The sequence below is a fragment of the Anomaloglossus baeobatrachus genome, chromosome 4 (genome assembly GCF_048569485.1).
Source record: "Anomaloglossus baeobatrachus isolate aAnoBae1 chromosome 4, aAnoBae1.hap1, whole genome shotgun sequence".
NCBI classification, from domain to species: Eukaryota; Metazoa; Chordata; class Amphibia; order Anura; family Aromobatidae; genus Anomaloglossus; species Anomaloglossus baeobatrachus.
In genome coordinates, this window is record NC_134356.1 from 275,433,892 (window position 1) to 275,722,249 (window position 288,358).

Genomic DNA, 288,358 nt, shown 5'->3' on the forward strand with positions numbered 1-288,358 from the left:
TTTCCAGATCGTCAGCCCTTTGCGCCCAGTTATTTGCCGCGCTCTCCAAAGAGGACAATCTGCCCGGCGTCGCTCTTGCGTCGTCTTCCAGCGTGGAGATCCGCTGCTCCGTCTCCTTTACCCGCTCTCTCAGATTTTGCAGGTCCAGCCGGAGGAGTCCCACATCAATCTTAGCCTCCTCAATTTTGCCCGTCAGCGACACTTTTGAATCCTGGATCGCCGCAAGTAACTGCGAAGTAACTTGCTGCAAGGTTAGCTCCTGCGGTTCCTTGGATCCGTCCTCCATGCTCTCCTCCTCCTCCGCCTCACTGGTTTCCCGCTCTGCCTGTTTGCCGGCGCCATCTTGCTGGGAGTCCCGAGCAAACTTCCTCAGCTTTTCAGCCGCCGCTGCGCTGCGACCTCTGCTCATGGTACCGATCAGAATGCTCACCGCACCACAGGTAATCCGGAGGTGTATTTAGGCACCAATTTCGGCAGGATTAATAGTATTTATCAGCGTTGGACTGCGGAGCTGCTCTCAGATGCGACCGCTCATGCTGCCTGCTGGCCACGCCCCCCCCCCTGGCCATTATATTTAAGTATGTTTTTTTCTGAAACCCTTGGCTTCAGCTTGAACAAATAAAACTTCAACTAGAGAAATCCCAGAAAAAAAACAAGCCCTAATACAACTGGGTTGGCCCAAAAAATAAAAAGCTATCTCTATTAGAATACAGTGCAGAAAGAAAACAATTTTTGATTAAAATGTATTTTAGTGTGCAAAAGACATAATAACACAAATAAAAATCCTATGTCATATTGCTGTAATTGAATCATATAGCCCTGAACAATAATGCTGCCTTATCACTTATACCCCACACTGAACAGCGTAAAAAATAATAAAACCATTTCTTGAACTGCTGTTTATTTCATCATTCTGAATCCCAAAAATAAGTATAAGGCTTGAGCTACATTTATCTTATGCTCTACGATGAGCACTCACTTTGGTGTTTCCATCTAAACGTTATATTTAGAAGAAACCCCTGACAGAATCATTCACTATAACCAGACAGATGGAGCCACTTTGGTCTAAGCCTGGCCTCTGTTCCAGCTTTTTAGTGCACAAAAGTGTGTTTGACTACAGATATCTCTATGCCTGAAAAGACGGAGCCCGTTGGAAACAAGTATTGCAGTGTGGCCAAACAGTAGTTTCGTGCAGCATTTGGGGTAGCACTGAATTTGGGAGAAATTGCGTAACAAATTGTGAGGTCCATTTCTCCCATTATCCCTTGGGAGAATGAAAAGTTGGCACTTCTTATAACATTTTATTGTTCAAAATTTATTTTTTACATTTTCACACCCCAAGGTTATAGATTTCTGTGACGGACCTGTGGATTCAAAATACTCACTACATCTCTAGATGAATTCCTTGCACAATGAGAGATTCCAAAAATTAGGTCACTTGCTGGGATTATTGGCAGATCTAGCACCTCAGGGGCTCTTCCAATGACTCCTACAATCTATTCAAACAAATCTGCATTACAAAAGCCAAAAGGACCCCCTTCCCGTTCAGGACATGTCGTATGTTCAAACCATAGTATATCACCACATAAGTGGTATATCAACATTTATTAGAAATTGCATAACAAATTGTGGGTTCTACTTTCTACTATTACCTTGTGGGAATGAAAACTTTACCACCAAAATAGCATTTTAGTGGATTTTTATTCATGTTAACAGACCAATCAATACATTATGTGACACATGTGGATTTAAAATGTGTAAGGGGTGATTGAAATGCACACTCAGCCAATATCTTACAGTATTTGCAAGGAATATCACCATCTTCTCACTGGAAAGAACAAGCGGGAACTAAAAAGTGGATTGTGTGTTTCCTCATGTGAATAGTATATAAGACGCTGGGTCAGTTGGTAGTTGTGGCACAGTTGTTAATTATAAAATCCCAGGATAGTCAAGAAATGGAGAGCGCCAAGAGTTGGAAGGGAATTGTTGTGTGAGCAGCAAAGCAGGCTTATAGCTACCATTGCCATAGAGGAGCTCAAGGGTGATCAGATCCAGTAAAAGACTGCATACTTAGGCAGGCTTTACACGTTGCGACATCGCTACCGATATATCGTCGGGGTCACGTCGTTAGTGACGCACATCCGGCGCCGGTAGCGACATTGCAATGTGTAAATCCTAGGTGCGACGATGAATGAGCGCAGAAGCGTACAATATCGCTGATCTGCGTAACGTCGTTCATTTACATAATGTCGGTTCGCCCGCAGGTACGATGTTGTTTGTCGTTCCTGCAGCACCACACATTGCTGTGTGTAAACCCGCAGGAACGACAAACATCTCCTTACCTGCGTCCACCGTCAATGCGGAAGGAAGGAGGTGGGCGGGATGTTATGTCCCGCTCATCTCCGCTCCTCCTCTTCTATTGGCCGGCCACTTAGTGACATAGTGGTGACGTCGCGGTGATGCCGAATGCACCTCCCCCTTGAAGGAGGGATTGTTCGGCAGTCACCGCGACGTCGCCGACAAGGTATGTGCATGTGAAGCTGCCGTAGTGATCACCAGATATCGCATGTGCCACGGGGGCGGGTACTATCGCGCTCGACATCGCTAGCCGATGCTAGCAATGTCGCAACGTGTAACGTACCCTTACTTAGAATAAGACAGAAGACCGAACACTGACTTCGGAAGGAGAATGAATGCTGAATATCAACTCCAGAAGAAGACTGAATAGCTCCTCCAGAAGAAGACTGAATCTCGATACAAGGAGATGACGCCATTCCCTTTACACTGTATCCAGAAGAAGATCCCAGTGAGTCGGGACAATGTTTCCTGTCCAGGCATATGGTACTAATTGAGAAAAGTTACTCACTAGAATTAGACTTGTTGCCTAGGGGGTTGTGCCGTGACCTCATTACGGTATGGGTGCTCTTTGTTTGTATTGTTAGCTAGGGGTGACACTGATGCATTCCTAACAGGGAGACGAGGACTGAGAAATGTGGACTATATGTATTATTTAGTAGTAGTATAATTGTGAATTATATTGTACTAGCTGTAGTACACGGGCGTTGCCCAGGATAGTAACTGTTTCTGTCTCCCTACCAGTCTCTGTCTGTATGTCTGTCTGTCTCTGTTTCTTTTCCTGTCTGTCTGTCTCTGTGTGTCTATCTGTGTCTATAGCTCTCTCTATCTCTGTCTGTCTCTGTATAAGTCTCTCTGTATCTCTGTCTGTCTCTCTCTCTATCTCTGTCTGTCTCCCTCCATCGCTGTGTCTGTCTGTCTCTCTCCGTCTGTTTCTTTGGCCGTCTGTCTCTTTCCCCGTCTGTCTCATTCCCCATTTGTCTCTTTCCCTGTCTATTTGTCTGTCTCTCTGTCTCTTTCCCTGTCATTTGTCTCTGTCTGTCTCTTTCCATGTCTGTCTCTAACTCTCTTTCTCGTTCCCAGGTCTGTCTTTTTCCCAGGTCTGTCTTTTTCCCAGGTCTGTCTCTTTCCCAGGTCTGTCTCTTTCCCAGGTCTTTCTTTGTCCATCTCTATCTCTCTCTCTTCCCTGTCTGTCTCTTTCCCTGTCTGTCTGTGCCTGTCTGCCTGTCTCTTTGACTGTCTCACTCTCTCTATTTCCCTGTCTGTCTCTTTCTGTCCCTTTCCCTCTCTGTCTGTGTCTATCGGCCTCTGTCTGTCTCTTTAACTGTCTGTCTCTCTCTCTGTTTTTTTCTGTTTCTTACTCTGTCTGTCTCTTTCCCTGTCTGCCTCTTACTGTCTGTGCCTCTGTCTGTCTGTCTCTGTCTGTCTCTGTCTGTCTCTGTCTGTCTCTATCCGTCTCTCCACTGACATCATATTACCTCACACATGAGCTTCTTATACTATGAATGTCTTTTGTTCCTATAGCCACCACTCCACAGCTGCTATTAATAACCTGCAGCTCGCAGCCGCATTGACTTTAATTGAGGCAGGTTTTTTGGAGAGTAACTGTAAAGCGTGGGGTTAAATTTTCCCATCAAAACATAGTCTATGACGTTCCCTGAGTCACATGGGGTGTCTGTGAAAAATGTCGTGATTGTAAATGCGGCGGTGTGGATTCCTTTAGCGGACATACATACATACATACATACATACATACATACATACATACACTCAGCTTTGTATATCAGACTAGCTGTAGTACCCGGGCATTGCCCAGGATAGTAACTATCTCTCTGTCTCTCTCCCAGTTTCTGTCTGTCTGTGTCTGCTTGTCTGCCTGTGTCTGTCTGTCTCTGTCTTTGTCTGTCTATCTCTTTCTGTCTGTGTGTCTGTGTGTGTGGCTTTGTCTGTCTCTTTCCCTGTCTGTGTGTCTGGCTCTATCAATGTGTCTCTCTGTCTCTATCCATGTCTGTCTGTTTGTGTCTATGTCTCTGTCTATCTCTCTGTCTGTCTCTGTATCAGTCTCTCTCTATCTCTGTCTGTCTATGTCTCTCTCTATCTCTGTGTCTGTCTCTGCTCCCCGGTCTGTCTCTGCTCCCCGGTCTGTCTCTGCTCCCCGGTCTGTCTCTGCTCCCCGGTCTGTCTCTGCTCCCCGGTCTGTCTCTGCTCCCCGGTCTGTCTCTGCTCCCCGGTCTGTCTCTGCTGCCCGGTCTGTCTCTGCTGCCCGGTCTGTCTCTGCTGCCCGGTCTGTCTCTGTCTCTTTCCCTGTCATTTGTCTCTGTCTGTCTCTTTCCATGTCTGTCTCTAACTCTTTCTCGTTCCCAGGTCTGTCTTTTTCCCAGGTCTGTCTTTTTACCAGGTCTGTCTCTTTCCCAGGTCTGTCTCTTTCCCAGGTCTTTCTTTGTCCATCTCTATCTCTCTCTCTTCCCTGTCTGTCTCTTTCCCTGTCTGTCTGTGCCTGTCTGCCTGTCTCTTTGACTGTCTCACTCTCTCTATTTCCCTGTCTGTCTCTTTCTGTCCCTTTCCATCTCTGTCTGTGTCTATCGGCCTCTGTCTGTCTCTTTAACTGTCTGTCTCTCTCTCTGTTTTTTTCTGTTTCTTACTCTGTCTGTCTGTCTCTTTCCCTGTCTGCCTCTTACTGTCTGTGCCTCTGTCTGTCTGTCTGTCTGTCTCTGTCTGTCTCTATCCGTCTCTCCACTGACATCATATTACCTCACACAAGAGCTTCTTATACTATGAATGTCTTTTGTTCCTATAGCCACCACTCCACAGCTGCTATTAATAACCTGCAGCTCGCAGCCGCATTGACTTTAATTGAGGCAGGTTTTTTGGAGAGTAACTGTAAAGCGTGGGGTTAAATTTTCCCATCAAAACATAGTCTATGACGTTCCCTGAGTCACATGGGGTGTCTGTGAAAAATTTCGTGATTGTAAATGCGGCAGTGTGGATTCCTTTAGCGGACATACATACATACATACATACATACACTCAGCTTTGTATATCAGACTAGCTGTAGTACCCGGGCATTGCCCGGGATAGTAACTATCTCTCTGTCTCTCTCCCAGTTTCTGTCTGTCTGTGTCTGCTTGTCTGTCTGTGTCTGTCTGTCTCTCTCTGTCTGTCTCTGTCTTTGTGTGTCTGTCTGTCTGTGTCTGTCTATCTCTTTCTGTCTGTGTGTGTGGCTCTGTCTGTCTCTGTCTGTCTCTTTCCCTGTCTGTGTGTCTGGCTCTATCAATGTGTCTCTCTGTCTCTATCCATGTCTGTCTGTTTGTGTCTATCTCTCTGTCTGTCTCTATCTCTCTGTCTCTGTATCAGTCTCTCTCTATCTCTGTCTGTCTGTGTCTCTCTCTATCTCTGTGTCTGTGTCTCTCTCTATCTCTGTGTCTGTCTCTGCTCTCCGGTCTGTCTCTGCTCCCCGGTCTGTCTCTGCTCCCCGGTCTGTCTCTGCTCCCCGGTCTGTCTCTGCTCCCCGGTCTGTCTCTGCTCCCCGGTCTGTCTCTGCTCCCCGGTCTGTCTCTGCTCCCCGGTCTGTCTCTGCTCCCCGGTCTGTCTCTGCTCCCCGGTCTGTCTCTGCTCCCCGGTCTGTCTCTGCTCCCCGGTCTGTCTCTGCTCCCCGGTCTGTCTCTGCTCCCCGGTCTGTCTCTGCTGCCCGTCTCTCTGTCTCTGTCACTTTCTGTCTCTCTATACGTGTCTCCACCGACACCTTATTACCTCACACATAAGCTTCTTATACTAACAATTTCTTTTGTTCCTATAAGAACCAATCACAGCTGCTATTAATAAGCTGTAGCTCCCATCTCCACTGAATTTAATGGAGGCAGATTTTTTGGAGAGTAGCTGTAAAGCGCAGGGTTAAATTTTCCTTTCAAAACATAGTTTATGACGTTCCCTGAGTCACATGAGACGTCTGTGCAAAATTTCGTGATTGTAAATGCAACGATGCAGATTCTTTTAGTGGACATACATACATACATACACACATACATACATACATACATAGAGAGAGAGGGGAGCCAGCACGATCTGAAATTGGTATGCATCATATAAAAAGTGAAAATTCACAGATTTATTCCAACTGTACTACAATAAAAAAATGAGATTTTTAGCAAATAATTGATCAATTTTTTGAGCCACCCCTGCCAACGTCACGGCAAATCTCAATAGGGGGGTCCTACTCTACATTCTGTATTTCATGTGCCATGCGGCCTCCTAGATAAAGTTAAAAGCAGAACCATAATAGAGCACACATACCTGTAACCTGTGTATAACCGCTTCTATGTTGCAAAAAAGGCACTTGTGGATAGAGACCAGCCCAGGTCCCAGCATGTGGAGCAAGCTCTGCACCATACCAGGACTATATCAGAACTGATCCTCCCAGTGCCAAGCAGCAACCATTGATAAAGGCGGACCAGATCCAAGATGGTGCTTAATTAGCATTGCCTGTGGAAAGGGGTGAGGTAACTGAATCTGAACAGCTACCAACAGGAGGAATACATAGCAAACCAAAATCAGGCGTGCATGGCATGGTGGTGACCGGCCACCAGAATTTGTAGCATAACTACGACCAAACAGAGAGAGAGGGGAGCCAGCACGATCTGAAATTGGTATGCATCATATAAAAAGTGAAAATTCACAGATTTATTCCAACTGTACTACAATAAAAAAATGAGATTTTTAGCAAATAATTGATCAATTTTTTGAGCCACCCCTGCCAACGTCACGGCAAATCTCAATAGGGGGGTCCTACTCTACATTCTGTATTTCATGTGCCATGCGGCCTCCTAGATAAAGTTAAAAGCAGAACCATAATAGAGCACACATACCTGTAACCTGTATATAACCGCTTCTATGTTGCAAAAAAGGCACTTGTGGATAGAGACCAGCCCAGGTCCCAGCATGTGGAGCAAGCTCTGCACCATACCAGGACTATATCAGAACTGATCCTCCCAGTGCCAAGCAGCAACCATTGATAAAGGCGGACCAGATCCAAGATGGTGCTTAATTAGCATTGCCTGTGGAAAGGGGTGAGGTAACTGAATCTGAACAGCTACCAACAGGAGGAGTACATAGCAAACCAAAATCAGGCGTGCATGGCATGGTGGTGACCGGCCACCAGAATTTGTAGCATAACTACGACCAAACAGAGAGAGAGGGGAGCCAGCACGATCTGAAATTGGTATGCATCATATAAAAAGTGAAAATTCACAGATTTATTCCAACTGTACTACAATAAAAAAATACATACATACACTCAGCTTTATATATTAGATTTATATTTTGTGCACATCTTTGTTTTCTGTAAATGTAAATTCCTTTTGTTTATGGTCCTCTGAGTTGTCCTTTTCTATGCCATTGCATCATCGTAACCTGTTTAAAAATGCTCACTACACCCCTATATCCCCTTATTTCCTGATGGGGTTTAGTTCCCAAAATTGGATAATTGTGGATTCTGCTTTGTTTGGCATCTCAACGTGTGCTACAAAAATCAAATACCTATCCTTCTCTTTTGAGTCCTGTCGTGAGTATAATCAGTGGAACCCAACCACATATAGGATATCACAACATTCAAGAGAAATTAAGTAACAAATTGTGGAGTCCATTTTCTCCTATTACCCTTTGAGAAAATTACTAATATAGGGGTAAATTAACATTTTACAAAAAAAATGTTTTCATTATTTTCCTGTCCTTTGTCCAATGTTTTAGGAAGCACCTAAGGTATGATATCAATATTTTCACCACAACCCTAGAATAGTTCATTGAAGAGTCTAGTTTCCAATATAAAGTCACTTGTGGGGGATTTCTCCTGTTTTGGCACCTTTGGTGCTGTACAAATGTGACATAATATTTTAAATCTATTCCAGACAAATTTGCAGTTCAAAAATCAAGGATTCTTTTCTTTCGAGCCCAACAGTGGGCTTTATTAGTAGTTTTTAACCATTTATGGGATATTGCCACATTTGGGAGAAAATGGGTGACAAAATGTTTGGTCCATTTTATCCTATTACTCTTTGTATAAATGTCAAATTTGGGGCTTAGTTAACATTGTAGTTGGATAAAAAAAAAAAATTTTCATTCCCTTTTGTATTTCCTGTAAAGCAATTGGATGGTTAACACATTTTTTAAAAACAGTTTTCAATAAAATTGAAGGATGCAGTTTTTAAAATGCTATCACCTTTGAGGTTTTTCAGTATATAGGCCCTCAAAGTCACTGTAAAACTGAAGAGGTGCATAAAAAGTGGGATTTGTAAATTTCCTTGACAATTCTAACATCCTAAGAAAATATAAGGACATTTGAAAAAAATAAGGCTATCATAAAATAGACATATGGGAAATGTTGTTTATTAACTAGTTTGTATTGTATGACTATTTGGCTTAATGGAGTAAACATTCAAATTTTTAAATGTATATTTTTCCAATTTTTTTTACAAATTTCAGATATTGTCATAAAAAAAGGCAAAACATATCAACCTAAATTTACTATTAATATAAAGTACAATCAGAATCACTGGGATACGTTGAAGCATTTTACATTTATTACTACATAAAGTGATATATGTCAGATTTGTAAAATGGAGCATGGTAATTAAAGGGGGTCTGTCACCATGAAAATGCAGTCCAATCTGCAGACTCCATGTTATAGAGCAGGGGGAGCTGAACACATTGATATATGGTTTTGTGAGAAAAGATTCAGTATAATCTATGATTTGATCTTTGTACAAGTATATATACAGAGATGGTTGTTAGTCACTGATAGGAAAAATCCCAGAAAAAGCAGAGGTTTAAATTATTAATTTACAGATTATACTGAATACTCAAAGTATATATTAATCTACTCAGCTCCCCCTGCTCTATAAACTGGTGTCTGCAGATTGGACTGTATTTTTATGGTGACAGGTTCTCTTTAAGGTCATTATAATAATGTATAATTACCCATTTATTCACACTGTTAGGCTATGTGCGCACATTGCGTAAAAACATGCAGTTACGCTGCGCTTTGTAGCGCAGCGTAACTGCATGCGTCCTGCGTCCCCTGCACAGTCTATGGAGATTGTGCAGGAGCCGTGCGCACGTGGCGTCTAAGAGCGCAGCGCTTCGGCTACTGCCGAAGCGCTGCGCAAAAAGAAGTGACATGTCACTTCTTTCCTGCGCTTTGCCGGCAGCTCCTGCTCTGTCTATGGCAGGAGCTGCAGGCAGAGCGCATGGAATCGGCGCTCACTACGGACATTTCTGCAGCGATCTAAAGCGCACATGTGCTCTTCAGATCGCTGCAGAAATTTCTGCAGGGCTTGTACGCAACGTGCGCACATAGCCTTACAGTGATATTTTTCCGATCTTCCCTGCTGATCTTCTGTTTTCTTTGCTTGGAGTTGTGGCTTCCCATATACTCCTCATGGCACTATGTGTCCAATGCCGTATACTGCTGATGCCAGTGACTGGCTACAGTGGTCACATGGTATCCCTGAAACTTCATGGCTGCAGCCAAGGTAAGATGGTACATCATATCAGAGAAACGTAAATGGGCTAGTATATTTTTTATTATTATTATTATTATTATTATTAGCTATATTGGTGGCTGTGGGCAGCCTTGGAAAATGTTCCTAAACATTTATCAAATGCAAAATCAACCCTTGTAAATAATTCCAGACCCTTTAACGCCTTTACTCAAAAGGGGTTTTCCCAAGGATAAGTTCCACAATTTGAAGTATTTAAAAAAAAAATGTTCCAGTGCTGAGATAATCTTATATATGTGTCCTTGCTGTGTACTGTGTAATGGCCGTGTCTGACTGTACAGGGACATGGTCTGATCATATCACAGCTCCTGGGCAGGGGAAGAACTAAAAAGTATACAGACATTACAGCATGGGATTCTATCTATGAGGTAAAAAAAAGTTTCTAAAAACAGGCAGGGAAATGTTTTACCTCAAAAAAAAAAAAAAATCGGCTGTGATCCTGTGCTGTAATGTCTTTCTACTCTTTTGTGTCCTCCACTGCCCAGGAGCTGTGGTATGATCAAACCCTGTCAGACACAGCCATTACATAGGACATTGCAGGAGCACATTCATAACATTATCTCGGCATAGGAACTTTATTTTTTCAACTCCTTCACCTTCCGTTTTTATTTTTTGCTCCCCTTTTTCCGAGAGCCGTAACTTTTTTATTTTTCCGTCAATCTTGCCATGTGAGGGCTTGTTTTTTGCCGGACAAGCCCTACTTTTAAACAAAACCATAAGTTTTATTATATAGTGTACTGGACAACAGCAAAAAAATTTAAAGTGCGGAAAAACTGCAAAAAAAGTGATCGCACACAGTTTTGGGGATATTTTATTCACCATTCACTATATGATAAAACTGATGTGTTGGTGTCATGCATCAGGTCGGTAGAAGTTTGTAGACACCAAACATGTGTATCTAAAGGGTTAAAAAAATTAACACGTTTGTCCAAAAAAAGTGGCACACTTTTAGCGCCATTTTCCGAAACCCGTAGCATTCTCATTTTTCGGGATCTATGGCTCAGTGATGGCTTATTTTCTGCATCTCCAGCTGACATTTTTAATTGTCTTATTTTTTGCGCAGATGCTACATTTTAATTGCTTGTTATTGCATTTTGCACAAAAATTGCGGTCAGCAAAAAAACGTAATTTTGGCGTTTGGAATTTTTTTGCTGCTACAATGTTTACCGATCAGATTAATTGATTTTATATTTTGATACATCGGGCATTTCTGAACGCGGCGATACCAAATATGTGTATATTTTTTATTTTTTTTAACCCTTTAATTTTCAATGAGCCAAATGCGAGGTGATTTGAACGTTTAGATTTTTTTTTTTTAAAACGTTTTTAAGTTTTTTTTTGTTTTACTAGGTCCCCTAGGGGACTATAATGATCAGCAGTCTGATCGCTCTTCCATTTCTCCAGATCACAGCTACACAGCTGAGATCTTTAGAAAAGTGGCTTTACTCTCACACACTGCCCTCTGCCGGCAGTAAGAGAAAGTGACTCATGATAGGTACAGGAGTCATCACATGACCCTGTGCTACCATGGCAACCACCGGATGTCACGTGATCACGTCACGTGACTTCCGATGGGGGTGGGTAAGTTATGCTAATGCCGGCAAGCTGATACATCTCGCAGTCAGATTTTGGCAGCGAGATGTAAGGGGTTAATAGGCGCGGGTGGAACGCGATTCCACTCACGCCTGGCAGGCACACATCTCAGGTGTTGAAATCAGCTGAGATGTGAGCGGATCACCACGGACTGCCCACGGCAGCACGCGGGGATTAACCTCAGACGATCCAGGACGTACCCTGTACATCATGTGTCGTGAAGAGGTTAAACAAATCCAATTGTGGAAATATTTATTCTAAGATCTATTGATTAAAATGAACTTTAACATTAACTTTGTTCATGGGAAAACCCCTTTAAATAAAGGTGTTAACAGTTCACATAAGCTGATGACAAAGCATTAGTTCACAATGTGATTCTTGATTAATGATGGATAGGGGCCCCCATGTTCATCCTCACTACAAGAGGGGTTCTATGCTATCCCTAACTTCAGGGATACTGATACGCCTGAGTGCCGTTCCTGGCCTGCTCCTGACCAAACCACCAGGGAAGGACAGGACAGGTGTGTGATGGTAACCACAGATAAAGACAGACAAGAGAAAAACAAAACTCTGACACACCTCACACACAAATTATTAGACAATAAGAGAATCAGGAGGAAAACAAGAGCAGGAAGTAACCTACAAAAGACAACTGGGGTAAACGCCACAACCGCACAAAGCAATAAGCTCTACTTCCGCCAGATAGTATGGAACATCAAACCTCACCAGACCAACTAAGATAAACTATAGTTGGCATAGGTGAAAGGATTCAGCCAGCATAAATCGGAGGGGAGCAGATGTGATTGGCTTCTTCACAACATGTAATCAAAGGAAACTAAGGACTCTTGTCCACTTGCGTACCGCTTCCGATGCGAGAGCATCGGAAGCGATATGCTAATGACCCCCTGCTGCGGTGTCAGTCGAGGGTCATGCGACTGATGTGATCTTGCAATCTCATCACAGGTGTGGAGAAGAGAGAGGCAGCACTTTCTCCCCATCTCCGTTGTTGTCTGTCTCTGCATGCACTGCACTGCAGTTGCATAACATGCGAGTGCTGTGCGATTTTACACACGCGTGAGCCGAGACTTGGTGTAAAACGCAGCATGCTGCGATTGCTCCAAGAGCACAATTCGTGCCATAGAAAATTAAGCAAGAGGACACTGTCCCATAGATTAACACTGGTGCAAGTGCAATCCAATTTTTTATCGGATCGCACTTGCATATGAAAATCGCAAGTGGACATAAGCCCTAAGGCTGGGGCCACACGAGGATCTACTGTGATCCTCGCAAGACACTCGGCTCACGCTGGCAGCACAGCAGGAGCCGAGTGTCATGTGAGTGTCACTGTGAATAATGTCTAATCATGCGATCGGACCTCAGCTGTTGGGGGCGGGCCGGCGCTGAGGAGGGGAGGGCCGGTGCTGCGCGGAGGTGAGGGAGGTATTTATCTCCCTCTCTCCTCCGTAGCCGGCTATTGCCATTCTCGCCCTGCACTCGCGGTACACCGGTGTACTGCGAGTGCAGTGCGATTTTTCTCTCGCCCCATAGACTTGAATGAGTGTGAGAGAAACAAGACCCGCATTACAATTGCAGCACGCTGCCATTGTTTTCTCGGTCTCATTAGGGCTGAGAAAATAATCGCTCATGGGTGCTGGAACATAGGCTAATATTGGTCCGAGTGGAATGCGATGAAACATCGCATTCCACTCGCTCCGATTTTCATGCTGTATGGCTTAGGCCTAAGGCCAAAGTCACACTCGCGAGAGACTCGCGCAAGTCTCACATCACATCACCCGGCACGGCTGCACAGTCTCCTGACAGGAGCGTCTCAGCTGCATAGAAATACATGCAGCCGACCCGCTCCTGTCAGCAGAGCATGTGGCCGTGCCAGGTGATGTGATGCCAGACTTGCGCGACTCTCTCGCGAGTGTGACTCCGGCCTAACAAGCAGACTAGCAGAGATTAACTCTTGCTAGCCTGCCTATGAATCAGCACACAGCAGGTCGACGCCCGAGTCTGCCTGTATTGATCGCTGACACCAGAGAATTTCGAGGTGGAGTGTCAGAATCTGTAATCTGAACAGGACCTTACGCTACGACAGTCGGCGAAGTCCAATGGTTTTTTTATGAGTCTGTGACAATCAGGGAGCACATAAAAATTAGCTCAATTAAAACCTGAATCTATACACATATCACATCTTGATTACTTTGTTTCAATATTTGTTTTCAATGTTTTTTTTTAGTAAAAAAAGTTGGAATTCTGAAAATTGTGTCACTCTAAAGAATTTTGGAGCTAAATATACATTTCCCTTCCCCCTACTCTGGTGCTTTATTCTGAAATGCAGCGGACCCTGAATGTAGATTACAAGTTCTCAACGACTGACAATGATAGATGTTATAAGTTTCCATTATACAATGTTTAAGCTTTGTTTCCAATGAACTAGAAAATTAAATTATTAAGAAGGGACAAAAGCCTATTATAGATTGTCACAGATTCCAATGGTAACGTAATGCTGTAATAGAGATTCCTGTAGTTACTGTTGCTAGGCTCTATGAATGAATGAGAAGCTCAATTACTTTCCTACTAAAACATGAAGTCATCGTCAATCAGGAGACATGGAGGAGGCGGATCACTGCAATGTTAAACAGACAAGCCAAGAAAGCAAACATGTTGTCATGTCCTGTACCGTTCAGTTCTTCTCGTGATACAGGTAAAAGGAATAGCAAATAAAGGAAGGAGACGTGTTACTCTCACCTGTGTATCCTTTCAGGTTAAGGGGAATGGCATTCTCTAAATATGAACATTAATTCTAAAGGCCCCGTCACACACAGAGATAAATCTTTGGCAGATCTGTGGTTGCAGTGAAATCATGGACATATTGTTCCATTTGTACACAGCCACAAACCTGGCACTGATAGTCCACAATTTCACTGCAGCCACAGATCTGCCACAGATCTGCCACAGATCTGCCACAGATCTGCCACAGATCTGCCACAGATCTGCCACAGATCTGCCACAGATCTGCCACAGATCTGCCACAGATCTGCCACAGATTTATCTTTGTGTGTGACCGGGCCTTTATGCATGATTAGCCCCAATCCCAACTCACAAAATCTGCTGCTTTCAGTACAAATTTCACACAAAAGTATTACCACTTGGAGGTTATACAGCTGTGTGCATGATTCCTAAAACTCACTGATTATTCTTCTCAACAAATCTTGATTTTGGTCAGTAGATATATTCCATCTGTCCCTGAGCTATTTGGCTATTTTAAGTACGACATCACTTGATGACTATTGATATTACAAATACGTTTTACGGCCATAACCATAATGTAGTCCTATCTGCCTTTTGCTTGTTGGACTTCCGCATAAGTAACTTACGTTTTCTTTTTACAGAAGAAAAAGAGCATAGTTTTTAATATTAAAGAGAACCTGTCACCAGATTGTGGCCTTCAATGGCTATGTTCACACATTCACACAGTGCATCTTTATTACGTTATTGGTGCATTTTTTAGGTCACAAAGATGCATCTAAATGCATGCATTTCCTTTCCCCAGCAAAGTCTATGAGATTTTTATTTTGCTGTCAACACACAGGGCATCTTTTTTTGGCTCCATCTTGGCTGCGTTTTTGAAGATGCAGCATGTTAAAAAAAAATGTGTGTGAACATAGCCAATTCTTTGGCTATGTTCACACACTGCGTCTTTTCTAACCACAAAGATGCAGCGTTTTTGGCCCCAAAAAACGCACCCGCAGCAATAACACATAAAAAAGCATGTGTTTTTCATGTGTTTTTACCGCATTTTGCTCAATGCTTTCGACTGGAAGGGCTCAAAATCGTTGATAAACGCAAAAATAATTGACATGCTGCATCTTCAAAAACACAGCCAAGATGCAGCCAAAAAAGATGCCCAGTGTGGACAGCAAAATAGAAATCTCATAGACTTTGCTGGGAGAAGGAAATGCATGCATTTAGGTGCATACCTCAAAAATGTACCAAAAACGCAGTAAGACCGGTTTCTCACTTGCGAGTTTCTCGCAGTAGTGCAATGCGAGAAAATCTCGCATTGCACTTGGACACATGTTAAACAATGAGGCAGCTCCCATCTGCTATTTTTTTCTCACTCCAAATCGGACTGCGAAAAAAATCACAGCTTGCTGCGTTTTGGAGAGTTTCTCGCGCGAGTCTCTCCAATGCAACTCTATGGGAGCGTGAAAAAAATGCATGTCACACAGACCGGCACTCACACCATCCTAGTGACATTCGTTTTTCTAAATACATTAATCGCATGTTTCTCAAAACACTGGAAATGAGTGAGGTCTCACAATGTCGGTCAATCATAGAGCTTGACATTGTGAGACCTCACTCATTTCCAGTGTTTTGAGAAACATGCGATTAATGTCAGTCGGTCTCTCCCTCTCGGTCTCTATTCTCTCTCTGTCAGTCTGTCTCTCTCTCTCTGTCGGTCTCACTCTCTCTCTGTCCATGTCGGTCTATCCCTCTTCCCCCCTCTCTGATACTCACCGATCCCCGATCACCGGCGCGGCGCTGCACGGCGTTCACACTGTCCGGCAGCTTCTCCTATTTTGAAAAAGCCGGCCGCTCATTATTCAATCTCGTATTCCCTGCTTTCCCCGCCCACCGGCGCCTATGATTGGATGCAGTCAGACACGCCCCCACCGCTGAGTGACAGCTGTCTCACTGCAACCAATCACAGCTGCCGGTGGGCGGGTCTATATAATGCAGTAAAAAAAATAAATAGATAATTTATAAAAAAAAAACGGCAATTTTAATACCAGCCAGGGTAAAGCCACACGGCTGCAGGCTGGTATTCTCAGGATGGGGAGCCCCACGTTATGGGGAGCCCCCCACCCTAACAATATCAGCCAGCAGCCACCCGGAATAGCCGCATCCATTAGATGCGACTGTCCCGGGACTGTACCCGGCCATCCCGAATTGCCTTGGTGCGGTGGCAATCGAGGTAATAAGGAGTTAATGGCAGCAGCCCAGAGCTGCCACTAAGTCCTAGATTAATCATGGCAGGCGTCTCCCCGAGATACCTTCCATGATTAAGCTGTAAGATTAAGAAAATTAAGACATACACCCAAAAATCCTTTATTTGAAATAAATAACAAAAAAAAACAGCCTCTTTCACCACGTTATTCAAGACCCCAAATACCCTTCCATGTCCGACGTAATCCACAGAGATCCCTCGACGCTGTCAGCTCTGCTACATCGGAAGCTGACAGAGAGCGGTCACAGACGATGACCGCTCTCTGTGAGCTCCCCGCAGCGACTGAAGTGAGTCGCGCTATCAGCGATGACATCACTCAGGTTACCCGCGGCCACATATCTCAGCAGGAGGACTTCAGCTGTGGCCACGGTTAACCTCTGTGACGGCACCACTGATAGCGCGGCTCACTGCGGTCACTCAGGGAATTTGCAGTCACTGGTGAGACCTTCACGGGTGACCGAAAATCAGGCCATGGAACACAGACAGAGCCACGGGATGACAATGAAGTCGGGTGAAGTTCATCCGACTTCATTCTGATTGTGCGGCTCTGTCTGTGGCTGCTGTCAGCGGCCAGGTAGCAGAGCTGAATGGCAGATGACAGCTGCTGAGAAAAAAAAGGGATCACACACGGATCAAACACGCATTACACACGCTCTGAAAGTCATTAAATAATTTAAAAAAAGCATCGCACTTGCATTGCACACTGACCTAACGTGAACTAAAATCGGCCGAGTTTTTTTAGCAAGTCGGACTGATTTTACACGCATAAATGTGTTTTCAGCCTAAGACTATGTGCACACGTTGCGTAGTGTCCATGCTGAAAAATCTGCAGCGATTTGACAGCATATGTGCGCTTCAAATTGCTGCAGAAACACGACATAATGGATGCAGTGTGTCAACAGAATAGATGCCGATTTCATGCGCTCTGGATTCTGCCTCTCCCATAGACAGAGTGGGAGCTGCATCCAAAGCGCACCAAATAAGTGACATGCTGCATTTTTGAGTGCAGCGATTTGGATCAAAATTGCAGCATGCAAATCGCTATACTCTCAAATGCAACGTGCGGCTGGATTATGCACAATCTTCATAGATTGTGCTGGGGACGCAGGTCGCATGCGTTTACGTTGCAGTGCAATATGCAGCATAAATGTGTGAAATTATGCAACTTGCGCACGTAGCCTTAAAGATGCAGTGTATGAACATAGCCTAAACTAAAACTAGCACCTTAAAGGGAACCTGTCAGGTGCAATATGCACCCAAAACGACTAGCAGTTCTGGATGCATATTGCTAATCCCTGCCTAACTGTCCCTGTATACACCAGCTTAGTAAAGAGATCTTTAGAAAAAGTATTTCTAAAGATCGTTTATCTTATGCTAATGAGCGCAGGACTAGTCCCAAGGGCGTTTGTTCCCTTAGCTAGTCGGCCCACATAGCATGGTAGCACGAACCTGTGGGCGTACTAACATTCTAATGAATGCACAGCGACGCGCACATATCTCACTGTTTGAGGCAGCCACTGGAGGATGGATGCACACTGGGCATGATCCGGAGTCCTCAGCACTTCTGGTCATGTACACTGTACCTCACTGAAGCCGGGAAGCTTACACTCAGCACCAGTTTAGCGCGCATGAGCGGAAGCCTCGGGTACTCCGGATCATGCGCAGAGAGCATCCATCCTCCACCAGCTGCCATGAACAGTGAAGTATGTGCACGTCGCTGTGCATTCATTAGCATGTTAGTGCACCCACAGGGGCGTGCTACCGTGCTATGTGGGCCGACTAGCTAAGGGGAGAAATGCCTTCGGGACTAGTCCCTGCGCTCATCAGCATATAATATACGATCTTTAGAAATACTTTTTCTAAAGATCCCTTTATCCATGCTAGTGTATACAGGGACGATTAGGCAGGGATTAGCAATATGCACCCAGAACTGCCCATGGTTCTGGATGCATACTGCACCTGATCGGTTCCCTTGAAGCAGCACTTGCATTCTATAAAGGTGCATATTACGCTCTGCCACCCCCTGTAGGCAATATGGATGATGTCACCTGCTTTATCCACATCACCGGGCAAGATCTCACATCTTTGCAGAGAACTTGCCGGTTCGCGCAAGTGCACCTATGTTTTCGGCTCTGCCTGCAACAGGGCAGAGCAAAGTGTGCCTGCACAAGCTGGGAATATGGAGATTTTGCCCATATACGTGGATGGCGTCCAAGGTGTCTTCCACATCAATCAGCACAGGAGGAGGGCAAAAGTATGGACAGGATAGGATGCCCATTGGATCGGACATACATAGCGGGATATTTTATAAAGGTATTTTTGGGGTCTACAGGGGTGTCAGAGGGTAACGTGCACCTTCATGGAATGCAGCACAGGCGCTGCTTAAAGTGCTAGTTTTAGTTTAGAAGGCCAAAATCTGGTGACAGGTTCCCTTTAAACCCCAATGAAGTATTTGTGGTGGCCTATAATCTCGATGAGTATTTTTTTTACAACAGAATCTCAGGTCAGATCCAAGACATCTCTATGGCATGAGACTTCTTTTGTTTAAATGGGGAAGATGCAACCATGGAAAAAGTTCACAGCAGGGGCGGTCAGATCATTGGAGCAACCTGTGCGGCTGCACAAGGGCCCAAGAGGTTGGGGGGGTCCATTTGTACATCCAAAGGAGGTGCAATTTTGCATTTTTGTGCGTTCTTGGACTGCAGAGGGTCCATAAATTCTTCTTGCACAGGGGCCCTTTTCTGTCTCCGCCAGTGGTTCACACTACGTTTAATGCAGTTTTTTTTGCAACCATTCATGTTTAAAGCCATTTAATGTCAAAATGCACTGCGTGACTATGATCTGAAGGGGTTTTCTAGCTTCATGTCATATTTGTGCGTTGATAAGTTCTACTGCGTTGATAATTTTCTACTCTACTCAAAAAGTTAGTTATCTGAGAAAAAAAAAAAAATATATTTATCAAGTATATATACAGGATACACACTGGCCCATCACTGGGACTCAATGATCACTAGAATGGGAGTTGACAGCCCCTTGTTCCAGAGGTGTTTTAATGGTGTGTGACGCCCCTGGACTAGTCAGGGCATCACAGGGTACTGCACGCTCTTTATTCTTAGTGCAGGACTCAACCCCTCTTGGTTCTGGGTTCCCAACCTGTAGCACTGCCTCCATCAGTATCCAAAAATCCCAATCACATCTCACACCACACTCTTGTCAGGCACAACAGTGGGCTGCTAAACTGGAATAGGGCCGCCCACCTAGGCGTCAGGCAGGGAGGTGAGAGGTGACAAAGAGAGTTGAGTGGTAGCCCTTGAGCAGTGAGGAGATAGGAGGGAGCATGTGGCTCCCGGGGAGGAGAAGATTGGGTTGCAGACGGTGGTATGGACCCGGAGGAGTCGGAGACCCGGTCGCGGGATATTGGGACTGGGTGCCTGGCTTAGTCTTGGAGGACGGTCAGCAGTAAGTACAATAGCCGGTCTGGGACTGAAGGCACATCAGGGTACTGGACCCTAGGTCGGGGAGAGGCTTCAAGCAACCCGGCAATTAACCTGCAGAAGATAGGGCTTTTATGGACTGTCCCCACGAAGCTCAGAGATCGGGGCCACTAGCGCAACACGGGGGATAGGGCTTTCCAACCAAAGCAGCCCACTGAAATCAGAAGAGTGAGCTCCTGAGAGCACAGCTCCTTCACACAAAAAGTGGGGAGCGGGGCCCGGATAGCTTAAAGCTTATGGACTACTTGGACGCTACTAAAATTTGTGCACGGAGGCAGGCTCCGGACCATCAGGCAGTACTGCAGGAGACAGAGACCTGGACGAGCTCCCCCAAGAGGGCAGCGGCACCCAGAGACTTGGTTTACTACATTGTCAGCATCTGCTTTCCTTCTGAGTGAGTAGCTGATCACCCCCTGTGCTCCCCTGCAACCCCTCCATCCAGAGTCCCAGGGCCTTCCCTACCCATGGAGGGAAAACGTCATCTAGCTGCCCCCTATTCCATCAACCCCGATACTCCCATCGGCAGCGGCGGTACTCTCCGTTACCGCACACTACGGGTGGCGTCCCAAACTACAGTATATCTCCCCTGTAAATAACCCCCCTTTTACATTCTATGAATGGCCCCAAGCCACTGGGTCTGGAGATCCTCGAGCCACGAGTAATCACACCCGGATCAGAGCGGTTCGACCGCTGCTGGGGCGGCATAGGTGATCTTGTTAAGGAGAAATTCCACAGTTTCGGAAATCTCCTTCCTAAGAGTGAATGTCTGCTGTAATCTCGGATTGATGGTCACTGAGAGCTGCCGGAGAAATTCAGACCACACAATATAGCTGGTATGAATTCCTTTCTCAGTGAAAAGTAGATGCCCGTGTGACGTGCTTTTATTATCACAAGCCTTTTTATAGAGCAATAATGGGTTAATCTTTTAGTAAAATTCCTAAGTAAACCATTGGTTATATTAAAAGCATATGCAAAAAGCCTGTGATGTTTATCCATTTTTTGCGACTTCCCCTCCAGCCCCTCCTGTGTTCAAACTCCATAACTTGCAGAATTTTTGTCACGTAGCACCTCAGCCATGGATCCGAACGTTGTAGCCAGTCATCATCATTATCAGTCTCTTCATTCTGTTCCCTTGTTTCACAATATCAGCTGCTGACCTTGGTGTAGACATGCTTACAGTCTCTTGTTATTTATATAGAAAAGAAAGCTTGGTTATAGAAAAGGCATATAGAAAAAATATATATATATATTGGATTCTCACAGTAGAAAAGCACATAGAAAAATATATTGTATATTCACAATCTCAGCTATTTAGTCATAGATAACTGCTCCAGAATGTGAATTTTTTTAAAATTAATTTGGATAAAGGAAAACTTTATTGAATACAGTCAATCACGGTTGGATCATACAGTTGAGAAGGAAGCTAAATTTCTTTTCAACAGTTGTTGGCATAACATTTGTTGCCATCATATGTTATAAAAATCCAATAAAAACCATGGTACATTTAAGAAATTCTTTAATTTAAAAAACCCCCCAACAATTATTATTATTATTATTTTATGCCAGAAACAATAAAATACAATATTATGTGATGGAGGCCTAGGAATATATGAAAACCATCAATCAGCTTAGACTTTGAGTCTAAAAATGAAAATAGATTAAACGTTGGATTCATGGCGTTATCTGAGAATACAGTACTGATGACCTATCCCAAGGATGCTGTCACGCTCCCTGGGTCCCCTGCGCTGCTCCCCGGCTCACCTGTCACGCTCCCCGGCTCCCCTGGCTCGCTCCCCGGTTCTTCAGTCCGGTCTCCGCCGCTTCCCACTCTCCAGCATCCATTGCCGGCGCTTCCTAGGCGTCCTGGTCCCCGCTCCCGGCGCCCGTCGGCGTCTCAGCCCCAGCCCGGCTCTGCTGCTTCCTCCTCCCAGCTTCCTGCTCTGGCTTCTGGCACCCGGGCCGCGCGCATGCGCATTAGGGCGCGCGCGCGGTCATTGACCCTTTCTTAAAGGGCCAGCGTCCATTGACAGGAAATGAAGCACACAGGTTCAGGGTATAAAGCGGTTGAATGTCCAAGTGGGCGGGGCCTGATCTTTGTGTTTCCCAAGCTAGGAGTCAGGTCTCCTTGTGTCTCTTTGCCATACTTACGTATCTCTCTTCTAGAGCCGATCCTGCCTCGCCATCCGGTCCTGCCGAATCCCGCACCCCGAACGCTGCCTATCTGCCATCCTGACAGTCCGTACCATCTCTGACCCCTGTGGTGACCCGTCATCTCGCTCCAACGGTTCCGGACTCCGCCTGACATCATCTCGGCTTCCGAACCTGAGCTCCGTCACCCGGACTACCATCAGTGACTCCGTGGTCCCAGGGACTTCTCTATTATACTCTTGTGCACGGACTGCCCTGCTACCTGTAGTGCTCCAGCTACCGGACCCCTTACCATCATCAAGGAGTTCGGCCCAGTGGATCCACCTCCTGGGTCTGCCCGTCCACCTGGCCCTAACAGTAAGATCAGGCCATGGATCCCGCTGAAGCACTAGCGGCCTTGCAGGAGGAACTCCAACGCCAGCGTGAGACCCAGACCCGCATGCTGAACTTCATGACTTCGGTGGATGCCCGCCTGAACACGCTGCAAGCGTCAATTACATCTTCAGCATCTCGGGCTTCCACTAGCCAATCCACGGCTCCAGCCCCCGTGGCAGCCTTTTCGGATGCTTCCAGACTTCGTTTGGCTTCTCCACCCCGGTACGCCGGAGATCCCAAGACCTGCAGGGGTTTCATAAACCAATGCTCCCTCCATTTCACGCAGCTGCCGCATTTGTTTGCCTCCGACCAAGCCAAGGTCGCCTTCATCATGTCCCATCTAGAGGGTGAGGCACTGGCGTGGATGAACCCCTTGTGGGAGAAGGAGGATCCTGTGACCACGAACATCCAGGAGTTCCTGCAGGCATTCCGTGGCACCTTTGACGAGCCCGGACGCGCCTCCGCGTCTGCTTCATCTCTTCTCCGGTTACGTCAGGGGACTCTGACGGTGGGTCAATACGCAATCCGTTTTCGCACCTTGGCTTCGGAACTTGGCTGGAACAACGAGGCCCTAACTGCCGCCTTCTGGGAAGGACTCTCGGGTCGAATTAAAGATGAGCTGGCTGGTTGTGACGTACCATCCACCCTGGATGCCCTGATTACCCTAGCGACTCGAGTGGACATCCGCTTTCAGGAGCGATCCAAAGAGGTGTCCCGTGAGAGACGTCCGGTACGGCATTCCTCTCCTCCGCAGAAGCCCGCCGTACTACAGTCAACGGCATCTGGTGTCTCCGTCCACGAGCCCATGCAGATCGACCGTGTGCGGCAGTCTGAACAACGTCGAGCAGAGCGGCTCGCCAAGGGCCTCTGCTTCTACTGCGGAGAGGGCACACACCTGCTACGCTCCTGTCCAGAGAGGCCGGGAAACTCCAAAGCCTAGGGTTGGTAGGAGAGGCCACCCTAGGTACTGGGACTCTCTCAGACCCGGTTATGTGGACTGTACAAGTGACAACGGGAGAGACGCGGTTCACGGCCGAGGCGTACCTCGATTCTGGGGCAGCAGGCAATTTCATCCAGCAGGCCACGGTGGACAAGTACCAGGTGCCTGTTACTCCACTCGACAAACCCCTCGTGATTGCCTCTGTGGATGGGAGACCCCTCTCTGACACCATCTCCTGGATCACCAGGCCGGTCGAACTGCGTATCGGTGCCCTGCACACCGAGAACATCGCTCTCTACGTCCTCCCACACATGTCCCATCAAATCCTGCTGGGACTTCCCTGGTTACGGACACACGAGCCATCAGTCAGCTGGGGCACTGGTGAAATCACCCGATGGGGCTCTTCGTGCCATGAGAACTGTCTGAAGACCATACAACCCATCCGACGACCTCCGGTTCCAGAGAACATACCGGGACTGCCCTCGGCCTATTGGTCCTTCGCGGACGTCTTTGATAAAAAGGAATCTGAGGTACTTCCGCCACATCGTCCGTACGATTGTGCCATCGACCTGCTCCCGGGAACAACACCACCTCGAGGACGGATATATCCATTGTCTCCAGCCGAAACAAGGGCCATGTCTACTTACATCACAGAGAGCCTGGCAAGGGGATTCATTCGGAGATCCTCCTCTCCTGCTGGAGCAGGCTTCTTCTTCGTTAAGAAGAAAGAGGGCGACCTACGCCCATGTATAGACTACCGGGGATTGAACCAAATCACCGTAAAAAACAAGTACCCTCTGCCGCTCATCCCCGAATTGTTTGACCGGCTTAGAGGAGCTCGTGTGTTCACCAAATTGGACCTTCGAGGTGCCTACAACCTGGTCCGCATCCGCTCTGGGGACGAATGGAAGACCGCGTTCAATACTCGCGATGGGCACTATGAATACTGCGTGATGCCCTTCGGCCTGTGTAACGCACCAGCAGTCTTTCAAGAATTGGTGAACGACGTTTTCCGGGACCTTCTTTACGTCTGTGTGGTGGTGTATCTGGATGATATCCTTGTCTTCTCTCCGGATCTCCAGACCCACAGAGAGAACGTACAGCTGGTTCTACAAAGACTGAGAGAGAATCGTCTGTACGCTAAGTATGAGAAGTGTGTCTTTGAGCAGTCTTCTCTCCCCTTCCTGGGTTACATCATCTCCGATACCGGACTGCAGATGGATCCAAAGAAGGTCTCCTCCATTCTTAACTGGCCTCCTCCTTCTGGACTGAAGGCAATCCAACGCTTTCTGGGATTCGCCAACTACTACCGCCAGTTCATTCGTCACTTCTCTGCTCTGACCGCTCCTCTCTCCGCCTTGACCAAGAAGGAGGCTAATCCAAAGGACTGGTCACCTGCGGCCGACGCCGCGTTTGGCTCCCTGAAGCGGGCATTTGCCTCCTCTCCTGTGCTCCACCGTCCGGAGTTAAACCGCCAGTTCACCTTGGAGGTGGATGCCTCCTCCTCGGGAGCCGGAGCAGTGCTCATGCAGAAGTCCTCCTCCGGGAAGATGGTGACTTGCGGTTTCTTCTCCAAGAGCTTCTCAGCGCCTGAACGCAACTACACCATCGGTGACCGAGAGCTATTGGCAGTAAAACTGGCTCTGGAGGAATGGCGCTACCTTCTGGAAGGAGCAGTGTACCCCGTAATCATTTACACGGACCACAAGAACCTGGAATACCTGCGGTCCGCTCAGCGACTGAACCCACGGCAAGCCAGGTGGTCCTTGTTCTTTGCCAGGTTCGATTTCCAGCTCCATTTCCGACCCGCGGACAAGAATGTACGCGCTGATGCCTTGTCCAGGTCTTTCATGCCCATGGAGCAGGAGGAGGAGACATCCCAGCCCATCATCTGTCCTAGTAAAATCATTCCAGTGGCTCCTGTCACCCTGGCCCAGATACCGCCCGGGAAAACCTATGTCTCTGAGACTGACAGGCAAAAAGTGTTACACTGGGGCCATGCCTCGAAAACAGCCGGTCATGCTGGTCAAAAGAGAACATGGAGTGCGATTGTACGTCATTACTGGTGGCCATCCCTTCGCACGGACGTCGCTGCTTTTGTCTCTTCCTGCTCCTCTTGTGCCAGGAACAAGACGCCCAAACACCTGCCATATGGCCGTCTTCTGCCTCTGCCTATACCCTCAGTTCCGTGGCAACACATTGCAATGGACTTTATTACGGACTTGCCATTGTCCTCCGGACACACAGTCATATGGGTCGTGGTGGACCGGTTCTCTAAAATGGCTCATTTCGTCCCTATGGCTGGACTGCCCTCTGCTCAGGAACTCGCAAACGCCTATATACATCACATCTTCCGCTTGCATGGCTTTCCATCACACATCGTGTCCGACAGAGGAACTCAGTTCACCTCCCGCTTCTGGAGGGCTCTCTGCAAACATCTGGGAGTGACTCTGGACTTTTCTTCTGCCTACCATCCTCAGTCTAATGGCCAAGTGGAAAGGGTCAATCAAATCTTGACCTCCTTCTTACGACACTACGTCAACGCCCATCACGACGACTGGTCCACGCTTCTTCGTTGGGCTGAATTCTCCCATAACCACCACGTCAGTGAGTCCTCCTCCAGCTCTCCCTTTCATGTCGTTTACGGACTTCAGCCCTCCGTCCCATTGCCTGTATCTCCTTCTTCGGATGTCCCTGCTGCTGATGCTGTAGCCCGTGACTTTGCAACCATTTGGGACTCTGTCAAGGCGTCCCTTGGGCGTGCTTCCCTGCGGATGAAGAGACATGCAGACAAGAGACGTCTGGACCCTCCGTGTTTCTCTCCTGGAGATCTAGTCTGGCTTGCTTCCAAGTACGTCCGATTGAAGATACCATCCTACAAGCTGGGTCCTCGCTACATCGGGCCGTTTAAAGTCCTCAGCAAGATCAATGAGGTCTCCTACAAGCTACAGCTCCCGGCCACGATGAGGATACCCAACTCCTTCCACGTCTCCCTGCTCAAGCCGGTTGTCCTTGGTCCCTTCTCCGCTGCTGCCAGTTCGGTTCCTCCTCCTATTGCCGATGACGACATCTATGCGGTAAGGGATATCGTGGCCATGAAGACCGTACGGGGTCGACAGTTCTTCCTGGTGGACTGGGCAGGGTATGGTCCTGAGGATAGGTCCTGGGAGCCCCGGGAGAATGTGGGTACTCCGCTGATCCGTGCCTTCCTGTCCCGGTTGCGGGGAGGGGGGCGTGGGGGGGGGGGGTACTGTCACGCTCCCCGGGTCCCCTGCGCTGCTCCCCGGCTCACCTGTCACGCTCCCCGGCTCCCCTGGCTCGCTCCCCGGTTCTTCAGTCCGGTCTCCGCTGCTTCCCACTCTCCAGCATCCATTGCCGGCGCTTCCTAGGCGTCCTGGTCCCCGCTCCCGGCGCCCGTCGGCGTCTCAGCCCCAGCCCGGCTCTGCTGCTTCCTCCTCCCAGCTTCCTGCTCTGGCTTCTGGCACCCGGGCCGCGCGCATGCGCATTAGGGCGCGCGCGCGGTCATTGACCCTTTCTTAAAGGGCCAGCGTCCATTGACAGGAAATGAAGCACACAGGTTCAGGGTATAAAGGGGTTGAATGTCCAAGTGGGCGGGGCCTGATCTTCGTGTTTCCCAAGCTAGGAGTCAGGTCTCCTTGTGTCTCTTTGCCATACTTACGTATCTCTCTTCTAGAGCCGATCCTGCCTCGCCATCCGGTCCTGCCGAATCCCGCACCCCGAACGCTGCCTATCTGCCATCCTGACAGTCCGTACTATCTCTGACCCCTGTGGTGACCCGTCATCTCGCTCCAACGGTTCCGGACTCCGCCTGACATCATCTCGGCTTCCGAACCTGAGCTCCGTCACCCGGACTACCATCAGTGACTCCGTGGTCCCAGGGACTTCTCTATTATACTCTTGTGCACGGACTGCCCTGCTACCTGTAGTGCTCCAGCTACCGGACCCCTTACCATCATCAAGGAGTTCGGCCCAGTGGATCCACCTCCTGGGTCTGCCCGTCCACCTGGCCCTAACAGATGCCTGATGAAGAGACCTGAGAAATCTCGGAAGCTTGCTCTATAACATCATTTATTTTATTTTAGTTAGTCATTAAAAGGTATCACAACTACATGATTATAATTTTGTTTCCCTCACGGAGAGCAATCAATCATAGTTCAACTGACTAACACAGTAGCAAAACTTTCTTCTATCACAATATAAAACATGTAGGATAGACATTGGTTACCTTTCCTTTATGCAGTACAATAGGGCGCTTTATTTCACTGCACAGTGACACTACTGACTTATAGGAATTTTCTAATTAAATAGGAATTGAAGCTTTGCAGTCAGTTGGAATTATGCTGTCACTTGAGGCATTGTCTTCCCTTGCGGCTGAGTTGGTATGCTATTGATTTTTCTGGGACTCAGTGGTGTACTCTTACATCTGACCTGGAAACAAGTATTTATTGTCAAATGTGTTCTTCTTTTATCTCTACTTTTTGGTGTACATTAGAAATACACAAAATAATTTTACTGACAATTGATGTTTGTACATTAATATTGATATTTTACCCTACAAATAATACAAAATATTATTTTCCAGATATGTAAAATCATTCAATATAACAGGGGCTAAAATGAAGGGTGGGATTCAAATTTTTAACAGTATCCCTATTTATGGCCATTTTAAAGCCACACCTATTTTGTTAACCACAACCAGTTTCACACACTTTCCTCAATCACAAAAAAAACAAGCAATGGCAGCTAAAAGTAAAAGCGCTTTACCCTTCTTACCCTACTGATACTTTTCATTTATAGTCTCATTGTCTCCTGACAGGTCCACGTTGTTCCAGTCACTCAGTCACGTCTTAGTATTCTGAACAGTATTAAAGGGCTTTCTCCAAGTTTTCAAAATTAGCACCAAAGGAACTTTGCTCAAATTGGTAAGGGTGACCTCCTGTCCATCTGCCACCACAACTGTTTTCCCCACCTAAAATCTGGTTTCAGCATCCACAGGTCAAATATGTGAGATATACCGCCACACCGTGCGTGACCGGACAACATATTACAACATATTTAAGGACAAATACCACCACACCATGACCAAACCGCATAGTGACTGAATAGTACCACATACAAAGGACAAATACCATCATACCATGACAAGACTACATATTATCACTTGATAGTAGCTGAATAGTACCATATACTAGGAGAAATACTACTACACCATGACCAGACCACGTAATACCACCACATAGTGACTAAATAATACAATACTGATCATTAATAAAATCCATAATACTAATAACACTAATAACATCATTAATTAAATTATACACATGAGCTCTGTATATAGTGTATAGGGTACAGGTAATAAAAGGATCTCCAGTGACAAAAAAATCTTTCCAAATCAGACAAGGTGATGTTCTGGATTTGTTTTCTCATTTTGTCTCTCATAGTTGTGGTCTACCTATGATGTCAGTTACAGGCCTCTCTCATGTTTTTAAGTGGGAGAACTTGCATTATTGGTGGCTGACTAAATACTTTTTTTCCCCAATGTATAGCTGTGATGATTTAGGAAAAACTGCACTCGCAGTGGGTTGGACCCGATGGCCCTTGAGGTACCTTCCAACAATACCATTCTATGATTCTATGATATAGTGTATAGTCTACAGGTAATACAGCGATCACAGGTGACATTATACACAGGAGCTCTGTATATAGTGTATAGTATACAGGTCACGCAGTGATCACCAGTGACATTATAAACTGGAGCTCTGTTTATAGTGTACAGGTAATACAGTGATCACCGGTGACATTATACACAGAAGCTCTATATACAGTATATAGTTCAATTCAACCCACCATTAGGGAGTTAAATGACCCAAAAAAATATATAGGCAGTACGGTGGCTCAGTGCTTAGCACTGCAGTCTTGCAGCGCTAGGGTCCTGGGTTCAAATCCCACCATGGACAACATCTGCAAAGAGTTTGTATGTTCTCCCCCTCTTTGCGTGGGTTTCCTCTGGGTACTCCGATTTCCTTCCACACTCAAAAAAATATACAGAGAGGGAATATAGATTCTGAGCCCCAATGGGGAGAGTGTTGCCAATGAATGCAAAGCACTATGGAATTAATAGCACTTTATAAATGAATAAATATATAATATTATATATAGTATAAGTGTACAGGTAAATATACTGACTTATCAGTGATGTTTATGGTTGAAGTAATTCATCTTCATTTTTTTTTCTTCTTCCAGCGCAGGTTGCTATCAGTTCTTTCTTCCAGGACTCAATTCTGCAGAAAATAAGTAATCTATAACTGCTTCTAAATATATATATATATATATTCCCACTTTTTTCTGACTTTCTCACTGTGCTAGATGAAGAAAAAAGTAAAGAAGGGAATTTTGTTACTTACCGTAAATTCCTTTTCTTCTAGCTCTTATTGGGAGACCCAGACGATTGGGGTATAGCTACTGCCCTCCGGAGGCCACACAAAGCACTACACCAAAAGTGCAAGGCCCCTCCCCTTCTGGCTATACCCCCCCGTGGTATCACGGGTACTCCAGTTTTAGTGCCAAAGCAAGAAGGAGGAAGCCAACAACTGGTTTAAACAAATTAACTCCGATTAACATCGGAGAACTGAAAAACCGTTCAACATGAACAACATGTGTACCCGCAAACAGCAAAAACAATCCCGAAGGACAACAGGGCGGGTGCTGGGTCTCCCAATAAGAGCTAGAAGAAAAGGAATTTACGGTAAGTAACAAAATTCCCTTCTTCTTCAGCGCTCTATTGGGAGACCCAGACGATTGGGACGTCCAAAAGCTGTCCCTGGGTGGGTAACGAAATACCTCATGTTAGAGCTGCAAAACAGCCCTCCCCTACGGGGATGTCACTGCCGCCTGCAGGACTCTTCTACCTAAGCTGGCATCCGCCGAAGCATAGGTATGCACCTGATAATGCTTGGTGAAAGTGTGCAGACTCGACCAGGTAGCTGCCTGACACACCTGTTGAGCCGAAGCCTGGTGCCGTAATGCCCAGGACGCACCCACGGCTCTGGTTGAGTGGGCTTTTAGCCCTGAAGGAACCGGAAGCCCAGCAGAACGGTAGGCCTCTATAATTGGTTCTTTGATCCATCGAGCCAAGGTAGCTTTAGAAGCCTGCAACCCCTTGCGCGGACCGGCGACAAGGACAAAAAGTGCATCGGAACGGCGCATGGGCGCCGTGCGGGAAATGTAGATCCTGAGAGCTCTCACCAGATCTAGCAAACGCAAGTCCTTTTCATACCGGTGAACCGGATGAGGATAAAAGGAAGGCAAGGATATATCCTGATTAAGATGAAACGAGGATACGACCTTAGGGAGAAACTCCGGAATGGGGCGCAGCACTACTTTGTCCTGGTGGAACACCAAGAAGGGAGCCTTGGATGACAGAGCTGCCAGCTCAGACACTCGCCGAAGCGATGTGATCGCAACAAGAAACGCCACTTTCTGTGACAGGCGAGAAAAAGAAACTTCTTTGAGAGGCTCGAAAGGCGGCTTCTGGAGAGCAACTAGTACTCTGTTCAGATCCCATGGATCCAACGGCCGCTTGTACGGGGGCACAATATGACAGACCCCCTGCAGGAACGTGCGCACCTTAGGAAGACGTGCTAGACGCTTCTGAAAAAACACGGATAGTGCCGAGACTTGCCCTTTAAGGGAGCTGAGCGACAAGCCCTTTTCCAACCCTGATTGCAGGAAAGACAGAAAAGTGGGCAATGCAAATGGCCAGGGAGACACTCCCTGAGCAGAGCACCAGGTTAAGAAAATCTTCCACGTTCTGTGGTAGATCTTAGCAGAAGTTGACTTCCTAGCTTGTCTCATTGTGGTTACCACTCCCTGGGATAAGCCTGTTGACGATAGGATCCAGGACTCAATGGCCACACAGTCAGGTTCAGGGCCGCAGAATTCTGATGGAAAAACGGCCCTTGAGACAGCAGGTCTGGACGGTCTGGAAGTGACCACGGTCGGCCGACCGTGAGATGCCACAGATCCGGATACCACGATCTCCTCGGCCAGTCTGGGGCGACGAGTATGATGCGGCTGCAATCGGATCTGATCTTGCGTAATACTCTGGGCAAGAGTGCCAGAGGCGGGAATACATATGGGAGGCGGAACTGCGACCAATCTTGCACCAAGGCGTCTGCCGCCAGAGCTCTTTGATCGCGCGACCGCGCCATGAATGCCGGGACCTTGTTGTTGTGCCGAGACGCCATTAGGTCGACGTCCGGCACCCCCCAGCGGCGACAGATTTCTTGAAACACGTCCGGGTGAAGGGACCATTCCCCTGCGTCCATACCCTGGCGACTGAGGAAGTCTGCTTCCCAGTTTTCTACGCCTGGGATGTGAACCGCGGAGATGGTGGATGCTGTGTCCTCCACCCAATTCAGAATGCGCCGGACTTCCTGAAAGGCTTGCCGGCTGCGCGTCCCTCCTTGGTGGTTGATGTATGCCACCGCTGTGGAGTTGTCCGACTGGATTCGGATCTGCTTTCCTTCCAGCCACTGTTGAAAGGCTAGTAGGGCAAGATACACTGCCCTGATTTCCAGAACATTGATCTGAAGGGTGGACTCTTGCGGAGTCCACGTCCCCTGAGCCCTGTGGTGTAGAAACACTGCTCCCCACCCCGACAGACTCGCATCTGTCGTGACCACTGCCCAGGATGGGGGCAGGAAGGATCTTCCCTGAGACAATGAGGTGGGAAGGAGCCACCATTGTAGAGAGTCCTTGGCCGTCTGGGAAAGAGAGACTTTCCTGTCTAGGGAAGTTGTCTTCCCGTCCCATTGGCGGAGAATGTCCCATTGAAGTGGACGCAGATGAAACTGCGCAAAGGGAACTGCTTCCATGGCTGCCACCATCTTCCCTAGGAAGTGCATGAGGCGCCGCAAGGGGTGCGACTGGCCCTGAAGGAGAGATTGCACCCCTGTCTGTAAGGACCGCTGCTTGTTTAGCGGAAGCTTCACTCTCGCTGCTCGAGTATGGAACTCCATGCCAAGATACGTTAGTGACTGTGTCGGTGACAGATTTGACTTTGGAAAGTTGATGATCCATCCAAAAGTCTGGAGAGTCTCCAGCGTAGCATGTAGACTGAGTTGGCATGCCTCTTGAGAGGGTGCCTTGACAAGTAGATCGTCTAGGTAAGGGATCACCGAGTGTCCCTGAGAGTGCAAGACTGCTACCACCGCCGCCATGACCTTGGTGAAGACCCGGGGGGCTGTCGCCAGACCGAATGGCAGAGCTACGAACTGAAGATGGTCGTCTCCTATCACAAAACGTAGAAAACGTTGATGTTCTGTAGCAATTGGCACGTGGAGATAAGCATCTTTGATGTCTATTGAGGCAAGGAAGTCTCCTTGAGACATTGAGGCAATGACAGAACGGAGGGTTTCCATCCGGAACCGTCTGGCGTGCACATGTTTGTTGAGCAGTTTTAGGTCCAGAACAGGACGGAACGAGCCGTCCTTTTTTGGCACCACAAAGAGATTGGAGTAAAACCCTCTCCCTTGTTCCTGAGACGGTACAGGAACCACTACTCCTTCCGCTCTTAGGGAGTCCACCGCCTGCCGCAGGACATCTACACGGTCTGGATGTGGGGAGGTTCTGAAGAACCGAGCTGGAGGACGAGAACTGAACTCGATTCTGTACCCGCGAGACAAAATGTCTGTCACCCACCGGTCTTTGACCTGTGACATCCAAGTGTCGTAAAAGCGGGAGAGCCTGCCCCCGACCGGAGATGCGGAGGGAGGGGACTGGAAGTCATGAGGTAGCCGCTTTGGAAGCGGTTCCTCCATTTGCTTTCTTGGGGCGTGAGTGAGCCCGCCAGGAATCTGAGTTTCTTTGCGTCCTCTGAGTCCCTTTGGACGAGGAGAATTGTGTTTTGCCCGAACCTCGAAAGGACTGAAACTTCTGCTGCCACTTTCTCTGCTGAGGTTTGCTTGATCTGGGCTGGGGTAAAGAGGAGTCCTTACCCTTGGACTGTTTAATGATGTCAGCCAATGGCTCGCCAAACAGTCTATCTCTAGATAAAGGCAAGCTGGTTAAACATTTTTTGGAACCAGCATCTGCTTTCCAGTCCTTTAACCACAATGCCCTGCGCAAAACTACCGAATTGGCAGACGCCATTGAGGTGCGGCTGGTAGATTCTAGGACCGCATTGATAGCGTAAGAGGCAAACGCAGACATCTGCGAGGTAAGGTGCGCCACTTGCGGCACCGCTGGATGTATGATAGCATCCACTTTTGCTAAACCAGCTGAAATAGCTTGGAGTGCCCATACGGCTGCGAATGCTGGAGCAAACGACGCGCCGATAGCTTCATAGACAGATTTTAACCAAAGGTCCATCTGTCTGTCATTGGCATCCTTAAGTGAAGCGCCATCCTCCACTGCAACTATGGATCTAGCTGCAAGCTTGGAAATCGGGGGGTCCACCTTTGGACACTGGGTCCAGCGCTTGACCACATCAGGTGGGAAAGGATAACGTGTATCCTTAGAACGTTTAGAGAAACGCTTTTCTGGATGAGCGTCGTGTTTCTGGATTGATTCTCTGAAGTCAGAGTGATCCAACAGAGCACTTAATTTACGCTTGGGATAGAGGAAACGAAACTTCTCCTGCTCTGCCGCTGCCTCTTCTGCTGAAGGGGCTGGGGGAGAAATATCTAACAGCCTATTGATGGCTGAGATAAGATCGTTTACCATGGCGTCCCCATCCGGGGTATCCAGATTGAGAGGGGTTCCAGGATTAGACTCCTGATCACTCTCTTCAGACACATCACATGGAGACTGATTGCGCTGAGACCCTGAGCAGTGTGATGACATTGAGGGTCTTTCCCAGCGAGCCCGCTTGGGGTGGCTGGGGCAATCATCTGAGTCATTATACTCATCCTGAGAAGCCGGGGACCCCCTTGCAGTCTGGATTAAATCCAACTGCGGAGGATTAGAGGACATAGACCTCGCCGTGTCCATAGACTGAGCCCCAGGCATGGATTGCAAAGTTTCCAGGATTTTTGCCATAGCCACAGACATATTATCCGCAAAAACTGCAAAGTCTGTCCCTGACACCGGGGCAGGACTTACAAGCGTCTCAGCCTGGGTCACTACCTCTCCGGACTCCGGCTGGCGAAGCAGCACCGGATCTGAGCATTGCACACAATGGGGGTCATTGGAGCCTGCTGGTAGAGCAGCCCCACATGCAGCACACGCAGTGCACACAGCCCTAGCCTTGGCAGCCTTGCGTCTTGTGGATGACATGTTGCTGCCTCCTCAGAGCGATCTGGGGTATTCAGCCAGGAAGCGACCTCACAGTGCAAGAAATCAATAAATATCTATGTCCAGTGACACAGTACACTAATACACAGTAAGGCACTAGAGGGGCCAGCTGAAAAGCCGCTTACCGCCCGCTTAAGAGCGGGTGTGTGGTCTCCCAAAGCCCCTCAGTCTAGGTCTCCCAGAGCCTTGCGTCCTTCCTCCAGCCAGACATGCATGTAATGGCTGCCGGCGTCCTGAGAGAGGAAGGGGGGCGGGCCCTGGGCGTTCCTGACCAAGAGCGGGAAGCCTGCTTCCCTCTGTGCCTAGTGAGAGGGCTGGAGCATGTAAATCAGGCTCCAGCCCTCGTCGCTGCCGTGAAACAGCGTCTCTCCCCTACCCTGATTGACAGGGTGGGGGCGGGAACGATCGGAGCTGCCGGCGTCCTAGGCCCAAAAGCCGGGGACTAGAGTTATAAACGCCCCCGCCGTAAAAGCGCGGTCGGCGTATCCCCGGCGCACCACAAGTCACAGCAGCGCCGCCGGTCCAGTGAGGGTCGGCGCTGCGTTCCCAGAACACAAAGTCCCCCAGATAACTGTAGGAACACCAGCTCAGTGTACGGTCCCCGGCGCACTACAACGCCCAGCCAGCCCGGAGTGCGTCTGTGCCTGCCGGGGACACAGAGTACCTGTATGATGCAGGGCCCGGTCCCTGATGGTACTCCTGCTCGGCATCCACCAGGTGCTATGGGTCTGTGGATGGAGCCCGGCGTCAGAGCTTTGAGGCCGGCAGGATCCCACTTCCACAGAGCCCCCAAGGGGATGTGGAAGGAAAACAGCATGTGAGGCTCCAGCCCTGTACCAGCAATAGGTACCTCAACCTTACAACACCATCCAGGGGTGAGAAGGGAGCATGCTGGGGGCCCTATATGGGCCCTCTTTTCTTCCATCCGAAATAGTCAGCAGCTACTGCTGACTAAAATCTGTGGAGCTATGCATGGAATGTCTGACCTCCTTCGCACACAAAGCTAAAACTGGAGTACCCGTGATACCACGGGGGGGTATAGCCAGAAGGGGAGGGGCCTTGCACTTTTGGTGTAGTGCTTTGTGTGGCCTCCGGAGGGCAGTAGCTATACCCCAATCGTCTGGGTCTCCCAATAGAGCGCTGAAGAAATAGAGTCATCTTGCACAATAATAGGACCTCCTTTTTGTTCATCCCCATGGAAAACATTATCCTCAAAAGTAAAATATATTACAACAGTAATAATGCCCCCTTATGTTCTGCTCTTCCTAGTCATCATATGTCCCCCATCCTGGTTAATATATAATACCCTATCCTGGTTCTCATATGTCATCCATCCTGGTCTACATATACTGTAATCCCCAACTTGGTCACCATATAAATAAAATAATGATATAAAATAAAAATAAATTCTTCTTACTTGTCCACGGTCCAGCAGCGTCCTCTTCTTGATTCATTAGTGGCGTTCTGATAGACCGGCGGATGATGTCAGCAAAGTGTGCGTTAACATCAGCTGAAGCTTCCAATAAGATGCACATTTAGTTGAAACCAGTGGCCCCCAGAACCAGGTCACAGAGCTGCTTCTTGCCGTTTCGGGGAACCAGCTGCAATTTTAAAGGGAACCTGTCACCGGATTTTCGGCCTATAAGCTGCGGCAACCACCAGTGGGCTCTTATATACAGCATTCTAACATGCTGTATATAAGAGCCCAGGCTGCTGTGTAGAACATAAAAACCACTTTATAATACTCACCTAAACCGGTCACTACGGTGGATGTGGCTCAGATGGGCGTCTTCGTCCTCCGGTGCCGACGCCTCCTCTTTCGGCCATCTTTGTTGCCGTCTCTGTCGTCCTTCTGAAGCCGCGGTGCATGACGTGTCCGACGTAATACACACTTGCCGGCATTCAGGTCCTGAGCAGGTGCACTTTGATCTTCCCTGAGCAGGGCAGATGAAAGTATTGTAGTGCGCATGCGCGGAACCGGCGAGTGTGTATGATGTAGACGTGTCATGCACACAGGCTTCAGAAGGAGAACGAAGATGGACAAAAGAGGCAGCGTGAAGATGCCCAACTGAGCCATATCTACTGCAGCGACTGGTTTAGGTTAGTATTATAAAGTGTTTTTTATGTTGTACACAGCGGCCTGGGCTCTTATATACAGCATGTTAGCATGCTGTATATAAGTGCCCACTGGTGGTTGCCACAGCTTATAGGCCGAAAAACCAATAACAGGTTCCCTTTAACAATCTGTTCCCACGAAACTGAGAGAATCAACTGAATCGCACCCCTGGCTAAAAAACACAGCAGAGTAAAATGGTGATTAGTCTACAGTTCTGCTTTATTACGCTTCAAATTACTAGCATTATTGTTTTCTTAGTTTTCAAGTGTCACCCTGTTTGTGTGCCTAATGGCTATATAATATATTTGTATTGTATGGATTTGAAATTCAGTACAAATACATAGTTATGGGCCAATACAGTAGCTCTAATTTTTATGCAAAGTACTTTTTCTTCTCACCCATAAGTTATCGGCCATAATGCAGATGATTTCCCCTAGCAGCAAAGGGGTGTTATGGTGCCCATAGAAGCAGACAGAATTTCCCTGGGTTTATGTAGCGCCCTGGAAAACCAGGTAGTTGCACACGTAGACCCCCGCATAACACCAATCCCACGAAGGGTTAAATCAGTCGACCTGAAACCCTAGTCACCCCCCTCAGGGAAGGACAGACACACCACTGGGCGGGACCAGGTGGATATGGAACGCCCACCTAGGGGTCTGGAGAGCCCGGGGCGGGAAAACAGGCAGATAAGTTCTAGGTTAAGTTTGGAGTGGAGGTAAAGTCTGGCAGGTGCCAGGGTTGGAGCCCTGACACCTTGGCTATGTGGCAGACGGTAGCAAGAGTCTGCAGGAGACGGGAAGACGGCTGCCGAAGATCCGAGGTGGACTGGGACAGGGTTGTAGCCCACCGGTACCGACACTGGAGAACCGACCCGGAAACCGTGTGCACAGAGGGGGTACTTGGACCCTGAGGCCAGGACCGGCACTGACGACCTAGCTAATTAACCAATTGAGGGCAGGATTTTAGCTCCTGTCCCAACCTAAGTCCCGAAAAGTAGACAACCACCCACAGAGAGGGATAGGGCAACCGCCAGGGCCCGTAGATCCCAAGGGTCAGTGTCAGACGGGAACGGCTCCCAACCAAAGGACCGGGAGCGGACTCCTGTGTTTCACACTGGGAAGTCCTTTCTACAAAACACTGAGTGCAGAGGAGAGAGAATTTGACTATCAACCCGGGTGTGGGATCAGATACACCCGTCTGCGGCAGCCGGCCACCATCACCTTGGTTTACCACAGGATTTGTGTGCTTGATTCGACCATGAGTAACATCCCCGGCCTGGCCGGGTGTGCCGGCCCCTGCAATCCCCATCCTCAGCATAGAGACACTGGGCCCCGGGACATTCATCCCTGCCCACGGAGGGGTTAACATCCAGCTGCCAGCCGAACGCCCCCAGGAGCCCTGCAACGGCAGCGGTGGTGCTACATCTCACCACACACCGTGGGTGGCGTCACAGACATTCCACAACCAATCCTGTATAAATACGTCCCCTTTTATTCGGAGTGTCCACGCAACCCCCGGGTCCGGAGAACCCCTCGAGCCGTACCGTGGATCCGAGCAGCATCAGCTGCTGGCACGGGGACGGCACATCTAGATAGTTACATAGTTCCTTAGGTTGAAAAAAGACCTAGGTCCATCTAGTTCAACCTTCCTCCACCAGTTCTACCTTTGGTCACTAAAGGGTACTTTACACGCTGCAACAATGCTAGCGATGTCGAGCGCGATTGCACCCGCCCCTGTCGCACGGCCAATATGTGGTGATCGCTGCCATAGTGAACATTATCGCTATGGCAGCGTCACACGCACATACCTGCTCTGCGACATCGCTGTGACCGGCGAACTGCCTCCTTTCTAAGGAGGCGGTTCGTTCAGCGTCACAGCGACGTCACAGCAGCATCACTGAACCGCCGTCCAATAGAAAAGAAGGGGAGGAGATGAGCGGCCGGAACATGCCGCCCACCTCCTTCCTTCCTCCTTTTCTGGTGGACGGAGGTAAGGAGATGTTTGTCGTTCCAGCGGCGTCACACATAGCGATGTGTGCTGCCACAGGAACGACAAACAACATCGTTACTGCAGCAGCAACGATAATTGGGAATGGACCCCCATGTCACCGATGAGCGATTTTGAACGTTTTTGCGACGATTCAAAATCGCTCATAGGTGTCACACACAACGACATCGCTAAAGCGGCCGGATGTGCGTCACAAATTCCGTGACCCCAACGAGAACGCTTTAGCGATCTCGTAGCGTGTAAAGCCACCTCAAGTCATTTATAACCAAAAATGTTTTGTGTACTCAGGAAATCATCCAGCCCTTTTTTTAAAAGCTGTTATAGTATCTGCCATTACTACCTCTTGTGGTAGGGTATTCCACAGTCTGACTGCTCTAACTGTAAAGAACCCTTTCCTATTTAGCTGTCTGAATCGCTTTTCTTCCACTCGCAGTGAGTGCCCCCTGGTCCTTAGTATTGTCTTTGGAAGAAATAAGTGCCAGTCCTTTATATTGACCACACATGTATTTATACATATAAATGAGATTATCTCTGAGACGTCTTTTTTCTAAACTAAATATATCTAACTTTTTCAACCTGTCATCATATGGGAGGCCTTCTATTCCATGTAGTAGTCTAGTTGCCTGCCTTTGAACTGATTCTAACTTCTGAATATCCTTGTGGAGCCCAAAACTGGATCCCATATTCCAGATGTGGCCTTACAAGTGATTTATAGAGGGGTAACAATACGTTGGGATCACGGGATCTAATCTCTCTTTTTATACACCCTAAAATTTTGTTTGCTTTAGCAGCTGCTGCTTTACATTGAGTGCGGCTGCTCAGCTTATTTGTAATGAGAATACCCAAGTCCTTCTCCTGTTCTGTAGTCACGAGTTTACTTCCATTTAATGTATACGCAGTTATAGGATTACTCCGTCCTAGGTGCATTACTTTACATTTATCAACATTAAATCTCATTTGCCAAGTATTTGCCCATTCTGACATCTTATCCATATCTTTTTGTAATATTGTACTATCAAGGTCAGTTTTTAATATCCTACATAGTTTGGTGTCATCAGCAAAGACTCAGCGTAAAAAAAACTGGGGAAAATTGTTTTTTTTTTTGCCGCGCTAAGAGACCACAAGCATGAATATAACAATTTGTTCTTTTATTTAGTTCATTCCCACTCGTTTCGGAGACTCATCTTCCTCCTTCCTCAGGGAAAGGAATCTTACAGACAATGAGCTCATTGTCTGTAAGATTGTCTCCTCATTGTCTGTAAGATTCTTTTCCCTGAGGAAGGAGGCAGATGAGTCTCTGAAACGCGTTGGAATGACCTAAATAAAAGAACAAATTGTTATATTCATGCTCGTGGTCTCTTAGCGCGGCAAAAAAACCCCGTTTTCCCCCAGTTTTTTTTTTACGCTGAAAATTTGCTCTGTAACGGGGCCGCTGCTGAGCCACCTAAGCGCTCATCCACGTCTGAAAAGGGGTTGTGACTGGCACAACCCTGCCAGGTGAGTGCATTGTTCTTTTTCCTTTTCCACCCTGTAAACCGGGTAAGACCCTATTGCGCCTTTTTCTCTCCCATCACAGCGCCATCAGCAAAGGTCATTAATAAAGAGATTAAAAATAATCGGTCCTAGCACAGATCCCTGTGGCATCCCACTGCTGACTATAGCCCATTTAGAGAATGTACCATTTATGACTACTCTTTGTTTCCTATCTTTTAGCCAATTCCTTACCTAGTTGCATATAGTTTCCCCTAGTCCTTGCATCTGGAGCTTTAGTATAAGGCTATTATGTGGTACAGGATCAAATGCCTTTGCAAAGTCCAAATAAATCACATCAGCTGCATTACCAATATCCAGTTTTGCACTTACCCCCTCATAGAACCCCAACAGGTTGGTTAGACATGACTTATCTTTCATGAATCCATGCTGTCTGTCAGTTATTATATTATTTTCTGCAATATATTTTTGCATGTCATCCCTTAAAATGCCTTCAAAAACTTTGCATACTACTGATGTCAGGCTTACTGGACGGTAGTTGCCTAGATCTACCCTCTTACCTTTCTTAAATATCGGTATCACATCAGCATCCTCCAATCCTGAGGCACCAACCGTGTTACAAGCGAGTCTAAAAAGATGAGATACAGCGGTCTGTCGATTACGGAGCTCAATTCCCTCAATATTCGTGGATGAATGCCATCTGGCCCTGGGGATTTGTCAATGTTTAATTTACTCAGACGTAGGCGTACTTCTTCTTGTGTTAAATGAATTATATCGGGTGGTGAACTTTGATTTTTCACTTGTTGAATGGTCCCTGGTACAGTCAGTTCCTTGGTGAACACACATGAGAAATGCCTATTTAATATCTCAGTCTTATGTTTGTCCTCTATAACTAACTTGTTATTATATTTTAAGGGGCCAATACTATCCATTGTTTTCCTTTTGGCATTAATGTATTTATAAAAGATTTTGGGATTTGATTTTATGTCATTGGCGATTTTTGTTTCAGTAGCTAGTTTTGCTTGTTTGATTTCTTTTTTGCATTTCCTATTGATATCTTTATACTTCTGAAATGCTATTTCTGTATTCCCAGACTTTAAGATTTTAAACGCCCTTTGTTTTTGTTTTGTTATACCTTGTACAGTCTTATTTATCCATAGTGGTTACTTTTTATTCCTGGACATTTTATTACCAGAGGGTATAAGTTTTTTACAGGACTCTAGCAGTATATCCTTAAACTTTCCCCATTTATGTTCAGTATCCCCAGTTACCATGACTTTGTCCCAATCTACACATTTAAGCTCTTCTCTTAATTTGTTGAAATCAGCTTTCCTAAAATTCTAGGTTTTAGCATTTCCCCTTTGAAATGCTCTATTGAATATTACTTTGAAGCTTACCATATTATGATCGCTGGTGCCCAAGTGCTCCCGGACCTGTAGATTTGAAATTGTATCCGGTCTATTTGACAGGACCAGGTCTAGCAAATTATCTCCCCTCGTCGGTTCATCTACCATCTGAGAGAGGAAATTGTCTTGAATAGTAGATAAGAACTTTCAGCTTTTAGCACAACCAGAAGATTCTATGTCCCACTCTATGTCTGGATAGTTGAAATCCCCCATAATAAGAGCCCGATTACTATTATTAGCTGCCTTTTCAATTTGTTCCAGCATTTCCCCCTCTATTTGTTCAGGTATCTTAGGAGGCTTATAGTAAACTCCAATTAGCATTTTTCCATTATTCCTCTCCCCATGTACATTTACCCATACTGACTCTACATTGTTGCAGTTCCTCCCAATGTTATCATTCAATACAGGTTTTAGGTTAGATTTGATAAATATACATACCCCACCACCTTTTTTGTCTTTCCTGTCCTTCCAAAATGTACTATAATATTATACTACTATACTATAATACTATAATTTGTCACCCAGTCATGGCTTTCATCCAGCCAGGTTTCCGTAATGCTCACCACATCATAATCCATGGTTGACATAAGAGTCTCCAATTCATTCATTTTGTTTGCAAGATTTCTTGCATTTGCCAGTAGATATTTAATACTATTAACACCTTTATACTCCTAGCCTCCCTACGTTCCTTGCATGTCCCATCCCCCCTAATCCTTCATTGACCCCTACCGTCTCACTGTCAGTATCTGCTCTATCTATCCCCTTTTTTGCTCCACTACCCTCCCTCCCCCCAGATCCTAGTTTAAAAGCTCCTCCATCCGTCTGACCATTTTCTCCCCCAGCACAGCTGCACCCTCCCCATTGAGGTGCAGCCCGTCCCTACCGTAGAGCCTGTAGCCAACTGAGAAGTCGTCCCAGTTCTCCATGAACCCGAACCCTTCCTTCCTGCACCAATTTCTAAGCCACGTATTTATCTCCCTAAGCTCCCACTGTCTTTCTAGTGACGCTCGTGGCACCGGTACTATTTCTGAAAACACCACCTTGGAGGTCCTGGACTTCAGCTTCTCTCATAGTTCCCTGTAATCATTTTTAAGGACCTTCCACCTGCCTCTAACTTTGTCATTAGTACCAATGTGCACCATGACCTCTGGGTTTTCCCGAGCCCCACCCAGTAATATGTCTATCCAATCCACAATATGCCGAACCTGAGCACCCGGCAGACAACACACTGTTCGGCATTTATGGTCTCGGCGACAGATGACCCTGTCTGTCCGCCTTATAGAGTCCCCTACCACCAATATCTGTCTGGGCTTTGCTGCACTCCTATTTCCCTCCTTCCTACAGCAGTCGTTTTCCTGGTTGCTAGGAACAATGTCCTGCTGTAGTGACCCTAGTCCTGGCCCTTCATTCCTAATATCAGCCAAACAGGCATATTTACTAGGTTGTGCTAGGTCAGGACTAGGCTCCCTGACACTTTTTCCCCTACCTCTTCTTCTAACTGTTACCCAGCTACCTACCTCTGTGTCCTGATCTTGCCCAACTCAACCCTCCTCCATATCACTGGCCCCAGTCAGAGAAAGCTCAGTGAGCTCTAAACTCCTCTCCAGGTTTGCAATGCCCCTGAGTGTTGCAAGCTGCTTATTTAGATCAGTTACCTTTGCTTCCAAATACGCAACATCCCTGCATCAAGTGGAGACATATTCACCCTCGAACTGCTGCTCAAGGCATGCATACATTTGACAAGAAACACACCTGGTAGCATTGTCCATGGAGCACCTATTAAATGGGGATAAACAGTAAAGTAGAAAAACAAAGAAAGAAAAAAAACAATGGGAAACGTATAAGGATAAATTCAAACTATGTTCTTGGGTCAAACTATGAAATTGTGTTTAAACTATTCCACACTTATCTGCAATCCCCGCACTTTGCTGCAGTTCCTCGCACGCTCAGAACCTCGCTTGTTCTGGCTAGTTTATATAGTTCCACAAGGACTACCAGAAGCTGCCAGAAGCTTCTAGAAACAGGTGTGGCTAATACTACTAATTAAATCACATCACTACTATACTGTAGAAACATGTTACTATAGAGACCCAATTTGATGCCTGGATGCCATTATTGCTTTTTACCTTAGAGAAAATTCTACTAAACCTTTCAGATCGCAGCAATAACTACTATGGCTCTGAAGGAAGCTGTAGAAAGAAAATTAATGAATAAATAAATAGATATGATAGAACCATAACTATATTCATTAAGGCTGTGTGCGCACGTTGTGTTTTTTTTCTGCGTTTTGGATGCGTTTACAAATGCACTTTGTCATTGACAAAATGCATGCGTTGTGCTTCCCTAGCAAAGTCTATGAGAATCATGCAAAATCTGTGCGCACGATGGTTTTTGAAACGCAGCGTTTTGATTGTCAAAAATTTGTCAAAATCTCTGCGTTTGAACAAGCAGCATGTCAATTGTTTTTGCCATTTTGGCAGCATTCTACACCTATTAAAATCAATGAGTTGTAGAAAAACACTGCCAAAAAGTTAAGCAATGCGTTTGTGTGGCGCCCCTGACCTGGTCAGGCACCACTGAGTACTGCACTCATGCTGGGGGCAGTACAATACAGGTAATCCAGAAGGCTGACCAAGGTGTGATTATGCAGGCGCATAGTAACCAGGTCTCCCACATCTACCTTTGATAGGGACTCCTGGGGAATCCAGAAGGGGGCGTGGCCTCCATGTCCACTCAAGGGGTGTGGTAGAGAGCCTGGTTGCTAAGTTGCTTTGGCAGGCACAGTGGGGAGGGAGTAATGAGCCAGCTAGTGAGTGCAGCTCAGGGAGAGCAGACGCAGGAAGCAGACCCTGGAGCCTGGCACAATCTGACAATGCACGTGCAGTGGCTACCGACGGGGAGATCGGTCACCTGGTAGTGCCACCCGAAATCCGCCCAAGGCTAGAGAGAGCAAAGGGGTGGCTGAGTACGGGGACTGCCAGGGAGGTACCAGGCCCGCACAGGTTGCAGGTTCCCAGAGCAGGGGCCCATTCACTTGGCCTGCTCAATCTGCAGGTGGGGGTACTTCACGCCCTCACCACCACACCAGAGTCCTGAGCCACGACGCAAAGAGAGGGCCCATAGCTCACAGGAGGCAAGCAGCCGGAGTGACCTGGTCCAGGCTACAAGCAAACAAGCCGAAACGAGGGGAGAATAGGCAGCAGCAACTTCCCTGGGTGATCCCAGCAGGACTACAAGTCGGAGTCACCCCAAAAACGCCAGGGCTAGGAAGGCGAGTCGGTAGTCACCCTCAAAAGTCAGCCTGACGGAGTGCCTGGTTTCCTCTTGTTCATCCCAGCTACGCCCGGGTACTCACCCTGCCATCAATTGTGAGTAAAAACCCTGAAAGACTGTCTGGACTGTGCCTGAGTCATTCTGCTACTTGTGGTTCCACACACACTCCAACTGGACCCTGGGGCCTGCCTCACTCTCGGGAGGCCACGACATCCAGCTGCACACAACACCAGCCCCAGGTGTCCCCTAACCTGCAGCAGCGGTCCCCTGACCGCAATATCGAGAGTGGCGTCACGAAAATCCAAAGAAGATAACTTACCTGTGACCAGACCATCCCACGTGGAGTCCCTGAAGGTAATGCTACACAACACCTGTGGGGCTTCACATTTGCAATGCATTATTGTTGCGATCCGCATGTTTTTTTTTTATCATAACAAAGGCAGGTCTTTCGTCTTTGTCGGTCGGTCTGTCAGTCGGTCTCTCTCTCTATGTTTCTATCTCTCTCTGTCCATGTCGGTCTCTCCCTCCCACCCCTTCTCTCATACTCACCGATCCATGATCACCAGCGCGGCGCTGCACGGCGTTCACACTGCGGCGGGTTCTCCTCTTTTAAAAATGCCGGCCGCTCATAAATCCATCACGTATTCCCTGCTTCCTCCCCTCGCCGGTGCTTATAATTGGTTGCAGTCAGACACGGCCCCACGCTGAGTGACAGCTGTCTCACTGCAACCAATCACAGCTGCCGGTGGGCGTGTCTATATCGAGCAGTAAAAAAAATAAATAATTGAAATAAAACCGACGTGCGGTCCTCCCCAATTTTGATACCAGCCAGGGTAAAGCCACACTGCTGAAGGCTGGTATTCTCAGGATGGGGGGCTTCACATTATGAGAAGCCCCCCAGCCTAACAATATCAGCCAGCAGCCGCCCGGAATTGCCGCATCCATTAGATGCGACACTCCCGGGACTTTACCCGGCTCATCCCGAATTGCCCTGGTGCGGCGGCACGATAATAAGGAGTTAAAGGCAGCAGCCCATAGATACCACTAAGTCCTAGGTTAATCATGGCAGGCGTCTCCCCGAGATACCTTCCATGATTAACCTGGAAGTTGAAGAAAACAAACACACACATCCAAAAAATCCTTTATTTGGAATGAAAGACAAAAAAACACCCTCTTTCACCAATTTATTAACCCCTCAAAAACAACTCCAGGTCCGACGTAATCCACGCAAGGTCCCACGACGCTTTCATCTCTGCTACATCGGAAGCTGACAGGAGCGGCCGTAGAACACGCCGCTCCTGTGAGCTCCATGCAGCAACTGAAGTGAGCCTTGTGATCAGCTGTACTGTCACTGAGGTTACTCGCGGCCACCGCTCTCAGGTGGAGGACTGCTGCTGTGGCCGAGAGTAACCTGAGTGAAAGCACAGCTGATTGCGTGGCTCACAGCAGTCACTCAGGGGATTTGCGATCACAGGTGAGTCCTTCATGTGTGATCGCAAAACAAGCCGCGGCGCACAGAGTCGCATGATCACAATAAAGTCGGGTGAAGTTCATCTGAGTTCATTCTGATCGCGCGGCACTGTCTTGCAGCCAGCCATGCTTTTTGACAGTGCGGTCCCACTCGGCTCTGCTGCAAGTCTATGGGGATGCTGCAGAGCCGAGTGGGACCGCACTGTGAAAAATGTGTGTTCTGGATGCTTTTCCCACTCTGTCTATGGCAGAGAAAGCATCCAGAACGCATGAATTCTCCAGGAATGTGCGCACGTTGCATTCTGCCGAATGCGTCTCAGAACGCAGCTTTTTCGGCTGCGTTCTGAGATGCACAGGCAGTGACTTACACACTGCGGAATAGAATGCAACGTGCGCACACAGCGTAACTGATCATCTTTTGTTGCTTTTTCAATATACATTCTTATTAAGTGTGGCAAGTGGGAATAACTCCCTAACAAACCAGAACATTAAAAGGGTGGTTCACCCATATTTTTTATTTTCTAGATCGATATTATGTTGAGAAACAATGTTTCTCTCAAATACTTTGCGTTGGCAATAATGCCTGTGAGAGGAGCTATTGCAGACCACTGTTCCCCATGCCTGACCTCCGGGCTCCGTGACCTCGGGGATCCGGTGATGTCACGACAAGTTCCTGTTAACCTGACATCACTGCGGCCGGCCCCAGTCTCCGTGAGCGATGGGCTGTGGGCGGTGTTTCAGCACAGCCCAGCATGTCAGCCCATCAGCTCCCTTCTCCCTCACAGCAGAGTGCTGCAAGCCCTGCTGTGCTGAGCAGTGAAACTCCGCCTACAACCTATCACTCATGAAGACTGGGGCCGGCCGCGGTGATGTCACGTGATCCGGAACTTGATGTTACATCACCGGATCCCCGAGGTCACGGAGCCCGGGGGTCAGGCATGGGGAACAGTGGTCTGCAATAGCGCCTCTCACAGGCACTATTGCCAACATAAGGTATTTGAGAGAAACATTGTTTCTCAACATAATATCAATCTAGAAAATAAAAAATATGGGTGAACCACCACTTTAATATTGGGGCTTATAGAAGCATCACGCTACCACCTCTCAGAGTGACTAAACATAACCTGGATAGTGTGAAAATATATCTGGAAAAAATATAGAAAATATTGTGTATCGTAAAAGAAATTACTGAACCTGATAGTGTGATTAAGCAGATGCATGATGACTGGATTAGCACAGCCAATCAAGGTTATGCAGCTTTTGAGTAAGGTTATGTGCGCACTTTGCGTCCTGACCAGTACGGAAAAGAACGCACCCTCTGGCAGACGTGACGTTGCGTTTTGACAAAAAGAATGCATCCAAAACGCATGTATTTTGGATGCATTTTGCATGCATTTTACATGCGTTTTGGATGCATTTTTGTCAGTGCAGTCCCCCGGCAATTCAGCTCTGCTACATGTCTGCTGACAGCAGACACAGACAGAGTCGGGCGATGAGAATGAACTCGGATGAACTGCACCCGACTTCATTGTCATCCCGCGGCTCGGTCTCTGTGTGCTGTCATGAACTCAGATGAACCTCCGAGGTCAGTGCCAGGACACAGGAGTCCACAGCAATGACGTCAGAGCTTCACCCGATTTCACTGACATCGCGCGGCTCTCTCTGTGTGGCAGCCTGATTTGCGGTCACAAGTGAAGGACTCACCTGTGACCGCAAATCCCCTGAGTGACTGCAGTGAGTCGCGCGATCAGCTGTGCTTTCACTCAGGTGACCCGCGGCCATCGCTCTCAGGTGAAGGACTCCAGCTGTGGCTGCGGGTCACCTGAGTGAAAGCACAGCTGATTGCGCGACTCACTTCAGTTGCTGCATGGAGCTCACAGCAGTGGCGGTGTTCTACTGCCACTCCTGTCAGCTTCCAATGTAGCAGAGCTGGAAGCGTCGTGGGACTTTGCGTGGATTACGTCGGACCTGGAGTTGTTTTTGAAGGGTTAATAAAGTGGTAAAAGAGGTTTTTTTATCTTTCATTACAAATAAAGGTTTTTTTGGATGTGTGTGTTTATTTTCTTTATCTTACAGGTTAATCATGGAAGGTATCTCGGGGAGACGCCTGCCATGATTAACCTAGGACTTAGTGGCAACTATGGGCTGTTGCCACTAACTCCTTATTATCCCCTTTGCCACTGCACCAGGGCAATTTGGGATGAGCCGGGTAGAGTCCCGGGACTGTCGCATCTAATGGATGTGGCAATTCCGGGCGGCTGCTGACTGATAACCTGCGATTTTTGAGGCTGGTGACTCGGATAAACTTATCCTCCACAGCAGAGGTGACTCTTGGTCTTCCTTCCCTGGGCCGGTCCTCATGTGTGCCAGTTTCTTTGTAGCGTTTAATGGTTTTTGCCACTGCACTTGGAGACACTTTCAAAGTTTTCCCAATTGTTTGGACTGACTGACCTTCATTTCTTAAAGTAATGATGGCCACTCGTTTTTCTTTACTTAGCTGCTTTTTTCTTGCCATAATACAAATTCTAACAGTTTATTCAGTCGGACTATCAGCTGTGTATCCACCAGACTTCTGCACAACGCAACTGATGGTCCCAACCCCATTTATAAGGCAAGAAAGCCCACTTGTTAAACCTGACAGGGCACACCTGTGAAGTGAAAACCATTTCCGGTGACTACGGCTATGTGCGCACTTTCCGTTTCCACCTGCTTTTCAGGTCCGTTTTGAACTGCAGCGTTTTCATGCCAAAAGGCATGCGTTTTGATTTTCCAGCAAAGTTTATGGAAAATGTGAATTTCTTGTCCGCACTTTGCGTTTCCAAACGCTGCGTTTAATTTGCATAATTTTGGGCAAAAACCATGCGTTCAAAGAAGCAGCATGTCAATTGTTTTTGCCATTTTGGCTGCATTCTACACCCATTGAAATCAATGAGTTGTAGTAAATTGCTGCCAAAATGTTAAGCAGTGCGCTTGCATTGCATTATTATTGCGATCCACATGTTTTTATTTAACATAACAAAGGCAGGTCTTTCGTCTTTCTCTCTCTGTCGGTCGGTCTCTCTCTCTCTCTCTCTCTGTCGGTTGGTCTCTCTCTATGTCTCTATCCCTCTCTGCCCATGTTGGTCTCTCCCTCCCACCCCTTCACTCATACTTACCGATCCACGATCACCGGCGCTGCGCAGCACGGTGTTCACACTGTGGCGGCTTCTCTTTTGAAAATGCCAGCCGCTCATTAATCCATTACGTATTCCCTGCTTCCCCCGCCCACTGGCGCCTATGATTGGTTGCAGTCAGACACGCCCCCATGCTGAGTGACAGCTGTCTCAGTGCAAGCAATCACAGCCGCCGGTGGACGTGTCTATATTGAGCAGTAAAATAAAAAAATAAATAAATGAAAAAAAAAAAAACTATGTGCGGTCCCCCCCTATTTGGATACCAGCCAAGGTAAAGCCACACGGCTGAAGGCTGGTATTCTCAGGATGGGGAGCTCTACATTATGGGGAGCTCCCCAGCCTAACAATATCAGCCAGCAGCTGCCTGGAATTGCCGCATCCATTAGATGTGACAGTCCCGGGACTTTACCAGCTCATCCCGAATTGCCCTGGTGCGGTGGCAAACGGGGTAATAAGGAGTTAATGTCAGCAGCCCATAGCTGCCACTAAGTCCTAGGTTAATCATGGCAGGCGTCTCCCCGAGATACCTTCCATGATGAACCTAAAAGTTAAAGTAAATAAACACACACATCCAAAAAATCATTTATTTGAAATGAAAGACAAAAAAACACCCTCTTTCACCACTTTATTAATCCCTCAAAAACACCTCCAGGTCCGACGTAATCCACGCAAGGTCCCACGATGCTTCCAGCTCTGCTACATCGGAAGCTGACAGGAGCGGCACTAGAACACTGCCGCTCCTGTGAGCTCCATGCAGCAACAGAAGTGAGTCGCACGATCAGCTGTGCTGTCACTGAGGTTACTCGCGGCCACCGCTCTCAGGTGGAGGACTGCAGCTGTGACCACGAGTAACCTGAGTGAAAGCACAGCTGATTGCGCGGCTCACTGCAGTCACTCAGGGGATTTGCGATCACAGGTGAGTCCTTCACGTGTGACCGCAAATCAAGCCGCGGCACACGCACAGAGCCGCGCAATCACAATGAAGTCAGGTGAAGTTCATCCGAGTTCATTCTGATCGCGCGGCACTGTCCCGCAGCCAGCCATGACAGTGACAGTGCAGTCCCACTTGGCTCTGCTGCAAGTCTATGAGGATGCTGCAGAGCCGAATGGGTGCGTACTGTGAAAAATGTGCATTCTGGATGCTTTTCCCACTCTGTCTATGGCAGAGCAAGCATCCAGAACGCATGAATTCTCTCCAGGAATGTGCGCACTTTGCGTTCTGCCGAATGCGTCTCAGAACGCAGCTTTTTCGGCTGCGTTCTGAGACGCACACGCAGTGACTTACACACTGCGGAATTGAACGCAAAGTGCGCACATAGCCTACCTCTTGAAGCTCATCAAGAGATTGCCAAGAATGTGCAAAGCAGTAATCAAAGCAAAAGGTGGCTACTTTGAAGACCCTAGAATAAAAGACATATTTTCAGTTGTTTCACACTTTTTTGTTAAGTATTTCATTCCACATGTGTTCATTCAAAGTTTTGATGCCTTCAATGTGAATCTACAATTTTCAGAGTCATTAAAATAGAGAAAACTTTTTGAATGAGAAGGTGTGTCCAAACTTTTGGTCTGTACTGTATATAACAGTAGATAGTGTTCAAAAAGTGTGCTATACAAATAACATATCAGCAGCCAGCAGGATGTTACAAGGGGTGAACAAAGGACAATAAAGACCAATTCATTGAAGATAATAAATATAGAACTACGTAATAACATATAAGTACAGCCTTAAGCCCACTTTACACGTTGCAATTAGTTGTACAATCGCATTTGCGATGTGACACGCCCAGGTTGCATACGGGATCTTATGAGATTTCACGTTGGTCGTTCATTTGCTGTCACACGTGCGTTAGTAGTCTATGTTAAATTGGTCAATTTTGTGTGCGATCCTTTAGATCATGTGTTCCGTGATGTATGCATTGGGCACCTTTTTTTTTTTTTTATTTATTGACTTGCCAAGCGTGTGTAATGTGTAGGGATGCGTTTTTACTATGTCATCTGCCGTTCAGCTCTGCTACATGGCCGCTAACAGCAGACACAGACAGCCATGTAGCAGAGCTGAATGGCAGATGACAGCAGACACAGACAGAGCCGCACTGTCAGAATGAACTCGGGTGAACTTCAACCGACTTCACGGTCATGCTGCGGCTCTGTCTGTGTCGCGCCCTGATTAGCGGTCACCAGTGAAGGACTCACCGGTGACCGCTAATCCCCTAAGTTACTGAAGTGAGCAGCCCTCTCTCATACTCACCAATCCCCGATCCCCGGCGCTGCACGGCGTTCACACAGCTCCGGCGGCTTTTACTGTTTTGAAAAAGCCGGCCGCCCATTAAACAATCTTGTATTCCCTGCTTTCCCCACCCACCGGCGCCTATGATTGGTTACAGTGAGACACGCCCCCACTCTGAGTGACAGGTGTCACACTGCACCCAATCACAGCAGCCGGTGGGCGTGTCTATACTGCGTAGTGAAATAAATAATTAAATAATGAAAAAAAACGGCGTGCGGTTCCCCCCAATTTTAAAACCAGCCAGATAAAGCCATACAGAAAAAACAAAAAGCCAGCACCAAATGTGCACTTCAGCACTAAACATTCCAAACTGTACTTATTATAAAAATTTTTTGAGATTTTTGGCAAAAAATTGCAATTTCTTGAGCTGCCTCGCCACGTCACGGCAAATCTCATTAGAGGCAGTCCTACACTAAAATATTTTTATAAAATGTGCCATACGGCCTCACATATGAATAGAAGAACTGCTCTCAGCAGCACTCACCTGGTTTATTTCAATCCCGTACCCATGACTGAGTCATGGCTGTGGGCGGGACAGGTCCAAGCAAATGCTGCATGAAGTAAATAGCCTGTGGACAAAGCCTGATGACTCAATGTGAACAGTCACCAACCGCCAAAATCTAGACAGATGGAATACATCCCAAATTGGGGTGCATAGCAAGGTGGAGGTCAACCACCGACCAATTCAATGAAGAAAAAACAAAAAGCCAGCACCAAATGTGCACTTCAGCACTAAACATTCCAAACTGTACTTATTATAAAAATTTTGAGATTTTTGGCAAAAAATTGCAATTTCTTGAGCTGCCTCGCCACGTCACGGCAAATCTCATTAGAGGCAGTCCTACACTAAAATATTTTTATAAAATGTGCCATACGGCCTCACATATGAATAGAAGAACTGCTCTCAGCAGCACTCACCTGGTTTATTTCAATCCCGTACCCATGACTGAGTCATGGCTGTGGGCGGGACAGGTCCAAGCAAATGCTGCATGAAGTAAATAGCCTGTGGACAAAGCCTGATGACTCAATGTGAACAGTCACCAACCGCCAAAATCTAGACAGATGGAATACATCCCAAATTGGGGTGCATAGCAAGGTGGAGGTCAACCACCGACCAATTCAATGAAGAAAAAACAAAAAGCCAGCACCAAATGTGCACTTCAGCACTAAACATTCCAAACTGTACTTATTATAAAAATTTTTTGAGATTTTTGGCAAAAAATTGCAATTTCTTGAGCTGCCTCGCCACGTCACGGCAAATCTCATTAGAGGCAGTCCTACACTAAAATATTTTTATAAAATGTGCCATACGGCCTCACATATGAATAGAAGAACTGCTCTCAGCAGCACTCACCTGGTTTATTTCAATCCCGTACCCATGACTGAGTCATGGCTGTGGGCGGGACAGGTCCAAGCAAATGCTGCATGAAGTAAATAGCCTGTGGACAAAGCCTGATGACTCAATGTGAACAGTCACCAACCGCCAAAATCTAGACAGATGGAATACATCCCAAATTGGGGTGCATAGCAAGGTGGAGGTCAACCACCGACCAATTCAATGAAGAAAAAACAAAAAGCCAGCACCAAATGTGCACTTCAGCACTAAACATTCCAAACTGTACTTATTATAAAAAATTTTTGAGATTTTTGGCAAAAAATTGCAATTTCTTGAGCTGCCTCGCCACGTCACGGCAAATCTCATTAGAGGCAGTCCTACACTAAAATATTTTTATAAAATGTGCCATACGGCCTCACATATGAATAGAAGAACTGCTCTCAGCAGCACTCACCTGGTTTATTTCAATCCCGTACCCATGACTGAGTCATGGCTGTGGGCGGGACAGGTCCAAGCAAATGCTGCATGAAGTAAATAGCCTGTGGACAAAGCCTGATGACTCAATGTGAACAGTCACCAACCGCCAAAATCTAGACAGATGGAATACATCCCAAATTGGGGTGCATAGCAAGGTGGAGGTCAACCACCGACCAATTCAATGAAGAAAAAACAAAAAGCCAGCACCAAATGTGCACTTCAGCACTAAACATTCCAAACTGTACTTATTATAAAAATTTTTTGAGATTTTTGGCAAAAAATTGCAATTTCTTGAGCTGCCTCGCCACGTCACGGCAAATCTCATTAGAGGCAGTCCTACACTAAAATATTTTTTATAAAATGTGCCATACGGCCTCACATATGAATAGAAGAACTGCTCTCAGCAGCACTCACCTGGTTTATTTCAATCCCGTACCCATGACTGAGTCATGGCTGTGGGCGGGACAGGTCCAAGCAAATGCTGCATGAAGTAAATAGCCTGTGGACAAAGCCTGATGACTCAATGTGAACAGTCACCAACCGCCAAAATCTAGACAGATGGAATACATCCCAAATTGGGGTGCATAGCAAGGTGGAGGTCAACCACCGACCAATTCAATGAAGAAAAAACAAAAAGCCAGCACCAAATGTGCACTTCAGCACTAAACATTCCAAACTGTACTTATTATAAAAATTTTTTGAGATTTTTGGCAAAAAATTGCAATTTCTTGAGCTGCCTCGCCACGTCACGGCAAATCTCATTAGAGGCAGTCCTACACTAAAATATTTTTATAAAATGTGCCATACGGCCTCACATATTTATAAAAATATTTTAGTGTAGGACTGCCTCTAATGAGATTTGCCGTGACGTGGCGAGGCAGCTCAAGAAATTGCAATTTTTTGCCAAAAATCTCAAAATTTTTATAATAAGTACAGTTTGGAATGTTTAGTGCTGAAGTGCACATTTGGTGCTGGCTTTTTGTTTTTTCTTCATTGAATTGGTCGGTGGTTGACCTCCACCTTGCTATGCACCCCAATTTGAGATGTATTCCATCTGTCTAGATTTTGGCGGTTGGTGACTGTTCACATTGAGTCATCAGGCTTTGTCCAAGGGCTATTTACTTCATGCAGCATTTGCTTGGACCTGTCCCGCCCACAGCCATGACTCAGTCATGGGTACGGGATTGAAATAGACCAGGTGAGTGCTGCTGAGAGCAGTTCTTCTATTCATATGTGAGGCCGTATGGCACATTTTATAAAAATATTTTAGTGTAGGACTGCCTCTAATGAGATTTGCCGTGACGTGGCGAGGCAGCTCAAGAAATTGCAATTTTTTGCCAAAAATCTCAAAATTTTTATAATAAGTACAGTTTGGAATGTTTAGTGCTGAAGTGCACATTTGGTGCTGGCTTTTTGTTTTTTCTTCATTGAATTGGTCGGTGGTTGACCTCCACCTTGCTATGCACCCCAATTTGAGATGTATTCCATCTGTCTAGATTTTGGCGGTTGGTGACTGTTCACATTGAGTCATCAGGCTTTGTCCACAGGCTATTTACTTCATGCAGCATTTGCTTGGACCTGTCCCGCCCACAGCCATGACTCAGTCATGGGTACGGGATTGAAATAAACCAGGTGAGTGCTGCTGAGAGCAGTTCTTCTATTCATATGTGAGGCCGTATGGCACATTTTATAAAAATATTTTAGTGTAGGACTGCCTCTAATGAGATTTGCCGTGACGTGGCGAGGCAGCTCAAGAAATTGCAATTTTTTGCCAAAAATCTCAAAAAATTTTTATAATAAGTACAGTTTGGAATGTTTAGTGCTGAAGTGCACATTTGGTGCTGGCTTTTTGTTTTTTCTTCAGATAAAGCCATACGGCTGAAGGCTGGTATTCTCAGGATGGGGAGCTCCACGTTATGGGGAGCCCCCCAGCCTAACAATAGCAGCCAACAGCCGCCCAGAATTGCCGCATACATTATATGCGACAGTTCTGGGACTGTACCCGGCTCTTCCCGATTTGCCCAGGTGCATTGGCAAATCGGGGTAATAAGGAGTTATTGGCAGCCCATAGCTGCCAATAAGTCCTAGATTAATCATGTCAGGCGTCTATGAGACACCCTCCATGATTAATCTGTAAATTACAGTAAATAAACACACACACCCGAAAAAATCCTTTATTAGAAATAAAAAACACAAACATATACCCTGGTTCACCACTTTAATCAGCCCCAAAAAGCCCTCCTTGTCCGGCGTAATCCAGGATGCTCCAGCGTCGCATCCAGCGCTGCTGCATGGAGGTGACCGGAGCTGCAGAATACACCGCCGCTCCGGTCACCTCCACGCAGGTAATGAAGACAGCCGCGCGATCAGCTGCTGTCACTGAGGTTACCCGCTGTCACTGGATCCAGCGGTGGCCGCGGGTAACCTCAGTGACAGCTCAGCTGATCGCGCTACTCACCTCAGTTGCTGCGTGGAGGTGATAGGAGCGGCGGTGAGTAGCGCGATCAGCTGAGCTGTCACTGAGGTTACCCGCGGCCACCGCTGGATCCAGTGACAGCGGGTAACCTCAGTGACAGCAGCTGATCGCGCGGCTGTCTTCATTACCTGCGTGGAGGTGACCGGAGCGGCGGTGTCTTCTGCAGCTCCGGTCACCTCCATGCAGCAGCGCTGGAAGCGACGCTGGAGCATCCTGGATTACGCCGGACATGGAGGGCTTTTTTGGGCTGATTAAATTGGTGAACCAGGGTATATGTTTGTGTTTTTTATTTCTAATAAAGGATTTTTTCGGGTGTGTGTGTTTATTTACTGTAATTTACAGATTAATCATGGAGGGTGTCTCATAGACGCCTGACATGATTAATCTAGGACTTATTGGCAGCTATGGGCTGCCAATAACTCCTTATTACCCCGATTTGCCAACGCACCAGGGCAAATCGGAAAGAGCCGGGTACAGTCCCAGAACTGTCGCATCTAATGTATGCGGCAATTCTGGGCGGCTGTTGGCTGATATTGTTAGGCTGGGGGGCTCCCCATAACGTGGAGCTCCCCATCCTGAGAATACCAGCCTTCAGCCGTATGGCTTTATCTGGCTGGTTTTAAAATTGGGGGGAACCGCACGCCGTTTTTTTTAATTATTTAATTATTTATTTCACTACACAGTATAGACACGCCCACCGGCTGCTGTGATTGGGTGCAGTGTGACACCTGTCACTCAGAGTGGGGGCGTGTCTCACTGTAACCAATCATAGGCGCCGGTGGGTGGGGAAAGCAGGAAATACGAGATTGTTTAATGGGCGGCTGGCTTTTTCAAAACAGTAAAAGCCGCCGGAGCAGTGTGAACGCCGTGCAGCATCGGGGATCGGTGGGTATATGAGAGAGGGGGATAGACTGACATGGACAGAGAGTGAGGGACAGAGATAGTGACCGACTGACAGAGATTAGTGAATGACAGACATTGTGAGGCGCTTCAGAACGCAGCTTTTCAGCTGCGCTCTGAAGCGGACCTTTTTTAAGCTGCGGTGCAGAGCGCACACCTGCGCACATAGCATCAGACACCAAAATCGTATGAGGGATGTCACACGTTACAATTGACTAGGTTCGTGCAACAAAACGCTCAATTCTAGAGAATGATACGATGTGTTTGCGATCAACGGTTTTGCGTTCAATCCTGATCGCACGTAGCTGTCACACGATGATACCTCACAAACGATGCCGGATGTGCGTCACTTACAACTTGACCCCAACGACGGATTGTGAGATATATTGAAGCGTGTAAAGCGGGCTTTAGACCCCATAAAAGATGGAAGAGTTATACCACTTAAAGTGCCAGATGCATAGATATACAGCAGCACATGTATACAATGAGGTAGTAAGAAGTGTATATCAGCAATGAAACAACATAGGGACATCCAGTTATAAATCAGGCCATAGCCAAAATATTTACCAATCCCTCACCACCACTCCAACGACTGTTTCGCTACCACTTCGTCAGGGAGTGACATCATGTGTCATGTACAATATGCCTATGAGGCTGTTCAGTTTGTGTACAGCCACCTCCGGTGACGGACAGTGACAGAAAATATGTGAATCAGGCCTAAGGCTGGGTTTGGACAGTCCTATTACAGCTGGGGCCAGTCACGTGTGCAGATTGTGGATGTGACTGGCGCTGAGTGCTTGTCCCCATAGCGGAAGGGGGGGCTGAGTGCTTGTCCTAAAAATGGACAGGGGCGCTGAGTGCTCGTTACCATATCAGATGGGGGCGCTGAGTGCTTGTCCCCACAGCGGACGGGGGCGCTGATTGCTTGTCCCCATAGCGGACAGGGGCGCTGAGTGCTTGTCCCCATAGCGGACGGGGGTGCTGAGTGCTTGCCTCCATAGCGACCGGGGTCGCTGAGTGCTTGTCCCCATAGCGGATGGGGGCGTTGAGTGCTTGTCCCCATAGCGGACGGGACTGCTGACTGCTTGTCCCCATAGCGGACGGGACTGCTGACTGCTTGTCCCCATAGTGGATGGGGGCGCTGAGTGCTTGTTCCCATAGCGTACGGGGGCGCTGAGTGCTTGTCCCCATAGCGTATAGGGGCCCTGAGTGCTTGTTTCCATAGCGGACGGGGGCGCTGAGTGCTTGTCCCCATAGTGGACGGGGGCACTGAGTGCTTGTTACCATAGCAGATGGGGGCTCTGAGTGCTTGTCCCTATAGCAGATGGGGGCGCTGAGTGCTTGTCCCCATAGTGGAAGGGGGCACTGAGTGCTTGTTACCATAGCAGATGGGGGCGCTGAGTGCTTGTCCCTATAGCGGACAGGGGCGCTGAGTGCTTGTCCCCACAGTGGATGGGTGCGCTGAGTGCTTGTCCCCATAGCGGACGGGGGTGCTGAGTGCTTGTCTCCATAGCGGCCGGGGTCGCTGAGTGCTTGTCCCCATAGCGGACGGGACTGCTAACTGCTTGTCCCCATAGCGGACGGGACTGCTGACTGCTTGTCCCCATAGTGGATGGGTACGCTGAGTGCTTGTTCCCATAGCGGAGGGGTGTGCTGAGTGCTTGTCCCCATAGCGTACAGGGGCGCTGAGTGCTTGTCTCCATAGCGTATAGGGGCCCTGAGTGCTTGTTTCCATAGCGGACGGGGGCGCTGAGTGCTTGTCCCCATAGTGGACGGGGGCACTGAGTGCTTGTTACCATAGCAGATGGGGGCTCTGAGTGCTTGTCCCTATAGCAGATGGGGGCGCTGACTGCTTGTCCCCATAGTGGATGGGGGCGCTGAGTGCTTGTTCCCATAGCGGAGGGGTGTGCTGAGTGCTTGTCCCCATAGCGTACGGGGGCGCTGAGTGCTTGTCCCTATAGCGTATAGGGGCCCTGAGTGCTTGTTTCCATAGCGGACGGGGGCGCTGAGTGCTTGTCCCCATAGTGGACGGGGGCACTGAGTGCTTGTTACCATAGCAGATGGGGGCTCTGAGTACTTGTCCCTATAGCAGATGGGGGCGCTGAGTGCTTGTCCCCATAGTGGAAGGGGGCACTGAGTGCTTGTTACCATAGCAGATGGGGGCGCTGAGTGCTTGTCACTATAGCGGACAGGGGCGCTGAGTGCTTGTCCCCACAGTGGATGGGGGCGCTGAGTGCTTGTCCCCATAGCGGACGGGGGTGCTGAGTGCTTGTCTCCATAGCGGCCGGGGTCGCTGAGTGCTTGTCCCCATAGCGGATGGGGGCGTTGAGTGCTTGTCCCCATAGCGGACGGGACTGCTAACTGCTTGTCCCCATAGCGGACGGGACTGCTGACTGCTTGTCCCCATAGTGGATGGGGGCGCTGAGTGCTTGTTCCCATAGCGGAGGGGTGTGCTGAGTGCTTGTCCCCATAGCGTACAGGGGCGCTGAGTGCTTGTCCCCATAGCGTATAGGGGCCCTGAGTGCTTGTTTCCATAGCGGACGGGGGCGCTGAGTGCTTGTCCCCATAGTGGACGGGGGCGCTGAGTGCTTGTCCCCATAGCGTATAGGGGCCCTGAGTGCTTGTTACCATAGCAGATGGGGGCTCTGAGTGCTTGTCCCTATAGCAGATGGGGGCGCTGAGTGCTTGTCTCCATAGTGGAAGGGGGCACTGAGTGCTTGTTACCATAGCAGATGGGGGCGCTGAGTGCTTGTCCCTATAGCGGACAGGGGCGCTGAGTGCTTGTCCCCACAGTGGATGGGGGCGCTGAGTGCTTGTCCCCATAGCGGACGGGGGCACTGAGTGCTTGTCCCCATAGCGGACGGGACTGCTGACTGCTTGTCCCCATAGTGGATGGGGGTGCTGAGTGCTTGTTCCCATAGCGGAGGGGGGTGCTGAGTGCTTGTCCCCATAGTGGACGGGGGCACTGAGTGCTTGTTACCATAGCAGATGGGGGCGCTGAGTGCTTGTCCCTATAGCGGACAGGGGCGCTGAGTGCTTGTCCCCACAGTGGATGGGGGCGCTGAGTGCTTGTCCCCATAGCGGACGGGGGCGCTGAGTGCTTGTCCCCATAGCGGACGGGGACGCTGAGTGCTTGTCCTCATAGCGGACGGGGGCGCCGAGTGCTTGTCCCCATAGCGGATAGGTATATGACCTGCCTGCTATTGGATACACACTAGTGTTTGCGGAGATTTTTCCACCCGGTCCGTTAAAAACTTGCTTGCGCACTTTAGCACAGTTTTTTTATATGGTCAGTGCTGTCTGTTCATCCCATGGTCAGTAGTCGTACGTTCGAGTAATGCTCCATTTTGTCCAGATATTGGCAGGCTGCCCTTATGAAGTGTGACTGGCAGTGCTAGTAATAAGAGTACAGTATATGCCATGCCTGCTGGTCAGGGGGATTCATATTTCCATGCCTCAGATACTACAGTAACATATACTGTATATGTATGATTAGTTGTCAGCAGCTATGTAAACACCATGTGAACATGGCAGTATTTGCACATCCTGGCACATGCTGCCCTACTCCATCAGGTCCTGTCTGCTCTGCCCATTATCCCGGCCGCCGCCCTCCTCCTCACAACATGGCTCCTCCTTGCTGAACTCCACAACTCGGTGCTCGGTGCTGTGCACACCGACAGCCAGAGGAGTCTCGGGGACGGCGGCGGGAGGAGGCTGCTCAGCATGGCCGGACTGCCGTGGTGCCAGGTGTGTATGTGTGTACAGCGCCACTGCCATGGCTGCGTGCTTCCATGACAGGATGGGCTGCGCTGCTATAGGAAACTTACAGAGGAAATGCCAGGAGTGTGCAGAGCTGTGCAGCCACTAAGTGCTCCTAGGACTACTGGCCCAGGGGAGCTGGCACCTTCACAGCAGACGCCATAGGCTCCCCCTCTCCTGTGGCACGTCAGTTTGGGGGTAGCAGGGTTGTGCCTAATATCTGGCCTGGGATTTTACAAACTTTAGCTTGATGTCACAGGACAAACAATGAGATAGTGTATACCTGTATGCTGTGGTGACAAGCTTTTAATTTTAATATTTATATATATTATTTTTTTTTTATTTTTTATAAAATGCAATAAAATATTAGAATTAACATTTTACTCCATGAAATAATGTGCCATATTTTGGATGCACTTGTGACAACCTGTCCATGACCTGGGCCTCTGTCCTCCACCATTAAAGAACTGGTGGGAATGGGGAACGGACAGTGCCGGACCCTGCGTGATAATGAGCTCCCTCTTCTTGGTGTCCTGGTAAAATGGCAGGTCGTGTATGGCAAAGGCGGCTGACATAGCGCAGCAATACACATATATAGGCTTCCCAAGAAACATGTTGGTGCATTTTTTCCCCCTTAAATGTCTGTTTTTGGTTAAATCTCATATTCATCTTTGGGTACATTAAAAATGTGCATTATTTGACCTTTATGGCCTCGGTGTTGCACTAGCCATTGCTGGCGGCTGAATGGGATAAATGAGAATCTGTCAGCGAGCTCATTCTGACGGTCCGCTGGACGAGTTTCTAACACTCGCCTTTTTTTTTGTTTTTTATCCCTTTTCAGAGAATTTATAAACACAGACCATCAAATTTAATTGTGCATGGAAGTAAAGAGGCTGTAAAAGCCAAACTGCAACATTTTTAATGAAAACTGATTGAAAAATGAGTTTTAACCCATATGCATTTAAAGGGAACCTGTCACCGGTTTTTCGGCATATAAGCTGCGACTACCACCACCACTGGGCTCTTATATACAGCTTAATAACATGCTGTATATAAGAGCCCAGGCCACTGTGTAGAACGTAAAAAACACTTGCCTAAACGGTCGCTGTTGTGGATTTGAGTCAGATGGGCGTCTCTGTTCTCCGACGCCGCCTCTTTTGGCCATCTTTGTCCTCCTCCTTCTGTAGCCGGGGTGCATGACCTGTCTTTGTCATCCACACTCGCCGGCATTGAGGTCCTGAGTAGGGCAGAGCAAAGTATTGCAGTGCGCCTGTGCAGGACCAGCGAGTGTGTATGACGTAGACGCATCATTCACACAGGCTTCAGAAGGAGGATGAAGATGTCCGAAAGAGGAGCACGGAGACACCCATATGGCCCAACTCGACCGCAGAGACCGTTAGGTGAGTATTATAAAGTGATTTTTATGTTCTCACAGCGGCCCGGGCTCTAATATACATGTTAGAATGCTGTATATAAAAGCCCAGTGGTGGCTGCAGCTTATAGGCCGAAAAACTGGTGACTGGTTCCCTTTAAAGAAAAAAAAAGTGCCCAGAGTTTGACAACCACATGCAATGGTAGGACACCGTGACACTTTGTCTGTCTCTTTACGGTTCGGAGGATTATTCTACCAATCTGAAGTCAGTCAGTATTTCATCTGTAAATGCAATATGTAGCACAGGAAATGACACTCGGGCCGTATTCATTCTTTTTGCTACTGCTATGATAGCTTGTGGTATTATTCCCTGCCCAGCACACACAGCTTGGCAGCTTCTGCCCTTGTTAAACTGCTGGCACCAAAACAGCGTTTGTAATGAATGATACCTTAGTATGTCTAATAAATGATCCTCCCACCATCGGGAGTGCTGTGACACCACATTAAGGCGCCCATACTTGATGCATCTAATGAATGATCCTCCCACTATCGGGAGTGCTGTGACACCACATTAAGGCGCCCATACTTAATGCATCTAGCGAATGATCCTCCCACTATCGGGAGTGATGTGACACCACATTAAGGCGCCCATACTTAATAGAAGAAAGAAAAATCCAGCTTCCGGAGTAGTAGTAAAACTGATGCAAAATTTTATTAAAGGACGTAAAAATTAATGTGATGACAAAAATAGGGAGCCCATATGCAGCGTAAGGCTACGCGTTTCGAACGCTGCCTGCATTCTTTGGCTTAACAAAGAACGCAGGCAGCGTTCGAAACGCGTAGCCTTACGCTGCTTATGGGCTCCCTATTTTTGTCATCACATTCATTTTTACGTCCTTTAATAAAATTTTGCATCAGTTTTACTACTACTCCGGAAGCTGGATTTTTCTTTCTTCTATTGGACCCTTGCACTGCCAGAGTGTTATCCCTGCATGCCGGACTTTGCCCCAGTTGAGCTGGATCACCCTTTTTTTCCTGCCCATACTTAATGCATCTATTAAATGATCCTCCCACTATCGGGAGTGATGTGACACCACATTAAGGCGCCCATACTTGATGCATCTATTAAATGATCCTCCCACTATCAGGAGTGATGTGACACCACATTAAGGCGCCCATACTTAATGCATCTAGCGAATGATCCTTCCACTATCGGGAGTGATGTGACACCACATTAAGGCGCCCATACTTAATGCATCTAAACCTCAGACCCTTTGTTACTGCCACAGTTTCCAATAAAGCACACTGCAAACATTCATCATAAATATTATTAAAGGTATCGATATGTCACTTGCGCCAGTTTTAATAGACACAAATTTAGGGCACACCTGATTTATCTAAAATAGTTTTCACTTTTCTGCTGCTCCTACCATTTTTAGGATAAGTGGGTAGATCTTAGGTGGCATGGGCTTGGCATCTCGTGGCCCTACAAATTTCCTATATTTGATATCAGTATTTCTCCCATAGTGTAATAATCACATGTCATCATCTTATAATGTGCTTCTATGAAGAACACTGGCAATGCCAGCAGTACCCAACCTACATCACTACTCCTGGGCAAACAGTACACTCTTCTGGAGGGTAAGCACAAACCTGTGCCAGGGCAGATAAATCGAGACCTGTCATATATCTGTTTTTTTCTGTTTTAGTCTATTTGTTTGCATAGTTTAATAATCATTTACTTTTTACTGTACACAGATCTTGCAGTAATGGATAGCATCTGGATGCATTTTGTGCAGAAACTAAGAACAAGAAGTGCCAGTGTTTTCCATGATTGTCCCTTCCACTGCGTAGACATTTGGGTCACTTGTCCTGCGTTTCTGCCTCCTTATCCCTGCCACCCCACCCATCCTGCCAAGTGAACTGGGAAAGGGCAGCAGGTGGAATGACTGGAGACGTCACTCTTCTTATACACCTGTTACACAAGTCACTGAGAAAACTTACCAGACGGGTTTCTTCCACTGTGACTCAGTAGAAGGGGAGAGTAAATACGTGTGACAGCTCAGGAGTGAGGACGTAATCATGGAAAGTGCTTTCGTCCCTCCCTGCCTCTGCGAGTAGTACATTCCGGGAACTTTTTCAGTGTCTGAAATTTGGATCTGCTGGTGGAGAATAAAAGATCTGAATTGGTATTGGACGAGGTCTTACCGGCAGTATTTTTGGCTGCTATGAGCATGTACTGAAACCATGTCTGGGGATGAATCCGTCTATGATGAATTATGTGTAGATGATGAGAGCGATGTATTTGTCAACCACACTCATCCTGATTCTGCTGTCGCACAAAACCTGAATTCATGGCCTAATACTTACCCCGTTGTCTGGCCTCTTCCATCTCCTGAAGATTATGAGGCACAAGTGCTTCCTAGTGAGAACTCAAGTGGAAGAGGTAGCACTGATGGTGCCAACTTGGATTATTCCCAGGAAGTCCGCAGCCGTACCTCCTCCTTGGTGAATGGATTACTTACAGAACTCTATGACAGTTTTCGGAATGGATCGGGGTCTGGTCTTGGTCTATATCATGACAGTGTTGACAGCTCGACGGAAGCATCTGGGTCAGATGCCTTTCTCAGTAGGAGTAACCCTGAGTCAGGATTCTTGTTAGAGCTGTCCGAGAAGCAGAGCCGTCGGCATCAGCTACAGTTCCTGAGGCAGAAAGGTAAGGGTGGCTCGCCTAGGTGGCACCTTATACAAGCCAATACTTAGATGTATGGCCTCTTCCATTCATTGCATTTGATGACCGTTTCCTTTTTTGTGAGGAATACAGCACAATTCAAAGCAGGTTTTTGGGATTTTACTAAATTGTAGCATGCACAAACATCACATTTTTATTAGCATGTGCATGCATTGACTGAGGCTAGTGTAGAACACGTTGATGGATTGTTTGATGAGCACTTTGCAATTTCAGACTTATACTATGATTTACTTTTTTATTTTATTTTTGCATTGTAAAGTGTTCTGCACCTTTTAGTACATGTAGTGCGACAATATACTGGCCAAAATGAGGGAAAGCTGGGTATGCGTTATTATTAAAGCAGGTTAATTTGCCAGTATAATATGCTGTCAAGGTTAAAAGAATGCTCCTATTGCTTGACCACAGTTGGGTTACATCTGTCCTGCCTGGCACAAGGAAACGTTTCCAGGCGGCACTCAGGTTCTGGTGCATGAGTCCAGGGATGGCGTACCCAATGTATAAATTTGCCCTGCCTGGTAAAGAGCTGTTGTTGATCAGTACATCGAGATGGAAAATGAATGATGTGGCCAAATATGCTGTAAATACACCATAAATATCTGCCATGGGCAGTATAATGTCATCTAGGTATGTATAGATATGTCAACTAGTGATGAGCGAGCACTAAAATACTCGTTACTCGAGTCAAGCTGGTTGAACTATCGGACAAGCTCAACTTGAGTAACGAGTATAATGGAAGGCAGTTTTTGGGTAGTTTGGCTTCCCGATCACCTACAACCAGCCATAAACGGAGAATTTCTGGTGAACATTGGGCGGAATTTTTTTTTCTTTACACACTGTATACACACAGTGTTTATCCCCAGGTGTGAGGTATTCAGAGGCTACAATTGGCTCTCACTGGGGTGCCGGCTCTTTGTGTCAGATCTTTCATGATTGAGGCATCTGCGATACTCTGCTCAGTACTAAACGTACCCAAGCACCCCTGATGCTAGATAGGGTATTGAGCGTTGGTGAAAGCGCTCATTCCTCACTAGTATCAACAACAATAAAGGGGGTTGTCTCGTTTCATAGTAAAATATCTGATAGAGTATATATGGTCATGCGCACTGAGGCGAAATCTCCCACAATGGCGACGGAGAGGTGAATGAGATCATCCTGTAACGCTGCGTATTCATTAGCATGTAAGCACACCCACAGGGGCGTACTAACATGCTAATGGGGGCGACTAGCCAGGGAAACTAACGCCCAGGGGGCTAGTCCCCTTGCTCATTAGCATACTGTAAAAGATCTTTAGAAATACTTTTTTCTAAAGATCTCTTTATCTATGCTAGTGTATACAGGGACGGTTAGGCTGGGATTAGCAATATCCCAGAACTGCTCTGGTTCTGGGTGCATATTGGACCTGACCGGTTCCCTTTAAACGAAATCTAGTCTTTCGAATTCCATAACTTTGTCGTATATTTGGTTAAAGATTTGTATTGTCACATAATAGACTTCAATGCACATCACTATCATGGGGGGAGTCACATATTGAAGTACAGCTATAACATTACAGCCAGGGGTGAACATATCATTGGTGCCATCTGTGCAGCTGCACAGGGGCCCCTGTGGTAAAGAGGCCCACTTCCACCTTCACTTTATGCCACAGGCCAAAGAGGGGCCCATATACAGTACTTATACAGAGGCCCTCTTCCATCTATGTCCGCTACAGATGACCGCATATCACTAAATCATCTGCAGAAAAATTCTAAAATTTCACATCTCGTGACATGTAGAGCCAAGAGAAACGGTGAGGGACCGAGCCTGCTTCATAGTCTGACTTGTTCAGCTGATACCTGCATTTGCCGGGAAAGAAGATATCGCTCATATGTCAAGGTTAGACAGGTTACTTAGACAGTGAATGGAGCTGGGGCACACATGGACAACCTCTGCTTTGTTCATATGGGGTTGTGTCGAACCTCCTTCCCAGTATTTACAGAATGTCCAAGATGTCTGAGCCATCAATCCCCCTATCGTCTGTAAAATATATATATATATATATATATATATATATATATATATATATATATATATATATATATATATATATATATATATATATATATATATATATATATATATATATATATATATATATAAATTTATTATACTGTATATTATATGTGTGTGTATATGTAAATAAAAAATAAAACTTGGTCCTCCAAAATTTAAAAAACAGCCCTCATATGCTGCAAAAAAAGGGATGGGTGGGAACAAAGTGAAAGTGGGACGGATCTGTGTTAGGGAAAACTGTGGTGGGAAGGGGTTAAAAGGCCTCATAGACAGGAAGCGTTTACGGCTGCCTCCTCAATATTGTATGCCAGCTTCCTCCGTATTTAGGATTCTGCAGGGTTGGTAATCTGTCATCAGGGAGGAAGCTAGGATGAGTCCAATCTATTGTTTGTAAAGTGTTATTAGGCAAATGGTACAAAAGTTATAGAATAAGTCTTAGTCTAGGGTAAATAGAGTTGACACCTATAATGAAAATGTGTGAAGCTTCCTCATCTGACCAATGCACCTTCTTCAACATATCATGTCTGGGACACAGCGAGTATGTGAAAGAAGGTGCTCAGGTTAAATGAGACTAAAGTAGAACTTTTTGGGCTAAAGGCAAAACGTTACATGTGGCGGAATACATGGTGGTGGAAGCATAATGCTGTGGGGAGGCTTTTCTTCAGCAGGGACAGGGAAGCTGATCAGAACTGATGGGAAGAGGGATGGAGCTAAATACAGGGAAATCCTGAAGGAAAACCTGTTAGAGGCTGGAAAAGACTTGAGACTGGGGTGTAGGTTCACTTTCCAACAGGTCAATGACCCCTGGCATCCTGCCAGAGCTATAATGGATGGCTTAAGCTATGTTCACATTTCCATTGTTTAGGATCAGTCACAATCCGCCGCTCTGATAAACAATGCAATCCGTTTGTCGGATTCCGCTATTTCCCATAGACTTGTATGAGCGGCGGACTGTGACTGATGACCCTGCGTTGCATCCACCACGCGTCGTTTACTGACTGACCGTCGGGCGGGAGGGACGCAGCATGCAACGTTTTTTGTTGCGGCAAAAAAAAAAAACGCACCCCACAAGAGGCATAATGTAAGTCTATGGTGCAGGATTCCGTTATCCTGCGTCACGCAACGGATTCCAGTGCAGGAATCCATCACGTTTTATTGAGAATGCCCAGCAGAACGTCGGAAATCAGGTAAAATCGTCTCCCCCCCCCCCCCCCCACGAGGTTTTAAACAGAAATGATCGGCTTTTCAGAGAGATCAGCTGATCTCCATGCTTTTCAGAGAGATCAGCTGATCGGCTTTTGAGAGCGATCAGCTGATCTCCCGGCGGCCAGCTCTTCAGAGCGATCAGCTGATTGTTCTCTCTCTCAACTGAATCCGCTCTCTCTTGACAAGAAATTCCATGTCTTGTCACACGTTGTACAACGCATCAGTCACAAGCGTTAAGCAACGCAGGTAACTGATGCAAAACAACGGAAATGTGAACATAGCCTTAGGCGGGCTTTGCACACTACGACATCGCAGCTGCGATATCGGTGGGGGCAAATTGAAAGTGACGCACATCCGGCATCACATGCGACATCGTAGTGTGTAAAGCCTAGATGATACGATTAACGAGCGCAAAAGCGTCGTAATCGTATCATCGGTGTAGCGTCGGCGTAATCCATAATTATGCTGATGCGACGGTCCGATGTTGTTCCTCGCTCCTGCGGCAGCACACATCGCTGTGTGTGAAGTCGCAGGAGCGAGGAACATCTACCTGCGTCACCGCGGCTTCCGTAGGTTATGCGGAAGGAAGGAGGTGGGTGGGATGTTTACATCCTGCTCATCTCCGCTCCTATTGGCCACCTGCCGTGTGACGTCGCAGTGACGCCGCACGACCCGCCCCCTTAATAAGGAGGCGGGTCGCCGGCCAGAGCGATGGTCGCAGGGCAGGTGAGTGCATTTGAAGCCGGCGTAGCGATAATTTTCGCTTCGCCAGCTTTCACAAGATATTGTACCTGCGACGGGGGCGGGGACTATCGCGTGCGACATCGCAGCATCAGCTTGCGATGTCGCAACGTGCAAAGCCCGCCTAAGATCAAAGCATAATCATGTATAGAATGGACCAGTCACAGTCCAGACCTAAATCCCATTGCAAATCGGTTGCATAACTTGAAAATTGCTGGTCACAGATGAATGATGAAGAATGGGCAAACATTTCAGCCTCCTATATGTGCAGAGACATATCCCACTCCAAACAGACCTACATTGTTTTCTTCTCCAGTACATGATCCTACTTTGTCAGTCTCGCATTGCATCAGTCCGCTCTCACTCGCTTTGAGAACAAAATCTTCTCTCCTTCTTCCTAGCCATTCCTTCTACTATACCAATTATCCCCGCTTCATTTTGTAATCTTATCTTTTAACATGTCTGTTAATAGATTTTCTGTTTTACCTTCTGTTTTGAAAATGTCATAATTAGTCATGAGCGCTCGTGCTCGGCACTACTCTAAACTCGATCGAGCATCGGGGTGCTCGAATGTTTTGTCCGTGAAATAATGACCACAACGCACACAAACTCTCTTCCCAATATGATTTGAGCAAGGACCACAGGGAGAGCCATTCATAATCTCAGGTTCTCACTAGGGTTAAAGCAAAGTTTTCGGATGTAGCGTGTTAAAAGGAAAAAATACCCCCCCCATTTATGGCTGACTGTATGTGGTCAGAGAATTGACCTGCCCAGTCATTGACTTCCATTATGCTCGTTATTCGAGTTGAGGCCTTTCACAGCATCTGATCAACTTATCTTGAGTATCAATCACCCAAGCATTTGTGCTCACCTATCTCTAGTCATAATCCTTAAATACTTTTTTTTTTTTTTTTTTATAAAATACATTTGTTTGTGGATGTAATGTGAACACATGCGGAAAAAGTTCACAGGTTATGGATACTTTTTCAAGGCACTGTAGGGAGTGTCTATTGTCTTGTGCTCAGAGGTGTACCTGAATGACGCCAATCCAGCTCATGGTGTGCAGATAGGAGTCAACAGGCGTGTTTGCTGCAACTCTGTACTCTCCCTTTATCCATAATACGAATATTGGAATATGTGATTAGAGAGGACATTGTAAAAAAAAAAAACAAAAAAAAAGTTGCCGTATGTCGTGGTTTTTACGAGTTTGGTTTCCACATATGTTATATGGCTTATTGCATGTCAATCAAAAATAAAAAGTTGCTAAAAATCACTCATCACACGTGAGATTGCTGCAAAATGAACAGCGGTAATATGGCTTTGGGCACCTATTGAGGCTAGAAAAGTCTTCACTTTCTAAAAATGCTACTGGAGAGATTTTACAATGTTTGTGTGAGAATGCAGCTGAATTTGCATGTATGGTCAGGCACTGATCAAAGCACTCAGCCTTTCAATTCCTCCCAAAGGTGTTTGGGTTTTTATAGACTTTAGGCTAGATTCACACATACAAGTACTGTGTGGGTAAGTGAGCACACAGAACTTTTTGTTTCTTGAGCAAAAAATGCACCCTCTGGCCAAAAAAAGCTTAAAAAAAAGCATGTCTTTTTGCCTCGTTTTGGTCTGTTTTTGCCCATGCATTTTTTTCACTATATTAAATGGAAAAAGCAGAAAAGAATTGACATGCTCCTTTTTTCTGCAGTTAAAAAAGAAGCAATGTGCGCACACCCTTGCGGATTTCTCATAGACTTTGCTGGGGAAGGTCATACATGCAGTTTAGGACCACAAACTGCACCCAAAACTGCAACAAAAAAGCAGCTAAAAAAGCAGTGTGCACACAGGGCCTATGTTTGCTTTTTTTTCTTTCCAATAATTGGATTGCACCGCTCTGAACGATAGAGTAGAATAAGGCTAGGTTCACACAGTGTTTTTTGACGCTGCGTTTTTGTGCTTTTTTTTTTTTTTTTTTTTTGCGGCAAAAACGCACCCGCGGCAAAAACGCATGCATTTTTACCGCAATGTGGTGCGTTTTTTTGCTGCGTTTTTCTGCGTTTTTGCTCACTGCATTTTTATGCGTTTTTTATCAGTGAACAATGCCATTAAAGATTGTTGAAAAAAAAAAAAAGTCTGATGTCATTTCCTTCTTCAATATGTTCTTCATTCTCCACTAGTGTATGCAGGAGAGCAGACAGCTGCAGAACTACAAGGCTCAGCATGCTACATACAAGACTGTATGCTGGAGGGAGAGGCAGGGGGAGCAGAACTACAAGGCTCAGCATACTCCATCCAATAGTTTATGCAGGAGAGCAGACAGCAGCTGCAGAACTACAAGGCTCAGCATCCTCCATCCAGGACTGTATGCAGGAGTTTTTGCCCCCCCCCAAAAAATGGCGTGGGCTTCGCCATATTTTTGCATGCTAGCCAGGTACAGCAGGCAGGTGCGGGCTGCCCCCAACCCCCAGCTGCCTATTTGTACCCGGCTGGGAACCAAAAATATAGGGAAGCCCTTTTTTTTTTTTTTTGAATTTCATGAAATAATTAAAAAAAAAATGACGTGGGCTTTGCCCAATTATTGAGTCCAGCCAGGTACAACTAGGCAGCTGTGGATTGGAATCCGCAGAGCAGGGTGCCCATGCTTTCTGGGCACCCCCGCTGCGAATTGCGGTCCGCTTGCACCCCAGAAAATGGCGCTTTCATAGAAGCGCCATCTTCTGGCGCTGTATCCAACTCTTCCAGCTGCCCTGCTGACGGGTGGCTTGCTGGGTAATAATGGGGTTAGGGCTAGCTTTATATTATCAACTGGCCCTAAGCCCGAAATTCATGGTGTTACGCCAATATTAGACATGGCCACCATGAATTTCTAGTAAAGATAAAAAAAAAACACACAGAAAAATATTTTTATTAGAAATAACACACAACACAATTAGTGACTCCATCTTTATTGAACTAAAGACCCCCCCCCCCCCCTCCGCAGTAATCCTGGGCCAAGGTCCCGCACCGTCCAATCTGGGTCCAATATCATCAGATCAGTTTGCTGGAAGGCAAAGCGATCAGATGATGTCAGGTTCTAGGATGTGAATCACATCACACAGCATCTGATTGTATAAAAGCCGTTTATACAATCAGATGATGCATCAGTGCAAAAAAAAATAAAAAATACTCACTTATGTGCTGATTACTGGCAGCTCCTGGAGCGATCGGACGGGAGTCTGATCCCGTCTGATCGCTGCAGGAGCTACCGGTAATCAGCTGATGAAGTCTCCTAACTGCATCAGCTGATAGGTGAAGCCGGCCGGGCGCTGGCGTCACCGCGAGACTTACGATCAGCTGATGCGTCAGGTGACTGCATCAGGTGATCCATCGCCAGGTCCTGCAGCTATCGGACGTGCCTGAGAGCACACAGCCGGAGTGACGATACCGGGAGAGGAGCTGGGAGCGGACATGGCACCGGTAGTCTGCAGACAGGTGAGTATGACATTTTTTTTTTTTTTTTTTTCTACTGTTCACTTTTGATTTCACAGCTGCCTCCACCTTCCGCCCGGCCATGGCGCCGCACGGGAGCGGACATGCACAGGACTGGAGGTGGACGCAGCGGTGGCGGTACCGGGAGGATTCACGCTTCTGTGCTTACTGACAGAAGGAATCCTCTTCCTGTACATGTCACTTCACTGCCCACCCCTTGCGTTTATAGTCATGGAAACGCACTAAAATTCAGCTATATTTGCAACTTGCGTTTTTCATTGCATTTTTGAACATCTCATTGAACTCAGTGGGTGGAAAACGCAGTGAAAAACGCAAAAATTGACATGCTGCGTTTTTGTGCAGCACAAAAACGCAGCTAAAAAAACTGCTGTGTGCAGACAGCAAAAATGAAAACTCAGACTTTGCTGGGGAAGCAATGTCACAGCGTTTTCTGAGCAAAAACGCACCCGAAAAACGCACTGTGTGAACTTACCCTAAATACATAGTTGAAACCAGAAGGTGAGCTACTGTCTAAAATGACACATATATTCATGTTTTACTCACTATCTGACATGAAATCAGAATAAACCTTTCCCATTTTAGGTCAACTAGGAACCAAAATGATTTATATTTGCCAAATGCAAGAATAATGAGAGAGAGAGAATGTTTTAAGGCATTTTTATCACTTTCTGCAAAGTCAAAAGTTTACATACACTAAGAATACTATGCATTTAAACAATATGGGACCGCCCATATGATTGTCATGTCTTTGGAAGCTTCTGATTTTTTGGCATTTATTTGGTTTATTGGCAACATCTGAGATAATTAGAGACACACCTGTAGATTTATTTTAATGCACATCTGAAACACACTGCATCTTTGTGCATCATCATGGGAAAGTCAAAAGAAATCAGCGAAGATCTCAGAAAGAGAATTGTGGACTTGAACAAGTCTGATTCATCCTTGGGTGCAATTTCCAGATACGTGAAGATGCCTCGTTCATCTGTGCAAACAATTATACACCAGTACAAACAAGATGGGAATGTCCAGCCATCATACTGGTCAGGAAGGAGACGGGTACCAGTAATGACTGGGCTTTGATCAGACATGTGCATATCAACTCAAGAACAAAAGTAAACGACCTTGTGAAGATTCTGGTGGAAGCTGTTAAGTTTTTGTCATTATCCACAGTAAAACGAGTACCGTATCAACATGGGTTGAAAGGCCACTCTGCCAGGAAGAAGCCATTACTCCAAAAGAAACATAAAAAACCCCAGATTAATGTTTGCAAATGCAGTCAGGAAAAAAACTTTAATTTTTGGAGACATGTCCTGTGGTCTGACTAAACTAAAATTGAACTGTTTGGCCAAAATTATCGTTACGTTTGTAGGAAAAATGGAGAAGCTTTGAAGCCTAAGAACACCATCCCAACTGTGAAACACGGGGGTGGCATCATCATGTTGTGAGGTTGTTTTGCTGAGGTTGTTAGGACTGCACTTCACAAAATAGATGGCATCATGAGGAAACTAGATTATGTGGCAATATTGAAGCAACATCTTAAGACATCATCCAGGAACTTAAAGCTTGGGCAGAAATGGGTCTTCAAAATGGACAACCTGAAGCATATTGCCAAACTGGTTACAAAGTGGCTTAAGGGATAACAAATTCAATGTTTTGGAGTGGCCATCAGAAAGCCCTGATCTCAATCGTATTGAAAATTTATGGGCAAAGCTGAAAGGCAGGTGCGAGCAAGGTGACCTACAAACATGGCTCAGTTACACCAGTTCTGTCAGGAGGAATGGGCCCAAATGCCTACCAACTATTGTGAGACGCTTGTGGAAGGATATCCAAAACGTTTGACCAAGTCACACAGTTTAAGAGCAATAGTACCAAATACTAATGAAATGTATGTAAACTTTTGATTTTTGCAGAATGTAATAAAAATACTTTACGGAAAGTATTCAGACCCTTTTAATTTTTTCACTCTGTTTCATTGCAGCCATTTGGTAAATCCAAAAGGTCCATTTTTTTTCTCAATGTACACTGCACCCCATCTTGACAGAAAAAGAAACTGAAATGTAGAAATATTTGCAAATTTATTAAACAAGAAAAACTGAAATATCACATGGTCATAAGTATTCAGACCCTTTGCTCATTATTGAGTAGAAACACCATTTTGAGCTAGTACAGCCATGAGTCTTCTTGGGAATCATGCAACAAGTTTTTCACACCTGGATTTGGGGATCCTCTGCCATTCTTCCTTGCAGATCCTCTCCAGTTCCGACAGGTTGGATGGTGAACGTTGGTGGACAGACAATTTCAGGTCCCTCCAGAGATGATCAATTGGGTTTAGGTCAGGGCTCTGGCTTGGCCAGTCAAGAACGGTCCGAGTTCTGAAGCCACTCCTTTTGTTATTTTATCTGTGTAGTTAGGGTCATTGTCTTGTTGGAATTTGAACCTCCGGCCAAGTCTGAGGTCCAGAGCACCCTGGAAGAGGTTTTCTTTCAGGATATCTCTGTACTTGGCCGCTTTTATCTTTCCTTCAATTGCAACCAGTCGTTCTGTCCCTGCAGCTGCAAAACACCCCCATAGCATGATGCTGCCATCACCTTGTTTCACTGTTGGGATTGTATTGGGCTGGTGATGAGCAGTGCCTGGTTTTCTCCACACGTACCGCTTAAAATTATCATCGAAAAGTTCTATCTTCATCTCCTCAGACCAGAGAATCTTATTTCTCATAGTCTGGGAGTCCTTCATGTGTTGTTTTTTTTTTTTGCAAACTCTCTGCCACAAAGGCCCGACTGTTGGAGGGCTGCAGTGATAGTTGACTTTGTGAAACTTTCTCCCATCTCTCTACTGCATCTCTGGAGCTCAGCAACAGTGATGTTGGGGTTCTTCTTTACTTCTCTCACCAAGACTCTTCTTCCACGATTGCTCAGTTTGGCTGGGCATGTCAGGTCTAGGAAGACTTCTGGTGGTCCCAAACTTCTTCCATTTACGGATTTTGGAAGCCACTGTGCTCTTAGGAACCCTGAGTACTGCAGAAATTATTTTGTAAGCGTGGCCAGATCTGTGCCTTGCCACAATTCTGTCTTTGAGCGCCTTGGGCAGTTCCTTTTGACCTCATGATTTTCATTTGGTCTGACATGCACTGTGAGCTGTGAGGTCTTATATGGACAGTTGTGTGCCTTTCCATATCAAGTTGTATCAATTTAATTAAACAGAACTGGACTCCAATGAAGGAGTAGAACATCTCGAGGAAGATCACAAAGAAATGGACAGCATGTGACTTAAATATCAGTGTCTGAGAAAAGGGTCTGAATACTTATGACCATGTAATATTTCAGTTTTTCTTGTTTAATGGAGTTGTTCGACACAAACTCCAAAAAAGTTTTTAAGCTAATCTGTGCTGTATTGTCATATAAAATACCCCTACATTATTTTTTGTATTCTACCTTTTTTTTTTTCCTCTTGATTTTTCACTTTTATTCTTTGCAGCACTTTGTTTGTTTACATGCAACACAACCAAACATGACATGTTTGACTGCTGAACGTCAGTCACAGCTGGCACCGCCCGCCCTCATTTTCTAGCCCCACCCTCTGCACACTCATTCCTTGTCAGTATCCTGCCCCAGCACCTGATAGATAAATGAATACTGTATAATGAAAATTATATCTAGCCCCTAATGTGAGTCTATAGGAGATACACGCACACATAAATAAATACTCACACACATACACCTAGAGTTATATATTATTTATAATCCCCCCCCCTCATGCACTATCTTCTCTCCCCCTGCGCTGTCCTCTCTGCCCCCAGCACTCCCCTGTCTCTCTCACCTGTGCACTCTTCTCTGCCTCCCGCTCTCACGCCCATGCACTCTATTCTCTGCCCCCCCGCACTGTCACCCGTGCACTCTGTTCTCTGCCCCCCCCCCCCGCACTGTCACCCATGCACTCCTCTCTTCTCTTCCGTATTATGATGATTGCAGCATTCTTACAGCCGAGTGATGCAGAGCTCCGTGCTGCTGACCTTGTCAGGTGACGTCCCTGCTTTCTGCTCCTGATTGTTTTAAGAAGCCAGGAGCACGGGAGGCTGCATTCATCACAAAGACAGCGCACAGGGGAAGGGGTCACAGTTGCCCAGACACCATACAACATAATAACCTGAGGACACTGTCAGGAAAACAGCGCTCATAGTGTCCTTGACAGAGAGGGCAACCCTGTTTGTCCAGCACATACAGGGCACAGATAGCAGCGCACAGGGTGCGGCGAGGGGAGGGGAACGGGGTCTCCGGCGCACTGTACCTGCCCAGCAGGGCGACAACGTATTGTTCACTGTGAAGCATGTCAACAATGTCCTGCCCCTGTTGACATGACATTACAGAAAGCAGCAAAATCACGGTAGGAGCGGTCACATGACCGCTCTTAACAGGGGGGAGAGGGGTTGACAGCAGTACAGAAAGGTAGTTACTATCTACTTACCTGCCCCAATGTAGCCCAATAATGTAATGACAAAAATAAGTAAAAACTAACCTGGATAACCCCCTTAATAATTTGCAAAAATGTCTACCTTTTTTTTTTTTTTTATTTTCTGTCAAGATGGAGTGCTAAGTGTACATTAATGAGAGAAAAAAATTGAACTTTTTTGAATTTACCAAATGGCGGCAATGAAAGAGTGAAAAACCTAAAGGGGTCTGATTACTTTCCGTACCCACTGTATGTAAACTTCTGGTTTCAACAGTATTAACACCTCAATTAAATAGACAAATCTGAAAGTGAAATCTGTATGATTAAGAACATGTCATGCTTTGACTGAATTTTGAAGAACAGAATCTGCCATTAAACTTTTTGGACAGGGCACAATAATGCTGAGATGCTGAGCAGACCTTCCCTTGTCTGTGGCCCCCCCCCTCCCCCCCAAAAGTAGGAAACAAAAAATGTTTTGAAATATCTTTTAACCTTTTCACGACACATGATGTACTGGGTACGTCATGGATTGTGTCAGGTTAATCAGTGTCTTCTTCCGCCGGCTGATTTGAACAACTGACGTGTGGCTATCAAGCACGAGTGCATTTGCTACCCACTTGTGCCTGTTAACACCTTACAGCGTGGTGTGAAAATGTCACAGCGCAATGTAACAGTGGGCCACGGTAAGCATTCACTTACCCGGCGCCATCGGAAGTCACGTAATTTGATCACGTAGATCCGATGGTTGCCATGGTAGCACAGGGTCATGTGATGACTCCTGTCATTATGAGTCAGTTCCTCTTACAGCTAGCAGAGGGTCGAGTGTGAGAGGAGAGCTGCTTTTGTGCAGATCAGAGCGATGCTGCTCTGATCTACAATAAAGAATGAGCGATCAGACAGCTGATCGTTATAGTCACCTAGGAATCTAGTACAATAAAAAAAGTTAAGAAAGTTTGGAAAAAATAAACATAAAATTCAAATCACCCCTCATTCTCCCCATTGAAAATTAAAAAAAAATATACGCATTTTTTGTATTGCCGCTTTCAGAAATGCCCGATCTATCAAAATATAAAATCAATTAATCTGATCGGTAAACTGCTTAGCGAAAAAAAAAAAAAAAAAATCCCCAACGCCAAAATTACGTTTTTTGGTCGCTGCGAATTTTGCGCAAAACGCAATAACAGGCAATCAAAAGAACACTTCTGCGCAAAAATGCTACCGTTTTTTAAAACGTCAGTTCGAGACGCAAAAAGTAAACAGTCACTGAGCCATAGATACTGAAAAATGAGAACGCTTTGGATCACGGAAAATGTTGCAAAAAGTGCACCTTTTTTTTTTTTTTGGACAAGCTTCTAAATTTTTTAACCCCTTAGATAAAAGTAAACCTATTCATGTTTAGTAGTGATGAGCGAGTACTAAAATGCTCGGGTGCTCGAGGCTCGGGCCGAGCATCCCAAAATACTCGTGTACTCGGCCCGAGCACCGAGCCCAATGTTATCCTATGGGAGACCCGAGTATTATTCTGAAATGACCCCCGGCAGCATGTAGAAACCATAAAACTGTAAATTAAAAAAAAAAACGTGCGTGTGTGTGCATATATATATATACACGCGGAGTGGAGTGCAGGAGGGGCCGTAGCCGAGCGGGGAAGTGTCGGGCTAAAGGCACGGTCATGCTGTGAGGGCCGGCCAATCACTGCAATTCCACAAGTAACAGGGCTGTGGCATTGCAGTGGTCTGCCAGCCAATCCCTGCATAAGGGCTGGCTCTAAAAAGAGCGCCAACATGAAGACCACGAGTACAGCACGAGTATCGCGAAATTACTCGGTCCCCGCCGAGTAGCCCGAGTACAGTGATACTCGTGAGAGTACCAAGTAGTGACAAGCATGCTCGCTCAACACTAACCTCAGGTATCACAATGACGCATCAGTTTTACCATATAGTGAACACAGTGGATAAACTATCCCAAAAAATATTATAGTCACACTTTTTTTGCAATTTTTTTTTTTTGCACTTGGGATTTTTTTTTGCCGATTTCCAGTACACTATATGGTAAAACTTATGGTTTCATTTAAAAGTAGAACTCGTCGCACAAGAAAGAAGCCCTCATATGGCAAGATTGAGAGAAAAATAAAAAAGTTACGGCTCTCGGAAGAAGAGGAGCGAAAAAAACCAAACGGAAAATCTCCTGGGGGTGAAGGAGTTAATACTGTAACATTACAAGAGATGATATCACCCAACAAGTGAGTATTTATTATGCTTTATGCTTACTTATATAGGACTTGTTTATTGGGTGTTTGTCTGCCTGTTTACACTGCATGGTTATCGTGAATTGAGCGTCCCGAAGAACACTCATTCACAATAATCGTGCAGTTTAAATGGATCTTTACAGTTGTCAAAGGCAAACCAGAACACAGCTACTCTTTGCACAAAAATATTGCAATAATTAGACCAGAATTTTGCCATAATCGCGTTCATAAATCGGGGCTTTAGTCTGCACAACTTTTGTCCTGCCAAAAAATGGATAGAAAGTGGATGTTTGTGTGTTTTTTTTTTTTTTTTATTTATTACATTGAAGTCTATGGGAAATTGATCATAATGAGAGATCTTTTATTTATTTATTTTTTTTTAACACCCTGCATATACCCATAACACTAAAGGTGTTCAGAAACAGTAAGGATATGTGCGCACGTGGCGTTCTGGCGTGACAAAACGCATGTGTGTTTCAAAACGCATTCAAAATCCATCCAAAACGCTGCAATTTGAATGCAGAATAGATGGATTTTTCCCGCTCGGCTCGGCTACATCCTCATAGAGCATGGCTGACTGCAAGACAGAGCCGAGCGATCAGAATGAACTCGGATGAACTTCACCCGACTTCATTGTCATCGCGCGGCTCTGTATGTGTGCCGCGGCCTGATTTGCGGTCATCGGTGACCGCAAATCCCCTGAGTGACTGAAGTAAGCCGTGCGATCAGCTGTGCTGTCACTCAGGTTACCCGTGGCCAGCTGGAGTCCTCCACCCGAGACCGCAAATCACCTGAGTGAGGGCATCGCTGATCACTTCAGTCACTCGGGCAACTTGCTGTCACAGTTGGAGGTCTCCAGCTATGGCCGCCCACGGGTCACCTGAGTTACTGAAATGAGCCGTGTGATCAGCGGTGCCATCACTCAGGTTGCCCGCAGCCATAGCTGTAGTCCTTCACCAGAGACAGTTGGAGGATCCAGCAGTGGCCGCGGTTAACCTGAGTGATGTCATCGCTGACAGCATGACTCACTTCAGTTGCTCTGTGGAGCTGACAGTGGTCGTGCTCTGTGGCCGCTCCTGTCAGCTTCCGATGTAGCAGAGCTGGATACGTCGTGGTACCTCGTGTGGATTACGTCGGACCTGGAGGGGTGTTTGGGGATTTTAATAAAGTGGTGAAAGGGGTGATTTTTTTTTTAGTTTTTTTTGTGTCTTTTATTCCAAATAAAAGATTTTGTGGGTGTATGTGTTTATTTTCTTTATCTTACAGATTAATCATGGGGGGTGTCTCATAGACGCCTACCATGATTAACCTAGGACTGTGGCAGCTATGGGCTGCCATGAACTTCTTGTTACCCCATTGCCACCGCACCAGGGCAATTTGGAATGAGCTGGGTAGAGTCCCGGGACTGTTGCAGCTAATGGATGCGGCAATTCCGGGCGGCTGCTGGCTGATATTTTTAGGCTAGGGGGCTCCCCCATAACGTGGGATTCCCTATCCTGAGAATACCAGCCTTCAGCTGTGTGGCTTTACCTTGGCTGTATCAAATTTGGGGGGGGACCGCACGGCGTGTTTTTTTTTTTTTTTTTTTAATTATTTACTTTACTGCATGATATAGACCTGCCCACTGGCGGTTGTGATTGGTTGCATTCAAATAAGACCCCACTCTGAGTGACAGCTGTCTCACTGCAACCAATCATAGGCACCGGTGGACGAGGGAAGTGGTGAATACAAGATGGAATAATGAGCTACCGGCATTTTCAAAAGCAGGAGAAGGCGCCAGAGCAGTGTGACAGCTGTGCAGAGCTGCGCCGGTGATAGGTGAGTATGAAAGAGAGAGGGAGAGACCGACTGACTGACAGAGAGACCAACACCGACAGACAGAGAGAGAGATTGACATCGATTTCAATGGATGGAAAATGCAAGCAAAATGGACAAAAAAAGTGACATGCTGCTTTTTTTAAAAGCATCGATTTTGTAAAAAAATTTGGCATACAAAACACTGCGTATGGAATTTGCTTAATTGTCATAGACTTTGCTGGGGACGCAGAACGCATGCGTTTACGCTGCAGTATAAAACGCTGCGTAAACTCATGAAAAAAACGCAACATGCGCACAGACCTTAGTAGGTACTGATCAGTTACATTTGGGAAATTAAGGGTTGTAAAAGCGGAATCAAAGTTTGCATCCGGTTTTTGCTAAGTTTATCTAATTTTTGTTTTTTCTTGAAACTGTTAACAGTTAAAAATTGAAGTCTCCTGCACAAGAGAACAGAGCCTTATGTAATTGTTTTTTTTTCCATTGTTTAATTTAAAAGATGTGCAGGTTTGTAGAATCATAAGGCTATGTGCGCACTTACCGGATTTTTCGCGGATTTTGCCGCGGATTTGCTGCATGTTTCGCTGCAGAAAATGTTCATAACATCTCTGCAGTGAATCACCAGCAAATCCTATGGAGAAAAAAAATCCTGTGCGCACTGGGCGGAATTTGACAGCTGCATGTTTTGCTGCGGGAATCCCGCAGCAAAAACAAGTGCATGTCACTTCTTTTCTGCACATCGCTGCGGGATTTCACTCCATTGACTCAATGTTAATCATGAAATCCCGCAGGGAATAACGCAGGCAGCAAAATCTGTGCGGTTCACTGCGTTTTCCTGCGTTATTCCCTGCGGTATTTTGCGGTTTACCTCCGGTAATGTACATCGCTTGTCTGCGGTTTTGCAGGGAAGTGATGTCATTACAGGAAGAGGAAGCCGTGCAGAGTAAACACACACACATCAGACACACACAGAACACATAGCAGACACATAGACACAGACACATAGAACACACATAGAAAGAAAACGGAAATATAGAAAAAAAAGAACGTGGGCTCCGCTGCATATTTACCGTCCAGCCGAGGTAAGCACACAGCGGCGGCCCGGTATTCTCAGGCTGGGGAGGGAGAGGGGCAGGGGTAATGTCCCCCACCTCACTCCCCCTCCGGCAGCCGAGAATATCAGCCGCAGCTGCCCCGGCACTGTCGCATACATTATGCGGCAGCACCGGGAGTGTCCTCGGCTCTTCTTGCCGCCGTGTAGCAGTGGTGACAAGGTAATACAAGGGGTTAATGGTGATGGGGGACCACCGCCATTAACCCCAGGCTTGATCATGGCAGCGTCTATGTGACAGCTGACATGATCAACCCATAAGTAAAGTGAAAAAAACACAGACACCGAAAAATCCTTTATTTTAAATAAAACCAACAAGCCTCGTTCACCATTTTATTAACCCCTCCCAAACAAAGCTCCGGCGTAATCCACAGGTCCGACGTCCTGCACTGCTGACATCCAGCCGCGACTGTCACAGACACAGGCTGAATGCAGCAGACAGCAGAGGTAATTACCGGTCATTTCCCACGGCCGGTAATGTGAACTCACTGCCGACCGTAGGAAATGCAGCGATCTGTCCTCTATCTATCCCTCTATCTATCCCTCTATCTATCCCTCTATCTATCCCTCTATCTATCCCTCTATCTATCCCTCTGTCTATCTATCTATCCCTCTATCTATTCTTCTGTCTATCTACTATCAGAATTAAATGTGTTTTTTTTTTTTTTCTTCAATGTGCTTTATTGCATTGAATGCAATAAAGCACATCCCAACCCGCACGCGGCAATACCGCGAACAATACCGCGGTAAAGCCGCGGCAAACCGCATGTGGTTTTCGGGTGCGGTTTCCCGCGGTTTTTTACCGCGGGTGCGGTAATCTTTGAGAGGATGCGGAATTTTCTCAAGAAAATTCCATTTCCCAGTGCGCACAGAGCCTTATAGTAGAAACTCCGAGACCAATCTAAGTATATATAGTGGTGCAAGGGATAAAGCTGAGCATTGGGCTCCATAGCGTCATGTTCAGCTCTCACTTCTCAGTGACCCTTTTAGAGTAACTATGGTAGCTACTAATCTTCCTGCTAATTTACAAATGTATTTCTGGACTGAAGATACGGTATGTAAGCTCACTTACTAGTTCCCTACAAAGCTGTATTTGCACGTTGCGGCCAGGTTGCTATTTCTTACTGCATTCTTGGCAAAAACGTATAAACACTTTGTGGCACTATGGAGATTACGGCAAAATATGCAGCATGGCAGCAAATTGTAAATGTCTCCTTATACTGCCGCTAGCCTAGCCAAAAACTATGGTCATTATAGTCCCCTCACTTTCCTTTGTCGTAGGCTTCTGTTTAGATGGCGTTTGTATTCTGGGACAGCTGCCCTACACTTGCTGAAGAATTTCTTCTTCCAGCAGGAAGTTTTAAAAAGGTTATCTACTTTTTGTATATTGGCCTCTCCTTCGGATAGGTCACCAATGTCTGACTGGCTGGGGTCAGACACCCGACACTCCTGCCAATCAGCTCATCTTCGTGCTGGTAGCAGGCAGCCGGAAATTGCTCAGTTCCGGAGCTGCCCGGTCTCCTGATACTGGCCGTGGCCGGGTACTGCACATCTACCTACTTTTTGATTTTGCTGCAAGCACCAGAAACAGCTAATTAGCGGAGGTGCTGGGTGTCTGACCCCAGCCGATCAGACATTGATGACCTATCCGAAAGATAGATCATCAGTGTAAGAGTAGTGGATAACCCTTTTAACTAAGCGAAAGTATATAGGTATTACGTATAATGCGGTTACCTAATGAATATTATGAATGTTTTCTAGATTTGTGCTTTTCAGCTTAATGTCATGTTATGGTGGTTCAAGTAGAAAAGTGTATAAAAGTGATGTTTCAGTCAGAGACCTTTTTATCAAACATTTACCTGCAGAAGAACCACAGAGTCGAGTAGAGCAAAATACCACAATGTAGGAGGGTGATCTACATCGCTGTGAGGCCTTAAGGCCCTGTCACACACACACAGATAAATCTGCGGCAGATCTGTGGTTGCAGTGAAATTGTGGACAATCAGTGTCAGGTTTGTGGCTGTGTACCAATGGAACAATATGTCCATGATTTCACTACAACCACTGATCTGCCAAAGATTTGTCTCTGTGTGTGACAGGGCCTTTACACTCGGCCACTTGAACCACCATAAAAAAAAAAAATAAAAAAAATCACCATTTGCAACATATTTTGAGCGCCGGATTCTCTTTTTAAATGGAAGACTATTGTATAGACGCATAGCAGGGCTCGGAAGGGAAGGAGCACCATTTGACTTTTGTAGTGCAAAATTAGCTGGAATAGATAGTGGACGCCATGTCGTATTCTCAGAATCCCTGATGTGCCGAAAAAGTGGAAACCCCCACAAGTAACACCCCCCCCCCCAAAAAAAAAAAAAAGAAAAAAAGCAGATCCCTCTTCCCAGGAGAATCTTACTTACCAGACCCCAGGTGTCTGTGCCACTCCCAGATCCTTCTGTGATCTTCGGTGGCAGCTCCCAGCAGGTATGTTTCATGTTGGCCTCCCCTGATTCTTGCCGAAACTCACATACATCAGATCGCACACACACCCACCACATCTGGCGATACTGATTGCTGGAGTGGAGCGTGAGGATCTGCGGTAGAATGCACTGAGGACCTGCGGTGGAACACATCAATGTGTTCCACCGCAGGTCCTCCATGCGTTGCACCGCAGATCCTCGTGCTCCACTCCTCTGCCAGCCAGAAGAAATCGGTCTCGCCGGATGTGGTGAGTGTGCGTTCCACCGCACACCCTTGATACGTTCCCCTGCAGGTCCTCCCAATCAGCATCTAGGGAGTATGATTGCAAGGTCTTCTGTCGTCTTTCTTCTCTCTTTTGGGTGTGTCTGCTTTCTACAATGAAGTGTCCTGCAGTAGTCTTTTAACTTATAGCTGCATGAACACTTCATTATTGAACCGCAACTAGGGCTTATTTTGGGGGTAAGGTTTATATTTAAACCTTGCGCCGAAAATGCTAAAAAATCCTGCTAGGGCTTTTTTTCGGGGAAACACTGTAGCATTGTAGTGAGCATATTAACACCACATATGTTTCACAAAATGTTATACCCTTGGATGGTGAAGAAAAAATAAAATACATTTTTACCAGTAAAATGTTTCAGCCCCAGATTTTACATTTTAACAAAGGGTAATAAATGACCACATATTACACAATTTCTCTTGCATGTGATAATACTCCGTGTGACTCTACAGTATTGTTTAGCCAAATGGTGCGACCCGGGAGGAAAGGAGCGCCATTTGGCTTTTTGGAACACAGTTTCCTAGAATAGTTTCTGGAATCCATATACAGAGCCCCTAAGTGCCAAAAGAGCAGAATCCTTCAAGTGACCTCAATTTGGAAATTAAACCACTTTGGGATTTCATATACGGGTGTAGTGATGATTTTGACTCCATGTGTGTTTTGCAGAAACAAGCAGCAATGGATTTTGCAGAGTGAAATCTGCCTTTTGTAGTGCCCTGTACCTTGTAGTGCATGTACAGTGTGCCCAGCTTGAGCTTCTGGAGACCTGTATCCCATAATTTCAGTGAGCTCTCCTTGCTACAGAAATCCCAAACATGTGGACATCAACTGCAGTTTAGGCACCCTGTGGGCTTAAAGGGAGTGGTGCACAGATTTCACTTCTTTTCATATGGGGGCGAGGAGCCATAGCGCATTTCCAGAGCCTTTTTGCTGCCAGTAACGTGAAAATCCCTTATTTCTGTTAACAGGTGGCAAACCTGAGTGGGGACTTATTTATTGTGGGTTGAGCAGCAGCTTTTATTGGTGGCATTTTGGGGTACAGAACATTTTTGGATCCTTTCACATTTATTCTGTGCTTTATTTTGAGCGCTTACATTGGGGTTTCCATCTAAACCTTCAAAATACGTGATTCAGGTGAAACCCCTGACTGATCCATTCACTAATGAGGCAGGAGAGTTACTCTGGACTCTGTGTGGCTTCTGTTCGGTGTCCAGTTTATAAGAAGTTCACAAAACAGATGGTTGACTTCATGCACTTTTATGCACACCTAAAATGACGAGCATGTCCGGATCATAGGCTATATAAAGTCCAAGGTGTCTTAGTTTAGTGAACTCATCAGGAATTCTGTCTGAATCACGTTTTCAAGAGATTTAATCCCCAGCGTAAGCGGTCAAAATCCTTGGTGTAAGCGCTCAACGTAGAGTGCAGGATAAATGTGAGCCGAGCTTAACTGTGATGTTAGAGAGGCAGAATGAACAAATTAACAGCAGGTCAAAAATTTTTCGCTATTCACAGTGTGGTATAGATGATTAGATGGGTTTATTCTTTGAGTCGGTGCGATTGCGGCAATACCAGATTTATAGTGTGGGTTTTTTTTTTTTTTAAGTTGACGTTTTTATTGATACCTTTTTTGAGGCACATTACACAATTTTATATACAATTTTTTTTTTTTTTTTTTATATAGAAAAAGTATTGTTTTGGCATTGTATTCTAGGAGCTGAGGCGTTTTGATTTTTCCAATGATGGAGCTGTATAGCAGCTTGTAATTTTTGCAGGACAAGATGACATTTTCAGCTATACCATTTTTGTTTACACTTGTCTTTTTTTTTTTTATTGCGTTTTATTCCACTTGTTGTAGGCGTTAAATAGTGTGACAGTTTTATAGATCATGTTGTTCTGGATGTGACAATACCAAATATATGTACTTTATTAGATTATTTTTGTTTTATATATACCGGTAAATATTCATATTTATTGGTGTAAATTTTTATTTTTTTCTTAACATTTTTTACTTAGTCCCTGTATGGGACTTTAGCTTTTATAATTCTGATCACTGGTCTCATGCATTGCAATAGACATGTATTGCAATACATGACACCTGCCAGATGCCACTGATAGAATGCCTTTAAGGCCACCATACTTGGCACACCAAGGGGTCATTGTTTCACCCACGGGTGCCATAACAATCATCGGCTGCCCATGATTTTGTCACAGGGCTGCCGATGGGGGTGAGAGGGTGCTCCTTCCGTCTCACAGCCTTCTAAATGTTGCAATCTCTATCACTCATGACATCTAGATGGTTAATCAGCTAGGGGCGCCATGCGCGCTGACCTTGAATGTTAATGCAGGAGCTCGGCTGTCAGCAAAGCCAGGATCCTGCGGTGTTGTTGCAGGAAGTGCTGATATTTCAGGAACTCCCACGCGATCATGCTGTGATCCGTTCAGTTAGATTAACTGACTGATTGCCACTATCAGTGAGCAGGGACAGCTAAAATGGGTCTTCGCATGTCTGGTCATGACAGTCCGCTGTCAGTGACTTCTGCCGGCAAGGAGCTGTCAGAGACTGTTTTCTCACAGTGACAGTTTGAATCCATGATGGATATAGCATGTCATGATGCAGGAACTGAAACGTCATTGGTTGTTAAGGGGTTAATGAGTGTGTACAAAGGTGATTGAAAGGAGCAGGGTCTGCTTTGACATAGACCTATTTTGATGGATTGATTCTATGTTATCATCTGTGTATAGAGGTGTCACTTCCTTCATCTAAGGAGCTTTACTAAAAATAAAAAAGCTCCAGTGGCTAGTGTGAAAATTGCAAATTAATCATGTGTGTACACAGATAATGTTCCGAAAAAAATAAATAAATCATTGCCAAAAATTCTTAAAAAAAAAGATGTAACAGAAATGGATGACTTTCTGATCATGGCCTCCCTTTTAACCTTTCTATATACGTGAGCTAACAATTTGCCGAATGTTCACTTAGCAAACCGCTCTTTCCTGACTCCTCCACACCCAAGCACTCAGCTGAGTGTATTTTCTACAAGAAGGAGAAGAAAAATCTTGTATCAGTGGATTATCTCCTCTTAAAAACAAAAGGATTGACCATTGAGAGTCTGATTCCATCCTTCTTTCTTTCGCTGGTACGATCCATATGGAAAGTTACTTTCGCTCTTGAAACGAACAGACACCTGTTGGAGTTTATTCTTTTTAAAAAGTCAGCTGTAACCTGTCAAAAAATAGCTATTATAATATAAGGAAAAATCCCGATGCAGAGTTTTAACTCCTTTTTTAAAAAAGATTTTCACTTTTGGGAAGTGGACACCAAACTCTCTAAAATGGTCAGGTGTCGGTTATTTGGTCGTAGCATTGACATCACATAGAAGTAGAGTGTGTGTGTGTATGCACATACTGTGTGTGTATGTATGTATATATAATATATATATATTATTTAATTTGCTTCCAATTGACTGTGTTTGATATTTGCAGATTGGAATGCATTAAAAGCTATAAGAGAAGAGCTTCGACGTCGAATTGCAGTTCAGTCTGCCAAGCTACTGCGACAACTGAAGCAGAAGGACAGACTTCAGCACAAAGTGCAGAAGAATTGCGATATTGTGACTGCGTGCCTGCAGGCTGTCTCACAGAAACGTCGTGAGTATTCACTGGGAAAAAGCCTTGATATGATTCAGAAAGCCATGATGATTAAGCTATGTGTCCATAAAGCCATGTGTGGCAGAGCCTTGTCACTCCATATTCAGCTGTATGGTGCCATATTCAGGAGATCGCTATATTTGATAAAACGTGCACAAGAAGAAAAAAAAAATGTTTTCAGAATTTTTTTTATTTGTAATGAAATCAGAGGTTGCATACACTATCGGTACTGTTTTGTGGCTCCATACAATTCTGAGACTGGGCAGAGCCATGATATAGAAACACAAAAGCACATAAATACAATTATTTCCTTTTGTTTTCCTGCCTCTTTCTATACATATACAAGCTTTATTCATCTAAAATTAATTTGGTGTTACTACACTCCCTGAAGTTTTTGATTAACCTCCTCTTTTTGTTTTATTAACATGCAGCAAGGCATTGTATTCTTTTAAGGTACAGTACACCCACGCAGAATGCATGATGTTGGCTTTATTGATTTTCTGTTATTTCAATCTGTTCTTTCACTCAAAAAAAAATAATTTACCGAGCTTGGGGTCTTCTACTCTCTGAACTCCAGATGTTACTGTTTGCAAATGCTAAGCAGAAGGGAAGTTTATGGTCCGTGTGGAAAACGTCTGTGGAAAGTAGGTGACTGGCTTTCTGTCTTTAGAAAATGCCAATGGGTTCACCCAATGGAATTGGCATGTATTCTATTATATAATCTGGATTAAATCCCATCATAAACTTGCCATTCATACGTCAGCAGAATTCTTGGCCATCAGTATGTCACAGGGAAAGAAAAATGGACCAAACTCCAATTATGGACCACAACAAGACTTGTAGCCACATGTGATACAGACGACTCAATTAGCTAATCCAAACACCAACGTATGACAGTTCGGACTGCAAAACCACAGCAGCCTTAACTTTCTGCCGTGTTCCTAAAGTCACATAGAGTGAATGAGAACGTGTGGATTTAGACTTGACAAACTATTTAACTAAAGAGGTCAAGGTGTCTATTGTAGGCAATTTCTGCTATTGTTAAAGTGTAAAGGGGACTTTACACGCAGCCACATCGCTAGCAATGTCGCTCGTGAAAGCACCCGCCACGTCGTTTGTGCGTCACGGGCAAATTGCTGCCCGTGGCGCACAATATCGTTAGTCCACGTCACATGAACTTGCTTGCCTAGCGACGTCGCTATGGCCGGCAAACCGCCTCCTTTCTAAGGGGGCGGTTCGTGCGGCGTCACAGCGACGTCACATGACAGCTGTCCAATAGAAGCGGAGGGGCGGAGAGCAGCCGAAAGAAAGTGACGCCCACCTCGTTGCCGGAGGACGCAGGTAAGGTGTTGTTCGTCGTTCATGGGGTGTCACACGTAGCGATGTGTGCTGCCTCAGGAACGACGAACAACCTGCATCCAGCACTAGCAACGATATTTGGGAAATGGACGACGTGTCAACAATCAACGATTTGGTGAGTATTTTGCATCGTTAGCGGTCGCTCGTACGTGTCACACGCAACGACGTCGCTAAATAGGCCGGATGTGCGTCACGAATTCCGTGACCCAAACGACATCTCATTAGCGATGTCGTTGCGTGTAACGGGGCCTTAAGGCTCTAAAGTTGCTTACCAAAATGTAATTTTAAAGGGAATTTGTTAGCAGGTTTTTTGCTACCTCATCTGAGAGCAGCATGTTGTAGGCAAAGAGACTCTGACTTCACTGATATATCACTTAGATTACTGGCTGAAGCCAGTTTGATTGTGACACAATCAGAATGTTTTGGATTTACCGTGTTTTTCCAAAAATAAGACACTGTCTTATATTTTTTTTGCCCCCCAAAAAAGCACTAGGGCTTATTTTTTGAAGAGGTCTTATTCTTGGAGAAACTTGGTTGGGGGTAAGTTTACCCCCAAAAAAACAGAACCCCCCCACTTCACAGGAGACTCATACTCACCAGACCAGGACGTCTGCGTGCTTCCAAGGTCCTCCTGTGATCTCCGGTTGGTGCTGCACGCCGTCCTACCCTGCTGCTAGCTGACACGCTGACACACACAGCAGATCGCAGGCACACACAGCAGATCACACACACAGCAGATCACTGTCTCACACACACAGCAGATCACTGTCTCACACACACACACACACACACACACACACACACACCAGATTACACACACACACATAGCAGATCACACACACACACACACACACACACAGCAGATCGCACACACACACACACACACACACACACACACACAGCAGATCGCAGATATACACAGCAGATCACACACAGCAGATCGCAGGCACACAGCAGATTGCAGGCACACACAGCCGATCACAGATACACACATCCGATCGCAGGCACACACACACAGCAGATCGCAGATATACACAGCAGATCACACACAGCCGATTGCAGACACACACAGCAGATCACATCACATTGCAGACACACACAGCAGATCACATCACATTGCAGACACACACAGCAGATCACATCACACATCACACGTCCGGCCGCAGGTCCTGTTCGTTGCGCTCCACTGCACTGCCTCTCAGGATTCTCCCGGCGAGAAGAGATCGGTGTCGCTGGATGAGGTACGGGTGTGTTCGATCTGGTTGTGTGTGTGTGAGCTGATGTGTGCGGGTCCGTGCGATCTGGTTGTGTGTGTGTGTGAGCTGATGTGTGCGATCTGGTTGTGTGTGTGTGTGTGTGTGTGTGTGTGAGCTGATGTGTGTGGTTGTGCGCGATCTGGTTGTGTGTGTGTGTGAGCTGATGTGTGCGATCTGGTTGTGTGTGTGAGCTGATGTGTGCGGGTGTGTGCGATCTGGTTGGGTGTGTGAGCTGATGTGTGCGATCTGGTTGGGTGTGTGCGATCTGGTTGTCTGTGTGTGTGAGCTGATGTGTGCGGGTGTGTGCGATCTGGTTGTCTGTGTGTGTGAGCTGATGTGTGCGGGTGTGTGATCACTGCAGGTCCTGCTGCTCAGTGTCTGGTGAGTGTAATTGCCGGGTGCCGCTGTGTATAATGAAGTGTCCTGCAGTATCTGTAACTTTTTTAGCTGCACGGACACTTCATTATTGATCCGCGACTAGGGTTTATTTTCGGGGGAGGGCTTATATATAAGCCTTTCTCCGAAAATGCTGAAAATCCCTGCTAGGGCTTATTTTTGGGGGGAGGTCTTATTTTTGGAAAAACACGGTAGCAAAGCAGCAGAGCTGAGGGAGCAGTCCTGCCCACACCAGGCTCTCTATAGAGATTGTACATTGGCAGTGAGCTGTCAGTCACATCAGGGGGGTGCCAGACTGCCTGTGCATTACATTGTGGTACAGTAATGATAATCACTGGGTTATAAAGCCTTTAGTTTAAGTAAACAAAAGCCTGATAAGAGGCATATTTGATTTTAAGTTTTAACCCATACAGCATGCTGTCCTCAGATTACATCACAAAACCCACTGACAGATTCCCTTTAGTGCACCACAACAGCAGTAAAAAAAACAAACAAATTTCTGGAGTGGTGCTTTAACCCCTTAGTGACGGAGCTAATTTTCACCTTAATGACCAGACCAAATTTTGCAATTCTGACCAGTGTCACTTCATGAGGTTATAACTCTGGAACGCTTCAACGGATCCCGGTGATTCTGAGATTTTTTCGTCACATATTGGACTTCATGTTAGTACCAAATTTAGGACAATATTTTTTGCGTTTATTGAAGAAAAAAATTGAATATTGGCAAAAATTTTGAAAATTTAGCAATTTTCAACTTTTGAATTTTTATACCGTTAAACCAGAGATTTCTGTGACACAAAATAGTTAATAAATAACATTTCCCACTTGTCTACTTTACATCAGCACAATTTTGGAAACAAAATTTTTTTTTGTTAGGAAGTTAGAGGGGTTCAAAGTTTATCAGCGATTTCTCATTTTTACATCAAAATTTACAAAACCATTTTTTTAGGGACCACATCACATTTGAAGTGACTTCAATAGGCCTAGATGACAGAAAATACCCAAATGTGACACCATTCTAAAAACTGCACCCCCCAAAGTACTCAAAACCACATTCAAGAAGTTTATTAACCCTTCAGGTGCTTCACATGAACAAAAGCAATGTGGAATGAAAAAAAGCAAAAATTAAATTTTACCTAAAAATGTTGTTCTAACCCAAATTTATTCACTTTTAGAAGAACTAACACAACAAAATGGACCCCAAAACTTGTTCTCCACTTTCTTATGAGCGCGCCGATACCCCACATGTGGTCAGAAACCTCTGTTTGGACAAATGGGAGGGCTCGGAACAGAAGGAGCAATATTTGAATTTTGGAAAGCAAATTTGGCTGAAATAGATTGCGGGCACCATGTTGCATTTACAGGTCCGCTAAGGTACCTAAACAGCAGAAACCCCTCACAAGTGACACCATTTTGGAAACTAGACCCCTTAAGGCTTCTATCTAGGGGTATAGTGAGCATTTTAGATCCACAGGTACTTCACAGATTTTGTTAACGTTACGTTGTCATATTGAAAATTTTAATAATTTTCTCAAAAATGTTGCTTTAGCATCAATTTTCTCACTTTTTCAAGAGGTAATTCCAAAAATTTGACCTCAAGGTTTGTTAACCACTTTTCTATGAGTGCGGTGATACCTCACATGTGGTCTGAAACCTTTGTTTGGACAAATGAGAGGGCTTGGAACGAAAGGAGCAATATTTGAATTTTGGAAAGGAAATTTGGCTGAAAAGATTGCGGGCACCATGTCACATTTGGAGGACCCCTAAGGTACCTAAACAGCAGAAACCCCACACAAGTGACCCCATTTTGGAAACTAGGCCCCTCAAGGAATTTATCTAGATGTTTGGTGAGTACCCTGAACCCCCAGGTGCTTCACAGAAGTTTATAACGTTGAGCCATGGAAAAAATTTTTTTTACCACAAAATTGTTATTTCAACCAGGTAGCTTTTTTTTTTTACAAGAGTAAAAGGAAAAAATTCAGCATAACATTTATTGTGCAATTTCTCCTGAGTTTGGCGATACCTTATATGTGGTGGAAATCAACTGTTTGGGCGCATGGCAGGGCTCGGAAGGGAAGGAGTGCCATTTGACTGCAAAATTGGCTGGAATCAATAGCGGACGCCAGGTTGCATTTGGAGAGCCCCTGAGGTGCCTAAACAGTAGAGGTCCCCCACAAGTGACTCCATTCTGGAAACAAGACACCTCAAGGCTTTTATCTAGGTGTATAGTGAGCAGTATGAATCCACGAATACTTCACAGAATTTGATAAGCTTAGGTTGCCATATTGAAAATTTTCATTTTTTTCACAAAAATGTTGCTTCAGCATCAAATTTCTCACTTTTTCAAGAGACAACAACAAACCGTGGACCCAACAGGTTGTTATCCAATGTCTTATGAGCACAAGGATACCCCACATGTGGCCAAAAACCTCTGTTTGGGTAAATGGGAGGGCTTGGAATGGAAGCAGCACCATTTGAATTCTGGAAAAGTTGAAATAAATTGCGGGCACCATGTCACATTTGCAGGGCCCCTTGGGTACCTATACATTAGAAACCCCCCACAAGTGACTCCATTTTGGAAACTGGATTTTATTCAGGAGTATAATAAGCATTTTGAATCCCCAGGTACTTCACAAAAATGTTGCTGTAGCAACCAATGTCTCACTTTTAGGCTATGTGGCCATGATCCAGCGACACGGCGTCTAGTACACAGTGTCAGCCTCCTGCAGAGATGTGAGTGTTGTCCACGGGAGAACGCAGCTGCCCATGCCTACGATTTGGGTTCAGGCCGCTGTGGAGCTCTATGCTACCTGCAGAGAACACTCATCTCCGCAGCATAAATTGACATGCTGAGGCTCGGGAAGCTGCGCCACAGGTCAGTTTATGTGGCGGAGAAAAGAAGCACATTGGGCAAGCACATTGGGCATGGGATTTCTAAAAATCCTTCCACTGTGCTTCTACTGCACAACGCAGCGTTATGGACACAGGGGAAAACACTCTGCGCCCAAAACGCTGCAAATCCCGATTGTGGGCGCACAGCCTAAAATGCTACAATAGATGAATGGATAGATGTCAAACATATATAACGTCCCACCCCCTGCATATTCTAAGCTGGCGCCCTTTAGTGCCTTTCATGTGGCACTAAAGGGTGCCTAGCCTTGTATTTAGCCCCCCAAAAAAATAATAATTAAAATAAACGACGTGGGGTCCCCCCCATTTTTGATAGCCAGCTAGGGTAAAGCAGACAGCTGTAGCCTGCAAACCACAGCTGACAGCTTCACCTTGTCTGGTGATCAATTTGGAGGGCTCCCCAGGCGTTTTTTTAAAAAAAAAAAAAAGTGGGGTCCCCCCCAAATTAGATCACCAGCCAAGGTGAAGCGGACAGCTGGGGTCTGGTATTCTCAGGGTGGGAAGAGCCATGGTTATTGGACTCTTCCCAGCCTAAAAATAGCAGGCCGCAGCCGCCCCAGAAGTGGCGCATCCATTAGATGCGCCAATCCTGGCGCTTCGCCCCAGCTCATCCCGCGCCCTGGTGCGGTAGCAGACGGGGTAATGGTAATGGGGTTGATACCAGCTGTAATGTCACCTGGCATCAAGCCCTGGGGTTAGTGATGTCACGGCATCTAAACAGATACCCGACATCACTAACCCAGTCAAGTAATAGACAAAAAAAAAGACAAAAAAAAAATTTATTTGAAAAAAAAACTCCCCGAAACATTCCTCTTTCCCCAATTTATTGAAAGTAAAGAAATTACGGTCGCTGTAATCCATTTTGGAGGTCCCACGCCGACTCTGGATCTTCTAGAATATGGGGGGCACGTTCAGGGAACGTATCCCCCATTTTCTGGAAGAGCAAGCTCTCCATGAGCAGTGTGGGTGCAGTAATCTGAGAATACTGCACTCACACTGCCCCGGTCCAACTTAGGGCAGAGTGACCTGCAGTAACCTCATTCCAGAATATGAGGGGCACGCGCACAGAACGTACCCCCCATTTTCTGGAACAGCAGTCTCTCCATGTGAGGACCACACTCCTCACATGGAGAGACTGCTGATTACTGCACTCACTCTCCCCCGGTCCACAGTGGAGCAGCCTGTGCATCAGCGACGTCAGCGTCCCTGCAAGACTGACGTCGCTGATGCACAGGCTGCTCCACTGTGGACCGGGGGAGGAATCCAGCTGACAGCCGCTGTCTGCGCATGCGCCGCCAGCATTCAAGAAGGAGGCGGCGTGATCGCGGGACGGATCACCAGACAGGTAACGTATGACCGGGGGCTGGGGGGCTGGGGGGGGGTGATGGGGGGTGACCTAGTGGGACCTGGGGGGACCTGGGGACACCTTTCTGCCGCATGTGACGTGTCACATGCGGCAGAAAGAGCAGAATGAATGCGGGGGAGGGGGGGTGGCTCTGGAGACCCGGAGGGGGCTCCGGTGACCAGAGGGCTCCGGTGGACCGGAGGAGGGGTCAGGGGGAGGACATTTCCCTCTGATCTGAAATGTTTGATCATTTCAGATCGGAGGGAAATGAATGCAGAGCCGGCGGCGGCAGTTTTCAGCGCGCGTCGGCGCCATCTTGCACGCTCCGGAGGGGGGCTCTGAAGAACTGGAGGGGGCTCCAGGGACCAAAGAGCTCCGGTGTACCGGAGGAGAGGTCAGGAGGGGGACATTTCCCTCCGATCTGAAATGTTTGATCATTTCAGATCGGAGGGAAATGAATGCAGAGGCGGCGGCGGCGGGAGTTTTCAGCGCGCGTCGGCGCCATCTTGGATTTTCCGGAGGGGGGGGGGGTTGGATGGATTTCTCCGGTACCGGGGGCTTTGGGGGCACTAAGGGCTCACATTTATTTCTCATCTGACATGTTTGATCACGTCAGATGAGAAATAAATAAATTTTACCAGCCATTTATTTTTTTTTTATGTTGTCGTCGGTATACGGTGTATACCGGCGATCGCATTAACGGGGTGCATAAAAAACACCCCGATTCATAATCTGGGGGGTCTCAGCTACCTCCAGTAGCTGAAACCCCCGAGATTTTTCGTCACTGGGGGGCGCTACAGGGTTTTTCCGGCCTGACGTCTCAAGACGTCGGAACAGAATAAGTACCCTGTTTTTCCGACGTCTTGAGACGTTAGGCCGTCGCTATGGGGTTAAAAAACAGAGTCATTAAGATTCAAGACAATGAGCAAAGTCTGGATTGCCAAAAATACAGAGGGAGGTTTAGGAGCAGTGTAATTGCATTTGTTTGAAGGTGCTTTTAGAGATCTTTCTGACTACATTTTTTGGGGAAGTATGTTGTCCGCTATGTTTATTGATCACTGACTCCTTAAAATGAATGTTCCTTTTTTGTGTGGACCAATTGTCTGGAAATAAAAAACTGACGACATCATATTTTGCTCCATTATGGATAAAATTACAAATGCGCATCAGTGGCTTTGTGAATAAAAATGAATAGCATGGAGATGTCATCCGTGTGATATCTGTATTTTACTGTTTCGTGGTAGGAGAATCCCCTTTGTTTTTTTTTTCTTTTATTTTTCTTCGTGAGAAAAAGATGCAACAAGGATTCTGGCATACTAGGGAGAAAAAGAGCGAATGATTTTCAAGTCGATGAAAAAAACTGTTGCATGAAACTATCCTAAATGATTGACATGAACTAGACACTATTTAGAATTCTAGAGTCATTTAAGGGTTAATTGGCGGAACAAACAATTTATGACCCAGTCAATTTGAGTCTGTCTTTATGCCAAGAATAAAATGTGACCTTTTACAGTGAATATTTTTTCTTTTTCACTTAGTCTACCTCAAATTGTTTTTGTATGTATTTATTTATGTATGTATGTGTATATGTGTGTGTATGTATATATGTGTATATATATATATATATATATATATATATTATGTGTGTGTGTGTATGGTATGTATGTGTGTTTAAAAAAAATAGAATTATTAATTATCAATTAACTAAAACAATAGGCTATATGAATGAACAAAACAAAATCATTCTATGTGACTACCTTTTGCCTTCAATTCAACTTCAGTTCTTCTAGGTGCACTTTGAGAACATCAGATTTTATAATATTATACTGAGGGGTATGAATAACCAGTTATACTGAACAGGTGATAATGACCATCATTTTTATATGTGGGTTTAAATAGTCATTGACTGAAACAGAAACAGTGATGTTGGGAGGTTAGAGCTGAGAGAGGAACAGACAAACTCTGATAGAAAGGTAAGGTTGTGGAAGACTGTTTCAAGTTACAGATCATACACCATGGCAAGACTGAGCACAGCAGCTAGAAACAAGGTTGTTATACTGCATAAGCAAGGCATTTCTAAGGCAAAGCCTTCAGCAGTTCATAGTGATGAGCGATCATTAAACAGTTTGAATGCTCGTTACTCGAATTGAGCAGGTTGGACGCTCGGACAGGCTCGATTCGAGTAACAAGTATAATGGAAGTCAAGGGAGAACGCAAGCATCTTTCTGGTAGACCCCCCCCACCCACCCCACCCCACCCCATGAGAACTGGGGAGGCAGAAGAAGAGCTGAAATGGATGCAAACAGTGCTCAAGTTGAAATGCGAACAGCATGGGGATGATGCCTGGACTCATCTCTGATTCCCAGATTGCTGCTGTGAAGTAAATATTTTAAGAAAAGAAAAAAAAAAAAGGTGGTCCCTCCTATTTTTGATTACTAGCCAAGGTAAAACGATCAGCTGTGTGCTGATATTATGAGGCTGGGTATGTCCATGTATATTGGCCGCTTACCAGCCTAAAAATACTAGCCCACAACCACCCCAGAATTGGCGCATTCATTAGTTGCAGCAATTCTGGAGGTTCGCCCCGTCTCCTCCTGATTTGACCTGGTGCGGTGTCAATTGGGGTGGTAATTTTTGGGTTGATGTCAGCTGTCTAATGTCAGCTGGCATCAAGCCCAGGGACTAGTAATCCACAATGCATCTCCGAAAACTGTGAATAGCAGTAAAGTACAGCTATTCACAGGTGTTGGGTAGTGACTACAACTCCCATAACAGCCGTCGGCTCAACTCTGCGTTCAGTGTGACATGGCGGCTATGATGGGCATTGGGTGTTGTCACTACCCGGCACCTATGAATAGATGGACTTTACTGTTATTCAGTCACCGGAGTTGCTTTTGTGGATGACGGAGCTTTGTGGAACCATTTTTGATATTATTTATTTATAGAGCACCATTGATTCCATGGTGCTGTACATGAGAAGGGGGTTACATACAGAATACATAAACAAGTATATTGGTGAACCAGGGAAAATGTGGAGGAGTCTTTATTCAATTAATTTATGTGTGTGTTTTTTTTCCACTTTACACTTACTGCATTAGTAATGGGGGTGTCTCATAGACGCCTCTCCATTACTAACCCCTGAGAGCATGCCAGCTGACCTAAATCCCTCAATATATAACTCTGATTGTCAATGCACCAAGGCACTTGGGAAGAGCTGGAGTGAAGCACCAGTTTTTGCTCAAGTAATGGATGCAGCAATTCTGGGGTGGCTGCGGGCAGATATTTTTAGACTGGGAAGGACCAAATATCCATGGACCTTCCCAGCCTAATCACACCAGACCCCAGCTGTTTCCTTTTATTTTGACTGGTTATCAAAAATAGGGGGACCCATGTCGCTTTTTATTTAAAAAATGGTTTATTTTTTTAAGTTAAACAAGCCTAAAAACACCCTTTAGTGCCGCATCAAAGGCACTAAAGGGTTCTAGTGTACAAATTCTGCTCTAATCTAAGCTCTCACTACTATATCAACTCTCTCTGAACTGCTTCTAGAGGACAGAGTGCTGAGCATTACCCCCTGAGTCTTATAGAAGACCTGATGATGCGATGTGGCTGGCCAATCACAGTGATGCCAGAAACTAACATGGCTGCGACATTCCTGTGTACGCAAGGCAATCTTTGAATGTTGATTGGCTAACAGCCAACAAATGTGGGGCGAGGACTCTAGCTTTTGCTCAAGCACTTGCAATACTTGATTAACGAGTGTTCCAAGCACCCCAATGCTCAATCAAGTATTGAGCAATGCAGAGTAAGCTAGCTCATCACTAGCTGTTCAAGCTTTTTTTTTTTTTTAAAGAAGCACCAAGAAATGGGCAACTTTGAAGATTGTTGACATGATGGTCTGCCAAGGTAACTTATTCCAGCAGGTGAAAGATACATCATGCTTACTTCCTTTCAAAATCGAAGATATCCATAAGTGCCATCAGCTCAGTACTGGCAGCTACCAGGGGGAGTTGTTACACTTACTACTCTATGGAGTTGTCTAGCAGAAGTGGTCTTCATAGAACAATTGCTGCAAATCTTTGACATGGAAACAAGGTGAAGCAACTCAACAATGGAAAACATAAGAACTGTACTTGTAAGTTAAAATATGAAATATGAAAGGCAGATTGTTGGATGGAGAGGGGTGTCTACAGGCAACAGTGAAGCATAGTGGAGGTTCCTTGCATGTTTGTGGCTGTATTTTAGCAAAATGAAGTTGGGGATATGGTCAGGTTTAATGGTGTTCTTAATGCTGAGAGCTACAGGCAACTAATAATCCATCAGGCAATACCATCATGGAGGCCTTCTGATTTGCTCCAAATGTATTCTTCTGTAGGACAATCTCAAATATTCAGCCAATATAATTAAAGGGAATGTCCACTACTTGGACAACTCCTTCTCATTCCTCTTGTTCATCCCCGTTAAAATAAGCCTATACTCCCCTCCTGTGTGGCCGCGGTTCCAGCGATGTTTGAAGCTGCCTTCCTGCGGCCCACGTGACATCGGTCGTGGGGCTCGCATGTCATAACAATCTGTGCCCAGCGTCTGTCTCCCCACCTGTCGGACATTTGAGCAGGATGTGAGTGCTGCGCTGACTTTCTGCTCAAATGTCTGAAGGTAGAGTGAAGAAAGCTGGCACTGATTGGTTTCTGGGTAAGCATGTCATAAGTTTAACATGTGTGCCACAAGAACGCGTCTTCAGACATCACTGGAACTGCGGCCGTACCAGAGGTGAGCAAAGACGTATTTATTTTTCTGTGGTGATCAAGGGGAATGAGAGAGAATTGTCCAAGTAGTGGACAACCCCTTTTAAGAACCATCTTCGGTGTAAAGAAGTACAAGGAGTCCTGGAAGTGTTTTGGCTCCACAGAGCTCTGTTATCCTGTCTGGGGTTAGGTGGTGGCAGAAGGATTTGTACAAACTTACATCTATAGAAAATCTTTGCTCAGTTTGCCACGATGTTTGCAACAATATCTATGCTGCGTTCCTTCAGTATTGTGTACAATTTGATATAAAAGAATTAATGCTTTAATGTTGTTTTAAAGGCAAAAGGTCACATCAAATATTTATTTGATTTAGATTTTGTTTTAAATTTTCTTACTTTGTGTGTTTGTATACACATACAGTATATATATATATATATATATATATATATATATATATATATATATATATATATATATATATATATATATATAATATACAGAGAAATATATGTTTAGATATATAAAATATATGCCATGTATATTTAAATGTTATATATATATATATATTATATGTCAATTGTGACCGTAACTGCCACCCTTTTATCTGTTCTATACATCAGTGTGATAGTCCACAAGAAAAGAATGAGGGGGCACTCACAAGCATTAAAACACTTTGCTGTTTGTCTGTTTAAACCACTGGGGTAATATAGAGGTAGTTATTCTCCTAAGAACACCACTTTAAAGACTACTCTGATAAAAATATTGTTTTATTAGATTTCATAAATATTAAAACAGAACACTTGTATTGTTCTTCTCATTAGAAATTTAGGATCACATATAAACAGACATATAAAGTGCAGGTGTCAGTGAAAGTTGTACCCTCACCTGAGGACAGCCTCAGACAATGGTTATTTGAGGAGGACAGAGTATAGACGTTAGTTGGTCACTGTCGGGGTGATACTGATATGTATAAATACTGTATCCACCCTCCTTACTCGTGGATAGGTATCCTCACTATCAATGGACCTTTCTCTATTTGAGGTAAACGTCACCCTCACCGTCCTTTCTGACCTCTAGCGGGGGTAGCCACCACCAGAAACAAAGTGATTTAGAGTGTATTACATAGAAACAGAACCATAGACAAAGACAATTACGTGTAGATGTCCAGGGTTCTTCTATTTGGTAAAGTTTTCTTCTTATAGAAGTACTGGATTTGTTAGGTAAGAGCTTGGAGCTCCACTTAGCTTGTGGACCCCCCAGCTCTCCCGACGCGTTTCACCCCTCCTAACGCAATACAGGGGATCATCAGGGGATATGATCGGAATCACTCCTTAGAAAGGACACCTTAAAGAAATGAGAAAATAATACAATGTATATGATTTTAGAGACTGCACTCTAATAGGTCTATGACAATTATGTAACTTACAAGGGAATTGATCCTTGTAGTCGGGATTGTAATGCTTGTTCCCTTGTAGGTATCTAGTATATTTAGCGGACTTTCTAATGTCCGGATAGTTGTTAGAGTTTTCAGTGGCTCGTTCCTGTGGATCAAGGAAAAAATCTGGTATAGCTCATTATATTTGTACTATTGAGTAGTATCTCAATGGTACATAGTGTGTGTCTAATACCTGGATTAGATGTAGCTGTATATTCACGAATTTGTGAACAAATCTGAGTAGACAAAGTTTGTGTCCACTCTGATTTCCGGGGAGATACTCAGGCTAGAGGATTATCCAGAGCAATTTGTATCAGAGCTGTGTCAATGTCCTGTAAAGATACAACACTCATTAGGTATACTGTTCTGCTGTCATGAGGACACATCCTAGGTAGTATTTGTTACCTGTTGGCGGATACCGAGGGAGAGGTGTTTCCTATTCTAGAGGTGTATTGGTAAGGTCACTCGTCGCTCAGGGTGTAACTGACCCCTAGTTTTTCCTGTAAGAAAAAGAAGAATAGTGCTGTACCGGTTGGCCTTGCTAGGACTCCGACCCTCCCCCAGCAGGGCATTCATGATATGCTATAATTTTAATGGGGTATTTTACCTGTAAGGAAAAGAGTAGCAGGTAAGGGGAAGCTCCCTGACCCAGGGATGTGGCTAATTGATAGCTCCAGGTATATACAGTTAGGTCCAGAAATATTTGGACAGTGACACAAGTTTTGTTATTTTAGCTGTTTACAAAAACATGTTCAGAAATACAATTATATATATATATAATATGGGCTGAAAGTGCACACTCCCAGCTGCAATATGAGAGTTTTCACATCCAAATCGGAGAAAGGGTTTAGGAATCATAGCTCTGTAATGCATAGCCTCCTCTTTTTCAAGGGACCAAAAGTAATTGGACAAGGGACTCTAAGGGCTGCAATTAACTCTGAAGGCATCTCCCTCGTTAACCTGTAATCAATGAAGTAGTTAAAAGGTCTGGGGTTGATTACAGGTGTGTGGTTTTGCATTTGGAAGCTGTTGCTGTGACCAGACAACATGCGGTCTAAGGAACTCTCAATTGAGGTGAAGCAGAACATCCTGAGGCTGAAAAAAAAGAAAAAATCCATCAGAGAGATAGCAGACATGCTTGGAGTAGCAAAATCAACAGTCGGGTACATTCTGAGAAAAAAGGAATTGACTGGTGAGCTTGGGAACTCAAAAAGGCCTGGGCGTCCACGGATGACAACAGTGGTGGATGATCGCCGCATACTTTCTTTGGTGAAGAAGAACCCGTTCACAACATCAACTGAAGTCCAGAACACTCTCAGTGAAGTAGGTGTATCTGTCTCTAAGTCAACAGTAAAGAGAAGACTCCATGAAAGTAAATACAAAGGGTTCACATCTAGATGCAAACCATTCATCAATTCCAAAAATAGACAGGCCAGAGTTAAATTTGCTGAAAAACACCTCATGAAGCCAGCTCAGTTCTGGAAAAGTATTCTATGGACAGATGAGACAAAGATCAACCTGTACCAGAATGATGGGAAGAAAAAAGTTTGGAGAAGAAAGGGAACGGCACATGATCCAAGGCACACCACATCCTCTGTAAAACATGGTGGAGGCAACGTGATGGCATGGGCATGCATGGCTTTCAATGGCACTGGGTCACTTGTGTTTATTGATGACATAACAGCAGACAAGAGTAGCCGGATGAATTCTGAAGTGTACAGGGATATACTTTCAGCCCAGATTCAGCCAAATGCCGCAAAGTTGATCGGACGGCGCTTCATAGTACAGATGGACAATGACCCCAAGCATACAGCCAAAGCTACCCAGGAGTTCATGAGTGCAAAAAAGTGGAACATTCTGCAATGGCCAAGTCAATCACCAGATCTTATCCCAATTGAGCATGCATTTCACTTGCTCAAATCCAGACTTAAGACGGAAAGACCCACAAACAAGCAAGACCTGAAGGCTGCGGCTGTAAAGGCCTGGCAAAGCATTAAGAAGGAGGAAACCCAGCGTTTGGTGATGTCCATGGGTTCCAGACTTAAGGCAGTGATTGCCTCCAAAGGATTCGCAACAAAATATTGAAAATAAAAATATTTTGTTTGGGTTTGGTTTATTTGTCCAATTACTTTTGACCTCCTAAAATGTGGAGTGTTTGTAAAGAAATGTGTACAATTCCTACAATTTCTATCAGATATTTTTGTTCAAACCTTCAAATTAAACGTTACAATCTGCACTTGAATTCTGTTGTAGAGGTTTCATTTCAAATCCAATGTGGTGGCATGCAGAGCCCAACTCGCGAAAATTGTGTCACTGTCCAAATATTTCTGGACCTAACTGTATATATTTCCTGCAAGAGAAAGTCAAATAGTATACCAGTTGATCTGACTATATTAATAAGGCATCCAAAGGCATAAGATTAAGTGACCAGAGTAAAACATGCACTAGGGTTAATGAAGTGTATACCTGTAGGGAAAAGGGGCATGCAGTGAAGGCCTATCACACGGATGTAGGGGTGTACAACTCCACAGGTATCTACAATTCCTGTAAAAGAAAGCATGGTGGTGTGCACTTTTGTATACGCACTTACGGTAACCACATGCATTACAAACCGGATATTATGCAAACTAATGGGTCATGGAGCTTATTATGTAGAGAACTGGTAAAGGACCAGATTCCAGGGATGTAATAATAGGCCAACCACATCTATATATTTCCTGGAGGCAATACACAAAGTACAGAGTATCTGATATGGTGTCCACCGGCATTGAGGTAAAAAAATGTTATGGGCCAGGAAATAATGGTTTATTTTACCTGTAAGGAAAAAAGTGGTATACAGAGGACGAGGTTCCCAAAGCCAGGGCTGTGGTGACTCCAGATAAAGATATTACCTGTAGGAGACAGATGCATATGACGGGCTGTCATTGACCCTGAGTTGTATACAAGAGTATATAATTATAAATGAGAGCTCTCAGTCTCAACGGAGCCTCATATACAAAAATAACACATAAATAATAGGTTCTGCAATGATTGCTGCTCATATACCTGTAGTTCATGCTAGTGCTGGGGAAACCACTTACCTAGTGGTGAGCTCTACCAGTAAGGACTGTGGGTCCCGAGTGACAACCACTCTATAACCCTGGGAGCTCACGATTGGGGAGAATTCCCGTTACGTCCTCTGGTTACCATCCGGATCGCTGAAAAGGTTAGATTGTTGGGTTTTAAAAAGGGGGACCGTAGCGGAAGTAATTTCCCCGTCCACAGGCCGGATGTGGTCCATTGGCTGGATGTGACTTGTCAGTATACGTCACATGCATACATACCAGGTCGTATCATAAGACCTGCGCGGGGCGGTGTCTCAGGGTTTGTCCACTCCCATATTGCGACGTAGTGTGGAACGCATCTGCGTTCCATGTAGAGGGCGGTGTTCATCAGGTATAGGGGTGGAGTCCGTGACTATGGAACGCAAGCTTGCTTTTTTGTGCCCTAAAAAACATATTGGGTGAAGGATGAAGAAATCGTTGCCATTTTAAACACCCCGGTGACAGCTCTGTAGAGGAAGGGAGCACTGACCGTCATCACTATTTGCTGCCATGACGCGACTCTGCAGAAAATAACAGTCACCTATAGCCGATCACTCCCAGAGCATATTCCACACATTTTCCAAAATTTCTACATTACATCAGTTTTGTTGCCCCATGGAAGACAATATCCTCAAAATTAACCTATATTTCATCAGTAATAATGTCCCTTAATTTGCCCCTACAGTAATTATGTCCCACTTGCCACCATAAACCAATAATGTATGTCCCTCATCCTGGCCCCTTTTATTTAATAATATCTGGGAGAACAAGTGGAATCAGAAGGGGTTGTTAATTGCTCCCTGCACAAAATATCCCCCCCACACTGCTCCTCTCCAAAATAGGGCCACAATGTTCCCCTTTCCATAATGTCCCCCCAAAACTTGCACTTTCTATAATATTTCTCTGCATAAATTCCCCCGCTCCTCATCATACTACGCTGCCTGTCACAATCATCTTCCTAATTGCCTCATAATGATCCTCATTTCCCCATAAAGTCCCCCACTGCCGTATAATGCCACTTGTAAAGTAATACCTCTCCTCCCCCACCAAGGCCTTCTCAACTCAAATTACCGTATATACTCTAGTATAAGCCGACCCGAGTATAAGCCGAGGCCCCTAATTTAACCACAAAAAAACTGAAAACCTATTGGCTCAAGTATAAGCCTAGGGTGTGAAATGCAGCAGCTACAGGTACATTTCAGAAATTAAAATGGCCCAATAAAATGTAATGTGCCCCCTTGTAGTAATGTGCCCATCCTTGTGCTATGTAGCAACGGGCCATCCCATCCTTGTGCAGTGTATGAATGGGCCCCCCTATCCTTGTGTCGTGTAGCAACGGGCACCCCCATTCTTGTGAACTGTAGCAATGGACCCCCCATCCTTGTGCAGTGTATGAATGCCCCTCCCATCCTTGTGCCATGTATGAATGCCCCCCCCCATCCTTGTGCAGTATATGAATGGGACCCCCCATCCTTGTGCCATGTATGAATGGGCCCCCCCATCCTTGTGCCATGTATGAATGGGCCCCCCCATCCTTGTGCCATGTATGAATGGGCCCCCCAACATTGTGCCATGTATGAATGGGCCCCCCCAACATTGTGCAATGGGGGGGGGGCATTAACACACTGCACAAGGATGGGGGGGGGCATTCATACACTGCACGAGGATGGGGGGCATTCATTCACTGCACAAGGATGGGGGGGGCATTCATACACTGCACAAGGATGGGGGGGGCCTATTCATACACTGCACAAGGATGGGGGGCCATTTATACACTATCCTTGTGCAGTGTATGAATGGGCCACCCATCCTTTAGGAATGTCCTCATTTCAGTCCCCCTCCTGTCCCCTATTATGCCGTTGTTTACACACACACACGTTATTCTCACCTGTCCTCCGTTCCTGCGGTGTCGATACCTTACCTGTTCGCAGGCTCATAGACCCCCTCCATGATCTCGTCCGATGGAACGACCGCCGCAGGATGCCATGATGGCTTTACTGCAGTTAAATGCTTTGCGGCGCCATAAAGCATTTAACTGCAGTAAAGCCATGAAGTTACCTGCAGTGGCGGCTCCGTGCAGAGGATGGGATCACCAAGGGGTCTATGTGTCCTGTCTGGAAGAAGCAGCTGTAGGCACTGCGGGAACGGAGGAGGAGAGGTGAGAAAAATATAATACATAATATAATATAATATAATTATATATATATATATATATTATATTATACATTTTTTTTTTTTTCTTCGGCACCTCCTGAGTGCTTACATCTTTTCTGCGCGTCCTCTCCATCTCTGCTGCTCCAGTGTGATGATGGCCGCTGTGTGGGTGTGGGGCTGAGGAGATCCTCCGCCTCAATCCTGACACCGGCCGCACTGTTCAAATATACGCCTACATTTGAATAGCGGCACGGTCTCCAGGTCCGGGAGTTCCGCAGTGCAGGACCTTTGGTGAGTCATATGACTGTGATGTCACCACAGGACCTTCTGCAGCTGAGGAAACTGCAGCGATGGTACGGAAGTTGTGCTATCGCTGCAGTTTGTGATCGAAAGGCTGGGGGGCCCTCAGAGCACGGGGGCCCTGCCAAGTCTGCCCACACCTAACGCCGGCCCGGAGAAACCGGTGGCCCCACGGCGCTACACACTGCCCCACACTATATAAGGCACAGGGGCCCACTGAGGGCCCGGGGCCTACCGGGGGATTCCCCGCTACCCCGGCGGGCCAGACCGACCCTGGTCTCGCCCATGTTGTAGAGGTTAGAGTCTGAGTCTGTGGACAGGAGTCTTTTATACAGGTGACAATTTAAGACCGCTGTCTTTAATGCAGGTAATGAGTTGATTAGGAGTGAATTGAAATAACTTGTAACAATTTAAAAAAAAAAAGGGGGTATCCCAATTGGTCTTTGGAGAGAGCCAAGAAAAAAATAGCAGGCATTGATAGGGTTAAGCTGTTGGATTCTACTAAGAAAAAAAGACAGTTTGACTCCAAAAAATCTGGGGTAGTTTTCAGCACCAACTATAGTCCTCAGTTTAATTCTATTGTCAAAATTATCAGAAAATATCTTCCGTTATTATCTCAGAATGATATTTTGAAAAACATTGTGGAAAATAATATTTCCTTTGTGGCAAAAAGAGCCCCAACCTTAGCTACATTATTATCACCTAGCATGTTCAAAGATCCAGACAAAATCTCCCCTAGCAACTGGTTAAAAACAATAGGATTTTTTAAATGCGGTGCCAATATTTGTAAGTGCTGCGGTTTTGCTAATAAGTCTAAAATATTTACATCTATTTCCAATGAAAAACAGTTTAACCCCTTAGTGACGGAGCTAATTTTCACCTTAATGACCAGACCAAATTTTGCAATTCTGACCAGTGTCACTTCATGAGGTTATAACTCTGGAACGCTTCAACGGATCCCGGTGATTCTGAGATTGTTTTTTCGTCACATATTGGACTTCATGTTAGTACCAAATTTAGGACAATATTTTTTGCGTTTATTGAAGAAAAAAATTGAATATTGGCAAAAATTTTGAAAATTTAGCAATTTTCAACTTTTGAATTTTTATACCGTTAAACCAGAGATTTCTGTGACACAAAATAGTTAATAAATAACATTTCCCACATGTCTACTTTACATCAGCACAATTTTGGAAACAAAATTTTTTTTTGTTAGGAAGTTAGAGGGGTTCAAAGTTTATCAGCGATTTCTCATTTTTACATCAAAATTTACAAAACCATTTTTTTAGGGACCACATCACATTTGAAGTGACTTCAATAGGCCTAGATGACAGAAAATACCCAAAAGTGACACCATTATAAAAACTGCACCCCCCAAAGTACTCAAAACCACATTCAAGAAGTTTATTAACCCTTCAGGTGCTTCACATGAACAAAAGCAATGTGGAATGAAAAAAAGCAAAAATTAAATTTTACCTAAAATTGTTGCTCTAACCCAAATTTATTCACTTTTAGAAGACCTAACACAACAAAATGGACCCCAAAACTTGTTCCCCACTTTCTTATGAGCGTGCCGATACCCCACATGTGGTCAGAAACCTCTGTTTGGACAAATGGGAGGGCTCGGAACAGAAGGAGCAATATTTGAATTTTGGAAAGCAAATTTGGCTGAAATAGATTGCGGGCACCATGTTGCATTTACAGGTCCGCTAAGGTACCTAAACAGAAGAAACCCCTCACAAGTGACACCATTTTGGAAACTAGACCCCTCAAGGCTTCTATCTAGGGGTATAGTGAGCATTTTAGATCCACAGGTACTTCACAGATTTTGTTAACGTTACGTTGTCATATTGAAAATTTTAATAATTTTCTCAAAAATGTTGCTTTAGCATCAATTTTCTCACTTTTTCAAGAGGTAATTCCAAAAATTTGACCTCAAGGTTTGTTAACCACTTTTCTATGAGTGCGGTGATACCTCACATGTGGTCTGAAACCTTTGTTTGGACAAATGGGAGGGCTTGGAACGAAAGGAGCAATATTTGAATTTTGGAAAGGAAATTTGGCTGAAAAAGATTGCGGGCACCATGTCACATTTGGAGGACCCCTAAGGTACCTAAACAGCAGAAACCCCACACAAGTGACCCCATTTTGGAAACTAGGCCCCTCAAGGAATTTATCTAGATGTTTGGTGAGTACCCTGAACCCCCAGGTGCTTCACAGAATTTTATAACGTTGAGCCATGGAAAAAAAAAAAAAAAATTTTACCACAAAATTGTTATTTCAACCAGGTAGCTTTTTTTTTTACAAGAGTAAAAGGAAAAAATTCAGCATAACATTTATTGTGCAATTTCTCCTGAGTTTGGCGATACCTTATATGTGGTGGAAATCAACTGTTTGGGCGCATGGCAGGGCTCGGAAGGGAAGGAGCGCCATTTGACTGCAAAATTGGCTGGAATCAATAGCGGACGCCAGGTTGCATTTGGAGAGCCCCTGAGGTGCCTAAACAGTGGCGGTCCCCCACAAGTGACTCCATTCTGGAAACAAGACACCTCAAGGCTTTTATCTAGGTGTATAGTGAGCAGTTTGAATCCACGAATACTTCACAGAATTTGATAAGCTTAGGTTGCCATATTGAAAATTTTCATTTTTTTCACAAAAATGTTGCTTCAGCATCAAATTTCTCACTTTTTCAAGAGACAACAACAAACCGTGGACCCAACAGGTTGTTATCCAATGTCTTATGAGCACAGGGATACCCCACATGTGGCCAAAAACCTCTGTTTGGATAAATGGGAGGGCTTGGAATGGAAGCAGCACCATTTGAATTCTGGAAAAGTTGAAATAAATTGCGGGCACCATGTCACATTTGCAGGGCCCCTTGGGTACCTATACATTAGAAACCCCCCACAAGTGACTCCATTTTGGAAACTGGATTTTATTCAGGAGTATAATAAGCATTTTGAATCCACAGGTACTTCACAAAAATGTTGCTGTAGCAACAAATGTCTCACTTTTAGGCTATGTGGCCATGATCCAGTGACACGGCGTCTAGTACACAGTGTCAGCCTCCTGCAGAGATGTGAGTGTTGTCCACGGGAGAACGCAGCTGCCCATGCCCACGATTTGGGTTCAGGCCGCTGTGGAGCTCTATGCTACCTGCAGAGAACACTCATCTCCGCAGCATAAATTGACATGCTGAGGCTCGGGAAGCTGCGCCACAGGTCAGTTTGTGGCGGAGAAAAGAAGCACATTGGGCAAGCACATTGGGCATGGGATTTCTAAAAATCCTTCCACTGTGCTTCTACTGCACAATGCAGCGTTATGGACACAGGGAAAACACTCTGCGCCCAAAACGCTGCAAATCCCGATTGTGGGCGCACAGCCTAAAATGCTACAATGGATGAATGGATACATGTCAAACATATATAACGTCCCACCCCCTGCATATTCTAAGCTGGCGCCCTTTAGTGCCTTTCATGTGGCACTAAAAGGTGCCTAGCCTTGTATTTAGCCCCCCAAAAAAATAATAATTAAAATAAACGACGTGGGGTCCCCCCCATTTTTGATAGCCAGCTAGGGTAAAGCAGACAGCTGTAGCCTGCAAACCACAGCTGACAGCTTCACCTTGGCTGGTGATCAATTTGGAGGGCTCCCCAGGCGTTTTTTTTTTAAAAAAAAAAAAAAACGTGGGGTCCCCCCCAAATTAGATCACCAGCCAAGGTGAAGCGGACAGCTGGGGTCTGGTATTCTCAGGGTGGGAAGAGCCATGGTTATTGGACTCTTCCCAGCCTAAAAATAGCAGGCCGCAGCCGCCCCAGAAGTGGCGCATCCATTAGATGCGCCAATCCTGGCGCTTCGCCCCAGCTCATCCCGCGCCCTGGTGCGGTGGCAGACGGGGTAATATATGGGGTTGATACCAGCTGTAATGTCACCTGGCATCAAGCCCTGGGGTTAGTGATGTCACGGCATCTAAACAGATACCCGACATCACTAACCCAGTCAAGTAATAGACAAAAAAAAAAAGACAAAAAAAAAATTTATTTGAAAAAAAAAACTCCCCGAAACATTCCTCTTTCCCCAATTTATTGAAAATAAAGAAATTACGGTCGCTGTAATCCGCTGTAATCCGTGAGGTCCCACGCCGACTCTGGATCTTCTAGAATATGGGGGGCACGTTCAGGGAACGTATCCCCCATTTTCTGGAAGAGCAAGCTCTCCATGAGCAGTGTGGGTGCAGTAATCTGAGAATACTGCACTCACACTGCCCCGGTCCAACTTAGGGCAGAGTGACCTGCAGTAACCTCATTCCAGAATATGAGGGGCACGCTCACACAACGTACCCCCCATTTTCTGGAACAGCAGTCTCTCCATGTGAGGACCACACTCCTCACATGGAGAGACTGCTGATTACTGCACTCACTCTCCCCCGGTCCACAGTGGAGCAGCCTGTGCATCAGCGACGTCAGCGTCCCTGCAAGACTGACGTCGCTGATGCACAGGCTGCTCCACTGTGGACCGGGGGAGGAATCCAGCTGACAGCCGCTGTCTGCGCATGCGCCGTCAGCATTCAAGAAGGAGGCGGCGTGATCGCGGGACGGATCACCAGACAGGTAACGTATGACCGGGGGCTGGGGGGGGGTGATGGGGGGTGACCTAGTGGGACCTGGGGGGACCTGGGGACACCTTTCTGCCGCATGTGACGTGTCACATGCGGCAGAAAGAGCAGAATGAATGCGGGGGAGGGTGGGTGGCTCTGGAGACCCGGAGGGGGCTCCGGTGACCAGAGGACTCCGGTGGACCGGAGGAGGGGTCAGGGGGAGGACATTTCCCTCCGATCTGAAATGTTTGATCATTTCAGATCGGAGGGAAATGAATGCAGAGCCGGCGGCGGCAGTTTTCAGCGCGCGTCGGCGCCATCTTGCACGCTCCGGAGGGGGGCTCTGAAGAACACTGGAGGGGGCTCCAGGGACCAAAGAGCTCCGGTGTACCGGAGGAGAGGTCAGGAGGGGGACATTTCCCTCCGATCTGAAATGTTTGATCATTTCAGATCGGAGGGAAATGAATGCAGAGCCGGCGGCGGCGGGAGTTTTCAGCGCGCGTCGGCGCCATCTTGGATTTTCCGGGGGGGGGGGGGCTGGATGGATTTCTCCGGTACCGGGGGCTTTGGGGGCACTAAGGGCTCACATTTATTTCTCATCTGACATGTTTGATCACGTCAGATGAGAAATAAATAGATTTTACCAGCCATTTTTTTTTTTTTTTATGTTGTCGCCGGTATACGGTGTATACCGGCGATCGCATTAACGTGGTGCATAAAAAACACCCCGATTCATAATCTGGGGGGTCTCAGCTACCCCCCGGTAGCTGAAACCCCCGAGATTTTTCGTCACTGGGGGGCGCTACAGGGTTTTTCCGGCCTGACGTCTCAAGACGTCGGAACAGAATAAGTACCCTGTTTTTCCGACGTCTTGAGACGTTAGGCCGTCGCTATGGGGTTAATGTTCGTTCTTTTATAAACTGTAATACGGAGAATGTAGTTTATCTAATTAATTGCAATATATGCCGCATGCAATATGTAGGTTGCACGATGAACCCCCTTAAAACCAGAATCCGCAAACATCTTTCAGATGCTAGCAATTTGCCAATGGTTGGTGCATCAGTAGTATCCCGACATTTTTCAAGAACACACAATGGGGATTTGCGCGGTTTTTCTTTTATGGGCATAGAGCATGTAAAAAAACCATTGAGAGGGGGAGATTTTCATAAAAAAGTGCTTGCAAGAGAGAGTAGGTGGATATTTGAGCTGGGGACCCGCATGCCACAGGGCTTTAAGAATCGTATGGATATCATTATGCACTATTGATACATTGTTGCATTATATGTTGCTGGCTATTAGGCTGGGGCCACACGGGGACTACTGCGATCCCCTTGCATGAGACTCTGCTCGTGCTGGCAGTACAGCAGAGCCGAGTCTCATGCTTGTGTCCTTGCAACTGAGGTCCGTTCGTGCGAGCAGACCTCAGCTGCGGGGGGCGGGCCGGCACTCAGGAGGGGAGGGAGGGATTTCTCTCCCTCTCGCCTGTGTAGCCGGCTATAGACATTCTCGCTCTGCACGCACGGTACATCGGTGTACCGCGAGTGCAGTGCGATTTTTCTCTCGCCCCATTCACTTGAATGGGTGCGAGAGAAAGCGTCTCGGATTACAATCGCAGCATGCTGCGATTGTTTTCTCGGTCCGATTAGGGCTGAGAAAATAATCGCTCATGTGTGCTGACACACAGGCTAGAATTGGTCCGAGGGGAATGCGATGTTTTATCGCACTCCACTCGCACCGATTTTCTCGCCGTGTGGCTTAGGCCTTACTACTGTGTTATGCTTTTGTATCACTTAAAAAATAATTTTATGGTCAGGTTATTGGATTTTCTGATTGTATTTTTCTCCAAAATGCTGAATCCTTTCCTTATAACTCTTATGCATGCTGTATATTGATTAATATGTGGATAGCTTACATGTTTGATTTGCTTTTCTAGCTCATGTTTTTAAATCTCACACATGTTTGTAATTACCCTGATGGGAGTGAGATGTATATAAGGTTCTATGTTTGGAAAGCAGATCAGATTCTGGACCGTGAAGAAGGCGGATTTTACCGCTGAAACGCGTAGTCCTATCTGCGCTATTTTCCTGCGATAATGCTGTTCTGAATTGCTTGGACCATTATATTTTAATGAATTTATGAATAAAAAGAAGGAAAAAAAATTAACAGCATCCTGGACTGCTCACGTTATTGCTGGACTCTGCCTTGTCGTTGTTCACATTTGTATGGATGGACTCCTACGTCCTGATCCGGGCACAACGGAGTTAACCAGGTCAGCTGAGGTTCCAGGTGATTCACAGGAGTGAGCTGGTCTACATTGTTGGACACATATATATATATATATATATATATATATATATATATATATATATATATATATATATATATATATATATATACCGGCCGCACTGTTCAAATATACGCCTACATTTGAATAGCGGCACGGGCTCCAGGTCCGGGAGTTCCGCAGTGCAGGACCTTTGGTGAGTCACATGACTGTCTGTGATGTCACCACAGGACCTTCTGCAGCCGAGGAAACTGCAGCGATGGTACGGAAGTTGTGCTATCGCTGCAGTTTGTGATCGAAAAGCTGGGGGGCCCTCAGAGCACGGGGGCCCTGCCAAGTCTGCCCACACATAACGCCGGCCCGGAGAAACCGGTGGCCCCACGGCGCTATACACTGCCCCACACGATATAAGGCACAGGGGCCCACTGAGGGCCCGGGGCCTACCGGGGGATTCCCCGCTACCCCGGCGGGCCAGACCGACCCTGGTCTCGCCCATGTTGTAGAGGTTAGAGTCTGAGTCTGTGGACAGGAGTCTTTTATACAGGTGACAATTTAAGACCGCTGTCTTTAATGCAGGTAATGAGTTGATTAGGAGTGTCCAAGTGGTCTGGAGGAGCCAGTACTCTTAATGGTTGGTAGGGGATCAAATACTTATTTCTCTCTACAAAATGCAAGTAAATTTATATAATTAATACAATGTGATTTTCTGGATTTCATTTTGGATATTCTATCGCTTACTATTAAAATTAACCTACTCTTAAAATTATAGACTGTCAGTGGGCGAACTTATAAAATCAGCAAGGATCAAATAATGGTTTCCTTCACTGTAAATCAGTGTATCACAGTAAGACCACAGTCAGTATTTGGTGAGGTTTTTTTTTTTACCTCCGTATATGTAAGCCAAAACTAGGAATGGGGAAAAAAATACAGAAGTGGTGCCCGTACTTTTATTCAACTTTTCCACTGATTGTATCACTCCTGGTTTTGGCTACAAATACTGATGCAAAATACTGAACGTGTGAACATGGCCAAATATTGCTTTCTTTGCCCATAGCACACAGAATTAGCCAAACTTGTGCTGTAGTGATTTCTGCAACAGACTGGACACTGCTACAGAAGTGCCCCTGCAGATGGAGTGCTCCTATAACACCTGGTCTCCTTCATATTCCCACCACTAGCAACATATGTTTGCACAGATCTTATCTAGTGCTGCCTCTAAAGTCAGGGATCAGGGCTGGAGAATTGGATAGGTGTTTTATCCCTATGTATATATACATCTCCCTATATGCAGTGTGTTTTATCCCTTTCGATCCTCTAAGTTTCATTATGGACCAGTACCAGGTACTGATTCTTGTCTGCCTCTCCATCTCACTCTGTGATGGCATGGATTGCCTTATATCTTGGCCATTCTTTGTCTTCCTATCCACTGTCTTATGGCATAGATTGCCTTCTATCAGGGGGACAATTGCCCTTCCTTGTCTGCCTGTGCACTCTCTCTGATGGCATGGATTGTCCTATATCAGGGGGACACTTGGCCATTCCGCGTCTGCCTGTGTATGCTTTCTGATGGCATGGATTGTCCTATATCAGGGGTACACTTGCCCATTCCTTGTCTGCCTGTGCACTCTCTCTCTGATGGCATGGCTTGTCCTATATCAGGGGTACACTTGCCCATTCCTTGTCTGCCTGTGCACTCTCTGATGGCATGGCTTGTCCTATATCAGGGGTACACTTGCCCATTCCTTGTCTGCCTGTGCTCTCTCTGATGGCATGGATTGTCATATATCAGAGGGACACTTGGCTATTCCTTGTCTGCCTGTGCACTCTCTGATGGCATGGATTGTCATATATCAGAGGGACACTTGGCCATTCCTTGTCTGCCTGTGCACTCTCTGATGGCATGGATTGTCATATATCAGAGGGACACTTGGCTATTCCTTGTCTGCCTGTGCACTCTCTGATGGCATGGATTGTCATATATCAGGGGGACACTTGGCCATTCCTTGTCTGCCTGTGCACTCTCTGATGGCATGGATTGTCCTATATCAGGGGGACACTTGGCCATTCCTTGTCTGCCTGTGCACTCTCTGATGGCATGGATTGTCCTATATCAGGGGGACACTTGGCCATTCCTTGTCTGCCTGTGCACTCTCTCTGATGGCATGGATTGTCATATATCAGAGGGACACTTGGCCATTCCTCGTCTGCCTGTGCTCTCTCTGATGGCATGGATTGTCCTATATCAGGGGGACACTTGGCCATTCCTTGTCTGCCTGTGCACTCTCTGATGGCATGGATTGTCCTATATCAGGGGGACACTTGGCCATTCCTCGTCTGCCTGTGCACTCTCTCTGATGGCATGGATTGTCATATATCAGAGGGACACTTGGCCATTCCTCGTCTGCCTGTGCTCTCTCTGATGGCATGGATTGTCATATATCAGAGGGACACTTGGCCATTCCTCGTCTGCCTGTGCACTCTCTGATGGCATGGATTGCATTATATTAGGGGGACACTGTGTCTGCCTGTGCTCTCTCTGATGGCATGGATTGCATTATATTAGGGGGACACTGTCTGCCTGTGCTCTCTGATGGCATGGATTGCATTAGATTAGGGGGACACTGTGTCTGCCTGTGCTCTCTGATGGCATGGATTGCATTATATTAGGGGGACACTGTGTCTGCCTGTGCTCTCTCTGATGGCATGGATTGCATTATATTAGGGGGACACTGTGTCTGCCTGTGCTCTCTCTGATGGCATGGATTGCATTAGATTAGGGGGACACTGTGTCTGCCTGTGCTCTCTGATGGCATGGATTGCATTATATTAGGGGGACACTGTGTCTGCCTGTGCTCTCTGATGGCATGGATCGCATTATATTAGGGGGACACTGTGTCTGCCTGTGCTCTCTGATGGCATGGATCGCATTATATTAGGGGGACACTGTGCCTGCCTGTGCACTCTGATGGCATGGATTGCATTATATTAGGGGGACACTGTGTCTGCCTGTGCTCTCTGATGGCATGGATTGCATTATATTAGGGGGACACTGTGTCTGCCTGTGCTCTCTGATGGCATGAATTGCATTAGATTAGGGGGACACTGTGTCTGCCTGTGCACTCTGATGGCATGGATTGCATTATATTAGGGGGACACTGTGTCTGCCTGTGCTCTCTGATGGCATGGATCGCATTATATTAGGGGGACACTGTGTCTGCCTGTGCTCTCTGATGGCATGGATTGCATTATATTAGGGGGACACTGTGTCTGCCTGTGCACTCTGATGGCATGGATTGCATTATATTAGGGGGACACTGTGTCTGCCTGTGCTCTCTGATGGCATGGATTGCATTAGATTAGGGGGACACTGTGTCTGCCTGTGCACTCTGATGGCATGGATTGCATTAGATTAGGGGGACACTGTGTCTGCCTGTGCTCTCTGATGGCATGGATTGCATTATATTAGGGGGACACTGTGTCTGCCTGTGCACTCTGATGGCATGGATTGCATTATATTAGGGGGACACTGTGTCTGCCTGTGCTCTCTGATGGCATGGATTGCATTAGATTAGGGGGACACTGTGTCTGCCTGTGCACTCTGATGGCATGGATTGCATTATATTAGGGGGACACTGTGTCTGCCTGTGCTGTCTGATGGCATGGATTGCATTAGATTAGGGGGACACTGTGTCTGCCTGTGCTCTCTGATGGCATAGATCGCATTATATTAGGGGGACACTGTGTCTGCCTGTGCTCTCTGATGGCATGGATTGCATTAGATTAGGGGGACACTGTGTCTGCCTGTGCACTCTGATGGCATGGATTGCATTATATTAGGGGGACACTGTGTCTGCCTGTGCTCTCTGATGGCATGGATTGCATTAGATTAGGGGGACACTGTGTCTGCCTGTGCTCTCTGATGGCATGGATTGCATTATATTAGGGGGACACTGTGTCTGCCTGTGCTCTCTGATGGCATGGATTGCCTTATGTCAGGGGCACACTCTCCTCTGCAGCCAGCTATGTGAGGGAGCGCAGGCTTTCAGGCTGTGACGCTGAGCCCTGGAGGAGTGCAGTGCTGATGCATGCGGAGCTGGCTGCTGTGCAGAAGGATGATAGAATTGTTGGTAGGTGGAGCGCCCCCTCCTCATCCGTACATGCTCTCTCGGCCGCCTCTGCACTGCAGATTTCCTCGACAAAACAAAGCTGGAAATCGAGCATCGATCGTGTAAAGCCGCTTCCGATCGCTCGTGTGAGTCATCGGCTTGATCCAGGTGTCTGCCCGAAGCCTGGAAATCTACTGATGCATGTGCGTCATCGGTGTGCAGGAGAAGCCCTGAGATCAGCAGCTGCCGCAGAGGATTATTCCAGCTCCTATAGATGAGACAGGAAAAGCTGTCCTCCAGCTTAAGGCGAGGGGGCAAAGGCTTGAAGAGGCAGAATGCAGGAGGAGGAGGAGTGGGCAACATCCTCAGCAGTGTGCTCAAGAAAAGGAACTGCATCTCTAGGACGGCTCCCCGCCTGCTCTGCACCCTGGAGCCAGGTGAGGGCCACATAGGGGTGCCGGGAGCAGAGCTGTCATGGTGTCCTCTGCATTCTATGGCTGGGGTGTTATAGAGGACAGTATGTAGAGCATGTTGGCTGGCAGGAGCACGCCTGCTGGTTGACAGCCGAGCTTCAGCACTGGACAGCGCCCCTCCACCGCCTGTGCCCGCTCCAGCTGCCAGCCCAGGACAGGCACCCACATCTCTGCCCTGCACATTATTGTTTGTACTACACTTTCCATTGTAAGAATTGTGGGAATAACATATTTCTCCTTTCCTGTAGGTGTGGACACTAAGCTGAAATTTACCCCTGAGCCATCATTGGGTCAGCATGGCTTTCAACAGGTAAGAAGGATGCGCAAAATCTCCTGTCTGGCTATGCATACTGTGTGTGATGTCCAAGGTGGCTGGTCTGTAGATAAAGGGATGGTTGGCTGCTCATCCTCATTACCACATTCAGATTTTCAACTACGGCAACTGCTAGGATTTACGAAGAACTAGAGAAATATTGTCTTTCTTTTTCGCTCCTAATTGGGAGACCCAGACAGTGGGTGTATAGCTACTGCCTCTGGAGGCCGCACAAAGAACTACACTTAAAAGTGTAAGGCCCCTCCCCTTCTGGCTATACACCCTCCCGTAGGAGTACGGATTCCTCAGTTTTAGCTTTGTGCGCAAGGAGGTCAGACACGCACGCATAGCTCCATTGTTTTTAGTCAGCAGCAGCTGCTGACTATGTCGGATGGAAGAAAAGAGGGTCTATACAGACTCCCAGCATGCTCCCTTCTCACCCCACTTATGTCGGAGGTGTTTGTAAGGTTGAGGTACCCATTGCGGGTACGGCGGCAGGAGCCCACATGCTGATTCCTTCCCCATCCCTTTTTACAGGGCTCTGGGTGAAGTGGGATTTACCGGTCTCCAGGCACTGAGACCGTGCTCCATCTACAGCCCCTGGAGAAGATGCTGGATGGAGCGGAGTACATCAGGGACATGGCCCTGCTTCCTTAAGGTACTCTGTGTCCCCGTGCATTTGGCGCTCACACCGCAGCATGCTGGGTGTTGTAGTGCGCCGGGGGACATCAGCGCTGCGGCGCCTGTGCCATGGCCTCATTCAGCTTAGCTGAAGCAGGCACACTTATGGGAATCGGCCGCGCCGGCCGCTGGGACTGCGGCACGGCTGGCACTTGTAGTGCGCCGGGGACTTCAGCGCGGCCTGCGCTTTTACGGCGGCCGCGCTGATAACTACAGTCCCCGGCTTTTGCGGCCTGCTTCCGTTCGTTCCCGCCCCCAGACCTGCCAGTCAGGAGAGGGGCGGGACGCTGCCCACGTCTAGGACTCGGTCGCGCCGGCCGCTGGAACAGCGGAGCGGCTGGCACTTGTAGTGCGCCGGGGACTTCAGCGCGGCCCGCGCTTTTACGGCGGCCGCGCTGATAACTCGAGTCCCCGGCTTTTGCGGCCTGCTTTCGTTCGTTCCCGCCCCCAGACCTGCCAGTCAGGAGAGGGGCGGGACGCTGGCCAGTGCATCAGCGCTGAGGGCTGGAGTCGTTTTTACATACTCCAGCCCTCACAGTCAGCACAGAGGGGACACTGTTCCCGCACTTTTGTTTGGGAACTCCCACGGACCGCCCCTCTCCACATTAGCCGGCAGCCATTCTTGCTGACACGCTGAGCTGCAGAGGGGAGCCGGGGAGACCCAGACAAGGCATTCTGCAGCCTCTTACCCGCTGTTCAGCGGGCGGTAAGCAGCCCTCAGGGCTCACCCCCTCTTGTGCTCGTAGTATTCTTAGTATTTTGTTGCTACAAATACTTGGTATTACATAGCGCTGGTCGCCCTTTGGCTATAGACTCTCTCACATGCAGAGAGCCAGCAGCATGTCGCCCGTAAAACGCAAGGGTGCCAAGGCACAGACATTGTATGCTTCCTGCACCGCATGTGGGACTTTTCTACCGGCAGGCTCCACGGACCCCCATTGTGTGCAGTGCTCGGCCCCTGCGGCGCTTGCACAGTCGGGACCTCTGCTGGACGTGTCCCAGGGTGTACCACCTGTGAATGCTGTCCAGGTGACAGGAACTGAGTTTGCAGCTTTTGCTGACAGAATGTCTCTCACTATGTCACAAATTCTTGACACATTGCGAGCTAGGCCTGTACTTCAGACCACGGACACTGTGCATGTATTGCCCCCTGGTCCCCCTCAGCTCCTAGCTCCGGGACGGGCATCTACACCTCAGGGTGAAGACTCTGACTCGGACGATGGCCCCGGGCAGCCTAAGCGGGCTCGTTATGACGGGCCTTCACATTCATCTCAATGGTCTGGATCCCAGCGGGATGAATCTATGGGTGATGAGGCGGACGTAACTGATCAGGATTCTGATCCTGGGACCGCTCTCAATCTAGATACACCAGATGGTGACGCCATAGTTAATGATCTTATATTTAACATCAATAAGATGTTGAATATTTCCCCACCAGCTCCTCCTGTAGAGGAGTCAGCTTCGCAGCACGAGAGAATCCATTTCAGATACCCTAAGCGTACATTAAGCACTTTTCTGGACCACGCTGACTTCAGAGACGCAATCCAGAAACCCCACGCTTATCCTGAAAGGCGTTTTCCTAAACGACTTAAAGATACACGCTACCCTTTTCCCTCTGAAGTGGTCAAGGGTTGGACCCAGTGTCCAAAAGTGGATCCTCCAATTTCCAGGCTTGCAGCTAGATCCTTGGTTGCTGTTGAAGATGGAGCGGCACTTAAAGATGCCACTGACAGGCAGATGGAGCTCTGGCTGAAATCCATCTATGAAGCGATTGGAGCGTCATTAGCGCCTTCTTTTGCGGCCGTATGGGCACTCCAAGCTATCACGGCCGGGCTTGCGCGAGTCGACTCAGTCACACGTGCATTTGCCCCGCAGGTAGCACCATTGACCTCGCAAATGGCGGCATTCGCGTCGTACGCGATTAATGCTGTTTTGGACGCTACAAGCCGCACGGCAGTGGCGTCAGCCAACTCAGTTGTTTTGCGTAGGGCTCTGTGGTTGAGACATTGGAAAGCAGATTCTCATTCCAAGAAGTGCTTAACCAATTTGCCTTTTTCTCGTGACCGATTGTTTGGAGAGCGTTTGGATGAAATCATCAAACACTCCAAGGGTAAGGACTCTTCCTTGCCACAACACAGACAAAACAAGCCCCAACAGAGGAGGGGTCAGTCTGGTTATCGGTCCTTTCGAGGACAGGGCAGGTCCCAATTCGCCTCGTCAAAAAAGACTCAAAAGGACCAGAGACGTTCAAATTCTTGGAGGTCTCAGTCACGCCCAAAAAGACCAGCCGGAGGAACCGTTGCCAAAACGACGTCCTCCTGACTTGCGGTCTCCGATGCCCACACCCGCGGTCGGTGGGAGGCTGTCCCACTTTGGCGACATTTGGCTAGCAAGCGTCAAGGACCGTTGGGTGAGAGATATTCTATCTCACGGGTACAGGATAGAGTTCAGTTCTCGTCCGCCAACTCGTTTCTTCCGAACTTCTCCACCACCAGACCGAGCCGATGCTCTGTTGCAGGCGGTGGCCGCTCTAAAGGCGGAAGGAGTGGTGACCTCCGTCCCTCTTCAGGAACAGGGTCACGGTTTTTACTCCAATCTGTTTGTGGTCCCAAAAAAGGACGGATCGTATCGTCCCGTCCTGGATCTGAAGTTGCTCAACAGACACGTAAAAGTCAGGAGGTTCCGGATGGAATCCCTACGCTCCGTCATAGCCTCAATGTCTCAGGGAGATTTTCTAGCATCAATAGACATCAAAGATGCGTATCTCCACGTGCCGATTGCACCAGAGCATCAGCGTTTCCTACGTTTCGTCATACACGACGAGCACCTACAGTTCGTAGCGTTACCCTTCGGTCTGGCAACAGCCCCCCGGGTCTTCACCAAAGTCATGGCGGCAGTAGTAGCTGTTCTGCACTCGCAGGGTCACTCGGTCATCCCGTATCTAGACGACCTGCTTATAAAGGCATCCTCTCAAGAAGCATGCCAACACAGTCTGAAGGTGGCGCTAGACACCCTCCAGACTTTCGGGTGGATTATCAACTTTCCAAAGTCTCATCTAACCCCGACCCAATCTCTGACTTATCTTGGCATGGAGTTTCATACTCTATCAGCGATAGTGAGGCTTCCACTGGACAAGCAGTGCTCGCTACGGACTGGAGTGCAATCTCTCCTTCAGAGCCAGTCGCACTCACTGAGGCGCCTCATGCATTTCCTAGGAAAGATGGTAGCAGCAATGGAGGCAGTCCCGTTCGCGCAGTTTCATCTGCGCCCTCTCCAATGGGACATTCTGCGCCAATGGGATGGGAAATCGACGTCCCTCGACAGGACTGTCTCCCTCTCTCAGACTGCCAAGGACTCTCTACGTTGGTGGCTTCTCCCCAACTCATTGTCACAGGGAAAGTCGTTCCTTCCCCCGTCCTGGGCAGTGGTCACGACAGATGCGAGCCTATCAGGGTGGGGAGCGGTGTTTCTCCACCACAGGGCTCAGGGGACGTGGACTCAGGAAGAGTCCACCTTGCAGATCAATGTTCTGGAAATCAGAGCAATCTATCTTGCCCTGCGAGCCTTCCAACAATGGCTGGAAGGCAAGCAGATTCGGATTCAGTCGGACAATTCCACGGCGGTGGCGTACATCAACCACCAAGGGGGAACACGCAGTCGCCAAGCTTTTCAAGAAGTCCAGCGGATTTTGACGTGGGTGGAAAGCAGAGCGTCCACCATATCTGCAGTTCACATCCCAGGCGTGGAAAACTGGGAAGCGGACTTTCTCAGTCGCCAGGGCATGGACGCAGGAGAATGGTCCCTTCACCCGGACGTGTTTCAACAGATCTGTTACCGCTGGGGGTCGCCGGACGTCGATCTGATGGCGTCACGGCACAACAACAAGGTCCCAGTTTTCATGGCACGGTCTCACGATCACCGAGCGCTGGCGGCAGACGCCTTGGTTCAGGATTGGTCGCAGTTCCGACTCCCCTATGTGTTCCCACCTCTAGCATTGTTACCCAGAGTTCTCCGGAAAATCAAGTCCGACTGCCAGCGAGCCATACTCGTCGCTCCAAATTGGCCAAGAAGGTCGTGGTACCCGGATCTGTGGCATCTCACGGTAGGCCAACCGTGGGCACTACCAGACCGTCCAGATCTGCTGTCTCAAGGGCCGTTTTTCCATCTGAATTCTGCGGCCCTGAACCTGACTGTGTGGCCATTGAGTCCTGGATCCTAGCGGCCTCAGGTTTGTCTCAGGGAGTTGTTGCCACAATGAGACAGGCTAGAAAACCATCCTCAGCTAAGATCTATCACAGGACGTGGAAGATATTCTTAGCGTGGTGCTTGGCTCAAGGGTTTTCTCCCTGGCCATTTGCATTGCCAATTTTTCTTTCCTTCCTGCAGTCTGGGTTGGAAAAAGGTTTGTCCCTTAGCTCGCTTAAGGGTCAAGTCTCCGCGTTATCCGTATTCTTTCAGAAGCGCTTGGCACAGCTTTCTAAAGTACGCACGTTTCTCCAAGGAGTTTGTCATATCGTTCCTCCTTACAGACGGCCATTGGAACCCTGGGATCTGAACAAGGTTCTCCTTGCTCTTCAAAAGCCGCCTTTCGAGCCCTTGAAAGAGGTTCCCCTTTCTCGGCTTTCACAAAAGGTAGTTTTTCTTGTAGCGGTCACATCTCTTCGAAGAGTGTCCGAGCTGGCGGCGTTATCTTGCAAATCTCCCTTCCTGGTGTTTCACCAAGACAAGGTAGTACTGCGTCCAATTCCAGAGTTTTCTCCCAAGGTGGTTTCTTCCTTTCATCTCAATCAGGATATCACTTTGCCATCTTTGTGTCCGCATCCAGTTCACCAATTTGAAAAGGGTTTACATCTGTTGGACCTGGTGAGAGCACTCAGGATTTACATTTCCCGCACGGCGCCTCTACGCCGTTCGGATGCGCTCTTTGTCCTAGTCGCTGGTCAGCATAAGGGATCGCAAGCTTCCAAATCCACCCTGGCGCGGTGGATCAAGGAACCAATTCTTCACGCATACCGTTCTGCTGGGCTTCAGATTCCATCTGGACTGAAGGCCCATTCTACCAGAGCCGTTGGTGCGTCCTGGGCGTTGAGGCATCAGGCTACGGCTCAGCAAGTGTGCCAGGCGGCTACCTGGTCGAGTCTGCACACATTTACCAAACACTATCAAGTGCATACCTACGCTTCGGCAGACGCCAGCCTAGGTAGACGGGTCCTTCAGGCGGCGGTGGCCCACCTGTAGGAAGAGGCTGTATGACAGCCCGTTCATGTGGTATCTTTTTACCCACCCAGGGACTGCTTTTGGACGTCCCACTGTCTGGGTCTCCCAATTAGGAGCGAAAAAGAAGAAGGGAATTTTGTTTACTTACCGTAAATTCCTTTTCTTCTAGCTCCAATTGGGAGACCCAGCACCCGCCCTATCTGTTTTTAGGGTTTCGTTTTTTCGGGTGCACATGTTGTTCACGTTGTTTCTTAAGTTCTCCGATCTAGTTATCGGATTGAATTTGGTTTTGAAACTGTTATTGGCTTTCCTCCTTCTTGCTTTGGTACTAAAACTGAGGAATCCGTACTCCTACGGGAGGGTGTATAGCCAGAAGGGGAGGGGCCTTACACTTTTAAGTGTAGTTCTTTGTGCGGCCTCCAGAGGCAGTAGCTATACACCCACTGTCTGGGTCTCCCAATTGGAGCTAGAAGAAAAGGAATTTACGGTAAGTAAACAAAATTCCCTTCTTTGGTTACCCCAGGAGAGTAATTTCTATGAGAATTAGGCCTAAGCCACACGGCGAGAAAATCGGTGCGAGTGGAGTGCGATAAAACATCGCATTCCACTCGGACCAATTCTAGCCTGTGTGACAGCACACATGAGCGATTATTTTCTCAGCCCTAATCGGACCGAGAAAACAATCGCAGCATGCTGCGATTGTAATCCGAGACTCTTTCTCTCGCACCCATTCAAGTGAATGGGGCGAGAGAAAAATCGCACTGCACTCGCGGTACACCGGTGTACTGCTAGTGCAGTGCGAGAATGGCTATAGCCGGCTACACAGGCGAGAGGGAGAGAAATCCCTCCCTCCCCTCCTGAGTGCCGGCCCGCCCCCTGCAGCTGAGGTCTGCTCGCACGAACGGACCTCAGTTGCAAGGACACAAGCATGACACTCGGCTCTGCTGTACTGCCAGCACGAGCCGAGTCTCATGCAAGGGGATCGCAGTAGTCCCCGTGTGGCCCCAGCCTTACAGGCTAGATCATTATGATCAGGAATTATATGCATGTGGCTATGCGCATGTATGTATAGTATTACACGCATGCAATCACACCCTATTGATCATCCTGGTGTAACCTGTACCTCTGATATTTATCTATGTGTGTATGTATAATATGAACAAAAACTGTGTATAAATAATATATAATGTGCGTGTATTAATCTCTCTCAGAATATATATATATATATATATATATATCCATATTTATTCTTTAATAAGAAAACATTTATTCAAATTTAATCATTCATCACATTCCAGAAAATTTAATATTTTGTGTTAATCTGATTACTGCTTCCAATTCACATTCCTTATCTGCTATTCTCATGGTGCAGAACTAGTCCTATAGTGGTGGGTACATACCATATTTGCTATGGTTTAAATTACCGTATTTGTTTTGTTTTATAAAACGCACCGGATTATAAGACTCACCCCAAATATGGAGAAAAAAAAGGTAAAAAAAATAAATATGGGGTCCATTTTATAATCCGGTGGTATCTTACCAAGGGAGGGGGCAGCAGCGGAGCGGGGGTCACATGAGGCAGGGGCGGTGCTGGAGTAATGCGCTGCTTTTGTGCCGGAGCTGGTGACGCTGCTCTGGTTTGTGCCGGGGCTGGTGACGCGGCTCTGCTTTATGCCGGGGCTGGTGACGCGGCTCTGCTTTATGCCGGGGCTGGTGACGCGGCTCTGCTTTATGCCGGGGCTGGTGACGCGGCTCTGCTTTGTGTTGGGGCTGGTGACGCGGTTCTGCTTTGTGCCGGGGCTGGTGACGCGGCTCTGCTTTATGCCGGGGCTGGTGACGCGGCTCTGCTTTGTGTTGGGGCTGGTGACGCGGTTCTGCTTTGTGCCGGGGCTGGTGACGCGGCTCTGCTTTATGCCGGGGCTGGTGACGCAGCTTTGCTTTTGTGCCGGGGCTGGTGACGCGGCTCTGCTTTGTGTCGGGGCTGGTGACGCGGCTCTGTTCTGTGCGAGGTTGGTGATGCGGCTCTGCTCTGTGCATTCTGAAGATGTCGGCGGTGAGGGCTTCAAATAATGGTAGCTGGAGTCGGATCGTGCGCAGATGAGAGCTTGAGCTGAGAGTTTCATCTGCGCATGCACTGACTCTAGGCGCCATTATTTGAAGCCATGACCACCCACCACACAGAGCATCCTTGCGCAGAGCCCTGCGGCACAGAGCAGAGCCATGCCACCCATCGCACAGAACAGCGCCGCACAGAGCAGTGCCGCAGCACACCGCATAGCATTACCCCTGCCTCCTTTTGACCCCTCTTCACCATCCCCCGGTAAGGTACATTTGAATATTAATACACACCCCTCATTTTCCTCCCACATTTTTGGGATGAAAAGTGCATTTTATAATCCAAAACATATGGTACCTGTTTGCATTTATTATTCTCAATGTACTGCTAAGTTTACCCCTAAAAGAAAGCAGACGCCCCCTAAAAGAATCACACTTACCAGACCCCAAACAATTAGAGTTGGCAAGTGAATGGGCTCTCACATAAAAATGTACGCCGCTGTCAGGTCCCCTTGTGTTTTACAGTGGTTGGCTTCCCCTGGTGACTCGAAGTAGTACCACTCACGTGGGGTGATACTGGTACTCAATCTGTTTTTGAGAGCTGCAGTGCAATGCACCTGGAACAATGAGGGACCTAATAGCGACGCAGATCTGTGTGTGAGGGTCCTGCAGTATTCTTTAACTTTTTAACTGCTTGGATACTTCATTATGGAACCGCAACTAGAACTTATTTTTTTAGTTGCTCATATATTTTATGCATACTGAAAAAAGCCCCAAAAATCCTACTATGGCTTTTTTGGGGGTAAGTCTTATTCTAAGGAAAACAGAATGTGTGTACACACACACACACACACACACACACACACACACACACACACACACACACACACACACACACACACACACACACACACACACACACACACACACACACACACACACACACACACTTACACACACACACTTACACACACACTTACACACACACTTACACACACACACACACACACACACACTTACACACACACTTACACACACACACACACACACACACTTACACACTTTAATGTGTGGTTTCAGCACTGTGTAATGTGGGATTACTATATATGGATTTTGAATACACAATGGGTCTTGAGTTACTCGTTCACAATGGCGAATACTGGTAAGAATGGCTGCTTGTTTTATGCCTTATTAATACAGCATTTCCAATTGACATGGGAAAAAAATAAGTCTTTTTGTTATTTGTGTTTGTTTTTTTTTATCTTAGTGGTACGATGCTCTTAAAGCTGTTGCTAGATTGCCCACTGGAATACCAAAAGAATGGCGAAGGAGAGTAAGTTGTTTATATTCTATTCTTAATTTATCTATGCTTTTGAGAAAAATATTTAGGATTTTAATTGTTTGTTTGTAAAGCTATGCAAATCTATTTTACTGCAGCAACAAATTTAGATATTTTGCTATAGCTTGGGAGAAGATCGAATGTACAAATGCTTCCATAAGGCATAGATGGGGAATTGCCAATATACAGTATGTTAAGCATATTCAGTTTATTTTTTAGCCTGTTATATATTGGTGTTTAAGCATAGTATAAGCCAACCCTTTTATTACATGAATAATCGTCTTAACATCTAGCGTTATCAATCTATCTAAATATCTTGGAATAATAAACATCAGCTCTGTGATTCCCATACCCTCGAGATAGAAGTTAAAATACATTTTCCTGTAAAAGTATGTGCATGAAGAAACCCTGCATGAATGAGCTTGAATAGTATCCTCAAATCTCTGAGCCTTTAGCCTTAAAGTCTGCTTTTAATGCTGTATATTCTCGGAAAAACTTGAAATAAAGAAGCAAAAGAAAAACCTTACAGGACCTGGCCATTTTCTCCCATTCCTGATCAGGCACGTTTCTGGATTTCATTTTACTTGCTCTGTTTTAAAAATATATTTTTTTCAGATATTCAATTTTTTTTGTGTGTGATTGCTGGGGGTTTAATACTTGTCATTTTTGTATGCCCTCTTTTTATTTGTTCACATTTGGGGAAAATGTATAGAATATTCAGAAATACTTGTTTATTATAAACATTTTTACAATATTTTTTTTTTTTATTTTTACTACTACTAGGGAACCACTAGAGAAGATTTTAAATTGTGTTCCAGTTTCCATAACATTTTTTTGCTTTAATATTGTACACTTTTTTCATTTTTTTCCATTTATTTCACGCACTACCCTCATAGGGAGCATTTTAACATATTAGTACATTATTTAATTGCTGATTCCCCTGTAATTTGAAGGTTATATTTGTCCCAATTACATAGAAAATTCAGCCTCCTGGCTGCATAACCGTTTACTGGGTCTCTTAGTATCCTGCAGCTCCTGCTCCTTCCCTACACCCAGCAATCACATGATCACTAGATCCAGAGAAATAAGTACTGTTAGTGCTACCTAATCTCTATACACAACTACTTCTTCAGCGTTGTCTATACAAGGATCGGAAAGGCTTACATGGTAATAAATCATGTTGTCTTTTCTGTTGGGAGTCTGGCTGTGTCTGAAAGTTAGCTTCCCACCCCCAGAGCTGCATGATCTCCTGCAAGCTGCATACTCAGGAGTGACACTGATCGTCACTGCAGAGTAAAGTGTAGACTGGACTGACGTTTATAGTCTATGTTCAGTCCAAGTTGTTAAGCAAAAAAAGACATTTGAATCTTATTAAAGGGTTTGCCCACTACTTAAACGACACTTCTACGTGTATCCGGAGCTGTCACTGCTCCAGCAGTGTTAGCACTCACTCTCCGGGGCTCAAGTGCTGCTGTTATGTTAAATGAGTCTTGCGCCCAACCAGTGCTCGCTTCACATTCCATGTCTACGGATGTATCAAACATTATTAGGAAGTGTGTTGCCAACCTCAGGTCTGACTTCCTCCTTGATGTTTGATTTGCCCAAAAGGTAGGGTGAGTAAAGCTGGTGCTTATTGGGTGCAGCGCTCGCGTGTAAGGACAACAACACAAGAGCCTCGGGAGAGCAAATGCTGACATTGTTGGAGCAGCATCAGCACTTGATATGAGTATGTGTTTTTATTTTAACGGGGCTAAACACTCAGATGAAGGGGGTCGTCCGATTTAGAAGTGGATAAGCCAAAGTGTATAGCTAACTCCTGGCAATTTGACATTGGGGGCTGAAAGAGGTCCCTGCACACTGGGCAGTTCAGTTTGTACCGAAGCAGTATGCTGCTCAGAGAGTATTGTACATGGGGTCTTATAAATAAGAATACTTCCTGTACATGTTATTCCTTGGGGATGTTAGAGCTGTAACACAAAACTGTACCGCCCAGCATGTAATAGTGTCGCCAGATCGTGTGGGGTATACGCTTTAACGCCATAAAATCAAAACTAACAATCCAAAAGGCTGATATGTTATAGTAAACAATATTTGGTTAAAAAAAGAAACTCCTGCTCCAACTCCATGATACATTTCACATGTAGCCATTACTGGGTTTCCTAATTGTGATCTAGTTGTTTCCAGTTTATATGTAGTGTGTTCTTACTGTATTGTAAATTAACGCTCTAGTCCTCAACTTCCCAATGAGCTGGTAGTAGTGGTTTTGTACTTGTATCGAGCCTCCAGAAAGTGGGTTTTACACTTCTCTTTGCCCATTAAAGCTGCATTCACACATCAGTTTTTTGGTATCAGGCACAAATAATTGATAAAACGGATCCAGTGTTGGATCAGTTTTATTCCCCATTGACTTATATTAGCGCTGGATTGTGCCGGATGGCCTTGCGATGCATTCGGCAAATTTCGTCATCCGGATGTCGGAAAGGACGCAGCATGCAACGTTTTTTATCTGACAAAAAAAACGGACCATGCCGGATCCGGCGCTGTCCGGCATGTTCTATAATGGAAGCCTATGGACGCCGGATCCGTCGTCATCCGGCAAAAAACGCATTCCAGTGATCCGTTTTTTTAATCTGAGCATGCTCAGATGAGATGTGAATTCATTTCTGGCCCCTCTCTCTCTCTCTTGCCCTCTCTGTCTGTCGGTCTCTGTCTCTCGGTCTCTATCTCTCCCTGTCGGTCAGTGTCTCCCTCTTACCCCTCTCTCATACTCCCCGATCACCGTTGCGGGGTGGCACTGCACAGCTGTCACACTGCTCTGGCGGCTTCTCCTCTTTTGAAAATGCCGGCCGCTCATTATTCCATCTCGTATTCACTGCTTCCCCCACCCACCGGCGCCTATGATTGGATGATGACACGCCCCCACGCTGAGTGACAGCTGTCTCACTGCAACCAATCACAGCCACCGGTGGGCGGGTCTATATTGTGCAGTACAATAAATAGATAAAAAAAAAACGACGTACAGTCTCCCCCAATTTTGATACCAGCTAAAGTAAAGCCACACGGCTGAAGGCTGGTATACTCAGGATGGGGAGCCCCACATTATGGGGAGCCCCCCAGCCTAGAAGTATGAGCCAGCAGCCGCCCGGAATTGCCTCATCCATTAGATGCGACAGTCCCGGGACTCTACCTGGCTCATCCCGAATTGCCCTGGTGCATTGGCAGTCGGGGTAATAAGGAGTTAATGGCAGCCCATAGCTGCCACTAAATCCAAGGTTAATCATGGCAGGCGGATATGAGACACCATCCATGATTAATCTGTAGTGAAAGTAAATAATCACATAAAATGAAAAATCCTTTATTTGAAATTAAAGACAAAAAAACACCCTCTTTCACCACTTTATTAAAATCCCCAAATACCCCTCCAGGTCCGGCGTAATCCACACGAGGTCCCACGACGCTTTCAGCTCTGCTACATCGGAAGCTGACAGAGCGGCCACAGACCATGACCACTCTGTCAGCTCCACGGAGCAACAGAAGTGAATTGCGCTGTCAGCGGTGACGTCACTCAGGTAGTGCCGATGTGTGTGCTGTGATGATGGGGGCAGTAGTGCCTGCGTGTCTGCAGTGATGATGGGGGTGGTAGTGCCTGCGTGTGTGTGGTGATGATGGGGGCGGTAGTGCCTGCGTGTGTGCAGTGATGATGGGGGCGGTAGTGCCTGCGTGTGTGCAGTGATGATGGGGGCGGTAGTGCCTGCGTGTGTGCAGTGATGATGGGGGCGGTAGTGCCTGCGTGTGTGCAGTGATGATGGGGGCGGTAGTGCCTGCGTGTGTGCGGTGATGATGGGGGCGGTAGTGCCTGCGTGTGTGCGGTGATGATGGGGGTGGTAGTGCCTGCATGTGTGCGGTGATGATGGGGGCGGTAGTGCCTGCATGTGTGTGGTGATGATGGGGGCGGTAGTGCCTGCGTGTGCGGTGATGATAGGGGCGGTAGTGCCTGTGTGTGCGCGGTGATGATGAGGTCTCTCTCTCTCTCTTTCTCCCTTTGGCATGAAAAACCTCCCCAAAAAAGTATCCGTTTTTTGCTAGATCTGTCGCATCAGTTTTTAAACAATCTGCGACGGATCCGTTGCATCAGGCACAAGCTGGAATGTGCCTGATGCCAAGAAACGGATGTGTGAAAGTCGCCTAAGCTATGCAGCTAATGCCCCTTTCACACATCTGTTTTTTTTTTATATCAGTCACAAACCGTTGGCTCGACGGATCCGTCGCAGATAGTGTAAAAAATAATGCAACGGATCCGTCGAAAAAACGGATTCATCGCATCTGTTTTTTCAGCCCAACAGTGTTTTTACACCCCATCTGAGCATGCTCAATTAAAAAATCTTTTTGACGGATTCTGTGCCCATAGGCTTCTATTATACCAAACAACGGACGGTGACTGATCCGTCGCTGTCCGTTTTTTTTTTCAACATAGACAAAAAAGTTACTTTGTCCGTTGTCTCCGTCCGACAGACAAACAATTTTCGACGGACCCATTGAACGACAGATGAAATGTGAGGCCTTCCGTCGCTAATACAAGTCTATGAGAAAAAAACGGATCCAGTGGCATGAGTCGCCGGATCTATTTTTTTTTTCTCAAAATTTGACGGATTGTGACGGATTGTGACTGATGGCAAAAAACTGATGTGTGAAAGGTGCCTAAGGCTGCTTTCACACCTCCGGTTTTAGCAGAGCCGGCCAATCCGGCTCTAAAACCTGTGCAATGGATGCGGCGACAAAACTGCATCCTTTGCATAAGTTTTTGACATGCGGCCCGTCCGGTTTTTGCCACTTGCGGCACACTACTGAGCAATGCGCAGTGGAAAAAACCGCATGCGGCGGCCGGATGCAGTGTTTTCCGCATTCGCAGTTTGCATTGCAAATTGCGCCGCATCGGCCGGATGCGGCGTGGTGCGTTTTTTTTTGCTGGACAAAAAAACGTGCCAGGCGACGTTCCGTCCGGTCGCCGCATCGGCTAAATCTGCCGCATGCGTCAAAAACCGGACCGAACGCGAGCCCATGCAGCACAATCCGGCACTAATGAAAGTCTATGCAAAAAAAACGCAACCGGAGGCAAAAAAACCCCAAAAACGGTTGCGGTTTTTCTGCAAAGCGTCGGATTGTGCCGCACAGGAAAAACCGGATGTTTGAAAGCAGCCGAAGCTGTAGTCACCCATCATAGCTGTGCCCGCATATTTCTCTTGTTAAATAAGACCTGTCACCCGTCCTGCCATGCCTCTTATATTCCCTTTTTAAATAGCATCTATTTGCGATATAAATTTGCAGCATAAATATATTGTGTGCCTGCTTTAAGCTTTGTGACACTTTTGCACTATGTTCTGCCTTTAAACGTAATAATGATTTGAGTTGATTGTTGGTTGTGTCCCTTCCTGCTAAATCCTATCCTCTTTTCCCACCGCATGTGAAAAGTTACGATAGAGAATTTTAGCAAAGATGTGGCACCTAACATTTTGATACATTGATGCCTCAAAAGTAACGCGAATGAAATAAATCCCCAAATTATAGTTTTTATTGATTTTCTTGTATTTTTAGGTTTGGTTGACACTCGCAGACCAGTATCTGCACAGCATTTCTATAGACTGGGATAAAACAATGCGCTTTACATTCAATGAAAGAAGCAATCCAGATGATGATTCCATGGGAATACAAATAGTAAAGGTAACATTTCAGTAAGAAAGTCACATGTAGAATTCGCTATAAAGTTAACATTAAGAGCACAGCTACGTGCAGTTTTACTAAAAAAGTGCTGTGTGATTTTACAATGTTATACTGGGCATTCAAAACTCTATCCACTGAGCTCTTGCACCAGGAGGAACCAGACCAGGGACCAACTGTAGCAGTGTTTACATTTTACAGTGGTCCTGAGGATTTCATTCTTGGTACTTAAAGCAGCCAGGGTGCCATTGGATGTTTGTACATCCTTGTAAGGGGCACTTTGCACACTACGACATCGCAGGTGCGATGTCGGTGGGGTCAAATTGAAAGTGACGCACATCCGGCGTCGCAGGCGATATCGTAGTGTGTAAAGCCTTTTTGATACGATTCACGAGTGCAAAATCGTCGTAATCGTATCATCGGTGTAGCGTCTGTCATTTCCATAATTTGGAAATGACCGATATTACGATGTTGTTCCTCGTTCCAGCGGCATCACACATCGCTGTGTGAGAAGCCACAGGAGCGAGGAACATCTCCTACCTGCGTCCTGCGGCTCACGCCAGCTATGCGGAAGGAAGGAGGTGGGCGGGATGTTTACGTCCCACTCATCTCCGCCCCTGCGCTTCTATTGGCCGCCTGCCGTGTGACGTCGCTATGACGCCGCACGACCCGTCCCCTTAATAAGGAGGCGGGTCGCCGGCCAGAGCGACGTCGCAGGGCAGGTGAGTGCATGTGAAGCTGGCATAGAGATAATGTTCGCTACGCCAGCTATCACAAGATATCGCGTGTGCGATGGGGGTTGGGACTATCGCGGTCTCGGCATCACAGCATCGGCTTGCGATGTCGTAGTGTGCAAAGTGCCCCTAAGGCTACACCTTCCCATCACCCAACCAATCATTGTGGGCATTGGTGGAGGCCTCATAATGTTTACCTACAGCATCTTCGGCCTGTGTCAAGTTTATTACATTTGTTCAGTGAGATCCTGCTCTCCTTTTGGAGACCTGTCCATTTTGGTTTTCTCGGGCTACATGGTGCTGGGTTATGAATACAGATCACACTACATGGCCTCTTTTTTGGAAACTTTGCAACCATGTGATCAGACGCAATACACACAAGTGGCTCACAAGAAGTCATTTTATAGGAGTCTTGCCATACTCATTCAGTCCTTCTTGCACAATGGAGTAGATATTATTCCTGCCGGGTTGATGCTCTTAAACAGCTCTGTCCAGCTCTCCTTATGTAAAAACCCATGACCTGGTTTCTGCTCCATTATCGTGAGATGTTATGTATAGATTTCCTATCTTGGAGGAGCTGAATTATCTTTACCATTTAGCATGGACGGCAGGAACTACTTCATGCAACCAGTGGTGACCAGGACACTAGCAAAACTAGAGAATAATAAGTCGGGAAGCATAATGTTAGATTAATTATTTCAACTACCAGCAAAATTATTCCCTTTTGGTTCTCAACTGCACCTCTTTACACTTACATTTGCACAAAACGTGAAATTGAGTGATAATGGCTTACAATGGTCACACTTTGCATCCAGCGGTGCAGACTGCTCCGCTGACCTGCGTTGGGCCAATGGCTGCATGATTGTGAAACAAAATCATGCCACAATTGGCCATCATGGTGATTTTCGCCCACATGCTATGCTAATAATTAATATCAAGTTTAATTGATTTTGGGTTATACTGTGGTGCTGGCAAATTCCCTTATTTTTGTTGAGCAGCGTATGCTCTTGTCGACAGTATCCAGCCTATTGGATAAAGTCAGATGTAGAAGTCACCCCACTCATTTCCCTCTGTGTTGGGTTCCGCACAAGTTGTGAAACACATATTTATTTTATTGCCACAAACATTGTTTTTCCTTTGCTGGACCTGCAGATTTCTGCCTCTCTCAATATATATCAAGGTAGCTGAAGAATGCATTAATAATTCATTACCTTGCCATGAGTTTACTAGCTCATCTATGTGCTTCAAAAGTAGTTTTTCTATTGCTTATTTGCAGACGTATATCAGTATTTTATTACTGTTTCTCCCTCCCCTTATTTCAACACATAGGTATTCTACAGTCAGGTTCTTAAATGTTTAATAATTGTTTTGTTGTGTTTTGTGTATCTGATGTCTTTAGGATCTTCATAGAACAGGATGCAGCTCCTATTGTGGCCAGGAGGCAGAACAGGATCGAGTGGTCCTTAAACGTGTGCTTTTGGCTTATGCCAGATGGAACAAGACTGTAGGCTACTGTCAAGGATTTAATATTCTGGCTGCCCTTATACTGGAAGTAATGGAGGGCAATGAAGGTGATGCCCTTAAGGTAGGTAACGTCACGTTTGAGCATCAGTATTATTTTTGGCAAAACTCAAATGGTGTATGACCAAAAACGCCTCTTAAGGCCCCGTCACACTCAGAGATAAATCTTTGGCGGATCTGTGGTTGTAGTGAAATCATGGACATATTGTTCCATTTGTACACAGCCACAAACCTGGCACTGATTGTCCACAATTTCACTGCAACCACAGATCTGCCGCAGATTTATCTCTGTGTGTGACAGGGCCTTTACTGTCATTAACGATGTCGGCATGATTTAATCAGTGTCGCATTGGATTAGTGTCGTTTTCCCTTATGGAAGCCTCTTCATTGTGTTGCCTATGTGGTCTTCAGATGGAGACCGGAGGTTGCAATAACGCAATGAAGGATGCAATGCAGATCTCTCCTCTTGGGCAAAGAGTCCTGCTTTTGTTTTCGATGTAATGATAGTTCAAGATTGGTCTGGAGACCATGTGAGCAATGTCTTGAAGAGACCTTTAAGAGGAAACCTCACACAGGTCCTACTTCAGGATTATAGTGTTTGGTGACATATTGTATGGTAGCTTGACCCCTGTGGTCTTCATTCCAGGTACCATAACAACTAGACTTTAAAATTGATTTAGTTGGGAGGTCAGTAGTAGTGCTATTTCTCCAAACTGTTCCAGGAGTAATTTTTCAACATGACAACGCCAGACCATATGTTTCTCCTGCTTCTGTGAGCAGCCCATTAGGCCTAAACGTACTATCGTGGCCTGCAGCATCTCTGAACTTGTCTCTCATTGTGCACATCTGGGATTTTTTTAGTCAGCAATTGGAAAGGGATCTTGATAATTTCTATGGCCAAGTGCATTCAGCATGACAGAACATTTCTCAGAAAACCAATACTAACACCATTGATTGAGTGACAAGGCATGAGGCAGGGCACTCATACTCCATACTGAATAAATCGATTTTTTTTTTGTTTTTGTTTTAAATGTTCCCATTTTATTCATTTCTTGATATTATTAATATGTCTATCAGTTCTGCAATTTTTATAATATTCCTTCCTTCCTGAGTGACTTTTCCTTCTTGGTGTTGAAAAAATTCAGTGTTGGGAAGTGTAGATAATATCCTATCATGGTGTGTGTATATTTACAGTCATGGCCAAATGTGGCACCCTTGAAAATGTTCAAAAAAATGTAGGATTTCTCCCAGAAAATTATTGCAATTACACGTTTTGTCAGGTGTTTATTTCCTTTGTGTGTATTTGAACAACACAAAAAAAAAAAAGAGAGAAAAACAGCAAATTAGACATAATTTCACATACACCTCCAAAAATGGGCCGGAAAAAATAGTTGTCACCCTCAACTTAATATTTGGTTACGTAGCATTTTTAATAAATAGCTGCAATCCATTGCTCCCTACGACCACCCACAAGTGCCTTACACTTCTTTAATCTAAATTTCCGACAAATCTTTTGCAAACTGCTCAAGGCCTTCCTTATTTGAAAGGTGCCTTCTCCCAACAGCAATTTTAACATCTTTCTACAGGTGTTTAATGGGATTTACATCTGGACTTATTGCTGACCTCTTCAGAACTCTCCAGCGCTTAGTTTCAATCCCATTTCTGGGTCCTTTAAGTGTGCTTGGGGTCATTGTCCTGCTGGAAGACCCATGATCTAGAAAGCAAACACAATTTTTTGACACTAGGCACTACAATGCAACTCAAAATCTGTTTGGCAATTTACAGATTTCATGATGCCTCGCACACAGTGAAGGTAAGCAGTGCCAGAGACAGCAAACTACCCCAAAACATTTTTTCACCTCCACCACATTTAACTGTAGGTACTGTGTTCTTTTCTTTGTAGGCTGGCTTCATTACGTTTTTAGTGAGCAGTAGAATTACAATAATTTTCTGGGAGAAATACTTCTTTTTATGGAACAAATTCAAGGGTGCCATGACTGTATAACATATAATGTATGTTTGTGTGTATATACTCGCCTTCTCAGAAATTTTCTGATACCAAACAAGAAAAAAAGAAGAATTTAAATCTCTTAGCACAACTAATATAACAAGTGGTTTCTATCAAAATTCACTTAAGTCCCTTTTAATGACTACCACAGTCTGATAATTACTTACCTCCTCCATAATAGAATTCTTCAAGAGAGCACACATTTCCAATTCAGATATTCTAAAACTCAACTTATTTACATTGTTTGAGGCTTCAAGAGTTGCTTGAGATGAAACACATCAAATAGTTGGACTGGCTAGGAGTTTGGTGATTGAAGCTATCACCGACTGGCGCCAGAGTCCTAGAAATGCAAATGGTCAAAAGCCTCGTAAAAGACCTGCAGCAGGATTTTGTTATCAGCAGACACTAAAGTTTCAGTTTCCATCCTAATGCACATACCAAAGTTTGGGTATGGATTCCTTTAGCTGTTATAGTGAATTTGTCAGCAGGTTTTTTCTATGTAAGTTGAAGCCAGCATGCTGCAAGGGTCAACACAGAAAGGTCAGGCATGCCTGCTTTGTTACAGTTCAATCTTTTGTTTTATTTGCTATGTTTAAGCAGCAGGACCCTTATTACAGGACTAGAAACTCAAGTGTAGAGAAGTGCAACATGACCCTGCTGTGATTGGAACTTCACTATCAATGTACAATCTCGATTTAGAGCCTGAGGTGGGTTGGACAGTTCCTTGGGCTCAGCTAAATTGCTTAAAGGAGTGGTTCACTACTTTATTTTTCCAAGCCATGTCGCTATAATGTTGAGAAACAAGGATTCTCTCAAGTACCTTGTTGTTGCCAATAATGCCTAGGATTGGCGCTATTGCGGTCCGCTGATCTTCTTCTTCTCATGACCCCACGAGCTCCGTGACCTGTGACGTTCGGTTATGTCATGTCAACTTCCAGTTGACCCGACATCACCGCGGTCGGCCGTAGTCTTCCTGAGTGACTGGGTTGTGAGCGGCATTTCACTGCTCATTACAGCCCAGCATTGCTCCTGCTTGCGGCGCTCTGCAGTGAAGGAGAGAGCAGGGAGATGCTGGGCTGTGATGAGCGGTGAAACTCCGCTTACAACCCTGTGACTTAGGAAGATTAGGGCCAGGCTCTGTGATGTCACGTCAACTGGAGCTTGACCTCACATCACCGGATCCCAGAGATCACTGAGCCCGGGGGTCACAAGAAGGGGATGAGCGGACTGCTATAGCGTCACTCACAGGCATTATTGGCAACACAAGGTATTTGAGAGGAGCTTCTCAGCATTATATCAATGTGCTTTGGAAAAATAAGTAGTGAACCACATCTTTAATCTGAATTTTTAGGTTGTGTCAGAATTGCTGCAGCCAGTAATCTAAGTGATACACCGATGGATTCAGAAACTCCTTGCCTACATCATACTACTCTCAGATGAGGTATCAAAAACTTGCTGACAGGTTCCCTTTAAGACCTCTTTACCTCAAAACAAGAAAAATTGTTTCCAATATGTTCAAAATGATAAAATGTGCCATAGAAGTTTGTGGATTCTGTTCTTTGAAGTGATGAACTGGAACTTTTTAGCTATGGATCATCTACGGTATATGTCTGAGGGAGGAAGAATGACGCAAATAGTGAAAAGAACACCCTGCCTACAGTGAAGGATGGATATGGGTTGTTGATGGTCTAGGGCAGCTTTGCTTACTCTGACACTGGAAACCTGCAGCATGTGGAGGGCAAGATGCATTTAATGAAATATCAGGAAATACTAAGTGAAAACATGCCGTCTGTAGAAAAGCTCACTCTTGGTGTCCATTGGACTGTACAACTAGACAATTTATTCAAGCATACCTCAAAGTCCACCAAGGCTTCAGATGGAGTCCCATAAGATTCTGGAATGTCCATCACATTTGTCTGAATTGAACCCCATAGAAAATCTTTGGTGGGATTTGAAGAAGGCTGGTACAGCATGCAAACCAAAGAATGTTGGTCAACAGGAAGCCATGGCTCATGAGGAATAGGCTCGGATCCTCAGGATCGCCATTAGAAGTATCTGGCAATGTATCAACTTTGCAGCAGGACATAGCCAAAGAGTACTCTATTAAGTACTAAAGATACTTGTCATGCAGGGTTACTTAATTCTGAAAGTGCAGGGTCATAAAACATGGCATTTTTTGTTGAGCATGGAGAACCACTAACTATATTTAGTTCTATTGAGCTTTTTAAATCATTCTTGTCTGCTTTATCGTAAACAGCAGAAAGTCAATTATTGCTAATAAAGCTAACTTGCAATTGGGGGTGATAATTTTGATTGCAACTGTATATATCAAATACAAAACTTTCTTTTGAAGCGGAATACAAAGACGCGGCGTATTGCAAAGCCATTGGGACAATAAAGTATCTCTTTGACGCAATAGGAACTGCTAAGTATCTTGAAATGCACTTAATGAATGCATGGGAGATTATTTTGCCTGGCAACGTTCTGTAGTGAAAGCGCCACTCTTGTTAATAATTCATAGAGAACTGAAGCCGCATAACTTACAAAAAATAAAACATTAATTAGTCATGTGTTAATTTCATCAAAGCTCCTCTATTGTAACTTATTCAGTGGAAGCAGAAAGATTAAAATTAAGATTTATGATGAAAAGAAAAAAAGTTTGTTTTTTTAATCTTTTTAGAAATCTTTTATAAAGATTTAAATAATTCTTATCATTTCATCTGTTCAGACATTGTTTTATGCCCCCCCAAAAATTTGACCCTGCTTGAAGAATCATTTACCTCTTGATAGTCCCAAATTACTGTCTGTTGTTGTACATTTTATCTTTAATACATGTTAAGGTACCGTCATACTAAGCGACGCTCCAGCGATCTGACCTGGCAGGGATTGCTGGAGTGTCGCTACATGGTCGCTGGTGAGCTGTCAAACAAGCAGATCTCCACAGCGATCAGAGATCAGCCACCAGCGATCCGTGTAACGACGCTGTGCTTCGTAACCATGGTACACATCGGGTTTCTAAGCAAAGCGCTTTGCTTATAGTTACCCGATGTGTACCTTGGCTACGTGTGCAGGGAGCCGGCTTCTAGAAGGTGCGGACGCTGGTAACCAAGGTAAATATCGGATAACCAAGCAAAGCTCTTTGCTTTGTTACCCGATGTGTACCTTGGTTACGAGCGTCCGCAGAAGCCTGCTCCCTGCACATTCAGATCGTTGCTCTCTCGCTGTCAAACACAGCGGGAGAGCAACGACCAAAAAATGGTCCAGGACATTCAGCATCGACTGGCGACCTCACAGCAGGGGCCAGGTCGTTGCTGGATGTCACACACAGCGACATCGCTAGCAAGATCGCTGTTGCGTCACAAATAATGTGACTCAGCAGCGATATCGCTTAGTGAGACGTGGCCTTTAGTCTCTGTTAAATTGTTTGGCGCCACACATATTCAGCTTTATGTTGAACTCCATCCAGAGTTCCTAGCCCATTACTGCACAGTACACATTATTTGTTTTAGGATTTATTTTTTGTTTGTTCAGGACTTAGTTACATTGATATAGTAGTTAGCTATGCTTTTTAATGATCTTAAAGGGAATCTGTCAACAGGTTTTTACCATGTAAGCTGAAGACCGCATGATACAAAGGGTTAAAACATAGAGTTCAGGGATGCCTGCCTTGTCAAGGTTTGATCTGCTGCTTATTTTCAATGATTGTTTAAGCAGCAGGACTTCTTATTTTTCGGACTACATTGTCTTGTGTATGGCAGTCCGGCACACGCTCTCCTCTGGTTGACACCTCACTGTTAGTGTACAATCTCTATGGATGGCCTGGGGTAGGCAGGACAGGACTATTCTAAATCTAAAAATTCTGATTGTGTCAGTACTACTGCACCAAGTAATCTGTGATACATCGTTGGATTCAGGATTTCTTTGTCTACATTATGCTGCTCTCAGATGAGGTAGCAAAGATGGAACTGCAGCTGTACATTGCCTAGGCCAAAAACTACTACTCCAGCAGGATACAGCTAAGCCCCCACTAGGTGGAGGCATCACAGGTGCAGGAGGAGCAAATCACACACACGCTTCCAGAACATGGGGGGGGGGTGATTGCTGAATGGTAAAACTGCACACTGATGGCTTGCTTAGATGCTATTCACACTTGCAGATAACACAGTCACAAGCCCGCAGCCTATTAGGCGATACCCACACTTTTTGTTGCTTTTTTTATATTATATATAGTGTAGGGACCTACAAGCATGAGGTCCCCATGATAAAGGTTGTAGGCTTCCATGTGTGTGATTTGCTCCTCCTGCACCTGTGATGCCTCCACCGAGTGGGGGGCTTAGCTGTGTCCTGCTGGAGTGGTAGTTTTTGACCTAGTCAATGTACAGCTGCAGTTCCATCTTTGCTGTAAGTAATGATATTTATTTCTCTTTTTTTGTTGCTTTTTTATATTATACAGTGGAACCTCGCTTAACGAGTAACCCACTTAACGAGAATTTCGCTTAACAAGCAAAGCTTTCTGTAAATTTGTAACTCTGTTTACGAGAAAGCTTTGCTGTGCGAGCAAAATCCTCACCGCACACACTTCAGGTTCCGTACATCCACCGCGCTCTGGCCCGCTCTTGCAGTCCACACAAACACACACATGCACACACACATGCACACACACATGCACACACATGCACACACACATGCACACACACATGCACGCACACATGCACGCACGCACACACGCACGCACGCACACACGCACGCACGCAGACACATACAGTATTATGCTCACCTTACCTTCCGTTCTATCGCCGGCCTCCTGGGTCTTGCAGGTCGCCGGTGCATCGAACTACAAGACCCAGGAGGCCGGCGATGGAACAGAAGGTAAGTTGAGCATAATATGTGTACCTTCCGTTCCATCGCCGGCCTCCTGGGTCCTGTAGTTCGCCGCTCCACGCTGTGTATTGGTAACCATCGGCGACGAGGCAGGAACTTCCGCTGTGAGACGCTACTCAAAGGCAGCGCGCTGGCCAATCAGAGGCTCCTGCCTTTGACGTCCGCGCTCTGGGTGCGGAAGTTCCTCCCTCGTCGTCATGGTTACCCGGTACACAGCCCGTGCTAGAGAACAGCAAGTCCCAGCAGGTTGGCGATGGAACGGAAGGTAAGGTGAGCATAATGTGTGTGTGTGTTTGTGTGTGTGTGTGTTTGTGTGTGTGTGTGTTTGTGTGTGTTTGTGTGTGTGTGTGTGTTTGTGTGTGTGTGTGTGTTTGTGTGTGTGTGTGTGTTTGTGTTTGTGTGTGTTTGTGTGTGTGTGTGTTTGTGTGTGTGTTTGTGTGTGTGTTTGTGTGTGTGTTTGTGTGTGTGTTTGTGTGTGTGTTTGTGTGTGTTTGTACGTGTTTGTGCATGTGTGGAATGGCACAACAGGGGACCAGGATGGGACATTTAACAAGTTGTGGAAGGAATTGTCTGCATTGCAATGATTTCCTATGGGAAATCTTGCTTTGCTGAACGAGTAACTTGGTTAACAAGCAGACTCCCAGAACGGATTGTTCTCGTTAACCAAGGTTCCACTGTATATAGTGTAGGGACCTACAAGCATGAGGTTCCCGTAACGAGGGTTGTAGGCTTCTGTCTTATGGCCATAACACCAACTAAAAGCCTCATATTTTTTGTACAGGCTAGAGCCAGGCCCCTTTTTGTCAGGCATTGCATATTAGAGTTCCAGTCCCTGTATGATGCGCAGTTTAAGTACGGCTTGGCAGCCCTCCTGATTTAATAGTATGGGCGTCACCTAATAGGCTGCGGGTTTGTGACTGTGAATCTGCAAGTGTGAACAGCGCTCTATGCAAGCCATCAGTGTGCAGTTTTACCATCCAGCAATCACCCCCTCCATGTTTTGGAAGTGTGTGTGTGATTTGCTCCTCCTGCACCTGTGGTGCCTCCACCTAGTGTGGGTTTAGCTGTGTCCTGCTGGAGTAGTATTTTTTGGCCTAGGTAATGTACAGCTGCAATTCCATCTTTGCTGTAAGTAATGATATTCATTCCTCTTTTTTTTTTTTTTTGTTGCTTTTTTATATCTTAGATGAGGTAGCAAAAACCTGGTGACAGATTCCCTTGAAAAAAGACTGCCAACTGATCAAATGCATAAAAAAAATACACTAATTTAGCTTGTGTGTGATAATGAATAGGGGTGATTGAATACCTCAAATATATGGCTTCGATAATATCCGACGAATAGGTCGCCACTATGCGAATATTTGATGCGCAATGTAAGTCTATGGGAAGCCCGAATAGTTCCGAATAGTTGTTATTCGGGTTTCCCTTAGACTTACTTTGCGCATCGAATATTCGTGAATAGTTGAATAGTGGCGACCTATTCGGCAAATATTCGCGAAGCTAAATATTTGAGGTATTCGATCATCCCTAATAATGAAAACTATTGTGCTCCCCACACGCATGTCAAACACACGACAGTCTTTTCGATTTACAAAATTTTACAATATAATTGCATACTACATAAAAACATTGTACAGTGTTTCATCAATGAAATTTGGAAAACTGCCAAAATAATGTAGCTCTGTAGATGTCATGTTGGATCCTTTTTGCTTTTATACACTTTTTTTTTTTTTTTTTACAAGATATGAAAACGAATGTATGGCTGACAGACTGCATACAAATTGTTTGTGCATTTATTTGCTTTTATCATGTATATTAACAGTGCAAGTATTTGTTAATTCTAGTGTCATCTTGTTTGTTTAGTGCAATTATATTCCAGAGATTTGGTGTGCATTTACACCGGATGATTATCGGAAAGATGCTGTTAAATGTCCCCCGATCCCCTTGCATATAGCGGTTTTGATCTTTGTATAATGGCCATAATTGTTTAGCGTAAATTAACCCTAACTCCTGGTTTCTATGAGTAGTGAGTGCATTTACACTGTGAATTTATGGGAACTCTCCTTGGATAATCATCCTGTCTATAGAAGCTGCCAGTCACCTGCCAAACGAACAATATGTTCATTCATCAGATGAAATTAATTTTAAGCTTACTTAAGAATCATCATTCTTTGCAGGACATTGTCCTATAAATAGGATATGTGCTGACGTGATACTTTATGTTTACAGAATGATTGTGTTCACATTCATTCTGTGTGCCTGGAAATGTAGTCAACCTGTTTTGGTGGTCATGGAAGTGGTTGTGCCACCATAGATTATATAGATAATGCTATAGACATAATTTAAAGGGAATCTGTCACCAGGATTTTGCAATGTAAGCTGAGGGCAGTATGTTGTGAGAGTTAAAAAAGTAAGAACATCTGTGTGTCTTATCTGTGTCCAGCTATTTTATACTCACACTAAAGGGTTTATTGCTCTGTGATTAACATTGATGTGATTTCTCTGCAGACCAGTCAGACAAGCTTCCTGCTGTGATTGACACCTCACAGTCAATGCACAATCTTTATTGACAGCCTGGTATGGGCAGGGAAGATCAGTCAGCTCTGCTACAATGAATTGTGAGATAAAGTCAGAACAACTGCACACAGTGATCTAAGATAACCATGGTTACTTTCAAAATCTTACCCTACACTATGCTGCTGAACTAGCCAAAACCTGGCGATTCCCTTTAAAGAAATGCTTTTGTAAATTAAACCTATTAAAAATGATACACCATTCAAAAGATATGTACCTTAGATGTATAGTATGGCGCCCCCTGGTGATAGCACTACTGGTATCCATGTCAGTCCTTCTAACCCTCTTCTACAGTCCGAGCATGTGCAGCTCTCACCTTTTCAAATGGCCGCCTCAGCTATATAGGCGGATCCTTCCACCCATCAGCCAGCCGGATGGGAATGGGAAGCGTTTGAAGTCTCTGCACCTTGCCTCCTTCTCGTCATTGAGGGGATCTAAATCAGTCAGTGTATGTTCTTTCGATTGCTCCTACCAGAGCAGAGTGGAACAGCCGTGGTGACTTGGGCATCTAGTTGCTGCTCTGTACATGGTTAGCGTTCAGGATGAGAGTTTTGCCTGAGAGCTCTGCTATTATCCACTGTCTTCAAAGACTGCAGTAACAGCTGTTCCTCTCTGCACTGACAGCAGTGATGGAGAAGATGAGGCACTTTCTGTTCTCTCAGTTCTGAGACAAGACACCGAGATCTGCTGGAGAGCTTTGTATTAGGCTGGAGTCACATCATTTTCTACATCCAAAAAAAACCCTGGTCCAATTATTCTGATCAGACTAATCAAAATTGGAACACAGTATAATCAAACTGAGATCCATTTTTCTTTGATGCCATCCATATACAGTCCCATTCTTTTTTTTTTTTTTTATTTTCCCCGACAGATCCATTCACTTGTATGATCGAGTGCGATCGGCAAGTCGTGCATGCTGTTATATTTTTCCCCTGACCGCTCAGTCCAAGGAAAAAAAATCAGATGTGCATGGCCCCATAGAATAACATTAGTCTGAGATCTGATGTTTTGTCGGATCGCACTCGGCCACCCTCGTGCAGACGAACTTATTTTCAGTCCGACTGCTGTCTGTGAAAAGAACGAACAGCGCTCAGACCAATGTTGTTCAATGAGGCAGTGCAGATGACCAATTTGTTTCACCGACCAAATCTGTGTGTTTAAAAAATTGTAACATATACAAGATTCTACCATAAATCAGTTGCGACTCATTCAAGTCTATGGGTGTGAGAAAAAAAACCAATCCACGGTAAACTGGTCATGTAAATAATTAAATCTGCTGCATAAAAAAGGACTGCACATGGATGACAAGTGAGATAAAAATAGGATGAAGGTTAGGACTAAGACTATAAGGAGGGCTAATATTGGTACCTTAGTGAACACAAAGATGAGGGTTAGGACTATATATTTAGGACTTGGATGAGGGTTAGGCCTAGGGTTAGGAAGGATGGAGAAAGTGTTGATGCCACCATACACATTTTACTTCGATATTGGCGAGATTGGCTTTGTCTAATGTGTATGGGGCCTGAGAGTTCTGACTTTACAGCAACAATAACCCCTTAACGATCAATGAACATAGCATGTCGTGAGCAGGTGTTAGTTCCTGCATCATGACGTGCTATGTACATCATGGACATAAACTGTTAAGGGTGAAATAACCATGGCAGCTACTTGCCGGCAGCAGTCGCTGATAGCTGACCGACACAGGCCGAAATGCAGGGACCCATTTCAGGGATCCCCGCTCTTTGATCTCTGTAATCGGTTAGTGAATCTGACTGACTGATCACAGCATGTGATTGCGGGAGGTGCTGAAATATCAGCCCTTTTCTGCACGATCACCACAGGAGCTTGACTAAGCTCACAGCCGAGCTCCTGGAGTAACATACAGGTCAGACACTCGCCCCCCCCCGGATGATTAACCCTTTCGACATTTAGAAGGTTGTGAGAGGAATGGGGCTTCCTTTCTAACCCCCCTCTGCACCCCTCTGGTGAAATCACTGGGAGCCGATGGATGTCAATGCACCCGGAGGACAAATAATGACCACAAAAGAAAAAAAAGCTATAGCTCTCAAAATACAGCAATGCAAAAATAGTTTTTCTATAGAGTTGTTTTTATTGTGCAAAAGCGGCAAAGCATAAAAACAATATAATTGTGGTATTGCTGCAATCGTGCTGACCTGAATAATAAAGCAGTTTTATAATTTCTACCACACAGTAAATAGTATAAAAACAAAAATAAATTCTAAATTTCTGGTTTATATTTATTCTGCCTCCAAAAATCTGAACAGAAAGTGATCAAAAAATGTTGTGCACGAAAACGGTACCAATAAAAATATCAACTCAACTCATAAAAAAGGGAAAAAAAGCCCTCGTATCTGTGGCAGAAATAAAATATAGAAAAATTATAGCTATATAAAGTAATGCAACTGTAAAAAATAAAACAAACATTTTTTTGTGTGTGATAGATAGCCAAACATAAAAACCAATAAAAATCTGGTATAGCTGCAATCGCACCAAACACCAAAATAAAGCCTTCTAATCATTTATACCTATTGTGAATGGCATAAAAAAAATACTGTATTTTTCGCTTTATAAGACGCACCGGATTACAAGACACCCCCCCCAAATTTGGTGAAGGAATAGAACATTTCTTTTAATAAATGGGGTCCGTCTTATAATGCCAGTGTCCGTCTAACAAATCATGTAGAGTAATGTCCCTCATAGCCCCCCCATCCTAAAATTAGCCCCCTTAATCTGGATATGGCCACCTTATATTGAATATAGCCCCTTTGTGCTGGCACACGTCCCCCAGTGATGCAACATGTCCCCTATGGCTGGCACACACGTTGCCCCCTGTGGCTGGCACACACGTTGCCCCCTGTGGCTGGCACACACGTTGCCCCCTGTGGCTGGCACACACAGCCCCATGCTGCTGCTTTTAGTAAAATAAACTCTTTCCTTACCTTCTCCAGCACTGTGCTCCCTCGTGTACCCCTCCTCGGGGTTGAGCTCCGGCCTCCTGCGTTTCCTGGTTTACGGTCCCAGTCATGTGATCAGCACAGCAGTGTGACATCTCCTGCTGCTGTGATCAGGCACGCAGAGGGAGTCCGGGCAGACACGCTGGAGGAGGTGAGTAAAGAGTTTATTATTTTACTATGGGCAGCAGCATGGGGGCCATAGCTAACACAGGGGGAGCATGTGTGATCAAAGGGGAGCACATGCACATATAATATGCGCAGCTCCCCCAGCCCATCGCCGCGGTGCAGTTTCAGCACCACAGTGGTGGACAGCGGCTGTGCATATTATATGAGCGGGTGCAGGAGATCAAACGCTGCCGCCAGCAGCTTCACAAGCCTCTACCAGCCTCCACCAGCCCCCCCAGCACTGCTCCAGAGCGGCCCCCACCTCCCCTGGACCCTGCAGTATATAATCTGTATATTCGGTTTATAAGACGCACCCCCTACTTTCCCCCAAAATTTGGGGAAACAAAAGTGCGTCTTATAAAGCGAAAAATACGGTATTTAAAACCTGCAGTTGATTTTGTTCATTCTGCCGCCCAACAGATCGCAGTAAGGCTCAGTGCACATTTATCCCTTGCTTTATACTGAACGCTTACATTGGGGTTTCCGTGTAATCTCTGAAATACGGGATTCAGGCAGAACTCCCAACAGAACATTTATTATAATGAAGCAGATAAAGACACTTTTGCCTATGATCTGGTTGTGCCAGTCTTTGTAGGTGGGCATAAAATTACAGTGGACCACTTCTAGAGTCCACAGTATCTCTGCTGCCCTGTAGAGGGTTTCATCTGAATCATGTATTTTTGAAGATTTAGATGGAAACCCAGATGTAAGTGCTCTGTGTAGAGCATGGGATAAAGGTGAACTGATCCACAGTGTTCTGTACCCCAAAATGCCACCAATAAAACTTGCTCAACCGACAGAAAACAAGTCCCCACTCAAGTTTGTCATCTGTTAACAGAAATATAAGAAGGTTTCCATGGTACTGGTAGCACAAAGGCTCTTAAAAGCACTATGGCTCCAATTCCCCAAAAAGAAATCCTGCAAAATCAGCTCTCCAAAATATAAATTCCTGCCTCCCTTCTGAGCACCACAGTGTGCCTAAACCACAGTTAGCGTCCACATGTTTTGGCATTTCTGTAGCGAAGAGAACCTGCTGAATTTACAGGTGCAGGTCTTCAGAAGCTCAAGCTGGGCACACTATGGGTACTACTACACCGTGTGCAGAATTATTAGGCAAGTTATATTTAAGAGGATTTTTTTATTATTGATCAACAACTACCGTATTTTTCGGATTATAAGACGCACCGGACTATAAGACGCACCCTGGTTTTAGAGGAGGAAAATGGGAAAATAAAACTTTAAGCAAAAAATGTGGTCATGACACACTGTTATGGGGCGAGGATCTGCTGCTGACACTGTAATGGGGGTAATGTCCCCAAATTCTCTGCTAAGGTACCCCATCCTGGTAATGATCCTCCTGCTTTGTATATGATCCTGCTATAAACCCCCATCCAGCCTGTTCACATACCCCCCCCCCCATCCAGCCTGTTCACATACCCCTTCCCCATCCAGCCTGTTCACATACCCCCCCCCATCCAGCCTGTTCACATACCCCCCCCCCCCCATCCAGCCTGTTCACATACCCCCCCCCCATCCAGCCTGTTCACATACCCCCCCCCATCCAGCCTGTTCACATATCCCCCCCATCCAGCCTGTTCACATATCCCCCCCCATCCAGCCTGTTCACATATCCCCCCCCCCATCCAGCCTGTTCACATATCCCCCCCCCCCCCCATCCAGCCTGTTCACATATCCCCCCCCCATCCAGCCTGTTCACATATCCCCCCCCCATCCAGCCTGTTCACATATCCCCCCCCCCATCCAGCCTGTTCACATATCCCCCCCCCATCCAGCCTGTTCACATATCCCCCCCCCATCCAGCCTGTTCACATACCCCCCCCATCCAGCCTGTTCACATACCCCCCCCCCCCATCCAGCCTGTTCACATACTCCCATCCTGCTATATGCCCCCATCGTGCTCATATACCATCCTGGTATATGGCCTGTATCCTATAGCACAGAGAAAAAAAAAACGTTTATACTCACCTTTTCCTCACTCCCTGCAGCACCGATCATATCTTCCTCTCTGGCACGCTGATCTGTGTGTGTGGAGCCGTTCCCCTGCAGCACGCGATGTCTTCCTGTCTGTGCCGATCAGCTGACCTGACCGTCACAGATCAGCTGACCGTCACAGATCAGCTGACCAGCACAGATCAGCTGACCGGCACAGATCAGCTGACCGGCACAGACAGGAAGACATCGCGTGCAGCAGGGGGGCGGCTCCACACACGGGGACGGGTGAGTGTACTGATTCACTGCACCCCGTGCTGGTAATGACGCGCGGGGGGCAGTGAATACAGCCGCACATGATCACTCCAGGCTGTAATTGCCAGGGGTGATCATGCGGCCGGCTCTTTGCTATGCGCGCGTCCCCGCTCGTCCTCCCGCCCACCTGTAAGTGCCGGCTTCAGCGCTGAGAGATGGGCGGGAGGATTATTATTATTATTATTATTATTTATTTATAGAGCACCATTAATTCCATGGTGCTGTACATGAGAAGGGGGTTACATACAAAATACGTATACAAGTTACAGTAGACAGACTAGTACAGAGGGAAGAGGGCCCTACCCTTGCGGGCTTACATTCTATAGGATTATGGGGAGGAGACAATAGGTGGGGTGTAGGTCAGGCGGCAGCTCCGCACGGTGGTCGGGCGGCAGCTCCGCACGGTGGTCGGGCGGCAGCTCCGCACGGTGGTCGGGCGGCAGCTCCGCACGGTGGTCGGGCGGCAGCTCCGCACGGTGGTCGGGCGGCAGCTCCGCACGGTGGTCGGGCGGCAGCGAGTTCATTGTAGATTGTAGGCAATGGAGGATGGACGTGCATATGTAATGAGCGGGCCCACGTGGTCACGGCAGGCGCTGCTGCTGCCTGCTCGTGCCCCCGATGACCTGCAGCACCCTCATTCCCAGCCGCAGCCCTATAGTCAGACCATAAGACGCACCCCCAACTTTCCCCCAACATTTGGGGGAAAAAAAGTGCGTCTTATGGTCCGAAAAATACGGTATGTTCTCAATCAATCCAAAAGACTCATAAATCTCAAAGCTTAATATTTTTGGAAGTTGGAGTGTTTTTTTGTTTTAGATTTGGCTATCTTAGGAGGATATCTGTTTGTGCAGGTAACTATTACTGTGCAGAACTATTAGGCAACTTAATAAAAACCAAATATATTCCCATCTCACTTGTTTATTTTCACCAGGTCAACCAATATAACTGCACAAAATTTAGAAATAAACATTTTTGACATCCAAAACAAACAGCAGAGCTGAATGCGTCGTGGGACCTCGTGAGGATTAGGCCGGACCTGGAGGGGTGTTTGGGGATTTTAATAAAGTGGTGAAAGAGGGTGTTTTTTTCTTTTTATTTCAAATAAAGGATTTTTTTGGGTGTATGTGTTTTACTTTCACTTACAGGTTAATCATTGGGAGTGTCTCATAGATGCCTGCAATGATTAACGTAGGACTTAGTGGCAGCTATGGGCTGCCATTAACTCCTTATTACTCAGATTGCCACCGCACCAGGGCAATTCTGGTTGAGCCGGGTAGAGTCCCGGGACTGTCAAATCTAATCGATGTGGCAATTCTGGGCGGCATCTGGCTGATATTTTTAGGCTGGGGGGCTCCCCATAACGTGGGGCTCCCCATCCTAAGAATACCAGCCTTCAGCCGTGTGGCTTTACCTTGGCTGGAATCAAAATTGGGGGGGACCGCACGCCGTTTTTTTTTTTTTTAAATTCATTTATTTTACTGCACTACATAGACCCGCCCACCGGCGGCTGTGATTGGTTGCAGTGAGACAGCTGTCACTCAGCATGGGGGCGCGTCTGAATGCGACCAATCATACGCGCCGGTGGGCGGGGGGAAGCAGTGAATACGAGATGTAATAATGAGCGGCAGGCATTTTCAAAAGCTGGAGAAGCCGCCGCAGTGTGTCAGCTGTGCAGCGCCACGCCGGTGATCGGTGAGTATAAGAGAGGAGGGGATAGGGATAGATCGACAGAGAGAGACCGACTGATAGGGAGACAGAGAGACCGACAGACAGAAAGAGAGACCGACATTGACAGACAGAGTGGGTGGAAAATGCAACCAAAACGCACAAAAGAAATGACATGTTGCTTTTTAGAAAGCAGCGTCTTGGCAGCAGCTGAAACCCTGCGTTCTAAAACGCAACGGGCACATGGATTATGCATAATCTTCATAGAATGTGCTGGGGACGCAGGACGCAGGCAGGTACGCTGCAATGTAATATGCAGCGTAACTGCACGCAAATGCGCAACGTGTGCACATTGCCTTTAGATATTTTTTAGCCCAGTCTTGACGTTTTATGTTATGTTTCTTGTTCAAAGGTGGTCGTTTTTCAGCCTTCCAAACTGGTGGCAATTGGCATCTTGGCAGCTCACGCTTGATTTTCCTCAATTCATGGGCAGTTATTTTGCGCCTTTTTTGCCCAACACGCAGAAAAATCCGCAGGTTTACGCAAGTACAGACACTCCCCATGTTATCCTATTGGATTTGGGGAGTGCTATATCAATGTTGCGGTATGTGCAGCTGCGGATTTCCCGCAGCCGCACGTAAATGCATGTCAATTATTCATGCGGATTTTTTTCGCGCGGATCTCTATACTTAGCTGCCTTGATTGAAGACACCAGAGACTCTTCCTTCAGTGTAGAAGAGCGGGATGGAGCAAGGAGCGGGCTTCAAGAGGTGGGCGGGACCTGCACGAGCTGCGGTCTTGTGACCGCCCGAGCTCCGGGCATCTGATAGCCGGAGCTCGTCCAGGCCCCGCCAACTTCTCCAGGAGCTGGCTGGAAACTAAGTTGCTGTGCGATACAGGTAAGTATGAATTCACCAATCACTCCAGCACTTGTTCTGAATTGATGATGCAGTGCCCAAGCCATGGTACTGTATCCTCAATGCAAAATGCCCGCAGCATATCCGCAGGACCTCCGCACCAAAAACGTAGCACAACTCAGACAAAGTTGTGCTGCGGATTTCTGGGAGCACCTGCGGAATGTCCTGCGGATATATCTGCAGGACACTTTCCCCATGGGCACATTGCCTTATGGCTTACAGCCAATGAAATCCAGAAGTCATTATCTCAGAAAATTAGAGTATTATATAAGACCAACTGAATGTTTTTAAACTCAGTAACGTTGGTCTGCTGAAACGTCTGTATAGTCAATACCTCTACTTGGTCGGGGCTCCTTTTGCGTGAATTATTGCATCGATGCAGGGTGCCTGTGGCACTGTTGAGGTGTTATGGAAGCCCCGGTTGCTTTGATAGCAGCCTTCAGCTTGTCTGCATTGTTGGGTCTGGTGTCTTATCCTGCTCTTGGTTTAGGTCAGGCGAGTTTGCTGGCCAATCAAACACAAAGATAGTAGGGTTATTAAAAATGGGTTAAAAAATTGTGCTGATGTAAAGTAGACATTAAGGAAATGTAATTTATTAACAATTTTGTGTGACCTAAGTTTCCGGTTTAAGGGCATAAAAATTCAAAGATTGAAAATTGTGACCTATTCAAAAAATGTTGCCAAATTTTTGATATTTTCATAAATACAAGCAAATAATATCGAGCAAAATTTACCACGAACATGAAATACAATGTGTCATGAAAAAATAAAATTCCCAGAATCCGGGTTATGTTGAAGCGTTCCATCGTCATTACCTCATAAAGTGACACTGGACAGATTTGAAAAATGAGGCTCGTTCGGTAACATAGAAAGTGGTTCGGTCCTTAAGAGGTTAAAAAGCATTTCACCTGAGGAAAGTTTTTACTTGTTCGCTGGGTGATTGGTGGCCTCTTGAAAAAGGTTGATTGGGAAATTCCAGCTTGTCTAAATGAGCTCTTAGAGGACACAAAATACTTGCCAAGTCCCAGGTGCCTGCATCCCTCGCCATGCCATTGTGTACATGCATAAAGAGTTCCCTAACACATGCCCCGTGTAGTAAACCAAGTGGTAAAAAACTTAAAATGTGTACACCTTGCATCAGGAAACCTGTCTGTGCTCATATGACTAAGGCCATGTGCACATGGTGAGTGTTTGGTAACTTTTTACCTCAATATTTGTAAGCCAAAACCAGGAATTTTTCTACTTTTTCTCTGACTGTTCCATTTCTGCTTTTGACGTACAAATACTGAGGTAAAAACTCACCAAATATTCAATATGTGCACATAGCCTTACAAATACTGAGATACTCACCAAATATTCAATATGTGCACGTGGCCTACACATACTGAGGTAAAAACTCACCAAATATTCAATATGTGCATATGGCCTACACATAGTGAGGTAAAAACTCACCAAATATTCAATATGTGCATATGGCCTACACATACTGAGGTAAAAACTGACCAAATACTCAATATGTGCACGTGGCCTAAGGGTACTTTCACACTTGCGTTGTTTTCCTTCCGTTACAATCCGCCCTTTTGGAAAACAGCGGAATCCGTTAACGGATTCCGCTGTTTCCCATAGACTTGTATGGTTGACGGATTGTACCAAAAGGACCTGCGTTGCTTCCGCTGGGCGACGCTCCGTTGCTTCCGCCCAGCGGGAGGAACGCAGCATGTAACGTTGTTTTGAGCAGCGGAATCCTCTGGATTTCACTGCGCATGCTCTTTTTTTCTTTTTTTTTGTTTTTTTTTTTTAAATCACAAATTTTTTATTTTGGCTCACGGTGGCCGAACGTTCAGCTGAGCGCCCGCCCGCCGGCATGCCCGGCCGCCGGCAAGTGACAGCGCTCGGCTGAGCGCCCGCCCGCCGGCATGCCCGGCCGCCGGCAAGTGACAGCGCTCAGCTGATCACCCGGCGGCCGGCTGCAGGGAGCGATCAGCTGATCACCCGGCGGCCGGCTGCAGGGAGCGATCAGCTGATCACCCGGCGGCCGGCTGCAGGGAGCGATCAGCTGATCACCCGGCGGCCGGCTGCAGGGAGCGATCAGCTGATCACCCGGCTGCAGGGAGCGATCAGCTGATCACCCGGCTGCAGGGAGCGATCAGCTGATCACCCGGCTGCAGGGAGCGATCAGCTGATCACCCGGCTGCAGGGAGCGATCAGCTGATCACCCGGCTGCAGGGAGCGATCAGCTGATCACCCGGCTGCAGGGAGCGATCAGCTGATCACCCGGCTGCAGGGAGCGATCAGCTGATCACCCGGCGGCAGGGAGCGATCAGCTGATCACCCGGCGGCAGGGAGCGATCAGCTGATCACCCGGCGGCAGGGAGCGATCAGCTGATCACCCGGCGGCAGGGAGCGATCAGCTGATCACCCGGCGGCAGGGAGCGATCAGCTGATCACCCGGCGGCAGGGAGCGATCAGCTGATCACCCGGCGGCAGGGAGCGATCAGCTGATCACCCGGCGGCCGGCTGCAGGGAGCGATCAGCTGATCGTTCACAATAGTCTGCCGCCGGCAAAACTGTAAAATAAATAAATAAATAAATAAAAACGGATTCCGTTGTTTTGCAGCATCCGTTGCATCCGTTGTGCCACTATATGCAACACATCCGTTGCATCCGTCACACAACGCAATGCAACGGATACCGTTCAACGCAAGTGTGAAACTAGCCTAAGGGTTACAGAAGGGAGTGGTTTATTTTTTTTAGATAAAATAATGAGCACAAACATCATTTTTAGAGAAAAAAAATAAGTGGATTACTGTGAAGCTGGATTGTGAAAAGGAACTATTTGACCACCACAGAGCAGAAGGTAACTATAAAAGCAGTGATGCGGAAGCTGAGCCATTGACTGAGAAGCACCTGCTGTCATGTAATCCCTTCTCATAATCTCTCCTACAATCTCTCCTATTCTCTAGTCTGACATAAACGGGGCACAAGTGAACCAGAGAACATAGAAAAAAGGGTTTATTACTCGTTATCTACTTTAAACATTTTCCGTTAACATTTCTACCTGTTTAGAACCTTTTTCATTTCAGTCTGTGTCACGGCATATCTTCTTTATTATCCGCAGTTTGGCCAGTCTATATTACTTTTTTCGGAGTATTTACGCTAGCCAATTATTGGGAATGCTCATATTTGCCTATTTAAATATGCTGCTAATCACCCGATGAATGAGCAAATTGCTTGTCGCTCAGTGAAATCATTTTTAAGCTTGCTTAAACAGTTTTTCACTACTTTTTTGTTTTTGGCCTAGTTTTAGGATAGGTTATCATTGTCTGATTAGCTGGGGTCTGACACCTAGCACCCCGCCTATCAGCTGTTCTCGGTGCTGGTGGCGGCAGCAGGCAGTATTTCAATCCTCAGTTCTGGAGCTGCCCCGTCTTCTGATAGTGGCTGCGGACAAGTATTGTACATCTGCCTCCTATTGATTTGAATAGGAGGCAGATGTGCAGTACCCTGCTGCAGCCACTATCAGTTGATGGGGCTGCTTGGAAACTGAGCATTTCCAGCTGCCGGTGTTGGCATAGGGAACACCTGATTGGCCGGGGTCAGACACCCAGCACCCCAACAATCAGACATTGATCAGCTACTCTAAGGTTGGGTCATCAAAGTAAAGGTAGTGGGCAAGCTCTTTTTAAGATAGTTTTCAGCAGCACATCATCCTGTGTAAACAAGACTTGCTGAAGAGAACAGTGGTATTCCATGGACACAGAACGATCGTGTTAACGATAATTCTGTGCACATGAAGCTGCGGTCGGACTGTCTACACAGCCTTTTAAACAATCGCTAATCCGCTTATATGTAGCCAAGTAAATGAACCCTTATGTGACGTGAACATCAGATGTTCCCTCTTGGATTGTAGTTCTTTGTATGCCAAGCACGGACATTATTATTTGACATGTTTATATTTAGACAACTAACGTTACTTGTCTCCTACCACAGATAATGATTTATCTCATTGACAAAGTGCTGCCCGACAGTTACTTTGTCAATAATCTGCGGGCACTGTCAGTGGATATGGCTGTGTTCAGGGATCTCTTGAGAATGAAGCTGCCAGATCTGTCTCACCACTTGGATATACTTCAGAGAACTGCAAATCGAGAAAGTGGGGGTATGTTTTTATTAACAATGACGATAACCTTGTCTCTATAGCTTTACTAAAGAGAAATTGTCCTGGAAATGTTATCTCACGCTTTTCTTTAATGAGCCACTTTATTGATAGATGCAATATTGAACTATACTTCATGTTATAGAAGAATTGCTGTTATAATGTATTCTCTTCACAAAGCTTTTTTCTTTTTTTTTGCAGGTGGTTATGAACCCCCTCTCACTAATGTGTTTACTATGCAGTGGTTCTTGACTCTGTTTGCAACCTGTCTTCCAAACCACACCGTTCTGAAAATCTGGGACTCAGTGTTCTTCGAGGGGTCTGAGATCATCCTAAGAGTAGCATTGGCCATTTGGGCAAAGCTTGGAGAGTACGTTTTTTTTCATTTGCTAATTAAATTTTTGTATTAATAATAACTTTCTCAATAAACCAAGAATAAAAAAAATCTATCTATGTTCAGCTGAGATTCCCATCCCAAACTACACAATGCAAAGAGCATGTCCTCAGTAACAGTTCATCTCCAATCAATTAATATTGTCCTTTGTAGTTACATGACTTCATTGTCCATTACTTTTGAGCTGCATGAGTGGTGCGGATGTATGAATAGATATGGTGCCGCCATGTGGTTTGTTACACGCTACATTGACAGGAGTACAAGGGTATCTCATGAAGAACACCTCTCTGTGCCATAGGGTTAGAATATAGTTGCTCTTCATACAAATTGTACACCATATACCCTGTTGCACAACCTATTATTGTCAAGGCAAGCATTCAAATGTCTCAATATTCTTTGTTGGCTAAATGAATGCACTCTCGTGGTGATTTTTAGGGACTCCCTTTTAGGCCATGTTCACACATTCAGTATTTGGTCAGTATTTTACATCCGTGTTTATAAGCCAAAACCAGGAGTGGGTGATAAATCCAGAAGTGGTGCCAGTGTTTCTATTCTACTTTTTCCTCTGATTGTCCCACTCCTGGTTTGTGACAGCTATCTCATCATCCTGGCTTGTTTCTTCTGTAACTGTAGATGGCCCCAGTTATAGGAGAAATATGCTATATATATATAAAATTGAACAAATACTGCCCTCCAAACTAGTCTTCTAGTGATGACGTGAAACCACAAAAAGTAAAAAATAATTAAAACAAAATTGCAAAACCCTAATTATAGACCACCACTAATGATTATTACCGTTAAATATCAAAATAAAAGTTAGATGCTAGGGAACACAAACTAATTTCTATTTTAAAGTTCTTCTCTTTGATTATAAAAATAAAAGTTTAAACTAGACAAACTACTGTTGCATTCTAAAATAATTCTGAAAAAAGAAAATCTCAAATGCTATGTTAGTAGGGGAAAAAAAATGTAAAGCACTCTCCGTCACAAAAAGAAGTATTGCTTAAAAAAAGTTCTACTGAAGATTTTAGAAAACCATTGTTGGGGGCCAGGGTTTAGAGCCAGAGCACTGTGCATTTTTATTCGTGGTCGTTACAACTCTTCCTAACAGAGTGAAGCGAACGCATGGATTAATAGAGATCAATTCATCTAAGGTTTTATGCTAGGAAATTGGCATAAAATACTTTTGGAAAAATTTCAAAATGCAGAGTTGCGCAAAAATGTTGTGACTTTTTGCAATTTCACTCTAGCTTTAAGCAGCTCGGCCGAAATGGATGAGGGAATGTAGTAAAAAATGCCAGCTTTTTTTTTTTTTTTTTTTTTTTTTATACCAGAAAAGCGCCTCTTAATGAATTTGGCCCATCGTACTCCAGATAGGCATACATTAAAATTGGCATATGAAACTTTAGCCTTCATACATTTGTCCCATAGAGTTTCTAGAATCCTCTCACCCGATACCTGAGCAGAGATAATTGGAAACTCAGGGGCATAGCACTTAACGGTGGATATGTCTGACCTCTGAAACGTAAATACAATTTTTGACATGTCTTTATGATATGTTAAAAACTTTATTAAACTGATAAGTCCCCTTTAAGGCCCAGAAGTACTGAGGAGGTTATTAAATGTGTATATTTATTTAGCTTTTTTATGGTTATTTAATAGCTATGTTCAGTTATAATAAAATGTTGTGTTTTGTTGTAGGCAGATTGTGTGTTGCCAAAATGCAGATGAATTCTACAGTGCAATGGGAAGATTAACACAGGAGATGCTTGAAGACAATCTGATAGACAGCAATGAACTAATGCAGGTTATAAGCACAATTTCCTTTTGTAACTTGTAAAGTAGATTTATATTCCATGATTTGACACAAGTACGCTACAAACTGGTGATTTTTTTTTTTTTTTATTATTATTAGTATAAGGCTATGTGCGCACGTGTGCGTATTGCATGCAGTTACGCTGCGTTCTGCACCGCAGCGTAACTGCATGCGTCCTGCGTCCCCAGCACAATCTATGAAGATTGTGTATAATCCATGCCCACGTGGCATTTTAGAACGCAGCGATTTGCATGCTGCCAAATCGCGGCGTTCTAAAAAGCAACATGTCACTTCTTTCGTGCGCTTTGCATGCTGTCTCCATTCTGTCTATAGGGAGAGGCAGCATCCAGAGCGCACAAATTCTGCAGTCACCAAAGTTTCAGAACTGAGCTTTTCAGCTGCGCTCTGAAGCGGACATGCTGTGATGTTACACTGCGGTGCAGTGCGCACACATGTGGGCACATAGCCTAATTGTTTTGGCCCAAATTGGTGATGGCCTTTTGCAAGCGGTCTCGCACATATTAGTCTTTTAAAGGGAATATACCATATCAGCAGGTTTTTGCTGTTTAATCTGAGAGTAATATAATATAGGCACAGAGAGCATGATTACAGGGATAGACTAGACTGTGTGCACTAGTTTCAATACAATCAGTGTTTTATCAGCAGAAGATATCCGTTGTAATTTTGAATGCCACCATTCATTTTACCATATTGTGTACTGGAAAACAGGAAAAAAATCCAAGTTCGATAAAATTGCAAAAGAAAAAGCGCAATTCTACAAACTTTGTTTTTACCATTAGAACCTACATAGAAAGACTCCACAAATATATTCAAATAAAAGAGATATCTTTATTAAAGTATAACAATAAAAAAGGGTTAAAAAACAAAGGAAAAGTGGACACAAGAAACACCTTGGTCCATGCGGTAGTGATAATAGAAAAATTCACTTTAATAAATATTGTCCATAAATAATCAAAGACATGGTTGTATATGAGGTGCAATACACTTAAAATCCACAAGGTGGCAATAGATACCCAAACTTCAATAGAAAAGCATGGAAAGTCAAGAAAGTTGTAATACTGACAGGGTCCTCACAGATTAAGTCTCACTCTACATGAAGTATAGATGGAGAGACCACAGCCAAAGATAAATTAATTAAAGCCTAAGCCAATACAAAGAGGGATTAAGTCGCCACCACATGTGGTCACATGGAACAATGGTATTAGTTATATTTACCACAGGGACCCCCCTTGACGTACGTTTCGCTGCCGCTTCTTCTTTGTTTTACCATGTTCACTATATGGTAAAACTGATCTGGCAGAATGATTCTCCAGTTTTTGTTTTTATTTTTTACATAGTTACATAGTTACTTAGGTTGAAAAAAGACCTAGGTCCATCTAGTTCAACCTTCCTCCACCAGTTCTACATTTAGTCACTAAGTCATTTATAACCAACAATGTTTTGTGTACTGAGGAAATCATCCAGCCCTTTTTTAAAAGCTGTTATAGTATCTGACATTACTACCTCTTGTGGTAGGGCATTCCACAGTCTGACTGCTCTAACTGTAAAGAACCCTTTCCTATTTAGCTGCCAGAATCGTTTTTCTTCCACTCGCAGTGAGTGCCCCCTGGTCCTTAGTATTGTCTTTAGAAGAAATAAGTCATGTGCCAGTCCTTTATATTGACCACACATGTATTCATACATATAAATGAGATCTCCTCTGAGACGTCTTTTTTCTAAGCTAAACATATCTAACTTTTTCAACCTGTCCTCATATGGGAAGCCTTCCATTCCTTGTAATAGTCTAGTTGCCTGCCTTTGAACTGACTCTAACTTCTGAATGTCCTTTTTAAAATGTGGAGCCCAAAACTGGATCCCGTATTCCAGATGTGGCCTTACAAGTGATTTATAGAGGGGTAACAATACGCTGGGATCACGGGATCTAATCTCTCTTTTTATACACCCTAAAATCTTGTTTTATTTTAAGTGGTGAAAAATCCCCCTTTTAGTGCCATGTTCCAAGAACTGTAACATTTTTATTTTTTGTGATCTGGGCTAACTGATGGCTTATTTTTTTGCGCCCTGAGCTGATGTTTTTACGGATACCATTTATTGGTAGATCTAGTTTATTAACCCATTAACCCCCTTCACTACTGGTCGATTTTGTGCTTTCCGTTTTTTTTCCCCGCCATTTTTCAGTCAATATGGTCATGTGAGGGCTCGTTTTTTGTGGAACGAGCTGTACTTTTAAATTAAACCATACGTTTTACCATATAGTGTACTGGAAAACGGCAAACAAATTCCAAATGCGGAAAAATTGCAAAAAAGTGCGATAGCACAATTGTTTTTGAGATATTTTATTCACTGTGTTCACTATATGGTAAAACTGATGTGTGAGTGTGATAAAAAAAAAATCAAAAGTTTGTCCAGAAAAAGTGGCGTACGTTTAACGCCATATTCCGTGACCCGTAGCGTTCTCATTTTTCGGCATCTATGGCTCAGTGATGGCTTATTTTTTGCAACTCAGGCTGACGTTTTAACTGTACCATTTTTGCGCAGCTCTATGTTTTGATCACCTGTTATTGCATTTAGCGCAAAATTTGTGGCGACCAAAAAACGTACTTTTCGCGTTTGGATTTTTTTTGCCGCAATGCCGTTTACTGATCAGATTAATTGATGTTATATTTTGATCGGGCATTTCTGAATGCAGTGATACCAAATATGTGTGTGTTTTTTTTAACCCTTTAATTTTCAATGGGGCAAAAGGGGGGTGATTTGAACTTTTACATAGTTACTTAGGTTGAAAAAAGACCTAGGTCCATCTAGTTCAACCTTCCTCCACCAGTTCTACATTTGGTCACAAAGTCATTTATAACCAACAATGTTGTGTCTACTGAGGAAATCATCCAGCCCTTTTTTAAAAGCAGTTATACTATCTGCCATTACTACCTCTTGTGGTAGGGCATTCCACAGTCTGACTGCTCTAATTGTAAAGAACCCTTTCCTATTTATCTGCTGGAATCGCTTTTCTGCCACTCGCATATATATATAAATCAGCAGAGATGTGCGTCAATCGCTGCAAGCTGCTTGCAGCAGACCGCGGGTAGTAACACTATGACTTACTGATTTACTGCAATGTTGCGGCAGCCAAAAAACCCACAAATCTGACTTCTAGGTTTTTGGGGTTTTTCTGTTGTGCGGTTTTCTTATTGGATTAATCCATGTTACATCTTGATAAATCAGACATTTCTGAACTCGGCGATACCAAATATGTGATTTTTTTTGTTTTGTTGTTGTTTGATTTTCAATGGGGAAAAAGGGGGGTGATTTGAACTTTTTTCTTTTTTTTTTTTTTCATATTTTTCAAAACTTTTTTTTTCTTTTTTTTTTTTTCTTTTTATTGAATTTACTAGTCCCCTTTTGGACTTGAAGCTGCGATAATCTGATTGCGTCTTCTATACAGAGCAGTGCATCAGCAGAAATCACAATCTTGTGTGAATGCCGTTCACAGGAAGAGCATTATGACAGACACAGGACATCAGCTGTTCACCTGCCGTCATGCCAACCCAATGGCGCCCCGTAATGTCAAAGGCCCGCTTATTGGAGCAGGGAATGACACCTCACCATCCCCTGCCGGCGAATGTTAACACTGTCAGAGATTAGCAGCGGGATTTAACTGGGTAATAGCTGTGGGCAGATCTCAAATTTCCACCCTCCCCTAGACTGTTAGAGGCACATGTTGGCTGATCGTACCAGTACGTCCCAAGATCGTGAAGGGGTCAATTCGCTTTCCTTTTCTTTTTTTCTGCATGATCTTTTCTAAACATTTAAACTGTTATTCACAAATTGATCTTAGTTATGTTGCCACTCAATCGGTAAAGTGCATAGATAATTTAAGAAAAGTAGAAGACATTTAGCTGAATTTCTCAATTGCTTATTGCTGACTATCTGTCTGTGTATTATTGCATGTATTTTTTCTATTTAAATTGGTAGAATATTGCCAGTATGCTACTAATCTGGCTTAGATTTACTAATCTATTTCTGGTTTTGTAGACTGTGTACTCGATGGCTACATTCCCATTTCCACAACTAGCCGAACTGAGGGAGAAGTATACATACAATATCACACCTTTCCCAGCACCAGTAAAGTCTGCTTCATTTTCTGGGTGAGTCAACAATTTAGGTCTTATACTGATTGATAGCACGGCTTATCTAGCATATAATATTACCCAGTAATGGTAAGACATGTCTAATGAGTGATATGATTTATCACTACACTCTAGTTTGTTCCAGTTTAATTCTATAAAGTGTGCTTTTTTTATTTTCTTAGCTTACAATCCACTATCCTTCTTTATATGAGGCTGTCTTGAGTATGCATCTATCATATGCCATAGTGTAGACCGCTGCTGAAAAGAAAAAGGCCATCGGTCCACTGTGACCACATACATTATGCTGTATGATAACCAGCACTGGAAACCTTTTGAAGGAGTACATATCAACAATAAGTGCTGCCCTTTTTAATAAGAGTGGGCATCCCCAGATGATATTTCATGAAAGATGAAAAATCACCTATTAACAAAAATACTGAGACGGGCCACTAGTGTCTAGCAAACGTTGGGCCTGAACCATCAGGTTGCGGGATCCCACAAACCTATGCGGCTGCTCTCACAGTGAAAGAACAAGACTTTGCTAGATGTCTCTCTTTGCGCTTACCGAGTACGCAGAAGACTCACTTAGTGCACAGAGTGAGATCTCGCTGTGTCAATGCAAGAGCGGCTGCAGTGTTACTAAGCTTTTACCGAATGGTAACTGCTCTCATGATATTACCATTAGGTAGGAGCCTAGTAAGTCTGACCCTTTGAAGAGGACATTGAGGACCCTTCTGATGTCTTTTAGTAATAGAGGATATTTTTGAAAATCACCGATCCGGTGCGAAGCATTCTTTTATTAAAGAAAAAGGGCAGTCCCAGGTTAGTGATACTCTTTAAAATAGAACTGTCCTTTTAAACAATTTGTTTACTTAATACATAATGCCTTGAAAAGCAATTCTTCAATCTGATTTTATAAAAAAAAAAAAAATGCTGTTTTATGCCTTTTAAAAAAACACCCTAAAGCCTTGGCCACAAAGGGTTACACATCTGAGTTTGCTGTTCACTGCCTATATTTTCTAGTAAAAGAGGTGCAGAGGCAGACTCCAGGAAATGGGGAGCACGTGTCTTTCAGAAGCTGAAGGTTTCCCTCTCCAGCCTGTAGCTATTCACAGAACAGTGTGATTCAGTCACAGAGCAGGAGAGGACATTCCATTCTGTCAGGCAAATGCCCAGCCCCTCTGCTATGTGACTTCTTAAAGGGAGTCTGGCAGCAGGTTTTTACTATTTAATCTAAGAGCAGCATAATATAGGGCAAGAAAGCTTAATTCCAGGGACATGTCACTTATTGGGCTGTGTATGATAGTTTCAATACAATGAGCATTTTATTGGCAAGAGATTCACTGCCTGACTAGGTCTCTCATGTACATCAGCCAGGATAATCTGTGTAACCCCACGTTCACTACTTTTTATTAATTTACGGTCTATTCACAGTTTACACAGGAAGCTGCCATTCAGTGGTGTGGGTAGTATTCTACACACACCAGAAGTCTTACCTCTGTGACATCTACAGCAGACAAAACATTTGACTCTATCAAAACTCCAACCACAGTCTAGTAAGAGAACCATTCCTGGAATCAGGAATATACAGTGGAACCTTGATTAACGAGAACAATCCGTTCTGGGAGTATGCTTGTTAACCAAGTTACTCGTTCAGCAAAGCAAGATTTCCCATAGGAAATCATTGCAATGCAGACAATTCGTTCCACAACTTGTTAAATCTCCCATCCTGTTCCCCTATTGTGTCATTCCACACACGCACAAACACGTACAAACACAAGCACGCACAAATACGCACATTTTATGCTCACCTTACCTTCCGTTCCATCGCCGGTCTCCTGGGACTTGCTGTTCGCTAGTACGGGCTGTGTATCGGGTTACCATCACGACGAGGGAGGAACTTCCGCTGCCAGAGCGCTGACGTCAAAGGCAGGAGCCGCTTGCCTCTGATTGGTCAGTGCGCTGCCTTTGAGTAGCGGTGACAGAGGAAGTTCCTGCTTCGTCGCTATGGTTGCCGATGCACAGCCTATACCGGCGAACTACAGGACCCAGGAGACCGGCGATGGAATGGAAGGTACACATATTATGCTCACCTTACCTTCCGATCCATTGCCAGCCTCCTGGATCTTGTAGTTCGCTGCGAGGATTACTCCCTCGTCGCGATGTATCGGGGAACTACAAGAACCATGAGGCCGACGATGGAACGGAAGGTAAGGTGAGCATAATACTGTATGTGCGTGTGTGTTTGTGTGTGTTTGTGCATGCTTGTGTGTGTTTGTGTGGACTGTAAAGGCCCCGTCACACACAGAGATAAATCTTTGGCAGATCTGTGGTTGCAGTGAAATCATGGACATATTGTTCCATTTGTACACGGCCACAAACCTGGCACTGATTGTCCACAATTTCACTGCAACCACAGATCTGCCGCAGATTTATCTCTGTGTGTGACAGGGCCTTAAGTGCGAGTCAGAGCGCGGTGGATGTATGGAACCGGAAGTGTGTGTGGTGAGGATTTTGCTCGTACAGCAAAGCTTTCTCGTAAACAGAGTTACAAATTTACAGAAAGCTTTGCTTGTTAAGCGAAATTCTAGTTAACTGGGTTACTCGTTAAGCGAGGTTCCACTGTAATCTCGAATTATTATAAACCAAAAACCTGCCAACAGAATCCCTTTAATTAGCACAGTAAAGGGGATTGGCAATACATCTCACTTCTGGAGAATGCTGGTCACCTCTTTTATATGCCTTCTTAATTAACACAGCAAGGTCCTCCCATGGAGATTAGTTTTCAGGAGATTGGGGTGCATTGTGTACGCTCCTGAAGATAACACAATTTAATATGAGCATAGATATTTGTGAAGTGAAAAAAGGACATGGCACAGTAATCTGAGCATAGTAGTGATAAATATAAAATCAAATCAAAGGAGGAATATATAAGACATAGCATGGTTGTGCAAAAGAGGGCACAACGTCTTGCAATGTATAAGGGCAAAACCACATTCAGATGCAGCAAACCTAGTTAGTTGCAAGTGTCCCTTTCTAAAAGAGTTACGATAGGAAACAATCACAAAAAAACCCAAACCAGGTGATCTAACTAGTTGCGGTCCCATTGTACGCCTATGAAATGTAGATCAAGGCTCTCATACACTTATATTGAAAAAACAACTTCAGGTCCAAACATAGTATGTGTGTGAGCCATCAAGGCTGAATTGCACTTATGTGAATTAATAGGACTGGGATGTAGTGGGGGACAGAAGAAGTCAGCAGTCGGTAAGGAATTGTTGCTGGGAGTACTTATCTGACCATGCTTACTAATATGAAATGTGCAATAAATATTTAATTACTTTTTTTTGGAAATTAAATCGGGAAGGTCTGTGACATCTACTGCACTCAAGTTATAAAACTGTAGGAATGACTAAAAAGATCGTGGTGTGGAAGAGTTGGCATTAAACATTGAATCTTTTACTGTTACAGACGGCCAAGTAAAATGCAAGACAGCGATGAAGAAAATGACATTGATGATGATGATATAAATGCAAATTCTGTCGGATGCCTTGGCCCATTTAGTGGATTTTTAACTCCAGAATTGCTAAAGTATCAGAGGCAAATTAGAGGTAAATGAGTAAAACAGACATTACATGCACAATTTTATTTGCTTGTTTTTGTTCGTTTTTTTTTTAAATAAATGTTCATCATTTTGATTTGGTGTAAAAACACATCAGTGAATACCACAAGACAAAAAAATAAGTGACTTTATAAAATCGCAGTTGATGAAATGGGCACTTGTTAGTTTCGTTTTTTTCCCCTTTAAAATGCACCTAAACTTGCATACACAGTAAAATGCAAACGTCTTAGGCAGGTGTGGGGAAAAATGTTGCACAGTAAGACTACTGTATTTTTCGTTTTATAAGACGCACCGTATTATAGAAAGCACCCCAAATTTAGAGGGGGGAAACAAGGTTAAAAAAAAAAAAAAAAAAAAAAAATATGGGGTCTGTTTTATAATCAGTTGGTGTCTTACAGCTGTGCTGGGGCTGCAGCCTCTGTTCTGTCCGGGCTCTGTTCTGTCCGGGCTCTGTTCTGTCCGGGCTCTGTTCTGTCCGGGCTCTGTTCTGTCCGGGCTCTGTTCTGTCCGGGCTCTGTTCTGTCCGGGCTCTGTTCTGTCCGGGCTCTGTTCTGTCCGGGCTCTGTTCTGTCCGGGCTCTGCTCTGTCCGGGCTCTGCTCTGCTCTGTCCGGGCTCGGCTCTGCTCTGTCCGGGCTCGGCTCTGCTCTGTCCGGGCTCGGCTCTGCTCTGTCCGGGCTCGGCTCTGCTCTGTCCGGGCTCGGCTCTGCTCTGTCCGGGCTCGGCTCTGCTCTGTCCGGGCTCGGCTCTGCTCTGTCCGGGCTCGGCTCTGCTCTGTCCGGGCTCGGCTCTGCTCTGTCCGGGCTCGGCTCTGCTCTGTCCGGGCTCGGCTCTGCTCTGTCCGGGCTCGGCTCTGCTCTGTCCGGGCTCGGCTCGGCTCTGTCCGGGCTCGGCTCGGCTCTGTCCGGGCTCGGCTCGGCTCTGTCCGGGCTCGGCTCGGCTCTGTCCGGGCTCTGTCCGGGCTCGGCTCGGCTCTGTCCGGGCTCGGCTCGGCTCGGCTCTGTCCGGGCTCGGCTCGGCTCGGCTCGGCTCTGTCCGGGCTCGGCTCGGCTCTGTCTGGGCTCGGCTCGGCTCGGCTCTGTCTGGGCTCTGTCCGGGCTCGGCTCTGTCCGGGCTCGGCTCTGTCCGGGCTCGGCTCTGTCCGGGCTCGGCTCGGCCCGGCTCGGCTCGGCTCTGTCCGGGCTCGGCTCGGCTCTGTCCGGGCTCGGCTCGGCTCTGTCCGGGCTCGGCTCGGCTCTGTCCGGGCTCGGCTCGGCTCGGCTCTGTCCGGGCTCGGCTCGGCTCTGTCCGGGCTCGGCTCGGCTCTGTCCGGGCTCGGCTCGGCTCTGTCCGGGCTCGGCTCGGCTCGGCTCTGTCCGGGCTCGGCTCGGCTCTGTCCGGGCTCGGCTCGGCTCGGCTCTGTCCGGGCTCGGCTCGGCTCTGTCCGGGCTCGGCTCGGCTCTGTCCGGGCTCGGCTCGGCTCTGTCCGGGCTCGGCTCGGCTCGGCTCGGCTCTGTCCGGGCTCGGCTCGGCTCGGCTCGGCTCTGTCCGGGCTCGGCTCGGCTCGGCTCGGCTCTGTCCGGGCTCGGCTCGGCTCGGCTCGGCTCTGTCCGGGCTCGGCTCGGCTCGGCTCGGCTCTGTCCGGGCTCGGCTCGGCTCGGCTCGGCTCTGTCCGGGCTCGGCTCGGCTCGGCTCTGTCCGGGCTCGGCTCGGCTCGGCTCTGTCCGGGCTCGGCTCGGCTCGGCTCTGTCCGGGCTCGGCTCGGCTCTGTCCGGGCTCGGCTCGGCTCTGTCCGGGCTCGGCTCGGCTCTGTCCGGGCTCGGCTCGGCTCTGTCCGGGCTCGGCTCGGCTCTGTCCGGGCTCTGCTCCATGCTTCATTACTACATATTCATACTAACAAAATGACGTGCCAGCATAATATGTTATGGTATAAAAATTACTAATTTCATGAAATATTTTTAAAGTTTCTCATATTTTCATAAATAAGCGCAAAACATATCAACATTTATTTACCACTAACATAAAGTACAATGTGTCACAAAACAAAAGGAGTTTCAGAATCACAAGACTATGTAGGAACATTCCAGAGTTACCAACTAAAATGACACGTCAAATATTGAAAAATGGGGCTTGATCATAGAATGGTAGAGTTGGAATGGACTTCAAGGGCCATCGGATCCAACCCCCTGCGAGTGCAGGTTTTCCTAAATCATCCCAGCTATATGTTTATCCAGTTTCCGCTCATTGAAGATTTCTCCAGAACTTTTAGAGGTTTTCTAACAAAGTGTAATCTGGTATCTCTGTTCTTGAATGTAACCAGTATGAAGGCCAAAATTGATCAAGAGGTTAAATCCCAATTTCCAGATTTAATGTGCTGTGTTGGGACATATGTTCAATGTAGTTATTGTAAGGAATACATTTTGTTGATAGAACTCCCTTTTATTTTGTAGATAATGGTGCAATTGAGTAATGGAACTGTTGTCTGAATATAAAACTTACTTTTAGGATTAATATTATGCCAAAGCTTTATAATACAGATTAATTTTCCCCAGCCTAAAAGCTTTAAATATATCTAAAATCTCTGAACCTCTTCACGACACATAACGTACTGTGTACGTCATGGATCGTGTCAGGGTAATCTGTGCCTGCTGCCGCTGGCAGTGATCACTGCACGTCAGCTGATTTGAACAACTGACGTGCGGTTATCAGGCGCGAGTGGATTCACTACCCACTTGTGCCTGTTAACCCCTTACAGCGCGCTGTGAAAATGTAACATCGGGCCGCGGTAAGCATTCACTTACCCAGCTCCATTTGAAGTCACGTGATGTGATCACGTGGATCTGATGGTTGCCATGGTAGCACAGGGTCATGTGATGACTCCTGTAGCTATTATGAGTCAGTTCCTCTTACAGCCAGCAGAGGGCTGTGTCAGTGGAAAGCTGCTTTTGTGCAGATCAGGCTACATGCTCAAGCTGCATCTTTTTGTGTTCACAAACTGCAGTCAAAACTGCACCTTGTCAGAGAGCCTGGAAATGTCACAAAAAACGCTTGTAATTGTAGGTATGTTTTTGCTGCGTTTTTGGTGCGTTTTCAGTGCATTTTTGCTGCGTTTTTCACAACATGCATTTTTGCTGCGTTTTTGTGACAAATATTGACAAAAACGCAGGAAGAATGAACATGCTGCATTTTTTTTTTTTGTCACAAACTTTTGACAAATAAAACGCTGACAAACTGCAATGTGCGCATAGCAAATCTGACTTCTCATAGACTTTGCTGGGAAGTCAGATGTCAGAACGTTCTGTCAACAAAACTGCAGCCAAAAACGCAGCAAAAACCGCAGCGTGCGCATGTAGTCTCAGCAATGCTGCTCTGATCTACAGAAAGGAACAAGCGATCATACAGCTGATCATTATAGTCCTCTAGGGGAACTAGTAAAATTAAAAAAAAAAGTTAACAAAGTTTTAGAAAATTAAAAAAACTTAAAGTTCACTCCATTGAAAATTGTTAAAAAAAAAAAATAAAAAACATACACATATTTGGTATTGCCATGTTCAGAAATGCCCAATTTATCAAAATATAAAATCAATCTGATCGGTAAATGGCGTAGCAGCAAAAAAATTCCAAACGACAAAATTATGTTTTGGTCTCTGCGAATTTTACGCAAAATGCGATAACAGGCGATCAAAATGTAGCATCTGCGCAAAAATGGCACCATTAAAACCGTCAGCTCAAGACGCAAAAAATAAGCCGTCACTGAGCCATAGATCCCGAAAAATGGTGCAATTTTTTTGGACAAACTTCGGAATTTTTTTAACCCCTTAGATAAAAGTAAACCTATACATGTTTGGCAACTACAAACTCGTACCGATCTGAGGCATCATACCCACACATCAGTTTTACCATATAGTGAACACTATGAATAAACTATCCCAAGAACAATCATGCAGTGGCACTTTTTTTGCAATTTTTTTTTTTTTCACTTGGAATTTTTTTGCCATTTTCCAGTACACTATATGGTAAAACTTATGGTTTCATTTAAAAGCAGAACTCGTTCCTCAAAAAAATAAGTCCTTTTATATGGCAAGATTGACGGAAAAGTAAAGTTACGGCTCTCTAAAGAAGGGGAACCCCCCCCACCCCCTTTACCCTCCGGAAAAATGGAAAATTGCATGGGGGTGAAGGGGTTAAAAATAACTAATATTTAAAAAATGTTCTATTTAGGGATGTTTTGAGATCTGGATATGTCAAATGAGATAATGTGGCAGGATCTAGGGAGAGTTAGAAGGAGGAAAACTGAGAGAACAGATCACCTTTTACGTTTAAAGGGCACCTGACAGCATGTATCAGACACTGGCTGAATGATTTCAGCCACGTACATCTGACAAGCATATGGCTTTTCTCCACTGGCTCCGCTTGAGTGACAGGCCTCTCCCTGCTTGCATCTATAGGGAGAAACCTGTGAGCGACTGGCAGCAGGCAGGGAGACACTCCGTGGACCAGCCTTTCTGACTAGGCTTTCATACAGCTTAGTCAGTGGCAGCTGCCGGTAGCAATGAAGTTAATTTCCTCCTGGCAGCGGGGCTTTCATCGTGGTGGTCATACATCATCAGTGTTTATTACATGACCGATTTTCTTTAAAATAGATATACAGGCTGAAATCATACAGCAGCTGTCTGATGCATGCTGCCCTTTGGTTGTGCCGTGTAAATCCGCTATTAGGTTCCCTTTTAACTTTGCTGCAAAGATACTTTTTGAAATGAAATATATTAATTCTCTTTGTCTTTTCTTCAGATCAAAAAGAGGAGCAAAGCTTAAAACTTGGCAACATTTCAGAGCTTAGTCCAGGAGCAATTGATTCATGTCGAGGAGAATATCATGCTGTATTTAATAGTATGATGATGGAGCGCATGACAACTGATATCAATGCCCTGAAACAGCAGTACTCCAGGATTAAGAAGAGGCAACTGCAGCAGCTCAATCAGGTTTACATTAGAGCAGGTAACTCTCATAACAGTCTGCAGTTTTATAAAACAGCACAATATTTGCTCTTTATTCGGCCAGTTTTCGGTTCTACAATTGCATTTTTCCTCTCAAAGAGCCATAGGTTTTTGTATTTTTCCATCGGTGTAGTAGTGTGACATCTTGTTTTGGCAGGACGTTTTGTAGTTTTGAATAACACCATTCATTTTACCATACAATGTACTGGAAAACTGGAAAAATAATTTTAATTTGGGATGAAATTTATGAAACAAAACAAAAAAGGAATTCCGCCTTATTTTTTGGGGGGGGGTTTGTTTTCATGGCTTTAATTTTGTTGTAAATATGATCTGGAAACCTTATTTTCCGGGACAGTAGCATAAAAAAAAAAAAAAGAGGAGTGGTGATTAATAGGGATGAACGAATACCTCAAATATTCGGCTTCACGAACATCCAACGAATAGGTCGCTGCTATTCGACTATTTGCGAATATTCGATGCGCAATGTAAGTCTATGGGAAACCCGAATAACAACTATTTGGGCTTCCCATAGACTTACATTGCGCATCGAATATTCGCATAGCGGCGACCTATTCGTCAGATGTGCGCGAAGCCGAATATTTGAGGTATTCAAGAATCCCTAGTGATTAACCCTTCACCACCTTGCGATTTTCCATTTTTGTGATTGTTTTTTTTCTTCCCCTTCTTCGAAAAGCCATAACTTTTTTTTATTTTTCTGTCTATAGCCGTATTGTTTTTTTTTACAGAGTGAGTTGTACTTTTGAACGACACCATTCATTTTACCATATAATGTACTGGAAATGGTAAAAATATTCCAAGTGTGGTGAAGTTGCAAAAAAAGGGCAATTCCACAATTGTATCGTTTTGTGTTTTTTTTTTTTTTTTGTTTCATAATTTACCATGTTTATTTTATGGTAAAACTTACCATGCAGCATAATTTTCCATGACAGTATGAGCACGTGGATACCAAACGTATAGTTTTTGTTATTTTGTTTTTTATTTAAGTGGTGAAAAAAATGTCAGCATTTTGTCAAAAGAAGAAAATGTCACTTTTAGCACCATTTTCAGAAAACAATACTGTTTTGTTTTTTTTTCAGGATTTGGGGCTAAGTGATTATGTTTTGTGCTCTGAGCTGATAATTTTACAGATATGATTTTTGGGTAACTATAAAGTTTTGATTGCCTCTTAATGTATTTTATTGCAATGTTGCGGCTGGCAAAAAAACGTAGTTCTGGGGTCTTGAATTTTATTTTTCATAACGCCATTTACTGATCATAATTTATGTTCTATTTTGATACAGTGCGTTCAGAAATGTCCAATGTATTTTCTATTTATTTTTTTTAATGGTGCAAAAGGGGGTAATTTGAACTTTGTTTTTTTTTTTTTTTTTTTTTAAAACCTATTTTTAAAAGCTTTTTATTGTATTTACTAGTCCCCTTAGGGAACATGAAGCTGCAATCATCCGATCGCTTCTGCTATACAGAACAGTGCATTAGCACTGCCCTGCATAGCAGAAATCATGATCTATGAAAAGCTGGCTAGCAGCCGGTGTTCACAGGCAGTGTGTCATGACAGATGTTTGGGGAATCAGTTGACCCCTGGCTGTTATGACAACCCATTGGCGCCCCCGATGAAAACACGAGAGCGCCGAAGGGATCGGGGAATGGCATGCTCCCTGCTGGCGTGTGTTAAATGCTACTGTCAAAGTTTGACAGCAAGATTTAACTGGTTAACAGTTCCAGATGGATTTCCGATCGATCCTCTGCTGTTAGAGGCACATGTCAGCTGATCAGATCAGCCGACGTGCAGGGTAAGATGCAGGCTATTAATATCATATATTATTATTATGCAGCAATATTAAATTCAAATTATATTTTTTTTATTTACCCGCATGTTGTTTTTTCTTTCAACATAGGACTTGAAGAACAAAACGATCCTGGGATCCCATTTGATCCTAGGGATCAGCTTAATAATGGTATATAAAAAGAAAATGCCTATTTGGGGTTCTTGGTTTTGCTTCTAAATTTTGACTGGTCATCCTTTGTCCTGAAACATCTTGATCATACTGTGACAAAATGAGCTGATGGGAATCTGATTTATTTCTAGTTATACTACTACATCCTGGTGCATAACTGCACACCCAGCTGCACATACACCTCAGCATAACATAGTGATGGGACTCTAAAGATGTTTCTAATTGAAAAGGATTACCATGCATATTTTCATTTTTTTTTTTTTTTTAATCACATACCAACTTTTTAAATCTTTCTTTACAAATCACTTTATAAAGGTACTACCACATCACATTTTGTTCAAATATGTCATTTCTAGTGATGAGCGAGCAATACCATGTTCGGGTACTCTGTATTCGTAATCCAGCAAGATAGGAAGGGTGCTGCACCACTGTATGTCACTCAACGATAACGCATGTGTGCTCGTCGAGGGCTGGGAATTACCGTATCCTGAGCGGGGGTGCTCGTCCAGAAGAAAAGTCCAGGTACCGATGGATGAGTGAAGGAAATGAAGGACCGCACTCCGTACCACTGTGCAGGAATCTTTAGTTTATTAGACTGTGCAGGGTAAAAAGCAGGAGACGAGCTGTGAGCTGGCTCCCAGGTAGAGGACGACAGCTGTTTCGCCTAACTAATTAGGCTTCCACAGGTCCATATGTGGAGCTACAACGGCGCCCCCTATATAGGAGTGCTCACAGGTGCGTCACATGCCACATAAAAACATACATAGGAGAATGTAATGTGCATATAAAACATGGAACACACCATGCCACAATACAAAACAATAAAAACAAGGTTATTACAAAACGATTATACCAAAAAAGAAGAAAGAAAGGACACCGAAGGAATACATATGCAAAATATGTCAAAGCACACACATATGGAGGACCTACAGAAAAACTGACAGATCCACGCGATCATTTAACCCCAATGCCCCCTGAGCTCCATAATTAATGATTAGTTTGGCCTCAACTTGTAGTAAAAGTTGCTGAAGGTTGCCCCCCCTCGATGGGAGGACAACCTTCTGCAGGCCAGCAAAACGGAGGACATCAGGGTTACCATTATGATGCTCGCGGATGTGAGAAATCAGTCTAGGAGAACCTTTGCCTGACGTTACCGAATTGTAGTGCTCCCTGAACCTGACGTATAAACATCTGATTGTTTTGCCTATGTAAAATCTGCCACAAGGGCAGAAAATCACATAGACAACGAATTTAGTTTTACAAGAAATAAACTGGAGGACCGAATGTGAGTGCGAACCCACCTGTAGGGATCGGCCAGTGAGATGCAGGTTACAAAATCTGCAGTTGCCACACCGGTAGTTACCCGGCGGGCAGCATCTATCGAGCCACACAGAGGGGCTGGTAAGTCTATTTCTCACTAGTTTATCCCGTAGGTTAACGCAACGTCTGAACGAGACCAAAGGATTAGCCTTGGTCATTTCAACCAAAGTAGGATCTCTTTCCAGAATGTGCCAATGCCTATACAAAGTTCTCCTAATGACATGCTCCAAGGGACCGAACCGAAAGCTAAACACAAATCTATTCAGATCATCAATCTTTCTGTCAGGGCGGCCCATGCGATTAGAACAATGGACACCAGATCTAGCCCTCTCAAAAGCAGAATCAATCAACTCCTCAGGGTAACCCCTTTGCTGAAGCCTTTCCTTTAATTCCATTGACTGCTGGAGAAAAGTCTCCTCAGAACTATTAGCCCTGCGTACCCGCAAAAATTGACTGTACGGTAAAGCCGTCTTAGTATGAAGGGGGTGTGCGCTCTGGAAATGTAAGAGTGAGTTGGATGCCATCGGTTTCCTAAACAATTGAGTGTGAATATTACCATCCCTGATGGAAACCTCAACGTCCAAAAAATTTTTAGGGTATCGCCACCAAAAGAGGAAGTGAAGGACATATTCATTGTATTCGAGTTGTTAAGATGCGACACAAAATCAGAGAATAAATCCTCCGTGCCATCCCATACAATGAATATGTCATCCACATACCTCAAATAGTGGCGAATATACCTCAAAAAGGGGTTGGTATCGGAAAACACGTACTTGCTCTCGAAAGATCCCAAAAATATATTGGCCATGGCACAAGAGACAGGGGTACCCATAGCGGTACCCCCGCACTGCAAGTACCAACGGTCCAAAAAAGTAAATGCGTTCCTAGAAAGAACAAAATCAAGGGACTCCTCCACAAAATTGCAATAACGAGCATCCTTCCCACTCTGTGCCACCATTTCCTTCACAGCTTGAACCCCCAAACGCTGGGGAATGCGGGTATAAAGGCTCTCCACGTCAATTGATGTTAGTTGGAAGCCTTGCTGCCATGTTATACCTTTAAGTAGTGCCAGAAAGTCACCAGTGTCCTGGACATAAGAGGGGATATGACTAAGAATGGGTCTTAGCAGCCAGTCCAAATAGTGTGATAAAGGCTCCGTTTAAAGAGCCGATATCAGCCACTATAGGACGGCCTGGGGGATTGTCTCTACTCTTATGGACTTTGGGTATACAATACCAGCAAGGCTTCGTAGGGTAAGGAGGGATCAATTTGTCCGCCTGCGTCTGCGAGAGAACACCTAGACCAACGAACTTGTTCAAGAGCCTCACCAAAGACTTCTTGAATTCCTGAATGGGGTTGCTAGGCAACGGGGTATAGGTGGCTTTGTCAGATAACTGTCGGAGGCACTCTTGGACATACTGTTGCCGTGTCAGGAGGACAATGTTGCCCCCCTTATCCGCCTCGCGGAACACAGTGTCCTCCCAACCCCGCATAATGCGAATGGCAGTCAATTTGCCCTGACTCAGATTCTGAGTGGGGTTAGTATAGATCAATGCCTCAATGTCTTTAAGGACAGTATCCTGATACAAGTCCACCAAATTACCCGGTACCGCGGGGGGATAAAAATCGGATTTAATCCCTTTAGTGAACCTATTCACTGGTAACGCAGAAGTAGCCACACCGGGGCTAGACCCATGATGGGGTTCATTCAGACTGAGGAGTACCTCAGCGTCCCGAACCACATCTGCGTCAAAAGCACCCGTGACATCGAAGTGGTTACTATCAACAGTGCACGGGATATGCCCCTCCGGAGTAGATCCCGGACTGCCCGGTTCAGACTGAAAATGTTTGTATAAATGGATCTTACGGATAGCTTTAAACAAATCCACTCTAAACTCAGCAAAATCAAAAGGTTCAGGAATACAAAATTTCAGACCCTTGGAAAGTACGGAAATCATGTCAGGAGATAGAGAATGAGAGGAAAGGTTGATGATTGTGTTCACACTAGACTGAGTGACAGAGGTACTATTCAATTCCGCCAGGACACAGATTTCCTCTTGCGCCCTCTGCCCCGTGCGTTTCTTCCTGCCCCCCCGTCGAGTGCGTTTTCTAAAGGGGCAGTAGCTCTAAACGTACCTGAGTTACCCCCAGAGGGGCCTGCGACCACCTCCTCGGAGCCACTGGACGCCGAGTCGGTGGTCCAGTATCCCCTGTTGGCACCAAAAGTACTCTTCTTCTTAATATGGGGTCTATGCCTATAATTTTTGGTGCTGTCTTTAGCCCAACAGAAAACCTGCTTCCTCTCATAGTCCCTCTTGTCCCTGAGAAATGTTTCTCTTTTTTTATTTTTAATTTCAGTCTGCACATTCACCAACCTTTTATCAAGTTTTAAACAAAATGCATTCCAATCATCATTTGACATTCTTAATCGTGTATCTAGTTTTAGAGCATCCAGTTCAGAGTTCAGAACAGCATAGTCCTCCTTGTTTTTATCCAATACAAGATGTAACAGTTTTTTAGAGCACTCCAATTGTATATTTTCCCATTGCTGGGTAAACGCAGTGTCCTCTTGGAAGTGTGAAAGGGTCTTGATAACCCGTAGTCCACGTGGGACCCAATCACATTCAACATACGATTGCAAAGACTGAATAGTGATAGATAGCAGAATGGGGTCAAACCAAGGAAACAAAAATCCTAAAACATAACATTTATTAGATATACAGATAAAAGGTGGACTGCCACCATAAAAGAATAAAACGTTTGTCAAGGGCTGCAGAATGTATAATACCAGCCTCCAAACAAATCATGCAAGGCACACACTGCAGGAGGTATGAATACAAGTCACACTCAAACCTGCATTGATAATGACAGCTAGGATGGTCGCTTCATCAGGATCAAACAATTGTTCGCAACCATTAAAACAGAAAAAACGGCCTTACCGTATTTTCAAAGGGCATATGATGATATGGCTCAAAGTCAGGTGACCTCATATAGGTCTAGCACAAATACCTTCACTTTGCTCGAACCATACCACAGTACCTCCCGACGCGTTTCAAAGAATAATCATCAGGGGAGTCTTCTCAGGGTACAAGTCGTCATATCAGTAAACATCACCAGACTGATATATAGTCAAAGTTGCCCCATGGACGGACTGTGGAAAAAATAATCATACCTTACAGACCATCCAAACCACCAAACATGAGGAATAACCTCATAAACCAAACTGCTTACCCCAAATAAAGTCCAGCAAGGAAGAACGCCAAGCTGCAGGTGCCGCGCCGGTTAGTTTGAAAACCGCGCTTCTTATAGGGGCCGCGCATGCGCGGTAAGTCCACCGCAGCGTCGTGACGTCAGTCCCGGCATACACCATGCCGGAAGTCGCGACGTCACCATCATGCCCGTCGGCCGCATCAACATACCTGCGCCGCCGACGTCATAGGCAGGAGCCTGGAACGCAAGCCAATAGTCGGAACAAAACCGGAAGTATCCGATACACAGTTGCTTATTAACCAGGCTGCGCCTACATCCAATTCCAACAGCAAGGTATAAATCCTTGTGTCCAGTAAAGGTACGCGGGGCCTACACGATCGCAGGATCATCCAAGATACACTAGAGATACCAATTAAGACAGAAAGGCCAATAGATCAATCAGACAATACTCCAACCTATAAAATATATATATAACCCCCCATCAAAGCACAAAACCCAAACCACAATTTGCGTGAGCAGGAGGACAAACAGACCCAAGGGTTAACCAGGATACAGGGGGGGGGAGGGGTTTAAGTATACATCAGACTCAGAAGTACAGAAGCGTCCATAAAGAGGGGACAGTAACCGACTCCAAAGGAGAACCGTCATGGACCATAAGAAAAAAAGGAGGAAAAAAGGAAGGAAAAAACCTAAGTGCACACTGCACATACCCTAGACTTATAGACTGTCCCTACCTAGCCTGTGGAGGTCGGCACCCTAGAACCCCACGCCAATGGCGCCCCCACTCACCGTAGTCTATCCCTCCTACGATGCACCCTACACTAAGGTGCATCTAAAAAAGGGAGGAAAGACAGTTGTTCGTTCAGTCCAGTCGGTACCTCAGTCTTTAAGGTATAAATCCAAAAGCATTCCTTCCGCAGTAATAGTCTGTCCCAGTTGCCTCCTCTTACTGGGGGTCTGATGTAATCAATACCCATCACTCTTATGGCATCCTCCCTCCCACCATGAAAGCTATTAACATGCCTTGCTATGGACGTGTCGTTATTCTTCCGAATATCATTTTTGTGTTCCCCCACCCTCCTGCGCAACTCTCGAATGGTCTTGCCAACATACTGTTTGCCGCAGCAGCAAAGGATCCTGTAGATAACTCCCTTGGTTCTGCAGGTGATAAGGGACCTGATTTCAAAAGTCTTGTCATTCCCTACACTGCTAAAAGTCTTTCCCTCCTCAATCAGCTTGCAATTGACGCAGTCCCGACATTTAAAACAGCCTCTGATGTTATTATCAGCCCGGACAACCTGATTGTCACGAAAATGGCTGTGCACCAACCTGTCTTTCAGTGACCTCGCTTTCCGAAAAGTGACAGAGGGATAATCAGAGAGATGTTTATCCAGTACGGGATCCATTTTGAGAATGGGCCAGAATTTAGTCAAAGTGCGCCTCAAATCATTTGCACCATTAGAGAAGGTAGTAACGAACCGTAGGGTATTTATTTGATCCTCCTGCTCACGTCTTGGGTTCAGCACAGTAGCCCGATCCATCCTCGCCACAGAATCAAAGGCATTCATAACCACCCTCCTGGGATAGCCCCTATCATCAAGTCGCCTCATAAGGTCAACGGACTGTGTCCTAAAACCAGATTCCTCAGAACAATTGCGTCGCATTCTGACAAACTGGCTCTTGGGTATGCCCTTTTTCTGGGATTTAGGATGAGCACTTTCCCACCTCAAAAGTGAATTTGAGGCAGTTTGCTTCCTGAAGGTGCTTGTCATTAGACGGCCACCTTCCCCTATCTCTACCATGATGTCCAAAAAGGCCAGTCTCTCGCTGCTAACCTCATAAGTAAAATGCAGGCCCATCCCATTGTGGTAGAGGGCATCGATGAAAGTCAGGAACCCTGCTTCGGGTCCCTTCCAGATGACAAAAATATCATCGATGTACCTCAACCACAGTACAACATCCTCAGTGTCCAAGTCCCCTCCAAAAACGACGGTTTCCTCCCACCAGCCCAGGAGCAAGTTGGCATACGATGGGGCACAGCAACTCCCCATCGCAGTGCCCCTGCGCTGGTGGAAGTACTTACCGTCGAAAACAAACACATTCTTAGTTAAACAGAAACGTAGAGCCCTGAGTACAAACTCACTATGTCCAGACAGATGGTTACCCCTTGAGTTGAGATAGTATTTCGTGGCCTCATCCACGGATGCTGAATTGTCTGACGGTGAGGGTGGTAACAACAATAGTAACTTTCGTCCACAACAGCGCTTCAAGAAACCCGGCGGTAGGGGTAGACCAGGACGTGGGTCGGCACAGGCCTCAGGAAGGGGCGGTTTTTTAGACAGCCAATACTATCTGAGAAGCAAGAATCAGCAACATCCGCAGGCATGAGGGCTCCTCAGATAGTGAATTTATCCTCCAAAATCTTGAGTGCAACTGAGTTACAGTTGCTGAACAGGGGACTTTCTTTTGTACCTACTTCCAATTTTGAGGAGTTTGGGGCTATCAAGGATTTACATCTTTTTGCTAGACTCCTCAAATGGAAGATTTTCCATGGGAAGGAAGCAGAGAAATCTGCTAATGAGTTGGGTATATCTGAGGATCTCTTACAGGACGTACGTTTCCTGTTTCATCTTGATGATCGTAATCCCAACGATTATGGCGAGGGTCCATTTACGAACCTTAAAAATAAGAGCAATAGGATGCCGCCAAATACCTCCTCAGTGGATGTGGTCGACATTTTTGTCAACTTAGTGACCGAGGAGATACAAAAAGGATACAACTCTTGGGATGCTAAATACAATCTTACAAAGGCCGAGATGGATAGTCTTCGGGCTTTGGAACAGGACTCCAGTATCACCATAAAGCCCTCTGACAAAGGGGGAAATGTGGTGATACTGGACACCCAGAGATACAGAAACCTATGTTGGGATATTTTAAAGGATGAAGATTGTTATACCTGTCTTTCATCTAACCCTATTCCAGGATTTAGGGATGAACTGAAGAGTCTCCTGGCGGAAGCCCTAAGAGATGGCATCATTGATAAAAATGAACATGATTACCTTTTTCCCCCATTTCCGGTAATGGCAACTTTCTACACGTTGCCTAAAATCCACAAGGGGTTGTCCCCTCTGAAGGGGCGCCCGATTGTGTCAGGTGTGGGCAGCCTTACCGAGAAATTGAGTATTTACGTTGATAAAATCTTACGGCCGTTTGTTGTCTCATTAAACTCTTATTTGGGAGATACGACGGACTTTTTGAAAAAAATTGATGATATTTTCCTGGAGGAGGGTATGCTGCTTTGTAGTGTGGATGTTGAGGCTCTTTATTCATCAATCCCACATACAGCAGGTTTGGAGGCCACGAAATACTATCTCAACTCAAGGGGTAACCATCTGTCTGGACATAGTGAGTTTGTACTCAGGGCTCTACGTTTCTGTTTAACTAAGAATGTGTTTGTTTTCGACGGTAAGTACTTCCACCAGCGCAGGGGCACTGCGATGGGGAGTTGCTGTGCCCCATCGTATGCCAACTTGCTCCTGGGCTGGTGGGAGGAAACCGTCGTTTTTGGAGGGGACTTGGACACTGAGGATGTTGTACTGTGGTTGAGGTACATCGATGATATTTTTGTCATCTGGAAGGGACCCGAAGCAGGGTTCCTGACTTTCATCGATGCCCTCAACCACAATGGGATTGGCCTGCATTTTACTTATGAGGTTAGCAGCGAGAGACTGGCCTTTTTGGACATCATGGTAGAGATAGGGGAAGGTGGCCGTCTAATGACAAGCACCTTCAGGAAGCAAACTGCCTCAAATTCACTTTTGAGGTGGGAAAGTGCTCATCCTAAATCCCAGAAAAAGGGCATACCCAAGAGCCAGTTTGTCAGAATGCGACGCAATTGTTCTGAGGAATCTGGTTTTAGGACACAGTCCGTTGACCTTATGAGGCGACTTGATGATAGGGGCTATCCCAGGAGGGTGGTTATGAATGCCTTTGATTCTGTGGCGAGGATGGATCGGGCTACTGTGCTGAACCCAAGACGTGAGCAGGAGGATCAAATAAATACCCTACGGTTCGTTACTACCTTCTCTAATGGTGCAAATGATTTGAGGCGCACTTTGACTAAATTCTGGCCCATTCTCAAAATGGATCCCGTACTGGATAAACATCTCTCTGATTATCCCTCTGTCACTTTTCGGAAAGCGAGGTCACTGAAAGACAGGTTGGTGCACAGCCATTTTCGTGACAATCAGGTTGTCCGGGCTGATAATAACATCAGAGGCTGTTTTAAATGTCGGGACTGCGTCAATTGCAAGCTGATTGAGGAGGGAAAGACTTTTAGCAGTGTAGGGAATGACAAGACTTTTGAAATCAGGTCCCTTATCACCTGCAGAACCAAGGGAGTTATCTACAGGATCCTTTGCTGCTGCGGCAAACAGTATGTTGGCAAGACCATTCGAGAGTTGCGCAGGAGGGTGGGGGAACACAAAAATGATATTCGGAAGAATAACGACACGTCCATAGCAAGGCATGTTAATAGCTTTCATGGTGGGAGGGAGGATGCCATAAGAGTGATGGGTATTGATTACATCAGACCCCCAGTAAGAGGAGGCAACTGGGACAGACTATTACTGCGGAAGGAATGCTTTTGGATTTATACCTTAAAGACTGAGGTACCGACTGGACTGAACGAACAACTGTCTTTCCTCCCTTTTTTAGATGCACCTTAGTGTAGGGTGCATCGTAGGAGGGATAGACTACGGTGAGTGGGGGCGCCATTGGCGTGGGGTTCTAGGGTGCCGACCTCCACAGGCTAGGTAGGGACAGTCTATAAGTCTAGGGTATGTGCAGTGTGCACTTAGGTTTTTTCCTTCCTTTTTTCCTCCTTTTTTTCTTATGGTCCATGACGGTTCTCCTTTGGAGTCGGTTACTGTCCCCTCTTTATGGACGCTTCTGTACTTCTGAGTCTGATGTATACTTAAACCCCTCCCCCCCCTGTATCCTGGTTAACCCTTGGGTCTGTTTGTCCTCCTGCTCACGCAAATTGTGGTTTGGGTTTTGTGCTTTGATGGGGGGTTATATATATATTTTATAGGTTGGAGTATTGTCTGATTGATCTATTGGCCTTTCTGTCTTAATTGGTATCTCTAGTGTATCTTGGATGATCCTGCGATCGTGTAGGCCCCGCGTACCTTTACTGGACACAAGGATTTATACCTTGCTGTTGGAATTGGATGTAGGCGCAGCCTGGTTAATAAGCAACTGTGTATCGGATACTTCCGGTTTTGTTCCGACTATTGGCTTGCGTTCCAGGCTCCTGCCTATGACGTCGGCGGCGCAGGTATGTTGATGCGGCCGACGGGCATGATGGTGACGTCGCGACTTCCGGCATGGTGTATGCCGGGACTGACGTCACGACGCTGCGGTGGACTTACCGCGCATGCGCGGCCCCTATAAGAAGCGCGGTTTTCAAACTAACCGGCGCGGCACCTGCAGCTTGGCGTTCTTCCTTGCTGGACTTTATTTGGGGTAAGCAGTTTGGTTTATGAGGTTATTCCTCATGTTTGGTGGTTTGGATGGTCTGTAAGGTATGATTATTTTTTCCACAGTCCGTCCATGGGGCAACTTTGACTATATATCAGTCTGGTGATGTTTACTGATATGACGACTTGTACCCTGAGAAGACTCCCCTGATGATTATTCTTTGAAACGCGTCGGGAGGTACTGTGGTATGGTTCGAGCAAAGTGAAGGTATTTGTGCTAGACCTATATGAGGTCACCTGACTTTGAGCCATATCATCATATGCCCTTTGAAAATACGGTAAGGCCGTTTTTTCTGTTTTAATGGTTGCGAACAATTGTTTGATCCTGATGAAGCGACCATCCTAGCTGTCATTATCAATGCAGGTTTGAGTGTGACTTGTATTCATACCTCCTGCAGTGTGTGCCTTGCATGATTTGTTTGGAGGCTGGTATTATACATTCTGCAGCCCTTGACAAACGTTTTATTCTTTTATGGTGGCAGTCCACCTTTTATCTGTATATCTAATAAATGTTATGTTTTAGGATTTTTGTTTCCTTGGTTTGACCCCATTCTGCTATCTATCACTCTCTGAACAGGGGGATTTCATAAAGGTTTTTGCTATTGCAAAGACTGAATAGTCCAAAATAATCTCACTTCCTTTTCTGCCAGTGTCTGTATCCGAAATTCCAAGGTTTTAACTCCTAAAACCTCCGTGTCCTTCTTAAAATTTACATTCTCCAAAAAAGGAGCCGGCGTCAGCCCGTCCAGCCTGCAAGCCTGTAGCACCAGGTGGTAATTCGTTACAATCATCAGACACCTCCATAACAGCGCCGTACCAGCGCACAGAGTCACACCAAAATAATATAGTGACAGCAAGCAGTGTGCAAGCAAACCAAAGAAACAGTCAGTAATCCAGCAAGATAGGAAGGGTGCTGCACCACTGTATGTCACTCAGCGATAACGCATATGTGCTCGTCGAGGGCTGGGAATTACTGTATCCTGAGCGGGGGTGCTCGTCCAGAAGAAAAGTCCAGGTACCGATGGATGAGTGAAGGAAATGAAGGACCGCACTCCGTACCGCTGTGCAGGAATCTTTAGTTTATTAGACGGTGCAGGGTAAAAAGCAGGAGACGAGCTGTGAGCTGGCTCCCAGGTAGAGGACGACAGCTGTTTCGCCTAACTAATTAGGCTTCCATAGGTCCATATGTGGAGCTACAACGGCGCCCCCTATATAGGAGTGCTCACAGGTGCGTCGCATGCCACATAAAAACATACATAGGAGAATGTAATGTGCATATAAAACATGGAACACACCATGCCACAATACAAAACAATAAAAACAAAGTTATTACAAAACGATTATACCAAAAAAGAAGAAAGGACACCGAAGGAATACATATGCAAAATATGTCAAAGCACACACATATGGAGGACCTACAGAAAAACTGACAGATCCACGCGATCATTTAACCCCAATGCCCCCTGAGCTCCATAATTAATGATTAGTTTGGCCTCAACTTGTAGTAAAAGTTGCTGAAGGTTGCCCCCCCTCGCATCTTAACAACTCTAATACAATGAATATGTCCTTCACTTCCTCTTTTGGTGGCGATACCCTAAATTTTTTGGACGTTGAGGTTTCCATCAGGGATGGTAATATTCACACTCAATTGTTTAGGAAACCGACGGCATCCAACTCACTCTTACATTTCCAGAGCGCACACCCCCTTCATACTAAGACGGCTTTACCGTACAGTCAATTTTTGCGGGTACGCAGGGCTAATAGTTCTGAGGAGACTTTTCTCCAGCAGTCAATGGAATTAAAGGAAAGGCTTCAGCAAAGGGGTTACCCTGAGGAGTTGATTGATTCTGCTTTTGAGAGGGCTAGATCTGGTGTCCATTGTTCTAATCGCATGGGCCGCCCTGACAGAAAGATTGATGATCTGAATAGATTTGTGTTTAGCTTTCGGTTCGGTCCCTTGGAGCATGTCATTAGGAGAACTTTGTATAGGCATTGGCACATTCTGGAAAGAGATCCTACTTTGGTTGAAATGACCAAGGCTAATCCTTTGGTCTCGTTCAGACGTTGCGTTAACCTACGGGATAAACTAGTGAGAAATAGACTTACCAGCCCCTCTGTGTGGCTCGATAGATGCTGCCCGCCGGGTAACTACCGGTGTGGCAACTGCAGATTTTGTAACCTGCATCTCACTGGCCGATCCCTACAGGTGGGTTCGCACTCACATTCGGTCCTCCAGTTTATTTCTTGTAAAACTAAATTCGTTGTCTATGTGATTTTCTGCCCTTGTGGCAGATTTTACATAGGCAAAACAATCAGATGTTTATACGTCAGGTTCAGGGAGCACTACAATTCGGTAACGTCAGGCAAAGGTTCTCCTAGACTGATTTCTCACATCCGCGAGCATCATAATGGTAACCCTGATGTCCTCCGTTTTGCTGGCCTGCAGAAGGTTGTCCTCCCATCGAGGGGGGGCAACCTTCAGCAACTTTTACTACAAGTTGAGGCCAAACTAATCATTAATTATGGAGCTCAGGGGGCATTGGGGTTAAATGATCGCGTGGATCTGTCAGTTTTTCTGTAGGTCCTCCATATGTGTGTGCTTTGACATATTTTGCATATGTATTCCTTCGGTGTCCTTTCTTTCTTCTTTTTTGGTATAATCGTTTTGTAATAACCTTGTTTTTATTGTTTTGTATTGTGGCATGGTGTGTTCCATGTTTTATATGCACATTACATTCTCCTATGTATGTTTTTACGTGGCATGCGACGCATCTGTGAGCACTCCTATATAGGGGGCGCCGTTGTAGCTCTACATATGGACCTGTGGAAGCCTAATTAGGCGAAACAGCTGTCGTCCTCTACCTGGGAGCCAGCTCACAGCTCGTCTCCTGCTTTTTACCCTGCACCGTCTAATAAACTAAAGATTCCTGCACAGCGGTACGGAGTGCGGTCCTTCATTTCCTTCACTCATCCACTCTGTATTCGTAACGCTCAGGTGGGCTCAGCTCGTCTACAGAGTATAATGGAAGTCAATGTAGAAATCAAGCATTTTTCTATAATCTTCTGGAAAAATGCTCCCATTCGCTATTAACTTCCATTATACTCTGTACACAACTGGAGCTCGTCCGAGCGTCAAATTGCTAAAAGTACCGAGCATGGTAGTGCTTGCTCATCACTAATGACTACTTGCTGATTATTTAAGGAGAAGGAGGTTGTCTTAAAAAGTTAATTGGAAGTTTTGCAAACCAAAACCATTTCCATTCATTTCTACACATTTGGGGAGATTCCCCTTTTTGTTTTGGGGCATTAGGAGGAAGCTTGCGGTCAGGCTCAATTCTTTAGTTAAGCCAGCCTACTTCCCTATCAGCTGTAATGAAGCAAAGAATTCTGGCTCTTTGCTGATAAATTGAGTCCAACAGCCTGCCTTCCTTATCACGTGGTGGAGCTCACTGACTGTCAGAATGAATGACGAAATAGAAAATAGAGATTCCAGGATGGTGAGACGGGGTCTGAAATTTTCCGAATGCTGTAGATTTCAAAGTTAACATAAATATGATTGCTGAATTCAATTATTCTCCATTTGTAAAACATCCAAATACCTTTCTGTGTACAACTTTTTATATGCGGTCTGTATGATTGGTGGAGGGGAGTTTGATTTTGAAGAAAATGCATAATGTAATGTTTAATGAAGATAATTTAACTCCTGAAAGCTGAAACCGATAACTTACCTTGGACGGTAGAGATTTGTTTACCTTATTTTTCTATTTTTTTTTTCTGACTACATACTCAAAAATTAATTTTATCCATAGATATTTGCAGACAAACATATGTACCATATTTAACATTGTAATATGTTCGTTACAGATAAAGGACCGGTGAGCAGCATACTACCATCGCAAGTTAACCATTCCCCAGTAATAAACCATCTGTTACTAGGAAAGAAGTTAAAGCAAGTAAACAGAGCTCCTAAAAACTCAGTCAGTCAGTTGCCGTCCTCCAAATCTATGATATTACCAAGTGAGGAAACCAAAGCAAAGTTGAATTCTCCGTGGCGTACCCACATTAGAGTTCACAGAAAAAACATAGCAAGAGCCAAAGGCTACGGGGACACAGTTGGACTGATCGAAGAGCAGCCCGAAGTCCCTAAAGATCAGGTTGAAGTTGTCAAAGAACCTGAAGACATTGAGCATGATAGACCAACAGTGGAAAGCGAAGACAGTAGCTTAGACCGAACTGTTATGAAAGCTGATGGCCACTCTCCAGAGCCTGTTTTTGAGGATGAAAACGCAAATGTTACTGTTGTGCAAAGTAAGCTGGAGACATTAGAACTGAACCCCAGTAATGAATCTAAAGACATGTCTGAGGTTATTCAGAATGTTCAAAGAACACCATCAGAGTCCCACAATTCCTCAAGTGAGACTGGGTCTTTATCTAAATCCCCCAAAGGGCATGTTTTTAGCCCCTTTCCAAGTGTTAAGCCTCTTCGAAAATCTGCAGCTGCAAGGAATTTGGGGTTGTATGGGCCAAATAATAGAACACCAACAGTAAATTTTCCACACATGAGCAGAACCTTCAACAAGCCTGCCAACGGTGCCACTGGGAGCAAAAAACGATAACACGACTGTATCACTTTAGTTTCAATGTAGACTTTGATTGCATTTTTTCTGTCCTTAATCGTTCATAGCTCTTTTGGAAAATGTATCCTCACCTGACTTTCTTTTGCTTTGTGGTTTTATGTAAGAGACTTTGCTTGGGTTAAAGTATAATTTGGCCATAAAAGTCCTCAAAGGGTGTTTTCTAGAATCAAATGAAAGCATAACTTGATTTATTTTTAAGTTATTTTATACTCTTGCATTTTTCCATTGCTTATATATTGGAAGCTTTGCAGTTATTCCAGTGTTGAGGTAGAGGACCCCTTCTTCTGCTAAGGATGTAAGAATGGCGTAATGTAGTTACTAGCTACGGACAATGCATAGTCGTCTTGTGCTGTAAATGAAAGGGCAGAGAAAAGAACCATTCATTCTTTTTCAGTGGACTTTTTTTTTGGGGGGGGGATTTATATACTGCATTTGTATAACTGTGTTATTATTTGTATTAGGGGATTATATAAATATGGACATTTCATACAATCATTGTGATTTGCCATATGTCGGCATATGCTGCTTTTATGGAAGCCCAAGTATAATCCAGTGGCTACCTGGCGTATTCTTTAGTTTTATGTAATTGGCACAAAGATCAGTTCTTACAGAGCAACAGAACAGTGGAATACTTATATTTTTACGTTGTAATGTTGTTCATACAATCTAGGTGTCCTATCTATTCTAAATTGTTTACATGGCTTATTTTTGTGTATTGCGGCACCATGGTATGAAAATGCACCTTCATTCCTTGGTCTGGGAAATGGCATTGTCTGCAAGTAAAAAGAATTGTTTCCATGTGAATGCTTCATTTATGCATGCTTTAATTTGCATCTTGCGTTGTCTTGTTCTTCAGGTATGCTATTAGAAAGAGATGATTCCTTCTAGAACGCAGTAAAGATATTCTTGCCAACCTTTGTCTCCTTCCCATTGAAAAGTTTCACTAATGGGGTAACTTTATTTTTGAATTATCTGTAAAATATCCAACTACTTGTTATGCTGATTCCCAAATATCATTTGTTCATATTTCAAGTGCCAAATGCATGGTTTCTCTAGAATGGTAAAACTGCAAGATGGGATCTAGATATGTGTTGTGTTGTCTCCTTTCCTTCTTTTCAATAATAAAGTACTAGAATAGCACTGTCTTGGTGTAATTATGATCACAGACGTTCTCTGAGATAAGGCAAATGCTGATACAAGGTAATCTGGAGAAATTTATTGCATTTAGGAGCATATATAGGCACCGGGGAGTTATTCCTGAAAACTCATGATCACTGTGACTCGGGCACAGACAACAAGTGGCTTACAAAATACAGGTAAAGTATATCTTTGTACAGTGTTAGCCAGTAGAGATAAAAAAAAATGTTTAAAAGAACTGAAGTCCTCAGTGGTTGATACCTTTTAATGGCTAACTGAAAAGATGGTAATAATAGCAAGCTTTCGAGACTGCTCAGGTCTCTTCTTCAGGCTCAAAAGCCTGAAGAAGAGACCTGAGCAGTCTCGAAAGCTTGCTATTATTACCATCTTTTCAGTTAGCCATTAAAAGGTATCAACCACTGAGGACTTCAGTTCTTTTAAACATTTTTTTACAAAATACAAAGACTCTTAGCACAGGGGCAGGCAATTAAGTTTTCCGAGGAGCCACATGAGACACTATGACTGTTGTGTATGTCTGAACCAACATACTGAACTTAATAATTTAGTTTAATATTATTTTATTTTTTTACTACTTAATATTGAGCACAATTAACGGTGTTTATTAGGTTCGACTGCTACTATATATTCCAGTAAGGCTTATTGGGACATATTCTTACTAGTAGCAGCTAACGAAAACCATATAACTTACTGCTTTTTATAGAGAGCAGTAAATTAGAGTGATCCTGCTATTGAGCAATAAATACATACAAGTGCATCTCAATAAATTAGAATATCAACAAAAAGTTAATTGATTTCAATAATTCAATACAAAATAGAAAAACATTTATTAGTCATTACAAACAGTGATCTATTTCAAGTGTTTATTTCTGTTAATGTTGATGATTATGGCTTACAGCCAATGAAAACCCAAAAGTCAGTATCTCAGAAAATTAGAATAATTACCACAAAACACCTGAAAAGGCTTCCTAAGCTTTTAAAATGGTCCCTTAGTCTGGTTCAGTAGGCTACACAATCCAGTCATGGGGAAGACTGCTGACTTGACATGTACAAAAGGCAGTCATTAACACACTTCACAAGGAGGGTAAGTTACAAAAAGTCATTGCTAAAGAATCTGGCTATTCACAGAATGCTGTTTTCAAGCATAATAATGGAAAGTTGAGTGGAAGGAAAAAGTGTGGTAGGAAAAAGGTGCACAAGCAACCGGCATAACCGCAGGCTTGATAGCATTGTTAAGAAAAGGCCATTCAAAAATTTAGGGGAGATTCACAAGGAGTGGACTGCTGCTGGAGTCAGTGCTTCAAGAGCCATCACACACAGACCTTCCCGGACATGGGCTACAAATGTTGCGTTCCTTGTGTCAAGCTCCTCATGACCAATAGATAATGCCAAAATTGTCTTACCTTGGCCAAGGAGAAAAAAATATCTGGACGGTTGCTCAGTTGTCCAAGGTATTTTTTTCAGATGATAGTAAATTTTGTATTTTATTTGGTCCCAGAGTCTGGAGAAAGAGTGGAGAGGCCACAATCCAAACTGACTGAGGTCTAATGTGAAGTTTACACAATCAGTGATAGTTTGGGGAGCCATGTCATCTGCTGGTGTAGGTCCACTGTGTTTTATCAAGACCAAAGTCAGCGCAACCATTTTAGAGTACGTCATGCTTCCCTCTGCCGACAAGCTGTTTGGCAATGGACATTTCATTTTCCAACAGGACTTGGCACCTGTCCACACTGCCAAAAATACCAATACCTGGTTTAATAACCACAGTATCCCTGTGCTTGATTGGCCAGAAAACTCGACTGACGTAAACCCCATAGAGAATCTGTGGAGTATTGTCAAGAGGAAGATGAGCAACACCAGACCCAACAATGTAGACGAGCTGAAGGCTGCTACCAAAACAACCTGGGCTTCCATAACACCTCAGCAGTGCCAAAGGCTGATCGCCTCCATGCCACGCCACATTGATGCAGTAAGACTATGTGCACATGGTGCCTTTTCCGTGGCGTTTTTGCATGTTTTTCGGTTGCGATTTTGGTCTTAAAACTGCATGACTTTGCTTCCCCAGCAAAGTCTATGAGTTTTCATGTTTTCTGTCCGCACAGTGCAGTTTTGTTTTTAGGTGCGTTTTAGTGGTGACCACAAAAATGCAGCATGTCAATTATTTCTGCATTTTTGCCAGCGTTTTTCACCCATGCAATGCATTGGAAAAAATGCAGCAACAAAAACACGGCAAAAAACGAGGTACAACATGTAAAAACGCATGCGTTTTTTTATGCTTTTTTTTTTTTTTTTTTTACTTCGGGTGCGTTTTTGTGCGTTTTTTGCAGCCAAAAATGCACAAAAACACTGCATCTTTGTGGTCACAAAAAAAGGCAACGTGCGCACATAGCCTAATTCATGCAAAAGGAACCCTGACCAACTATTGAGTGCATTTACTGTACATATAATTCAGTAGGCCAACACTTCTGAGTTTAAAATCATTTTTTCAGTTGGTCTTATATAATATTCAATATACCTTGTATAAAACCCCACTTACAGAGTAGGAACCAATAAATAGCAAAGAGGTTAACTCCAAAAACCAAATAAAACATTAAAACATAACTTTTATTATGTGCTCACTAATAAGTGATAAAGAATCTCTAAATGAAACCGTGAATCTAAAAACTGACACATATACTACTTGGCCACCAAGCTCAACTGGACCAAAGTAGTATATGAGGCACATCAAAAAATAAACATCTCATAATAACAAATACACCAAAAGTTGGTTGGAAAGACCCCAATTTACCCACACAGAAGGAACCGCCTTCAGGTAATGTAACTGGGTTTAATATAACGGGACTATAATAATAACACCAAACCTTTGGTATACCCAAGATCCCACCCTTCACATCACTGAATGGCACCCGTCAAAGAAAAGGAATGGTCTTACCATATACAGATAGGCATATTAATAATTCAAGCCAAGGCTTCACTTTGGTTACCATCTAGTGGATTTGTAAATACCAGATATCGCCTTTTTCAGAAGGCTTGCTAGAAAGCTGCATAAAAAGGAACCCTCCCAACGCGTTTCATAATAAATACTCATCAGGGGAGTCTTCTTATATGACGCTCTGCATCCCGTCAGATTAATACATCCTGATGTTCAAAAGATAAAATTGCCCTAGCGGACTGTACAGAATGAGATAAATAAACATAAGCCCACAATCCAAGTACATAGAACAAAGAGCGTCAAATCCACCAAAACACACCAACTGCGTCCCACGTAACCGGACTCAATCAAAATGTGCCGCGGTGTCTGCTTAAGGGCAGTGCCATCTTATATAATATTCTAATTTTCTGAGGTAATGACTTTTGGGTTTTAAAAAATAGACTGAATGGACACCGGAGCTCACAGGCGAAGGATAGTGGGATGGGTGGATGAACTGGCTGATAAACCGGAGTAGGTAGCGTATACCTCAAAGAATTAGATTACGGTTATGGTTGGACTCTGGTGATAGAGGGGTAACTAATCGGAAGCCGCAGGTAGTAGACAGGTTCCGTGTGTAACCTGTCTGAAAGTGATGAACACTGACTAGAAAATAGAATATAAAACTACCGCACTACTAATTAGAATGGGAAAAGGATGTGGAAGACTAGGTAAGGTCTGTAGTAAATAAAGTAAATCTAGTTAGAAAGTGTAATTTGCACCATAAATGAGGAAAGGTATGTGAAATAAAAAATGTTTATTAATTTCTTAAAATTAGATAATTAAAAAATATTTTGTCTAAAAATATCAATTGAAAATGCCAAGCTCCAGATGTCCGGGCAGGGAGGTGGGTCGGTGTAGGACCTGTAAAATGAAAAGAGGAGGGCTGTGAGTGTAAAAAAATTGACAGGTATTATGATATGGTGTACAGTGTTTAAATGAAGTTAGAACACTATATGGATAAATTTACCTGCGTGTTGTATAGAATAGGTTCAGGTACAGGTTAAGAGGTGAAACGTGTGGCAAATATGGCGAGGTTGAGGCCTAAGATAAAAATTATACAGTATATACACAATTACAATCAAAAATTTCAAGGTGACAGATGGGGTATATAATAGAAATAAAGTACGGCCACTCCATAAAGGCATCAATAGAAGGCAAAAGAAAAGGAGTATTAAATGGCCAACCAAATAGTCAGAAAAAATCATCAGGACCATTGTCATTATAATATAAAAACTAAGAAAGTTTATTAGATACAAATTCAGACAATGGTAAAATCACATTAGTAGAAAAAAAACATGATAGATAGGAGAACAGTCCCAGACAAATAATCCCAAAACAGGAGGACATCAACCCAATGTAGTAAAGGCATATACAAAGAATGGGCAAGCAGCACCCAGAAGATGTAGTAGAGGAAGTTCCTCTAACTGCAAATACAAAAAATTGTCCCTAGAACAAGGCTGCTTACCCATTACAAAGTGCAAAAGTGCTTAAATAGTGCCAGGGCAGAAGTCCAGATATTAGTGGGAGAAGCCCCAACGCGTTTCGCTTTGCGTTGCTTCTTCGGGGGGCAGTGCATGCATCCTATGTGGCCAAACACCCCTAAATACCCCTGTGCATTACCATAGATCACCGCCATCTGTGCCGCATGTATCGCGTCAGCGTTCCCCATCCACCCATCACTTCCGGGTCTCCCCGGCGGAAGTGACGCCACATCAGCGTCACCTCCCACCGCATCCGAGATCCTCAGCGTGGGCGGAAGTGGGGAACGGCAGGATACATGCGCCGCGGCCATCTTAAGTGTGGGCAAGAGAAAGGGCGTCCCCGAACTCAATGCCGCACGGAACATAGCATCCCATAGTATTATTATAGGTCCGTTCCACACTGATTCGCCTCAAAAAAAGAGGGGAAACACTAAGATGCCATCACTGGAGAGACCCAATGTGATGGCACCAAATATAGGCTGGTACATGTGTATAGGACCGACAGGGGTATCCCTGGAGCAACAGGAGAGCAGGGGAAACCAAAAGGTGATAATAATCACTACATAAATGGAAGAAAAATATAAAGGACACATCATGAAGCATTTACATAAATCAAATGCATATATGCAACATATTCTTGAAGGCTTCATTTCTGTGTCACACAAAGTCCATCATATTGGCCACAAAAAGACATAAAAGCACTAAGAAAAAATAGAAAAAAAGGATGGGAGGTAGTTAAAATCAATTTTAAAAAACAAAACATACATAAACACATATGAAATGCCCCTAGAGAGACAGAAAAATCCACAATAACATTATTATAAGAATGGAGAGAAGCTGAGTTTCTCGTTGAGACCCTTGGGTGTCATGGTTCCAAGGCGGACAATCCATGCACACACTCTCTGTGCCAAAATCTTGCCATAGTCACCACCCCTCGCCCCAAGATGGACCACATCTATGCCCCTTACCCTAAATTGGGTTGGGTCACATCCGTGTTCCGCCTTGTGGTGACGGGGTAGCGTAGTAAGGCCAGGGTCATCCATATCCAAATCTGATGCCGCAGAAATGCTTCTAACGTGTTCACGTGTACGTAGGCGCAATTCACGTGTCGTAAGTCCTATATAGACTAAATCGCACCCACAAGTGGCATAGTAGACTACATTGCTTGTACGACAAGTGATATGATGGCGTATCTCAAATTCACGACTGCCATCAGCAGAAGAGAATGTGGTTGCTCTTGTCATATTACGACAGGCAATGCAATTGCCACAAGGAAAAAAGCCACGTCGTGGCTCGCCGGCACCAAAAAGACGAGGCACCTTAGCCACATAATGGCTATTGACCAATGAATCACGTAAGTTAGAGGCCCTTCTAGCTGTCATAGGTGGATTAGATGGCAACCTATCCCCAAGGGAAGGTTCAGTCTTGAGCACATCCCAATGGCGTTTAAGTATAGTCCGCATATCCTGCCATCTGTCGTTATAAGTGGATATGAACCTAGCAACAGGAGCTGTCTCCACTTTCTTTTTTGAGACCAATAAATCGTTCCTTGGTGTACTACGGGCCCGATGATAACCTCTGCGCACACTCCTCCCACTATATCCCCTAGAATTGAATCTCTCCCGGAGATTTTTAGCCTCTTCTTCAAATAGATGGTCATTAGAGCATACTCGTTTGGCTCTTAAATATTGGCCAACTGGTATCGCAGAGATTGTGGAGGGAGTGTGCGCAGATGAGGCATGGAGAAGGCTATTCACTGAAGTCTCCTTGCGGTGTATAGTGGTCTGGATCGAGCGGTCTGAATGCACGGATATATGAATGTCCAAAAAATCAATAGCAGCAGCATGACATTTAGATGTCAATTTGATGTTATAGCTATTAGAATTTAAAACAGAAATAAATTGAAAAAATTCCAAATCAGTGCCCTTCCAAAAAATCAAAATATCATCAATAAAACGGAGCCAGCACTGCGCTTGAGACGCGGCGGGCACGCCCTCGCCAAAAACCTCCCTCTCCCAGTAGCCCAGGAAAAGGTTTGCATACGAAGGCGCGCACGCCGCGCCCATCGCAGTGCCGCGCTCCTGTAAAAAGAATCTATCCTTAAAAAGAAAATAATTGTGCGTTAAAATAAAAGAAAGTAATTCCAGAATTAGTTCAATCATCGGTGCATCCAGACCGCTCGTCTCCAGAAAAAACCTTGCTGCTTGGAGTCCAAAGGTATGACCAATGGATGAGTACAAAGACTCAACGTCTACAGTGGCCAGTATGACGCCAGGATCCACAAAGATCCCATCAATCTGCCTCAGGACGTCAGAGGAGTCCCCGACATAGGAGGGCAAAGTCTGAACCAAAGGATGCAGGTAAAACTCGATAAACCTACATACCGGCTCAGACAGCCCCCCAATGCCGGAGACTATCGGACGTCCCGGGGGGACAAGGGGATCTTTGTGGATTTTAGGGAGTAGGTAGAAGGTCGGAATTTTGGGATCCCTAATCAACAGCCCCTCCATAACCTTTTTAGGTATCAAACCCAACTGGAAGGCCCGATCCACTATCTCAAAGAGAGTAGTCATAAATTGATTAGTTGGATTGGATGTCAGAGTAGAGTAGGATGATTTATCCCTCAAATGCCTGAAGGCTTCCCGCTCATACATTTTGACGGGCCAAACGACCACGTTCCCCCCTTTGTCCGCAGGTTTGATCACAACATCGGGCAGGGACCCCAACTCCCTCAGAGCTTTCCTCTGATCTAGGGTCAGGTTGCCCCCACCCGATCTCCTACTCTCCAGTGCCTTAAAGTCACTGGACACTAATTTGTGAAAAATGTCAACCGCAGGACAAAGTGAAAAAGGGGGGAACGTGGTCGAACGTGGACAGATAGAATAGGGAATTTTACCTCCAGATGTCGAGGGAAGGTCATCATCCAACTCTTCTGACGTTTCCATATTATCCATTGTTGATGTCTCCAATTGATTCACTCTCAAGTCCCGCTGGGAATGTAATTTCTGAAGGACCAACTTCCGTGAGAATAAATTCAGGTCTTTTAGTGCTGTGAAATAATCAAATTTCATATTAGGCACAAAAGACAACCCTAGTTCCAACACCTCCAATTGGGGTTTGGATAGTGAGATGTTCGAAAGGTTAATCACCTCGAGATTGTTATCCTTGTTTTTACTTTTTTTCTCCACCGGTGCAGGAGGAGTAATCTTCCTCTTCGAGGAGGTCGGACCTACTTGTTTGTATTTACTATTATCCCATCTACCAGTCAAGGGGGTCACAAGACTCCTTTTGGACAGAAGATCCTCATCCAAGGAGGAGAGGGAGGAGGCTGAGAGAGACTTAGAATGATCCAAATTAACCGCCATTTTCTTTTTCTTATTAAATTTCTGAGGATTTTTCCACCTATAGACGGAATTACTCCTAAAGTCTCCCGAATCCCTCTTATATTTTTTTGTTTTTACATCAATAATCTCCTTCTCCCATCTGGAGAAAGATTTCTCCAATTCCTCATTCAGTTTTTTTAGGGAGTCATCCGATAATTTGGAGGACAGATCTTTTTTCAACTCCTCAATTGTACCGTCAAGCTGGGTGAGTGTTCCTTCATTAATTCTTACCAGGAGGTTCATAAAACCCCTGGAGCAATTTGTCGCAAAGTCCTCCCATTCTTTCTTAATCCCATCATCCTCCACATGGAAGGATGGGAATACTTGGTTCCGCAGTCCCCTAGGTATTAGATTTTTCGCCAAATATCTCTCCATAAACGCCTTGTTCCACCACACCCGTGTCTTATGGTTCAGCGTGAACTTCAGCTTCTCAATCAATACGTCTGTCTCTCTAGAATTATACATCATAACATTCTCTGGGTCATCACAAAAGACCTGTTCCAATTTACTCCGCCACGTGTTTTCACGTGCTGTCTCCATCTGTCCCATAGAATAAGCTGTGGGAATACACAGTAAAACAGTTACAATCAAAAATTTCAAGGTGACAGATGGGGTATATAATAGAAATAAAGTACGGCCACTCCATAAAGGCATCAATAGAAGGCAAAAGAAAAGGAGTATTAAATGGCCAACCAAATAGTCAGAAAAAATCATCAGGACCATTGTCATTATAATATAAAAACTAAGAAAATAGAATATAAAACTACCGCACTACTAATTAGAATGGGAAAAGGATGTGGAAGACTAGGTAAGGTCTGTAGTAAATAAAGTAAATCTAGTTAGAAAGTGTAATTTGCACCATAAATGAGGAAAGGTATGTGAAATAAAAAATGTTTATTAATTTCTTAAAATTAGATAATTAAAAAATATTTTGTCTAAAAATATCAATTGAAAATGCCAAGCTCCAGATGTCCGGGCAGGGAGGTGGGTCGGTGTAGGACCTGTAAAATGAAAAGAGGAGGGCTGTGAGTGTAAAAAAATTGACAGGTATTATGATATGGTGTACAGTGTTTAAATGAAGTTAGAACACTATATGGATAAATTTACCTGCGTGTTGTATAGAATAGGTTCAGGTACAGGTTAAGAGGTGAAACGTGTGGCAAATATGGCGAGGTTGAGGCCTAAGATAAAAATTATACAGTATATACACAATGTTAAATAGGTGGTCTAAAATCAAATCAAGGCTAGTAAAGGGGTATGGTTATAAAAAGGGGAAGTTAATTACAGCGGACTGTAAAGAATGAGATAAATAAACATAAGCCCACAATCCAATTACATAGAACAAAGAGCGGCAAATCCACCAAAACACACTTACCAACTGTGTCCCACGTAACCGGACTCAATCAATATGTGCCGCGCTGTCTGCTTAAGGGCAGCACCATCTTAGAAAATTAGAATATTATATAAGATAATGACTTTTGGGTTTTCATTGGCTATAAGCCATAATCATCAACATGAACAGAAATAAACACTTGATATAGATCACTCTGTAATGACTATATAATAAAACCCCTGGAAAAAATTATGGAATCACCTGGTTCTGAGGATGTTCATTCAGTTGTTTACTACTTTTGTTTAACCCCTTCACGACCATGGACGGATCTTTCCGTCATGGATAGTGTCCCGGTAAGCCCCGCCCCCTGCCGCGGGCAGGCGGCGTGGATCGGCACACATATCAGCTGTTTTCAACAGCTGACATGTGTGCCTACATGTTCCGAGTGGAATCGCATTACACACAGAACATTAACCCCTTAGATCTCGCTGCCAAAGTCTGGCAGCGAGATCTATATGCGCGCGGCCATGTTTTTTACTTACCGCCGCCCCCTCCGGACGTCACATGAGTGCTCACGTGACGTTCGGTGGTTGCCATAGTAGCACAGGGTCATGTGATGACGCCTGATGCTATGAAGTTTCACTTTCATTCTTCCTCGGCACGGAGCAGAGGAAAAAAGAAAGTGACTATTTCTGCTCTTTACAGCGGTATAGCTGTGATCAGCAGATAGCGATCAGCAATCGGATTGCTGATCGCTATAGCCCCCTAGGGGGACTAGTAAAATAAAATAAAAAAATTAAAAAAAAGTTTTAAAAAATAAAAAAAAAACAAACCTAAAAGTTCAAATCATCCCCCTTTCCCCCCATTGAAAATTAAAGGGTTAAAAAATAAATAAATATACACATATTTGGTATCGCCGCGTTCAGAAATGCCCGATCTATCAAAATATAAAATCAATTAATCTGATTGGAATTTTTTTGCCACTACGCCGTTTACCAAACGCCAAAATTACGTTTTTTGGTCGCCGCAAGTTTTACGCAAAATGCAATAACAGGCGATCAAAACGTAGCATCTGCGCAAAAATGCTACCATTAGAAACATCAGCTCGAGACGCAAAAATAAGCAGTCACTGAGCCATAGATCCCAAAAAATAACGCTACGTGTTTCGGAAAATGGCGCAAAACATGCGCCACTTTTATTGGACAAACGTGTGAATTTTTTTAACCCCTTTAGATACAAGTAAATCTATACATGTTTGGTGTCTACAAACTCGCACCGACCTCAGGCATCATACCTACACATCAGTTTTACCATATAGTGAACACCGTGAATAAAACATCCCAAAAACTATTGTGCCATCACACTTTTTTTGCAATTTTTCCACACTTGGAATTTTTTTGCTGCTTTCCAGTACACCATATGGTAAAACTTATGGTTTCATTTAAAAGTACAACTTGTCCCGCAAAAAACAAGCCCTCATATGGCAAGATTGACAGAAAAATAAAAAAGTTACGGCTCTCGGAAGAAGGGGAGCAAAAAACAAAAACGCAAAAACGGAAAGTGCCCCGGGGCTGAAGGGGTTAAAAAAAAAAAAAAAAAGGAGATCACAGACATGGCACAAAACTAAAGTCATTTCACATGGCAACTTTATGGCTTTAAGTAACACTAAGAAAAAATCGTGAAAACATAATGTGCTAGCCAGTAACGGTTACTTTTCAAGACCAACCGGGGAAAAATTATGGAATCACTCAATTATGAGGGAAAAATATGGAATCTCCCTGTAAATTTAAATTCCCCAAACTAACATCTGCATAAAATAAGATCTGCTTGTTAGTCTGCATTTAAAAAGGAGTGATCACACCTTGGAGAGCTGTTGCACCAAGTGGACTGACATGAATCATGGCTCCAACACGAGAGATGTCAATTGAAACAAAGGAGAGGATTATCAAACTCTTAAGAGGGTAAATCATCATGCAATGTTTCAAAAGTTGTTGGTTGTTCACAGTCAGCTGTGTCTAAAATCTGGACCAAATTAACAACCTTCCCATGTTTATAAGGCAAACATACTGGTAGACCAAGGAAGACCTCAAAGTATCAAGACAGGAAACTTACAGCAATATGTCTCCAACACAGGAAATTCACAACAAAACAAATGAACGAATGGGAGTAACTGGAGTCAATGTCTGTGACCAAACTGTAAGAAACCACCTAAAGGAAATGGGATTTACATACAAAAAATCTAAACAATAAAAAGATGACTGCCTGAAGAGAACATATACATTTCCAGTCATTGATGATATGGGGCTGCATGTCAGGTAAAGGCACTGTGGAGATGGCTGTCATTACATCTTCAATAAATGCCCATCAATTGAAAGACTGTTTGGGGATGATGAAATCATTTATCAAGATGATAATGCATCCTGCCATAGAGCAAAAACTGTGAAAACATTCCTTGAAAGAAGACCCATAAGGTCAATGACATGGTCTGCATATAGTTTGGATCTCAATCCAATTGAAAATCTTTGGTGGAAGTTGAAGAAAATTGTCCATGACAAGGCTCCAACCTGCAAAGCTGATCTGGCAACAGCAATCAGAGAAAGTTGGAGCCGGATTGATGAAGAGTACTGTTTGTCACTCATTAAGTCCATGCCTCAGAGACTGCAAGCTGTTATAAAATATTAAACATAGCCACCATGAATCTGTAGTAAAGATAAAAAAATCACAACACAGAGAAAAGTATTTTTTATTAGAAATAAAACACAAAACAATTAGTGACTCCATCTTTATTGAACTAAAGAACTCCCCTCCGCCATAGTCCTGGGTCGAGGGTCCCGCCTTGTCCAATCCAGATCCAATATCATCTGATCAGAAGACAAACTGATCAGATCTGATTGGTTTGCCTTCCGATTAGATGATATTGGATTCAGGTCTTTGAACCTGACACAGGTTCAAGAACCTGAATCAGATTACACATCAGGTGATTGTCTAAAAGGCCCATGGGCTCCAGGACCCGCCGGTAAGCAGCTGATGCTGTCACCTGATATTATCATCTGATCGTTTACGTCCAGCAAGATCAGCTGATTCATAATCTGCTTGTTAAAAAGCCGACAGGCTTTTCACTGCTGGACGTAAACAATCAGCTGCTTACCGGCGGGTCCTGGAGCCCATCGGACGTGACTCGGGAGTCTGCAGAGCGATGAGTAAGGTGCAGAGTTCATCCCAGCGGCGGATCTCCAGGAAACCCCGGTGATCCTCCTACATGAACTGTATTCACCTTGTGACATCCCCAGACCTCCCTGTAGAGTGGTGTCGTAAAACACCACAAGAATACTGAATGCCTGGTGCACGGCACAAGATGAACACAGCTCATGCTTGAGGATCACTGGGGTTTTTCGGGGTTTCACTTGGACGTCAACGGGGGTTGCCTGCATTTATGTTGCATAGGCTGTGCACCAGGCATTCAGTATTCTTGAGGTGTTTTACCAGGACATCTCTCTGCAGGGAAGTCCGGGGATGTCAGGAGGTGAATACAATTAATTAAGGATGAATATCTGTGGTTTCCTGGAGATCCCCCGCTGGGATGAACTATTTACCTTGTGACATCAGCGGGGGTCCCTGCATTGTTTACCACCACAGGTCCCTGCAGGGAAGTTCATGGATGTCACAAGGTGAATGCAATTCATGCAGGGGGATTACCGAGGAATGCCCCCCCGCATTCCTGGAGATCCCCGCTGGGATGAATTCTTTACCTTGTGACGTCAGCGGGGGGTCCCTGCATTGTTTACTGGGACATTTCGCTGTACAAGTTAGGGGATGTCAGGAGTTGAATACAATTCATACAGGAGGATTACTGTGGGATTTCCTGGAGATCCCCCGCTGGGATGAACTCTTTACCTTATGATGTCAGCGGGGGTCCCTGCAGAGGTGTCTCGGTAAACAATGGGAGATAAGGAAATAGCTGCCCACACTGGCTATGTGGCATTCTTCTATTAAGGAATCTACATAGCCATAGCTTTCTTTTCTCCCTAAAAACGCCCAAACGCATAAAATATAAAGTAACGTGGGCATTACACATGCGTTTTTTCCTGCTTTTTTCCCTACTCCATTGAAGTCAATTGGGGGAAAAAAGCAGGAAAAAGATGCTAAAACAATTGACATGTTTCTTCTTTTTTTCAGCAAGAAAAAAAGCAACTGAAAAAGAAGCAACGTGGGCACAGCAAGTCCCGATTCTCATAGACTTTGCTGGGATGCTTTTTCCTTGCTTTTATGAATTAAAAAAAGCAATGAAAAACGCTAGAAAAAAACGCTATAAAACGCCCTGTGGGCACAAGGCCTTAGTGTTTCTTAAAGCCAGAAAGTTGCCATTTGAAATGACTTTAGTTTTGTGCCATGTCTGTGATCTGCTTTTGTTTTAATAAAAAAAAAAAAAGTAAACAACTGAATGAACATCCTCAGAGCCAGGTGATTCCATAATTTTTGCTAGGGGTTGTATATGCGTTTCCCTTTTTGTATTGAATTACTGAAATAAATTAACTTTTTGATAGTCTAATTTATTGAGATGCACTTGTATAATATACTGTATGTATGTTTATACAGTATGTATGTACCCTGATCAATATCTCCACCTACACTGTATAATGCTCCCAAGGCTCACTACATACATTATGATGCCCCCACAGCTTCCTTACACAGTGTGATGCTCCCATGGCTCCCCATAAACTGTATTATACCTCTTTAGCTCACCACACTCAATATAATACCCTCACAGCTTTCCCCACACAGTATGCTCCCCAGCCCATCAAAAAATAGTATGCTACCTTCCAGTTTACCTACACCCGGTATGATGCTTCCCAGCTTCTCCACACAGACTTAGAAACCCCTACAGCCTTTCACACAGGATAATGCTACCTTCCCCACAGTATAATACCCACACAGCTTTCCCCACACACAGTATTATGCTCCCATGGTCATCACAAGTGGTATGATACCCGCAGCTTCCCCACAGACAGTATGATGTTACCCAGCTTACCCAGACACAGTATGAAACTCCTACGCTTACCCACTCAGAATAATACTTCCAGAGCTTCCCCACACACCGTATGATGCTCTCAAGTTCATCACAAACAAAACCCCCACAACCTCCTACACAGTATATAATGCTTCCCACAGCATCCCCACACAGCATGATGCCCCCACAGCTTTACCACACTCTGTATTATAGCCCACACTTCTTCCGCATACAGTATGATTGCCCATAGCTTCTGCGCACGGTGTGGTGACCCCACTGCATCCCACACATAGTATGATGTCCCTACAGCTCTCTCCCACCCATGCTATATAATCCTCCCCCACCACAGTATGATGCCATCTTCCTCACACAGTGATTACACCATAGCATATGATGGCTCCCACAAGCTCATCCCAACACAGCATGACGAACAACACACACACACACCCACACACCATGATTGTCCCCCACAGTTCCCTCCACACAGTATATCTCCACAGCCCCCCACACAGTATGATGCAATCCACAGCTCCCCATTCACAGTATGATGCCCACTCACATAGTATGATGATCCCATAGCACCCACACATCATATCATGCCGCCACAGTCCCTTACACAGTATGATGCCCATACAGCCTTCCCAATCCACGTAATGACTGACAAATTAAAAAAACTTCACCTTGCCATAAATTCTGTTCAGCGTATGGACTGAGGATCCATGCAGGAGGAGCAATTTATTGACCTGTTTATTTCTGTGCTGCAACTCAGATGTATAGGCTAGTGTGTTAGAAGTAGAGTTGAGCGATGTTCGATTCGAACGGTTCGCCAATTTCAAATTCGAGTGATTTTCGGTGGGTGATTTGCTTCAAGTTTGTCAGTTCGAGTTACATTCCATCACCAAAAAGCGTAGCTAGTTACTAGCTGGCTTTTCACTGTAATACTGTGAGTCACTGTCAATCATGATATTATCAAAATTCAGCGTATAGTGCGGGGGGAAGGGGTTTAGATCAGTGCTACTGTTGATTGCTGAAATAATGGCGATTGCCATCAGTTCCCCCCCCCCCCCCCCAAACCGCGCGTACAGTGGGGCAGCCCAGGCTGTCGGCTAATCACACACACACACACCAAAGTGGATTTTTGCCAAACAAGCAAGGGCATGTGTCATTGGCTGTGTATGTCACATGTCTTTGCCCTATAAGACCCGGCCATTTTCCCCGTCGCCGCCTTTATCTCTCTGCTGTGGGTGGGTGACAGTCACCGCTCCCGCTGCTGCTGTGTGCGCTATAGACATACAGTGCAATCTACACATTGCTTTAGGGATTAGGGACTACTTGTCATTTCATCCCTTTACAGGGCTACATTACAGCCGTTCATAGCCATTTTTGCTAGGCAGGTCTGTGCCAGCGCTGGGCAGGGGTTTATATCACAGCATCTGGCTAAATCAGCTCAAGCAATTCCTTGGGGCACTGTTTCATTGGCAGGGATAGAAAGTGAGGCTTTCTCTGCTGACAAACTAGCTACAGCACCTGTGCATTCTACACACCTGTCCATTTTTGCTTTTCAATTGTAATTGCTAAAAGTGCTGCCACTTTTAGGGGCATACTAAAATTGTCTGGGATACTAACTTAGGGTTCCTCTGCTGTCAAGCAAGGTACACCAACTGTGCATTCTACACACCTGTCCATTTTAGCTACGCAATTTATTGCAAAAAGTGCTGACACTTTTAGGGGCATAGTTTCATTGTCTGTGATATTCAGGGCTGGTTCTTCAGCTGTCAATAAAGCTAGACCAACTCTGCATTGTACACCACCTCTCCATTTCTGCTACGTAATTTTTAACTGCAGGTAGTCCAGCCAATCTGTGATGAAGGTGCAGGCGTGGATATGATGTTGCCTTCATCCAAAGGTGGTTCTCTCGATGGCTGAGGGAGCTCAACACCAGCAGCTGTTTCCACTTCAAAAACAACTGACGACCTGCCAATCACACTGCCTGTTGCGGGTAAAGGGGTGGAAGGTCAGCATCAAAAAGCATGTGTGACTGCTGTCCCCACAGTCACAGAGGATGAAGAGCACGCAGATGCCATTGATGGGGCAGATGGTGGTTGTACCGCCCCGCTAGGCCGCATTGTAGCATAGTGACCCTTCCATATAGATTTATGCTTCACTTAAAGTCGTGTACACGGTGGGCTTCGCAGTATACAGCAAAACCACGCAACAGGAAAAGGACTCTAGGCAGTTGGGTTGATAAATGATTGTTTAACTTTCCCAAAACAAACAATAAGGACCATGCATAAAACTGAAAGAATAGAACAATCTATTCACAAGTCCAAAAGCCTACACACCTATGCTGCGACACTCGTAAGGGCGATTTATACCCCCTTCTCACCAACCTTTGCCTAACCAAAATACTGTCTAAACTGTTGCCTACTACCTGGTAATCCCTCTGCGTAGCAGTAGTAATTGTGTGTGTGTGCGCGCGCGAACACGACTTACCAGTGGCGCATCACAAGAGCTTACAACTTATCTACCTAAACATAGACAAAACCCATTAACCCCCCCTTAATACCCTTGTTAGCTGAAGCCTCACAGATAAGGCAGATGATAACAGTAGTAAGTCAAACCACACAGCTCAGCAACACAGTCCTGGAAATCTTGTAAAGCAACAGTCAATGCAAAGATGTGTTGCTGTCCCTCTAGGATTTTAACTGTAACTAACAAATTGACAGACCAGAAGCAGCAAGTCTTATTGTCTATATAGTCTGCCTAAGCAGAACAGATATGTGTTTTGTTAACAAAACAAAGTGTTGCGTGCACGCATTACTGTCTGGGCCCAGCCTACCGTACCTGGGTACTGTGGTGTCCAGTTGGCATAAATACATAGTTTACGATCCTCTCACGGTAAACAGTATAGACAGCACTGGTAGAATGTCTGTCTCCGGCACAGGATGCTGCTCACAGGCGTTACGGTCTTCCTCACCAAACTCCAACACGAGGCTCCTCACAATCCACCCAAGTGTTTCCGCGGTGGCTCCTTGCTGTAATGCACACCTTTAGCTTTTCCTTCAGTTCACAGACACCTAGCCCGGTCTCCAAGTCCACAGCCGAAGACTGGTTTGCTATTGCTATAGTGACCAAACAGTCAAAGGCAGATGCAAAAAAACAGCTGCCCCTTGTGGGAAGTCTGCAACAATGCATACAATGAACGGCAAATAAGCATGTTGCATTCACAGTGGATAAAGCTCATCAATACACCCTCACGCTATCACTTCATATCCATGTGACAGTTTATGGACGAAGTACTCAAAGTAGTGAGTTTTTGGCCTCTACTTAGAGATTGGTGACAAATCTTACAGATGACATGACTTGGGTGATCTTTTGCAATGTAAAAAAAGCCCCAGTGTTGTGAATGTTAGTTATGTTTTGGCTGCTGGGAGGCTCCCTCTGGTGGCCAGGAATGGTTTGGACTTGGACCAGGTGTGTTGTGCAATGGGCATTTCCTTTGCTAACTCTCTGCTTATTTAAATCCTGGTCTGTTAGCAGGCTATGCCGGATGTCAGTTGTTCTTTGTATCACCAGCCTGCTTCATTCTGCTCCACACCACATCTACCCCAGATAAGTGCTTGCTCTTTATTTATTGTTTGGTTCTTTTGCTCTTACCTGGGTTTGTCATTTGCTGTGGTTGTTTTCAGTTTATTTGCATGCAGGGATTTTCCCCCTCAGTTGCTTGGCTGGGGAACTCCCTGCAGTTCTGTTTGGAGTATAGCTCCTTTGGGTCCATGTGTTTGTGGCTTGTTGAATTTGTTGTGATTCTTGTTTTCTGTTCATTGGTATGACAAAAGCACCTGGTATAGGACGGAGTTCAGATCGTGCGATCTGAGGGCCTTTTTGTACTATCAGGAATTTGGAATTTTGCAGGGTTTTTCTCTGGCCACCATCAGTCCCTTTCCTGTCCTTTCCTATTTTAGTCAGTGGGGGCCTCACGTTTTGCTAATCCTGTCATCTATCTGTGTATTGTGTTTTTCCTATATCACCGCAGTCTTTGAATGTAGGGGGCTTGCTATTCTTGTCTATTTTCTGAGGCAGAGAGTTATTCATCTTTCCTTCCTTTAGGATAGTTAGTTCTCCGGCTGGGTTCACGGTGCACAGGATGTTAGTTCACCCCTCGGCTACTTCTAGTTGTGATGGTTAGTAAGGGGATGGCGGTCAGATTAGTTGGCAATGCTTTTGTCACCTTTTACCAATGATTTGTGGTGGTCTTCCATGGTTCCGGATCATAACACCCCAGGCTAGGCAAGACTTACAGCCCATGCGACCTGCAGAGCCACCACGACTTCTGCTGAGAGGCAGAGATGTGGCTGAGGATTCAGTTGTTGACGTGCTTCCAGTACTTTGACCCTGTCAAGGAAGACGCAACCTAACCTCGTCGTCAGTAGCATCCACCTCCACCTCCTCTGATGACCTCATCTTACTGGCTGACTGTAGTTTGACAGTAAGTGGGGTCTCCACCCTCATCATCACCCTGTGTGTTTCACTCCTCCCGTCCTGACGCCTCCGAGCCAACCTCTTCCTGCCCTGACCGAATAGTAAAGTTGCCGTTCCAATCAGGTATCTGAGTCTCATCAGCATGTTCCCCATTGTCTCCACCAGGAGGATTTATAGTTTGGGAATGTACATTGTGCTCAGAACCTTCTTCATCGGGGCCTGGATCCGACTCACAAAGCTTCTGGGCATCAGTGCAGATCATTTCCTTGTTTGAACTCATTGCAGCTTTGGAGACGACCTCTGATTCCCATGCTATAGTGTGACTGAACAGCTCTGCAGACTCAACCATCTGTTACCCCATACTCAGCAGGGCTGGTGGAAACTTGAGAGCTGTTAGGAAGCAAGTGCGATTGGGTTGACACCACAGAGGAATGGAGTATTTTGGATATTGAAGTTAAGGTGGAGAAGAGGCCACTTGATGGAGCACTTGAGATCCATTGAAGCACCTGCTCTTTTGGTGCCTCATCTACATTTAGTAGGGATGGTCGTGTCCGTGAAAAAAGGTATCATATCAGATTATTCATAGGAAGAAGTACACATCTTATTTTGGCTGTTAGTTGGTGTTATGAATCGGTGCCGCCGTAGACACAAGCAGCCTGCTGGGGTTCCAGTTGCGCCCAGGTGTCAGCTGCCATTTTTGGCCGTGCCTCATGGTGTCCAGCTGGCTGCTTCCTCCTTCACATCTAATGCGGGCTTTACACGTTACGATCTATCGTGCGATTGCAAGAGCGATCGTACCCGCCCCCGTTGTTTGTGCGTCACGGGCAAATCGCTGCCCGTGTCGCACAAAGTCATTAAACTGCCGTCACACGTACTTACCTGCTGAGCGACCTTGCTGTGGGCGGCGAACATCCTCTCCCTGACGGGAGAGGGACGTTCGGCGTCACAGCGACGTCACACAGCCGCCAGCCAATAGAGGCGGAGGGGTGGAGATGAGCAGGACGTAAACATCCCGCCCACCTCCTTCCTTCCGCATAGCTGGCAGGTGCCGCGGGATGCAGGTAAGCTGTGTTTATCGTTCCCGGGGTGTCACACGGAGCAATGTGTGCTACCCCGGGTACGATGAACAACCGGCGCCATGTTAAATAAACAATTTTTTAAAACTTAGCAACGAGTACACGACTCACAATTTGTGACGATTCTGCGTCGCTCGGAGGTGTCACACGAGACGACGTCGTGAATGATGCCGGATGTGCGTCACGAAAACCGTGACCCCCGACACTGCATCGCACGATAGCTTGTCTCGTGTAAAGCCCGCATAAGTGTGGAGAGACGGCTAGTGCGCATGCGTGTGCCGATTTACCCCACACACAGCCTAAGTCCAGTGTTTCACCTAGGGAGCATGCTCAGCATGACTGTGCCATTCCTGAGGCTAAGTCCTCAGTTCGTGCTACTGAGCATGCTCCCACACTTAGTGAGAAAAGCCTCTTTGCACAGGTACTTGGACTCCGTGCCGTGTCTAAGTCCTGTGTTGTGATTACAGAGCATGCAGAAGCTGATAGTCTGTTTTCTGAGACTGTTGTTCAGGCTACTGAGCATGCTCAGGCACTTAGTGCATCAGAGGCTAGGTCCGTTAAGGAACTCACTGGCCATGTCCGTGAGGTGGCAGTCCATGATAGTCCAGAGGGTATCAGATGTCCTGATGATGTGGCCACTCTGGACTGGCTCGCAGAGGCCCGCCCCTATGATTTGGCACCTCATCATTGTTCGTCAGACGATGACTGGTGAGGTGTTTGGGGCGTGGCTGCTATGAGGTCATCATTGAAGTAGCGGTTCCGGATAGGCCGCTGGTTATGCCACTGATGATGTGGCACTCTGCTATAGGCTCCTGGAGGTGCATTGTGGTCCACCCTGGGTTGGGGCGTAAAAAACACAAAAGACAACAAGGAGGTGCGCATTCTTCTATTATGCTCAGACAGAGCACACCTCCATGTGTTGAACCCATTGCAGCTTTAGGCCAGAGGTAGGCAGGGATAGGGCGTCGGTGCAGGACGCCACCACACTTGGTAACGCAGAACGATTACGACCAGCTCCTTTCCTACCAGTCCTGCTAGTGCAGCACAGTGGCATTAACTGGGCTGCTGCTGCTGCGCCTGCTGTCCACAGGTGTGCCACCTACGCACACGGACAGCATACCCAATGGCCCCTGTGTTGTTAACAGGGAGTTCCTGGGCTGGGTGTGTGATGATTATGACTAAAGACCCAGCGTCTGAAATGCATCAATCATAGGAAATTTTATCCTCACCATGTTTTTTATCTATTAGGAATTAAAGATGTTTTTTAATCTCTAACAATTTTTGTCTGCATGGACGTTTTGTGCCGGAGCACCTCCTTACTTTGATTGTTTACAGCGTCCCTTGTTCTACTGAGCACCGTCCAGGAGCTTTCATCCAGCTGAATTTACAACAAATTGGTGAGCTGAAAACCCCTTTTTTTTCTCTGCTGGGTGTGTGGACCCTGTGACGCTAACAGGGTTCACAGTCTCCAGATCCGAGTGTCGTCTAACTCGGTTCAGGCTACTATTAGTTTGAGAGCCACCCAGCTCTGTATCATCCGCCAAACCTTCGGGTTACCAGCATCTCATTTTCCATATGGGAGCACGGTGGACCCCGACTGGCGATTGGGATAAATACCACCTTATCCAAATCTGCCAGTCCCCCCGTAACAGATGGTGTTTCTTCAGCAGATGTTACTGTTGCTTAATCACCAAACCCACGGACACAAACTTTTTTCCCCTTTCCAACACACCTGTTCCCCTTTCCATCAGCATCTGTCCTGTCCTTTTTCCACTCATTTTGTATATGACCAAATTTGCAACTCTGCAGGGACACCCTACTCAATGCCATCTCAGCACAGCAGCCAGCCCTCGGTCCCTCAGATGTGGACAAGTAAAAGACCATTTCCTCCTAGCCATGACAAAGCATTGAGATTCACTCTGTGCAGCATTGGTGTTTAGTGGAAGAGCAAATCTAAGATTGCGTACCAGCTTCTGCTGATACTCCTGCATACGTGCCTCCCTTTCTATGGCAGGACTTATTTAGCCAAATTTTGTCTTGTAATGGGGATCTAACAGTGTGGCAACCCAGTAGTCAGCATTACTTCTAATTCTGACAATCCAAGGGTCATGTTGTAGGTAGTGCAGCAAGAAGGCGCTCATGTGTCTTGCGCATCCAGGAGGACCAAGTCCTTGCTGTGTTGGTGGCGGCGGGGTGAGAATCATGCTTCCTTCCTCTGCCCTCTCCCCCCAACCTCGAAAAACCGAAATATGATCAAGGTCTCCCTCATCTGCTGAGTCTTCCATGCCCATCGCCAGTTCATCCTCTATTTCTTCCTGGGCTCCTGCACCTTCCTCAACAGTTTGGCTGCTACTATGCACCCTTGTTAATCCCTCTCCCCCACCGTCCCATGCCTGCCGCCTTGGTGCTGCTGACCGTCTGGACCTTGTAGCTCTTGTTATCCCTTCCGCATATGACTCATCCTGTACTTCCTCCCCTTCCTCTTGTCCCACCACCTGACTCTGAATACTGTTTACAGTGTGCTCCAGCATGTAGATGACTGGAATTGTCATGCTGATAATAGCATCGTCAGCGCTAAACATCTTCGTCGGCATTTGTAAACTGTGAAGAAGGGTGCATAGGTCCTTGATCTGAGACAACTCCAGCAGCGTGATCTGCCCCACCTCTGGATCTCGTTAGCCTAGGCTATACGTCATAACGTTTTGCAGCAGGGCTCGCCGGTGCTGCCAGAGATGCTGCAACCTATGCAGATTCAAATTCCTGCGTGTCGGCACATCGCATTTCAGGCGGTGAACCGGCAGACCGAAAGACTTCTTCAACGATGCAAGTTGTTCAGCTGCGGGGTGTGAACGATATAAGTAGCACATAGCGAGCGTGCCCTCTGCAGAAGGTCATGTAGGCCGGGACAGTGGTTCAAAAATTGCGGGATATCCAGGTTGAACACGTGAGCCATACAAGGCACATGTGTAACATTGTCACGGCAAAGGGCCACACCCAGGTTTGCATCATTTTCGCATACGGCCTTCCCTGGCGACTGGTTGAGTGGAGACAACCATTGATGAAACTCGGTCTCCAGAGCCAACCGTCCACAACTCAGCGGTGTGACTCACATTTCCCATACACTTCAAAGTAAAGATTTGACCGCCTGATGGCGTTGAGCTCTGCTGCCAGCATAGTAAGGAGGTGTGCGGGATTCCTTGTGCACAGTTACAACGCGGGTCGCCTTACCAGACAGGTTTTGAGTGGAGGTTGAGGACCTAGACGAGGTTGAGGAGGCAGAAGCAGTGGAGAAACTTCTACATACAGAGAAAGGATTGACACACAACTCGTGGGGACGGCAAGACTTGTTCAGCAGACCCTTCTCCATCTCTCACCATGGTCCATGTATCTGTGGTGAAATGCACCCTGTCACACAGAGAGTTTCTCAAGGAAGCGGTGATGTTGTGTGCGACATGCTGGTGTAGCGCAGGCACGCCTTTCTTGGAGAAGGAGTGGTGACTGGGCATCTGCTCTTGAGGCACTGCGATGGGCATAAGGTCTCGAAAATCCTCTGTGTCCACCGGGTGGAAAGGCAGCATTTCTGTAGCCAACAGCTACAGCGGTTAATTTTCGGTGACATTGAGCACGTAATGTTGATTTTCACAACTACTTTTCCAGATTTGTCTGTCTGGAGCGCAATTGACTCTTTGTGATAATAAGATTAGTAAATCATATACATCAGATAGGAGACACTGGGACTGCTGTATATATATCACAGGAAACATTGGGGGGCACATGCATATACATGTCCCAGCCCCTCCTGTGATGTATATGACCCAGCCCCTCCTGTGATGTATATGCCCTCAGCCCCTCCTGTGATGTGTATACCCCCACTCCCTCCTGTGATGTATATATCACAGAAGACGCTGGGGGCATACACATCACAGGAGGGGCTGGGGGCATACACATCACAGGAGGGGCTGGGGGCATACACATCACATGAGGGGATGGGGAATATACATCACAAGAGTCGCTGTGGTACAGACATCACTGGGAGGCATATATATGGCTGAGGGGCACAGACAGCGCTGGGGGGGCACGGAAAGCACTGTTGGGGCACAAACATCACTGGGGAGCAACCATCACTAGGGGGCACAGACAGCACTGGGGGAGCACAGACATCACTAGTGGTTACGGACATCAATAGGGGGCATGGAAGCACAGGGGGCTCGGATATCACGTGGGGAGCACGGACAGCTCTAGATGGCATGAACAGTACTAGGAGGGAATTTGATAAAATGGGTAACACAGAGCACAGACATCACTATGGAGGAAACTGGGGAGCACAGACATCACTAGGGGGGTACGGACAGCACAGGGGAACATAGACATCACTGGCACAGCGCTGAGGATGGTACACAACTGGGGGGTAGCACACAGCTCTGGAGAGGGCACACAGCAAGGGGACCAGTCAACACTATGAGTGGCACACAGCACAGGGGGTACACACAGCACTGTGGGTGGGGTCACAGCACAGGATCACTTAGCACTGTGGGAGTGGGCACACAGCAATGGATGGCACACAGCACCAGAGGGCGGCCACAGTGCTGGAAGCCGAAAAGCTGCTGCTTGTCTTCTGTGAGACGGGCACGCAGAGCACTAACCCCGCCCACAAAGTAAGTCCTGAGCACACTGGCACTGGCCAGACAACTCAATGGTACGCTCACATAGTCTCTATTATTCTCATTTCATGTACTTGTGCCGCCCCAGCAGCAGATCGAACCGCTCGGATCCGTGGGCAATGTCCATTCGTGGCTCGAGGGTCTCCGGACCCGGGGGCTCGGGGCCACACTCTAAAGTGAAAGGGGATATTTACAGTGGGATGATAGTTCATGACGCCACCCGTGGTGTGCGGTGATTGGGAGTACCACCGCTGCCGTTGTTGGGAGTACCCGGGGCGAAGGATTGGGGACAGCAAGGTGTTATTACCCTCCACGGGTAGGGGTATGCCCCGGGGCTATGGAGGATGATACTGGGTGCCGTGACGGGGAGATCACTCATGTACTCACTCAGCCAGTAATCAGACGCTGACAAGCGGGTAAACCAAGTCCCTAGGTGCTGCTGCCACTCTCGGGGAGCTCGTCTGGGTCCCGTCCCCTACAGTGCTGCTTGGTGTTCTGTGACCTGCCTCCTGGCACAAAGTTGAGATTTTACTGAAGTGGTCCGATAGTTTGGAACTTGCCAGGCCTCACTCCCCACTGTGGCTAAGTGTGGGAGCCTGCTCTCAGGGCTCATGCTTGGGATCTTTTGGGCTGCATATGTGGATGGCCCTATCCCCCTCGCTGCGCTAGTGCCCCGATTCTGGACACCGCCTGCAACCTAGACAGCTATTTTCGGGAGCCCCCGCTCCCTGCTTCCTCCACTTCACTCCCTCTCCTCCACTTCACTCCCTCTCCTTCACTTCACTTCACTGACACTCTTCTGACCCTCCTATCCTGACCCCTAGGTGGGCGACCCTATTCCGCTCAAGCCGCTTACTGGTGTGTCTGGTGGGTGTGGTGCAAGTCAATGGGGAAAAACTCGCAAAGTAATGAGTAACCCCAATGCTGTACTATTCATGCGAGTACCAAATAGTGTAAAACTCGGGTTACTCATTACATTGTGAGTATTCCCCATTGACTTGTGTGTCGCCCAGGGATAGGGGGTACTCAGATCCGGGCCAAGGGGTCACTTCTGTGAGTATCACGGTGGCGTGACCGGTCTGTGATTCCAGGCTCCACAGCAAAAAGGGGATTAGGTAAGGGAGATTGTCCGTGACGCCACCCATGGGTTGCGGTGATGAGATGGTGGCACCGCCGCTGCCTCTGGGGACCGTACCCGGGACTGATGGTGTGGGGCAGCAAGGTGGGATCCCCTCCACGGGTAGGGGAGTTGTAGTCCCGGGGCAGAGTTGGGAGTTGTGGTGGTGGCAGGGATTGCAGGGAATAGTACACTCACAGTTCGGTTATCGTGGTGCTGGATGAAGCTGGATTGATGTGGAGGGTCAGGAACGCAGATGGAAGAAATACTCAGAGTCTTTTGTAAACCAAATTGCTGGTAACTGGTGCCCACAGATGCTGTGAGGACGGGTCCCACACCCGTGCGTGTAATTCAGGTGTTGTTCTCCTGCCTGATGTCTGTGTCTGTTTTGTACATAGGTCCGGACTGGGTCCCGACAGTCTGCATCGGGGGGGGCCACGACCCTCTCCCGGTCCACTTTGGGTCCCACAAGCAGCTGGCCTATTCCTGAGGCCCTTACTGCCACTTTTCCTAGCTCCACACAGGGGCTGCTTCCAGACCTCCCTCCTCCTGCAGACTGACTTCTGCTCCAACTCTGCTCTGCTCTTTCTAAGCTCCTCTCGCCCCCTCCCTTTTCCTGGGGAGGGGGTGAGTGGGGCCTGATTGGTTGGTGTGTATCGGTGTGGGAAACTCCCCAAGGGAGAGTGAGATCTGCACCAAAAAGATGGATGCAGACCTCTGTGACACTCTGGTTTTGCCAGGGCGGCACACTTGCATTGCACACGCTATTTGGAACGAATACGTGAGTATTAGACAGTACTCGTTACGAGTATAGCGAGAATGAATAATTAGGTACTCACTCAACTCTAGTACTAAACTTTCATATGGTACCATGTCAAACGACTTTGAAAACCCTTGCCACAGTTTAAGGGAAGTGCTGGCGCTAAGGAAACTAGCTAATTACAGAGTCCTTTGCCCATAGGAGAAAAGTATACAAATGAGTTTTCTTCCAGAAAAAAAACAAACACACACGTTCTCTGCCCTAAGGGATATGCTTTTAGAGGTATTTTACAAATGCTGTTAAAGATGATTTCCACTTATAATTTAGAAATGTTTCAGCTTGATTGTGCTTAAAATTCTAAACTCTACATTATTCTTCCTCCCATGCTCCAAATCTTAATTGATAGACTGCAGCGATAAGATCTAGACTACAGTGCATGTGACTGCTACAGCCAATCGCTGGGCTCAGCAGAGAATGCTGGCCACCCTTAAAGGTTACATTTATAGATGGAATTTCTTTTGTCTTGGATTTGCTATTTTATTATAATACTTTTATTACCTCACGTTTTGCATGAAATGTTAATATAACGAAACACTTGTAACTTTTCATGCATTTGTACAATAAGAAAAGGAAATTAATATATAAAGGTGTGTGTGTGTCACATTTACAATCACAAAATTTTGCACAGCTACCTCATTTGACTCAGGGAACATCATAGACTATGTTTTGAAGGGAATTTTTAACCATTTACAGTTATTCGCCAAAAAACCTGCTTACATTAAAGTAAATGGAGCTGGGAGCTACAGGTCATTAATAGGAGCTCCAATTGATTGCTGTAGGCAACAAAGAATATTCTTAGTATAAGGGTAGGCTCACAAGAGCATATGACTTGTGCGAATGTAATGCAAGAAAATCTCTCATTGCACTCGGACCAATGTTAGACAATGATGCAGAGCAGTTGGTCAGCTTTCTCTTCCAGATTCTGGATGAGCAAAAAGTCGCAACATGCTGTGATTTTCTGCCAAAATAATGCGAGACTTGCAAATACAAGTCAATGGGTGCAAGGAAAATACGGAGAGTACACGAACCATCCTAGTGACATCCGTTTTTATGGATACATTACTATTATATAGCACAGAACACTGTAAATGGTCCTGTAAATGACTAATAATTGCTGAGAAAAAAACGTTTTGCACACGGATGACGTGAGGAAAATAATCACCCACTCGCATAGCAATCGCAAACACACGGACAACCACATGAATACCACTCGTCCGACTCTTCTGGAGGAGAATGGGACCGTTTTTTCGTACAATCATGTAATTTCAGCCTAAGACAGCTTATGTGTGAGATTTCTGTGGAGAAAGAGAGAGAGAAAGAGACAGAGACACACAGAGAGAGACACACAGACAGACAGAGACAGACACACAAAGACACAGACACACGCAGAGACAGCGACACACAGAGAGAGGAAGAGAGGCAGGCAGACTGAGAGTGAGACAGATAGAGACAGAGAGGGAGAGTGACAGAGGGAGACACAGTCAAAGAGGGAGACAGACAGACAGACAGACAGAGAGGGAGAGTGACAGAGGGAGACACAGTCAAGGAGGGAGGGAGACAGACAGACAGAGAGGGAGAGTGACAGAGGGAGACACAGTCAAGGAGGGAGACAGACAGACAGACAGAGAGGGAGAGTGACAGAGGGAGACACAGTCAAGGAGGGAGACAGACAGAGAGAGAGGGAGAGTGACAGAGGGAGACACAGTCAAGGAGGGAGACAGACAGACAGAGAGGGAGAGTGACAGAGGGAGACACAGTCAAGGAGGGAGACAGACAGAGAGGGAGAGTGAGAGACACACTTAATTACTATTCTGGGCAGCGCTGGGTACTACAGCTAGTATAACATATAAGCACCAATATGATAGCGCTTTACCTTTCCCCCTGTATCCTAAGTACTATTTTTTTCATGTAAAATTGAAGTATTACATAGTATCCAGAATATTTGGGTGTCACAGCCAAGCACTGCAGTCTCCTGATCTTTTAGTAAGATACTTGAAATCATTTCATATTCAGGGATTAATAAACTCTATAGTAAAATGTGAGTATTATTTATACATGCAGATATTTTAGGCTTCGTTTGCTTTTCTCTGCTGGTCTTGTATTTCATTGTAAACGCCAACGTTTCACCCAACAATGGCTACTGCTCACCATTTAGGCTTGTCTTTTAGTATACGTGTTTAGACACCAATTTAATGTTTTTATTTGGTGTTGTCAAAACAGCAATGCTGCCTTATCTTAAGAAAAAGTTTTTACTACTATCTACTGGCTAACATAGTACAAAAAGATATTTTCCTTCTACTTTTTGATCTGCAGATGGCAGTATAGTGCTATCTTCAGAAGGTAATATAGTAGTAATCTTTCACCTGCGTTTTGTACATTTGTATTAATTTTTTATTCTTATACATTGTAGTTTCAAGAGCAGTCAAATAGAAATATAACATTTGTATAGGATAAATAGAATGCATATTTATACATATCAGATTAACAGCAGTGAAGTGAACCTGAAAGCTCCTGATGATGGTCAGGATTATTGAATATCGAATGTTTTGACATTTGTATTTGCCTGCTTTGTCAATTTTCTGCACAAAAATTCAATTTGCAGGGAATCAAGTCACTGCTAGTCAAAATACTACAAAGCCTCTAATTGCTAGGAAAAGATGTGTGTAACACTTTGATGTCTTCAAGTACTGTATATAGACAGACACACCGTTCTGTCATTACATGAGACCAACTGAAATTTACTGAATCGGGGCTCAAAAATTCACCTATCTAGAGCTGTGGTCCACGCCAAACTTAATTGACAATGTTTTTTTATAAATGATGTATAAAAGGTCTTGGACTTGACAATGGCTATCCATTTTAAGGATAGCATGATGCCCAGACCACGGGGATCATGCCTCTATTCTTCTAGTGATCACCCTCTCCATCTCCTTGCCAGTAAATGACACTACTATAAGAAGATTGGAGAATTGTGATAATGTAGGTGAAGAATAAGCAATAGATACTTCCTCACCAGGAGAATTAGCCGTTATTAAGGTAAATTAAATTACCGTATGTTACACCAAAAATCCTTAAAGATTTGAAGCTTTCTCAAGATATCACCATCTCTTGAAGATGTCTCTGACAGCACTGAGTAGGCTCGATCTTTCTCTTAAAGCTAGTTCATATTTGATTCAAGGTGAATACTAAGAGTGTAATTAAAGAGCCTTTTAAGAGTGTCAGCTGACTGCTTCCAGGTGCTATGCTCTTCTATATCGTAGGTCAGGGTCACACTGGCGTATGGCATCCGATACGAGGCCATCGCATGTGATACGCTAATGACCCTTGGCTTAGGCTCTGCTGCGAGCGTGGTCTCAGTGTTATGTGACTGTGACCTTATCCTGCAATAAGATGAAAGCTGCGGAGGAGAGGGAGGGGTTAATCCCCCATCTCCTTCATTGTCAGCCTGTGCGTATATCGCTCTGCACTTGGATAACATTTGAGTGCAGTCTGATGTTTCTCTCGCACCCATAGACTTGTATGGGTGCGAGAGATAGGAGACAGGCCGGTGTTAAACTTGTGTGTGACTCGTGCGAGTATTGAGTCACATCACCTGGCATGGCCTGCCACTCTCTGGACAGGAGCGTGCATTTGCATGTATTTCTATACAGTTGCACGCTTGTGTCCAGAGAGTAACAGGCAGGATGATGCGACTTACACTTACGTGTGACTCACGCGAGTATTAACACCAGCGACAATCGCAGCATGCTGCGATTTTTCCTCAGTCCAATTAGGACTGAGGAAAAACTCGCAGATGTGAGCTGCAGTATTGGTCTTACATGGGGCCAAGTGCAATGCGAAATTTTCTCACTTCACTCATGAGAGTCATACGCCAGTGTGACTCTACCTGTACAGTAAAAATAAATTGAAAAAATTGACATAGGGTTCCCCCCATATTATGATACCAGCACAGATAACTCCCACGGCCACAGGCTGCAGCACCAGCCCTGTGCTCATCTTTGGCTGTGTATCAAAATAAGAGGAACCACATGCAGCTTTTATTTATTTTTTTAACTATTTGAATAGATAATTAAAAAAAACAGCGGGTGGTTCCCCCCAATTTTGATACCCAGCAAAAATAAAGCCCGACAACTGGGGGCTGGTATTCTCAGACTGGGGAGGGCCAGAGTTATTGGCTGCCCCTCCAGCATTAAAATAGGAACCTGCAGCCGCCCAGGATTGTCACATCCATTAAATGTGACAAGCCTGGTGCTTTATCCGGCTCTTCTAGTTGCCCTGGTGCGGTGGCAATTGGGGTAATAAAGGGTTAATAACAGCCTACAGCTGCTACTAAGCCCTAAGTTAGTGATGGCAAGTATCTATGACACCCCCCATCACTAAGCTGTAAGTGAAAGTAAATAAACAGACTGAAAAAATTCTTTATTTGGAATAAAATACAAAAAAACACCCTCATTCACCACTTCATTAACCCCCTAAACACCCTGCAGGTCCAACGTAATCCACACGAGGTCCCAGTGAGTATGCATGAGCAATGATGTGCGGCACAGGGAGGCCGCGGGAGCAGCGTACAGCCTCGGTAAGTATGAAATCCTCACTTTATCCTTATTTTCCCTTTTTTTTTTTTTTTTTTTTTTTCAATTTCTCGAGTGCTGGATTCGGATCAAACACCCGGGAAACTATGAAACCGCGCGGATCCAGACTTTTACCATCAGGGTCCACCACTATTTATTACCTTTTCAAGTGTCCCTCATGTATGGATATCTTCAGTTGCAATGAACAGTTTGTTTTTCCTGCGTACATCTTATGACATGGACATACAACAAGATATAAAATCATACATGATATAAACTTGCAAGAAAAAAGAAAAAATTGCTGAAAATAATCTGTTTAAATTTCTTCGTTATTTTTAAATCCAGTTAAAGACAACTGCATAACAGGGAGGGAAATATACCATTGATGATGTGTTTTGACCTGTGTAGTCTAAGAGGTACTTTGCACCCTGCGACATCGCAAGCCAATGCTGCGATGTCAAGCGCGATAGTCCCCACCCCCGTCGCAGCAGCGATATCTTGTGATTGCTGCCGTAGCGAACATTATCGCTACGGCAGCTTCACACACTCTTACCTGCCCTTCGACGTCGCTCTGGCCGGCGACCCGCCTCCTTATTAAGGGGGCGGGTCGTGTGGCGTCATAGCGACGTCACAAGGCAGGTGGCCAATAGAAGCGGAGGGGCCACATCCCGCCCCCTCCTTCCTTCCACAGAGCCGGCGTCAGACGCGGTGACGCAGGTAGGAGATGTTCCTCGCTCCTACGGCTTCTCACACAGCGATGTGTGCTCCTGCAGGAACGAGGAACAACATCGTACCTGTCACTGCTGCCAAATTATGGAAATGTCGGACCCTACACCGATGATACGATAACGACGCTTTTGCGCTCGTTAATCGTATCAAAAAGGATTTACACACTACGACATCGACTGCGACGCCAGATGTGCGTCACTTTCGATTTGACCCCACCGATATCGCACCTGTAATGTCGTAGTGTGCAAAGCCCGCCTTAGTCGTTAAATGGAACCTGCCTCCTACTCACCTGCGGGGCGGTCCGATAAATTCATGTTCAATGGGCGTCTCTGATCTCGGGTCTGGCGCGTCCTATCTTATTGTAATCGCCGTCCTCCTTCTTGCTTCTTGTAGATAACGCGTCCTACGTCATCCACACAGTGCCCTCCATTGCGCTCTATCGCACGTGCACTTTGGTCAACCCTGCTGAGGGTAAAGCAAAGTAGTGTAATGCGTGGGAGGTCTTCGACCTCTCCCCACGCCTGCGCAGTACAGTACTTTGCTCTGCACAGTCAGTGTGTAATAAACTCCCCTAAATACCCACTTCTTTTTTTCCAATTCTCTTAACCTTCTAGCTCTCACTGAAACCTGGATCCAGCAGACACCACTGCTCCTGCTGCTCTCTCGTATAGCGGGCTGTAATTTTCAAAAGTTTGGACACACCTTCCAAATCTTCTCATTCAAAGAGTTTTCTTTATTTTCATGACTCTGAAAATTGTAGATTCACATTGAAGGCATCAAAACTATGAATTAGCACATGTGGAATGAAATACTTAACAAAAAAGTTCTCACTTCAGAGGTGTGCCCTGTCAGGTTTAATAAGTGGGATTTATTGTCTTATAAATGGGGTTGGTTTAATAAGTGGGATTTCTTGCTTTATAAATGGGGTTGGGACCATCAGTTGTGTTGTGCAGAAGTCTGGTGAATACACAGCTGATAGTCCTACTGAATAGACTGTTAGTTGCTTTTTTCTTGCCATAATGCAAATTCTAAGTAAAGAAAAACGAGTGGCTATCATTACTTTAAGAAATGAAGGTCACTCAGTCTGAAAAATTGGGAAAACTTTGAAAGTGTCCCCAAATGCAGTGGCAAAACCCATCAAATGCTACAAAGAAACTTGCTCACATGAAGACCGCCCAAGGAAAGGAAGACCAAGAGTCACCTCTGCTGCGGAGGATAAGTTTATCCGAGTCACCAGCCTCAGAAATTGCAGGTTAACAACAGCTCAGATTAGAGACCAGGTCAATGCCACACAGAGTTCTAGCAGCAGACACATCTCTAGAACAACTGTTAAGAGGAGACTTTGTGTAGCAGGCCTTCATGTTAAAATAGCTGCTAGGAAACCACTGCTAAGGCCAGGCAACAAGCAGACGTGACTTGTTTGGGCTAAAGAACACAAGGAATGGACATTAGACTAGTGGAAATCTGTGCTTTGGTCTGATGAGTCCAAATTTGAGATCTTTGGATCCAACCACCGTGTCTTTGTGCGACGCAGAAAAGGTGAACGGATAGACTTTACATGCCTTGTTTCCACCGTGAAGCATGGAGGAGGAGGTGTGATGGTGTGGGGGTGGTTTGCTGGTGACACTGTTGGGGATTTATTCAAAATTGAAGGCAAACTGAACCAGCATGGCTACCACAGCATCTTGCAGTTGCATGCTATTCCATCCGGTTTGTGTTTAGTTGGACCATCATTTATTTTTCAACAGGAAAATGACCCCAAACACACCTCCAGGCTGTGTAGGGGCTATTTGACTAAGAAGGAGAGTGATGGGGTCACCAGACCTGAACCTAATTGAGATGGTTTGGGGTGAGCTGGACCGCAGAGTAAAGGCAAAAGGGCCAACAAGTGCTAAGCATCTCTGGGAACTCCTTCAATTCTGTTGGAAGACCATTTCCGGTGACTACCTCTTGAAGCTCATCAAGAGAATGCCAAGAGTATGCAAAGCAGTAATCAAAGCAAAAGGTGGCTACTTTGTAGAATCTAGAATATAAGATATATTTTCATTTGTTTCACACTTTTTTGTCAAGTATTTCATTCCACATGTGTTAATTCATAGTTTTGCTGCATTCAATGTGAATCTACAATTTTCAGAGTCATGAAAATAAAGAAAACTCTTTGAATGAGAAGGTGTGTCCAAACTTTTGGTCTGTACTGTACATATACACATACATACACTGAGCTTTATATATTAGACTAAAGGGGGCTTTACACGGTAGCGATATCGGTACCGATATCGCTAGCGTGCGTACCCGCCCCCATCGTTTGTGCGACACGGGCATATCACTGCCCGTTGCACACAAAATCGCGCTCCCCCATCACACGACTTAGCTGCCCTGCGACATCGCTCTGGCCGGCGATCCGCCGCCTTTCTAAGGGGGCTGGTCGTGCGGCGTCACAGCAACTTCACACGGCAGGCGTCCAATAGAAGCGGAGGGGCGGAGATGAGCGGGACGTAACATCCCGCCCACCTACTTCCTTCCGCATAGCCGGTGGAGGCAGGTAAGGAGATGTTCCTCGCTCCTGCGGTGTCACACGTAGCGATGTGTGCTGCCGCAGGAATGAGGAACAACATTGCTAATGAGAGGTAAACGATTTTTTGTTTTAGGACGACCTCTCTGCGGCAAACGATTCTGGCCGCTTTTGCGATCGTTTTAGGTCGCACATAAATGTCACACGCTGCGATACCGTTAATGACGCCGGATGTGCGTCATTAACGACGTCACCCCGATGATAAAACATTAACGATATCGTAGCGTGTAAAGCCCCCTTAACTCTCCTATGCATGAAGACCAGAATATGCTGGATCTAGTCTTCTCATGCTCTACTCAGCACATAACTTTACTAACTCCCCTCTACCACTTTCTGCCTAGAGCTTTATTTTTCTGTGATGAACTATCACACCGCTCAGGACACCCCTCTTACCACACATAGAGAAATCTATGTGCCATCAATATCCAGCAATTTATGAATGTGATGCCCCTGCGGTAACCAGGTGTCACAAAAAGAAGGTAATAGCCCAGATCCAACATACAGTGCCTACAAGTAGTATTCAACCCCCTGCAGATTTAGCAGGTTTACACATTCGGAATTAACTTGGCATTGTGGCATTTGGACTGTAGATCAGCCTGGAAGTGTGAAATGCACTGCAGCAAAAAAGAATGTTATTTATTTTTTTATTTTTTTTTTAAATTGTGAAAAGTTTATTCAGAGGGTCATTTATTATTCAACCCCTCAAACCACAAGAATTCTGTTTGGTTCCCCTAAAGTATTAAGAAGTATTTCAGGCACAAAGAACAATGAGCTTCACATGTTTGGATTAATTATCTCTTTTTCCAGCCTTTTCTGACTAATTAAGACCCTCCCCAAACTTGTGAACAGCACTCATACTTGGTCAACATGGGAAAGACAAAGGAGCATTCCAAGGCCATCAGAGACAAGATCGTGGAGGGTCACAAGGCTGGCAAGGGGGTACAAAACCCTTTCCAAGGAGTTGGGCCTACCTGTCTCCACTGTTGGGAGCATCATCCGGAAGTGGAAGGCTTATGGAACTACTGTTAGCCTTCCACGTCCTGGACAGCCTTTGAAAGTTTCCACCCGTGCCGAGGCCAGGCTTGTCCGAAGAGTCAAGACTAACCCAAGGACAACAAGGAAGGAGCTCCGGGAAGATCTCATGGCAGTGGGGACATTGGTTTCAGTCAATACCATAAGTAACGTACTCCACCGCAATGGTCTCCGTTCCAGACGAGCCCGTAAGGTACCTTTACTTTCAAAGCGTCATGTCAAGGCTCGTGTACAGTTTGCTCATGATCACTTGGAGGACTCTGAGACAGACTGGTTCAAGGTTCTCTGGTCTGATGAGACCAAGATCGAGATCTTTGGTGCCAACCACACACGTGACGTTTGGAGACTGGATGGCACTGCATACGACCCCAAGAATACTATCCCTACAGTCAAGCATGGTGGTGGCAGGATCATGCTGTGGGGCTGTTTCTCAGCCAAGGGGCCTGACCATCTGGTCCGCATCCATGGGAAGATGGATAGCACGGCCTACCTGGAGATTTTGGCCAAGAACCTCCGCTCCTCCATCAAGGATCTTAAGATGGGTCGTCATTTCATCTTCCAACAAGACAACGACCCAAAGCACACAGCCAAGAAAACCAAGGCCTGTTTCAAGAGGGAAAAATCAAGGTGTTGCAGTGGCCTAGTCAGTCTCCTGACCTTAACCCAATTGAAAACTTGTGGAAGGAGCTCAAGATTAAAGTCCACATGAGACACCCAAAGAACCTAGATAACTTGGAGAAGATCTGCATGGAGGAGTGGGCCAAGATAACTCCAGAGACCTGTGCCGGCCTGATCAGGTCTTATAACAGACTATTATTAGCTGTAATTGCAAACAAGGGTTATTCCACAAAATATTAAACCTAGGGGTTGAATAATAATTGACCCACACTTTTATGTTGAAAATGTATTAAAATTTAACTGAGCAACATAACTTGTTGGTTTGTAAGATTTATGCATCTGTTAATAAATCCTGCTCTTGTTTGAAGTTTGCAGGCTCTAACTTATTTGCATCTTATCAAACCTGCTAAATCTGCAGGGGGTTGAATACTACTTGTAGGCACTGTAACTGTGCCAGCCACTACACACACTAGCACACCAGGACATTTACACTTGCTGTACCCGGCTGGGAGAGTCACCTAGCCAGATGACAGGGCTGGGCACTGTTAGATAACAGGCAGCCAAACTGGGAGGAAGAGACCAGACCTGGGTGAGGAGAATGTGACCTGGGGAGTGTGTTTAGACAGTGTGGCTAGTCAGTCGGGGAAAGTAAGTGAAAGAGAGAAGAGTTTAGGAGGAGGAAGTAGTAGGCTGTGAGGAGAGGAGTAGTAAGAAAGGTGTCAAGACAGACCAGAGACTCCTGAGAGAGAGAGAGAGAAAGTGGAAGGAACCAGAAAGGAAAGTGAGGACTAAGAAAGTCGTCGGAGTGTTAGTAAAGACACTGCAAAGACCTGAGGAGAAAGATTAGCCTCTCAGAGGAGGAAAGTAGCTGCAGAGCGAGAGAGCAAGCTCCAAGGATAGAGGGATCCTGTGGGGTGGACATTCAGGGCTCACAGTACTTTGCACGCACGGGTTGCAGAACCCAGAGCAGGACAGGACTTCAAGCCATCTGTTAACTCTGCCAGGCGGGTGAGTTTTTAGGACTCATCTGCCACCACTAACGTCCGAGGCATCAGCAGCAAAGAGGGGACCGGGACATATTCCCTTAAATAGTCCAAGCTGCCTGCAGCAGAACCCAGACACCAGGAGGACCTTCAAGTGCTCCACACCAGGGAGGACCTGTGACGCCCTGGTGGAACAAGGTTGTCACAGAGACTGCACAAATCGTCCAGGTGCAGGACTCCATCCTCCTTGGCATACCAACACAAACCCACATCCAGGTACACAATATCAGCCAGCAAAGCCTAGTCACCCTCCATGACAATAGGATACACCAGTGGGCGGGGCCAAGCGGATGGTGACGGCCACCTAGGGGTCCTGAGGTGTTCTGGGAGGGAACAAGACAGTTGAACAGAGAGAGAGGAAGTGAGAGGAGTGTGAAGTGACAGAGTAGTCAGGGGTTGGAGCAGCTGGACTACCGGACTAGGTGGCAGTCGGTAGACAGGGCCACAGGCGACGGAGATCCGGTCGTCGGAGACCTTAAGTGGGCAGGGTTGTAGCCCGCCACGGAGGCCATGCACAGTCGGGGTACCTGGACCCTAGAGCAAGGACAGCTTCAAGCACCTTTCTAATTGACCAGCCAGGGACAAGATTCCAAGTGTTGTCCCACAGGAGGCCCAGATAGAGCGAGACGGAAGCCCAACGAAAGGGATAGATCTCCGCAATTTCCTGCTAAGATCCCACGCGTCAGTTCTCGCGGGCCACAGCTCCCTACACACAAAAATCACCGGGAGTGGACTTCCCTGTTTCAAGCGGAGTAGTCAAACTAAGGACACAAACACTAAGTGCATGGGAAAGGGACCCCTGTTTGCTGTACCAGGGTGTGGGACCCGAATACACCCGCCGTAGGTCACCGGTCACTGGCAATTTGGTTTACCATTTGGACTCCGTGTGACTTCCTCTAGAACTGTGAGTACACCAATACCACCCAGTCTAACCCTGCAGAATACGCGCCGCAACATCCTTTCCCATACACCTGGGCCCCGGGACAACCCCTCCCCTACCTGTGGGGGGGATACCATACTGCTGTCCCGCTCCATGAGCCCCGGGCATCCCATACCAAGGCAGCGGCGGTGTTACCAATCATCACCGCAATCCATGGGTGGCGTCACTGAAAAACTCTCCCTTGTAAATTACTTTCTTATATAGGAGATGGAAAAAACATGGCCGAAAGGGGCGGAACTGTGTTCACATTCAGAAAAAAAACTTCATAATACTAAGGATAACTGAAGTGAGCACTAATATATATTATGAGTGCAAGCCAAAAAAATACATAGTACATAAGGATAAGGCTGCACATCAAAGTTAGATAATAGTATAATGCTATAAGCATACCGAAAAACATTGAAGCATACAATGAAAAATGCCACTTGCTAACTTGAAAGTGTGAATAATGAAATGCATACCTGCCATGAATATTAGGAAAAAGGAGATATTTAGCAATCGCATTGATCAATGTAACTGAGCCCCAAAACCTTGTCAAGGTATATCTCTATATTGGGGCCCCTAGCTCTATGACCCTAACTGTGTGTCATCTCATTGCAATTAAAAACTGCTGTGTGTGGAGAGGGGTAACCAAGGACTTTCTTATATAGGAGATGGGAAAAACATGGCCGAAAGGAGCGGAGCTGTGTTTCCATCTCCTATATAAGAAAGTCCTTGGTTACCCCTCTCCACACACAGCAGTTTTTAATTACAATGAGATGACACACAGTTAGGGTCATAGAGCTAGGGACCCCAATATAGAGATATACCTTGACGAGGTTTTGGGGCTCAGTTACATTGATCAATGCGACCGCTAGCTCTGGTGTCACACCACTCCAAGTTTCTGACGGTGTACTTGGTGTCTGGATTGAAGTTCCTTTCCCACCAGTCTACCCCAAAGAGTTCCAAAGTTCCGGAACCCTTTGGCCTGGAGGTTAGCCACCGGTTTTGCTGGTGACTGGGCCTCGGCCGACTCTACCGCAGGCCCTTCCTCCAACCAGTCCTCTCCAGCGGGTGTTGCAGTCCTGGTGGTGGGGTAACAAGAAGGTAGATGGGGGTATGTACAATGACCCAAGAGAGTTTTTGGATGGCCTCTGCCAGTCCCGAGGCCATGGTCCATCAAACGTAAACAAGGAAAAGGCTGGGTTTAAAACAGGGAAAGGGGGTAGCCGGGTTCCGCTACCCTTTTCACTATTCTATCAGACAATTGGGGGTGGGTGTAGAGGCCAATACTATCTTCCCCACTACCAGGGTATACCAATCACCTTCCCAGGCGTACTGGCTCCATTTTCCACACTGGCGGCAACATATGTTTGCTACTTCTGGACCCTTCTCCTGATAGGTTGGGCAATCACCCCGGCTCTCTTCTCCTCCCGAGCGGCGATTTCCTTGCGGAACTGACACTGCTGCCATTCCCAGTACAGGGCACGGGTTCCGTGCTCCTCCTCCTGCTCAGGAGACAGGCCCACTCGGATGCCCTCGGTGCCGGCTACAACCGACCTCATACTGCCATGGGCCCCACCGATCGGTGGCCTGCTCCGCTTCCCTGCAGGAACACTCCGGCTGCTCCTCAGCCGGGGCGGAGTGCTTGGGAACGGTTGGTGCTGCAGCTGGGTAAACACAAAAATGGGTGCCACCTCCGTAGCAGCCGGGGGATGGCCGGGGCCGACGTCATCTACAGTGTGGACAGGCTCGAGGCTTGGACGAATGTCACAGGCAGTGCAGCCTGGCTCGGAGCCGGGATGGTCATTGTCGGCGGTGCGGCCTGGCTCGGGGCCGGATGAGATGTCATCAGGGCTGTGGCCTGGCTCGGGGCCAGATGGGATGTTGGCAGCAGTGCCGGAGCGATGGTGACGGTAAGGCCTGAGGACCCAGCAGCTGGGTCCTCCCCCACAGATGGTACAGGATCCGCTGCCACGGACTGATGCAACGGGTTCATCGGGGTGTTGGCTGTGGATACAGGTGATGAGGGAGGCGGCCTGGCGGACGGGAGCGGACCGGACCCCTCAGCCAGGCAGGTCGGTTCCTGGGGAACATAGGGGCGTGGGTCTCTGCTTACCCGCTCATCTGAGGCCATCTCCACTTCGCGTGCTGCAGCCAGGCCCTTCATCTCCGATGTCCACTTCGCCAACATGAAGTGGGCTTCGGCCTGGATCCTCCGGCACATCCTCTCCGTCAGCTCCCCGATCCAATCAGCGGTTCCGGGGATGGGACTCTCCGGGCGCTGCTTGCCAGGTTGCTGTGACATCTTTCTTCTGGTGTCCAGGAATGGGTTTCTGCAGAGTCCTGGTGTCCCTGCACTTTATCAGTTTTGGTTACATGCCGCTCCTTCACCTTCCCCCTTGATTTTCCAGCAGCAGTCTTTTTCAACCTCCTGCTCTGGGGATCACCGGGTTCCGCCCGCATTCTTAGGGGGCGGGGCTTAGGACTCGCACTCTTTTCAGGGAAGAAGATGGTGAGGTTGTTTTTGGTGCCAAAATGGCGGGCAAGATGGCGGCTGTCTGAAAATGTCAGCATTTCACGGGTCAACAGTCCAGGAAAGGCCCACTTCACCCAGGTTAGTGGATGGGGTAAGAAAGCTGTTCGTGACGCCAAGATTTTAGTTGTAGTGGACAGTGGACAGACCACTGCAGGGGGGCTGCTCAAGGCGCTCGGATCCGGGATCGTGGCTGTGGCTCGAGTGGTAGCCGGTCCCGGGGCCCTTGCAGTCGTCCGTCCTCACAACTAACTTAGTACCAGAGCTAGCGGTGGCACCAGCGGTTCAGGTGTTTTGGGTGGCGGGTTGAAGGGAGAAGGAAAGGTTATGCAACATTTAAGAAAATGTGCCTCCCTGTAAGGGAAGAAATGTTGAAATGTTTTATGTTTTACTATGTTATGCTTTTACACCGTTTTTACATTTTTCAGATGCAGTTAAAAATAAACGTCAGTGGCTGGATAGCCCGTGGACGGGCTGTATTCTACCAAGGTGGAGTGTGACGTCCTGGCAAAACCAGGTTGTCACAGAGACTGCACAAATCTTCCAGGAGCAGGACTTTATCCTCCTTGGCATACCAACACAAACCCACACCCAGGTACACAACATCAGCCAGCAAAGCCTAGTCACCCCCCATGACAATAGGGACACACCAGTGGGTGGGGCCAAGAGGATGGTGAAGCCCACCTGGGGGGCCTGAGGTGTTCTGGGATGGAACAAGACAGTTGAACAGAGAGAGAGGAAGTGAGAGGAGTGTGAAGTTACAGAGTAGTCAGGGGTTGGAGCATCTGGACTACCGGACTACTGACTAGATGGCAGTCGGCAGACAGGGCCACAGGCGACGGAGATCCGGTCGCGGGAGACCTTAAGTGGACCGGGGCAGGGTTGTAGCCCGCCGTTATCGACAGCGGGACTACGGTCCGGAGGCCGTGCACAGTCGGGGTACCTGGACCCTAGAGCAAGGACAGCTTCAAGCGCCTTTCTAATTGACCAGCCGGGGACAAGATTCCAAGTCTTGTCCCACAGGAGGCCCAGATAGAGCGACATGGAAGCCTAACGAGGAGGATAGAGCTCCGCAATTGCCTGCTAAGATCCCACGGGTCAGTTCTCATGGGCCACAGCTCCCTACACACAAAACTCACCGGGAGTGGACATCCCCGTTTCAAGCGGAGTAGTCAAACTAAAGACACAAACACTAAGTGCAAGAGGAAAGGACCCCTGTTTGCTGTACCAGGGTGTGGGACTCGAATGCACCCACCGGAGGTCACCGGTCACTGGCAATTTGGTTTACCATTTGGACTCTGTGTGAATTCCTCTAGAACTGTGAGTACACCAATACCACCCGGTCCAACCCTGCAAAATACCCTCTGCAATATCCTTCCCCATACACCTGGGCCCCGGGACAACACCTCCCCTACCCATGGAGGGGATACCATCCTGCTACCCTGCTCCATCCTGCTTGGCATCCCATACCAAAGCAGCGGCGGTGTTCAATCCATGGGTGGCGTCACTGGCGAACTCTCCAATGTAAATTACCCCTTTTATTTATTTGTGAGGACGGACGGCTGCAAGAGCCCCGGATCTGGCTACCACTCAAGCCACAGCCACGATCCAGCATCCGAGCACCATGAGCAGCCCTCCTGCAGTGGTCTGTCCCTTGTCCGCTACAGACCCACATACACCAGAGTGCAAAGGTGGAGAGTGGCACCAGGTCAGCAGGCACAGCCATCAGGGACACGGGCGCACCTGGGATCTAGTATGTCCCCAGGGCGTGAATCCAGTGAGTAAAAACCATCAAGCTGCGCTCTTTTTCTGGACTGCTTCATTGCTCTGCGCCTCCAAGTTAACTCTTCACCTACCCCTGGAGAAAAGCCCTGCTCATGGAGGGCTCCACCATCCACGCTGCCCCCATCCATCTTCCCCAGTGGGAACCCGCAGCGGCAGCCCGATTATCCCTGGCCGCAAACTGCGAGTGGCGTAGTCGGACTTTTATTTTTATTTTTCATTTTTCATTTAAAACTGTTTGACGGTGCCCCCGTGTCCGGGACCCTTTGAGCCACGGACCGCACGGATCCGAGCAGCTCGGCTGCCCCAGTACGCAACATGAACAATCTACAGTCATCCTTAGCTTTGATCTCCTCCCTCTCTTATCCAAACTTAGCATTGTCATATTATAATAAAAGATTGTAAAATTCACTCGATGGAGCCCTACACAAAAAAAGACCTGACACAGATGATGGCAACCCTGGCACAGTGAGATGAGCATCAGTGTAGAAAATCATTTTAGCAGAAAAAACTTCATCCACTACAAGCTCATGCTCAAAATGTATAACTCTGCTCTCCATTTGGCAAAAAAAGTCTCCTTCACCACCCTCATCACATCACTATCCAACGATCCAAAAAGACTCTTTGAAGCTATCAAATCCTTCCAGAGCTCTAAAGTACAGGCCCTAATCACCAACCTCAGTGCTGACAATCTAGCCACTTACTTCCAAAAAAAAATGTTTCTGCTGCATTTGAAAATGGATCACCAGCTCCTCCTCATTATCCTCCACTCTATTGGCCTCAAGGACACCACACTCTCAAAGTTCTCCACCTACCTATCTGACCACTGCTTCACTGTATCATTTGATATTTCTTCTTCCTCCCCTCTTCCCTTTACTGTCCGGATTCCTCAAGGTTCAGTCCTAGGCCCCCTCCTCTTTTCTCTATATATTGCCCCTACTGGACAAATCATCAGTAGATTTGGTTTCTAGTACTATCTATATGCTGATAACACCCAATTATAGATTTCTTCTGACATTACCCACACCTTAATACAAAACACCAGGGATTGTCTGTCTGCTCCCTCTAATACATGGCATCCTTCTATCTACTAAAATACTTATTCCCGACATTGAAATTTCCTTGAGTGGTTTGCTGGATGCACTTGATCCACCTCCATGGGGCTTAGAATCAGAGTCATGGAACCTACAGGTAGCAGGAAGATGGGCCTTTGGAATGAAGGAGCCAATCACATCGACCTCTTCTCCCCGATTGTCTCTCTGGATGGTTCTTGGAACTGAAGGCCGATATGGATAGTCAGCGATTCTAGGTCATCCATTGAAGATTGCACATTCTGATTAGTCCTTTATCCTTCCAGAGAATTGCCACTTAGGTGCAACATCATAAAGGCCACTCTGGTCTGATTCGAGGAGAACAGATATGACGGTAGCTCAAAGTGCAGGGAGCACTGGTTTACAAAGCCTCTGCATACTTGGGGATCACCATCAAACCGTGGAGAAAACAACAGATGATGAATGGAACTTTGAGTGGGATTTGTTTGCGGAGTAGGAACTGCAGCCAGTACTGCGTTCAACAGAGAAATGGCTTGAAAGTGGGTGTACAGTGACCAAAGATTAGTCAGCATCTGGTCCTGTTGTTCACATTGCCAGACCACTTTTTGCTGTAGGCTGGTGAATTGAGCTGGACTGGGGCTAGTGTGATTCATGGACTTGGCAAACAGTTATGCTCGCCAGGTGAGCATGGGGTTAGTGGATCCACTGGACCGAAGGTACTGACCACCGGTCTGGAGGAGCAAACTGGATCAACCACGATTCTTCACTAAAGCCACCGGAGGTGGTGAGAGGCACACACGCTGATTGGTGACCAACAGAGGGCAGCTGCAGGGGATCAACCGTACCTGAGTAGCTGGGCACAGATACAATCAGTCTCTGGCTGTAGAAGCAGCAGCCAGTGTCATGGATTTGGCCAGGATGCAGTGGCAGTGGACATTTTAGGAGCTGACCGATGTAGATACTTGAAGCAGGGGATATGTTAGGAGGTGGCTGGTGTGGATACCTGCAAGAAGGCGAGCGGATATCATGGGACACGGTTGCTTTGGATTCTTGTAGCAGCGGCAATTGTAGGAGGTGGCCAGCTTCGGTAGTTGCAGCATCAGACTTGTCATGCTTTGAAACACACATAGGAATAATCAACAGCACAGTAACAGCAGCAGCACAAAGGGACATGGGAACTAGCAACATATAGAATTCGTTGCCCAGGAACTTCCCTTAATGGGACGATGCCTGAAATACCTGATGCCTCTCAGCTGAGCTGAGAGGCACATCTGGGCCAGGGCATATTGGCCTTTTAAGAAAAGGGGTGTGTCCATGTGCACACCTGGTGGGCATTCCCAGGAGGCCTGTGCGGTGTGCACAAGTCCTGGGAGACAGCAGCATGGACCAGGGACTGAGCAGCCACCACTGGGCGGCCAGGAAGGTGAGAGTGCCATTGTCCCCGCCAGGGGAAGGGGGGCAGGACAGCATGAGGATGTCAGTATAGATGTTACACCTATCACCTCACTTCATTTCATTAATTTACCTTTTATTCCTCAGAATCTAGACCCTTCAGTTCATTAGTCAACACACTCTCAATACTCAATGGTAACTGTACAGACAGATACTGGCTGATGACAGCTCATGTAGCTTTATAAGACAACCTCTATTTATTATAATGAAGGCTGGACTAGACCTGACAAGCACTTTCTACCTATTGTGTACTCCCCATTTCTTTATAGATCCTAAGCTTTGCCAGCAGGGCCCTCATTGCTCATTGCTCTTGTAACTTTTGAACTATGTTACTTTGAAATGTCTGTCTGTACATGTCTCCACTCAATTGCAAAGTGCTTCGGAATATGTTGGCGCTATAAAAATGATTATTATTAACCCAAGTGGAAGATTTTTCAATTGCATGAAATTAGTGAGATTTTCTCTCACAAACTAACTTATCAGTGAGAGATCACCCAAATTAGTTGCCTTTCTTGCAACCAAAGTTCACCTGTCTAAAACAATGGCTTTCATTTCATCACATAATATCAAATGTGCCCAATATTTGGAGACTGTTTTTCTTTGAAAATTCAAATGACTACCATAGTTAGTGATTTGACGTATTGTATCATTGCTGTTCTGTATCATTGCTAGTGTTTCCATCCGTTGGTTTGTTCTTGGAGCCATCTCGCAAAAGAGTCTCCCACTCACCACAGCTCTTAAAGGGGTGGTTCACCCATATTTTTTATTGTCTAGTTCGATACTATATTGGGAAACAATGTTTCTCTCAAATACCTTGTGTTGGCAATAGTGCCTGTGAGAGGCGCTATTGCAGACCGCTGTTCCCCGCTCCGGTGATGTCATGTCAAGTGCCGCACACGTCACATCCCTGCGGATGGCTGCAATCTTCCTGACTCACTGAGCTGTGAGCGGTGTTTCACCGCTCGTCACAGCCCATCTGCTCCCTGCTCCCTCCTCCCTCACAGCAGAACGCTGCAAGCAGGAGACGCGCTGTGCTGTGACAGCGGTGAAACACCGCCCCCAGCTCAGTGAGTCAGGAAGACTGCAGCCGGCCGCAGGGATGTCATGTGTGCGGAACTTGATGTAACGTCACCGGAGCGGGGAACAGCGGTCTGCAATAGCACCTCTCACAGGCACTATTGCCAACACAAGGTATTTGAGAGAAACATTGTTTCTCAATATAATATCGAACTAGACAATAAAAAATATGGGTGAACCACCCTTTTAAAGCCTAATCTGAACACTCTCTGGCTATAACACCTCCTTCTGAAGCGGTCTGACAAATGTTCATGCTCATTAAAAAAGAGGGTATTGTCAGAATAGTTGCGGCACTCTCAAGAACTGTCCAATGGGAATTCGGCTTATTAAAGCAGAAGGATGATGAGTTTGTGCCAAAAGCAAAGAGTTTCCCGCAGAAGGTTTTTTTAAAAGTACTTGTTGGCAGTTTTTCTCATTTTTTGACAATATTTAGTTTCAGGGCAATATGGTCAGAACTAAATATAATGGTAAAGCAAAGATTTAAACTGTTGCTGTTCATCCAATCCAAACCAATCTCATTACCAGTCCATATCATACCAATGGCTGTGGTATGGAACAAGTTCCTCCCACCAGTCCTGGTGCAAGAAGGCATACCATGGGGCAAAAAAAGACCCCAAGATAATTACCTGTACCCAACTGGAGGTAGTGTTCGCCATAAAAAAAACTATCAAAATGATTATGGTGAAGGATGAAGGTCATCATACAAATAATAAATATGTTCTAAGCCACTCATTCTGAACCTCACTTGTTGAGAAAGTATGAAACAGCATTAAATCTTTTACCATAAAGAATATATATATATACAGAGATTAAACATTTATTCCTTCTAAAAGATACTCATTGGGTGCAGACAAGGCACTTTATTTTTAAAACCATTCTCCTGTGTCCCCCCGCACCCCAAATGTTGTGATTTTAGAAATGGTAATATTTTATCTATGTGTTTGTCCAAATTCTCTGATAGTCCATCACTTGCAGGGAGAATTGGGCATCCAGGAAAATTTGTTCTATTTTTATGTACTTTCGCAAACAATATATAATGGGTATTTTTGGCTTGTTAACCCTCAATAAATCTAGTTCATTTTTATTAAAAAGACCTTCATCAAAAGAAAACATAAACGACTTATTTAAATGGTTATTTCCATCTCCAAGTTCCTATCCCAATATATAGTAAGTGTATAAATTATATTAGCAAACCTCTCCAATTAGAATTGTAGTATAGTTCTCCTAATATAGCCATGTCTGTTACCTCATGTGCAGGGCATTCATCTAAGGTATCTATAGTTATATCCACTCATATAGTGACAGTTAGTGAGTTAGTTGCTTGTAGTCATAACATGGATTCCTAAGCTGCAATGCCCTGCACATAAGGTAAGGGACATTTCTATATCAGAAGAACTATACTACATTTCTAATTGGAGGTATTTGCTAATATTATTGTTATTACACCTACTACATAATAGCATAGGATCTTGGAGATGGGATTACCCATTTTACTTATTTATAATGTCATTCAATAGATTATTCTCCAGTTGCCTATAACAATTTTGACACAGCTGTCTTTTTGCCTCATTTTGATAATCTTCCACTTCCCACAGGACAATGTTGCCTCCTATGTCAGTACTTTTTATGTTTATCCTTGGTTGCGCTCGTAATTCATTCCAAGCCTTTCTTTCACCTTTACGTAGATTATTCCATAAAGGAAATGAAAAAATTATATGTTTTTATATTTCTTGCATCTTGCAACACCATATATGTATACTGTATATTGTGAGATGGTGACTGGCTGCATTGCTAATGGCCGGTATGTGCCACATAAGTGGTGTGAACCTGGCGTTCCATGCTAGTACTTGTAGTACATCAAATGTAGACTGGAGGAGCAGAAGGAGGTATTACTGCGCTGCCTGTGACAAGAAAAATACAAAAACAATTTGTATAATAAAAGGAGTGATTTTATTTCTACGCGTTTCAGTAGTCTGAGCCCCCTTCTTCAGGAACGGCATAACTCTGATGCACATCATAAAAAGCACAGCTACCGTGAGGTATATATAAGGGGAAGGGGAGGAGCAAAAACAGACAGCAAATAAGAACTTACGATTGTCCAATTACAAAAAACATAAAATACATAATAAATAACAAAATATCACATTATTAGAAAAAGAATGTAAAAAAATGAATGAAAATGCAACATTACTGAGAAAAAAATAATATATGTAAATGTATACAGTATGTATAATTGTAACTCATGTTTGTGCAATATGATATTAAGAACCTATTATCATACCATCTGTGGATGAAAATACAAAAACAACCCCCCTCCCCAAAATAAAAGTATAAATATATGTGTATGATGTGTATGTGTGCAATTAAAACTCATGCTTATGCAATACGTATTATTGTCACCCCACTGTGCTGTATCAGCTGATAAAAAGAAAAAAAAAGAAAAGGGGATAAAAATTGTGTGAAAAAAATGGGAAAAAAGAAGAAAGAGAGAAATACCGACAAGAAAAAAAATGTATAAATATATATAATTTATATGTGTGATTAGACCTCATGTTTATGTATTTAACTGATATTGTAAACCAATTGTCATCACACTGTGCTATATCAGCTAGTAGAAAAAAAAAGGAAAAATATGTAAAACAATGTGAAAAAAAGTGTATAAAAAAATACCAATAGTATAATGTATAAGTATATGTGTTTGAATACATATACAATACAACCAAAAAACAATATCTGCATAAAAATATTGTTAATAGCCTAAAAAATGTAAAAATATGTCACAATGATACATATAAATCACGGAGTGGTGAAACGATGAAAAAGAAAAATCATTAGTAGTATGCTAGGCAGGCTGCAACAAGGCGCCGCCAGGAAAAAAAAGACTAGAAAATAATATATAACCCCACTTAAACAAGAAAATAAAATAGTAAAAAAACACAATAATAAAATTGATATATCAAATTTTAATAGATCAGATCGCTCACTAAATTATGCTCTGTGGTTTTAAAGTCCCAATCCTATATATCCAGTAAGTCTCACGATGGTTCAACTCAACTCATTAATTCTGTTAGGGGGCTTCTAATGGGACATGGTCTATGGGCATGATGTTAATGACATCTGGGTTTTTATTATGCAAAAAAAGTGCAGTGTTTTGACAAACTGTGTTGGAGTCGAGATAACCCTTCCTTATGTTATATCGGTATGAGTTCCATCTTCCTCTTAATTTCTGAGTCGTTCTGCCGATATATTGCTTACCACAAGCACATCTAATTAAATAAATTACAAATTCTGAAGCGCAGGTAAGATGATATTTGATCGGAAACTCATGATTGGTCATGTATATGGAAGCAAAGGAATTGATTCCATGCTTGATAGTTTTACAGCACAAGCAGTTGGGAGAGTTGCATCTGAAAGATCCATGCTTATTGATACTGGCCAAAATCCCATTGTCAGTGGCAGGTATTAGCCTACTAGGAGCAATGATGTTGCGTAAAGTGGGGGCCCTTTTTACCAGGATTATCTGGTAAAACATGCTTCAAAACGGGATCATTTTTTTAAAACATACCAATATTTGTTTAATATCTCCCGAATGGCTAAAGTTTGCTTGCTATATGTAGTGATAAAATTGCTTTCAAACATATGGTGCAGCTTTGGAATTTTATTCAAAGGGTCTACTAATTGTGTCTGTGTAGAATTAGCTGCAGACACAAAAGATCTATGAAACAGTTTTTTAGGATAATTTTTTTCAAAAAAACGATTCTTTAGAAGTTGAGACTGTTGAAAAAAATCTTGGTCCAATGAATACTTTTTACGAATACGTTTAAACTAGTTAATGTGGCACATTTTTTTTAACCATTTAGGATAATGTGCACTAGTGTAATCCACATAACCATTAGTATTGACTTCCTTAAAAAGCATTTTAGTAATGAGTTTAGAACCCATATGAGAAATTTCTAAATCCAAAAAAGGGATATGCATTCTATTAACAATGGATGTCATTCACCTCCTATATACAATCTCTTGCCCACTCCTGTCGCTTGCACCTCAAGAACATCTCTAGAATCTGCCCCTTTCTCACAGTGGAGATAACAAAAACCCTCACCATGGCCCTGATCCACTCCCGCCTCGACTACTGTAACTCTCTATTAATTGGTCTCCCACTAACTAGACTCTCTCCTCTACAGTCCATCCTTAATGCAGCAGCCAGGGTCACCTACCTCGCTAACCGCTACTCAGATGTGCCAGTCATTGCACTGGCTGCCCATATATCACAGGATCCAATTCAAACTGCTTGTTCTCACCCACAAAGCTCTCCACGGTGCGGCACCCCCCTACATCTCCACCCTCCTCTCTGTCTGTCACCCTACCTGTTCCCTACGTTTTGCAAATTACTTTCGACTAACATCCACACTAATCCAAACCTCCCACTCCCGGATCCAAGACTTCTCCCAAGCTGCACCAATCCTCTGGAACACTCTACCCTAAGAAGCTAGGATGAACCACAACTTACTCAGCTTCAGATGCTCCCTACAAGCGCATCACTCCCTAGTTGAACTAAATTCACATAGTCCCTCCACGCCTTCTCAGAACATAACCCCACGTCAAACTCCATGGCACCCAAATGCATCTCAAGCTTCTGGCCAACTGGTCCAGGCAGCCATTATCTATCCCCCATTTCCTTGAGATGGCTGCATTGTCATTGTAAACAAGCACTTGCACCTTGTTTGCCTCCCATCTCATTGTAGATTGTAAGCTCTCACGATCAGGGTTGTCTTTTTTTTTCCATATTCTAATTATTTATTTTTCTATAACTGTTATTTGTTTGTATATGAACCTCCTGAATTGTAAAGCACTGTGGAATATGTTGGCGCTATAGAAATAAAGATTTATTATTATTATTATTATTATTAATAAGAATGATCACCCAACAGTTTAAATCAATCATCTCAAGAAAAGGGATATAATCAGAGACTGCTGTGTCCCAGATTAAAATTATATCATCAATATATCTCTTATAGTCCACAATGGACCCCATAAAAGATGACCCATAAAAATGCACAGAATAGAAACACAGCCATGAAAAGGTTTGCATAAGAATATGCAACCTTAGACCCCATGGCTGTGCTAAGCAGCTGGTGGTAGCATTTATCGAGAAATGTGAAGTAATTGTTCTTTAAAATAAATTTTAACCCTTTGAGTATAAAAGATTTTTGGTGAACCAGTATCGAGGAATCGCATGATAAAAAAACATTACAACACAAAAGCCCCAACTCATGTGAAATATTAGAGAATAGGGAAACTACATGTAACGTAATGAAAACATAAGAATCTTTACAAACAACTCTCTCCAAAAGGCCGATCAATTGGCAAGAATCTCTGAGATAAGTCTCAAGATTAACCACATATCTTTGTAATATTTTATCGATATAAACAGCTAAATTAGCCGTAAACGCGCCTATGCCGGAGATAATGGGTGGATTAGTTAAACTTCTATGCACTTTTGGTAAGTGGTAAAAATTGTCAAACGCCTCATTGATCAAATTATATTTTAAAAAACATTTGTCAGGAATATTTGGAACAACCTCATAATAATTGGTATCAGAGAGGATACGTATGGACGGTTTCACTAACATATGCATCTCTGTCCTGCACAACAATACCACCACCTTTATCCAGAAATCTTATTGCCAAATTAGAATTAGACTTAAGAGAGAGAATAGTTTTCCGTTCTCCCAAAGTTAGATTGTCCATATGAGATTTGCTTTTAATGCGTTCCAAATTTTTAAAATCATTCAAAACAAGATCACTAAAAGTGTTAATAAAGTGGCCCCGACTTTGTGTCGGGTAGAATTTAGAGGGTCCCTTACAATCAGTGTAAAAAACTGAACAGTCATTATTGTGAATGATGGATTCATCTTCCAAAACCAAGTTCACATTGGGCTTATTTAGTTGGAAATGCCTTTTAAGCGTTCATTTCTGAATAAAATTGTGGAAATCTAAAAATAAATTAAAACCATTAACATGATTAGCAGGGCAAAAAGAGAATCCTATCTGAAGGACCGATATTTCATCAGTAGTAAGTAAATGCGAACACAAATTAAATTGTATATTGTGAGATGGCGACTGGCTACATTGCTAAAGGCCGGTATGTACAACATAAGTGGTGTGAACGTGGAGTTCCGTGCTGGTACTTGTAGTACCACATGTTTCTGCTAAGGTATTCTCAGGGCAGGTTCACAGGTGGCTAAAGAGATGGGTGGGTCTGGCCACCTACATATTCCGCCCATGGGTGTGTTTGACATGTGTTTGATAGGCCACATGTTTTTTAATGGAGTCTGTTGTTTGGCACAGGGCAGATTGTGTGGAGTCTGAGGAGTCTGAAGAGGCTGTGAGAAGCCTCTGAGAGTAGTGCAGTACACTGACAGGAGTCAGTGTGCGAGGAGACTACAGAATCTCCTGAGGATAACGGATTTGGATTCCGTGGACTAATCCTGACAGGGGTCAGTGTGATCACTGTGAGTGAACCCACAATATAACGAACTGGAAAACCGTGTATGTGCTGACTGGGGTCAGTGGGATACTGGAGGATTGTATCTAAAACCTGTGCAGGTGAACCATGAAGGTAACAGATTGTATTCCATCATTGTTTAGCATATTTTTCCAGTAAAGCCGGAAGAGGCTCATGTTATATTTCTCAGCTGCGATTTATGGAGGATGTAATAAACCTTCAATTTACTGTGTGTTCCTGTGCTACCTTGCACCGCAGCAAGAGCAAGTCAACACCCCATTATGCACTGTGTGAAAGGTGTGTAGCCTCACAATATATATATATATATATATATATATATATATATATATATATATATATATATATATATATGTGTTGCCCAGGGATATGGAGTACTCTGTTCCGGGCCGTATATGTACAATAATGCTGTGTCATGGTTGTATAATGGCCGATGCCCGGTTCCGTGACCCTGGGGACGCTTTTTAAAAGGGGTTATATACAAGGGAATGGAAGAGTTTGTATTGTGATGCCACTTGCGGGTTGCGGTTATGGTGATGGAACCACCACTGCACAGTCTATTACCTCTGGGGCTGATGGTGGTGGCAGCCTGGATGGTATGCCCTGTGCAAGTAGGTCTGAGCCCCAGGGAGTGAATGGAGGGGTCCGTCGCAGAAAGTAGGGAGACCACACAGTGGGGATGCAGTGCAACTTCTGTTTACTCGCTGTAAGGTTGAGCTGTGGCCCTGAGGACGGCTGGTTCAGACCCCTGGTCCCTTTTGTTCCAATGCCGGTATGGTGACCTGGTAGTGTCTTTCCCCGAAACCTCTCACGTGTTGGTGGGACCCCGTAGCCTGGAGCATTTGTGGGTCCCTGACTATCTTTTAGCAGTCTCTCGTCCATACGGTGGGCAGTGCGAACCCTGTAGGGTTGGTGTTCTGTTCCGATCCCTGAATCAATCTTTCCTGCTGGTGCCCCCAGATTCTTGGCTCAGTGAGGTCCGTGAAGGTCCTCTCACTGTGCAGTTGTTTGTCAGGTTGTCTGAAGCTGTCGCCTGAACTAGGGCCCTGTGCCACGTCGGTGCTCTGGTTACAGAGGTGCCCGGCTGTACCATCCCTGGCAACCACTTTCCTTGCCACCTGGGTCACCGTTACACAACCCCGTCTGGAGACTCATCCATTCCCTTCAACTGTCACTACTCGACTCCCTTGTCTGAGTGTCTGTCTGTGTCTATTTACCCCCTCCCACCGGGCTGCCTTCTAGTGGACTGGACTGGCTCCACCTCTGGGCGGCCAACCATTGGGTCCCGGACTAGTCAGTTATCCCTAATGGGGAGTGGGAAACTGGGGATGTTATATGATTTGTTGGCACTGGCACTGGGCATCAGGTCTCTGGGGGTAGGCCCTGTATCTAGGTCAGGATGCAGTACCTAGTAGTGCCCTCTGGGGTTCAGGGGCGCTACACACACACATATATATATATGTGTATGTATATATATATATATCTGTGGGCATGCTCTTGATCAGATTCGAGCATGTCTCGACCAAAATCTGATCCCATGTCTCTTTCTACACATTCCCAATGTTGGTGGGAGCGCTCGCTTGGTTATGTATACAGCTTTTTCTTCAACTATACCCACAAGTGTTCATATGGGTTGAGGTCTAGAGACTTGACTGTGGGGGCCAATCCAGTACCTCTGCTTCATTGAACTATTTATTTGCCAATCTCGACATATGCTTTGAGTCAATGTCTTGCTGGAACACTCTGTCGTCCTTTTCATACCCATCGTACTCGAGTGTATGAAGCAACTCGTCTTGTATGATATTCACATATAGCTCAGCATTGAGACCACCATTGATGGTAGTCAAGTATTCAACCCCTTTGGCTGTGAAACAACCCTATATCAGGCTTCCTCCACCAAACTTCAGTTCCTTCAGTGTCTCAATCAGTTAGCACCGTTTTTCCTTGTTTCTTCCAGACCCATTTGCACCCATTAGAGCCTAGTCTATTGACTTCATTTCATTGCTCCAAATCATCTATTTCCAATTTTCCACTGTCTACATTTTGTACTTTTTTGTAAACTGGAGGCAAATCTTCTTATGAAGATATTGACGTTGAGGCTTCTTCACCTTTCTTCGGGCCATCATTCCAGACTAGGGATGATCAAATGCCTCAAATATTCGGCTTCGCGAATATTTTCCGAATACCTCGCCGCTATTTGGCTATTCGATGCGCAATGTAAGTCTATAGGAAGCCCAACTAGTACCGAATAGTTGTTATTTGGTTTTCCCATAGACTTACATTGCGCATCGAATATTCGTGAATAGTCAAATAGCAGCGAGGTATTCGGAAAATATTCGCAAAGCCGAATAATCGAAGTATTCGATCATCCCTATTCCAGACTTGTGTAATGTGCATGACACGGTGTTTGCATGGACATCTGTGATCTCACTATTATGAAGTATACAAGCCCCCTCCACTGCCATGTTTGTTGCGCCAACACTAATAGACCCTGTGATGAGCAGACTTACTTTTAGGCTTTAAGTTGGCACTCTCTAGAATACTAATTGTTTTTTCTAGCTCCGCACCCGATTGAAAGGTGTACATGAACTCATTTAAAATGTAATTCTGTGTCATCAACATCACTTAACATAAAAGTCACTTTGGAAGAGAAGAATAAAAAGAGTTTTACCCTGCTACACATGAGAAATTATGGAGCAATGGCTTTTTTTTTTTTAAAGTGCCAAAAAAACATTTTTGGGGGGCAGTCCAACAATTTAATTCCTAGAATATTGAATTATCTTGACCACCAGACCCCACAGAAAGCCCAAAGCACTCAGGTATGAAAGACATCAATAAGAGAATGTGAAACAGCAGTCCCATAAAGCAATGGAAGCATGGTGGGACACCAAAATACAAAGATTTTTAAAAGTTGCTTTTCTTCCATGGCTTCTCTTGCATCCTTGACTGCTTATAGCACAATTGTCCATAGCCATACATTTGGAAAGGCCTCAGTAAGTGACATGCAGTCCTCATAACCTTGTTTTGAGATGTCTAGATAACAAAAGATTCTAGATTCTTTGCTGCTTAATATTATCCATCATCACCTCATCGCCTGATGATGCTCATACAAATGCTTTAACATATGCAGTGGTGAATTCTATCATGTTGGAATTTTGCAGTTGCTAGTCATACAGCTCTATCGCTATTGCCCACACACTAATCTGGTAATAAGCGCAACCTTGTTCCAACTGGTATATATTTTTTTAAATATTGCGTGAACAAATTGTGGGCACAAGCCGAGCTGTGAACATGTGTTGCATTGCCTAATCCACAATGTTTACGACCATGTAGCTTTCTATGTCAGTTGTAGATGACTGGGAGTCTTCCCATGTTACATTTCATAAAACCTTTTGTCCTATTGCTGGTGGAGACGGGAAGATGTCTTTTGTTGAAGAAGTACATAATGGTCACCTGCTATGGAGGCGTCACCACTTGTAAACAGGTACGCTTTTCCATATGCATCGCCACCGTGCAAATAATGTACTTAACGGGCCATAAAAGACATGTAGCGTCACTTGCTTCAATTGTTGCTATCAATGGTGGACTGCAGCTTGCAGCACAATGTTAATTCGGAGGCGTTGTCTACAGGGTCTGTCATATGACAGTATAAAGCAGGGAAAGGTTAATCCAATAAATAATGGTATCTTTTCTTTAACAAAAGACAATACAATCCATGCGCTTCAGCATACATTAAAAGGGTGGTTCACTCATATTTTTTATTTTCTAGATCGATATTATATTGAGAAACAATATTTCTCTCAAATACCTTATGTTGGCAATAGTGCCTGTGAGTGGAGCTATTGCGGACTGCTGTTCCCCATGCCTGATCCCCGGGCTCTGTCACCTCGGGGATCTGGTGATGTCACGTCAAGTTCCTGACACCGCGGCAGGCCCGCAGTGTCCGTGAGTGGGCTGTGGGCGGTGTTTCACCACTCGTCACAGCCCATTAGCTCCCTCCTCCCTCCTCTCTCACAGCAGAGCACTGCAAGCAGGAGACACCCTGGGCTATGATGAGTGGTGAAACACCGCCCACAGCCCAGTGACTCAGGAAGACTGGGGTCGGCCGCAGTGTCTGTGAGTGATGGGCTGTGGGCGGTGTTTCACCGCTCGTCACAGCGCATCAGCTCCCTCCTCCCTCACAGCAGAGCACTGCAAGCAGGAGACACCCTGGGATGTGATGAGTGGTGAAACACCGCCCACAGCCCAGTGAGTCAGGAAGACTGCAGCCACCACGGTGATGTCACGTGATCAGGAACTTGACGTGACGTCACCGGATCCCCGAGGTCATGGAGCTCGGGGGTCAGGCAAGGGGAACAGTGGTCTGCAATAGCGCCTCTCACAGGCACTCTTGACAACATAAGGTATTTTAGAGAAACATTGTTTCTCAATATAATATCAATCTGGAAAATAAAAAATATACGTGAACCACCCCTTTAAGGTCAAGTCAACTTGGACATGTGTCAGTTAAGTATCAATATAAATTGACGACTAAGTGCATGATTTTTAGGTAAACAAAAAGCTAACTGATTACACCAATAGTGGGAAAGGAGGAAGATGATGATGATGACAAAGGCCAGAAACTAGTTGTGGATGCGCACTGGCCACAACAAATGACATCACAAGGAAAAAGACAGCTTGATTCTTGCTGGTGAGTTTGCTTTCCTGACTCGTGAGGCAGTAATGCTTCTTAAGGTGCTGACGGAGAGATGTAGTTCTTAGTCGATTTGTGCTAAGATGTCCACTGCTTATTTTAAAATAGTACAGTGCCATAGATTAGTACTCACTCATCACTACTGAGAACTAAGGTGCTTGAGTGCTCATTACTGGAATCGAGCAGGTCCAAAGTTCGGATGGGCTTGACCCGAGTAATGAGTATAATGGAAGTCGATGGAGAACTCAACATTTTTCCGGAAGTCCCCTCACCCCTAGGAGTTCTTGGGAGGCAGAAAAATCACTTAAATGGATGGAAACAGTACTCACATATAATGGGAACAGCATGAGGAAGACACCTGGACTCTGTTACGGGGGGCTGTCTGATAATAACCGAAAGGAGTATCAGACAGTCAGGGTCCACCGTGCAAAGACTTTGCTGCAGACTATGGCAGAGTGCAATACCTCTGTTAACTCACAGAAGGATATAATAAGAAAGTAAAGCAATTCCTCCCTTACTTGGAGGGTGTGTGGAATGATCTCTGTTAATAATCACAGAGACAAAGGCAATGTGTGCGAAATGGCACCTACCTAGGTCCGCTCTTCTAGTGGTGCAAAAGAGACGAACAGCAGCGTAAGCCGCACAAAGCTCCTACCTGCGTTCGCTCCACTAGTGTGCGAGGACACGAACCACTAGATATGGCACCTGCCTAGGTCCGCTCTTCTAGTGGTGCAAAAGAGACGAACAGCAGCGTAAGCCGCACAAAGCTCCTACCTCTGTTCGCTCCCCTAGTGTGCGAGGATACGAACAACTGCCAGATGCAGTATAAGGAACGTTACCCTAGCGGCAACGTCCACCTACGAGTACAATCACAAGGCCCAGCCAGACCATGTGCCTCAGGCACCTGCCTATGTCCGCTCCCCTAAGAGGTAAGGATACGGACAGCAGCCGAAGCTGTAAGGTATAAGAACGCTACCCTGCCGGTAGCGCTCACCTAGCATAGACAGAGGAATGCCTAGAGGAACGCGCACAGAGCGTCTACTCATATGCATGAACCAAGAGGACTGAGCACCATGCGGCGTGTGTCAGGGTCTTATATAGACTCTGTGCCTCATCCAAGATGGAGGACACCAGAGCCAATCCGCTTCCAGAACGACAGGAGTGACGTCATGCTGGCCTATCACCGAGCAAGACGTCACAAGCACATGACCAGCGACCAATCGGCATAGAAGGTGTCAGAGACATGTGACCTCGTGTCAGCGATGATGTCACCCGCACATGTTCAATGGCTCCAAGATTGGACTTAGTCTCCGGCGCTCGCACATGTGCAGTAGCAAGAAATCTGGACTTAGTCTCCAGCGCTCGCACATGTGCAGTAGCAAGAAATCTGGACTTAGTCTCCAGCGCTCGCACATGTGCAGTAGCAAGAAATCTGGACTTAGTCTCCAGCGCTCGCAGCAACCGTAACAGTACCTCCCCCTCAAGGGCCCCCCTCCCGGCGACGCAGATAATCGGCAACTAAGTCGGGAGCATGGACAGCCTCCTCAGGCTCCCAAGAGCGATGTTCCGGGCCATAGCCCTCCCAATCTATCAAGAAGAACCTGCGCCCTCTAACCATCTTAGAACCAACTATGGCTCGTACCTCATAGCTAGAGCGAGAGGAATCAGAGGCAGGAGAGTGCACTTCACGAGCGTGAGGTAAAATAGCCGGCTTTAGCAGTGAGACATGGAATTTGTCATGAATCCTAAGATGGACAGGTAACTTCAATTGATAGACTACAGGATTTACCTGTCGAAGAACCTCATAAGGACCCAGGAAGCGAGGAGCAAATTTGACAGAGCTCACTCTAAGTCTCACGTGTTTTGCAGAGAGCCACACAAAGTCCCCTGGAGAAAAGACAGGAGCCGGGCGACGAAACCGATCGGACACCGTCTTCATACGGTCCTTAGCTGCTTGGATCGACTCTTGAGTCCGATCCCAAACCTCTCTGGCATTAGTTGCCCAGTCGGCCACAAGAGGAGGAGGTGCAGCAGCGGGAAACGGTACCGGTACCCTAGGGTGTTGCCCATTATTGAGTACGAACGGTGTCTGCCCAGTGGCCTCAGCCAGCGAATTAAGGGCAAATTCTGCCCAGGGTAGGAGGGAGGACCAGTTATCGTGGTTCTCAGCAACAAAGTGTCGAAGGTATATAATCATAGATTGATTGGTACGTTCAACCAAACCATTAGTCTCCGGATGGTATGCCGAAGAGAGATTCAACTCAATTTGCAGAAGGCTACAAAGATCTCGCCAGAAACGGGAAGTAAATTGCGGGCCTCTATCACAAATGATACGATCTGGCATCCCGTGAAGCCTAAAGACATGCTTGAGGAATAGTTTGGCTAGTACCCTGGAAGATGGGATTCTCGATAACGGTACGAGATGAACCATCCGGGAGAAATGGTCCGTAATGACCCACACAAATCTATGTCCCTGTGAACATGGAAGATCACCCACAAAGTCCATGCCTACCACCTCCCATGGTCTATCTGGCACTGGTAAAGGATGCAAGAGCCCAGCCGGTCTCTGACGTAATGGACGGTTGCGAGCACACGAGTAGCAGGAACCGACATATCTCTTGACGTGGCTGGCTAAGTGTGGCCACCAATACCACCTCTCCAGTAACTCTCGTGTCCGCCTAATACCAAAATGCCCACCCACCTTTGAGGTGTGGGCCCATGACAGTATATCATTCTGTCGATCAGGCGGAACAAATGTCTTGCCCGGTGGGATTTGGTCTAACGTCACAGGAGAGAGCGTATGAAAAACCCTGGAGGGAAGGATAAGACGAGGTTCGTCAATCTCTTCCTGGGTAGAAAGCATAGAGCGAGACAGGGCGTCTGCCTTGTTATTCTTACTCCCAGACAAATAGTTGATGGAGAAGTGAAAGCGGGAGAAAAACAAGGACCAGCGGGCTTGGCGAGGATTCAGACGCTGAGCGGTTTGTAAGTACGTCAGATTCTTATGGTCTGTATAGACCTGGAAAGGATGTTTCGCTCCTTCCAGCAAGTGACGCCACTCCTCCAAGGCTAATCTCAAGGCGAGCAGTTCCCTATCCCCAATGGTATAGTTTCTCTCTGCCGGTGAAAAGGTTTTAGCAAAGAAGAAACACGGCCTTTTTCTACCTGCACCGTTCTTTTGATACAAGACCGCACCAGCACCCACTGAAGAGGCATCAACCTCTAAGAGGAAGGGCTTACTCTCATCGGGTCTTTGAAGAACGGGAGCAGTTGAAAAGTGTCTTTTTACTGCCTCAAAAGCCTGAGATGTCTCAGTAGACCAGGCTTTGGGATTAGCACCTTTCTTAGTCAAGGCCACCAAAGGGGCCACCAAAGTAGAAAAATGGGGTATGAACTGCCTGTAATAATTTATAAATCCTAAGAAGCGTTGCACCGCCTTCAAGGAATGAGGTTCGGACCATTGCAGGACAGCAGAGAGCTTCGCAGGATCCATAGCCAGACCCTCTTGTGAGATAATGTAACCCAAAAAAGGCAATGAGGACTGCTCGAATACACATTTCTCGAGTTTAGCAAACAATGAGTGCTCCCTTAAACGGGAAAGGACACGAACGACATCCTGACGATGAGTCTCCAGATCAGGAGAAAAAATCAGGATGTCGTCCAGATACACCACTACTGAGGATAACAGTAAATCCCTGAACACATCATTTACGAAGTCCTGAAATACTGCGGGTGCATTACATAACCCAAAAGGCATGACGAGGTATTCATAGTGACCGTCTCGGGTGTTAAAAGCGGTCTTCCATTCGTCACCCTTTCGAATTCGTACCAAGTTATACGCACCCCGCAGATCCAACTTCGTAAAAACTTGAGCTCCTCTCAGTCTGTCAAAGAGCTCCGAAATTAAAGGTAATGGGTATTTGTTCTTTATTGTGATTGCGTTGAGACCCCTGTAATCTATGCAGGGACGCAAATCACCCTCTTTCTTCCGAACAAAGAAAAACCCAGCTCCCGCGGGAGAGACAGACTTACGAATGAACCCCTTCTCTAAGCTCTCTCTTATATAGGTCGACATGGCCTCCGACTCAGGTATCGACAGGGGGTAAACCCTGCCTTTAGGTGGAACCGAACCTGGGATAAGGTCTATGGCACAGTCATACGGCCTATGGGGTGGAAGAACCTCAGCACCCTGTTTGGAGAACACGTCAGCGAAATCCAAATAGGGTGTAGGTATGGGAGAGAGATCAGTTGATGCAACTGCAACGACCTTAGGTGGTAAGGGAAGACATCGGGACTGACATTTCGAACCCCAACTAATAATGCTGTCAGACTCCCAGTCAATGTGAGGAGCATGAGTCCGAAGCCATGGAAGACCCAGAAGGACGTCGTCTATACCCTCAGGCAAAACAAGAAAAGAAATCTCCTCTATGTGACCCTGAGACAGGGAAAGGCGCAAGGGAACTGTCCTCAATGTAATGGAGTCAGACAACATAGTTCCATTAACAACACGGACAGGAATAGGCGCCTCTAACATGATAGAGGGAATATTGTGTCCCTTTACAAATCCTGAGGACACAAAAATCCCGTCAGCTCCGGAATCCACAAAAGCCATAATAGGCCATGTATTCTCAGATAACGAGAGCTGACCTGGGATACAACACTTAGAGGGTGCAGAAGACGTCTCTAGTAACCCCCCTCTAATGGTTACTAGGCCAGGGAGTTTCCCTGACGACTAGGACACTTGTTGGCATAGTGCCCAGCCTGACGACATACGTAACATATAGGAGGACCAGACTTGCGTAGTCTGGAGAACGTATGACCTAACTCCATAGGAGTGGGAGATGTTTCAGATGCTGAGGAAGATGGTAGTGGACCCTCAACAACTGGAATAGCCCGATGCTTAGGGCGTGAGGAAGAGACCTCGAGTCTACGTTCCTTATGGCGTACATCGATCCTCGTTGCTACTGTGATCAAGTCCTCCAGAGAAGCAGGGACTTCACGAGTAGCAAGGGCATCCTTGACATAGCCAGCCAACCCTCTCCAGAAGATAGGAATCAACACCTTCTCTGGCCAATCTAGTTCTGCCACCAGAGTTCTAAAAGCAATGGCATAAGAACTAGTGGATAACGAACCCTGAGATAGATCTAACAGTCTCAGGGCCGCATCATGGGTAACCTGCGGACCCATGAATACCGCCTTAAGAGCATCAAGAAAGTCTTGATGTCTCAGAGTAACCACATCAGAGCGCTCCCATAGGGGAGTCGCCCATTCTAAGGCTTTGTCCTGAAGTAAGGAGATGATAAAGCCTACTCTGGACCTCTCCGTAGAGAAGCGAGAAGAGTTAACCTCTAGGTGTATCTGACACTGACTAATGAAACCACGACATGATCTGGCATCGCCAGAATATCTGTTTGGTAGAGCAAGTCGAGGATCATGTGCAGATGTCACCATGGTCTGAGGTTTATCCTCTATACTCTTGAGCCGTGACTCAAGTACTTGTATGTAACGGTGTAACTGCTGATATTCTGCCATAACTGCCAGACCCTTGGCTCAGTCCTAATGTTACGGGGGGCTGTCTGATAATAACCGAAAGGAGTATCAGACAGTCAGGGTCCACCGTGCAAAGACTTTGCTGCAGACTATGGCAGAGTGCAATACCTCTGTTAACTCACAGAAGGATATAATAAGAAAGTAAAGCAATTCCTCCCTTACTTGGAGGGTGTGTGGAATGATCTCTGTTAATAATCACAGAGACAAAGGCAATGTGTGCGAAATGGCACCTACCTAGGTCCGCTCTTCTAGTGGTGCAAAAGAGACGAACAGCAGCGTAAGCCGCACAAAGCTCCTACCTGCGTTCGCTCCACTAGTGTGCGAGGACACGAACCACTAGATATGGCACCTGCCTAGGTCCGCTCTTCTAGTGGTGCAAAAGAGACGAACAGCAGCGTAAGCCGCACAAAGCTCCTACCTCTGTTCGCTCCCCTAGTGTGCGAGGATACGAACAACTGCCAGACGCAGTATAAGGAACGTTACCCTAGCGGCAACGTCCACCTACGAGTACAATCACAAGGCCCAGCCAGACCATGTGCCTCAGGCACCTGCCTATGTCCGCTCCCCTAAGAGGTAAGGATACGGACAGCAGCCGAAGCTGTAAGGTATAAGAACGCTACCCTGCCGGTAGCGCTCACCTAGCATAGACAGAGGAATGCCTAGAGGAACGCGCACAGAGCGTCTACTCATATGCATGAACCAAGAGGACTGAGCACCATGCGGCGTGTGTCAGGGTCTTATATAGACTCTGTGCCTCATCCAAGATGGAGGACACCAGAGCCAATCCGCTTCCAGAACGACAGGAGTGACGTCATGCTGGCCTATCACCGAGCAAGACGTCACAAGCACATGACCAGCGACCAATCGGCATAGAAGGTGTCAGAGACATGTGACCTCGTGTCAGCGATGATGTCACCCGCACATGTTCAATGGCTCCAAGATTGGACTTAGTCTCCGGCGCTCGCACATGTGCAGTAGCAAGAAATCTGGACTTAGTCTCCAGCGCTCGCACATGTGCAGTAGCAAGAAATCTGGACTTAGTCTCCAGCGCTCGCACATGTGCAGTAGCAAGAAATCTGGACTTAGTCTCCAGCGCTCGCAGCAACCGTAACAGACTCCCAGGTTGCTGCTGGGAAATAAATAAATTAATAATGAATTAAAAAAGAATTATATGGGGTCCTCCCTATTTTTGATCATCAAGCAAGATAAAACAGACAGCTGCAGTCTAATATTATCAGACTGGGAAGGTCCATGTTCATTTGGACCTTGTCAGTCTAAAAATATTAGCCTACAGGCACCCCAGAATTGGCACATTACATTAGATGAGCCAATTTAGTCACTTCTCCCCAGCTCTTCCCAATTGCCCTGATACAGTAGCAATCTGGGTAATATCTTGGGAGGTTGATGTCAGCTGTGTATTGTGAGCAGGCATCTCTATTACTAACTTAGTAAGTTAGTAAAGTGAAAACACACACACACACACACACACTCACACACACACACAGGAATAAACTCCCACACACTTTTCCTGGTTCACCAACTTATTATAAGAAACAGTCCCACGAAGCTCAGTCATAATCCACGATCCAAGAATGCAGGTCCGGCACCTGTGAATAACAGTAAAGTACAGCTAGTCACAGGTGCTGGGTAGTTGCTACAACGCTCATCAGCCTTGCTGGGTCTTGTTGGCAGAGCACCAAAACTGGCGTATGTAAAATGAAGCGCCAATTCTGGGGCTGCTTCAGGCTTGTATATTTAGGCTGGGAAAGGCCCAATAACCATGGACCTTCCCAATCTGATAATATCAGCCTGCAGTGATCTGCTTTACCCAGGCTGGTTATCAAAAACAGATGGACCCCTCATCATTGTTTTAATTAATTTATAAGGTTAAATCACTCTAAACGCTGTTTATCCTGGCTTAACCTAATAAATAAATATTTTTTAAAAAAATGGCATGGTGTCCCTCTTCTTTTTGATAACCAGCCAAGTTAAAGCAGCTGCGGGCTGGTATTATCTGGCTGGGAAGGTCCATGGTTATTTGACCCTTCCCAGCATAAAAAAACAGCCTGCAACCACTTCAGCTGACATCAACCTCATAAACCATTCAAATGGATTGCCAATGCACCAGGGCAATCTGAAAGAGCTGGGGCACAGCGTACACAGGAAAAGATAGTTTAATTGAATAAAGACTCCACCACACTACAAATCGTTCAACAATTTATTGAAAATAAAAGCCATGAAGATCCAACATAGCCCATGGTGTAGTAGTCCCACGACATCCCTCAAATCCATACTTCAACCTATGGAGACTCATTCAAAGAATGAGACTTCATAGGTCACTCCCGGTCAGCACCGGACTCGGAATTTCTCACGTGCGGGGACTTCACTGATATATTGGTGTCACCGCATGTGAGAAAGTCTGGCGCTGACCAGGAGGCACCTATGGAGCCTTTTTCTGTGATTGATGCTCCATAGGCTGGAGTATGGATTCGGGGAACATCGTGGGACCATTTCACCATGGATTACGTTGCATCTTCATGACTTTTTTTTTTTTTTTATAAATTACTAAGCAAGGGAACAAGGGATATTGTGAGGGAATCTTTATAAACTAGTTTTTCATGTGTAGAAAACAGATATACAGCCAGCTCACCACGTCCACAACCCAGAATGTGTCACGATGTTCGCACAGATGAATCCAGGTCCGAGTTAGACAAATTGCAAGTAGAAAACAGCAAATCTAGCGGACAGCAGGCAGGGATGAGTAAAAAAAACAGTTTAGTTCAGCCTTTAAAATTCATAAGAGCGACATTGGCATCCATAGAACAATAAAAGACAAGCGACCAATGCGTTTCGACAGGCAAAAATTACGATGATTCATGGAACATGAATAAGAAATAATTTTTGCTTGTCAAAACGCGTTGATTCACTTGTCTTTTATTGTTCTGTGGATGCCAATGTCGCACTTATGAATTTTAAAGGCTGAAATAAACTGATTTTTTTACTCATCCCTGCCTGCTGTCCGCTAGATTTGCTGTGTTCTACTTGGAATTTTTTCCTGTGTGTGTTTTTAATTTTACACTTACTGGGTTAGTAATGGGGATATCTCATAGACCCCTTTCCATTACTCACCCCTGGGCTTGATGCTAGCTAATAATTCCCAGCTGATATCAACCCCCCCAAAATATTACCCCGATTGCCACCGCACCAGGTCAATCAAAGAGTCAGGGCAAAGCACCAGAATTTGTGCACCTAATGGATGTGCCAATTCTGGGGTGGCTGCAAGCTGCTGTTTTTAGGCTGAGAAGGGCCAAATAACCATGAACTTTCCCAGCCTGATAATAGCAGCTCACATCTGTCTACTTTACCTTGGTTGGTTATCAAAAATAGAGGGGTCCCTGTACGGTTTTTAAAATTATTTATTACTTTAAATCAGGCTAAAAACACCCTTTAGGGCCATATGAAAGACACTCAAGGGTGCAACTGTACAATGTAGCCATGTAGCAATGTAGCCTGAAGCCATCAGGGTGCTACAAGGGTCTGCATCTCTACAAGGATGCAGGTCCTACCCCCTAGAGACCCGGATACCCAGGGCCGGGTACACCAAAAACCCAGGTAATCCCAGTTTTTTTCCCCCAACACACCACCATACAATGGTACTTAGTTAGGGTCGGACCAATGGATGGTCGCCTAGAGGTGTAGCCAGACCAGTCCACTAATTGACCAGATGGGAGGGGCAGCCTGTGTAGAGTAGTCAGACAGGACAGTAGCAGGCGAGGAGTGAAAGTGGAAGCGAAGCGACGTCCTGACTCGTGTTAATGGTAACCTGGTACCCAGCAGAGTAGTTACTGATGGAGTACGGTGGAGTACTTCTGGAAGTACGCACCAACTGGGTACAGGACCCTAGGACAGGAAAGAGCTTCAAGCTGACCTGTTAACACCTGCACAGCGAGGGGACCATCAAGGACCTCGCTGAGCCTAAAAATCCATAGACTCAGTAGCAAAGGGATAACCGGGGACGGGACCAGAGACTCCAACCCTACAGGGTTCACACTACCGTCAGGCGGACAGAAGTGGCCAAACCCCCGGACGTGGACCCCCAGTTGCTCTACGCCACGGGGACCCATTTACCAGAGACAGATGCAGGGGAAGAAGGTACCAGAGTACTGAACTAGCACTGGAACGAAGGGGACCTGGAGGTGAAACCAGCCGGCCTCGGCTAACCTGTTACCACCAACCAGCAGTGAATAAAAACCAGTTGCACTATATATCTGTGTGGGCTACCTTCTTCCAACACCAGTCACAACACCCATCCTCTGGGGCCCAGCCCTGCTTGCGGAGGGCCTACTATCCAGGCTTCAATTAACACCAGCCCCAGTAGTGACATTCTGCAGCAGCGGCTCCACATGTATAGCCACAACACCGCAAGTGGCGTCACATATGAACACTAATCTAAATCCCCTGTAAATACACCACATTACAAAAGGGGCCCAGGGCACGGAACCAGGCATCGGCCACCACCATGACATTCCCAAGACATATACTGCCCGGGACCGAGTACCCCATATCCCTGGGCACGACAACAACCCTACCTATATGCCTGCTCTAATCTAAACTCTCCCTCATACATGAAGTTTCCCTAAACTGCAGTGTGCTGAGGATTGCACCCTCGGGTCTCATATATGACCAGATGATGAGATACGGCAGGCCAATCACAGTAATGCCAGTAGCCAAAATGGCTACGACATTACCGTGACCGATAGACAAGCCCTGCATGTTTAGTGGCTGAAAAATAGCCGTGAAACATGCAGGGAAGGGACTCGAGCATGGAGTGAGCACCCGCAATACTCTGCCAAATGAAGAGCTAGCTCAAGTACCTTGATGCTCGATCAAGTATTGAGCAGTGCCAAGCACACTCACTCATTACTAGTTCTCAAGCAATGTGGAAAAGAATTTGTAGAACCGAGAAGCACGCACATGGGATTCTCTCCACCATGCACATAGGTTGCAGCATCACTTGTTCCCGAGCTGATCGAAGAAAACGAGAAGTTCACCAGGCAGATCTTTTACTGTGCATTGGCTCCAAGCTTTAATGCATACTGTACAACCCCCTACTCTATTAACATCCCCTCCTCTTCACCTTCATCCTGATCTGCTTCTGCCATGCCCCAGACCCTTGGGATACTCGGTTCCAGGCGGTGGATAACAGGGATCACCCTCACAGGTGGCTGTGCCCGGTTCCGTGATCTGGGGGTCGCTCGGTAACAGGGTTAGTTTGTATGTCACGCGTGACGCCACTGGCGGGATCGGTAACTAGATGTCCCGCCGCTGCTGTGGTTTTAAGGACAGATGGTATAGCAGCAAGTGTGTTCGCGCCCTCCGCCAGTAGGGGCTTAAGTCCCATGTAGGTGTGCTGCGCCTTTTGGTGTGCCAGCAATAGACACGACACAGTTATTGCAGATTAACCGGTATTTACTGGATGTTGCAAGTGCAGTTTGGTATGGCTGGTCAACCGACTTTCCTTCATCGCGATGCTGACTTGAGACCCAGTTGAGCCCTCCATGCACATGCAGAGCTGATGGTCCCCTTGCCTGAAGCTGTTGGTGACCTGCGACGCTCCGCTCCTTTGTTTTTCCGGGCCCAGTATGACAGGCCTCGCGGTCCCTTGTGGGGTAGGCTACTTCTCGTTGCCCTCTCCCGGGTCCTATATATGAGGCTGTGTCCCTGAGCCTATGGGTGGTGTGGTACCTTGGAAGTCACCACACACGGCTGGATCAGCAAACTGCCTGGAGCTGTCATCTACTCTGGGGTCCAGTACCCCGTCGTGCATAGTACATGGGATCTTATGTCTACCCTCAGGCTACTACCTCCTAGTCGCCCTTTGGGGTCTCCTCGCAATCCTTACACTCTTCTCACTGACTCCTTTCAACTGTCACTCCTTCAACCGTCGTTTTTCCTCTGCCTACTCTGCCTAGCAATCCCTGTTGCTTCCCACCAGCCACGCCCCTTCCCCAGGCTAATAGCTAAGGGATTGGGTCTCACATCTGCCCACTGTTAACCCTCTACATGCTGCACCCAGTTCTCAGTGAATGTGCCCCTACCTGTGTGTGAGGTGTGAGTTGTCGGCAGAGGGCATTCCAGAAAGCCTTAGGATCCTGCAGACCACTGGGGTAGCATACCCCAGGGTGCTGCACTTCCCCATCATTAGTATTATCTATGACTTGGGTCACAGTTTACTCAGTGTGGGAAATCCACCTTTAGATTTCTCTTAATTAGAGAATCACTACCACTGCCAGTGGCCCTACGACCATGGCTCGCAGAGCGGGCAACATATCTAGACATTTGAATCGTGTCCTTCATGAACTCCTGCCCCATGTTATCTGAGCATAAAAGCTGACTGTTCAGCTCTTCCAATAAATTAACTGGAAGAAGTTGTTCATGTGAAATATATTTCTTAGCTCTTTGGGTTCCGTGGGTATGGGGACTAAGGGGCTGAATAGATATTATTATTTTTTATTATTTATTATTATAGCGCCATCAATTCTATGATGCTTTACATGTGAAAGGGGTGTACATAATGGGGACAAGTACAATAATCATAAACAATACAAGGCACAGACTGGTACAGGAGGATAGAGGTCCCTGCCCTCGAGGGCTCACAGTCTAAAAGGGATAGGTGAGGATACAGTAGGTTAGGATAGAGCTGATTGTGCGGCGCTGTATCAGACTGAGGGTTACGGCAGATTGTAGGCTTGTCGGAAGAGGTGGGTCTTCAGGTTCCTTTTGAAGCTTGTCAAGGTAGGCAAGAGACTGATGTGTTGTGGCAGAGCATTCCAGAGTATGGGGGAGGCACGGGAGAAATCTTGGATGTGATGGTGGGAAGAGGAGATGAGAGAGGAGTAGAGAAGGAGATCTTGTGAGGATCGAAGGTTACGTGCAGATAAGTACCGGGAGACTAGGTCACAGATGTAGGGAGGAGACAAGTTGTGAATGGCTTTGTAGGTCACGGTTAGTGTTTTGAACTGGAGTCATTGGGCAATGGGAAGCCAGTGAAGGGATTGGCAGAGAGGAGAGATCGGGGAGTAGCGGGGGACAGGTGGATTAGCCGGGCAGCTATATAGATAGCGGTATCATTAACTGAATTGAAGCGGGTAATTAATCACAGCATTCTCTGAGGCCATGTCTTTAGGTTGCTCTGCATAATTATCCTTTGAGCAACACCCTCTCAGTAAAGGCTATAAAAAGTAGCATTAAATAAGTCTAATATTTCTGGAACTGTATGGCAATTGTAAAAGAATGAAATAACAGAATATTCAGGAGAGTAGCAGAAGTTAAATAAAAGCAAAAACTGTCCATTTTTATTCTGGTAACAGGTCTTCTTTAACTACAAATATCCTTTTAACCTCACTGTCACTATTCCCCCTGGTAGCAGTGAAGAAAATGAGGTAAATTTAAAAGTTAGTTTAAATTTGAATTTAATTCATTAATTTTAATTTAGATTAAAAAATTTAAAACATTAGTTTAAAAACTGTAGCGAACACTATCCACCTGATAATAGACAAAAAAACCGAACATCTCATACTTTACCAACATTACATTATTCCAGGCTATACGGTACATACCCATTTGTGTATAAACATGTGAGCATACTGGTATGTCCATTACTTGCATTTGTTGGCCCAACCACAGATCAAGTAAAAATCACACGCGAGATTTCCTCCAGAATTTACAAAGTATTTAGACAAAAATGTACGTAAACATATTAACCACTAAACAAAACATTTGCATGGTTTATGTTTCACTAATCTTCTTGGACACTTGATCTTTATTCTATCCCCACATCAAAAGGAGTGAGTTTGCTATGGTTAAGAACTTGATACTAACAAGCAATTCATACAGTAGGCTTTTGTTTCCAACCTTCTTTTATTTTTTTCATGATGGCAATGAATTCCTGATGTGCTCTCTATTTCACTACAATCTGCTGTTTTACAATTAAATATTTGGCAGTTATCTGTCTTTTTTAGCCAGGAAATACTTTTTTTTCTTGGAAATTATAACTGTTTGCTGAGAAGTGATGGGAAGGTTGGATAATACTCGAATCCATGATGCAGTCCACCAGTAATTAGTAATAAGACTAATCAAAACTATTGATTTCACCCAAGGGTTTGTCTGTGATCCCAGTACTGTTGTTGGTATGAATAGGGTTATAATCTTCTAAGCATAAAGTTCAATCATTTTATAAACTGATTTTATTGGCATATATTCACAACTTGACCCTTAATGGGTTTTCTACAGCTCATTACAAGCAAAGATTATTTCCAAATGTGAATGTTACCATTTTCATAGAGGTCATATTTTGTCATTCTAGTTTTAAAGCTATAATATTTAAAATGGTTCCATTTTATTTTTTATCACATTAAGTGCGCAAAAATATCTATACTTGTAGTCATGGTAAAAGCATAAAACCTAATTGTAGATTTCTACTATTACTAATACAGTGTGTATTAGTCTTAAAAGACGATACATAGAAATCAAACAAATCAGTATGAGTTCAAATTATTAGTGTCACAAGAGGGGTGCAAGGTTATATCAACCGTATAGGACAACACAAAGGAAGGGAGAAGGAATGTCTTATTGCTAGGGAAAGGGGGAAGTGATGACCCATGATAGCAACCTGCAGCTCACCCTCACTGCCCTCACTGACCCTATACAAGTTACTCAGCTGTCACCGAGCAGTATACCTGAGGTACTGTCTTGTACTGGCAAAAGGGCCCTAAGTAAGGGTGGTGGATATGAGTGCTAGTCAACACCCCTAACACTAAAGAAAGAAGCAAGGAAATAGATGGGAAACATGAATGCTATCACCAGAGCCCAGGTAGATAGCAAAAGTCAAACTCGTATCTCAGGAGCAGCAACCACAGAAGCCTCTGGAGTAACAGGAGATGACCACTGCAGACCACAACAACAAGCAAACTATAAACAGCACCCAAACCACCCCAGGGTGAAGTTAATAAAGGAAGTCAGAGGATAGCAACTGAGAGGAAGGACTGACAGTTCTCCAGGGTCATAGAGTCTGCAGGCTGCAGAAACAGGGAATTGTCGGAAAACACACACCGCCAATCTCAGTGATCTTCAATCAATTGCTGCCACTGGATTGTCAGCTGGCTGTGACACTTCCGTCACAGGTCATCACACATCCGTGACAATTAGATTTTGTCAGATCTTACAGTGCCTACAAGTAGTATTCAACCCCCTGCAGATTTAGCAGGTTTACATATTCGGAATGAACTTGGCATTGTGACATTTGGACTGTAGATCAGCCTGGAAGTGTGAAATGCACTGCAGCAAAAAAGAATGTTATTTCATTTTTTATTTTTTTTTTAAATTGTGAAAAGTTTATTCAGAGGGTCATTTATTATTCAACCCCTCAAACCACAAGAATTCTGTTAGGTTCCCCTAAAGTATTAAGAAGTATTTCAGGCACAAAGAACAATGAGCTTCACATGTTTGGATTAATTATCTCTTTTTCCAGCCTTTTCTGACTAATTAAGATCCTCCCCAAACTTGTGAACAGCACTCATACTTGGTCAACATGGGAAAGACAATGGAGCATTCCAAGGCCATCAGAGACAAGATCGTGGAGGGTCACAAGGCTGGCAAGGGGTACAAAACCCTTTCCAAGGAGTTGGACCTACCTGTCTCCACTGTTGGGAGCATCATCCAGAAGTGGAAGGCTTATGGAACTACTGTTAGCCTTCCACGGCCTGGACAGCCTTTGAATGTTTCCACCCGTGCCGAGGCCAGGCTTGTCCGAAGAGTCAAGGCTAACCCAAGGACAACAAGGAAGGAGCTCCGGGAAGATCTCATGGCAGTGGGGACATTGGTTTCAGTCAATACCATAAGTAACGTACTCCACCGCAATGGTCTCCGTTCCAGACGAGCCCGTAAGGTACCTTTACTTTCAAAGCGTCATGTCAAGGCTCGTCTACAGTTTGCTCATGATCACTTGGAGGACTCTGAGACAGACTGGTTCAAGGTTCTCTGGTCTGATGAGACCAAGATCGAGATCTTTGGTGCCAACCACACACGTGACGTTTGGAGACTGGATGGTACTGCATACGACCCCAAGAATACCATCCCTACAGTCAAGCATGGTGGTGGTAGCATCATGCTGTGGGGCTGTTTCTCAGCCAAGGGGCCTGGCCATCTGGTCCGCATCCATGGGAAGATGGATAGCACGGCCTACCTGGAGATTTTGGCCAAGAACCTCCGCTCCTCCATCAAGGATCTTAAGATGGGTCGTCATTTCATCTTCCAACAAGACAATGACCCAAAGCACACAGCCAAGAAAACCAAGGCCTGGTTCAAGAGGGAAAAAATCAAGGTGTTTCAGTGGCCTAGTCAGTCTCCTGACCTTAACCCAATTGAAAACTTGTGGAAGGAGCTCAAGATTAAAGTCCACATAAGACACCCAAAGAACCTAGATAACTTGGAGAAGATCTGCATGGAGGAGTGGGCCAAGATAACTCCAGAGACCTGTGCCGGCCTGATCAGGTCTTATAAAAGATGATTATTAGCTGTAATTGCAAACAAGGGTTATTCCACAAAATATTAAACCTAGGGGTTGAATAATAATTGACCCACACTTTTATGTTGAAAATTTATTAAAATTTAACTGAGCAACATAACTTGTTGGTTTGTAAGATTTATGCATCTGTTAATAAATCCTGCTCTTGTTTGAAGCTTGCAGGCTCTAACTTATGTGCATCTTATCAAACCTGCTAAATCTGCAGGGGGTTGAATACTACTTGTAGGCACTGTATTTAAATGAGAATAATTATTGTGTGAACCTTTGCTTTCAGACTCTGGTATGTCCTGTGTAGATAAAAACCTCATCTACACATTTCATAATTAAGAGCAAGGATTGTGTTGCTCGAAATGCATAGAAAGGGTTTTTGTCTATATATGCTTTAATAGAAATTTGTACGACTATACGTATAACTGTTTTTAATGGTAATTATTAAAGCTATGTTTTAATTCTAATTTTTGGGGATGCTGTATTTTCACTTCCCTTATTGTCATGATTGCCAACTGGAAACCAGTACAGGCTCTCCAAGCGCCATACCTATGAACATATCACCTGGGGAGCCTTTTTTCTTTTGTGACCTCCTTTGTACAGTAATACCTGCATCTAAACATTCCTGTAATTGTTGATTAGTCCTGCACATCAGCTTAAAGGAATTTTAGCCCATTCCTCTCTATAAAACAGCTTCAACATTTTTATGTTGCATTTTGTTCCATGAACTACTTGATTCAGTGAAATTTTTATACGAGCTTCATCCCCATATGCTTGATCTATACTGTCAGTTTGAGATAACAGAATTGCTCTAATGAATCCCATTTTCTTTTACACCATGTTCCCAGATGCCTGTCTTTCACTTTATAGGGTTACTGCACCAGAATAACCTATGGCAACAGATGTCCGAGTAAGCAGTGTAATGACCTGGCTCATGCTCTGTTATGGAACCTTGGATCTGGTCAGGGGCAGACACTGAGAGTAATGAGCACCCATACAAGAATTGTGTATGGGCTCCTCCTCTTTCTTAAAGGGGTCTTCCATTTTAATTTTTTTTTGTGTTCATCATATAATAAAAATCAAATAAAATCAGGGTCATTTTCACCTGGCCTAGTGATGTCTTTCTGCTACTGTTCTATGTTTACAGGCTTCAGTAATAGTGTCACATGTGACTAACTTTAGCTAATCACAAGCTTCAGTAACTTATGACATCTACCTTGGCATGACTGCTGCGCTCAGCAAGAAGAAGGGATCACCTCACCATAGGTGCAGCAGATAATCAGACACAGGTAGTATTCATCCGGACTCCATAGCAGGTGCACAAATCCATGTGGCTGGCTTCTACAGGTTGCAAGAACGAAAAAGATGAGTATCCAGTCTTTCCTGAGAAGTGTACATGTGGTCGCAGGAGCTCTCCATGCAGGTGAAATAAGCCATCCTTTATCTGCAAAAATAGAAAAAAAAACATCAGAGAAATTGCTACATATCAGGAGTGGCTAAATCTACAGTTTAGTACATCCTGAGAAAGAAAGAAAGCACTGGAGACCTCAACAATGCAAAAAGACCTGGACGCCCACAAAAGACAACAGTGGTGGATGATCATAGAATAATTACCATCATGAAGAGAAACCCCTTCACAACATCCAACCAAGTGACCAACACTCTCCAGGCTGTAGGTGTATCAATATCCAAATCTACCATAAAGAGGAGACTGCATGAAAGAAAATACAGAGGGTTCACTGCACATGTCGCGGGCGGGGAGGAGGGTGTCAGCACACCGCGCTCACCCCTTCTGCTCGGGTCCGGCAGCTGCTCAGTGGTGGCTCGAGCTGTGGGCCGGATCCCGGGGTTTCTCGAGCGACACTCCTCGCCCGTGAGTGAAAGGGGGTGTTTGTTGGGTGTGGGGATTGTTATAATTCGTGACGCCACCCACGGTTGTGGTGATTGCACCACCGCTGCTCAGTGTGGGGGTCCCGGGGATGGTGATGCGGAGCAGCCAGGTGTTGTGTTGCCCCTCCGTGGGTAGGGGTTGGTGATCCCGGGGCCCGGTGATGAGATGTGAAGTGTAGGGCCTGGAGGGCGCAGGGACGCGGGGGCAGCGCTGTGCCTTGCGGCACTATGGTACTCACTCAGCCTGACACACGGACACAGTTTGTACGGTAAACCAACGGCTGGTAGGACGGTCCCACAGACGGCTGCACCTGCACTCCCGGTAGGTGACGGTGATGTCCCTCTTCCTTGCACCTGTGTTGACTGATGGTAGCGGTGGATTCCCTCCGGCTACCCGCTCCCCGACTGCAATCTGGGCCGGAGGAGCTCTACACTTTGCCCGCAGGCGCTGGCCCTGAGAAACTGGTGCCGTGGCGGTGGCGGTGTCTCTCCAATACGGGTTGGGCTGTTGCCTTCAATCGGGACTTGGTTGTTGGGGGATCTGCGTCCCCGTCACTGACGGATTTGGCAAATCTGGCGACTCCTAGCCTTGCCGGGGTCCGAGAGGCCCCTGCCCTGGTGCTGACTGTCCTTCGGAACACTGCTCCAGACCACCGGGCACACAGCCAACGGGGTCCTTCCAGGAACTTCCAAACGGTCCCCCTCCAGACAGTCACCGCCGTTGCTGACCTTGCTGTTCTGGCCCTCACAAAGCTGGACCCTTCAGGCTGTCCTTCTCTTCTGTCACTTTTCTTGCCTTCCTCCTTTTCTACTTTCACTTTCACTTAACTCCTAAACTGAACTCTCCTCTTTACTCTTGCCCTGCCTGGGCTATCTGCTGTTCTCTCAAGCTCGTCCCTGAGCTGACTCCGTTGTTTACTCAAGCTCGTCCCTGAGCTATCTGCCTGGTTTCTTCCTGCCTCCAGTGTTGTGAGCTCCTCGATGGGCGGAGCCAACCGCCTGGCCCACCCCCTGGTGTGCATCATCAACCTCTGGAGGAAGGCAACAAGGATTTGTGGTTAGCTGTGATGTGCCTACCTGGAGTGTGGGGTGTAGTGGTGTGTGACCTGTGTCCCCTGGCTTGCCCAGGGCGACACATTCCCCCTTAGCAAAATGCAGACCGTCCGCGGGCTGCCGTCCTACACCGGTTTTATTTTTCTGTAAAAAGGGGATAACAGGGTTAAGCAAACATAAATACATTTTTAATCAAAAACTCTTCCCAAGACGGGAGGCACATTTACTTTTAACGTTGCAACGGTATACGGTCACGGTTTCCGCTCTCTCCCACCCAAGCAACCTGGCCCTGATGCTGCCCCTAAAACCCAGGCAGCACCCCTTGACCCACAGTCCAGCACAAGTTACCCGAGCGGGATCTGTCCTTCCCCTCCAGAGGGTGGCCACCGGTTCCTTTGGTGGCTGGGCCCTGGCCTGCTCTGCTCAGGGCCCTCCCTCCAACCTGCCTCTCCGGAGACGGTATTGCGGAAACGGTAACGGTACCCAACATATTTACAAGCCACTTAACGTTTGTGGTGCCCTGCAAGTTCACGGGCTTGTCCATGGATAGTTCCCATGCCAATTAAACTTTAAACGGTCCCCACGGGGACAACGGTGCCAGCTCCTGCCGGTTCAATCACAAAAGCAAATCAGGTAACTGTTCGGTAATTTTCATTTTCTTCTTATCATTTCAAACTTTCAAACTTTTTCAAACAAACAACAACACTCTTACATTTGCGGACCCCTTTCACTCATAGAACGGTCTCCCTGTACCTAAGTGGGGGTCTACCTAGGTTGGAACGGGTGGACCTTCGGGGCCCGGTGTCAGTGGTGCTAGACAGTGGGGTAGAGGGAACAATCGGTTCCTCCTCCCTGCTATAGTGTGGAGCAGGCGGAGGTGCAGGGGGGCTGGGTACAGGTTCATCCCTGGGCACTGGCACTGGTTCTGGCTCACGGTTAACCGCCTCCACTACTTCTTCATCCACGGGTTGTGGGAACAGTATCACTGGAAGGATCACCGCGCCGTTCTGTGTAGGCCAGTCTGCTGGGAAGTCACCCATTACAGTGTGGATTACCTCTGCTGCCTTCTCCACTGGTGGAGGAACCGGTACTTCAGCCTCTGCCTTCAGCGCTGGGGGGCATTTTTTTAGATGGTCCCGGGAGACTGTGGCTAGGGTGTCCCCCTGGTCACGACTGATCTGGTAGGTCTTCCCATCTCCCCATTCTGTGGGTTGTATGACATAAGAGACTTGCTCCCACTGATCATCCAGCTTGTGGGTTTTTCTCTTCCGTTTCAGCACCACATCTCCTGGCTGGAAAGGTCCTGCGGGCGCCTTCTGGTTGAACCGGTGCTCCTGCTGCTCTCGACTTCGACTGAGGTTTTTCTCCACATACTCCTGGATTTGCCGGTACTGTGCCCTCCTCCGACTTTCCCACTCTGCCGTTGAGGGGAGTGCTTCCGGGGCTTCCAACCCCATCTCCAGATCCACCGGCAGGCGGCCAGGCCGAGCCCTCATCAGATACGCTGGGGTGCACTTCGTCGAGCTGGACGGGATATTATTATACATGTCGACCAAGTCAGGTAGCTTTTCAGGCCACATGTTCCGTTCTTCCAGCGGTAGCGTCTTGAGGAGCCCCAGGACCAAGTGATTCATTTTCTCGCACATGCCGTTGGTTTGGGCATGGTACGGAGTGGTCCGGATCTTCTTGCAGCCGTACAACTGGCAGAATTCGTGAAACACCTCTGCTTCAAAAGCCGGGCCTTGGTCAGTCAGCACCTTCTCGGGGTACCCATGGGGTCGGCAGAAATAAGCCTGGAACGCTCGAGCAGCGGTTCGACCAGTTAGGTCCTTAACGGGGACTACCACCATAAATCTTGAGTAGTGGTCTACCATGGTCAATGCGTAGGTGTACCCACTTCGGCTAGGGGTGAGCTTGACATGGTCCAGGGCGACCAGCTCCAGCGGCTGATGGGTGACTATGGGATGTAACGGTGCCCTCTGGCTAGTCTCGTCCTTTCTCCTCAGTGTACAAGGACCACACTCTCGACACCAGGCTTCCACCGATTCACGCATCCCACTCCAATAGAACCGCTCCCTCAACAGCATCTCCAGCTTCTTCCACCCGAAGTGGCCAGCACCATCATGGTATGCCCGCAGGACAGTAGCGACCTCAGCTTGAGGAACGATCAACTGGCATATCTTCTCGTGGGTCTTCGGGTTGATCAGCTCACGGTACAGCCTCCCTTGGTGTAGGTAAAGCAGTTTTCGTTCTTTCCACAAGCGTTGAGCTTCGGCTGGAGCGGCAGGGTCTATTCCCATAGCACCTTGTTCCACCAGAGTCTTGACAAGGCGGACAGCCGGCGCTTGGTCCTGGGCGTCCTGCCACTCTTGACTGGGCCGCGGGTCCAGATCCACCCTTTGCTGACAGACTTGTACCCTCTCAGTAGGCAGCTGGTGAAACGCAGGCAACTCGATCTCCTCGAGGTCGTCATCCTCGCACCCCTCTTCTGACAAATGGGGCATCCGGGAGAGTGCATCAGCATTTATGTTGACACGACCAGCTCGGTACTTTATGGTGAAATCATAGTTGGCTAGCCGGGCTACCCACCGCTGCTCCAGCGCGCCCAACTTGGCCGTGTTCAGGTGAGTCAGCGGGTTGTTGTCCGTAAACGCGGTGAATTTGGCTGCCGCCAAGTAGTGGCGGAACCGCTCCGTGATAGCCCACACCAACGCCAATAGCTCAAGCTTGAAGGAGCTATAGTTCTCAGGGTTCCTTTCGGTCGGCCGGAGTTTTCGGCTAGCGTAGGCAATCACCTTCTCCTTTCCATCCTGGACCTGGGATAGGACCGCTCCTAGCCCCACATTACTGGCGTCCGTGTGGAGGATGAACGGGCTCCCATAGTCAGGGTACGCCAGGACCTCTTCTCCGGTCAAGGCCGCCTTCAACTGGCAAAAGGACTCCTCATGCTTGTCCTCCCACGACAGTGGGGCCCCAATGGGTCTACCACCTTTGGTCTGTCCCACGAGGAGATCTTGCATGGGGGCAGCCATCTTCGTGTATCCCTTTATAAAGCGCCGATAGTACCCCACCAGACCCAGGAACTGCCTTACTTCCCTCACTGTAGTTGGTCTCGGCCAGCTCTGGATGGCAGTAATCTTCTCAGGGTCGGGGGCGACACCATCCGCACTCACCACATGCCCTGGATACTGCACTCTGGGTTTCAGCAGGTGGCATTTTGAGGGCTTCAACTTCATCCCGTACTGGGCAAGGGACGCGAACACCTCGGCCAGGTGCTCCAGATGGGCTTCATACGTCTGGGAATAAACAATCACATCATCCAAATACAGCAGGATGGTCTCGAAGTTTAAATGTCCCAGACAGCACTCCATCAACCGTTGGAAGGTCCCAGGGGCATTGCACAGCCCAAACGGCATGCTATTGAATTCGCAGAGCCCCATCGGGGTGGTGAAGGCGGTCTTCTCCCGGTCCTCTGGGGCCACGGCCACTTGCCAGTATCCACTGGTGAGGTCAAGGGTCGAGAAGTAGTTTGCAGTTCTCAGTGCAGCCAAAGACTCTTCAATACGAGGTAAGGGATAGGCATCTTTATGGGTTATCTGGTTGATCTTCCGGTAGTCCACACACATCCGCATGGTACCATCCTTCTTCTTGACCAGTACCAACGGAGCGGCCCAGGGACTACAGCTGTCCCGAATAACCCCTGCCTCCTTCATATTCCTCAACATATCTTTGGCACACTGGTAATGTGCAGGGGGAATAGGTCTATACCTCTCTTTGATAGGGGGATGTTCACCTGTGGGAATGTGGTGTTGGACCCCCTTGATCCGCCCAAAGTCTAGGGGGTGCTTACTGAAAACCTGTTCGTACTCCTGCACCACCCTGTGTACCCCGGCCCTGTGATGTGTAGGGGTATCATCAGTGCCTACATGTAGCTGTTGGTGCCACTCCTTTGTGTCCCCCTGGGGTGGGGAAGTGCTGGGGGTAGGTGGGAGTGTGGATGGACTGGCTTCATGGATAGTGTGAGGGTCCAGGGTGAGCAGCTTAGCAATGGTGGCATACCGGGGGAGCCTGACTTCTTCCTCCCCACAGTTCAACACTCTCACGGGCACTCTCCCTTTCTTCACATCTACCACCCCTCGGGCGGCCACTACAGTGGGCCAGTGTTCGGAGGGCACGGGCTCCATCATCGCAGGGTAGTCACGCCCCTGAGGCCCTACTGCTGCCCTACACCAGATCATCATCTCACTCCTAGGGGGCACAGTCAATGGAGCAACATCCATCACTCTCACTCCACCAATCTCCCCTCCTGTTGAGCTTACATGCTGGCGGTACATCAGGGCGCGGATCTCACGCTGCACAGCCCTCTGCCGGCTCCCCGCCGCTGTGGCGGCTAGCTGTTGCAATAGGTTCAACACATCAGCCATGCAGTGTTCCATCACATTGGTTCCCAGCACTATTTTTGGGTTATGATCACTGGGTTCATTCAAGATCACAATCATACCCTGGTGTTGCAGTTCAGCTTGCCCCACTGTCATAGCCACTTGTTTATACCCCACCTGGGTCAATGGAAGTCCGTTAGCGGCAATCAAATTTATACTATTATCTGGAGGCGCCAGCTCGTCTGTGGCCCAATACTGCTGATACAACGTGTACGGTATGATAGTTACCTGTGATCCAGTGTCCAAGAGAGCCATCACTGGTATGCCGTCCACAGCCACGGGGATGATAGGGCGGGCCCCGACATATCGGTCTCGCCAGTCCGGGGGGCCACGGTGTTCTACTCCTGAGGATTGGCCCGGGGCCCCAGGGGTTGCTCGTTTAACGGGCACTGTCGGTAATAATGGCCCGGCTTACGGCACTTGTAGCAGATTGGGGGTCTGCTCCGTGGGTTGTTAGCGCTTCTCCGCTGCATCCAGGGAACATCTTCAGGACTGTCAGCAAGCTGTATCTGCACTGGAGGCTGAGATCTGGTCAGGGGTTGTAGCGCAGCAAGGATCTTGGCAAGGTCTCCGTCCATGCGACGGACCTGGGCTGCCAGCTCTTCTACTGTGCTGCTCGGGGCTGCAGGCATCAGAGAGGTGGGTTTGGCTGAGGCCGCCACAACAGGAGCTGTCTCGACGGGCCACAGGACGGGTTCCAGAACTTCAGCAGCTTGCGGCTGCAGTGCTTTGATAGCCCGCTCCTTTAACACAGCAAAGTCCACATCAGGGTGTTCCAGGGCCCACAGCCGGAGTTGTTTACGATCCTCAGGGGACCTCATCCCCTGCGCAAATTGCTCCACTAATATCTTGTTGCTATCCGCCTCATTAATAGAGTTCCCCCGCTTCAGCGTGCGGAGGGCGGTCTGCAGACGTAGAGCATAGTCCCGAATGCTATCTCCAGCTCGTTGCCGGCACTGGTAAAACTGCATCCTCAGCTCAGCTTCAGTCCGGGTCTCGAAGGCAGTCTGTAGCTTCTTGAAGATGGTGGCTACAGAGAGCCGGTCCCCCTCGGCCCAGGTCTCCGCTTCCTGCTCCGCCGCACCGGTTAACTGGCCTAGCACTATCGCTGCACGTTGCTTATCAGTCAGGGGATACAGCTCTAGCAACGGGTTAAGCTTTTTCCGGAAGGCCTGTAGGGCATCCGGTTTCCCGTCATACCGCGGTAGCCAGGCAGCTCTGGGCGCATAGGGCAAGGAAAACGGCATGACCTGAGCAAACGCGGGGGCCGCGGCACCTCCCGCCGGTACGACCGGGACCTGGGCAGGCCCATTCCCATCCGCGGGTGCCGCTGCGGCTGCGACCACCGCTCCTCCAGCGGCTCCGTCGGGCGCAGACATCTTGTTTCCGTCCCCCTTAGCTCTTTCCGGCCCCTCCTCTCTCGGGGCGGGGTTTTGGCCTTCGCGCCTCTACTGCTCAAGAAGACGCTCGAGCGGGAACTTTTCGCGCCAAAGATGGCGGCTTCTGAAATTTTTCTGCCGGATGCCTCCGGCGGTAACAAGGCGCACCTCTACCTGACGGCAGAGCAGTAAGATCCTGTTCGTGACGCCAAGTTGTCGCGGGCGGGGAGGAGGGTGTCAGCACACCGCGCTCACCCCTTCTGCTCGGGTCCGGCAGCTGCTCAGTGGTGGCTCGAGCTGTGGGCCGGATCCCGGGGTTTCTCGAGCGACACTCCTCGCCCGTGAGTGAAAGGGGGTGTTTGTTGGGTGTGGGGATTGTTATAATTCGTGACGCCACCCACGGTTGTGGTGATTGCACCACCGCTGCTCAGTGTGGGGGTCCCGGGGATGGTGATGCGGAGCAGCCAGGTGTTGTGTTGCCCCTCCGTGGGTAGGGGTTGGTGATCCCGGGGCCCGGTGATGAGATGTGAAGTGTAGGGCCTGGAGGGCGCAGGGACGCGGGGGCAGCGCTGTGCCTTGCGGCACTATGGTACTTACTCAGCCTGACACACGGACACAGTTTGTACGGTAAACCAACGGCTGGTAGGATGGTCCCACAGACGGCTGCACCTGCACTCCCGGTAGGTGACGGTGATGTCCCTCTTCCTTGCACCTGTGTTGACTGATGGTAGCGGTGGATTCCCTCCGGCTACCCGCTCCCCGACTGCAATCTGGGCCGGAGGAGCTCTACACTTTGCCCGCAGGCGCTGGCCCTGAGAAACTGGTGCCGTGGCGGGTGGCGGTGTCTCTCCAATACGGGTTGGGCTGTTGCCTTCAATCGGGACTTGGTTGTTGGGGGATCTGCGTCCCCGTCACTGACGGATTTGGCAAATCTGGCGACTCCTAGCCTTGCCGGGGTCCGAGAGGCCCCTGCCCTGGTGCTGACTGTCCTTCGGAACACTGCTCCAGACCACCGGGCACACAGCCAACGGGGTCCTTCCAGGAACTTCCAAACGGTCCCCCTCCAGACAGTCACCGCCGTTGCTGACCTTGCTGTTCTGGCCCTCACAAAGCTGGACCCTTCAGGCTGTCCTTCTCTTCTGTCACTTTTCTTGCCTTCCTCCTTTTCTACTTTCACTTTCACTTAACTCCTAAACTGAACTCTCCTCTTTACTCTTGCCCTGCCTGGGCTATCTGCTGTTCTCTCAAGCTCGTCCCTGAGCTGACTCTGTTGTTTACTCAAGCTCGTCCCTGAGCTATCTGCCTGGTTTCTTCCTGCCTCCAGTGTTGTGAGCTCCTCGATGGGCGGAGCCAACCGCCTGGCCCACCCCCTGGTGTGCATCATCAACCTCTGGAGGAAGGCAACAAGGATTTGTGGTTAGCTGTGATGTGCCTACCTGGAGTGTGGGGTGTAGTGGTGTGTGACCTGTGTCCCCTGGCTTGCCCAGGGCGACACACACAGTACAAGCCTCTCATAAGCCTCAAGAATAAGAAGGCTAGATTGGACTTTGCTGAAATAAAAAAAAAAAAATCTTAAAAGGTAGCACAGTTCTGGAAGATCATTCTTTGGACAGAAAAAAACCAAGATCAACCTCTACCGGAATGATAGAAAGAAAAAAGTATGGTGAATGCATGGTACAACGCATGATCCAAAGCATACCACATTATCTGTAAAACCCAGAGGAGTCAGTGTGGTGCCCGGGCATGCATGGCTGCCAGTGGCACTGGGTCACTAGTGTTTATTGATGATGTTACACAGGACAGAAGCAGCCGGATGAATTCTGGGGTTTTCAGAGACAATGGTGCTCAAGTCCGCAAAATGCAGCCAAACGGATTGGTCGGCGCCTCATAATACCGATAGACAATGACCCAACATACAAAGTCAAAGCAACCCAGGAGTTTATTAAAACAAAGAAGCGGAATATTCTTCAATGGCCAAGTCAGTCACCTGATCTCAACCGAATAGAGCCGCATTTCACTTGTTACAGACTAAACTTCAGACAGAAAGGCCCACAAACACAGCAACTCAAAACCGCTGCAGTAAAGGCCGGCAGAGCATTAAAAAGGAGGAAACTCAGCAGCTGAGTTGAAGACTTCAGGCAGTCACTGCCAACAAAGGGTTTTCAGCCAAGTATTAGAAATTAACATTTTATTTCCAATTTTTTAATTTGTCCAGTCACTTTTGAGCCCCTAAAATGAACGGATTGAGTTTAAAAAATGCTTTAGTTTCTCACATTTTTATGCAATAATTTTGTACCACCCATTGAATTACAGCGGAAAGTCTGAACTTCAACTGCATCTGAATTGTTTAGCTCAAAATCCATTGTGGTAATGTACAGAGCAAAAATGTGAAAAATGTTGTCTCTGTCCAAAGATAGATGGACCTAACTCTATATTCACAGGCACATAAATACATATGCTATATATACACAAGTACATAAACATATATACAGGAGCAAGGAACCTTGCTTAACGAGAACAATCCGTTCTGGGACTGTGCTTATTAATCAAGGTACTCGTTCAGCAGAGCAAGATTTCCCATAGGAAATCATTGCAATTCTGACCATCCGTTCCACAATGTGTTAAATGTCCCATCCTGGTCCCCTATTCTATCATTCCACACATGCACAAACTCACACAAACATGTACAAACACACACAAACACACACAAACACACAAGCACACGCACATATTATGCTCACCTTACCTTCCGTTCCATCGCCGGTCTCCTGGGACTTGCTGTTGTCCGGGTGCGGGCCGTGTATCAGGTGACCATACCAACGAGGGCGGAACTTCCTGCCAGAGCACTGACGTCAAAGGCAGAGCCACTTGCCTCTGATTGGCCAGCGCGCTGCCTTTGACAAGCGGTGACAAGAACCAGGAAGTTCCTGCTTTGTTGCTATGGATCCCGATGCCTGGAGTGGAGCGGAGCGGAGCAGAGCGGCGCGGCGCACTACAGGACCCAGGAGGCCGGCGATGAAACGGAAGGTACAGATATTATATGCTCACCTTACCTTCCGTTCCACCGCCGGCCTCATGGTACTTGTAGTTCGCCGCGATGTACCCGGGAACTACAAGAACCATGAGCCCGGTGGTGGAACGGAAGGTAAGGTGAGCATAATACAGTACTGTATGTGTGTGCGTGCGTGTATGTTTGTGCGTACATGTGTGTTTGTGTGGACAGTGCAAGTGCGGGTCAGAGCGCGGTGGATGGACGGAACCGTAAGTGTGTGAGGTGAGAATTTCGCTCGTACAGCAAAGCTTTCTCGTAAAGCGGGTTACAAATTTACAGAAAGCTTTGCTTGTTAAGCGAAATTCTCGTTAAGTGGGTTACTCGTTAAGCGAGGTTCCACTGTATATATATACACACACACACACACACACACCACATATATTATATATAGTGATGAGCGAGTACTAAAAAGCTCGGGTGCTCGAAGCTCGGGCCGAGCCTCCCAAGATACTCGTGTACTCGGCCCGAGCAACGAGCCCAATGTTATCCTATGGGAGACCCGAGTATTTTTGTGAAATGACCCCCCGGCAGCATGGAGAAACCCTAAAAATGTCACAAAAGTCTCAGAAGAGTGCTCAAATGACATGGCAACAGCATGGGGAAGACCCCTTGAAGCATTTATCACTGAAAAGTCACAGCTGTGAACAATTTTGTCCGCGTTTTACGCCATTTTTACGGACTCACCAGAAAACCTTCCAAAATGACCCCAAAATGATTTTTCATGGCGGAAATGTTAAGGGCACATACCCAATAGTGAGATAGAGCTGGTGTATATTACTTTTTGAGATTAATACATGAAAGATTTTACGTGAAAACATTGTGTGGCACTCCGATGTCCCTGAGAAGAGACGTACATGAAGGCCTCTTGAGTCTAATGTGCCCATTTTGAGGAAGTGAGTCTTTGTAGTATTTTCCTTTGCCAGGGCAGTCCAAAATTGTGAGGTTCACCAATGCCCCTGCATACAGACGTGCATGAGGGCCTGTAAACCTGAAGTGCCCATTGTAAGGAAGTGGGTCTATTGTAGTATAGCCCTTAGGCAGGGCAGCCAAAAATTGGGAGGCTCCACATTGTCCCTGGATAGAGACGTGCATGATGGCCTGTAAACCTGAAGTGCCCATTGTAAGGAAGTGGGTCTATTGTAGTATAGCCCTTAGGCAGGGCAGCCAAAAATTGGGAGGCTCCACGTTGTCCCTGGATAGAGACGTGCATGAGGGCCTGTAAACCTGAAGTGCCCATTGGAAGGAAGTGGGTCTATTGTAGTATAGCCCTTAGGCAGGGCAGCCAAAAATTAGGAGGCTCCACGTTGTCCCTGGATAGAGACGTGCATGATGGCCTGTAAACCTGAAGTGCCCATTGTAAGGAAGTGGGTCTATTGTAGTATAGCCCTTAGGCAGGGCAGCCAAAAATTGGGAGGCTCCACGTTGTCCCTGGATAGAGACGTGCATGAGGGCCTGTAAACCTGAAGTGCCCATTGTAAGGAAGTGGGTCTATTGTAGTATAGCCCTTAGGCAGGGCAGCCAAAAATTGGGAGGCTCCACATTGTCCCTGGATAGAGACGTGCATGAGGGCCTGTAAACCTGAAGTGCCCATTGGAAGGAAGTGGGTCTATTGTAGTATAGCCCTTAGGCAGGGCAGCCAAAAATTGGGAGGCTCCACGTTGTCCCTGGATAGAGACCTGTTAGGTTCTTAGTGCCTCCGTGCTTGCATTTAAAAACCGCACGTGTGTGCCTGTTGGTGGCAGCTTTCCGCTGCATTTGTGTGAGTTTTGCAAAAACTTGGATATAACGCACAAGTCTAGTGAATACACATCAGCACAGCATTGCAAAATGCGCAAGGGCGTTGTCAACGAACAAGGAAGTGGACGTGATGGTGGTGCAGGCAGAGACCGAGGTTGTGTGCAAGCTCTAATTTCGCCGCAACAAAGGGCCACATCTAGTCGCTCGCACGTCCTGTCCCAAATTCTTGGGGACCGCTGCAGTACACCGCTCTTGAACCAAGACCAGTGTCAACAGGTTGTTAGTTGGATAGCGGATAATGCTTCCAGTCAGATTGGCACCACCACAAACACTCTGTCTTCCACACGGTCAAGTGTCAGTAGCCGTGATACTGCACCGCACATTTCAGAACCTGATCCTCCTTCCTACCACCAGGCCGAGTACACGTCCACGGACATTACTGATCCCACACTTGGACACTCGGAAGAGCTGTTCGTTCACGTTTCCATTCACAAATTCTGGCCTCTCGCCAGCTCCTGTTGAAGTGGGCCATGACGAGATTGTATGTACAGATGCCCAAATATTTGAGCAGCCACGTTCTCACGAAGTTGGCAACGTGTCTCAACAAGGGGTGGACGATGATGAGACACAATTGTCAGGAAGTCAGGAGGAGGAGCAGGGTGCGGAAGAGGAAGACGACGTGGTGGATGATCCAGTAACTGACCCAACCTGGCAGGAGGATATGCAGAGCGAGGACAGCAGTGCACAGGGGGAGGGAGGCGTAGCATCCCAACAGGCAGTAAGAAGCAGAGTGGTGGCCCCAGGCAGACGTCAGGCAACTGTTCCCCGGAACAACACGACACAAGGTGCCTGTACAAATGTTAGGTCTTCCCGAGTCTGGCTGTAATACTATTGTATGTATTGAGGATTTCGATTGCGTTAGGGCAATGACAACCAGAGACGAGTTCTTGGTGCAAGACGTTTATAATATGCAACCAGCAAATATGTACATAAACGGAACAAAAACACAGTAGAACATAAATACAGGAAATACCTTCCAGGGACGGAGCGAAAGGGAATTCCCGGGACCGCGCACCGGACTCCCCCAGGGAGACCACCAAGAGCGAACCCCTATACAGGGACTGTCTGGCAATCACCCCAGAAGCCCTAAATGCGCAGCAGCCGGGACACAAAAGGGCAATAGGTAAGTCCAAAAATGTCCGTACGTGATGTGAGTCCAGAGTGGTATTAAACGGAAGGAACCGGGCAGAAGTGCCGACCAAAGACGGCAAACGGAGTCCGGGCACAGCTAGATGATACCAGATGAAGTCCAGAGTCGGTGTCGGTTGTTTTCCAAGAGGATCCGAATAACAATCAGGAACCAAAAGCTGCAGGGCAGGAGCACACAGGAAGCAGTATACTCAGGCACTGGACTAAGCTTTAGGGGAGGCTTTTAAACAGATGGACAGGAAGTAGGGCAACAGAACAGAAAACTCCATGTTAACAAAGGGCAAGCTCTTTCAAAAGAAAACTGGAAAACCCGGAACTCTGACACTGGCAGTTTTTTAAGTTGGCTCCAGATGATTCTAAAAAGGCCATTTGCAACACCTGCCATGCCAGCATCAGCAGGGGTACCAAAACTAGCAGCCTGACCACCACCAGCATGATCAGGCACATGTCAGCCAAGCACCCGACTTTGTGGGAAGTACAACAGAGTCCAGGAGCAGTGCTTGCTGATGTCACTGCTACGTCTTCGCTGGTTGTGCATGCGAGCCAATCCCCTGTCCATGCTGCCTGCGAACAAGCCTCCTCCACTCCTGCACCTGCAGTTGCCTACGCAGAAAGAACACCATCATCAAGCACGTCCTTGTCCCAGCGCAGCGTTCAGTTATCCATTCAGCAAACCTTTGAACGCAGGCGCAAATACACTGCCAACACCCCACATGCCACAGTTCTAAATGCTAACATTTCGCGACTGCTTGCGCTGGAAATGTTGCCTTTTAGGCTGGTTGAGACAGAAGCATTCCGCGACCTGATGGTGGCAGCTGTCCCACGTTACTCGGTCCACAGCCGCCACTATTTCTCCCGGTGTGCCGTCCCCGCATTGCATAACCACGTGTCACAAAACATCACACGTGCCCTGAACAACGCTGTTTCAGCCAAAGTCCACCTAACCACAGACACGTGGACAAGTGCATGTGGGCAAGGCCGCTACATCTCGTTGACGTCACACTGGGTTAATATTGTGCAAGCTGGGACCCAGTCTGAGCGAGGGACGGAACACGTCCTTCCCACACCAAGTTTTGCAGGCCCTACCTCAGTCAGGGTTTCACACACACTCTACAGCTCCGGAATGTCATGCTCCTCAGCCTCCTCCTCCTCCTGCGCATCCTGATCCACTTTACCCTCCACACCAGTCCCAAGCTGGAAGTGTCGCGGGCGGAGGAGGGGACGGTGCGCTCTCCCACTGCTTGCGCGGGTCCGGCTGACGCTGCTCTACGGCTGCTGCTGCTCGTTGGCTCGAGCGATGGCCGGATCCCGGGGACTCGAGCGGCGCTACTCGCCCGTGAGTGAAAAGGGGTGGTTTGGGTTTTGGGGATATTGTCCGTGACGCCACCCACGGTTGTGGTGATTGTGTGGACACCACCGCTGCTCTGGACGGGGATCCCGGGAGCCTGTGACAGGGAGCAGCTTTGTTGTTATTTCTCCCCTCCGTGGGTAGGGGGGTTGGTTGTCCCGGGGCCTGGTGATGGGGTAGAAATGGATGACAGGCGGGTTGCGGGGCCTGATGAGGTGCAGGGTCGCAGGGGCAGCGCTGTGCCGCACGGCACGGAGGTACTCACTCAGCCCAATGATGATGACACAGTTCACGGTAAAACAAGTGGCTGGATGGACGGGTCACTCGGACGGCTGCGGTTGTTCCTCCCTGCAGGTTAGTGATGACTGTCTCTCCCTGCACCTAAGTTAAGTGTTGGTAGTGATGGTTTCCCAACGGTAACCCGCTCCCCGACCTGGATATGGGCCGGAGGAGCCCCTTTTGCCCACAGGCGCTGGCCCTGGGAGACGGTTGCCCTTGGCGGTGGCGGTGTCTCCCCTTCACGGTTGGACGGTTGCCTTCTATCTGGACTTGGCTGTTTGGAAACCCTGAGGTCCCCTTCACTAACGGATTTGGCAAATTCACGGCGACACCAAGCCTTGCCGGGATCCGAAAGTCCTCTGCCAATGGTGCTGGCTTCTCTTTGTATACCGGTCCGGTACGGCCGGGTCACCACCCGTCCACGGTCCTTACGGCAGACTCCAATCGGCCTCCACTGCAGACGGTCACCACATCCTGCCAACCTTGCTGTCCTGTCCGGGCCACACACCCGGACCAACTTCAGGCTCTTTGCTGTCACTTTTCTCCTCTCTACTACTTTCCTCCTTCCACTTCCTTAGCTTAACTCTCACTGCCTGTGTTTTCCCTCCTCCTCGGTGGGTGGAGACCAACCGCCTGGCTCCACACCCTGGTGTGGACAACAGCCCCTGGGGAAGGCAACAAGGATTTTGTGTTTTGACTATGATATGCCTGCAGGGAGTGTGGGGTGTTTAAGTGTTGTGCTCTGTGGCCCCTGGCTTGTCCAGGGCGACACAGAAGCACTGCAGCACTGCCTCGGCGAAGCGGCAACAGGCAGTGCTGAAGCTAATCTGCATAGGTGACAACAAACCCCACAATGCAGAAGAGGTGTGGACAGCTCTGAAACAGAAGGCAGATCACTGGCTCACAACTCTGAACCTAAAGCCAGAAAAGGTCGTGTGTGACAATGGCCGGAACCTGGTGGCGGCTTTGAGGCGAGGCCAGCTGACACATGTTCCATGCGTGGCCCATGTGCTCAACCTCGTGGTTCAGCGGTTTCTAAAGTCATACTCAGAGCTGTCTGATCTGCTGGTAAAAGTTCGCCACCTGTCTGCACATTTTCGAAAGTCACCTACTGCTTCAGCCGGCCTTGCCGGCTTAAGACGCCGTTTGCATCTTCCGGCACACAGACTGGTGTGTGATGTCCCCACGCGTTGGAATTCAACTCTGCACAAGTTGGTCAGGATATGTGAGCAGAAGAGGGCAGTTGTTGAGTACCTGCATCACCTAAGCCGTCGGGAAATGGGTCAAACTCCACACATAACACCTGAGGAGTGGAGATGGATGTCCGACCTATGCACCATCCGCCAAAACTTTGAGGACTCCACCAAGATGGTGAGCGGCGATGACGACATTATTAGCGTCACCATACCGCTTCTCTGCCTTCTAAAATGGTCTCTGCTCAAAAAACAACCATGATGCATTGCAGGCGGAGCGCGATGAGTTTGAGCAAGAAACAGTAGTGGGTGTGGGTGATAACACACAGCCCAGCCTCGTCTCATCACAACGTGCAGTGGAGGACTATGACGAGGAGGAGGATGAAGACATGGAGCAACTCTCTGGCCAAATTGAGGATATGACATGCAGTCATATCCTCGGTTCAGCGTGGCTGGCCAGAGGACAGGGTAGATGATGAGGAGGAGGAGGAGGAGGACAGCATGTTCAGTCATCGTGTTGGTCAGGATACTGAAGTGATGGCTGTTAAGAGTCTGGCACACATGGCTGACTTTATGGTAAGCTGCCTGTCTCGTGACCCTCGCGTTAAGAACATCTTGGCCGACAATCATTACTGGTTGGTAACACTGTTAGACCCACGCTAAAAGGAGAACTTTATGTCTCTTATTCCCGAGGCGGAGAGGTCAGGCAAAATGCAGCAGTTCCAGAAGGCCATAGTCACGGAAGTAGGCAAAGCATTCCCCTCACAAAACGCTAGCGGCATAGGTCAGGAATCAGTGGACAACCAAGGCGTACAGCCGAGAGGGGCACAAGTCCAATCCGCCAGAGGTAGGGGAACAGTCTTTAAGATGTGGGACAGTTTTCTCAGCCCCTCACATACCACAGCCCCTGAGGTGAGGGGTAGTGCCACAAGAAATCCTAAGTTTGGCCAGATGCTCAAGGAGTACCTTGCAGATCAAACAACTGTACTCCGACATTCCTCTGTGCCTTACAATTAATGTGTATCCAAGCTGGACACGTGGCATGAATTGGCTCTTAGTCTCTACGCCTTGGAAGTCCTGGCCTGCCCTGCCGCTAGCGTTTTGTCAGAGCGTGTTTTTAGTGCCGCAGGTGGAATCATTACAGATAAACGCACCCGCCTGTCAACTGTAAATGCTGACAGGCTGACTCTGATCAAGATGAACAAGGGTTGGATTTGGCCAGACTTCACCACACACCAACAGCAAATGACAGCGGAATTTAAAGTTTGTAACGGGAATTTGCCATGTACCTCCACTCACCCATGGTAACACACTTCTGGACTTTGGCTAATCGCTGGACTGCTCCTCCTTCTCCTCATGCGCCATCATGGTGACCGTTACAATAGTTAAGCCGTTGTTTCAGGTATACCCCCAGTGGTAAATTTTTTCGCCCATTCTTTCTGAATGGGCATTACAACGACAGGAGACCCGCTCCTTTGCAATGGGAACAATGTTTTGAGGCCCTCATGCACATCTCTATCTAGGGACAATGTGGAGCCTCCAAATTTTTGGCTGCCCTGCCTAAGGGCTATACTACAATAGACCCACTTCCTTACAATGGGCACTTCATGTTTACAGGCCATCATGCACGTCTCTATCCAGGGACAATATGGAGCCTGACGCTGCCACCGACAGACACACACGTGCTGTTTTTAAATGCAAGCACGGACGCAATAAGAACCTAACTGGTTTTTAGGAGCGACAATTACTGAGAAGTCTGACACTATCAGACACTGCTGACTGACGTGTATTATACACTAGACTTGTGCGTTATATAATAGTTTGTGCAAAACGCGCACCTGTACGCTGCCACCGACAGACACACACGTGCTGTTTTTAAATGCAAGCACGGACGCAATAAGAACCTAACTGGTTTTTAGGAGCGACAATTACTGAGAAGTCTGACACTATCAGACACTGCTGACTGACGTGTATTATACACTAGACTTGTGCGTTATATAATAGTTTGTGCAAAACGCGCACCTGTACGCTGCCACCGACAGACACACACGTGCTGTTTTTAAATGCAAGCACGGACGCAATAAGAACCTAACTGGTTTTTAGGAGCGACAATTACTGAGAAGTCTGACACTATCAGACACTGCTGACTGACGTGTATTATACACTAGACTTGTGCGTTATATAATAGTTTGTGCAAAACGCGCACCTGTACGCTGCCACCGACAGACACACACGTGCTGTTTTTAAATGCAAGCACGGACGCAATAAGAACCTAACTGGTTTTTAGGAGCGACAATTACTGAGAAGTCTGACACTATCAGACACTGCTGACTGACGTGTATTATACACTAGACTTGTGCGTTATATAATAGTTTGTGCAAAACGCGCACCTGTACGCTGCCACCGACAGACACACACGTGCTGTTTTTAAATGCAAGCACGGACGCAATAAGAACCTAACTGGTTTTTAGGAGCGACAATTACTGAGAAGTCTGACACTATCAGACACTGCTGACTGACGTGTATTATACACTAGACTTGTGCGTTATATAATAGTTTGTGCAAAACGCGCACCTGTACGCTGCCACCGACAGACACACACGTGCTGTTTTTAAATGCAAGCACGGACGCAATAAGAACCTAACTGGTTTTTAGGAGCGACAATTACTGAGAAGTCTGACACTATCAGACACTGCTGACTGACGTGTATTATACACTAGACTTGTGCGTTATATAATAGTTTGTGCAAAACGCGCACCTGTACGCTGCCACCGACAGACACACACGTGCTGTTTTTAAATGCAAGCACGGACACAATAAGAACCTAACTGGTTTTTAGGAGCGACAATTACTGAGAAGTCTGACACTATCAGACACTGCTGACTGACGTGTATTATACACTAGACTTGTGCGTTATATAATAGTTTGTGCAAAACGCGCACCTGTACGCTGCCACCGACAGACACACACGTGCTGTTTTTAAATGCAAGCACGGACGCAATAAGAACCTAACTGGTTTTTAGGAGCGACAATTACTGAGAAGTCTGACACTATCAGACACTGCTGACTGACGTGTATTATACACTAGACTTGTGCGTTATATAATAGTTTGTGCAAAACGCGCACCTGTACGCTGCCACCGACAGACACACACGTGCTGTTTTTAAATGCAAGCACGGACGCAATAAGAACCTAACTGGTTTTTAGGAGCGACAATTACTGAGAAGTCTGACACTATCAGACACTGCTGACTGACGTGTATTATACACTAGACTTGTGCGTTATATAATAGTTTGTGCAAAACGCGCACCTGTACGCTGCCACCGACAGACACACACGTGCTGTTTTTAAATGCAAGCACGGACGCAATAAGAACCTAACTGGTTTTTAGGAGCGACAATTACTGAGAAGTCTGACACTATCTGGACTGTTTTAGACTGTGTACACCAGCCCCAGATATGATGAAGGCTGGTATACGGTCACCACTAGGAATGGCTATATACCCTGCCTGCCTGTATACTGCTACAATAGTCCTGACAAGGACTCTTCTGGTCACTAGCCTGTATTCTGACCTGGCTATACCCTGCCTGTATATAGCAACAATAGTCCTGAGAAGGACTCTGCTACTGTACTCCGACCTGGCTATACCCTGCCTGCCTGTATACAACTAGAATAGTCCTGAGAAGGACTTCTGGTCACACTGTTTGCAGCCCTGCTCCGGAACTAACTATAAAGGGCCGCAAAGCTTTCCCTGAATCAGCGACACTCTCCCTGCACTGACTGTCTGGATAGTTGTGAGCAGAGCACAGCGCGCCGGCCGATATAAAGGCTCGGTCACGCTGTGCAGGCCGGCCAATCACTGCAATTCCACAACTAACAGGGCTGTGGCATTGCAGTGGTCTGCCAGCCAATCCCTGCATGAGGGCTGGCTCTCAAAAGAGCGCCAACATGCAGAAATGAAGACCACGAGTACAGCACGAGTATCGCGAGATTACTCGGTCCCCGCCGAGCAGCCCGAGTACAGCGATACTCGTGCGAGTACCGAGTAGTTACAAGCATGCTCGCTCATCACTAATTATATATAAACAGGCACATAGAGCATACAGTGGCATGCAAAAGTGTGGACATCCTTTATCAAAATGACTGTTATTGTGAACAGTTAAGCATGTTGAAGATGAAATGATCTCTAAAAGGCATAACGTTAACGATGACACATTTCTTTTGTATTTTAGGCAAAAAAATGATTTTCATCTTTTATATTTTTAAACAATAAAGGAAAATGGAACAATGCAAATGTTTGGTCAAAATGCTATGCAAAAATAATAAATAATAAACAATACTGGAGTATGGATGGTAGGCTGTTGAGTGTCATCATAAAGAAAGGTGGTTATATTGGTCCCTAATTTTTTGGGGTTTTGTTTTGCATGTCAGAAATGTTTATTTCTAAATTGTGTGCAGTTACATTGGTTTACCTGGTTAAAATAAACAAGTGAGATTGGAATATATTTGTTTTTTATTAAGTTGCCTAATAATTCTGCACAGTAATAGTTACCTGCACAAACATATATCCTCCTAAGATAGCCAAATCTAAAAAAAAACACTCCAACTTCCAAAAATATTAAGCTTTGATATTTTGGGTTTATTAAGAACATAGTTGTTGATCAATAATAAAAAAATCCTCTAAAATACAACTTGCCTAATAATTCTGCACATGATGTATATCAGGTACTCTTGTGCTTGACACTTTAAACAGAAATATAAAAATAGCAACAAAAAGAGGATAATATCCTCCAAAAATGAAGTATTACTCACAGCAAGTTGGGCTGCAGTGTGTACATCGCCCAGGCCAAAAACTAGTGCTCTACCAGGATACAGCTAAACCCCAACTAAAGTGGAAGCATCACAGGTGCAGGAGAAGCAAATCACACACACACACACACACACACACACACACACACACACACACACACACACACACACCTCCAAGCCCAACTTGCTGTGAGTAATACTTAATTTTTGGAGGATATTATCCTCTTTTTGTTGCTATTTTTATATTTAGTGTAGGGACCTGCAAGCATGAGGTCCCATGACGAGGGTTGTAGGCTTACATTTTATGGCCATAAATACCAACAAAAACCTCATATTTTTTTATTTGTACAGGATACAGCCAGGCCCCTTTCTGTTGGGCCTTGCATTGTAGAGTGTCTGTCCGTGCATGATACACAGTGGAGTACGGCTTGGCAGCCCGCCTGATCTAATAGTATGGGCAAATAAGGAATAACGTTTGGAACACCATTCTAAGTCTGAACTGGGTGCAAAAACCTAAAAAAACATCACTATGGGGAGATAAGGTATGCACACGAGTGACTATGTAAGGGGAATACATGAAATAGCAGAAACTGCTGTGTGAATACTGACTTGAAAAATCCAATAGCTATATTTAAGAGTGAAAATGTGAAAAAATGGAATCTGCATTACTGCCATGAACATATGAATCAAGAGAAATTTAGCTACTGAATTGATCAATGCAATAGAGCCCCAACAATACGCCAAAGTATTTCTCTACGTTGGGGTCCCTAGCTTGTGTGTGTCCTCTCATGCAGTTAAAAAACTTACCGTGTATGTGAAGCTGAGACCCAGGCTATTTATGCGTATGATATGAATTGGCAATAGGTGTGGTTGGGGAGGGTTCACAAACGAAAAACTACTAACAAATAAGGAATAACGTTTGGAACACCATTCTAAGTCTGAACTGGGTGCAAAAACCTAAAAAACATCACTATGGGGAGATAAGGTATGCACACTGGTGTGCATACCTTATCTCCCCATAGTGATGTATTTTAGGTTTTTGCACCCAGTTCAGACTTAGAATGGTGTTCCAAACGTTATTCCTTATTTGTTAGTAGTTTTTCGTTTGTGAACCCTCCCCAACCACACCTATTGCCAATCCATATCATACGCATAAATAGCCTGGGTCTCAGCTTCCCATACACGGTAAGTTTTTTTTAACTGCATGAGAGGACACACACAAGCTATGGACCCCAACGTAGAGAAATACTTTGGCGTAGTGTTGGGGCTCTATTGCATTGATCAATTCAGTAGCTAAATTTCTCTGGATTCATATGTTCATGGCAGTAATGCAGATTCCATTTTTTCACATTTTCACTCTTAAATATAGCTATTGGATTTTTCAAGTCAGTATTCACACAGCAGTTTCTGCTATTTCATGTATTCCCCTTACATAGTCACTGGTGTGCATACCTTATCTCCCCATACTAATAGTATGGGCGTCACCTAATAGGCTGCGGGTTTGTGACTGTGTTATCTGCATGTGTGAACAGCGCTCTATGCAAACTACTCAGGTGCAGTTTTATCATCTAGCATTCGCCCCCCTCCATTCCATGGAGGTGTGTGTGTGATTTGCTTCTCCTGCACCTGTGATGCTTCCACTTTAGTGGGGGTTTAGCTGTATCCTGGTAGAGCACTAGTTTTTGGCCTGGGCGATGTACACAGTGCAGCCCATCTTGCTGTGAGTAACACTTTAAACAGAACTGCAGATATAATGGGAAGAAACAAAATCACAGAACAAGTAATATTCTAAAGTGCAAATAATCCAAAACTGACCAGGGAGCAAGCTCCCTTTCTTGCTGGAGGGACTGCCCTGCTCACAAAAGCAGAAAGACAGATCCTCACATACAAGAAACCAAACACAGAACCA

The 288,358-nt window shown here is 46.0% G+C and overlaps 1 protein-coding gene across 4 annotated transcripts; it reads left to right on the forward strand.

Annotated features, from left to right (window-relative positions):
* Positions 1-60,844: 60,844 nt before the first annotated feature.
* Positions 60,845-190,984, forward strand: TBC1D30 (TBC1 domain family member 30). Of its 4 annotated transcripts, XM_075344857.1 has the most exons (15): positions 60,845-60,947; positions 64,090-65,047; positions 88,424-88,588; positions 119,280-119,341; positions 128,565-128,630; positions 134,229-134,354; positions 136,485-136,670; positions 158,047-158,215; positions 158,414-158,582; positions 160,308-160,413; positions 164,476-164,588; positions 168,042-168,181; positions 172,961-173,167; positions 175,083-175,142; positions 189,077-190,984. In XM_075344857.1, the coding sequence occupies exons 2-15, from the start codon at positions 64,579-64,581 to the stop codon at positions 189,826-189,828; spliced, it is 2,790 nt and encodes a 929-aa protein (XP_075200972.1). In that variant the 5' UTR covers positions 60,845-60,947; positions 64,090-64,578; the 3' UTR covers positions 189,829-190,984. The 4 variants fall into 4 exon arrangements, with proteins under 4 accessions (XP_075200972.1, XP_075200973.1, XP_075200974.1 ...); XM_075344858.1 differs by lacking the exon at positions 175,083-175,142; XM_075344859.1 differs by lacking the exons at positions 60,845-60,947; positions 64,090-65,047; positions 88,424-88,588 and adding an exon at positions 118,396-118,995.
* Positions 190,985-288,358: the final 97,374 nt, after the last annotated feature.

Bases quoted from the DNA above. Each gene is read 5' to 3' on its own strand.
- TBC1D30 (XM_075344857.1), top strand. From the start codon at position 64,579: ATGTCTGGGGATGAATCCGTCTATGATGAATTATGTGTAGATGATGAG. The intron at 134,355-136,484 runs GTAACATTTCAG...TGATGTCTTTAG, and splicing joins TGGGAATACAAATAGTAAAG to GATCTTCATAGAACAGGATG. The intron at 173,168-175,082 runs GTAACTCTCATA...CTTTCAACATAG, and splicing joins TCAGGTTTACATTAGAGCAG to GACTTGAAGAACAAAACGAT.